This window comes from Haemorhous mexicanus, chromosome 9 (genome assembly GCF_027477595.1).
Source record: "Haemorhous mexicanus isolate bHaeMex1 chromosome 9, bHaeMex1.pri, whole genome shotgun sequence".
Classification (NCBI taxonomy): domain Eukaryota; kingdom Metazoa; phylum Chordata; class Aves; order Passeriformes; family Fringillidae; genus Haemorhous; species Haemorhous mexicanus.
The window spans coordinates 31,084,225-31,327,062 of NC_082349.1; the positions used below are offsets into that span (position 1 = coordinate 31,084,225).

The 242,838-nt window shown below is 52.6% G+C and overlaps 9 protein-coding genes across 24 annotated transcripts; 6 read left to right on the forward strand and 3 right to left on the reverse strand.

The window, feature by feature from the left end:
* Window positions 1-24,212: 24,212 nt before the first annotated feature.
* On the forward strand, window positions 24,213-86,613 carry UHMK1 (U2AF homology motif kinase 1). Of its 7 annotated transcripts, none has more exons than XM_059854815.1 (17): window positions 24,213-24,369; window positions 34,010-34,081; window positions 57,110-57,202; window positions 57,583-57,656; window positions 58,245-58,353; window positions 58,534-58,675; window positions 59,855-59,994; window positions 60,528-60,695; window positions 62,539-62,704; window positions 63,263-63,412; window positions 72,912-73,204; window positions 75,884-76,075; window positions 76,821-76,915; window positions 78,282-78,358; window positions 81,672-81,770; window positions 82,637-82,725; window positions 83,187-86,613. In XM_059854815.1, exons 1-17 carry the CDS (start codon window positions 24,265-24,267, stop codon window positions 83,331-83,333), a joined length of 2,211 nt encoding a protein of 736 aa, XP_059710798.1. In that variant the 5' UTR covers window positions 24,213-24,264; the 3' UTR covers window positions 83,334-86,613. The 7 variants fall into 7 exon arrangements, with proteins under 7 accessions (XP_059710798.1, XP_059710799.1, XP_059710800.1 ...); XM_059854816.1 differs by having other exon boundaries at window positions 63,266-63,412; XM_059854817.1 differs by having other exon boundaries at window positions 57,598-57,656.
* Window positions 86,614-88,066: 1,453 nt separating this feature from the next.
* On the forward strand, window positions 88,067-95,480 carry UAP1 (UDP-N-acetylglucosamine pyrophosphorylase 1). Of its 2 annotated transcripts, XM_059854824.1 has the most exons (10): window positions 88,067-88,388; window positions 88,465-88,669; window positions 89,466-89,641; window positions 89,863-90,035; window positions 91,128-91,321; window positions 91,686-91,829; window positions 92,182-92,370; window positions 92,760-92,807; window positions 94,676-94,742; window positions 94,922-95,480. In XM_059854824.1, the coding sequence occupies exons 1-10, from the start codon at window positions 88,082-88,084 to the stop codon at window positions 95,012-95,014; spliced, it is 1,596 nt and encodes a 531-aa protein (XP_059710807.1). In that variant the 5' UTR covers window positions 88,067-88,081; the 3' UTR covers window positions 95,015-95,480. The 2 variants fall into 2 exon arrangements, with proteins under 2 accessions (XP_059710807.1, XP_059710808.1); XM_059854825.1 differs by lacking the exon at window positions 92,760-92,807.
* A 145-nt stretch (window positions 95,481-95,625) lies between these two features.
* Window positions 95,626-110,991, forward strand: DDR2 (discoidin domain receptor tyrosine kinase 2). Its single transcript, XM_059854822.1, has 17 exons — window positions 95,626-97,567; window positions 101,133-101,251; window positions 103,032-103,134; window positions 103,255-103,486; window positions 103,570-103,717; window positions 103,822-103,927; window positions 104,291-104,474; window positions 104,545-104,788; window positions 104,901-104,963; window positions 105,090-105,220; window positions 105,704-105,914; window positions 106,407-106,630; window positions 106,745-106,881; window positions 107,249-107,440; window positions 107,568-107,796; window positions 108,318-108,467; window positions 109,545-110,991. The coding sequence occupies exons 1-17, from the start codon at window positions 97,449-97,451 to the stop codon at window positions 109,680-109,682; spliced, it is 2,730 nt and encodes a 909-aa protein (XP_059710805.1). The 5' UTR covers window positions 95,626-97,448; the 3' UTR covers window positions 109,683-110,991.
* A 1,300-nt stretch (window positions 110,992-112,291) lies between these two features.
* Window positions 112,292-118,647, forward strand: HSD17B7 (hydroxysteroid 17-beta dehydrogenase 7). Its single transcript, XM_059854826.1, has 9 exons — window positions 112,292-112,378; window positions 112,542-112,745; window positions 112,844-112,936; window positions 113,802-113,916; window positions 114,389-114,583; window positions 115,478-115,582; window positions 116,586-116,642; window positions 117,186-117,284; window positions 117,681-118,647. The coding sequence occupies exons 1-9, from the start codon at window positions 112,344-112,346 to the stop codon at window positions 117,774-117,776; spliced, it is 999 nt and encodes a 332-aa protein (XP_059710809.1). The 5' UTR covers window positions 112,292-112,343; the 3' UTR covers window positions 117,777-118,647.
* Window positions 118,648-131,114: 12,467 nt separating this feature from the next.
* Window positions 131,115-144,841, forward strand: OLFML2B (olfactomedin like 2B). Of its 3 annotated transcripts, none has more exons than XM_059854828.1 (8): window positions 131,115-131,275; window positions 132,358-132,621; window positions 135,924-136,031; window positions 138,951-139,121; window positions 140,799-141,036; window positions 141,946-142,431; window positions 142,871-143,047; window positions 143,334-144,841. In XM_059854828.1, exons 1-8 carry the CDS (start codon window positions 131,132-131,134, stop codon window positions 143,933-143,935), a joined length of 2,190 nt encoding a protein of 729 aa, XP_059710811.1. In that variant the 5' UTR covers window positions 131,115-131,131; the 3' UTR covers window positions 143,936-144,841. The 3 variants fall into 3 exon arrangements, with proteins under 3 accessions (XP_059710811.1, XP_059710812.1, XP_059710813.1); XM_059854829.1 differs by having other exon boundaries at window positions 140,799-141,027; XM_059854830.1 differs by lacking the exon at window positions 138,951-139,121.
* A 394-nt stretch (window positions 144,842-145,235) lies between these two features.
* ATF6 (activating transcription factor 6) lies at window positions 145,236-219,717 on the reverse strand. 2 transcript variants are annotated; one of them, XM_059854832.1, is made up of 16 exons: window positions 219,568-219,717; window positions 219,410-219,474; window positions 217,658-217,745; window positions 217,245-217,339; window positions 216,626-216,755; window positions 216,173-216,379; window positions 213,491-213,711; window positions 207,266-207,451; window positions 206,771-206,862; window positions 195,522-195,665; window positions 193,674-193,793; window positions 192,239-192,341; window positions 190,788-190,852; window positions 186,795-186,906; window positions 163,025-163,109; window positions 145,236-147,312 (listed from the first exon to the last, which is right to left on the reverse strand). In XM_059854832.1, exons 1-16 carry the CDS (start codon window positions 219,635-219,637, stop codon window positions 147,104-147,106), a joined length of 1,992 nt encoding a protein of 663 aa, XP_059710815.1. In that variant the 5' UTR covers window positions 219,638-219,717; the 3' UTR covers window positions 145,236-147,103. The 2 variants fall into 2 exon arrangements, with proteins under 2 accessions (XP_059710815.1, XP_059710814.1); XM_059854831.1 differs by having other exon boundaries at window positions 186,795-186,909.
* A 675-nt stretch (window positions 219,718-220,392) lies between these two features.
* SELP (selectin P) lies at window positions 220,393-231,396 on the reverse strand. Of its 4 annotated transcripts, none has more exons than XM_059854833.1 (18): window positions 230,648-231,395; window positions 229,641-229,728; window positions 227,048-227,437; window positions 226,845-226,952; window positions 226,555-226,737; window positions 224,367-224,552; window positions 224,047-224,232; window positions 223,726-223,911; window positions 223,409-223,594; window positions 223,091-223,276; window positions 222,774-222,959; window positions 222,457-222,642; window positions 222,142-222,327; window positions 221,801-221,986; window positions 221,546-221,665; window positions 221,128-221,158; window positions 220,873-220,928; window positions 220,393-220,732 (listed from the first exon to the last, which is right to left on the reverse strand). In XM_059854833.1, the coding sequence occupies exons 1-17, from the start codon at window positions 230,654-230,656 to the stop codon at window positions 220,874-220,876; spliced, it is 2,658 nt and encodes an 885-aa protein (XP_059710816.1). In that variant the 5' UTR covers window positions 230,657-231,395; the 3' UTR covers window positions 220,393-220,732; window position 220,873. The 4 variants fall into 4 exon arrangements, with proteins under 4 accessions (XP_059710816.1, XP_059710819.1, XP_059710817.1 ...); XM_059854836.1 differs by lacking the exon at window positions 230,648-231,395 and adding an exon at window positions 230,192-230,378; XM_059854834.1 differs by lacking the exon at window positions 223,726-223,911.
* Window positions 231,397-234,089: 2,693 nt separating this feature from the next.
* LOC132331400 (1-phosphatidylinositol phosphodiesterase-like) lies at window positions 234,090-237,076 on the reverse strand. The gene is made up of 2 exons (XM_059854838.1): window positions 236,301-237,076; window positions 234,090-236,050 (listed from the first exon to the last, which is right to left on the reverse strand). The coding sequence occupies exons 1-2, from the start codon at window positions 236,536-236,538 to the stop codon at window positions 234,930-234,932; spliced, it is 1,359 nt and encodes a 452-aa protein (XP_059710821.1). The 5' UTR covers window positions 236,539-237,076; the 3' UTR covers window positions 234,090-234,929.
* A 79-nt stretch (window positions 237,077-237,155) lies between these two features.
* Window positions 237,156-239,631, forward strand: HTATIP2 (HIV-1 Tat interactive protein 2). 3 transcript variants are annotated; one of them, XR_009487568.1, is made up of 5 exons: window positions 237,156-237,336; window positions 237,413-237,520; window positions 237,602-237,739; window positions 238,083-238,543; window positions 239,126-239,213. XR_009487568.1 is itself a non-coding variant. In XM_059854839.1 (5 exons), exons 1-5 carry the CDS (start codon window positions 237,175-237,177, stop codon window positions 239,349-239,351), a joined length of 696 nt encoding a protein of 231 aa, XP_059710822.1. In that variant the 5' UTR covers window positions 237,156-237,174; the 3' UTR covers window positions 239,352-239,631. The 3 variants fall into 3 exon arrangements, 1 of the variants encoding a protein (XP_059710822.1); XR_009487567.1 differs by having other exon boundaries at window positions 238,090-238,543; XM_059854839.1 differs by having other exon boundaries at window positions 238,482-238,543; window positions 239,126-239,631.
* Window positions 239,632-242,838: the final 3,207 nt, after the last annotated feature.

The following is a 242,838-nucleotide window of genomic DNA, read 5'->3' on the forward strand; positions in this document are numbered from 1 at the left end:
TTTCCACATCAAGATATTTCCTGAAAATTTTTCAGCTGAAGCACACAGGTTCTTCGTAAATGCTTGATCTCTCAGAGCACAAGGGCATTTTGCTAAGCCCCATGATTCCTTTCTGGATGTCCACCGTGCATCCATGGGCCAGCACCTGAGAACACACCTGGGGGTGATACCTGGCAGTGCATTTATGGAGAAGGCAGCTTCAAGTGCTCCAGAAGATGGAGACCATGCAGTCTAGCCATGTCTACAGCCAAAGGCTGCTGGGAGCTGGTCTGTGTGGCAGGACCCTGCTGGGCCAGCCTGGGCAATCCCACACCCACTGCCCTGCTTTGTTTCATACGTTTTACAGATAGATTTGTTTCGTAGATAAGATTTCTTTAAGGAGTAAGCAGGCACCCTGGCACCAGAACACACAGCGTTCGGGTGAGGCTGGGCAGGGAAGGGGTCCTGCTGTGGGCAGGCTGTTCCTCATGTGTGCTGCTGGCCCTGCCTCCTCCACTGCTCAGCTTCCACCCAGCAGCACCAGCCCTGATTTCCCCAAGCCCCCACCAGCCAGTGGCTGTTTCCTTCCTCTTCTGCTTACAAGTCAGTGTGAAGCAGAAAGCAGCAGGAAAGATTTCCATTTGAATGCTTCGAGGCTGATTACACTGGAAAAGCAACTGGGAATAGGGCAAACATAATCACAGGTAGCAGTGTGAGCATCATTACATCAGGCACTGAAAAAGCAGCCTCTTCCAAAAAAACTTTATTTCCTCTAATTCCTGCCTTTTGCCAGGCTGGTGAGGTATTTATAGCACCTTGTTTGGTATTAAAATCCCTGCAGATGCTGTCCAGGGAGCAGCACCCGCACTTGGCACCTGATTAATGGCAGCCTGTCACAGGTGTCACCCCTCCAGTCCTGGCAGACAGGGCTCAGCCCCCACTGCTCTACAGAGGGGATGGCACTCAGAGCTTTTCCCCAGAGCTGGGAGTTTGTTTATGTGTTCCCTGGGAAGGGAATTTCTGGGGAGGCAGCAAGCTTTCAGGAGAACAAAGCAAAGACTTCCTTCATCAAGGTAAGGAAAAGCCCTTACACATGGAAGTTGTCAAAAGGATGGCCAGAATTATTTAGGGGGAGCTCTGTGATGCCTTCACAGAGTGCAGCAAACTGCTGTATCTACAAGGTGTGTGGGAAGCAGCTGCTCTGGCATCTGACACTGAACATCAGGAGAGGGCCCAGACTGGAAATGTTGTTTTTACAGCATTAATTATGGATGCTGCTCCAAGCATCGCCCAGCAGATACCCTCTGCTTGGAGCTTAGCTTCTCTGTGAGCTACGCTACAACACCAGCCTGCTCCTGGGAAAGACAAGCCCCACGAGCAGATGGAAGGGTGCAGGGGCAGCACGAGGACTCCTTGGATGAGGCTGGTGGACTCAGCAGTTACTTGGATTTATTTTCCAGATGTGTCCCTCTGCAGCGATGCACCAGCACGGCCAGGTTACAGGAATGCCTCTGCTCCTGGGTTTGGGTGGGTTCAGCTCACCTGAGTCATTTCAGACCTTCCTTTTCTTTTCTAAATGCATGCTAAGCCCTCAGCAGATAGGATCGCTCCTACTTCAGCATTTTCATGTAAGCTTAATTCTTGATGTTACTAGAAGCTGGTGTTCTCTCAGAGTTGCCATAGTTACTGATGCATGTGTTTCTGATTTCACACGCTAATGACTGTCCCAACCTCTTGTTCGTGGAATAAACGATGTAACCCCGAAAACAACATAAAATGAAATATTAAAGCACTTATGGTTCAGGAAGCAGACATCATGAATCAGCAATTGGAATTAATTGCATTATCAAGCCTGGATTAAAATAATCCAAGCCTCTAGGCCAACCAAGAGATCAGGACAGCCCCCAAACCAGATTTTCTGGGGATGCTCCAAGTCTGAGAGGCAGTGTGGTGTTGTGAGGAGTGTCAGCCCATCCCTGCAGACCAAGATTACCCAGGCAGTGTTCCAGCTTTGCTGCTGCATGGAACGATGGAGAGATTTGGCAGCCTGGCACCAGAGGGACAGGTGCAGGAGCCGTGCCCTGGAGCAGCCTATCCTGAAGAGCAGCATCACTATGTGAGGGACCAGCCCCACTTCCAATGCTTTTTTCCCACCCCAAGGAAAGAGGAGAAGCAGATGTTCTGGATAGCACTGCATAGCACCCGGAGTGGCATGGGGATGGGTGAAGCAACGGCCATGCAGCCAAGCCCAGCCCTGCAGCCTGGCTCTCGAGTGTCCTAGTGGCCTCTGTAGCTCTGACTCCCACCTGGAAGGCTGATGAGGCCCTCCTGCCACCCCAAAGCTGCCACCTCTTCCTGCTCCCACACCGGAGCCATGCCCTGGAGACTGCCAGAAGTTCTCATCCATCCCTGTGCTAGCGCAGCTAGCCCCAAGCCTGATAGTGGTTCTGTCCTCAGAGAGGTCACAGGGCCCTGTCAGAGGCATTTTCTTTACCTGAAGACACATGGAGTAGGTGAGCAGAGGGTGACAGGCCAGAACTGCCTTTCCCTATGCCTTTGCTAATACAACTCATTACACACTTCACTGCCTTGAGATTAAATTATAATAAAGGCATAATAAAATATTTCAATTTCCAGCAGTGGGGTGGAAGTGCAGCATTCCCCTGCCAACGCCAAGCTCTGCTAACAGCGGCCCTTTCCCCTGGCACTGAGGGGCCATTGCCTTGTCCTGCAGCACCCCCGTGTCCCTGGCAGCTCCCAGGGCTCCCATTCTCCCAGGAACCCTCTGTGGTGTCCTGACCTTGGCTGGCTGGCAGTTAAAATAGATTTGGGTGGTCCCAATTAAAGCAAACACTGATGAGAGCCGCAGCAGGCTGGGCAGCAGCAGCAGCAGCAGTGTCCTGCCCTTGGCACCCCTGCACTGCCATGTGACACTCCGTGTGCACTGCCATGCAGGGAGCTGGGCCAGCCCTGCCTGCCTGCCTGTTGGACAGGCACCCACCCCCACGGCAGGACAGAGCCTGCCAGCCTTGGGACGGAGTCCTGAGCCAGAGCCCAAATTCAGGTGACCCTTCCAGAGGCTGGCCTGTCCTCTGGCACACATCCCGTCCCTTCCCAGCTCTGAGCAGGGCCGGGCTCTCCCGGGAGAAGTTTCATTCTCAGTGCCATGGATGCAGGGTTATTTTTAACCCCCTCTGGGCTCTGGCAGATGGCAGCTTTGGCAGATCTTTGCCATGTCCCAGTGCCAGGCTGAGCTGGGGTCCATCCCTCTGGTGGGGCTGCTGGGGGCTGGGATAACCAGCGGGGCTCTCTCTGCAGGGATCTCCCTCTGGGAGAGCCCCAGCCCCGAGCCAGGCCCGAGCCAGGCCCCGAGCCAGGCCTCTCTGGGCTCTGGCAGATGGCAGCTTTGGCAAATCTTTGCCATGTCCCAGTGCCAGGCTGAGCTGGGGTCCATCCCTCTGGGAGGGCTGCTGGGGGCTGGGATAACCAGCGGGGCTCTCTCTGCAGGGAGCTCCCTCTGGGAGAGCCCCAGCCCCGAGCCAGGCCCGAGCCAGGCCCCGAGCCAGGCCTCTCTGGGCTCTGGCAGATGGCAGCTTTGGCAGATCTTTGCCATGTCCCAGTGCCAGGCTGAGCTGGGGTCCATCCCTCTGGGAGGGCTGCTGGGGGCTGGGATAACCAGCGGGGCTCTCTCTGCAGGGAGCTCCCTCTGGGAGAGCCCCAGCCCCGAGCCAGGCCTCTCCTCTGGCCTTCTTGGCCACCGTGGGCCGGGCACACGCAGGGACAGCAGAGGGAGGCTCCTTGCAGAGCCTTCCTCCCGCAGTGCCAGGCCAGGGAGCAGAGGGAGGTGACGCTGCCCTGGACCCTGGGGCACGCCGGGGCAAGGGAGGTGCCCCGTGCCCGGGGATGCTGCTTGTGCTGAGCCCTCAGCCTGCTCTTGGGCCCAGGCAGCAGGCAGGGCAGGGGTCCTGCTGGTGGGGCAGAGACCCTGCTGGGTGCAGGAGCTGCAGTGGGAAGGAGGCTCGTCCTGCAGCCGTTCTCTGCTGCTCCTGCAGTGGGGAATCCCCGGGGGAATCTGAGGCTTCTTCTTTCAGCCAAGGAGCTGTCCACAGCCAGGCCAGCAGCTCATCACAGTCCCCCGTGTGCTCGGCCCAGGCTGGCTGCTGTCTGCAGCCAACCCACAGCTCCCTCTGGGCTGCCAGCACGGGAGGGACACGCCATGGACCCACGGGAAACCAGTCCGTGGGCACAAGGGGCCCCCCGCTTCACCTGGGGGCACAACTGCCAGCTCCCTGCACCCAGGACATTTTCAGCTTGCCTTTCCCTGCTACTGAGCCCCTCAGGCTCAGTAGCAGGGAAAAGGGTTGCAATAGGTTGAGATGAGGAGGAGAGGATAGGATGGGAATCACAGACAGACAGACAGACAAGCAATAGGCATGCAGTGCACTGAGTGCTGTTTTCCATAGGAAGCCAGGATAAAATCACTTCTACCGAGCTGTGATCACATTGCTCTGTGTCCCAAATCCTGACTCCAAGGCAATTAGCCCTTCAACCACCTTTACACCAAAGAGTGACTGAAGGAGCTCAATCTGTCTTGCTTATTAAAGAGCTGGGTGAAGAATAAACATGCCCACACTCCTCAAGCACCTGTCCATGGAGACATCAAATAGATGATCAGGACAGTCCAGTGTCCAGCACAGAAAACACAGCAATTTTCAAGCAGAAAATGCAATGACAGCTTTGCTTGCAAGAGCAGCTGACTGTCCAGGTGATTACCAAAACCTGATGGGCTCTGTGCAGATCGTAGCTGGGTCACTCACAAATTGTTGGCATCCTCTGGTTGAGCAGGGAAACCCCCTCTCCCAGACACATGCAGGTGCCCAAATGAGAAAACCTACACAAATCCTGCTTATCTCTCCAAGTACAATAGAGGAAAGAAATTGTGAAAGAAGGAAAGCAACTAATAATGTTAATTTTTTATTTCTTGTTAAGTTGTTGAATAGACAAAACTGATGTAATTCCTTAGCACAGCATGTGCTCAGAAAAGACAAGAGCAAGGATGTGGAAATATGTGATGGCCACATCACCCTCGTGTGATGGCGTGGAGCTGGCCATGTCTCACAGCTCCTGGCTCCTGGCTCCTATCTTTGTGGAAGCCCAGAGGTCGACAACACCAAGGGGCCCTGAAGGAGATGAAAAGCAGCATATAAAATCACAGAAAGGCTTGGCTTGGGAGGGAACTTAAAGATCATCCAGTTCAAACTCCCCTGCCATGTGCAGGAACACCTTCCACTATCCCAGGTTGCTCCAAGCCCCGTCCAGCCTGGCCTTGGACACTTCCAGGGATCCAGGGGCATCCACAGCTTCCCTGGGGAACCTGTGCAGGGCCTGCCCATCTCCACAGGGAAGAATTCCTTCCTAACATCTGACCTGAATCTCTCCTCTCTTGGAGGTGAAGCATTTTGTGAAACAGCCCCAGATGCACCAGGTATTCTATGGTCCTGCCAGCCACAGCCGTGGGCCTTTGCAAATCATGGGGGGTTTTCAGGTCTCTGAGCTGGTCTCACAGGGCCCTGGGGATGGTGGTGAGCACCAAAAGCATTCAGACACCTTTTCTGTTCCATACCCTGGGAGCCTGCACTCCTGGCTATCTGCCCAGAGCAGCAACTCAGTCCAGAGATTCCTCAGTAATTCTGGGAGGTGTTTACTTTACTGTTTCATATTATGTATTTGCATACATCCAATTTACAGTTCCCATCCTCGAGCTGCCTCAGTAATTGGGCAGCTGGTCTCAGAAATGCTGATTTTACTGCACTTCTGATGACATAATATGTGTTTGTGCTTGCAAGAGGCAGCCACAAAATCCCTCTCCCCTGAACTGAATCCCACTATTGATTGCTTCTATTGGATTAATATTACCATGAGCTGCTGGTTTAGTCAGCACATTTGATCCACTGGCAAGGATGTGCCCGTGCAGGTCTTTTGCCACAAACTGAGTTTCCTGCATGGGGCACGTGCATCTCCCCTCTCTTGGCACTGTTGTGAGGGAATAACAATCCCTGACCACTGGGAACAGGAACAAGACTGCAGAGAGTGCCAACAGTGAATATCACCTTGAGATGTTTATGGTTGCGTTGGGTTTTGCTCTGCCAGCACCTCCTGGGCTGGGAACAAATTCCTGCTGCCTCTGCAAAACTCCCTGAATGGTTTGGGTTGGAAGGGACCTTAAGGATCATTTTGTGCCAACCCTCCTGCCATGGGCAAGGACACCTTCCATGAGGTCAGATTGCTCAGAGCTCCATCCAGCCTGGCCTTGAACGCTTCCAGGCATGGCTCACCTCCCCCTGTCCATCACCAAGCTTGGCCTTGGAGCTAAGCACAGGGCTTTGCATGGCTGCTGAACTCTGGCATCACGTGTCACCAGCACTGGCAGCAGCCGAGATGCCCGAGCTGCCCACCCCACATCAGCACAGCTGGCTCAAGGAGGATGATGTGCAGGACAAATGGAAATGGCAACAAAGTGTTCCCATTGCAGAGCAAGAGTGCTGCAAGCCAGCTTCCCACACGGCCAGCTGTCTCCTGTGCCTTTTCCGTTTGGTTTCTGTCCAACCTGAAATAAGAGCAGTCTCCAGAGGGAGGCATTTGTCACTGCCCAAGAGGACTTGCAAGCAAGGTCAGCCTGGACTGCTGCTGTACATGGCTTGATGCTGCCTTGCTCTGGAGAAGGGCATGAACACCCTGTCCCCAACCCTTCATCCACATTCCCCTTCAGACCCCTGATGCACAGCAAAGCAATCTGACTCAACACAAGTAAAAAGAGCAAGAAAATAATTTTGCTTGTAGACATCCTTATTCTTACAGCCTGATTTTTTTTTTTTTTCCTGTAGCTGGTAATTCCTGTAATTTCTTATTTTCTAAAGGAAAGCTTTCTCTTCGAAAGCAGAAATGACAAGTGCTGGTGCTAGGTTCACACCATGCTTCAGAGGCTTGCACATCCCTGGTACAGCAGAGAGCTCCTGCTGGGGGACAAGGTGTCACTTTGCATCACCCACCAGCCTGGGACATCCAGCAGCACAGCACAAGGAGCTTTGAAAATTTCTGTGCAGTCCTTCTGTGCTGGGACTTACGAGACCCTCTTTTTCCAGCACTGCACAACACAGTGGATTCATCCATCCCCCTCCCGTGTGTTTTTGGGTAGCAGAAGACAGGCACCAGGAGGATAAACGCGAGTGAGCGAATGACAACGGAGGACGTCACCAAAAATGAAAAGCACTGGAAGAGAACACTTGCAAACAGCAGGCTGAGGCTGCCTGGAGGGGACTGGGGAGCAGATCTCCAGCTCTCTGATGGGAGCAGCCCCACGCCAGTGAGCCCCAATCCCCAGCTCCCCACAGCAGGTGGGCTCAAGCAGATTAAAATGCCAGTCTCCCCACTTCGCCCATGCTAATTTTCTCCTGTCTCTTAGTAACTGGTTGGTACAGGTTATGTTAATACGGATTTAAATTCTCCAAAGAGCAGAAAATTAAAGGAAATTATGAATCAATTTACATTTCATCTGATTCATAAACCTACACACTCTACAAAATGAGTTGATTTGAAATAATTAAGGTTAAGAATGTCCTCATCACCTCTTCAATACTCCTACTAGATGCACTGCATCTTCCCTGTCTGCTCCTGCTCTCTTTAGCATTTCAAATTACACGTCCTCCATTGTTTTTTTTCCAAGATACTGCAAATGTACATGCAATTAAATAGTGATATGTAATAATAATAACAACAGCAAAACCAATAATGGTGGCAGCAGGCTGTGTTTGCAGCAGGAGGAGTAGAATGCCGAAGGGAGGGAGATGGATGGGGAATTCCTGCATAGATGCAGTCCTGCCAGAGCAATCCCAGCACGTGCAGTTGGGGAATCAGGTTATTTCTCAGCCCTCTCATGTGTGAGAGCGGGGCATAGCCGTGGGACTCCTGTTCTGCCTGCAGCTTCAAACCCTCCCCAGCCAGCAGCCCTGAGTCCAGCAAACATCTTCCCCAGAGCTGGTGGAGGCCCCATCCTAGAAACCTTCAAGATCAGGCTGGACAGAGCTCTGAGCAACCTGCTGTAGTTGAAGATGTCTTTTCTCATTGCAAGGGGATTAGACTAGGTGGCTTTAAAAGGTCCCTTCCAACCCAAACCATCCTGGGATTCTGTGATCTGCCTTTCCCTAGCAGACATCCATGCTCTGCTGTCAGAATTCCTTCTGCAGAGCTGTGAGGACAGTTGCTCCAACCTTCTCAAGGATTTCTCATTAAGGTAATTTTTTTCCCAGCAGGTTTTACTGTCAGGATGATACATTTAAATCAGCTCCACCACAGCTGACTCACATGTGAATAGCCCCCAGTGAGAAGCAGAACCCACTCACCACGCAGAAATTTTAAGGGGAGATAGAGAAGGGACTTTTCCATCACCTCAGAACAGGCAGGCCATCTGTATGGGAAGGTGACCCAGCTGAGTCTGAGGCCCCACAGAGCAAACGTGTGGCAATTTTCTTCACCTGTTGAAGGTAAAAGAGGGAGAATGGCAGCTCTTGTGGGTGTATTTCTTGGCAATGGGATGACGTGCTCCAGCATGTGCTTGCTTCCATTGCTGCTTTTTATTGGCAATTATAGATTTGTCAGTGATTACAGTAATTCTCCTCATTGGGAAATAAACATCAGCCATGTGCAGCTCTGTGGTGGCAGCAGTATTTCCCTCCAACATATGAATCCTTTCTGTCCATATTGTTCCAGCCATAAAGCAGAAGGAAAATGCCATGTACCTCCAGTCCTGCTTCCAAGGGTCTCCAGGGAGTGACGACGTGTACTTCCTCCAGCTGACCTCAGAAAAGCATTATGGCAGGAAATTCCCCAGTTCCCTGCTTGGAGTCAGGATGCAGCAGGCAGAAGGGTTCCTGAGAAGCAGGGCCTGTTGCCACGAGGAGGCAATGCCTGATGCCAGCTGAAGGGCTCTGCAGCTCTTCCAAGGGAGCAGAAGGGCTCTGTAGGCAGCTGTGACCTTAAACAGAAGTGAATCGTGTCTTTCCTCGGCTTGGCTTGCTGAGCCCTTCGGTGCTGTGCGAGGGGCAGGGGGCTGGATTTCATTGGAGTGACACAGAAGCTCAGCATCCTCCTCTGTGCATTGACCCAGCTTCACCCACGGCCAGCCAGAGCCTTTGCTCCATGGTGATGGCCTTGTGGCTGGTGGCAGCTCTCTGACACCTCTGGGAGGACAAGGGTTTGTGTTTTCCTCCTCAGAAACAGGCCCACGGGCATGCCAGCCTGCACAGGCATGGCAGGGCAAGGCAGCCACATCCTGGCCTCCTTTGGGGGGAACAAGACCAGGAGATGAAGGGGACTTGCTGCCCTCTGCTTGGTGCTTGGAAGGCTGCATCTGAGACAGAGCTGGTTTGGGTCCCTGCCCCCAGCTCAGGAGAAATCTGGAGAAATCAAAGGCAGCTAAAACAGTCAGGGCCAGATGCAGGGCTGGTGATAGCCCTGTCCAGAGGCAGGGGCTGGACTGGGGCCAAACAGCCAACTTTGGTGATTCTGGGGTTCAAGACACAAAGCCTTCCCTGGGAGGGAAGGGCTGTGTGGCTTTGGGGAGACAAGCACGTCGCCTCTTGTCGTGCTGCAGAGACAAGCTGAAGGTACCGACCCCTGTGAGCAGCAGTCTGAATTTCAGCCCTGCCAAACTGACTCAGCTGCGTTGAATGGTGAGACAAATGTCCAGGGGCATATCAGACCCTGGGAAATGCAGAGCAATTACAGCAACCCTGCTGAGGAGGCAAGCCTGTGGTGGGGAGAGCAGCTACGCTCTTCCAGCCTTCCAGTCCGTGTTGTGCTTTGGGAACTATTGCTGATATTCCTCCTCTTCCCCCCCGCAGGGAGGACCGGCAGCCTGGATCCCACTTGTTGACACAGCTGTAAATCACTCTTGACAAGTTTAACAGTGACCCAAGGGCAGCAAGGAATCAGCAGAGAATGGATGTAGCTCCTGCCAAAGCTGAGTGCCTGGCCAGGTGCTTCCCCCAGCTGCGCTGGGAACACGTGCCCACCGCCTCCAGAAAGGTCACTCGCCCCACTCGGAGATAAAATGCCAAATCCCAGCTGACATTTAACTTGGGCTCCTCTTTCTGAGTGTGCTGCAACAGGCACCCATGCCTGCTGCAGGCTGTGCCAGCCCAGGCACAGGGAGCCCTGGCACTCCCGCACTCCTGCAGGTGGGCTCTGCGCTGCCATCCCCGGGGGCTAATGGCCACAGGCAGCACAAGTCCTGCTTGAGCCTCCCCTGCCAGCTGCTGCCCTCCACAGTGACAGATCAGCCCCTGGTGCTGCTGCTGGCTGGGGCTCCCAACCAGGCCTCCTGCAGAACAGCTCATGTCATGCTGCCAGCAAAGGGAGTGCTGAGGTTTCTCCTGGCAAAGGGTCTGGAAGTGGAGTCACAGCTGGCTGTGCCCGGAATTCCCTGGGGGGCTGCAGGTCCCTTCTCTCCCAAATGGGGCACAGCCATGAGACCAGCCCCACAGCCCAGTGGCCAGGATGGCACATGCCCTGCTGCTCCGGTGCTCAATGGCACATCCAGAGTGCACAGTGAGCAGCCCAGAGTGGGTCCTGGGCACCTACAGCCAGGAGGGTCTCTGACATCCCCCTCCAGCAGCACCAGAAATGGCACTTGTCTGCCTGGCTCTTACTGCCCGTGCCCTGAAGCCACCCATCGCCACAGGCCTCAGGGCAGGGCTTTTCACCAGCTGCACCAGGCTGTGCAGGGGCTTGTTGTGCCTTGGCTTGCATGTTCTGCTCTGCAGACCCCTGGGGCTCGGGTGCTGCGTGCTCCCAGCAGGGCCGTGTCAGCCGGGGAGGCAGGCAGGGCTGGGAGGGTCTGGCAGGCTGTTTGCACGGGCAGCAGGAGATGTGATGGCAGGGATATCAAGCTGTCATCCCCCTCATCTCGTGGCCAAGGTAACGGAGGGAAGGGGGTTTGCCTTGTTGCATCCCTCTTCAGATGAGAACCAGCGAGCACCAAGCTGCTCTTTTTCACAGATTCCTCCTGTTGGGTTTCTAATACAACGATCCAATTTGCTCAACACAGCTGCAGGTTTTGGGCTCCTTCCAGCTCCGTGTGTGATATAGAAGGGCTGCCTGCTGCACAGAAACCAGCTGTGCCCCTCCCTGGCACTGCTCCCTGAGCACACCGTCCTGCCCCAGGAGTGGGTACACACAGGAACCTTCCCTTTACTTTTCAGGATCTGTTGCCCATGGCACAGAGTTGGAAGAGTGCAGACCAGGGAGGGGATGCCCAAACTGCCACTGTGCAGTCACATCATTTCCTTTTTTACCCACAGGTCTTTTCCACGGCACTGGGACCTCTCCCTTTAGCAGAAGTAATTTGGTCGCTGAACTCTTTTGCTGCAAGATTAAGGTGTGGGGCAAAGATGGAGTGGCTCTGGAATCTGCTTGCCCAGGTGCAGAGGCAGCAGGGTTCCCTGTTTCTCACCTGGGGGGGGGGGGGGGGCAGCAAACACTCCCTGGCCTGCTCCCCTTCTCTGAATCATCCCAATGCTGCAGGAGAGGAGGCCAACATGGAAGGGGATGCCCCCATCCTCCCTGCAGGCCTGTGTGCACACAGCTCAGAGCCTTCTCTTCTTACCTGGGCCTTTTTCTGAGCAGCAGCGTGGGTGGGCAGAGCCCCCTGCCCATGCCATGCCACCTGTGGGTGGGATTCCTTTTCCATGCCTGCCCAGAGCCACACTCTGACACGGCTCCCAGGGGGAAGCCAGCCTGCTTGTGTATCCAACCATCTTCCCTCTACTTCAGCAGCAACCCTCCAGAATCCAGCCTTGCCCTGGGCAGGGGCTTGCCAGGCTTCCCTCAGGCTTCCCGCAGGGTGCTGTGGGAGCCGTGGGGCTGTGAAACCACAGGAGGGCTGCCAGGCCCTGCCGTGGGGCTCAGCACCCACAGCTGGGCACTCGCTGTGACAGACAGACCCCTCTGACAGCCCCCATCCTGCTGAGCAGCCCTGGGAGGGGATTCATCCCCCCTCAGCACCGTCCCACAGCAGGACTGCCCCCTCTGCACCTTGCTCTGTCTGTGCCAGGCATCAGGGGTGCAGCTCAGGGCTCTGACCCGGGCACAGGGGGCAAAACAAAGCCTGCACCTCTGCTGCCAGGGCCAGGCGGGCACAGGGCCCTGCCCCTGCCAGGGGGGCTGCTGCCACCCAAGGGTCACCCCGGCTGGGCTGGCAGCAGGGCACAGCGGGGCAGGAAGGGGAGCAGGCAGGGGCACTGGGCTCCTCAGCTCCAGGCAGCTTCTTGAAAATGTTGTCCTACTTATTGAATCTTTGGGAAAGATGCCTGATGGGTTTTATGAAGTGTCTGAGTGTGGTTTATGCTCTTGGGTTGCAGGAAATTAAATGCCTTTTGGTTGTCTCTGAGGGTAGTAAAGAAAGAGTTCAGGAGCCTTATTAGGCTTCATTTCCATTTCTCTCCATGTTGAAGGAATATTAAATAACTTCATCTTGGTGGACTTGAAGTATCTGTCATTTGCTTATCTGCAGGACAAGCCACAGAATGGAGTATTTCAAGTTCAAAATAGAAAAATAATCTTACTCATTTTCCCATTTACTTTATTTTTCATTTTTTTCCTATACCCATCATCCTGCAATTGTAAACAACTTGGGCAGCTGAAATACTGCTTCTCTCCAGTTTCACTGCCCTGACTCCAGTCCCTGAGACTCCCTCTAGAAATCCAGACATGCAAAGGTTCCCACAAGTTCTTATGCTGGTCTCACATTTCTCAATTAGAAGTCTCCAGGAAAAAGTGCTTCGCATTTCATCTTCATTCTGGGCTCAGAAGAGTTTTCTCCGGTGAGTTTTGGATCTTTTCCTCTGAACAGAGCAGCCTGAGGGTGGCCAGGCACAAAGCAAGTGCAGGATGAAGCCTCCCAGTGACTGACCCTGCCTTTAAATTGGCCCCTTAACTCCTCCCCGGAGTTGTTGGTGCACCCCGGGAGGCTCTGAGCCCCCAGAACTCCAGGAGATGGACAGAAAGGGAGTAACTGAGCTCCAGTGAGGAAAGGCAGCTTCTCCTTGGGCTGCTCTCTGACTCCACAGCCCTGCTCGTGCCACCACTTCTCGGGGCTACTGAGCAGGTAGTCGGGGCTAGGGAGAGGTGGGTGGAACTCAGGGAGCAAGGCTCCTGGGAGGCAGGAGGGGGCTGATTCTCCTTTTCCTAAAAACAGCACAAAAGGCCACTTGCTGACTTACTGTAAGAGATGGAATTCCTGGGGTTTTTTGACATTTTTGTTCCCATGGGACATTCCTCTTTCATATTCTATGTATTACAATATATTTCAAATGATTGTTATGTCACAGGGAAGTGGCATAGCCATTTTGATAATGATCTGATTCATGGATTCACAAGCTTAAGGGCCAGAAGGGGCTATCATGATCTGCAGAGCTGTGGCCAGGATCACTTGCCTGATGACTCCCTGCTTCAAGCCCAGCATTTCTGGCCAAGTGACAATCCATCTCTGCAGAGAGAAACCCTGTCAGAACCAGAAAGCACCAAATGCTGGAGAATTCACGTCACCTGCAGGCACCCCATAGCTGTGTGGAGTGCGTGGCAGTTGTCCCCAGCTGTCCCCAAAGCTCCAGCATGGCCAGCTCCCAGCTCACTCTCCTTTACCACAGAGTTCTGTTCATGCCAGGACAGAAATGCTGCTGCAGCTATCTCCTTGCAGCAGTCTGGAGCAGCTTCAGAGGCAGGCTGGGCCGGGGCTTGGCTGTGGCTCTGGTTCAGCTGGGGGCTGCCCTCGGGCCAGGAGCATGCCCAGCTCCCCTCCTCACCCTGTCCTTCACCTGCCTCGTCCCCACAGGCCTGAGCCTGTCACAGCCAGGGCAGCACAGCCAGACACCACAGACTCTGCCACAGCCCTGAGCAGTTCATTGTTTTCCTTTCCTTTGTGCAGAAGTGCCTGGGGTGGGACCTGGGGTCTCTGCAGAGGTTACTGCTCCAGCCCAGGGGGTTGGAGGACATTGAGGAGTTGCTCTGATGTGAGTTGTCCATCTGCCTCCTCCAACCCTCCATGGAATTTTGTGAGTGAAGAGGGCAAAGACCAACTCCCTCCCCACGCCCTGGGGCTGCACAGAGCCAGCAGCCCAGTGCCAAGTCCCCTGGACTCGCTGCAGCAGCTGTGGCACCACGAGCTGTTTCACCTGCACGCACAGCGGGCACCGGGGATTAAGTGGGCTCCAATTTTATCGTCAGGGTTCATTAGGTTAATTAACACTGCGGACGCACTCTGTTAATCAGCTTTGCAATGGGAGAGTGGTTTCAGCAGGAGTCGAGGAGCTGCTCAGAAGCTGCTCTGCTAATGGTGCTAAATCCAATTTCATGCAATGGCACGGTGCAGGGAGATGATTAATGGGTTTCATGTCTCCCCAGCTGTGGGGGCTGTCCTGGCTCCCCTCAAGGCAGAGGGACCAGGTTGTTGCTGGCTGTTTCAAAGTCACAGGGCCCCTTTGCTCCTGGAAACATCTCAGGATATGGACAAGAGAGAGAGAAAGTTTTTCAGTGCTGGTGCCAGTGTCCCAGGGCCAGGCAGGGCCAGCCCAGCTGACCTGAGCCCACCCAGGCACCTGCAAGTGCCAGGCCCCCGCTCCCACTGAGGCTCCAGCCAGAGGGGAGGTGCTGATGCTGACAGCAGAGAGCACTCCAGCACAGCTCTGAGGCAGGGCAAGGCTTCAGGGACTAGGAACAAATCTGCCACACAAATAGATTGCTGGATTCAAAGGTCTAATGCCACTTGGAAAGGATTTGCATTTTCATATGTCTGAGAGGAAAATTAGAGACACCACCTTCAAAAAAGCACTCATGGGCTATTCCCTCCTCCTCAGAACACAAAAAGCGACTTTGAAATATGAAACAGCATTGACTGCAAATAAGTTGAAATAAAAATACTTGTTGTGTGACCCGAAGGATTTCCTGGTGGGGAAAGCTATCACCTGACCAAGCAGGAGGATGTGATGGTGCTGGCTTGGAGCCTGAGCTGCCTGCAGAGCAGTGACACAGCTGTCCCTGTGACAGGGGGTGGCCCCAGGCTGCTGAGCTCAAGCACCAGGAGGGAGGGTGATGGGAAATAAGGATCTTTTCCCAGATGGCATGAGAAGGAGGAGAGAAGAGGTGGGCATCAGTGCGAGCTGCAGCTGGGCACACTGACTGAAGGGCCATAAAGGTGCGGGTGAAGAGCTGGTGCTGGGGATAGCAACCCTCAAAACTTCATCCCAATAAATAAGGGGCGTGTTTACTGGGATTCAGTGGGTTCAGAGTGGGTGATAGGGAGAAAACTCATCCCCATCCTCTGACTTTTGCACATCAGATAATTCTGATGTTGCTCTTTGATGAGATCGGGTCTCTGGCTGGTAAAGGTAACTGCACAGATACAGTGAAACACTTTGGCTCTGCGGGCATTTGAGTCGGCAGTCTGATTTTAAAAGTTTTAAAGAAAAGACACATTATGTGAATTAAAATGTGGCTGGCAGGCTCCCTTTTAGAAGGCAGCTAAGCCAGAAGCCCTCAGCTGACAGCATTGGCGGGGTCAGGGCTTGGCATTTCTGTCAGCAGCATCACTGCTGGCAGCATTCCTCCCTCGGCCAGGATGGGCAGGGCTGGGCTTTGCAGGCTGTACCAAGCACAGGGGCCCGAGCACAGGCACAGAGGCTTTCAGGGTGCTCCCCTTCCCCGGGCTCAGCCAATGTCACTCTCATCTCCTCCCTGGACAGCCCGTGCTGCTGGGCTGGCCGGCCTGGGGGCATCAGTGGGCTCCTCTGGGGTGTTGCTGTCCTTGTGCCAGGGAGTCCAGGCAGCTGCACACTGGCATTTCCCCCATCCCCACAGAGACTGGGGCCACGGTGCTGTTTTAGAGGCACAAACACATCCCTGTGCCCCTTTCTTAGGGGCAGTAATTTCAGCCTCTGCTCGGGCTGCAGGAGCACCTTGTGGCACTGGAATCGTGTGCTCTGATATTTGTTGGAGTGCAGGATTATTTTCCATTGATTTCAAGCTAATCACACAAAGAAAAGCAACATCTGCTGAGTGAATGGGCTACCAAGGAGCATTAACTGCTCTCACACACAAAAGAATGGGAAAGAGTTGAACCAGCAAGATTCTCTTTAGCAAGAGGAACATTTATTTTTAGCGCCTCGTGTGGCCCAATCCCTCCCTCCCTCCTTTCTGCCAGCACCAGTTGGAGGCGGGAAAATACCACTGGCATGGGCTTTTCTCCTTCCTCCCCATCATCCCCATCCTCACATCTTGACCCCCTCCCTGACTGAGGCACTCAGGAAAAAATGCAGTTCCTGGCAGGCCGTGCATCTGCAGAGCACATAAACTTATTCACCAGGAAAAGGAGAGCAACTGAGCTGGTTTGAATCCATGCCAGGGCTCCCCATAGCACACGAGTCAGCTGCACAAAGGTGGAGTGGGGAGCCTGGGTAATAAGATGGAAGCGGTGGAGAAAAGTATCCTAACAAGAGTGTGGTAATTAGGATTGGGCTGTTTGTTTCCCTTCCCGGGAAGAGGCAAGCCATAAATCAGGGAGGCATCTGCCGTGCACGATCCAAGGGCTCTCAAAGCAGTAGGAAAAAGCCATCCATCACTGTTAGCAGAAGGAGGATTCGAGTTTAAATTACAGATACTCCAACTATGCATTTGCAATTGTTTGGAAACAAAGTTTTCCTTAATTTCTTCCCTTACTCTGGGAAGGGGCTGAGCCAGCTACAGCGGGGTTCAGCTGATGCCTAATCAGGCCTCAAAAGGAGCAGAAAGGAAAAATTAGGTGGGGACCCCAGGGCTCAGGTGTCGCTGCTGCCCTCCCCCTGAGCCCCTGCACCCACTCTCACCCTCCTCGCCTTCTTCTCTTTGTGGGCATTTTTCCACGGTTCGTTTCCAAAATAACCTGGTCCCTGAAACCAAGGGAGGGACAATCTCGAGAGCTTTCTCCCTGACGAACACTGCCACGTGTCCCATCCCGCTGACATATCTGTGCTTCCCCCAGCCGCCGGCAGGGAAGCAGCTCCTGCGTGCCCGAGGAAAGCCGGGACCTGCTCCAGCCCAGGGCAAATCCCTGCCCCCTGGTTTTGGTCATTCCCTGCGTGCTATCTGCAGCTAAAGCTGTGAAAATGGTTCCAGTTGTATCCCAGCTCCCATCTCCTCCTGCGAGGCTTGGTTATCCCCCGTGCCCACCCCTGCTGCCACCTCCCTGTTCCCCAGCCTTACCCCACTGGCACGCCCAGCACGTTGCCACATCTCTTCCCACACCTCTTTCCTTCCATGTGTCCGTCTGTCCTGGCAGCAGCAAGCGCCTGAGCCCCCAGGCAGTCACCTGAACTGCTCATCCCTCCTTTCCCAGTGTCCAGGTGCAAGGGAATGATGTAAATTCCCCAGGACTACTAACTGTGCTGCTTTAATTCTCCCCTGGTATTTACAGTCATTGGGATTTGGGAGCTGATATATATTATTGGTTCATCTGAATACATCTCCCGGCAGGAAAGCTGAGCTGCAAGCACAGAAATGTTCATTGCCCAGATCTGAGAGGTCCCTCAGGAGAATATATCAGATCTACAGCGTTAGCATGTAAAATATGGGGGAATGGGAGTGAAATATTGCCTTTGCTGGCCAGCTCCTATCAACGGGATGTGGGGGAAAGGCAGAGCTGGGAGAGGTTTCCCAGCTGGGGGCAGGGATTGGCACATGTCCCCAGCAGCGCACGCGAGTGCCAGGCCAGGGGTTTGCTGTGTGCGGACTCTGCCCCAGCAGGGCTGGGCACGGGCAGTGTTCTGGGGCTGCTGTACCCATGGGCAGCCCCTGCCTGCGCCGCTCTGGCACCGCTGTGTCTGTGCCCTGGGGGATTCCCGCATGCCCCTGCCCCGGGAAAGGCGAGCAACACAACATGCAACCCCTCCCGCCGAGCCAGAGGGACCCTGCCCGGCCCGGGGGGCTCCCCACGGGCTGCCAGCCTCCCTCATCGAGGGACCTCGTGTCAATCCCCGGATACATGGAGGCTTGTGGCAGAATGAATCATTGTGGCAGCTAAAGGGAGGGGCCGTGTGTCTGATTACACAGCAAATAAGCCTTGGCGAATTACAAACGTATCAAAGGTAGCTCCAAGTAACTGCAGTGATCCAGGGGAGAGAGCACCCAGGATAATGCCTCCTCCTCTGCTTGGTGTCCTGCACTTGGGAACTGAGCAGTAACCCGAGTGAATGTCATCAGCTGCATTCCCACGTGAAGACTGCCAAGTATTGTATTTATTTATCAGCCAAAAGTGCAGGATTGCTACCAGAAGCCTGAACAGCTAGACACTGCAATTAACATATTATTTGAATATGGCTACACACTTGCCACACGAATGAAGAAGATGCTCTTCTGGCTCCTTAGAAGCTGAGAAAAACCATATTCCTTCTTGTCTCTGCTGCAACATAAAAGCCATGGCCAACGTCGCATCCTCAGGATTGGGATCGTAGGGACAAGATTAGCCTGGAGTCCCCGATGCCTTGAGCACTTCCTGCAGAGATGGGAAGTCATGCTGCACAAATTCCTCCACCTAGAGACAAAAACAACCTCAAGGCCTTTCTTTCTGCAGTGATTCCACCTTCAGAACAGCATTGTGACAAACTGGGAATGAATTTCAGATGATGTCGTGCCCCTGGAGTGGCTACAGGTGGCTGCACATGCCAGCCCATGGCACCAGCTCTCCCTGCAAGGAGCATCTGTTCATGCAGCTACTGATGAGTTCACTGACAATTACTGCAGCTGACAAAGCTGAGAACGGTCAAGAGTGATGTTTATGCAGAGTGTGTTTCCCACAACACCACTTAGGGGTGTTTAATGGAGATGAGAGCAAGAGGAATATTGTGTGGGATGGCTCCTGCAAAGCCATGAGATGTCCAGGGGATGTGGACACTGCCCCAGCCAACTGTGGGGATACTCCTGTTCCATCTGTGGAGCCCTGTGGGAAGTTTCTAGGGGTGGGGTGCCGCTGCCACCAGCTCCCTGCCATGGCAATGGGACTCTGGTTGCCCCAAACCTGGCAGGCTCTCAGGCTGTGCTGGGGCTGGCAGGGAGCAGTGTTAATTTTAGCTGGCACCTGCTCTGCTGCAGGGAGTGTATTTATTTCAGAAGCAAAAACAAGTGCTTGTTTTTCTGAAAGAAAAATGTTTCAAGACTTGGGGTTTGTGGAGAACTTCCAGAAACTTGGGATAATTTCAAATGGAAAGGAAACCACAGTGCAAAGATTCAAAATGTCTATGAAGACAAAATCTGAGTTTTCAGGTGGTTTGATTAAGCAGTCTGCCTGTACCCCACTGGATATGAAAGATGTGTCTGTGTTTTCAAAACCAGCTCTGAAGCTGTTTCCAGGACCACCTCTAAAATAAACAAATGCATACGTAAGTGTGTGCCTGATGAGAATGAGCTCTGCCAGCTCATCAGAATAAAATGTCAACAAATGCCAGCAAGTTCCTGACCTTAATTCCAACATGCTTGCCTTCCTCCCCTTTCTGAAGTTATTTGCTTCCTTCCCAGACCTTGCTGTTTAGATGCTGATCACCATGTTTCATTGGGCAGAAACAGCATGCACTGGTGTTGTATTGCACACTGGGGGTGCACACCTCACCTGGCGCCTCTGCCACCGGGGCTGTGCGGGTGACTGCAGGGACAAGGTGGCTCCCAGCCCAAGCCCACCACAGGCTCACAGGTAGGAAGCCTGGGGATGCCCTGGTGGCTCACAGGTGGCTCTAGAGCACTCTCCAATTGCAGGGCCATGACCCTGAAACAATTTGCTGCTGTAGGATTTTGTGGAAGGGCATCAAAGCAGTGGGGAGCACCGAGCTGTGAGCTGGATCCCACCTTTGCTGTGTGACTGCCTGCCTAAGGGCCAATTTGCTTTACCAATTACTGTGCAGAGCTGCAAAGTCTGCCATCTGCTCTCTTCTTCTCACAGCCATGCCCTGTGATGTTTCCCATTCCCACCTGCATCCAGCGCAGCAAAACATATTTGCATTCCTGGCCAAAAGCCCTTTTATTATTTCTCTGGGAGGAGGAGCCTCCTGGGCACAAGCAGTGTGTGGGGTGTGTTCCCCAAACCCACTGTGCTGTGCTGTGTGTGGGGTGTGTTCCCCAAACCCACTGTGCTGTGCTGTGTGTGGGGTGTGTTCCCCAAACCCACTGTGCTGTGCTGCATCAACGACAGTTCATTGAACCCATTGCTTGGAGAACACAGGCAGCACGGCAAGGGGGTGCCACCCTGCTGGGATAGGGGCTCACCACAGCCACCTTCGAGGGCAGCTGTCTTCTCCTCCCACAGTGCTGTGGCACAGGAATTGTGGGGCAAGGTTTGGGGAAGGCTGCAGCTTCGTTGTGCTGGCCCCAACAGTGTTGGAGGTACAAAGTGCTCTGCAAACATTGCATTTTAGGTTAGATGGAAGAGGTTCCTGCTATAGACTGTGGATATTACAGTAACATATTGGACTTTCTGGTGGAAAAATGTGGTATTTTCACCGTGGTTTTTTATAAGGGTGAGACTAGGTGGTGCAGGCTGACACTCACAGGCCAGCTTGCATTTTTAACATATTTGTACAATATGATCTCTTTTCTAGCTCTCAGACCTGCCAAGACTTTGGGATGCTTTTGGACAAACTCAAAGCACCCTGACCAGCTCTTCTGGGTCCTTTGCTGCTGGGCTGTGTGGCTCACTGCAGACCAAGGCACAGGTGGGAGCAGACCAGTGTCCCCAGGTGGGATGAGGATCATCTCTCCCCCCTGCACCCCATGACACCCCGGGTGCTGCTGCTGCTGATGGCCCCTCAGCGAGCACACAAGGACACGGGCTTTATCTTCTGATGGCATCAGCCTCGCTAGAACATCCTCTCGACTTCACAGGATGCCAAAGCAGTCTGTAAATGGCCGGTGGGGCTGTTTCCCGGGGCTCTGGTGCACAGCAAGGGGGAGCAGCCTACACACGCACACCCCCAAAGCCGGGGAGAGCCTGAGGCGGGCCATCGCGGACCCTCCGTCCAGTTTGGGTTTTCCATGCCGCATTTCTCGGCCTTCCCAGAAGATGGCAGGCCAGCCTTACAAATCCACATCCCGCAGATCCCGGGGGAGGCGGCACCGGCAGCGGCACCGAGCCGTCCCCGCCCGCTGCCGCCGGCGCCGCGGGGCTGGTGGAGGGGTCGCGGGCGAGCCCAGCCGTGGCTCAGGGTGCCAGAACCGTCCCCTGCCACCCGAACCCCGACCCTGGAGGGGTCCCCTCGGGCTCGGCGGACACCTCAAGCCCTCGACCGGTGGGCACGGACGGGCGAGCCCCGGTCCCGCCACCGGGTGGGGACGGACGGGGATGTGACAACGAGCAAACCGGTTACACAACCTCGACGGGTTATTCCAGGGCTCCTAATTATTGATTTTGAATGGGAGGAGACAGGTTCTGGACTTGTAGGCCAAACACGAGTGTGAGAGGTAATTTCCCTCCCCGGCATTCCCGGGGAGGGAAATGACACCAGGCTGTACCTGGTGGTGCTGGGGAGCTCAGCTCACCCTGGCATCGGCAGCCCGGAAAGGCTCTCCCAGCAAGAGGCGGTGGTTTGGCGGGGAGCTGCGAGGTCACTGATCGCAGGGGGAAAGAAAAAACAACAAGAGAGACCCCGCAGATTTTTGTAACACAACGAGAAGGTGGGATGGCTGAAGTGCCGCAGGTGCCCTAAGCTGCCTGTGCGAATGGCTGGAGGCCGTGACAATCCCCGGTCACACCGGGCCAGCGGGCAGGTGGCTTTGGGACAAGCCGGTCACAGCAGAGCTGCTGTCCCCCATGCTGCTGTTTCGCATGCCCGTGGTGCAAAAACCCAGCAGTAAATGCAGACGGAGGCTTGTCCCTTGGTCCAACCCAATATTTTAAGAGCTGGCTCCAGGCACTGCAGCAGGCGGTGAGAACAGCCACCACTCTGCGGGAGAAGCCAGAGGAGCAGGCTATGGACTGCCCGGGGCATCTGTCAGCAACTCCAGTGCTGCCAGGCAGACCCGCTGGGACTGTCTGGAAGGCGCTGGTTTGTTCCCCCAGGCTCTGAAGGCTTCCCATCCAATGCCCATGCCTGCACCTGGGGGAACATCTCCCCGAGGGCACCATTCACTGGAGAGATGCTTGCAAGCCCCCCCACACGGAATTCAGTTCTTCCCCAAATCCACAGGGCTTTGCAGGCTGTGGAAATTCTACAGTCTGCAAGAATGTGTGTCTGTAATCAAATTTAGCCCAGGAACAGGGCTCCAGAGAGGCTGTGGGATCTCTGTCCCTGGGGATGCTTGCAATATGCCTAGACACAGCCCTGAGCTGCTGCTCTAGTCTCGAAGCTGAAACTTACCCTGCTTGGAGCAGGCATTGGACGAGAGACTCTCAGGGGACTTTTGTGGTGTCTCTATCATTCCCACCACCCGGGACTTCCATGCTATCAGCCAAACCTTCAGCAAGAACCATGGAGCAGATCCAGGTTTAAGAATGTTCTACCATTTTGCCTGCCCCAGGCTGAAGTGAGACCAAGGAGGTGCTCAGTTCTCTGCACCGTTTCCCCCCATGGATTCCTGTAGGTGCAGTCAAAACTGCAACACAGCACTGATCCCCTGCCCTCTCCCAAAACCACGAGTGAAAGGTTTCAAGAGCCCAGGGGTCGCTCATGTCTTGCTTTCAGTGGGAAATGATCCCTTGATTCACTAGTCCAAGTGCTGACAGCTCAGTGAAATCCCACCCTGGGCCTGGCATGAGGAAACTGGCAGCACAACAGCTGTTCACACACACCTCTCATGGCACGATGGAGCACAGGGATTTCTCAGCTTGTCATATAATTGTCTGTGCCCTGACTGTCAGCCGAGCCCCTGGGGGTGGTGGGGAGCCCACTCAGTTTTGAGTGGAACAATAAATTTTTCAGATGTGGCTGGCACTGAACTGTCTTATAAACTCAAGTTTCACCACATTGATTCAGGCTGAAAAATCAATGGCCCTGGATCTGTTCTGCCCGGGGAAGGATCAACAATCTGTGCTGCTCTTTGCACTGCAGTCATTTGGAACCCTGAGGGAAGAGGGCTCTAGTTGTAGGAACATCAAGCACGGCAAGGCACAGACTCTGGGAATTGCAGTTCTCTTGTGGAGAGGAGTGCCTCAAGGGCTATGTTGGCTCTTCAGGCACACGTGGGGAGATGATCTCTGCAGCATCCGTGGGTATCCAAACACAGAAAGATGGAGCCCTACCTTAGAGTGCACTGTGTGTGTGGGGGTGATGGATGCGACAGCCTGGACTTGAGGTCAGATCTATGCGAATTGCTCCCCGAACAGCTGGAAAACAGCTCTGGGCTGCTTTCGGTGGGTGGGAAGCATATTCGCAGCTTTCGGGACTTTGGGAAGGGAGGGCCCAGTAGGGCCCGGGGTCCGGTCTCGAGAGCTGGTCTTTCTTTAAGCGCAAGACGGAGATTTTCCACTTCCAGCGTGCTTGGTTTCCACCGTGTCCGGCGTAGAGACAAAGATTTGCGTGCGGAGCTCCCTGGCGCGGCTCCCCATCCCGGAGGAATGCGCGCCCGCTCCTAGCGGCCTCGCCACGTGCGGCCCGGGGGGGCGGCCGGCGCTGCCCACCCTCCGAGCGGCTCCCGAGGCGCCGTTTCCCATTATCCCTTCTTTGGTTCTCCATGCATTCGAAGTTTGGTGGCGGGGCGCAAGTCCGGCCCCGCGCACTAGGTGTCAGCGGTGCCGGTGCCGGGGAGGGGCACGGAGCCACCGCCGCCCGCTCGCCCCGGTGCTGCTGCCGCTGCCGGTGCCGGGGAGGGGGCGCGCAGCCTCCGCCTCCACCCCCACCCCGCTCGCCCCGGTGCCGCTACCGGTACCGGTGCTGGTGCTGGTGCTGGGGAGGGGGCGCGCAGCCTCCACCTCCACCCCCGCCCCGCTCGCCCCGGTGCCGGTGCCGGGGAGGGGGCGCGCAGCCTCCGCCCCCGCCCCGCTCGCCCCGGTGCCGGTGCCGGTGCCGGGGAGGGGGCGCGCAGCCTCCACCTCCACCCCCGCCCCGCTCGCCCCGGTGCCGGTGCCGGTGCCGGTGCCGGTGCCGGGGAGGGGGCGCGCAGCCTCCGCCCCCGCCCCGCTCGCTCCGCGCGGGCGCGTCCCCGCCCCGGGGCCGGGCGGGGCGGGCCGGCGGCGGCGGCAGGGCCGGGCGCGCTGCAGGGCTGCCCGGCCGCGGGGCCGCCATGCCCGCCAAGTCCAAGTACAACCTGGTGGACGACCGGCACGACCTGCGCATCCCCCTGCACAACGAGGACGCCTTCCAGCACGGCATCTGCTTCGAGGCCAAGGTGGGCGGCGGGCGCGGGGGAGCCGAGGGGGTCGCTGCCCGGCGCTGCACCCCGGCGCTCCGGAATACCCGGTTTTCCAGCTCTCTTTTGGCGTAGCTGCGGGGGTTTTCTGCTTTCCGCGGAGCCCTTCCCCTTGGCGTTGCCTCGTCTCCCCTAAACTCGGCTCCGGAGTCGGGCGAGGCTTCCCGCCTGTACGGCAGGGATGCCCGGAGTGGTGGGATGGGTCAGGCTGGAGTGGGGTCACCCTCCTGCTTCACCCCAGCCTCCCTCCCTGGCCCCCCTCCCTCCAGGGCTCCGCGTGGTGTTGCTCGGGGACGCTGGCCCCCGAAGCGGGGTCCGTGTGCATCTTCCCGGCAGGGCGGAGCGGGGGGCTCGGGCTGTGCTCTGCGGCTCCAGCGCTGCGGGCAGTGCCGGGGCGCCGCTGCGATGGGGCACGGCTGCTTGGGGTCTGCAGGGTTTGCCTTGGACCCTGGTGCTCCTCTGGTGTCAGCGGCCGGCTGGACCGTGTGCCATTTGCGGTGCAGGCGGTCAGGGACACGCACCCGGAATAAACGCTTGCTATTTCTCTTTACGCGTATAAACCCTCCTTGCTAGTGGATTTGGCACGGAGCGCTCTTGGCTTTTTATCGTTTCTTTTCCGTTGGGACTTTTCATTCTCTCGCTCCACGTCGGCTGTGGCTCCCCGCAGGCTGGCACTTGCCCTCTCGCAGCAGGCTGGCAAAAGCCAAGCTACCGAGCAAGGCAGGCTGGCCAGCAGCAAACTGGGAAGAAGCTGGCCAGGAGATTTGGAAAGGGGAAACATAAAATTCTGCCCCGTTTTTTCCTCTCTTGAGGAATACGGTTATCATGCTGACGGAGGTACTCAAGTGAGGTTGATGTAGGAGAATCAACCTCACTTGGTGTAAAACGAGCGGGAGGAAGACAGGCGTCTGTCACACACTGTAGTCTTCGGAGAACATGTGCTGTCAGGGGAAGAAAATTTGGCATCTAATTGTGTGCGATGTCCTCGGGGCAAAGGCTGCGGCTCGTAGGAAGGTGTCAACGTGTTATTTTCCACCTTTTCTGGGGCGGGAGGCTCCTTTGCAGAGGCCATCACCTGCCCGGTGGCAGGCACGGTGCTGCAGAGAGCAAAACAGTTGTTTATGGAGCAAACTTAAACCTGCCTTGCAACTATTTCCTGGGAAAGATTGTTCAAGCTCAACTTTGCAGCCTTTTGCTCCTGAGTGATTGGAGCCGATTGCTGTTTTACTGCCAGCACCTGCTCACCCCTCACCTGTGGGGAGGCTGCAGAGCACCTCCCCTTCTAAACCCTGTGTGCCTCTTCCGTGCCAGCTTCAGTGACCTGGCCTGGAGGCTGGGCAGTGGGACAGGGTGTCAGCACCCCCTGGGTGTGCTCGTGGCTCATCTCTGCTCCACGCTGCTGGTCTGGCTGCATTAATGCAGTGCTGCATGTTAGCCTTTGTTAGCTCCTCTTTCTCTTATTTGGTATCTGGCGGCACGCGCTAATGCCAAGCACAATCCGTACGAAACCCGGCTTCCGAATTCCTGGGTTTCTCCAGCAGCCATTGATGCCAGACACAGAGTGCAGATGGCTGAGGCAATTAATCTATCCTTTTATTAGATTGCTCAAGATTAATTAAATGCTTACATTCCTTTACTTCCTTTTATCCCCAAGAATCCCAAGCTCTTACACCCGCACAGCTCTTGTTGCAGCCAGGCACCCAGCACGAGTCGCAAAAATGTGGAACTCTGATTTACAGCAGAACTTTGGGGGAAGATTAAACCAGAAAAATGCTTGTCTGGGATGTCGGGACTCGAGTGGTTGTCTCCTCAAATCCTCCTGGGTTAGCTGATAGTGTGGGCAGCAGGGATCCCGGTGTTGCAGCACTGGAGCAGTGTTCTTTGCTCCAGCAGCCTGAGATTCCTGATGAGCTTGCTTGGGGCTCCCTGCAGGGCGGTAGTGTGGGCCTGAGGCAGTGTGCACTGGTTTATTGCTTTAATTCTCAATTGGATTTTTACACTTGGACCTGCTGCTGTCTTTGAGTGGCACATGTGGTGGGTGTAGTGCATGTTTTGGTCCATGAGTAGCAGCTGGCATCAGTGCTCTTGTCCCCTTTGTCCCTCTCCTGAGGGAGTATTGCCATGCTGGGTGACTGGGTGGCTGCAGGCAGTCAGAATTTGAACCTTTGTCAAGCAGAGCGTGATGGACTTGGTGTGAGGTGAGTGGTGCTGTCACTTGAGCTGTGATGCCATTGGGAGGCTTGTGCCTCTTGTCTCCACTAGAGCCCCTTGCAGCTGTGTGTGCTGGCACAGGGTCACCGAGTCAGAGCAAAGTGTCCCCCAAGGATTATGTTAATCCATTTTCTGGAGGTAAATCCAAGAGATGGAAAATCCCACTCCATCTTTTTAGGAACAGTAATGCATTTCACACTTTTGGATCTGTTTTCATTGGCTACTTCTCTTGGCACCAAACCCCGCTGTATCCCAGAGATGCCTTGGTCAGGCTGCAGGGAATCAGAGGAGCTGGCTCCAAGGGGAGGCAGGATGTTTGTTTTCTTCTGTCTCTTGCAGTCTGAATTGTTGATTAAAATCAAAAGCTTGGCCTCTTGGGTTAGCTGAAACATTTGGATGAAAGAACTGGGAGCTGCAGCATGGTGCAAGGGGAATGGACAGAAATTCCCACTTGTGCAGTGGTTTTCTGGTTAAATAAACAGGGACGTAGAGAGGAAGGACACCTCCTATTCTCCACCACCTCCATGAGAAGGAGAGGGATGTGAGCTTACTCCTTATCTTCCCAAAGCCCTGGTGCTGCAGGACAAAACCCAAGGGCCACCTTGTGCAACACCAGCAAATCTGTGTGTTCAGAAATTGTGACTCAGGCTACCCCAGGCCTCCAGAGAGAGCAGCAGGCAGAGGGAATGGAGGGGGGCAGTGCAGCCTGGCCCTGGGCTGCCAGACCCTCGTCTCTTGGAGTGTTGGGTGCTGCTGGGTTTGCTCAGGGAAGCTGCTACTGTCCTGGGAGCTGGTGCTGGGCTGGGGTTTCCCTCCTGCCCCAGAGGTCTTGTGGTCCAGAGCCAGGTCCCACCTACCGAATGCCCATTATTTGGAAACAGCTTTTACTCCCTCAGTCCCATGAATCCCTTTGCAGTGCCTTGAGGTATGTGGTTTCCAAAGAAGGGGCAGGTGGCTGTGAGGACCCTCTCTGCTGCTCCCCTGTGTGCTGGCACAGGGAGAAGTGGCTGCCCAAACACATCTCAGTCCTTGGTGGACCCAGTGCCTGCGGCCTGGGACTGCTGTGTGCCTTGGCATCCCCTGTGCTGAAACCTGCTGTTCCTGATACCAGACCTGCTTGCAGGTAAAGGTGGGACTGGAGGTTCGGGAGGGTTGCTGTTCTGTGCAGCAGGTGGGGTTTTTGTGTTTGGCTGGTGGGGTGGATTTTTTTCCCTTAAGTGGTCTTGGCAAGCAGGCACTTTCTCTCATTTCTGTCAGTGCTCTTCTCTGCTTCCGTGCGTGGGAAACTGAAGTTGAACTGAGCATCTGCTGCTGTCTATGTTTGGAGATGGGACATGGAGGAGACTTGAGTCTGATCCATTATGTCCCTTCCTCTGAACCTCTCCAGCCCACCTGCCTGCCACCTTCCAGGGGCTGCGAGCGCCGGCAGGCACTGCCAGTTGCTCCAAAGCAAAATCCTGTATCAGGGAAGCTGTTACAGCCTCAGGTGAGCACCAAGCAGGGACTACCTGTGTGTTTCCACTCGTGTGTGTATTTTTATGTACCTAGGGGCTGCAAATAACAGCATTGGAAGTGAACTGAATTGCAGGCAGCCCTGATCGAGGTGTTCAGTTCCCCTCCACTGCTTCAGGCTCCCTTCCCAGCAAGGGTCCCTTTCCTGGAGGGCTGGGAACCAGCAGACAGGTTGTGTGATGCTCTGCACCAGTCTGGCTGGCTGGAAGAGAGCTGGCAGCTCTGTTTGGGGGCTCTTTGTGCTGGCAGCTCTGGTGTGCTCTGTCGGGGCTGCTCAGCCCAGTGCAAAGCTGCAGTGAGCCTGAGCCCGGGACTGCTCGCCCCAGGCTATAAATAACCTTCCCAATCCTGCAAAGGCTCTCATCTGAAACAGTGGCATATTTCTACCATACTTGTGAAGTGGCTTCATGGGCTGCTCAGTGGAGCTCTTGGCAAAGAAAACTCTGTCTGGCTCTGGCACAGCCGTGTCCAGGCTGTGGGGCCGGGCACGTGGGCTCTGCAGATGCCCAGAGGTGCCGTGGGAGCAGCAGGGGTGGGATGCTGCCAGCCCTGCTTTCTGCAGTGCTCTGGGCTGGCACAGCCCTGCTGTGGCTGCGTGGAGGTGCAGGAAGCTCAGGTCCAGTGTGGGAGCTGCCTGCCTTGGGGGGGGATGGAAACACAGCAAATGGACAGTCCTGCTTCACTGGCTGGAAAAACTCCATCCCTCAGCACCTGCTGGCCCTGCCACACCATCACCTGCAGCACAGGTGTCTCCCCTGTTCAGGTGAGCCCTCTTTTGGCTGCTGGGAGGGAGAGTGGGGGTGGTGAGTGTCCTGGGGTCCCCAGAGCTCTGTGTTGCTGGCACTTGAGCCCCCAGGCAGCTCCTAAACAGGAAAAGTGCTGCTGGGACCAGCAGACTCATGGGCATAAAACCAAGTGAAATCCACCTGAAACCACCCAAAACTGAATGAAAACAACCCAAAATGGAGTGAAAATGACCCAAAAGTGAGTGTAACTGACCCAAAACCAGGTGAAATCCACCCTAAACTGACTGAAACCCACCCAAAATTGAGTGAGACCACCCAAAACTGACTGTCCTTAAGGGCTCTGCCTGCCTGCTGTGAGATCCCATGCCCAGTGTCCAGCTTCATGGCCCTGGATGGCTCTGGCACATGGCCTCAGGCTACCTGGCTGCCAGGGCGGGATGTGCTGTCCTTGGGGTGCAGAGCTCTGCTCAGGGAGGAACTGGGCAAGGCTGAGGTGCCCAGCTTGGCAGAGCACCCATCTGCTGGACTCAGAACAGAAGCCAGGGCCTTTTTCCATTAAAGTCAGCTGGCATTGTGAATTTTCCATCCCTTTTGCCCTCTGAGCCTGCACAGCACAGTCTGAGTAAAGTTCCCCCTTTGCACCCAGCAAGGCAGGCTGTTCCTGAGGGGCAGGGCACAGCGTGCCAGCCCAGAGCCTTGGCTCCCCGGGCTGAGGGCACGCCTGGGCAGCTGGAGAGCAGCAACAGTGGGGCAGCAAAGTCCTGGAAAGGGTTGCTCCCTGCTTTCCCTGACAGCAGCAGCCTGGGGAGGAGCCCTTATCAGACAGACTGCAGGCAGACTGGGTGTTCCCCGGGTGCTGGAGAAATAAGGGGTTTTCAGACCGGTGCCTGAGCACTTTGTCCCTCCCTTCGTGGCACAGCCATGTGTGGCAGGGTCAGTGTGCCAGTACCTGGTGCAGCCTCACACCACCCTGGGCTCTGCAGGAATCTGGGGACCCTTGTGCCACACATCTGGTGCCTCCCATCTGGCTGCTGGTACCTCTGGTGACACCTCCCTAGGCCAGGGGCAGGGCCCCCTGCCCAGACAGGGCTCTCCTGGCCCTGAAGGTGGCCTGGGGCTGGGGCCAGCATGTTCCCCCACCCAGTGCCTGCCTGCAGCTCCTGTAAAGAAGCAGTGGCTCCTCATCTTGGGGCTCTGTGGCTCAGGGTGGCTCTGGGAGCTGGAAAGCGGCAGCCAGCCGGAGCAGGCTCCCCTGTGAGCAGGGATGATTCAGCCCTGACCTTTGCACGCAGTGCTGGGCTGGGAGCAGCAGGAAGGCATCATCTCCTGCCCACCTCTGCCTACCACCGATCCCATCAACACCCCTCCCAAGGTGTCCCCTGGCAGGGATGCCATTGGCCTTTGGTTTTCTGAAAATATCTGCCACCTGCTGTCACAGAAAAAGCAACTTCTCAAGCAAATTCGTTTCTGACAGAGCAGAAAACGAGCAGTATTCAACAGCCTGGAGGAAAAATGAGAAACTGAGTGACTTGTGCAAACAGTGCTTTGGCAAAGTGTTCCCCTTTGTTTTCTGTTTAAAAAACAAATTTATTTTTTTCCCTGGCATTTCCCAGAGCTGGGCAGATCCTTTGTAAGCCGTGGGCAGAGGGTGCAGTGCTGCAGGCTGTGTGCAGGGGCCCCTGCCCACTGAGAGCCTGTTTGCATGGGGAGGGGACAGCAAGCAGAGTCCCTGTGGCTGCTGAGAAGCCCGATGGGTGCTGCCACCTCCCACAGCACGGGGAGGGACTGCCCTCTCTGGGGCCCTGCAAGGATGGATGGAAGGCTGGATCCCTACATGGCCATGAGGAGCAGCAGGGCATATGAAGGACCAAAAGCATCCTGCAAAAGAGGTGGCTAGTGCTGGCATCACAGCCCTGGGCAGCGCTGCTTTTGGCAGTGTGAGGGCTGCCAGGGCAGCACCAGGGACCCCCTTGGCTGCCCATTCACCCAGCAGGTGGCCTTTCTTCCCCTAACTGGGCTGGGGAGGTGGAGGCTGCCCAGGGCAGCCCGTGGGGATTTGTGACCCCCTGATCCCACTTGGCTTTTGGGTGTGGGTGCGAGACTCCAGTTCTGTCCCTCCATCCCTTGGCAGGGTGGTGGAGCCGTGGATCTGGAGGTGATTATTTGGAAAAGCCACATCCTTTACATCCACACGTTCTCCTCCTTGGCTCGCAGGGGCTTGGGGAGGGCGAGTTCTCTCACGGGTTTATTTCTTTGTCAGCTCTTTTGCACAGCTTTATTTTCTTCCCTTTTGTCTCGGGCACCTTCCTTTCTCCTTCCTGCCTCCCTTTGCCGTGGGGTGAGCTCGCTGGCACGGATTCTGGCCTAAGCTCTGGCAGCCAGGATAATGGCCCTGCAGGGGCTGGGGCCACCACTGTGTGCCTGGCACCTTGCTGGGGGCACACTGCGTTAGAGAAGGGCAGAAATCTGTGCCTGGGAGTGCCCATGCTTGGGGGTCTCTGAGCTCCTGCCCTGGCAGAGAGGGAGCTCAGTCTCAGGGGTGGGGTGAGTGGGAAGTATTGCACTGTGGAAGCTCTGGCTGCTTTGCTTATCCTTGTCTTTGCCTCACCTGCTTGTTCCCACACCTATTCCCATAATTAAAATTGGTGCTGTGAGTAGGAGGGCTGGAGGGGAGTGGAGCAGGAGCAGCCCTCGTTGCCTGCAAATCACAGCTGAATATGGGTGGTTTCTCAGACCATCCCCCAGCTTGCCTGGGAAGTTGTTTAGCTGAAGGACCAACCCCGCAGTCCACATTTTGGGGAGATATTCACCACATTGTGAAGGGTTACTCTTCTGCAGCACACTTGTCACATGTGATTTCTGCCCTGAAGGCAAAAATAGTCTGGAGAGACTTTGTCCATCTGCTGAGTTGTGTGAAATGTGTAAAAAATACCTGCCTCCAGTGTGGAGGGAGAGGGGGGTGCTTTTGGAGCTGTGAGCCCACACTGGGGTGGATGTGCCCTGGGCTCTGGTGGGAGCACCACGGGCTGTGGGATACAGCAGGGTGCTCTGGACACCAGGCTGGGGAGCAAGGATGAGTCCTGCAGCCTTTGTGACCGTGCCCCTTGCTTTGGGTGTGTGTGGACATGAGCTGCAGCACAGAAAGGACAGCATCAAGGCAGCTCTGCTGCTGATGCTGTTTCTCAGGAGGCCAGTCCAAAGGGGTGGTGCCTGGTTGTGCTTTCAGGGCACCTCACACACTCACACTCCGTTGTGGCCATGAGGTTGTGCTGAGCAGCCAGGGAGCTTGGCATGACTGGAATTCCTGTGGCCATGGGAGCCAGCTCTCCTGCCCAGCTGGCACTGCCTGCCCTGCCTTGGCCATGGCTGTGTTCTGCACCTGCCTGGGCAAGGAGAGCACAGGAGAAGGAAAGGGATGTCCAGGCAGTGACCTCATGTGGCTGGGAATAGCTGGAGGAAGGCGGGTTTCCTCTGGGTGCAAAAGTCTGCCCTTCTCATATAGGATAAGAATCCTGCTTCCCCAGGTGGTCCCTGGCAGAAAAGTGATGTGGGAAGGCTTGGTGGGGAAGTACAACAGGGGTGTTTGCCTGGCAGAGCAGGATGGGGGAAGGCTTCTTCCTTAGGTCCTGCATGGTGACTGCAGGTGCAGGGCTCCAGCTGCCTCTGCCCTCCTCCTCAGCTCCTGCTTTTTCCTGATGGTTTCCAGGCTTTACCTTAGAAAAGGGGATGGGCTGATGTCTGAGATGCCTCTCCCAGATGAGCTGCCCCTTTGGAGGGGTGGCAGACTCTGCAGGGGCTGTGACAGGGAGCTGCTGGCAGCTGTGTGCTCTCAGCAGGGCGCTGAGGGGCTGGGTGGCCTGGGCTGCAATTCCCAGTTATGTAAGGCTGCCCTGCACCACACAGCCTGCACGGCATGTGATGGACACGCCAGCTGTTTGGGGTTATTTTTATATCCTCTCTCTGCACATCTCCTCTCAGCACTGCCCTGTGCTGGGCGCTGGGCATTGCCTCTGTGTCCCCAGGCAGGAGCTGCGTGTCTGGGCATGGCCTGGCTGAGCTGCTGGCTTGGGTCTTAGCAAGGAGGGCTCTCAGGAGCACAGGGCTCCCTGAGCTTCTGTCCCAGAGGGCCCTGTGGGGCAGCTCACACACAAAGCCCGGGCTTTGGTCGTGCCTCCCCTGCGCCGTGCTGTCCCTCCTTAGAGGCGGCAGTCCCAGTGCAGGGGAGCTGGAAGTCTGGCAGCGCTGCTGGGAGAGAAATAACCCCTCTCAGCAGCCTCTGCCTGAGCACTTGTTCAGACACCTGGGCACCCATGCCGGTGCTGCTGCTGGGAACCAGCCACCTGGGCTTCCCTGCTGCCAGCAGAGGTTGTGGCCGTATTCCCAGGAGCACGGGGCCCTGCTGGGTTTGGTGCCCGGGCTGTGCTGCCGAGGTTGCGTCAGCCCCTGTGTGGAGATGAAGCGTGGGAGCACGGACTGCCAGTAAATGGGCTCAAAACGCTTTTCTTCTAACTACACGTTTTTAGCGCTCAGCATTGACTCTTCATCGCTTGTCTGTTTTCTGATCCTTCTTCAGAATCTGCCCTCTTCCATTTTATTTTTAAAAAGGTTTTTGTTCTGTGTCTCTCTGTGCTGGGTCGCAGTGGCGCTGCCTTTGGTCCCCTTTGAATAGCAAAGCGGCTCCTTTATTCTGGAGGCTTGGCCTGGAGGCTCAGCATTCCTGCAAAAACAGCCACGGCTTTGGCAGGGCTGCAATTAAATAATGGAGGGCCTGGCACAGGACAGGTCGGGCCGGCTATTTTAGGGATATTCCAATGTTCAGGTCTGTAATAGATGACTCACTGCAACCGAGGGGATATTTGCTTATACCTGTGTATAAGCTTTGATCTTGGCCTAGATGAGTGAGTCCTGCTGGCCTGACGGCTGAAGTCATTTTATTGCCAGAAAAAGGGTTTTTGGCTACTTGCACTGGTGTGGTGAAGGAACAGCTTAATGGCTGGAGGCATGCAAGCATTCAGGGCCAGCAGGCAAAATGCTGCTCATTCCCCAGAAGTGACCCAGGGTTCCCTCTGTGGACACCGCTGAGGCCCTGGTGGGCCCATGGGGTTTGCAGGGCTGCAGGAACGGCACTAATCTCCTTTCTTTCCTTGCAGTACATCGGGAGCCTGGATGTGCCGCGGCCAAACAGCCGCGTGGAGATCGTGACGGCCATGCGGCGCATCAGGGTGAGTGTGGCCGGGCTGCTCCTTCCCCTTCCCATCCCAGGGCCCGGCCTTCTCCTCCATCTGCACCTGCAGCTTTGTCTTGCATAAATCCTCTCCTGCAGTGTATTCATAACTCTGTTTTTCGCCATCTCTCCTCTGCCCTCTCCGTGTCAGCCGGGCCCAGCGCCGGCAGGCTGAGTGTGGCACAGAGTGCTGGGTGCAGCACGGCTGTCCCCGTGGCACAGAGTGCTGGTGCAGCACGGCTGTCCCCGTGGCACAGAGTGCTGGGTGCAGCACGGCTGTCCCATGGCACCCCGTGTGCTGGGTGCAGCACGGCTGTCCCTGCAGCACAGAGTGCTGGGTGCAGCACGGCTGTCCCCATGGCACAGAGTGCTGGGTGCAGCACGGCTGTCCCATGGCACCCCGTGTGCTGGGTGCAGCACGGCTGTCCCTGCAGCACAGAGTGCTGGGTGCAGCACGGCTGTCCCCATGGCACCCCGTGTGCTGGTGCAGCACGGCTGTCCCCGTGGCACAGAGTGCTGGGTGCAGCACGGCTGTCCCATGGCACAGAGTGCTGGGTGCAGCACGGCTGTCCCTGTGGCACAGAGTGCTGGGTGCAGCACGGCTGTCCCCGTGGCACAGAGTGCTGGTGCAGCACGGCTGTCCCCGTGGCACAGAGTGCTGGTGCAGCACGGCTGTCCCCGTGGCACAGAGTGCTGGGTGCAGCACGGCTGTCCCATGGCACAGAGTGCTGGGTGCAGCACGGCTGTCCCTGTGGCACAGAGTGCTGGGTGCAGCACGGCTGTCCCCGTGGCACAGAGTGCTGGTGCAGCACGGCTGTCCCATGGCACAGAGTGCTGGGTGCAGCACGGCTGTCCCCGTGGCACAGAGTGCTGGGTGCAGCACGGCTGTCCCCGTGGCACAGAGTGCTGGGTGCAGCACGGCTGTCCCATGGCACAGAGTGCTGGGTGCAGCACGGCTGTCCCTGCGGCACAGAGTGCTGGGTGCAGCACGGCTGTCCCCGCGGCACAGAGTGCTGGGTGCAGCACGGCTGTCCCCGTGGCACAGAGTGCTGGGTGCAGCACGGCTGTCCCCGTGGCACAGAGTGCTGGGTGCAGCACGGCTGTCCCCGTGGCACAGAGTGCTGGGTGCAGCACGGCTGTCCCCGTGGCACAGAGTGCTGGGTGCAGCACGGCTGTCCCCGTGGCACCCCGTGTGCTGGGTGCAGCACGGCTGTCCCTGCGGCACAGAGTGCTGGGTGCAGCACGGCTGTCCCCGCGGCACAGAGTGCTGGTGCAGCACGGCTGTCCCCGTGGCACCCCGTGTGCTGGGTGCAGCACGGCTGTCCCTGTGGCACAGAGTGCTGGGTGCAGCACGGCTGTCCCCGCGGCACAGAGTGCTGGGTGCAGCACGGCTGTCCCTGTGGCACTGAGTGCTGGGTGCAGCATGGCTGTCCCTGTGGCACAGAGTGCTGGGTGCAGCACGGCTCTCCCTGTGGCACAGAGTGCTGGGTGCAGCACGGCTGTCCCTGTGGCACTGAGTGCTGGGTGCAGCACGGCTGTCCCCGCGGCACAGAGTGCTGGGTGCAGCACGGCTGTCCCTGTGGCACTGAGTGCTGGGTGCAGCATGGCTGTCCCTGTGGCACAGAGTGCTGGGTGCAGCACAGCTGTCCCTGTGGCACAGAGTGCTGGGTGCAGCACGGCTGTCCCCGTGGCACCCCGTGTGCTGGGTGCAGCACGGCTGTCCCCGTGGCACAGAGTGCTGGGTGCAGCACGGCTGTCCCATGGCACAGAGTGCTGGTGCAGCACGGCTGTCCCCGCAGCACAGAGTGCTGGGTGCAGCATGGCTGTCCCATGGCACAGAGTGCTGGGTGCAGCACGGCTGTCCCCGTGGCACCCCGTGTGCTGGGTGCAGCACGGCTGTCCCCGCAGCACAGAGTGCTGGTGCAGCACGGCTGTCCCCGCAGCACAGAGTGCTGGGTGCAGCACGGCTGTCCCTGTGGCACCCCGTGTGCTGGGTGCAGCACGGCTGTCCCCGCAGCACAGAGTGCTGGGTGCAGCACGGCTGTCCCCGCGGCACAGAGTGCTGGGTGCAGCACGGCTGTCCCCGCGGCACAGAGTGCTGGGTGCAGCACGGCTGTCCCTGTGGCTCCCTGTGTGCTGGTGCAGCACAGCTGTCCCCATGGCACAGAGTGCTGGGTGCAGCACGGCTGTCCCCGTGGCACAGAGTGCTGGGTGCAGCACGGCTGTCCCCGTGGCACAGAGTGCTAGTGCAGCACGGCTGTCCCTGCAGCACAGAGTGCTGGGTGCAGCACGGCTGTCCCTGTGGCACTGAGTGCTGGTGCAGCACAGCTGTCCCCGTGGCACAGAGTGCTGGGTGCAGCACGGCTGTCCCTGCAGCACAGAGTGCTGGGTGCAGCACGGCTGTCCCCGTGGCACCCCGTGTGCTGGGTGCAGCACGGCTGTCCCATGGCACAGAGTGCTGGGTGCAGCACGGCTGTCCCCGTAGCACAGAGTGCTGGTGCAGCACGGCTGTCCCCGTGGCACAGAGTGCTGGTGCAGCACGGCTGTCCCTGTGGCACAGAGTGCTGGGTGCAGCACGGCTGTCCCCGTGGCACAGAGTGCTGGGTGCAGCACGGCTGTCCCCGCAGCACAGAGTGCTGGGTGCAGCACGGCTGTCCCCGCAGCACAGAGTGCTGGGTGCAGCACGGCTGTCCCCGTGCCACAGAGTGCTGGGTGCAGCACGGCTGTCCCCGTGGCACAGAGTGCTGGGTACAGCACGGCTGTCCCCGTGGCACCCCATGTGCTGGGTGCAGCACGGCTGTCCCCGCAGCACAGAGTGCTGGGTGCAGCACGGCTGTCCCCGTGGCACCCCGTGTGCTGGGTGCAGCACGGCTGTCCCCGTGGCACAGAGTGCTGGGTGCAGCACGGCTGTCCCATGGCACAGAGTGCTGGGTGCAGCACGGCTGTCCCTGCAGCACAGAGTGCTGGGTGCAGCACGGCTGTCCCCGTGGCACAGAGTGCTGGGTGCAGCACGGCTGTCCCTGTGGCACAGAGTGCTGGGTGCAGCACGGCTGTCCCATGGCACCCCATGTGCTGGGTGCAGCACGGCTGTCCCATGGCACAGAGTGCTGGGTGCAGCACGGCTGTCCCATGGCACAGAGTGCTGGGTGCAGCACGGCTGTCCCCGTGGCACCCTGTGTGCTGGGTGCAGCACGGCTGTCCCCGTGGCACAGAGTGCTGGGTGCAGCACGGCTGTCCCCGTGGCACAGAGTGCTGGGTGCAGCACAGCTGTCCCCGTGGCACTGAGTGCTGGGTGCAGCACGGCTGTCCCCGTGGCACCCCGTGTGCTGGGGCTGCAGCCCAGCAGCAGCAGGGCTCTGTGTGCTCACGGGGCTGCATCCTGTGCTGCATCCTGTGCTGCGAGGCAGGGATGGGCTGGGAGGTGGATGTAGGATGTGGCACCCGATGGTAACTGTAGCGTGCCCGTGCTTGGGAGGATTTCCTCATTTGTCAGTGCCAATAACAAAGTAACAATAAGATACTTGTGCAAGAGGTTCCTCACCGCTTGTGTAAGAGTTTCAGCAGAGTGAAAATTCAGGTGCTGCCTGGATATGGCAGCGGGTTAGCGCTGAATGGCAGTGTGCAAGGTGAAGTGCAGAGTGACAAGCTCTGGGGCTGGCCAGCAGTGAGCTTGTTTCACGGTGGGGAGGTCGGGGGTATGACCTGGTAATGAAGTCAGCTGGCTTCCCAAAGCACTTGCAGCCCGGATATGGGACACCCTTGCTGTATAATGCTTGGCCCAGAACCAAGAGAGGAGCTTTTCTTCTGCTCCCCTGCCTCTGGCCAGCACAAGTGCAAGGTGTTCAGAGGGGGCTGGGGGGTAGCAAACCATTTGCCCCAGAACTCGCTGGCCCCAGGCTGAAAAAAGCAGGAGCTTGACTGCTCTTCAGCAGGGGACAGCCCCTGGGGCCGAGCTAGCCCTGGCTGTGGTGGCTGCAGGAGCACTGGTTTGGTCTGTCCTTGTGCCACAGCAAGGATTGCGTCCTGTCCTCCAGAGATGACTCTCTCCTGGAATAACACCCTGAACTGGAAGGGCCTGAAGGCACTTGCAGGGACATTGGGTAAGGGATGAGCTGTCTCTCTGCTGGCCTCATGGGATCCCATAAGCACCAAAGCTGCCTCTGTCACTGAGCAGCTGCACCAGAGCTCTGCTCCTCTCAGCCCTTCATGCAGACTCTGGCTATCTTCTCATTTTCTCTCTCACCAGAGGAGGAGAGGAGGATCGTATCCCAAGATAAGGAGTATCACATTCAAAGAACAGACATTTTGAGGCTCTTCTCTTCAAACTTTCTGGGTGTAAATAGTTTGTGGGCTTTCCTCAACAGCTTTCCTACCTGTTCCCCTGTCCTCTCCATGGGGGTAGTGCTGTGACTGGGGCATGACATGGGAAGGCCTTTATGGCATTAGATTTGCTCACCTTGTGTCCAAACAGTTTGGGACAGAGCAACTGTTATGTCACCAAGAGCTCTCATAAACAGCAGTTTCTTTCATTGCCTTTCAAGATAAGACTTTTGAACAAATGCACTTCCAGCCCCAAAATCACAGAACTCCACCTCAGTGTGGAAGGACTGGCACAACTTCGAGGGTTTAAGTAAACCCTGGGGGGAAGATAAGAGCACCACGATGTCCTTGTGGACCAGTATGAATAAACTCAAGCACAGTCTAGAAAATTCACTGGTACAGCTCTGAGAGGCAGTGAAAGGACATAGAATAGGGTAAAATAATGGTTTCTCATGGTGAATGATGTGTTTGAAGCATGTGCCCAGGCTTCCTTCACCTAGTGTGAGACAGGAGAGAGGCAAGTCGTGAAAGGCCCTGACTTTGCAGATCAGATGTGCCAGAGAGACTTTGAATGTCTGTTTATTTGTCAGGGGGTGCTGTTTGTGAGGGGGATGCCAGGATGGTGGGATGCATGGCTGTCTACGTGCAAAGCCCTCCCCTGGTGTTCTGTGCTTTGCCCTGGATGTGCCTGGCAGCAGGAGGGACCACAGCATTGCTGAGGACATTTCTGGCCAGGCTGGCTGCTGAGGGCTCCTTTCAGCTTGGCTGGAGCTGCAGTGATGCACATCCTCCTTACAGAGCACAGCCACCCTTCTGCTTTAAGGCATAAAATAATCCCATAACACTGGCATGGGGAAACCAGAAGAAGAAAAAAGTTTATTTGGGCACGGAAAGCAACAGTGGGAGATCATCAAGTGCAAGCAGCAGCGGTTTTGTGTGTAGGGTGTGAAGCAGCTGCTGACCCTGAGGTTTGTGTGGTTTGCAATGCAATCCCTGGTTTAGGGGCAAGGTGTTCTGTCACAGTTTGTTCCAAGTTAGTCACTGCTGATGAAGGTGGGGGACCCTCCCCATCCCCTCTGCTGCCTCAACTCCCCTTTCTCAGTGCTGCCTTTGCCATAGCTGCTCTCTGGGCTTTGCCTCTACTTACTTAGTGATTTAAAAAATGACCCTGCAAAGAGGTGAGGATGGTGTCTGCCCCTGGGGAGAGTGCCCTGGAAGTCCCCCGGGGCTGCCTGTGCTGGCCTGGGAGCAGAAGGACAGCAGGAGCATCAGCCCTGTAGCCCTGCCTCCCTTCTGCTCCCCCACACTGGGGCCCTCCTGTTTGGAGGGAGACCTGCCCCTCTGGGGCACAGAGGAGGACGTGCATAGCTGACATTGCTGGGATGCCTGCCCCAGGCAGGCCCCCCGGGGCAGGACAGCTCCACCTGAGCAAGAGGGAGGTTAAGCCCAAAGCTGGTCCCTCTTGTGGGTCGGGGGTGAGAGGAACTTTAAACAGGGGCTTGGTGTCGCAGGCCATCCCCACGGATGCCATCCCCTTCTCCCCATTGCTGAAGAGCTGGTGATGCCATGGCCATCCTCGTGGTCCTGGCCAGAGGGAGTTTCTGTCCAGAAGCAGGAGAATGTGGAGAATTCCAGGGATTCTCACAGCTCAGGATGAGAAGGGAAGGGGAGGTGCTCGGCTGACTGTCTCTGCTTTTCCTTCCTGCATGGGCTGGGCTTGCTGGGAGCACAGCCCTCTCTGCCCTGCACCTTGGTGTAAATCCCTGGCCCTGAAGTGACTCGGTGGAATGGGACATTAGCCATGCTGAAGAGGCACTTGGAGAGCAGTTTTGTGAGCATCTGCTGCAGCTTTCCTCCAAACCCCACATGCCTCCTGCAGACCACTGATGGCCACATACATAATAAATGCAGTAGACCAGGCCTTGTTTCCTGGGCAAGCAGGGGGCTTCTGTTAGTACAGCTGTCTCCTGCTCATCCCAAACAGTGACCCAGTCCATGTTGCTTCATGCCCTGAGCTGCTGCAGTAGGTTGGTGTCCCAAATGCTCCTTGGCTCCTCTGGATACGAGATTCAGGAGACTGATCTGTAACTGCAGGAAGTCACCTGAGCATCCAAAAGCCCCAGACTAAGAGTGGTGTGTCTTCCCAACCCTAAGGACTATGAGCTGTTGCAGATTTCAGTTGAAAGTACCTGAGCAGGTGGCAAGATATCTTTTTCCTTCCCCTCCCTTCCCAGTGAGCTCATGGGCCCTAAATGACAATGACACTGTCTATTTTTTGTGTTGTCATGATGTAAATTCATACAGGGGCTTTCCTGTCCCTGCCCCTGGCACGTCTCCAGGGCAGCCAGTGCTGCCTGGCTGGGGCTTGGTGCCATGGTTCTGGAGAATTTGGAACCAGCCCTTTTGGATTGCTGGGTGCAGCTTTGATCCAGGTTTTCTTTGGAGCCAGAAAGGATGGAAGCCTGTATAGGCACTTGGTGAAAGCTGTGGAAGTCTTCTGCAAGGCTGTTTCTGGGAAGTGTCCAGCTGAGTTTTGCAGGCTCAAAACAGGGAGGCATTCTAAGCACTTGAAAATCTTGCTCCTCTACACCTCCTACTCTGCCAGGTACATCTGATTTTGTGGGACTTCTGCTGCTTTGCATAGCTGAGCTCAATTTTAGCGAATTGGCAGAATTGCTGAATTTCTACAAGCTTGTGTAAAGCAAGATTTCACATCTCTGCAGGCCACAGGTGCAGTTGGACTGCTGTGAAAATTGATGTGTGTGGCCAGTTACTGTTGTAGAGCTCCTGGTGTAACTCTGAGCTCGTTTAATTAGAATATTTCTCAGCTATGCCTGCTCCTGCCATGGTGAGTCTTTAAAAGCATGAGGCCATTCACAGTGATGCCTCCCTTTTTCTTCTTTTCTCTCCCTGTGCTCGGGTGTCTCCTCTGTAAAATGGAGCAGGATTTGGGAGCAAACTGGCCCTGTGTGCCTGGGGCAGCCCACCCCTGTCTGTCTGTCTGTCTGTCTGTCTGTCTGTCTGCCTGTCTGTCTGCCTGTCTGTCTGTCTGTCTGTGAGGACCAGCACAGTGGGAAGTGGGCTGGCCAGGAGATGCCCAGGTTTTGGCCACATGAAGAGCACAGCCTGCTTTGTGCCAAGTCATGGCACGTGGTGCAAGGTGAATTATTGACAAGCTAATGACTTGATGTGGTTGTCCAAGATGAACAGAATTATGTTGTATTAGATCTGGGAGGAACTGAAAGGATGTCTGTAATAATTTCAGTTGCTCCTTCAGTCCTCTGACAGACACAATAAAGGGGTGAAGCCTTCTGGGCGTGCTTGTATTTCTCCTGGCATCACCAGTGCCACTTAATGTCATAATAAAATAGTGGCTAGTCTGGTATTGCTGCCAGCATGGCATGAAATAGGCCAGGATCTCATCCTGTGGTTAGTATTTAATCAATAAACTGGTTAAAGTGGTACCCAGATTGATTGGAGCAGCCTTTTGTCCAAGACTGCCCACGTTTCCAGGAGAGCTGGCCAGTGTGGTGACCCTGCCTTTGTACCTGGCCAGCACGGGGTGGGTGCTTTGCAGGGGAGCTGTGGGCTCCAGTGGAGCAGCGAGTGGTGTGAGTTACAGTGCACACACAGTAAAAGGAGGAGCTCAGGGAGGTAAGTGACTCTGTGTGGCAGAAGACAGGCATCTGGCCTGTTGAAGAGGTGGAAGTGTGAGCCATTAGTGCTGGAAAGCAAGGGCTGAGCCCTGGGGGAAGGCAGTGAGGGTTGGAGCTTGGGGCACTGCTTGCTGGAGATGCTTTGGAAGGGCACACAGAGCACTGAGGGGAGCCAGCCCTGCCTGTGCTGGCTGTCCCCTGAGCCTGCTGGCTCATGCAGGGGTGACTGGGCTCAGGCAGACGTGTGACCCCGTGGGTGCTGGGGAGATGAGGAACAGGCATGCTCCTGGCCCCTGCTAGCTGGCTGCATAAATGAGTCCTGATAAGCTCATTGTCTTTTGGCTTCCAGCAATGCCCTGCCCAAGAGTTCTCTGCCAAAGCTGTGACAGCAGCGTGGCCCTTGTGGCCAGGCTCCAGCACAGGGTGGGCTGGCCAGGCTGGGGCAGGAAAGAGCAGGGGGTTCCCAGCTGGATGGACAGTGTGGTTGTGGAGCCAGTGAGGATGAGGGAAACCATAAGCAGGTGGGGGAGCGTGGTTTGGGAGAGCTCCTGAGCCAGGAGTGCAGCCACGTGTGGCCTCCCCAGCCCTCCCGTGCCCCGGAGGGGCTCAGCCCTTCTCCTCTGGGCGAGTGTCCCGTGGGTAGGGCAGGGCTCTGGCAGGGCACATCGGCTGGCACGGGGCGTGCCAGCACAGGCAGCAGTGCTCCTGGTGGGTGATGCTGGCCTGGAGCCAGCCCAGTGCCTTGCCGAGGACTGGAAGCCAAATGGGCACCAAGCCCAGGGCAGGGCTGGAGCTGCTGGCAAAAAGCTGGGAGGCAGCAGTGCCTTCTGTCCTCTCCAGCCTGTCACACATCCGTGCCCTCCCTGAGCCTGGGCTGGACTCTGCTCCTTCTCTGGTAGCCTGGGATGTCTCCCTGTGATCCATCTCCCTCCCTGCCTGGGGGCTTTCCCCACCTGCTCCCACTGAGTCACTTCACTGCCTTGCCACGCCACAGTCTGAGCCACGGGCCAGTGTCTGCGGGGAGCTCAGGGGGAGGTGGGCAGTGCTGTCTGCCAGGCTCCCTGAAGGTGCCAGGGGGCGGTGGGCAGTGCTGTCTGCCAGGCTCCCTGAAGGTGCCAGGGGGCGGTGGGCAGTGCTGTCTGCCAGGCTCCCTGAAGGTGCCAGGGGGCGGTGGGCAGTGCTGTCCGCCAGGCTCCCTGAAGGTGCCAGGGGGCGGTGGGCAGTGGTGTCTGCCAGGGTCCCTGAAGGTGCCAGGGGGCAGTGGGCAGTGGTGTCTGCCAGGCTCCCTGAAGGTGCCAGGGGGAGGTGGGCAGTGCTGTCTGCCAGGCTCCCTGAAGGTGCCAGGGGGAGGTGGGCAGTGCTGTCTGCCAGGCTCCCTGAAGGTGCCAGGGGGTGGTGGGCAGTGCTGTCTGCCAGGCTCCCTGAAGGTGCCAGGGGGAGGTGGGCAGTGCTGTCTGCCAGGCTCCCTGAAGGTGCCAGGGGGAGGTGGGCAGTGCTGTCTGCCAGGCTCCCTGAAGGTGCCAGGGGGTGGTGGGCAGTGCTGTCTGCCAGGCTCCCTGAAGGTGCCAGGGGGAGGTGGGCAGTGCTGTCTGCCAGGCTCCCTGAAGGTGCCAGGGGGAGGTGGGCAGTGCTGTCTGCCAGGCTCCCTGAAGGTGCCAGGGGGAGGTGGGCAGTGCTGTCTGCCAGGCTCCCTGAAGGTGCCAGGAGTGACCTCTGCTGTCACTCCTTCCTGCCAAGGAATGCCCTGCTGGCTCCCACCCCTCTCTAAGGTCATGGCCAGCATGTAAAGCCATTACACCAATGTCCATCCTCTGTGTGTCCTTGTGCTTCCTCCTCTTCCTCCTGCTTCCCACTCGTTCTTCCCCAGACATGGTCCTTCAGGCATCTCTGGAGGACTGCGCTGCTGGGTTGCACTAGCTGTGGGGCACAGCCTGCTGCCCAGGCACCCCTGCCTTTCCTGGCTCCTTCCTGTGTTGCACAGGTGGTTCTGGCAGGGCAGCAGGCTGCACCCAGGGCTCAGCTGCATGAGAAGCAGGGGAATGTGGAGCTGCAAACCCTGCTCCTGGAGCCAGGCACACGGGCAGTCTGTGGGACTGGGGATGCCACGGGAGTTCCCCATGGGGCTCTCCTGCTCTGGTTTTTCCTCTTGCCTGGAAAGAAAGGATTTGTTGCACACACTGCCTCCCAGGCATGAATGGATTCAGCCTGGCTGTCAAGGAGAGGAGGTCTGCAGCTTGTTCTGGGAGATTTGGGTCAGGTTAGCACTGGTGATTGCTGTTTGTGAGGGTGCAAAGAGTTCCTACAGAAGCCTTTGCAAGGTGACAGAGCTTGCTTTGATGGCCTGAGCCTCAGGCTTGCAGTAACCTCTGCTGAAGGTGGTACTGTGGAAGAGGGCTGTGTTCAGTGTCACCAGCTGTCACACACCCAGCTCAGTGCACAGTCACCAAGAGAGGACAGTCTCTTCTGCTGCTGCAAGATTGCTGGTGAAGATAGCCATCTGCACTTCCCTTTGCATTTTGGAGTAAATTTCTAACTGTGCCTAGGAATAAGCTCCTGGCTACCTGAGAGGTTGTTGATAATGAAAAATAGGTTTGAGAGAGGAGTGCTGAGGTTTGGCTGATTTCAGGCTCTGTGACTAGTCCTAGCATCTCTCACCAGCATCTGGGCAGCACAGTGAAGAACTGGACCTTCTGAGTTTGTGTCTCCTCTCACTCTTGGCATTGCTTTTATTTGGAGGTTTTCCCCTTCTTATTTACTACAACCTGGAATTACCATGTGTTTTCTAACAAATCAGTGTTATCATCAATTTTCAAAAATCATCAATTTTCTGCCATCATGGCAGCATTTTGCTCTTGGGATGGAGTGGGACCAAACGCTCTCTGGTGCTGAGTGCTGATGCTGCATGGGCCTGAGCAGGAGAGATGCAGGCAGCCTTGTTCTGGGCAGCCACCTCTTCAGCTGGGCTTGAGTGTGTCCAGAGACAATACCTCACTCTTGCTCCATGGTTAAAGGGAGAAATAACCTCCCAAAAGGAGACCAAAGAGTTACTGAAGCTCGCAGGCAGGGGTGGGGCAATATTTGGTATCCATTTTATGGGTGAGAACCTAAGGCACAGGGAGGCTGTGGCTTGTCAGATTCCTTCTGAGGGAGACATCTCTGTGCAGGGAACTGGGCTGAATGAAAGTCAAACCTAACTGAAGGCAGCTTTGAATGCTCCTCTTGTGTGTGATCCTTTCTGCTCTTGTGTATTATCCTTTCTGCTTTCCTGCTGGTCCTCAAAGGCCAAAGACCCTCTAATTTAATCTGTTGTGGTGTTCTCTGCTGCCTCACCTCAGAAGAGAGACAAAAGCCTGGGGCTGCAGCCTTCCACAAAAATGCCACGTGCCCCAGTTTCTTCCCTGCTAAAATTAATTCCTGGTGGTTTTGGCTCAGTGCAGCAGGAAGATGTTCCAAGGGATGCTGTGCCCTGGGGAGGCACAGAGTCAGAGCCTGCCCTGCCTCCTGCAGCAGGGTGAGAGGGGTTTGGGTGTCCCTGCAGCAGGGTGAGAGGGGTTTGGGGTGTCCCTGCAGCAGGGTGAGAGGGGTTTGGGGTGTCCCTGCAGCAGGGTGAGAGGGGTTTGGGTGTCCCTGCAGCAGGGTGAGAGGGGTTTGGGGTGGCCCTGCAGCAGGGTGAGAGGGGTTTGGGGTGTCCCTGCAGCAGGGTGAGAGGGGTTTGGGGTGGCCCTGCAGCAAGGTGAGAGGGGTTTGGGTGTCCCTGCAGCAAGGTGAGAGGGGTTTGGGGTGTCCCTGCAGCAGGGTGAGAGGGGTTTGGGTGTCCCTGCAGCAGGGTGAGAGGGGTTTGGGGTGTCCCTGCAGCAGGGTGAGAGGGGTTTGGGTGTCCCTGCAGCAAGGTGAGAGGGGTTTGGGGTTCCTGCAGCAAGGTGAGAGGGGTTTGGGGTGTCCCTGCAGCAAGGTGAGAGGGGTTTGGGTGTCCCTGCAGCAGGGTGAGAGGGGTTTGGGGTGGCCCTGCAGCAAGGTGAGAGGGGTTTGGGGTGGCCCTGCAGCAAGGTGAGAGGGGTTTGGGGTGTCACGGGTGTTCCTGCCCTGTGAGGGAGCAGAGGAAAGCAGCACAGCTGGTTAAAAGGAGAGGTTGCAAAATCTATTGTGTGAGCTGGTCTGTGGAATGGGAGTTTAATTAGGGAGTGGGAGGAAAGGATGTATCTATTGTAGAGCAGCAGAAGGAGCAAGCACTGCCCAGAACAAGGGAAAGGAGCCAAGCACTCTTCCCATCCCGGCAGAGGAGGCTGGAGCCTACAGAGCATGCTGAAATCCCTGGAGATTCCCTGCCTCCTCCTGCCTGCTCCTTGTCACCTCCCAGGGCTGCTGCTCCTCCACGTGGCACTGTGGCATGGCTGCTCGGGTGGCTCTGCAGACAATAGTTGGTAGGTGATCTGCATCAGCTGGGATTTTTGGAAGGCACAGACCTTCTCACCTGGAGTAAAGTCTACCCAGGGCAAAGACTCTAGACAAAGAGTTTTCAGAGTAGAAAATGTTTCCTTCTCAGGCCAGGCTTTCCTGATGGAGCATGAGCATCCCAGTGATTCTTAATCTGTCACTTGGTTTTCAGCAGTGGGAGTGTTACAGGATAGGGAAAAATCCCCAACCAAACCAGTTCTCCATGTAATGCTTGCATATGGGGCTGCTGATCTGTTCCAGAAGAAGCTGCAAAAGCCAGCCTGAAGTGTGCATTTGCTGCAGGAAACTTCAGCAGAGTTGGTTAAATTTCAGCTTAATTCTTTGAGAGGAAGCAGCCAGACCTGTGATGTTTTAGTGTTGTTGTTGGATTGCAGTGCTGATATGCATCTGAGAGAGCCATCTCTTTCTTTTTCTCTCCAAGGCCTCCAGTTTTGTTTTAGCATTTTGCTCCAATGACATTTTCTTATTCCCTCTTAACATGATGGATGGGACTGATCTGGACTCCTTCAAGCATTTCCTGATCCTTGGGAACCTGGGGGATGTGTGTGTATTTCCAACACAAAGAGCACATCTGTGCTAACCTCTCCTTACATGCTAAGAAATCCACATTATCTAAAAGGAGAAGAGAAATCCAGAATAATTGTCCAAACCAGTTTGGTGAGTGTGACTTGGGGTGTAGGTCCCTTTGAGCTTTCTGTGAAAAGAACTGCCTTTCTGTGGTTTGAGAGGATCCAACTTCAACTCCTAGCTGATTTTGTGCATTTGCCTAAAGTCAGAGCCTTTGATGTGAGGAAGCTCTTCCCACGTCCCAGGTCTGGGCTGTGGACAAGTGTCCACTGAGCCTGCTCTGTGGATAAGCCAGATACAGAGAGTTTGTTTTAACCTCTGGGATGGAGGAGGAAACTGCCTCGTGTTCTTGTTGATTTCTTCTGAAGTGTTTTCTGTTTCTTCTTTGAAGTGCGTGCTAAAGCAGTTGTTCTGTAGGAACGGATTGTATTGGCAGTGATTTCAGTGGTGCCACGGTTTGAGATGGTCACCTTTCTGTTTTGCTGCACGTTGCCCAGGACCACACTGTCTTCATAGTGCCCTTTGAACGGGCATGCCACCTTGCAATGCCTCCAGGGCCTTTTTAGGACACATTTCTGCATCTAGGCAGGTGTAGCTTCTGCTCCTTTTTCCTGTGAGAGGCTGCTTGGCCAATGCCATATAAAATCATCCTGAAATGAGTAGATGCCAGATTCCTGTGCACTTGGCCTGGATAGCAAATACTCCTTTTTCTCTTTTCTCTCTTTTTTTTCCAGCCCTGCAGAGAAGTGAGCACTGCTGTGCTCTCCTCACTGGGGCTTCCTGGAAGCACAGTGGCACTCTGTCCTGTGTCTCTCAGTGCTCTGCTGCTGAGAGGGAATTCAACCCCTTTTTTCTAATTCCACCTAAAATCTTGATGCTTTTATTACTGAGAAATTTTTTCTGTTACTATGTTTAAATCCCTCTAAAGGACATTATTCTTGCCTTTAACATGTAGAATTTAGTGAATGGATTTTAATACCTGCATTAGTTGTTGTTGAAATAGCACGAGTGATATGAATAATTACCTCTTTTCTGCAGTTACAACTCAGAAACATTGTTGAGCACTGCCAGCATCTTGAGAGCCCCACAGGGCTGCCTTGTTTCTGATGCACCAAGCGTTTAATGCTGCTGCTCATTCATTCTTAATTAATTGTCTGAATTTCATAATTGCTGATTTAGGTACAGTATTACCAGCCTGCCTTCCTTGGCATGTCACTGCTTCTCTGCCTGGCTATTCTCATTTGCCTTCTCAACTGATCTTACTCAAGCTTTTTATGCAACAGTGGGAGAGCAGCTCTGTGGTGAGCAGTAAGAAAAATACCAAAATAAATCCTGTATTTCACAACTTGGGGCATAAATATCACCGTGCTGCGATTTGGCTCACTTTGCTGAGCTGACACCTTTCTCAAGTGCTGTGTGGGTTTCTTCTTAGGCTGCCCCTTGCTTTGTCACCTGCCCTCAGGGTAGATTTGGGGTGACTTTGTGCTCCTCTGCAGTATCAGCCCTGCCTTCGACCCATCAATGTGGGCAAGGATTACCTCAGCTGCCTTGAGGCAGGGTCTTTGAAAGGATGCATTTGGGGGAGAAAGCTAATTTTAAACACAGGAATTTTGTTTTCCTTCCCAGATGGAGGGAGGTGCTGGGCTGGACATTGCCTGTACCGCTCAGTCCTGGGGTCCCTGAGGCATCAGGACGGGCTGGTGCCAGAAGGGGCAGGAGTTTATCAGGGGATCCTGTGAAGGGGCATGACTGAACTGCTGCAAATGGCAGTGCTGCTCTTGAAGCCAAGCTTGTTCCAGCACAGGGGCTCAAAGCTGCTCTGGGCTGGAAGAACAGAAGCCATTTCCAGGCTCCTGTAGTTCCTCACCTTCAAAGGGTGGTTGCACCAAACAACTTATGCTGCCTCTGCCTGCATAGGTCAAACCAATGCGTGTCTAATTAAAAATACCACAAATTCCAGTCAGATGTGGGCTTTCCAAGGAATGCACTTCTGCTTATTCTAGCAGCAGGTGCTAAATATTAAAGCATGTACAGCTCACTTGTTGTGCTCTCCCTCCAGGCTGTGAAGAGCAGAGCGAGAGCGGTGCCTGCAGACGCACACAGAGCCTGTCCTTGTTCTCCTTGACTGCAGGCAGCAGCTCAGAGCCCGGCTGTCATTTCTGTAACCAGTTTGACCAGTATCCCACACGCACCCACACACAGCTCGTTCACACCCTGCTGTGGTCACCGAGATGCAGCATGTGAAGGCAGGGGGAGCTTGCCTTGCCACCTCCCACACGGGTCCAGCCCGTGCTGTTGGCACTTCCTTGGATTTCTGAAAGGAGTTTGGAGATGTTTCCGAGGCTGGGGGAGAGCCTCTTGCAGGGTCCCCACTGACCTCCATGCCTGGCTGAAGGTGCTCTTTTTCCCAGCCCGTCAGGCACTGCTCCCACACAGAGTTGTCACTGAGTGTGCCCAGGCTGCATGAAAAATGGTGTGGCTAGGCTGGAGTCCCCAGGTTTCTTTCATAAGCTTGGTATTAGCCAAGCCCCATGGAATGGACAGTAACACTTGCACAGGGACCTTGGTGGCTTTGGTGAGCTGCTGGTGGAACTGAGGGATGTAGCTGGGAGGTGTGCTCCTGCTCCAGCACCTGCATCCCTCATGACACAGTGCTGCTGCTGCTGCTGCTGCATCCCCCGTGGGCTTCCGTGGCACAGCAAGCTGCTGCTGTGCCTCAGGCCACCTTTGAACCTCTGATTTAAGGGTGTTTAAAAAAAAAAAAGCACAGAGAGGTATGGAATGCCTGAGGATTTCTTGTAAGGGAGGTAAATCATCTTGCAAATGGAAGTCCTCAGAAGAAAGGGTTAGCATAAGTTGTTGCCTGTTGGCTTTCTCCATTTAACCCTGTGGCTGATAGTGATTTCATTCTTACCCTTTCTGATTTCTCTGAGCTTCCTGTGAAGCTGCTTCTCCTGCAGATGGCTCATGAGCGTGTCCCAGTTTGCCACCTCAACTTGTGAAACTCGGAGGCAGCGAGGGGAGGCTGGAGGAAGCGGATGGAGGCAGCTCTCTGGGAGGAAATAGCAAACCGAGCAGAAGGCATTTATTGTGAAGCATTTGATGTTATTGGAAAACATATTTTGTGTGATGGATGGGTATGCTGCAATCCTGGGGTGGTTTTGAAGCAGCAACCTTAACTTTGCTCTACTGCTCTCACAACATGGGTATTTTTAGGCTGATTCCCATTTTTACCCATCGGTACGCACAACCATCACAGACGCTTACCAAAATTAAAGCTGAAGTTGGATGGGAAAATAGGCACTGACCTTGTCAGTGCAAACCAAAATCACATCTATTTCAGACAAACACATGTACCTCAGAGCTGCATTTCCCATATGTGCAAATGCAAACTCCAAGGAACTGTGGAAGAGTTTTAAAAAGCATCATTAAGCCCAAGAACAAGCATCCTGTACTTCATTATTCTTCCTCCCTTCAAAATTACTGTGGCCTTAAATTTAAGTCCAGCTTGTGCTGAAACCACCAGCAGTGTGGTGTAGGCAGGAGGACAGGGGAAATTTAATCCTGAGGAATAGTTTAAACCCAAACAATCAGGGTAGCAGAGGTGTCCAGCATGCTTGGCCATGCCGTGCTGACAGTCTGCCAATGGAGTGGCTGAGAACCTCATTCTGGCCCCAGATATCTCTGTGTTTCTGTGCCCCACAATGGGACCCATCCCTGCTCCAAGTGTGAGTGCCACGGGCTGGTTTTGTCCTCAGATTTGGTGGCAGGAGCAGGGAGCCCAAGCAAAATGACCACACGGAGGAGATCCCCAAATTTCCCTGCTTTTCTCCTCATTGTATCCCAGCTCCTGGAGGGAGCAGGGTGGTGCTGCTGGCATCCCATGGCAAGTGCCCTGCTTGTGTGTGGAGCATGGGCATAGTCATGGCAAGATTTACAGATGCACAGAGGAATTGGGGTGCAGTGAAGGGAGTCCTCAGACACAGGCAGCATCGCAGCACTTTGGTAGCATGGCTCTTAGTGGTGTTTTAGAAATGGCTTTCAGTCCGTTTATTGCTGATCACATTAGTAGGCTAAGCAGGTATTTCAATGTGCTCCTCTTCAGCCAGCCTGAGTCCCCTGAGGGCATAAAGTGCAGCCCAGAGCAGTGGACTGTCAGATGCTCTGAAGCCTTGTTCAGAAATGCCTTTTGGATGAAGCCTCCTGGGAGGGAGGGTTTCCAGCCATTTCATCCCCTCTCACCTGCTGCTCTTCCCTGGCAGGGCTGGAGGAGCCGTGGGCCAGGGCAGGCTGGCAGGTGCCTTTCTGTTTTGGGGCAGCAGGCTGCAGCAGCAGGGCGGGATGGATGCTGCGTGGCTGGGGACCCCCTGGCAGCACTCTGGCTCTCTGCTGCCCTACCCTTCTGACCCTGGGCTCTGGGGAGAGCCAGTGCTGCCTCTGCTCGCTGCCCAGCTGGCTGCTGGACACCACACAGTATCACAGCTTGCATGCTTGTGACTCTTCTGACCTGCAAGGCTGCTTCTGGCCAGGTTATATCTGTCTGCTGCTTTTTTAATCCAAAGCTGTATCTAAAATCATTCCCTTCTCTCCAATGCTCTTTTCTTTCAGGTAACTGAAAGGCACACTTCTCCTCCAGTTAACCAAAAGGAAAAAGGAAGGCAAGAGATGTTCCAGCTGCAGTGTGCTCCTGGTGCTTTGGCAGGACCCTGAGCCGAGCTCGGGGTGTTGGTTGCCCCACAAAGGGCTCGAGGGAAGCTGCTGCTGCCTTCCTGCTCCTCTTGCTTTCCCTGCCCAGCCCCAGGGTGGCTTGGCACCCCTGGCCAGGAGAAAAGGACCTTTTCCTCGCAGGTTCCCGTTCCTGCACAGCCCACAGGTGGCTTCTGAGTCACTCCAGGGCACTGGGGCTGCTGCCATTTCCCTGTGTGGTTCAGTACAGCGAAATACTCCTGTCCTGTACAGAGCTGCGTTTGCCATTCCTCCCAGTTACGGCTATTAGGATCCCAGCAGGTTTCTCAGGCTTCCCTCCTGAGAAGCTCCTGGAGGGTTCTGAGGCTTGCTGTCATTCCCCTTGTTTTCAGCAGCAGGAATTGTGAGGTACGTGCCTCCCCGCAGCCGTTCGTGCCCGCTGATCTCGATCCCGGCTGTCATTTTGTAATGAGTTAATTCTTCCTCCGAGCACAGCGCTGCTCTGTCGTGAGCCCGGCCTGAGCCGGGGTTAAAATCTAACTCGGCAGGTACTCCATTAGGTATTTTATGAGTGCTGTGCCAGCCAGGTGCAGGAGGAGCTGGGGGGCACGGCCAGGGGCCGGGGAGCTCAGAGCGGAGGGTGCTCCCAGCAGGTCCTGCCCAGCCAGCCCTGTGCCGCAGGAGGACCCAGCTTTGCTCACAGTTCCATGTCCTTTCTGCACAAACACACAGAAATACAGCTTTCTGGCAAAAATTGCATCCTCTTCTGTTCATTTTCTTATGGCAGATTTTCATCTCCTGCCTCCCGAGCTAACAGAGCAGCATTGAGTTTAGGGGGAATTGCTTTTTCCCTGTTAATTGAATTCTCAAAACACTGCTCTCTCCCCAGTACAAGGTACAAGCTTGTAACCTTTTTCCTCTTTTTTCTTTTTCTTTTGTTTTGAGGAGGGGGATAGAGGGTGGATGGGAACGGGGGCAGCTCGATGCACTTGGAGCAACTTCCTTTAAAAAATATTCTGTTTATTTGTATTCTGCTGCCACAATGTCACCATAAAGCATTCCTAGTACCTCCCCTTACTTACAGACGGCGCTACTGGGCAGACTTAAATTGTACCTGAGGCAGTTTAGATGGGCTGGAACGAAATGAGGGCATTTTAATTCAGGTTAACATTTTTCAGATGCTCGTGAATGTGGGGGATGATGGATCTAGAAAGACATCCTCTCTCCTCCTCAGAGCCTGATCTGCCTGACCTTGCATGCAGCGTGTGGTTACGAGTTTTCCCACACTTGTGCTGTGTGGAAACAGCCGGATAGGGATGGGGAAGCATCTTTCTAGGGATGCTGAGTTTCCCCTGCTTTTCACACGTAGCCGTCACTCTCGGATTCATACATAATTTTATTCCAAGCTGACAAGGTTACATGTGCTCTCTATTAAGCAACATATGTTAACTCAGTTCTCCAGAAAGGGCAATTTTAATGCTCTGCCAGTAGGAGTGCGTTGCGCAATGATGCATATGCCAGCTGGCTTCTTTTCCTTCCAAAGTTATTTAAATACTGAACTCTGCACAAAAGACAGATGTTGAAAATAGACTCCCGCTAACCTGAGGTTGATGGGAAGGCTCCTGTGCTCTGATGGAGTAGATGGTTCTCTTCCATTTGAAAAGATGAATGTGGTTTTTTGTGGGCAGGGTAAAATTAAGGGATAGTCTTTATTCACTTAGTTGGTTGGATTTTATGAGTGATCTTGTATTTCTTTCGCATTACTGAGACCACCTTTGATTTTCTTCTCAAATAGTTGTGGGGCGTTTTAACTGATCTATCTCAGATGTCCATTTTCAGTCTTCCCTCAAAAATTTTAATGCAGCTCTTAGAGCTTCAGTTGGAGACCAACTGTGGAGCTATGCAAGTCCGGGAACAGATGATTTTGTTGTTTCCTTTTCCCTTTTCTGTGTATTTCACTGAAATTAATTATTCTCTTTCTTCTGGCATTGCTACATAGCTGTAAAAAAGAATTAATATAATTAACCCAAGCTTGTAGTATTATTACAGATATTTAAAGGTCCAGAAACATACCCAAGACGGGCAAAATGGCTGGGTTGAAAACTCAGAAAGCTTTTCTGTTACGGCATTTAATTGGTTATAAGTAGTACAGTGAAATCCTGCATGGTGTGAAACCAAAGGGGATCATGGGAATGTTGTGCAAATCCTCTTTCCTTTCTTGATTTCAAGCTGGATAATTATTTCTGTATCCATTCTTTATTGAGCTGTAGGCTAGGATTCAGCTCTCCAAGAGGGAGCCATGGGTGGCTGAGCTTAATCACATATGAAATGTGTTTTTTCTCCTGAGGCAATCACCAAATCCCAGTGCAGTGCCCAGCTAGTGTGGGGTGAATTGCTGCCACCCAGCTCCCTGCACCCAAACATACAGATGTTCCTACTGCACATCTTTGGGAATGCAGGATATACTCCCAGCAAGGATTGGGTGGCAGTGAAACATGGGGGTTTCCTTTTCCTGCGGGTCAGCCAGTGCCTGCTTGTTTTGGGTGCAGCAGCAGTGGCGGTGGCTGTGCAGACCATCTCAGAGACCCTTTGGTGGCATTTCCAACCCTGCCATCATCACATCTGCTCTCCTCCCAGCAGCAAGACAGCCGAATCCTAAGGCTTTGCAGCCCTCTGAAGCTTTCTCTCTTTGTTTTGCAGCGGAAGGAGGAGCGTTGACAGACGTGGGCAGGCACAGCAGATCTCTGTGCCTGGGCAGAGTAGTTGTCAAGAGCAGCTCCAAGCCAGGGAGGTCCTGATCAGTTGTACAGAGATGTTCTCCCACGGCCCTGTTAAGTGAAGGGTGTTGGTTTCACGCCGTGCAGTGTCTGTGGCTCAGATCTCACTCAGAGGAGCTGCACAAAGCTGACACTTCCTCGGACCAAATTGGGAAGCCCCCCCAAAATCAGCAGTGGCATCTCCTGGCCCGTGGGACCCAGCATGCTTTCCCTGCAGAGCCCCAGGATGTGAGAGGCAGCTGGGCTGAGTTGCTGTCCTGTTGAATGCTCCTCCTGGCTGATTTGTTACTGAGTCAGGGTTGGTGTTGCATTGGAGTCCCAGTGGGCTGAGTTCATTAGCGTGCTGCTGGCTGGGGCCGTGCTGCAGAGCACGGGGAGCGTCCCAGGGACCGGGGCTGATTGCTCTAATGAGCTCTGCAGGGGCTGGGATGGGCAGCAGCTCTCCAGGCACATGGCTCAGGCTTGCAAAGGAGCTTGGCTCTCCAGTCGGTGTCAGGATAAAGGCCTGGATTTATGGAAGGGCTTAACAAATCTGTCTGCTCGGTCCTTCTGAGAATTTGACTTCTTTGCTTCCAATGGATTTTGCTGGAGTTTTGCCGTGACCCAGGCACAAGGGGGCTTTGGCTTCAGCGTGGCAGAGGCTCAGCAGCTCTTCCCACAGCACTGCCCAGTGCCAAGCTCAGGGTGAGCCTGGGCAGAATCCCTTGCCTGCAGCCAGAGATTGTGGAAGGCTCTGTCCCTGAAATGTGCCAGAGCTGGGTAGTATCTTTGCTGAAACCTCCTGGCCTGTCTGCATCACTGTCCTGGGGCTGTTACTTGCTCAAAAAACATACTAAAAATAGTCTGTCTTACCCTGAGATATTTTTCTCTCTTCCAAGCCCACATCAGTTGCACTTGGGGTAGCCCAGAGTAGAAACCCCACAGCACCAGGAGCTCCAAAATGCAACTGGATGTGTATAATCAGTGATTTGTTAGGACCAATAAATCAGGCATCATCAGCAAGGTGCCATGCAGTCACCCTGGATGCTGCAGAGAGCTTCCAGATCAGCTTGCAGCTCCTGGAAGATCACATGCAGACCCTCAGAAAGGACTGGGATAATTACTGCAAGGTAGTCAGGCCAAAGCTCACCTTTTCAGGGCTAAATTAAGGCATTTCTTTAGTGTTAGATATCAGGCACTGGTCTAGTGCCCTGACTAGACACAGAGAAGGTGGTCTTGAATGCAGTTTCATCTCTGCTGGTAATGATGGGGATGCACTTGGAAGCCTACACTGGTGGGTCCTTTGGTGAGACCCTTCTCCATGAGGAACAGGCTGTGCAAGCAGCATGTGGGGCTGTGCTGGGGGCTTTGAGGCTGACCAAAGCCACGGTGGGAGCCTGACCTCTGCTTTCTCCAGCCCATCACCGTGGCCTCAGCCCCGGTGTGGGTGGGCTTACCGGGTCAGTGCTTGGGGGAGGGCAGAGCTGCATTCCCTGCACTGTTTCTCAAGGATTCTGAATCTCCCATCCCCTTCAGCCACTTTAAATGGTTTGAGGAATTGTGCTTTCAGGTCTTTTATCATTTGCTCACAGGTCAGGGCCAGCAGCATCTCCTGCCTGCTGGCTCTGGCTGCCAGAGCTGATGCATCGCGCGCTGCTGGAGATGTCACAGTGAGGCTGGCACGGGCAGGGCACCCCTCTCTCTGCAGAGACACTGCCCAAATGGTGAGAGGATAAAGCAAATCCTCTGCCTCAGGCAGGCCAGGGGCAGCATGCAGGGCTTTTTCTGGGCACAGAGAGTCTGTCCCGTGGCTGTGCACAGCTCCCTGCAAGTGGGACCAGCATATCAGGTGCCTGATGTGGCTGCACCTGAGGCAAACCAGTCATGGGACTCCTCAAAAGTCCCACATCAGAATCAGCCCAAATGAGTTGATCCTGCTTATTGAGCCTACTCCTCTGCCAGCCTTCTCCCCGCTTGTAACACTCTAAATGCTAAAATGGGTGGATTTGGGGGAATCTCGTTCTCTCCCTAAGCCAGAGCAAAGCTTTGTGTTTAGTCACTGATCTTTGGAAGTTCATGTTGGGATTTTTTTCCTGCCCAGTGACTTCTAGTTGAGGTGGGTAATTGCATTATCCCATCTCCCCTGGAGGGGTCCGCAGAATCCTCAGGAATCATCTTCAGTTTTATACTGAGCCCAAAAATACCCAACTCAAAATGGCATTTCTCTTCCCAGAGCTCAGCAATGGCCACAAGCCAGCAGGGCAAGCGCAGCCAGGCTGCAGATCCTTGGGGTGTGGTGGTCCCTCTCTGGGGAGGCACAGCCCTTCAGAAGGGCAGACCAAGTGCCTTTGAAACACAAGCTAACATTCCCAGCAGCATTCTGAACTGGATACAGCATTATCCACATCCAGGGGCTGGATTGCTTCAGTGTGTGCTCCTCCAGATGCTGGGCACAGGGACACTGCAGGGCAAAAAGACCCCTTGTCCTGTCCCTCTTGCCCCTTCCTATGGGAGCCTCTTCACCCCTCCCTGGGGCTGTCCTGGCACAGGAAGTCTAATTCAGGTGTTTTCTTCCCCCTCCCGCAGTATGAGTTTAAAGCCAAGAATATCAAGAAGAAGAAAGTGAACCTCATCGTGTCGGTGGACGGCGTGAAGGTCATTCTGAAGAAGAAGAAGAAGGTAGGCAGCACAGGTCCCTGGGGCAGCAGTGCCTCAGCAGCAGAACCCCTCCCCTCCTGGTGCAGGGACCTTGCAGCATCCTTGAACTTCTGGGAAGCTCTGGTGGGCTGGGAGAGGGGGGCATGGGCTGGGTCAGCCTTGTGTGAGTCATGTTCCTGCAGGGTGGCTGAGCCAGTCCTGGTGTAGTGCAGAAGGGGCTCAGAGGGCCCTGTGGGAGGTGATGTGGGATGTGGCTGGTCCCCAAAAGGACCCGACCCTCAGCAAGGGGTTGCAGGGGAGCAGCAGCAGAGCTGCTACAGGAGCTTCCCAAGTATGTCCCTGGACTGTCTCTCTGCCCTGTCCTTGTTCTCAAGGACAGCATCTGACGTACTCATTTTCAGCTTCTTTCATTGCAGAAAAAAGAATGGGCCTGGGACGAGAACAAAATGCTTGTCATGCATGATCCCATCTACAGGTAAGGCTGTTGGCTGAGGGGACGGAGGCTTGCATGGCTCTGCTGTGCCTCTTGCCCACACCACAAAAGCCCCGTGCTGGGCCCTGGAGAGCCACCACCATCCTATGGAGGGCAGCTCATGGAGCTTCCCAAGCCTCCAGCTCCACGCCTCCATCTTCTTCCCAAAAGCCTGGGTGTCTGTCCCAGGAAGGCCAAACTGGAGCAAGGGAGGCCCCCAGCCATGCTGGGGAAGGGGTGGCAGGCACCTGGGCAGGACATCCAGCTCTGTGAGCTCGCCAGTAGTGGGGTTTGTTCTTCTCAATCTCTGGAGACTCCTGGGCTGCTGATGCTGTCCCTGGGAGCTGAGCAGAGAAGTCCTGTGCTGCCTTTGCAAAACGTTTGCTGCTGCTGAATCAGCAGGCAAATTTTCCCAGCTGAGGTAAAACCACTGCCAAAAAAATTCTGGTGGGCTTTAGCAGGGATGTGGTACAGAGGTTGGGCATCTGCAGTACCCTGTGCCATGGGAAGCATTGGTTGTGGCCTTAGCAGTCTCCTGGGAATGTGGGTAATGTGTATGCTTATATCCTCCCTTCCATTCTGTCCTTGCAGGATATTCTATGTATCTCATGACTCCCAGGACCTAAAGATCTTCAGCTACATTGCCAGGGATGGATCTAGCAATGTTTTCAGGTGCAACGTCTTCAAGTCCAAGAAGAAGGTAAAGATGCCAGGATGCACATCTTGTCCTGGTGTACTCTGGGTGGAGCAGCTGGGGCAGGACCCCATGGATCTGAGGCCCTGTGGCAGCACAGAGCCCCGTGAGAGCTGTGCCAGCCTGGGGGGTCACCGTGCAGAGGCAGCCCAGCTGCAGGTCCGTGTCCCTTCCCCTCCCCGGCAGAGCCAAGCCATGCGCATCGTGCGGACGGTGGGGCAGGCGTTTGAGGTGTGCCACAAGCTGAGCCTGCAGCACACCCAGCAGAACGCCGACGGCCAGGAGGACGCAGACAGCGAGAGGAACGGGGACGACCTGGACGTCCCAGGTATTCTGCAGGGGTGGAGTGTGGGGGTGGCGGGGGGCCCCCGGAGCCTGGCAGATGTGGTTCACAGAGGCACTGCCTTCCCACGCTGCCCCTTGATGGCTGACTTCTCTGGGCAATGATTCACACAGCAATCTGGCCTGCTGTGCCCCAGGCTCAAGCTGGGATCTTGCCCAGCAAGGAACCTTCTCTAGGTGTTAGCCATGATCCTCTCAGACATCCCCCTTGCTGAGAGCCCATTAGCAGTGCCCGGGGCTCTGCTCTGTGCTTGGCTGCACATGCTGCAAACATTCCCTCGCTGCTTCCGCACAAGGGGCCCCAAGCACAGACCTTCCTCCTGTCCTCTCTGCAATTCCCAGAACGGACATAGCTGTGTTTGTGCTCTCCCATCAAGCTGTCAGGGCTGCAGGCAGGCTGCAGATCCTGCTCCTTCTCAGCCCTGTGGGTAGAGGTTGCAGGGATGCCTGGCTGGGGGGCTGCTGGTCCCTGAGCAGGGTCCCAGGAAGCAGCCTTTCTCCTTGGCACCGGTGCCTGTGCTTGAGGGGAGGCAGAAGTTCTATGAGAGGTTAGTCAAACCCTTCCAGTCCCAGGTGGGACCCTGGCAGGTCCTGCTGCCTGTCTGTGTGTGGATTCCCTGCCCTGCCCTGCCATGCTGTGGGCTGGATCCCCCACATCCCAACAGGAGCAGCCTGGGCTGGGCTGCGGTTTCCTGCTTGCCTCTGTAACCAGTGCTGTCCTGATGACCTAATCATTGGGCTGCCCTGGACCGGTCATTGTTTGGTTTTCCTCCACACAATGTCCCGGCCACAATATGCAGCTCCCTGGGGAATTCAGAGCATCTGTTTTTTGTTTTTCTTTCCCGTAATCTCTTGTTTACCTTTCTTCAGCTTTATCTGTGTTTTCTGTTCTTGGTGGCCCGTTTGTCCCACATCAGGGCTTTTGGCTGCCCTTCCCCAGGTTTGGTGTGCTGGGGCTGGGTGTGTTTTTAGCTGCAAGCCTCCTCCTGAGCAGCAGCAGGAAGAGCAGCCACGTCTCTCCGTACCTGCTTCCCGCCAGGGCCGCAGGGTGGGTGGCACGGGGGCCGTGGGCACGCACAGTGGGCATCGCTGCCCACGCCGCGGGTGAGCAGGGTGAGCTCCCGGGACAGGCAGGCTGTGCCCTGCCCTGACCCTTGCCCCGCAGCCTGCCGCCTGTCCGGCGTGGAGAGAGCGGCTGCCTCCGCCGAGGAGACCGACATCGACGCCGTGGAGCTGCCGCTGCCCGGAGCCGACATCCTGGACTTCAGCCGCGGCGTCACTGACCTCGACGCTGTGGGCAAGGAGGTGGGTGCCACGCCGAGCCCAGGGCCCCTGCCCTCCACTCTCGGGGGTGGCACGGCCCCAGCCCCACGACTCTGCATCCCGAGGGGCCGGGGGTTGTGCAGCATTCCCCAGCTCCTGGATCAAAGCCATCTGCCGCGGCAGGGCTGCCCTTTGGCTGGGGCCCAGGGGAGAGAGCTGTGCTGGGGCTCAGCTATGTGCAGCCACACGGAAAGGGTTTGGGTCAGAGCTGATAGGGACTTTTTTCCACCAAAAACACCAAAATAAAAGACTTTTTTGATACAGTGGAAATTCCCACAGGAAGCATCAGCCTTTTTGGGAATCTTCTACAAAAGTATGTGGGTTGTTGTTGAAACTGAAAAAGTACTGTTTTCAAAGGTTGTAAGCAGCCTCAGCAAAGTGTGCATTAGCTATAAATGCAGCTGCTTCTTTTCTGGGTATTTAGTGTGGCTGCTCCGTGCCAAAGCTCGTGTGTGCCCGGTGGCTTTCTGAGGTGAATGCCAGGGGATCACACTTTCAACACTGGTGTTTTGCAGAGCTGCCTCCACCCTGAAGATATCCTGACAGCATCACCCAAGATGCTGCTGCCCTCATCTGCCCAGCTGCCCGATCTGGGAACACCCCTCTCTGCCCACCACCAGATGCAGCTTCTCCAGCAACTCCTGCAGCAGCAGCAGCAGCAGACACAAGTGGCCGTGGCACAGGTTCTCCCCTCCATTCTTTCCCAGGGGCAGTGGCAGGGCTGGGGCACACTACTGAACCCCGTGGGGCTGCTGGAGTCTCCTGCCTGGAGGCAGCGTTGAAGGCAGGCAGCTCCATGGGGAGGGAGCTCCACCAGGTGTCTGGGGCCTTTGGCCTCTGTCTGCTCGCCAGTGCCCTGCCCCAGTGACTGGTGTGCCTGGACTGTGCAGCTGGCAGCTTGTTCTCCATGTAGCTATTTCTCATCGAAGCAGCTCGGTTGCTTTATCCAACTCATCACCTGAGCTTTACTTGTTCCCTGAGCCTGCACTGAGCTAGCTGCAATTCATCAACTTTTTTCATGGCCCGAGCGATGGGCTCCAGCAGCCTTTCTGTGCTGCCCCGTGGCTTTGCTCCTCTCACATCAGTAAATCAGTATTTGTTGATCAGTTCTGGCTGAGCTGCTGCCTCCAGAGCCCACATGCCTTCTGGGGTCACAGACTTACAAGTTGCTTTCCCCTCTGGAAGAGGGATCTCCGTTATTGGGGAATCCTTTGTGTCTGTCCAAGTATAGTGTTGCTCACAATCCAAAAGGCTCCATGGGCCTGCTTAAAGTGTAAAACGTTGCACCCCTTGCTCTTGGTCTGGCTTCGTGGAAGGTTGTAAATCCCAGTCCTTTGCCTGGACTCCTGTCACTCCCAGGCTCGCTGTGCTCTAGCTGGGCTCTGCCAAGGACACTGCTGTGCCGCCTTGCTGGCCACATTTGGGCAGCAGCTGCCTGCTGGCACAGCTGGCACTGCCTCCTGGTACCCATCTGTGGGGGCAGGTGGCCCCCAGCTGGGCAACCTCAGGGGCCCTGCAGCTGCAGCTCACAGCTTGGCAGGTACTGAGAGCTTCCTCTTCTTCCTCAAGGTCACTTTCTAGGCCACAGTAAAATGGCCTTTTGTGTTCCGTGGGGATATTTTTGGGTTTGGGTTATTTTTGTTTTGGAAATTTTTTTTGTTTGATTTTTTTGGGGTTTTTTTTTGGTTTAGTTGTAAATCTGTGCTTTCCTGGTTCCAGTCCTTCCTGGAGCAGTTGTAGGAGCTGTGGGTGGGTGCCAGGAAGGGGCGCTCAGCCAAAGTGGCCCCCAGGTCACTGCTGTTCCCTTGTGCAGTGTACATTTCTGGGGGTCTCCCTGCTCAAATGCAGATCAGAGAGCTGCCCTGGGCAGGAGCTCCAGGCTGTCTGCCCTCAGGGGCGTGGCTCTGGGGACACAGATGTTTGCACAGAGGTAGCTGTGCTGGAATCAGTGGTGGTCTTGCCCATGGGCTCCCCGCAGGCATTGCTTCCCAGAGCCAGGCTGAGCAGCCAGCTCGCACCTGAGAGCAGCACCCCTCAGCAGCAGCCTGCCATCTCTGCTGCTCCCCTCCTTGCAACAGAGGCCACTGGCTGGGCCCTGTTTCTGGGAAAGCTTCCCAAAAAGACAGCTTTTCCCGGGCCAGCTCCGCTGCACCGCTGTACCCTCACACGCCCACGGCACAATCCTGTCGTTGAGCGTGTCTCCTCTGCTGCATCCATCTGGCTGCTCCTGGGCTGCCCTTTCCATGCACTTCTGCAGCTCACGTGCACCACTGACAGTTCAGCCAGTGTTGCCCACCTGGCCTTGAGCTTTTCCATCAGGGAGGCCAGGGAACAGTGTGCTGAGTCCTGGTGTGACACCACCCACACACTCCCCATCACATCTGCAGTACCTGCAGGGAAGGGTGCTTCTTTGCATCATGTGTTGGGATGCTGGTGAGCCCTGGGAGATGGGCAGGGATGGCCAAAGGTGAAGCCCTCAACCCTCGAGCAGCATCTGCCCGTGCTCACCCGCTGTGTCCTGTCCAGGTCCACCTGCTGAAGGACCAGCTGGCAGCAGAAGCAGCGGCACGGCTGGAGGCCCAGGCTCGTGTGCACCAGCTCCTGCTCCAGAACAAGGACTTGCTGCAGCACATCTCACTCCTGGTCAAACAGGTGCAGGAGCTGGAGCTGAAGCTGGCAGGGAACACGACCAGTAAGCGCTGCCGCCCATTCCTCTCCCCTCGCAGCTAGCCAGGGCTGTGGGGGACATGCATGCAGGTGTTTTTCTTGGGGTTTTTTGTGCTTTTCCAGTTATTTTGTTCAGAGGGATATTTGTGCCATTCTGGCCTGGCTTGTGCGTGTGCATGCATGCAGCATGGGAAGGGGCTGGGGAGGGCTGTATGGACAGGTAGTCACCTACCTCCATCAGCTGTATGTCTGCTTTCACCAGAGGCTGCATGCTCCAGGCCAGCTCCGTACCTGCCCAAGAGCCCCTATCTGACCTTCCTCTCCAACAGATGTGTCCATCAGCTCTCTGCAGGAGCTGGGCTAGAAGATAGTTAACTTCTTGTCCTGGAGAACTGGCCCTTTGCTGGTCAGCAGCAGCTCCTGGCATTAGTGACACCAAATAAGCCCCTCAAAACAGCAGGAGTGGAGAGGTTGATACCCAAATGACCCCAGACTGTCCTCCTCTGGCCAGTGTGCAGCCAGCTGTGTCGGCCAGGGGATGCCCAGGCACGCTGGGCCTCTTAGCCGCGCCCTTCTCTTGCAGCAGGCTCCCAGGACAGTCTGCTGGAGATCACCTTCCGCTCCAACGCCCTCCCCGTGCTCTGCGACCCGACCACCCCACAGCCCGAGGACACCCACCCGCCGTCGCTGGGCCCCAGCTCGGCCTTCCCCAGCTCCATGGGCAGCCCCATAGGTAGGAACGACTGTCTGGTGAAGCTGGAGTGCTACCGCTTCCTGCCCGACTCGGGGCCGCCCGCCCCGGAGCCAGCCCTGGGCAGCCTGGAGCTCATCAAGTTCCGCGAGTCGGGCATCGCCTCCGAGTACGAGTCCAACACGGACGAGAGCGAGGAGCGCGACTCCTGGTCCCAGGAGGAACCGCCGCGCCTGCTCCACGTCCAGCCCAGGCAGGACCTGGGCGACAGCCTGGAGGACGAGATCGCGGTCTAGGGGTCAGCAGGAGGTGGTGCAGAGCAGCCAGGACCTGCTGGAGCTGGGAAGGACCCTGGCTGCAGCCCCATGGCCCTGGCAGGGATGGCACAGCCCAGAGAGGGGGGAGAAGGGAGCAGGAGGATTCCAGCGCCCAGTCGGGAGTGTCTGGAGGGGAGGATGGAGCTGTGCCCGGTGCCGGGTGTGCTGTGCTCCGGCACGCATGGGCTTGTGTGCTGAGCTGCAGCATCCCTGCTCTGCAGCAGACAGAGCTGACAGCTCCTTGTGCTCCCCCCTGGCCTCGTCTCCCTTCAAACTGTGTGTCAAGGTCAGGCAGAGGTAAGGGACTTCTGCTGGATTAGCCTCTGCTGCTGCTGGGGAAGCAGAAAAGCAGAGGAGAGGTTTTGCTGTAGGAACGGGAGAGCAGTCTAGGGCAGTGAGCAGGAACAAGAGGGACTGAGGGGGCAGCTCCAAGGTGGTGAGCAAGGACAGAGCAGCTGGTCTGGCTCTCTGCATGGTGGGCAGGGTGGCTGACAAGTACAGGCCCATGCTAAATGAAGGTTGGTGATGGTGCACTGTCAGAGTTGGTCTGTGAGTGAGAAGTGAGGCACTGAAGGACAGTGGCGAGGAGCCTGGAAAGGTTTTGAAGGGGTGAGGTGAGGTTGCACAGGCTGGCCAGGTGCAGGTAGTGGTTGGCAGGGGGATGTGGCACTTTCAGGACAGGTTTATCTATGCCAATGCAGGTGGAGGGCGTGTAGGCAGAGTCCGCTCCTCTGCCAGGCAGTGGAGCAGAGAGGAAGGCTCAGCGTGGTGTGGAGCAGGGAGCCAGGGCATGCAGCATTAAGCTGTGGAGTGTCCTCCCCCTCATCACCTAATCCTTTGGCTCCTTGGCACAGCTGCCAGGTTTGAAAGCCTTTTTCATGCTCTCAAGTCACATTTTCGAGCACTTCTGATCACCACAAACTGCCTGCTTTGCTTTATAGACAAACCCTCCCATTTCCAAGCAGTTGTTTTGCCCCAGACCAAGGCTGGGAGCTGCAGTGCTGGCATTGGCATCTTCAGGGATGAGCACACTTCCAGCCCTCAGTGGAGAGTGAACTGCTGGTGTCTGCAGGGGTGCTTCATCACACCTCTGGTTTGCACCCTCTGAAAAAGTGAATCCAGGATCTCAGGGGTCCCCCACCAGCCCTCGAGAGACTTATGGCTGAAAGCCATCTGTGGGGGCCTCCAAGGGATCCAGAGCTTGTTCCTTTTCTGCAAACACTTTTATCACCTGCCTGGTGCTGAGCCTCTAAGTGGCCAAGATTGGAAGGGGTATGAACCAAAGTCCTTATGTCCACCCTGCTTCATGTGGAAGCACTCGATGAGGTGGGGATTTGGCACAGTTGTCTTCCTCCCCATCCTCCCTCCTATCCTGCTTCTGCTTTGCTTTGTTGCTTCCTTGCTGCTCTCATCCTTGCCAGCTCTGTCTCTGCTCAATCTGCCTGCAACTTACCCCTGGCTGACAACACCTCTTGCTCTCCTTCAGGGCTTAGCCTGGTTGCTGAGGAAAGTCCGTCACTTCTCTCTGCCCTGGTCCCCTTGGGACTGAGAGCTGCTGAGGAGTGTGTGTATGAGACCGCCGGGGTCAGCACAAGCTGTGCTGTGCACCCTCCACCACACGACAGGACCGGGTGGACTTGAGGAGACAGAGGGTCTAGTGGCAAGGAAAGAAGGACATGTTTCAGTGTCCCCAGCAGCGCCCCGGTGTCCAGGGGAGCTCTGCACCAGCCACAGAGCAGGCAGAGGGAGAGAGGGTGCTGTTTGGTATGTGGAGCTCCTGTCCTCTAGGCACCACTGCCTTCATATGCCCTGTCCCATATGGCTGTGGGGACAGCTGTGTGCCAGCCCCTCTGCTGGGGACCCGGCATGCCACTGGCAGCTCGCAGCAGTTGAAGGTGAAAGCAAGGGGTGTGAGGTTGGTCCAGCTAGGAGGAAGAGGTGGGCATGCACAGCATGCACAAGGCATGGTACTTCCAGGGTAGGACAGGGATTTCCATGGGGGCAGAGATCGTTCAGGGGAAGGAACGGCAGGAGCTCACTGTACACATGGGGCAGATGAAGGGAGAGCCTAAAAGGAGCAGCAGCAGGCCAGCAGTCTCTTCCAGGCTGGGTTGCCTCAGGAAGCAGGTGGGGGGAGCCATCTCCTGAGCCAGTGCTCCAGTCCATCCCTGCTGCACACACGGAGCTCAGGCCGTGTCTTGTGAGGGGCTGTCAGGACCAGATGTGGCCTCAGGCTCCTGCCCCATGCTCTGCCCACAGGGGACAGGGGCAGGTGCCCCACAGGCCATGGGGGTGCTGCCGGGGCCGGGTGGGATCCTGCCAGCCTCATGCTGCACCGTGGGTGTACACATGTAAATGACCCCTCCTAAGTCAGTGCTGCCTCCAAGACTCCTCTCTAGCCTCTCACTTTTGTTATGGACCTTGGCAGGGGTTTTATAGCTATATTTTTTGTCCTTTCTTTTCCTACAACTGTCATATTACTAACTGTTGAATCTATCTAGGAAGCCAATCTGTCAATGTAAGTGCACTTAACCCTTGGGTGTTGTCATTAGTCAACTGGCTTTTGCTAAATAAATCTTTCTATTTCTCAAGGCTTTCTGTTGTCTCTTTCTTCTCACTGACTTTCTCTTTCTGTGCTTCCTGCCCTCTCCATGCTGGGTGCCAGCACCAGCAGTGGCATCCTCTGGCCTTGCAGAGACCCCCTCCAACCTAAGCTCCCTCTCCTGTGGGACCCCTGCTTGTGGTGCTAGCCACAGGATGCCCACGAGAGCAAGGTGCCCAGAATGTTGCTAGGATTAGAGGTGTTTCAGTCTCGCCCTTCAGCCACTCCACAGCACAGGCTTGTCTCAGGGCTGATCCAACAGCTGCAGGGTGCCAGGGGCTTCCTGGCATCTGCAGAACTCCCCACAGAGATGCTAATCGGCACTTCCAGAGGCTCGGGAAATTTTTGGCAGCTGGAGAAGGAAAAATAGGGAAGAGCCTCTCTTAAAGGATGGCAGAAGTGTTGTGTAGGCAAAAGCAGGACGCCGGCAGGAGCTGAGTGCTCCTGAAACAATTGATTGTGCAGCAGTGATGGAGCAGTGCCCTCCCGTGGCAGCCGCGTGGCTGCTTTGGCTGCACGGACACCCCGGGGCTGCAGCCTCCTGTGCCTTGAGCTCCTGCTCCCCCAGGACCTCGGGCTTGCAGTAGAACTCCTTGAAGCTGTAGCCCTGCTGGGAGCTGTGCTGGATCTGGGTCTTGAGAAGCCATGGTGTGGGGAAGATGGGGCAGCACAACGTGCACTGGTAGCCACGCTGGAGCAAAGGCTGGCGCTTAGAAGCAGTGAGTTTGTCCTGGACCATAATGCTGGCTCTGCTGCTGGCCAGCCTGGCCCTCTCAGGGGCTGGAAGTCATCTGAGGAGCCAGAAGAGAGCTCTTCAAGAGGTTGTGAGGCTGCTCACACTCCCGAGAGCTGGTGTCCAGGCTGGAGGAGAAGCTGCCCACGCGCTGCTGGGTGGCTCTCTTGGTGCAGATGAATAGCTGTAGGATGAACCCGAGGGCTGGTGGGTGCTGCAGGTGCAGGCAGGGAGCTCGCTGTTCAGCAGGACTGTGGGGCCACAGAATGCAGAGGAAGGGGCCTGCAGTGAGTTGGGGGTCCCTGTAAGAGTCCAGCCCACCACAAGGTTGGAGCAGTGCTGGGAACCCTTCCTCTCTGCCTGTGCCATGGGATGTGGAGGTGGTTGTCTCTGTCCCAGTATGTGTCCCCGGGATGCAGAGGTAGAGTGGGGCAGAGGATGCTGATGGGCAGCAAGGCCCCAGAACAGCGCCAGGCTCACCCAGGAACTAGCTGGAGCCATCACACAGACCCACTCTGACATGGAGGCAGCCACGGGAGTTTGAGCTGGCACTCCTGGGGTCAGCCCCCACAGCTTCAAGGACTCTTGCTAGGAAGACATAGTGGAGGAAGCCAGTGTAGCTCAGAGGTGGGGTTTGATTGCAGAGCCCTTTCCTCTGCAAGCACCTGCTGCCAGCCACCACAGAGACCCAGCCTGGGTTGAGCTGAGGGAGCCATGGTGGGGTGGGCAGTGCATAACCAGCACTGTGGGTGTCCCCAGAGAAGGCCCTGTGGCTTTACCAGGGTGTGGCTGACAAGGGACCCACCCCCATGTGAGTCCCATCTCTTCAGGTAGCATGACATCTCTGAGCAGGGGGTTGGCAGCATGCCTCACCTGGCAGTGTGGAAGGGACAGGCCTCTTCCCTTGCCATTCCCCTCGTGAATGCTTGCTTGCTCTCTCTTTTTCCACAACCTGCTTTCCAAGTTGCTTGGTGTCAGGTAAGAGAAGCTCTCGGTGTGTTGGCAGTGGGGCTGTGCCAGCGTGGGGCAGTGCCAGCGTGTTGGCAGTGCCAGCGTGTTGGCAGTGCCAGCGTGGGGCCCTGGGCTCACTTCTACCCTCTCTTGCCCCACAAGGTCCCCTGTGCATGCACTGCCCTGTGCAGCCCTGGCATAGCCTGGCTGCCCACAGCCTCTGCAGGGCTGTAGGAACATTCTCCCAGTCCCCAGAATTCTGTTCCCACGGTGCTGGTGGGCCGGCCCTGCTGGGATTCCCCTCCAGCCTGACTCACGCCATCTCTGTTCCCTTACCCCCTCCAGTGGACCAGAGCATGTTTGAGAACGCCAGCGCCGGCACGGCGCCCACGCCACGGGCACAGCACGTCCCCGCCGCGGCGGTCACCCTGCCCCAGGCCTGCCGGCCCGCTGGCAGCCAGCACCTCCGCAACCTGGGCAAGGCCGTGGGCGCCAAGGTGAACGACCTCCTGCGCCGCAGGGAGCCGGCCGGCCTGCCTGCCGTGGGAGCCATGGAGGTGAACGCCAGCGCGGGCGCTGTGCTGGGCACGGGACAGCCAGCTGCTGAGGATGGGTGAGTGTCCCTGCAGTGCGCACGCCGTGCCACTGGGACAGGCTGGAGGGGCCCAGCGTGGGGCTGTATGCAGCTGTCCCTCTGTGCTTGCAGGGCTGTGGGGCTGGAGGCCTTTCCCCGGCTGGAACCCCCGCCCCCCATCACCAAGAAACGGACACCGCGCGCCCTGAAGACCCCCCAGGACATGCTCATTGCTCCGCAGCCGCAGGGGACCGGCACGAGGAGTGGCACTGAGGAGCCTCCCCAGCCAGCCTCAGCTCACTCTGAGCCCACAGAGGAGCAGATGGGGATGGGGGACCCGTCTCCTCCAGAATGCCCTGGTGTCCTCAGTGTGAGGGGTGCCCTAGAGCCCAGCGGGGACCAGCCTACCAGTGCCTTACCCGTGCCCGACCTCATCCATAAGGGCCGCCAGGAGAGCCAGTGGCAAGTGGGTGAGAGGGCCACTGAGATGTCACCCAGCACAGAGAAGCCCTCACGGAGACCGGGGCTGGAGCGTGAGCCACCAGGGAGCACAGGGCAGCCAGAGCCACGTACCCCTGGCTGGGAGGTGGAGGGGGCCCATCCCGACCTACTGTCCTTTGAGTAGCAGTGGGTAGCTGTGACAGGGGTGCCATGGGGGCTGGCTCTCCCAAACTTGTCTCTCACTGCCACTTGCCTTTTTGGGGTGATTACTTTGGAAAGGGGGAAGCCTTGGAGTGGAACGAGCCATTTGCTGCCCAGTGTGGGCTCTGGGGAGCCATGACAACCTGCTTGTCCCCAGATTCCCAGGAGGGGCACATGCCTGTCCTGCCATGGCTTCTGCAGCCCCATTCTGGCCCCCTATTCACCCTGGTCAGTGCTAAGCTCCTGTCCTGCCACAGTGCCACTGCCACCCTGTCTGCAGCCAGGAGCCTTGCTGAACTGGGAACCAAGGGGGTGCGTGGGGGTAGAAGCGCCAGCCTGCCCCAAACCCCCTTGGCTCTGCTGGAGTGAGCATCCTGTGAGCACCCCACAAGCACCACACACTTTCTGCACTGGCTGCCTTGGTCCAGATGATTTCCCAGCTTACACCGTGTGCTTGCTGAGATAGCCCATCCTGGGGTACCAGCAGGCTCACCCGGCCCTGATGCCAATGAACCAGGACAGCAGATGTGTCCAGGGCCTTCTCCAGGTGCTGACCTCGTGGTGTTACTCTGCTGAGTGCCATCTCCTTGCAGTGGAGCCCCCCAGATGCAGTAGTCCTGGGCTCTGGCAAGGTGCAAGGCTGAGTACCTGGGACTGCACAGCTGCTGGCCGGTGGGCTCTGGCAGGGAGCTGAGCTCTCTGTGAGACCCTCTTCCAGCTCCTGCTTGTTTCCTGGTCTTGTCCCAGCCACCGTGAACAGAGCTGTCCAGGCAGGCAGCCCTCTCCATGTGAGTCAGTGTCACTGCTCCCCTTTATTTCCTGGGACAGTGGTCTCTGTGAGACTGGGACACAAAGCCGCGTGGTCCTCTGATACTGCTGTATGAGTGTTTCACCATGGATTACAGGAGGGATGAGCCAGCCTGGGGACATTTCTTTCAATGCAAAGCAGCAGCTGTCAGATGGAACTTTTTGCTTAGAGCTTTTATGTGCATCCTCACCACAAAGGTTGTTTTCAGAGGAAAAGCTCTGAAGCCCCAGGCTGGGTTGGAGGAACCCAGGAGCTCATGGATGGGCCTGCTCACAGCTCCTTCTGGGCCACATAGGGTGGTTGGGCCGAAGAAATGTCTTCCACCACCCAAAGCCATGCTATCCTGCTGAGGGAAGGAAGCTGTGAGCGTGGATCCTGCTGTCCTGGGAGCAGCCACCCATGTCCTTGCCGTTGGTGTGGTGATGCCACGGTGGCACTGGGGCCCTGCAGCTCTCTGCTCTGGGAAAGCCCTGCTCAAGAGTGGAGGGGTGCAGAGGTGCACAGTTGCACAGAGGCCATGTTCAGTGCTGAGGTGTCACACCCCCTGACAATATGCTCACGCCGTGCACGGCCACCTCCACCCTTCGATACCGGGGTGTGTGTGTGCTGCCCAGGTCTGCACTGCAGTGTGGGTGTTGATGGAAACCAGGACTTGCAGCCCCTCTCTGAAGAACCAGTGTCTTCAATTGCTGTGACCCCAAGGGAACCTTCCCCTTGAGGGTTGTCACTCACAGCCAGTCCAGTCCCTCTATTTATGTTGTCAGGGTGCGTGTGTGTGGTTTGGGACAAGAGATGCAGATTGCACAATAAATTGTTTTTTCTTTTGTACCTACTGATGTGTGGCATTCCCTTGATGGGAGAGGACACCCTGCTCGACCCTGGGGCCATCCTGGTGGGGAGCCAGGGGGCGGAGGGGGAGTTTGGTGGTGTCCAGACTGGGATGGAGAACGTGGCTGCCCTGCTGTGCTTGGCCGGGGCACAAGGGCCGGATCCCGGGGGTGCTGCGGTAATGGGAGCCCGCCGGTGTCCGGGCTCAGGGGACAGAACTCCGAGGCTGTGGAGGGTACAGGAGCCCGGGCTGAGGGTACTAGGGAGCCGGGACCCGGGCGGAAGCCCTGGTTGGTGTCTGGGCTGAGGGCGTGCGAACGCGGGAGCGCAGAGGGCGCCGGACTCCGCCCGTCCCGGGCAGAGGGCACGGCACCCGGCCGTACCGAGGGCGCAGCTCGCTCCCGGGCCCAGGGCCCCGCCCTGCCGGGGCGGCGCCGCCGCCGTGCCGCCCCGCTTCCGGTGTCATGGCGGCCGGAGCGCGGCGGCGGCAGGCGCCGGGGCCGGGGCCGGTGCCGGGTCAGCGGCGGGGCCGCGGCGGGACGGCGATGTGAGGCGGGACGGGGCCATGTCGGGGTGCGCGTGGGGCGCGGCGCCGCCGCTGCTGGAGGCGCTGGGCCGGCTGTGGGAGGTACAGGCGCCTCTGGGCAGCGGCTCCTCGGCCTCGGTGTACCGGGTGCGCTGCTGCGGGGACCCCCGGGCCCCCCCCGGCGCCGTCAAGGAGTTCGTGCCGCCCCCGGGGCCGCGGCCCGGGCCCGCCCGCCGCCCCGGCGCCCGCCCGCCCGCCGCGGACTGCGCCGAGTACGGGTTCCGCAAGGAGCGCGCCGCGCTCGAGCAGCTCCGCGGGCACCGCAACATCGGTAACGGCACCCCGGCACCCCCTCCCCGATCCCCAAACACCTCTGCTCGGGCACCCTCTGTCCCTAGAGCACCCCTCAGGGCACTCTCCCCCTGCCAAACCGGTGTCTTCCCTCGCAGCCAGGGAAGAGAACTCCAGCTGCTTTGGGAGTACGGGCAGCCTCGCCCCCAAACGCATCCCCGGGCCAATGTGCCCCTCGGTTTGGCACCCCTCGGGGGGCAGATTTGAGGCCCCCTAGCCTGGACATCCCAAAGCAGCTTCCCTGCAGTGGGTGCTCCTGGGTACCCCACCCCTTCCCTGGGTGGGTGCTCTGCAGGTGACATCCCCAGGGTGTCTTCCCTCGCAGCCAGGGAAGAGAGCTCCAGCTGCTTTGGGAATACGGGCAGCCTCGCCCCCAAACGCATCCCCGGGCCAATGTGCCCCTCGGTTTGGCACCCCTCGGAGGGCAGATTTGAGGGCCCCTAGCCTGGACATCCCAAAGCAGCTTCCCTGCAGTGGGTGCTCCTGGGTACCCCACCCCTTCCCTGGGTGGGTGCTCTGCAGGTGACATCCCCAGGGTGGCCAGGAGAGATGGGCAGTGTGGGTCCCTGCAGGCAGGGCACCCTGGAGTCCTCCTTTGGGCTGGGTGCCAGATCCCCAGCAAGGCCTGGGTTCCCTGCGAGGCAGCCGTGGGACCGTGTGTTCCCACTGTGCCACAGCTCCAGGAACGCCTTGCTGGGTGGGAATGAGACTGGGAAGAGAGGCGGTCTGTGTGTGAGAGGTGATTGCTGGAAGTGCCAAAGTTCACCCACCACTGATATTTTTTGTCGGCGTGAAATGCTTTTTAATGCCATAGTGTTCCTGGACACCCAGACAGCACATGGGTTCCCACTCTGCAAAGTTTGTCTGTCACGGGGTGAGATTGACAGGTCTCTAAAGAGTGGCACTGTGTCCAGTTTGCCCACTGGGATGTGCTTATCCATGTCCCAGAGACTGTCCTTCTGAGCAGGAGCACTCAGCCCCATCATTTTAGCAGAGCCTGGGGAGTGTTGTGAGATCAGCCTGTCCTCTGAAGCTCGTAGGGGTGAAATGGCTGCTTTTCCCTTGCTTCTTCCTCCCTGGTTCTCCCTCTCTCCGAACATCACCCGTTACAAAACACCCGAGCTGCCTGCCGCAGCTCTTGTGGTGTGGAGCAGTGAAGGTGCTGGCTGCGAGCTCGTTACCGATGCCTGTCCCCGTGTCTCGTTGTAGTGACACTCTATGGCGTGTTCACCAACCACTACTCTGCCAATGGCCCGTCTCGCTGTCTGCTCCTGGAGCTGCTGGACATCAGCGTGTCCGAGCTGCTGCTGCACTCTAGCAACCAGGGCTGCTCCATGTGGATGATCCAGCACTGCGCCCGAGATGTCCTGGAAGCCCTGGCTTTCCTGCACCACAAAGGCTATGTGCACGCAGACCTCAAGCCACGCAACATCCTGTGGAGTGCAGAGGAGGAGTGCTTTAAGCTCATTGACTTTGGACTTAGCTTCAAAGAGGGGAATCAGGTTTGGAATGTGCTACTCTTGAGGCAAGAGGGCTCTGTGTTGAGTTGTGTTGAGGGCTCTGTGGTGTTTTCCAAGTGACCTGATCAGACTAGGAGCTGAGCTGGTGCTGAGGGTTAATTGGAAAGGCTGAAATGATGTCTGCCCCAGACACTGAACCTGTGTTTCCATTCTGCTTCCATGTCTCTGGTTTCTGTTCACGTCTAAGCCTTTGTGCTACAAATTCCAATGTTAATGATGCCCTGAGAAAAGTGGTGTCTCAGCTTCCTGGAAAGTTTGCTAGTTTTTATGTGGTCAGATGAGTGGGAGCACTTAGAAATGTAGAATTCCCTTTTATCGTCCCTTACCATGTGTTGTAGTAATCCAGGCTTTGCCATCAGCCTCCCTAGCCAAGTGTGTTATCTCTGGCAGTGTCCTTGTGCTTGCCTTTAATTTCTCCCTATCTTGAGCAGCCTCCCTTCCTCAGGAAGTCTGGATGTTTCTTTCCCACATGTATGAAAAAAGTCCATGGTCTGGTCCTGGGTGGGCAGTGTCTGTTGTACTCTTTGTTCCATTTGCTGGTCTCCTGCTCAGTCTCCTTGCTGTCACTTTTGTTTTGGTGATACTGAGTTGTTTGTCCTTGCCCATTTTACTCTCTTCCATGGCTTCTGATGGAAGCAGAGAGCCTCAGGAGGTTCTGCTGTTGGCTTAATAGATCTTCCTTTCACTCCTCCCTCTCTCAGTAGCAGCCTGTGAGGAGTCTCAGTAACGTTTTTCCATCAGGTAACCTTGTAGCACACTTGCCTTTAATCACTGGATGATAGATGGTAATTTTTTCTGTGCCTTCCTACAGTGTCCTGGTTGTCCCTATTGCATGCACTTTACCCACTTAGCAGTTTTAAATTTATATACTTTTTTACTGGTTTACCTGGTATTGACAGCACAGCCCACTGATTGTGAATGTCAGAGGGTTGTGTGGGTGACCTGTCTCTGAATTCTTTGGTACAGGCGTTGTTTTTAATGTTTGGACTTCTTAATTCCCCCGTGTTGTCTTCAGTTATCCCACATTCTTGGCTGAGTTTCTGGTGGTAATCTGTTGCTGTCTATCAGCAAAATACACACTCCTGGTGTCCTGTGTCTGATGCAGGTATTTTTATTTAATTCAGGTCTGTGTTTTGCTGCTTGCTGTGCGAGCTGCCTCATAATAGTTGATGGGGTGTTTTATTTGCTTCCGTGGTTTCTTCCAATCTGCTTTCTTTGGGCTGAGTTTCCTTTGCCCTTTCTCAAAACCACACTTTTTGTATGGGTGAACCTTCTGACCTTGCTTTGAATGTGCACCAGGTACCAGTGTCCCGTCCCCACCCCTGCCTTGGGCTGCAGCCTGCATGATAATTTCCTTATCTGAGCCAAAGACCATGCTACTTTTATTTATGACAGCCCTGCCAAGCTTATTCTTACACAAAATTTCCTGCCATTGCTGTTTAACAGGGAATGGTTGTACACAGAGCAAGGTCTCAACCACTTACAGCTCTCAAAATACTTCAGGTGGTAGGAGTGAAATTCCCTCTCTCTCTTTTTGCTGGTGCCATTGATCACAGTGTTTTCTCTATCTCTAAACGTTGTTTGGGGGCCTGCCAAGTTGCTGCTATTGCCATGCTGGAGGTTCTGCTCCCTACTGATAGGAGGAGGGACAAGGATGAGCAGTTTGTGTATCATTTTTAAGTTCATAAACCACTTTTGAGCTCTGTTGCTGGAAGATGTCTTCTGTAAACTTTATTTTCAGTCAGAGAACCACATAATCTTGGTCTGAATATATTCTCATGGTAAGAATTCCTAATCCTATGCCTTATCCAGGAGGAAGTAGGCTTGCATATTCTTCTGCCATTCCTTGTGTTGCATCAGTGTGTCTAAAATGAGCCCCCATATGTTAAAAAGACCCAGCATGCAGTTTGTCTTTGGACACTTAGAAGACTTGGCTGACAAAGCCACAGCTGACTGAGCAGGTATTGCCTGAAAGCAGGAGGCTGGACTGGAGCCTTCAGAGCAGCCCCTCCAGCCAGTACTTGTGTGATTCTGTAATTCCCGAATTTCTTCGGAGCAGGCAGCGTGTGGGCATTTCCTCTCACTGTGCCAGCCACGGCAGCTGGGCAGGTACTGATTGTGCAGCATTTGAGGCTTCAAGGGGAGATGGAAGAGGTGCATGGGAAGTGCCACTGATGATTTCCTTGTCTGAGCATTTCAGCTGCTTGCTTCCAGAGAACATCAGTGCCTGAACAGTGGCAGCAGCTCCTGGTGCTCAGATGGGGCTGTCTGTGCTCTCAGGCAGCCGATGTGGGACCGTACTGTGGGTGGTCAGCCCTTATTCCAAAATTTCTAGCATCATCTGCATGTAGGAGAGGTTAAAGGGCCAGTCCACAGGGACATCTAGCCCCTTCCTCCCAGCAGTGCTGAGTTTCAGAGGTCAGATGCTAGTGGTGTTTTGCTGGGAGATGTTTTTTTTCCAGACAGTCCTGGTTTTCCCTCAGCACAGCAGTATAGGGAGCTGAACTGCCTGTCTTGCACAACTGACTCTACAATGCTTTCTGTCAATCTAGCAATAGTATTTTGGAGACCCCTTGGAAGGATAGCAGAACTGATTTAAGGATGGAGTGGAGAACCTGAGTGTGGAAAATCAACTTTTTCCCTGTGTTTTGTCCCCTGTAGGATGTGAAATATATTCAAACAGACGGGTATCGGGCTCCAGAGGCAGAACTGCAGAACTGCCTGGCACAGGCAGGGCTCCAGAGTGAGACAGAGTGTACCTCTGCTGTGGATCTGTGGAGTCTGGGAATCGTTTTACTGGAAATGTTCTCAGGAATGAAACTGAAACATACAGTCCAATCTCAGGAATGGAAGGTGAGACAGTTCTTGCTTGCACCAAATGAATCCTCCTGCTTCTTGTTCATAATCTGGATTTGTGAGGTAGCACCTGGCAACTAGGTAGTGTTTCCAGGATGTTTACCTAATCCTATTGTCTTGAGAATTAAGATTCCTGAGCCTAAAGACCCACCTGCCCTGTGTGACTGGCTTGTTTGAATGCTACTTGTGTTCAGGTTACTGAAATAGGGGTGTTCCAGGAGTCTCTGTCTGGACCCAGTGTCTTGTCTAGATTTGGTAGGCAAGCTGTCCTGGCTGTAGTTGTGGCACAGGAGGAAGAACAAAACCAATGCCTAATGACTGTCAGCTAGTTCAGCAGCTCAATGGCAGAGGAATTATTTGCTGGGTTTAGTTTAATGTTAGCTGTAATTTGGGGATCTTCTTGTAAGTCTGTATCCTGAGAAAACAAGACTGTCCTCTGATCTGTGTGAAATAACTTTTTGTGCTCCTCTTCCCAGAAGGAGAATCCTTTCAGCATCAGAATCTCCACAGCAACAGAAAAGTTTCTTGCATGTGGAAATTTCCAGCTTTTGCTGGCAAATGGGAAAAAGTTGATTTGATGTGAGCCTGCTAGTTTAACGTGTGAGGCTTGGGCATTGGGGATCTCTCACAAAACCCCAGAGAACCACAGCCCTCTGCGTCCACTCTGGGAAATGATGGGATATTGCAAGCCTTGCACAGTCTGGTTTTTACCTCCCTAATCGCCGTTTCTTTTTCTTTCCAGACAAACAGTTCTGCCATCATTGATCGCATATTTGCCAGTGAGGGGGTGGTTAATTCAGCCATTCCAGCTTATCACCTCAGAGACCTTATCAAAAGGTACTGTAGCATATTTGATAGCTGTTGCTTAAAGATGTGCTCTGAAAAGTCAAGCCTTGCTCTTAGCAACTTAGAGCCCACCCTAACGCTTTCCTTTTTCCTCTCCTCTCTCCTCTCCTCTCCTCTCCTCTCCTCTCCTCTCCTCTCCTCTCCTCTCCTCTCCTCTCCTCTCCTCTCCTCTCCTCTCCTCTCCTCTCCTCTCCTCTCCTCTCCTCTCCTCTCCTCTCCTCTCCTCTCCTCTCCTCTCCTCTCCTCTCCTCTCCTCTCCTCTCCTCTCCTCTCCTCTCCTCTCCTCTCCTCTCCTCTCCTCTCCTCTCCTCTCCTCTCCTCTCCTCTCCTCTCCTCTCCTCTCCTCTCCTCTCCTCTCCTCTCCTCTCCTCTCCTCTCCTCTCCTCTCCTCTCCTCTCCTCTCCTCTCCTCTCCTCTCCTCTCCTCTCCTCTCCTCCCCCTCTCCCTCTCCCTCTCCCTCTCCCTCTCCCTCTCTCCCCTTTCCTTTTTCCTTTCCCCTTTCCCCATTTCCTTTCTTCCCCTTCCCCCCTTTTTCTTTCATCTCCTCCCCCTGTTCTGTTAACAAGTGCAAGCATTAGCAGAGATGTTTCAGTTCCCCTGATTTTGGCACAATTTGGAGTAAGCACATAGAGAGTGTCAGTCATGATGTTGATCATTTGCTGTTTCAGTGCTTTGCACTTGCAGCCGAGAGGTTGTATTTGGAGAAAACTGCAGATTTTGCTGCTTTTGGGGATGGTTATCAGAAAAATGAGGGAGGGGGCAGAAGCTGCTGCTCTCCACTGCTGCCAAGATTCAAAGGTGCTCTTGCAGCTCTCCTGAGGAGTCTGCCAAGGGGGTTGTTTTCACTGTCTTGTGACTGTGCTCTGAGGCTACAGAGGGACGAAGACACAACTTGGCACAAATAGCATTGGGAGCCCCTGGTAAAGCCAAGTTAGGGATATTCTCAGGCAAGCTCTGGGTTATTAGCTGCTTTGAATCCCATTTGTGAAAAGATGTGGGAGCACCCTGGAGTGTGATCACTCTCATGAGACTGCGTGTATGCCTGAGATGTGGGATGAATGGCCTGAGGATGTGGAGCTGGAACATGCAGTGCTCCTTGTAGACTTTAAGTGAGCAGTTCTCAGTATTTGGTGCTGAGAGAGGAAGGAAACCCTGCTCCACCATCTACCTTAAATGCTTTCAGGGTATCCTTCTGGTATGCTTCAGCTGCAAATTGCAAGATGTGCTTCCCACTCTTCTCCTTGTACCATAACCACCCCAAAGATAGGGTGTTCCTCTATGCTAGCTTCCAGCCTGAGTGGAATGTGTCAGTGCAGGAATGTCACATGCATGAACATAAAGGTGTCTTCTCTTACAGCATGCTTCATTGTGACCAAGGAAAACGAGCCTCTGCTGAGAAGGCTTTATGCAGCCCATTCTTCAGCATTCCTTTTGGTAAGCTGTGGCTATGGCCCCTGCTCAGGACTCTCTCAGCATGTGCTGGAAGCAGCACAGAGGGCAGTTGTCTGTTGTTTTTTGGTCTGGCCTCGTTGCTGCTCCTCTGTGGCACTTGCCAGCTCTCCATGGCGCCACAGGAGGGAGGTCAGAGTGATGCCTGTGCTCTCAGTGCTGCCTTACTCCTGCAGCCCCACAGGCTGTCACTTTTTCCTAGCTGGACTCTGATTAAACTCTGTCCCCACCAAAGTATTGGCAGCAACGTTCATCTGAGGGCACAGGAATAACCAGGATATTTACCTAACGTTCTGGCTGTTGAGGTGCATTTGAAGAGTGCAGTACTGTTTATGGTGAGTGGATGGGTTTTCTTACACAAACTGTTTCCCAGTTCAGAAATCACCAGGAATGAGATCACCTTGGGCATGGGCTGATGGTGGCCTCTGCTGCTGCCTCTGCACAGGTGGTTTGTGGTGGCAGCCTGTTTCTGCAGTGGCTGGCCTGCAGTAACCTGTGTGGCAGATCATGGACAGATGTCACTGGCACTTCCATCTGATGCTGTCCCTTTGATTTAATCAAGTATGTTTCCTCAGGACCTCCCCCTGTGCCTTGCAGGCAGTCAGCAAAGGTGGGCTGAGACCTCCCTGTTTAGGCTTGTGTCCTTCCCTATTTTCTGTTCCAGATGCAATTGAGTAGCATTCTCCAGAGCTTGTCTGCTTTCAAGAGCACCAGTGAGGAGCTGTGCATCCAGGTTTTCTGAAGCATAAATTAATACTTCAGGCTGAGCTAGCATTTCCCGTTGAATCTTAGCCCTGCTTCTCTTAAGTTCCTTGGTGCACCTTGCAGCCAAGATTATTAAGTGTTGCTTCTTATAGAAGCAATATATTTCTGTATGTCAGGCAAAGGTAACAAACTCATTCCTATTTCCATACTTCACATGTGTCTCAGAAGCTGGAGCTGTTCTAATCAAAGCTGCCTTCCATGGCTGAACCTCCCAGCCAGTACTGCTTTAGAGCAGAGGGAATTGTGTATTGGCAGTGCTCCCTGGGCTGGTTTTAAACACACAGACCTCTAACTGTACTGAGGAAGGTGCTTCTGTGGTTAGTGCTTGGAGTTTATAGAACAGCTTCCATTTTGCTTCGTTCTCTTTGCTGCTTCTTTTCTTTGACAGACTTGCACATATGCTTGTCTGCACAAAGAAGCCTTTACTGCTGCTTTCCCAGCAAGTCAGAAAATGACCTGTCATCGCCTTTCATTTGGACACAGCTTTTCTGTTTAGAGCAAAGACAGCTGAGAATAGCTTTCCTTGTCATATACAGCTAAGTCTTGACTTTCCAGTTCATCAAGTTCTTTCCTGTCTTGTCAGTGTGGTTGGTGTCACTTGTCATTTGCAGAGGAGCTGGGCAGAGAGTACCTCCTAGGGCAGAGGGGGATTGCCAGAAATGGATTTGGCACTTGGGTACAAGAAGACCAGGTGTCTCAGTTCTAGGGGCTGGTTTGTCTCCCTCTCTGGAAAAAGACATATGAAATGAAGGAGAGATTTACTTTAGTGTCTGTCTTTTCTCCCAGGTAACAAGTGACAGGACAAGAAGAAACAGCCTCAGGTTGCCCTGGAGGAGGTTTAGATTGGTTGTTAGGAAAAATTTCTTCAGGGAAAGGTTGTCAAACATTGGAACAGGCTGCCCAGAGAAGTGGTGGAGTCACTATGCCCATTAAAAGATGTGTAGATGTGGCACATCTGAGGACATTGTTTAGTGGGGAGCTTGGCCATGCCAGGTTAGAGTTCATCATTTAAAAGGTCTTTTCCAACCTAAACGATTCTGTGATTCTGCAAATAAAAGGAGTAGCATATAAGACCATGGTGACACTTAAATGTTCTTTCAGTCTTCAGTTCATCTGATGTGTCTTGGTTGCAAATAGTCCTAGAGGTGCACTAGGAGCTGGAACATGTCTGGTTATCTGAAGTTAGCACCTTTCTTCAAAGGGCTGCCCCTGAGAGCTGTCTGGGCATCATCTGTACTGATAAGGCCTTTCACACTCTCAGCTTTTCCTGAGGGCTCTTCCATGACAGGCAGGAGATTTACAGCTTCTGTGCTTGCCTTGCGTCTCTTCTTGCACTGTGAGATCAACATCTGACTGTGCCTGGCAGGAATGTCAACTTCCTCACAGGCATTGTGTGCTTACCTCGGAAAGTATTTCCTAGAAAATAGCAGCCCACTTTGCAGGCATGGTCAGAAAGCTCAGAGTGGAGAAATGAAGCAATTTTCCTTTTCTCTTCCTCTCACTGTGAAGTGGCAGAGCTGTCCTGCTATTATGTTCAGCTGCTGTAGCTGCCAAAACAAACACATCAACACTCTCCAAGTACTGCAGGTTGGGTGCTCAGATCTTAAATTCGTTAATGGCCTGTCACTAGTGTACAGGAACATGAAATCAAGCTTTTTTTCCTGCAGAAGTGACACTGTCCCTGAGGCTTTGGGTTTCTAGAGGGCTGATTATCCTCAGAATGTGACTCTCATAGCTTGTTGTTAGCCTTTTCTCCTTGGCTGTTGCCTTCTGCCACAGTGGCATCTGTGCTGCCCTGCTCCAGGCCATCCTGGAGCTGCTTGTTTTCTAGAGCCAAGTGCCCCACGTCCAGCACCCAGAGGGTTTTATTTCTTCTCCTGTGAAGTCCTTCAAGGATCACTGCTCACACACCTTGTGGCCATACCTGATTCTACAGCATTGTGTTAAGTAGCTTAAGTATGGTGGTCTTCAAAACAGTGGATTGCAGTTGGATTTTGAGGGGAGGAGGGTTTACATGATGTTCAGGGAAGAACTAAAAGATATTCTAAGGAGATCTGAGGCCTGTGCCTTAGTACAGCTGAAGAATTGGAATTAGGGAAGCTGGCCAGCCTGTTTTCAGCTTGTCTGGGAGCAGTGACAGGAGAGGCAGTTGCAGAGTATTCCTGTGATCTTCTCACATCTCCTTGTATATATGGGGTAGTTTGTTCAACTAGCATAGTTCTTGAGGTCACATCAGTTTCTGAGACTGGGCTAAGTAGACACAATTCTAGCTTTAATTTGAAAAGCAATTTCAGATGCTAGCAGCAGAGTAATTGCAGAGTGCACTGAACCCTTTGGAAGAGTCTCTCAGTGCACAGGTAAAGATAAGATGGAAATGGAGAATTCAGACTAAATGCAGTTTATAGTGGAGAGAAGCAAAACTGTACTGGAGAGAGAAGTAAGTGCTTCAGTATCACAATGTGTATTGAGTCAGCTTCCTCTTTGCTCGCTTTGACATTGACTTTGTTTCTTTAATTCTGTGGGTGTCAAACAGCTCCCCATATTGAAGACTTGGTGATGCTCCCCACACCTGTCCTGAGGCTGCTAAATGTTCTGAGTGATGCTTCTCTGCAGTGTGAAGAAGAATATGAAGGTTGGTGCAATCCCCATATAGCAATGTTGTCTTACAGACTTTGTTTTCTGCGGCTCTGGGGATGTAAGAACAAGCAGATGACCAATTAATAGACACAAGAACAGCAAACAGAGCTGCCCAGCTGAGCTTTGGTTACAAGGGGTCAACTGCACCAACAGAGAATAGACTGAGATTGAGAGAGAAAGCAGAGCTTGTAGGGAATTCTTGAAGAATCCCAGATTAAGAAAGAAAATTATTTTCTTCTTTGGTTAGATGCCCACCAAATTCACAATGTGTTTGTGGCATAGCTGCTGGATATGTACAGGACTCGGAAGCCCAATAGCAGATCCTTAAAAATTTGCTAATGAACTTAGCCAAGATCTCAGCAGAGAACTACAATTTTTCACTGGAGTTCCTAAAGCGTGGTGGATGGCAGGCATGGTGGTGACCCCATGGTGTGGGGTTTGTGTTTCTGCGTGCTGTCAGATCCCCGTGAGTGGCACAAACCAGAGCGCTCTGGGGACACGAGCTGAAGGGCCGAGTTCTGCTCACACAAAGGGATTGTGCCAGCTCCTTCAGTTCCCCTCCTCCGAGTGCCATAGCAGGCACTCCTAAATCCCCTGTGTTTCAGCTACTGGAACCTGCTGCTGGAGGTTCACTGCCTGCACGTCTGTGTTCCTGAGCCTCCATTCAGATGCTTCCATCTCATTAGGTGGCCATTAGCGGTGTCAGCTTCTGCTGTGTCACCTGGTGCTTGTTTATTTTAAATTGAGAGGAGAGGAATATTTGTTACCCAGGTGTTCTTGATGTGTTCATCTCGCCTTCGCTTGTTTCTTGGCTCACCGTAGTTTGCAAAGTGAAAGACAACAAGCTCTTTCCTTTCCCAGATATCCTGGAAGACATAAGGGAGGAGTGTCAGAAATACGGACCAGTGGTTTCCTTGCTTATTCCAAAGGAGAATCCTGGTAAAGGCCAAGTAAGTGAATGGGGGGAAGAAGCTGTGTGTTCTATGTACACTCCATGTGCTGCAGGACTACTGCTCAGTGCCTGGAAATCTCCTGGCTGATGGCGGTGCTATAAATAAATGGCTGTTTTGAAGGACAGCACAGGTTCCTTCCTGGTTATGCACTGTTACCTAACCTGGGAGGTGCCCAGTCAGCTTTAGCAGGAATGGAAGGAATGAAGAGGAGAATCCAATGGCTGGGAGAGGAATTGTTGAGGGTGTAGACCACCAGCATACTTTCTCCCACCTTACTAAATGGAAGAGCAGGAGATGAAATCCCAGTTTAGAGATTCAAGTCTTAGCTCCAGTGCTCTCTGCTCAACCAAGGATGGAGGGGAAAAATTTGTTTAGGAATGGTTTCCCCCATTGCAGAGGTTGGAGGGGGTAAGTGGCATGGTGCACTGGAAGTCCTACTTCTCCTCTCTCTCTTTCAGGTCTTTGTTGAATATGCAAATGCTGGTGATTCCAAAGCTGCCCAAAAAATGCTGACTGGAAAGATTTTTGATGGCAAGTTTGTTGTGGCTACGTTTTACCCACTGAGTGCCTATAAGAGAGGATATCTGTACCAAAACTTGCTGTAGGCAGTAGCAACAATCAGGAGAGTTGTCTTGCTCCTCCTCTTCCTCACGTGTTTTACAGTTGAATGTGCAAAAGAGCTTCCTAGCCCTGCTTCCGAGTCATCTGTGAAGGAGAGGTGCAAAGGACTTGAACGGGCTTAGAAACTTTCCTGCTGCTTTGTGATGTGCTGAGGAGGCCTGGCCGCTTTCAGCCTTGCTTGTGTGTGTGCTGTGCTTGCTCATTTACAGGGGGTGTGGCTCTGCCCGGGGGCAGGAGTGCGGACAGGGGGAGCCCGGGAGGCCCAGCAGATCCTGGCAAGGGCTTCTCGGTGAAGTGAGACCAAAGTCTTGGCCTTAGCGCTGGGCTTGGCTCTGGGGAGAGCATTTCTTTGTTAAGCTTTCCCGTAACCAAATCCTCTTCTCCTGTGTTGGAGGAAGAGGAAGGCTTGCCTGCTTTTTGTTGATACTGTTATAAATAGAGAAGCAGAAACACCATCCTCTCTCTAAACCAGACCAGGAGGACTTTTGAGTCTTCTCCTGACATAGAGCAGAGAGAGGCAATGAAATTGGATCTGCCGAGCCTGTGGGGTTGCCCTGTCCTCGTGACCTGAGCAGAGCCATGCAGCTGATGCTGGGCTGGGCAGTGACGTGTGGGTGATGCTGCCTGTGGGGAGCTGAGCTTGCTTGTTTGCCTGGGGTGGGCTGGGACTGTTGGTGGAGACCTGGTCAGAGCAGTGCCAGCCTCAGTCCCAACACAACCTGTAAGCACTTTGTAGCCTGAGTAGATGTGAAAACCCCGCCGTGTGGATTCATCTTTCTAGCACATAGCCTGTGCTGGCACTGATGCTCCCTAGCTCTGATGCCAAATCATCTGTGATATGTAAGCGTCTTTCGGTGATATTTTTGGAAAGGTGTGCTACAGCACACAGTATTCTTTGTGTCACTCCTGCCTTGAGAGTCTTATAAGAACAAATATTTGTCCGTTGTAGGTCCCACGCTTGGCTTTTCTGTGTTGTGCATTTTGGTTTTGCATTAACCCATTAAGACTTGTAGATTAGAAGCACTGACACTTTTGGTCCTTCAAAGGTTACAAAAAGGGCTTGAGGCAATCTGAGATCCTGTATGGAAAGGGCTTAAGGAGTCATCAGACTGGACTGGCCCGCAGAAGGTCTTTCACAGTGTCAGGAAGACACTGTGGTGAGCAGCATCACTTCCCCCCAGAGCATGCTCTGCTCCCCTGGCTTCAGTCAGCTGCTGCCATGGGGCAGGCAGAGGCTGTTTGCCAGGGATTTCCAAACCCATGCACCTGGCAGAGCCTCTCCCTCCAGGGTGGGCACTCTGCTCCTGATGGGCACAGTGTGAAACAGCCCTGTTTAGAGAGTCACCAGTGTATTCTGGCTTGTGGTCTTGGTCTCAGTTTTAGTGAGGAGGAAAGCCCTCCTGAATTCCTTTCTTAGACAAAATACTTGCGGACAGCTGCCTGAACCATCCCTGACCTTCCCTGGAATAGTACCTGAATTACCTTGCAGTTTACTGTTTGCATCTTGCTGATGCTGGACTTGATGGAATCCTATATTTAAAAAGTTCCTCTTGATTTTTTGCCCTGTGCATGGTGTGTCAGGAGATCCAATGTCTGTAGCATTTCATGAGTCTGAGTTGCTCTCTGTGCTGGTGTATAGTGCTGTCTACTGTGGCCCTTACCAAACTCCCTCAGAAAGGACCAATCTCTGAATTCTTCTGTTGCCTTTGGGATGGTGGGCTTGCCAGGGAAAAGAAAAAAAATAAAATCCCACAATGAGTTTTAAGGTGTGATTTGCTGATCAGATTTTTCTGGGAATGCTGCTGCTTTGGTGTACATAGCTGTTCAGCAGCCTTTGCATGTGTGGGGTGTGTGATTCATTGCTTTTAATTTAACCGTCCTTTGAGTGAAGCACCTTTTAGTGTCTGGGAGGAATTGAATGGTAACTGGGGGAAGGTTTTTCCTGTGTGGAGAGCAGTGTTTGAAGTATGGTTGGGTCTTGGATGACCTCTTCAGCTCTGCATTACTGCTGTCCCCGTGGGTTGAGCCAGGGGTCCAGACACGCACGTGTTGAATGCCACCATGGCAGCAGCATGGAGCTGGCAGGAGCAGACCCCAAAGCTCCTGCTCTGCTGAATGCCCGCCCAGGTGGGGCCACAGGGAGCTCCCCTGGGTGCAGGGTGTGAGGTCTATCACCTACAGCAACACTGGGACAGGGAGATGCTGGGATGTGGCTGTGGAACTTAAATGTGTTCAAAGTTCTCACATCATTTGTCTAGGACTGTGAGCTGCTCTGTCATCTTTCAAGCACAACTTTTTCAGTCAGAATTCTTTCAGTTAGAGATAGAGCTGTGCCAGGATTGATCTTCAGAGAGGAGCTACAGCCTATTCCTGCAGCATGGCAGCTCTTCCACCAGAGCTTGGCCGGGGTTTTGCTCAGCTTCTTTTTCAGGGGCTAAATAAATCCTCATGATGCAAACTCCTGCTACCAGACATTTTTCTCCAGATGTTCATTGACCAGGCTTGAGCACTGAGCTGGGTAAAAAAACCCAAAGCTGCTTTTCGTTATATTCCTCCTGGCTGATTTCTGTCCTGTCACTGGATCCACCCTTCTGCAGGCTGTGGGGTACAGGGAGGTTTAGAAGCATTGTATTGTTTCTCCTCACACTCTGCCTTCAAAGACTTTTTCTATCAAGATGAAGCTCACTCTGGTGTCTCAGTGACCTGTTGGTGTCTTGGCATAAGTTTTAGCCCTGCTAAAACCTTTGAGTTCCTTAACTCTAGATTGTATCTGAAGTGTGCATGGTGATTCAGTCCAAGGTGCCTGCTGTGGTGTGTGGGATGGGCCTGGCTTTCCTTGTCTCCAGATTACTGCTTGCTTGAGATGCCCAAGTGTTGAGGCTTTCTCCTCAGATGCTCGCTGGGTTTCCTGGTCTGTGCTGCTCCCCCCCAATAACCCTCGGTGTAGCACCGACCTACCTAGTCCTACCGTAGCTGTAGGGTAACTGGTGTTTAAATCACTGGCCAAAGCACAAGTCAGCTCCAATCTTAGCTATATTCCTAATTTTATTCTCACTGGTCTTCACCTCGTAACAAGGTAGCCTGAGCACCGTGTTGTAGGCAGGTTCTTTCCAGAGGGTTCAGTACACTTCTTGCTGCTGTGCCGGATCCTGTAACCACGTGCCTCCCTTCGGGTTAGCTGTCAGTTGTTGTATCCCGTCACGCACCATTTCTGAGCAGATGTGTGCTTGGTACAGGTGATTAATAAACCATGCTTCAGTACGAGGTGGTTGTCCAGCGTGCTCTTCTTGTGGGACACTGAAATGTCGTGCAGCTGAGCAATTCTCTGTCACCGAGCAGCAGGGCCTCGGTCTGGGGGGACAGGACTGTGACCCAGCCGTGGCAGCATTGGTATTTGTGCTTGGAGACCATGGCTGTCAGAACTCCTTCCAGTTCCAGTGAGGGGTGGTGGTAGCTTGGAGGCGGGGAACCGTGGGATGGAGGGAGCTGTAAACATTATTATTAGGCTTTAACGAAGCAAGTTCATCTAAGGAGGGGAATTTCACCACAGCTGTTGGCTCAGCAGCAGGACATCTTCCCCTTCCTCCTGTGGTTGACAGGGGACATGCAAAGTATCACCTGCAAAGTACCATCGAGTTCCTTCTCCCTGCGGGGATTTCCACGGAGCCTGGATGTGCTGTCTCCGCTCTGCTTCCCTACTCCACTCCATCCCTCTTAGCATGTATCTGTATGGGAAATCATCTTGGAATCTGTTCAATTCATGCCAACTGCATTCCATCCGGGGAGCAGTAACTGTGATTTACCCTGTAATTTCTGTACCGTTATAACTCCTGTTAAGACACTAATAAAAATCTTCACATTTCTCTAATTGCACTCCCAGTTAGCTGTCCACAGCGCCCCCGGGCAGTCTTCCCCAGCCCCACACGCCGTGGTGGCCTCTGCCCGGGCGGAGCCCACCGTGTTCCCTCCCGGGCACTCGGGGCTCGGCTTCCTGCGGCGGCCTCGCTTCCCCACACCCCACAGGTCCCACCCTGGCGCTGGCCTGAGGGTTCCCGGAATGACGATGTCCGCAGGCGAACGGCCTGGTAACGCAGAACGTCCCGGGGGAGCTGCGGCTTGCACAAGGCCCGGCGCCGCTGGCTGGGGCCGGCTGAGCAGTTTTTTGGCTGCAGCCCGCTCTGACACCGGCCCGTCCCGGCACCGAGCCTGGCAGAGCTCCAGAGGTGTTTGGGGCAGGGTGGGGCTCCCGGGGGTGCCCCGTGCAGGGCCGGCAGCTGGACTCGATGTCCCTGAGGGTCCCTTCCAGCTCAGCGCATCCTGTCATTCTGGGATACCACGCGACCCCGATGACGGCAGGAGCGCTGGTGCGTGTGTCATCGCTGCTGACGTCCCGAGGCTCCCGGCCCTGGCCGGGCTGACTCCTCCTCCGCAGAGACCTCGCCGGCACATTTTGCGCTGGATTTGGGGTTTTTCCCTCCCGTCTCACCGCCCCCGGGCCCGCCGGGGCCGCGCGCTGACGTGGCGCGCGTTGCCATGGCAGCCAGCGGCGCGCGCCCTCGCCGGCGCCGCAGCGGCCGCTCCGATTGGCGGGGGCACGGCGAGGGAGGCGGGCAGTTCCGCCCCTCCCCCGGCGCCCATTGGGCGTGCGGCGCGCACCAGGTGACACGGGGCCCGGCCATTGGCCAGCGGGGAGCTATAAAGGGTCGGCGGCGGCCCCTCGGCAGCGGGCGGGATGGAGGCGGCCGGGGAGCTGGGGGATGCGGTGGCGGAGCTGCGGGAGCGGCTGGCGGCGGGCGGGCAGGACCATGTGCTGCGCTTCTGGCCCGAGCTGGACGGCGCGGCCCGCCGGGCGCTGGCGGCCGAGCTGTGCCTCATGGACGTGGCCGAGATCAACCGCTTCTTCCGCCGCGCCCGCGGGGACGGCGGCGGGGCGGCGGCGGCGGCGGCAGGGCTGGACGCGCGCATGGAGCCGGTGCCGCGGGACGTGCTGGGCAGCGCCTCCCGCGACGGCGGGTTGGTGCCGCGCTGGGAGAGCCGCGGTAGGTGCGCGGGGCGGCGGGGCTCGGCGCGGCGCGGAGCCGGCGCGGAGGGCCCCACGCGTGTCTGCTCCCCCAGGGCTGGCGGAGATCGCGGGGAGCCGCGTGGCCGCGCTGCTGCTGGCCGGCGGGCAGGGCACCCGCCTCGGCGTCCCCTACCCCAAGGGCATGTGCGACGTGGGGCTGCCCTCCCGCAAGACCCTCTTCCACCTCCAGGCCCAGCGCCTGCGGCGGCTGCAGCAGATGGCGGAGGAGCAGCACGGCACTCCCTGCCACATCCCCTGGTGAGCCCCGGCCGCGGGGACACACGGCTCGCGGGGTGGTGTCGGCAGGGTCCGGCTGGCACTGGTGGATCAGGGTCCTGTAGATTGGCGTAGCCTCTGAGTGTCAGCAGCCCGAGGTTAGCCTGGGGTGGTGCAGTTCCCCTGTGCAGCCCGAGGTTAGCCTGGGGTGGTGCAGTTCCCTGTGGCAGCCCGAGGTTAGCATGGGGTGGTGCAGTTCCCTGTGGCAGCCCGAGGTTAGCCTGGGGTGGTGCAGTTCCCCTGTGCAGCCCGAGGTTAGCCTGGGGTGGTGCAGTTCCCCTGTGCAGCCCCTGGCTTGATGCGGCGCCCCTTGGCTGCCCAAGCCCCGTGGAGTGGCATGGCCCTTCTTGGTGTCAATGCTCTGCAATGGGCCTGGCCCCTTAGAGTGAGTGGTTCAAGGCTCAGGGTGGCACTGGCAGGTCCCACGTTGTCAGACTCAGTCCCACGGCCCTTTGGGAAAGGTTTCCATGTCCCCGTGCAGGACAGCAGCCATGGGGGGGGTGGGGAGATGAGCTGCTGAGGTGCATTGTAGACAAGGCAAGAGCTGGCCACTGCAGCTGGGTGTCCCATGCACGGTGTTGTATGGTTTTGGAGATATGTGTTGCAAGGAAGGATGAAAGCCTTCATTGGCTTGGCAAAATGGTGGGACCACAGCAGGTCAGATCCTCCTAAGTGTGGGGGAGGGAAGCATGTCCTGGGTGTTCCCCACATTTGGGATGAGGGGTGTGAGATCCTGCCTCTCCTCCCTGCTCACTGGGTGTCTTCTACTCTGCAACAGGTACATTATGACAAGTGGCCGCACTATGGAGTCCACCAAGGAGTTCTTCCAGAAACATCGGTATTTTGGCTTGAAGAAGGAGAATGTCATCTTCTTCCAGCAGGGCATGTTGCCTGCCCTGGGATTCGATGGGAAAATCCTACTGGAGGAGAAGGGCAAGATTGCTATGGCACCAGGTTGGTGGCCAGGGGTGAGACATGGTGCTGAGGAACAGCTTCTGGAACTGCAGTCTTCGCTGTGACCTGGCCCATGGCTGACTCAGGCTGGGAGGTGTCTGTGTCTGCCCTGGCAGGGAGGACCAGGGTGGGGTATGGCTGGGCTGATGACCCTCCACATCAGCCTGTGGGGAAGGAGGATGAGCATGGCTGGCTGACACAGTGGGGCGTTCCCTCTGCAGATGGCAACGGGGGCCTGTACCGGGCGCTGGGCTCACACGGCATCATGGAGGACATGGAGCGGAGGGGGGTGCACAGTGTCCATGTCTACTGTGTGGACAACATCCTGGTGAAGGTGGCTGACCCCAGGTTCATCGGGTTCTGCTTGGAGAAGGGAGCAGACTGTGGGGCCAAGGTATGGCTTTGGGAGGAGGCAGGCACTGCTTCTGCAGAGCTGGGTGGGGTCTGCTCTTTGCCTGGCTTCCCTGAGTTTGTACCCTTCATTTGCTGGATTGCCACAACCAGGAGGGATAGCTAAGTACCTGGAGCTCGCTGGTGAAGTAACACATGCTGCCACAGTCCTGCCTGCCCCTGGCATCCTGGAGGATGCCTGGCACTGCTCTTCTGCCTTGCACAGGAATATGGCACAAGGAGGCCCCCCTGGGGTCAGGAGGCTGATTGGGAGCCCTGTGTAGCTGCCTGGCACACACCCAGATGCTGGGCAGCTCTTCTCTGGGTGTCTGTGGCTAGCACAGGCAGACAGGATCCTTCCCATAAGCTGCCAGCTGTCCCCAGCCAGACATCCTGGACACTAGACCAGGATGCAGCTGGGTGCAGCTGACACTGAACCCAGCTCCATGTCTTGTGGATAGAACATGGCACACTTAGGGCTTTACTTAAAGATTGGCTTGACAGCCAAAGGTTTTGTTTGCATTTGGCTTGGTTCTGGCAAACAGGTGGAAGGACTTACTGGTCTTGCAGCTTTCAGAGGGTAAGCTGAGAAAGGGAAGGCAGTTTCTCCTCCTGGCCTGCATGAGAGAAAGAGGAAATAAACCTTAGCATGCAGAAAGGAGAAAGCCCTGCACTCCTGCATGCAGCAGTGGGTAGGGATTTGCTGGGGTATCTCATAACCCAGATGGATGTGTGTGAGGTGCACGGAGGAGAGGAAGGTCAGGGGGATGTCTCTGCTGAGCCAGCAGCCTTCTGGTTGTGAACAGCAAGCTGGCTAAAAATATCCGTGCCTGCTGCCAGCTGCCTGTTAGCTTGGTGCCACATCCTGCTGTGCCCTCTGGGTATGTCTGACACCAGTCACCCAGCCTTGCCATGGCAGCCTCCTCTAATCCCCACTGCCAGAAGCACTTGGGAGGGGAGGGCTCCTGCATCCCCATCCCTGCACCATCCCAGCAGAGGAAAAAGCCTCTCCAAACAGGGCCCGCTGTTTCTGAGGGCGTGTGTTGGAAGCGTGGGGCTTTGGCTGCCTTTCCCTGACAGTGCTTCCCTTGGGCAGGTGGTGGAGAAGACCAACCCCACGGAGCCGGTGGGCGTGGTGTGCCGCGTGGACGGCGTGTACCAGGTGGTGGAGTACAGCGAGATCTCCCTGGGCACTGCCCAGCAGCGCGGCCCCGACGGGCGGCTGCTCTTCAACGCGGGCAACATCGCCAACCACTACTTCACCACTGCCTTCCTGAAAGATGTGGTCAAGTAAGGGCCTGCTGGAGTGCCAGGACAGGAGTGCTGGCACTGAAGTGCTGCTGCCGAGCAGAGCTGGCTGTGCCTTTCTTGCTGCTGGTTGAGCTCCAGGCGTGCTGGGATGAGGCCCCTGCAGAGCTGGTCTGACCCCCACCTGTCTGCACAACCCCTTCCTTGAGATAAGCGTTCTCTGGGCCATATCTGGACGCTGCTTCCAGAGTGCAGGCGTGTGGGGCTGTCTCCTGGCTGCTGTGGGGATGAGCAGCCCATGCCTTGGGGCAGCCAGGGTAAAAGCAGGGCAGCCATCCTGCTGCAGCCGTGTCTGAGATGGGGATGTGGCTTGGACAAGTGACATCTCTCTCTTGGCCTGTTGCAGCACTTACGAACCACAGCTGCAGCACCACGTGGCTGAGAAGAAGATCCCACATGTGGACATCGCTACAGGGCAGCTAGTCCAACCCGAGAAGCCAAATGGGATTAAGATGGAGAAGTTTGTCTTCGACATCTTCCAGTTTTCCAAGTATGTCCTTTGCTCTCCGTGGGGTCCAGGCTGGCTGCTGGCTCTCCCTGGGGAAGCTCTGAGAGCCTCTGGGGTTGTGCCAGGGTGTGCCCACCGGCGATGCCCCGGGATCAGGATGGGGTGGCAGCTGGAGGCATGGCTGTTGTATGCCTCTTGCTGGGCTGAGCCCTGCTCCTGTGCCAGAGGAACATCTGCTGACCCTACAGGCCAGGCCCTCCCCTCCCTCCCGCATGGCTGTGAAAACAGCCCGTGGGTGTGGGCTGGGGGAGGGCTGTGGGCCCAGCTCAGCCACCCTGGCAGGGGAAGCAGCCACAGTTTCCAAACCTGACCCTCCCATGCTGTGTTCCCCCAGGAAGTTTGTTGTGTACGAAGTGCTGCGTGAGGATGAGTTCTCTCCCCTGAAGAACGCAGACAGCCAGAATGGCAAGGACAACCCCACCACAGCCCGACATGCCTTGATGTCCCTGCACCACTGCTGGGTTCTCAATGCAGGGGGGCACTTCGTGGATGAAAATGGCACACGCATCCCTGCCATCCCTCGGTGAGTTGCTCCTCCTGTCACTCCTGCTCCTTTTTGGGTTGGATATTAAGCACAAGGCAATCCCAGCACTGATAACAGTGTCACAGAAGCAGCCAGCTATGGGGTCCCCTCTCCTGGGTGATCTGTGGAGCAGAGCTGGGTGTGAGCTGTGTGGTAACAACAGGAACTGAATCCTGCCAGCCTCCATTGCACAGCCAAGGCTGCATTTGCAGGAGGGAGGTGGCTCCCTAAAGACAGAGCCCGGCATCAGGTCCTTGCAGCAGCCAGGCCAGCATCGACGCATCCCTCAACCACAAGACCTCCCGCCGCCCTCCTTTGGGATCAGTAGACCCCAGACTCGTTTTGCTCTGTTTTTCCCCCCTTGCTAACCCTTGTTTGTTCCCATGTAGCCTCACAAACGGAAGGTCAGCTGCCAGCCCAGCAGATGTCAATGACAAGTAACTATCCACGTGCCAGGGGCCTGGTGGCGGGGCTGTGCTCAGGGACTAACGGGCTGCAGGCGCAGCGGCGTGCCAGGCTAACGGGGCGGGGGGCGCATGTGGCCGCGGGGGCATGTCACCCCTGGCGACAGGGGTGCCGCTTCTCCTGGTGGCGGGGCAGGCAGCTCCGCTCCCTGCTGGGCTCCTTTCTGCAGGGATCAATGGATGGGGCTCATGCTGTTCATACAGAGGCAGGATGGCAGCAGCCTGGTGCTGACTGCACACAGCCCCCGAAGGGCGCCCCGCAGGCAGGGTGCTGTTGGCAAACACCCTGGCACGTCCTTTGGTGCCACTCCCCTGTTTGTCACAGCACGGCAGGGACTGGTCCTGGCCGGTCCCAGAGCTGGGGATGGCTGCCATCCCCCGATGTCCGCCAGGCGTCCAGGCACAGCGGAACGGGATTAAAAACATGAAGCAAACGTCAGGCAGGCTTTGATGTAGCACGTGTGAATCTGAGCACAGCAGCCAGCTGGGCTTGGTGTGACTCCAGCTCTTGAGTTTGGAAGATCCAGAGTGTGACACCAGGGAAAGCCCCTGGCTCAGTGCTTGAAAGTTTACGGGAATACACAGGGAAGTTTTAACTCTTCTGATAAGTTCTGTAGGCACAGACATGCTCGGACTTGGAGCTGGTGAGTGTAAATGACTCACAGAGTAAGCAATCTTGTTCCCTTCCCCTCTTTCAGAAGCTTTATCTTCAGATACTTCCTGGTGTAATACAGCTGTTTTATCTCTGTTGTAATTCCAGACTCCAGGTGTTTTCAGGCTTATGACTAAGCCATCACACTAGTTAATATGCAAGAGAAAGGCTGCACCTTGTCCCACGTTTAGCCTTCATTAACAGTTAATATCAATTTTTTTTAAACTACTATCTTGAATCTAACATTCAAGGTAAATACCAGTGTGGGTTGGGATGGGTGAGTTTTATTTACTGACACCTGGGACAGGAGGGGGCTGAGTGAGTGTGTGGCAGAGGAAGGAGCTTTGACCTGGGTGAAGGGAGCATTGTCACAGATGGCATTCTGCCATGCCTGCCTGGCTGCTCTGGCCCCTGGCTGGGAAGAGGCACCTGGGGTGTTGTTGCCATGGCTGCTTGTTGGGTCCACAGAGCTGCACCCCCATATTTACATGCTAACTGGATCCAGGGATCATCCAAGCATGTCCTGGTGGCAGGCTGGTGGCAGCAGGAGCAGGGTCAGGGACCCCACACAGGCCCCTGCCCAGCAGTGCTGCTGCAGTGGGCAGCACTGGTGAGGTTCTGACGTTTTGCTCACCAGTGCCATCTCGCAGGCAGAAGAGAGGAGCCAAGCTAGTTGATGTAACAGGCAAAGGCAGGAGGAGCAGACAGTGCTGCAGGGAGTGTTTCTGGGTGAGCAGAAGGGCTTACCCTGTGTCCTCAGGCTGTGCTTTAAGCAAGAGAGGGCTAAAAGCTAAAGACCTCTTGCTTTAAGGGAAGGTGCTCTGTGAGTGTGTCTCACATCACCCCAGGGCTGCAGGAGGAGAAGGAGTGGGTGACTCATTTCCATGCTGCATCAAAAATAGCGGGGCTGGGGGCACAGGCACTGCTGTAGTTACGCACGTGGAAAGGCATAATGAGAGCCCCATCTAAAGCTCTTTTCCCTTTCAGTTGCTGGTGGTATCTAAACTTTAGCTGGCACCTCTGTGGAGAGCACGCAAGGCTTAACTAACCCAGGGCAGCTCTGTGCTGGTGGGGCCTGTGTGGGCCCAGAGAGCCCCTGAGCCTCTGCCTGGCCTCGGCAGATGTGTCCCTATCTGTGTCCCCCCTGGGCTGTACCTGACTCTCCTGACTGTATATTTTTTCTCTGCAGCTTGAAGGATGCAAACGACCTGCCAATCCAGTGTGAAATTTCTCCCCTTGTCTCCTATGGAGGAGAAGTGAGTACTGGCTCTGCAGAGCCCGGGGCCCTTGCCGGGCAGGGCACACTGTGAGGGATGAGCCACAGGGGAGCTTTTGGGGCAGTGCCCCAGGCTGCCAGCACGGGAGGGGAGCAGAGGCAGCTCAGCAGGCAGGTGATGTGTGCTGAGTTCCTAATGAGCCACTCTCATCCCCGCAGGGCCTGGAGAAGCTGGTGAAGGACCGAGAGTTCCGCACGCCTCTGATCATTGACGAGGACGGGATCCACGAGCTGGTGAAGAACGGGGTGTAGTGGCAGCCTGGTGCCCAGGCAGGGCTGCCCATCCCACCAGGAACTGGGGCACACCAAGGTTGATAGCTGGGCCTTGCAGGGACTGCTCCTGCTTGCTCTGGCCCTGTGCAGAGGGGGATTTGACCCACTCAGTTCTTGGCGTGTTTTATGCTTCTATTTATATTTTAATTTAAAAACCAAACACTACAGATTCCCCTGCCACAAAGCACAGCTGTGGTGCTGCCCTTTGCACTCCAGGCTGTGGGCATTTATTTTTAAACATGTGTATAGTAACAGGCATTGTACATGCAGAGAGGGGATTTTTATGATATGGGGCTGAGTTTAATCTAGAATTTTTATTTTTCTTAAATCTACATGATTTTTTTTTTTAATAGGGTCCTTGCCATTGCCCAAGTCCTCCCTTTTAGTCATCCTTTGTATATTGCACAACTGGAAGCACCCAATTAAACTCTGAGTTACTCCTGTTTGTCTTCTGGTGGGGTTTGAGTGACAATGACTTTGCACCAAGAGGCTCATGGAATAGAGAGCCAGCTGCATCATGCCAAGTGCTCTGTTCAGTGCAGCAGGGGTGGCTGTCTGGGGTGGCTGCAGACAGGGCCTCTAGCCTGCAGTGCTCATTTGGGCTGTTCCTGGAGGAAGCAGAGAGTTGTACCCCCTTTATTTTTCTGCAAACAGTGGCAAGCCGTGAGCAGGTAGGAACAGGCAGGTGTGTGGTACTGCTGGAGTGCTCAGGGTGAAATCAGCCTGGCACTGAGCCCTCCATGTGCCCTCTGCTTTTCCTGGAGGGGCTCTGGCTCCTGCATGAGCCCACTGCCAAGGAGCGTGTGTCCTGATTGCCTGGGGCAGAGCAGCTATGCTGCCTCCACTCCTGTTTGGGAAGAAGGATGTAGAGCTTGGCCAGCTCCTCTCCTGATCTTGATGTGGCCACAGCCTCTCACTGCCCCGTGGCTGCCTGGGGAGGGATTTTCCCTTGTAGGCCTGGGAATGGGACCCAAACCACTCGCTCTGGGGGCAGTCACTACGTGCCTCCCAGGTGCAAAGGTGGCTGCTGGGCATCCCAGGCTCAGCCAAGCACTTGGCTCCCCAGGCACTGTGCCTGGGCCACCAGGGCAGCGTGGGGTGTCCGGGCTGGTGCCGTCTCCTCCTGGCTCACCACAGGCTGGCTGGGCTGTGCAAGGCCGAGCCTTTGGCTTTTGGGCTTTGCAGACCACCACCTTTGCATTAGGTCCTGGGACAGAGTGCCAGGGTGCTGGCTGCTGCCAAGTTATTTGAGCAGCACTTCCAGGTAGCGGGAGGGGAGTGGAGCAGAGCCGGCTGGTGTTTGTGCCAGTGTGCACGTAGGGCAGCCTGTGCTTCTCCCTGCCAGCTGATGTGGGGCAGCACATGGGGGGCACTGCTCAGACCTGCTCCCTGCCAGCCTGGGGGAAGCTGTGCCCTGCCTCTGTTGCCCTGGGCAGTGCCGGCTCAGCTGGTGCTACAGCCCCTCTCTGGTGGCAGTGACAAGGATCACCAGTGTCTGCTGGGAGCAGTGTGTGGCTTCCCCTGCCCGTGATTTATTTGGTTTTTCTGGAGACTTCATGCTGCCAAAGAAGTTTCAGGAGCAAGGCTACAGCCCTGGGGCTTTGGGGTGTCTCGTTGAGCAGGAGAGCTTTTTAGGGAGTTGGTGGCCTGCTGCCAGGGGTGCTAGTTCCTTCCCATAATATGAGCATGGAATTCAACACAGCCAAAACAGTCTAAAAATTTTTTTGAAAAAGTTCTTTTTCAAATTGTGGTTTTTGATGTTGCACAAAAATTAATGTAAGCCCATTATTATTAGTATTAGTAGTAGTATTATTTTCTCCCTGCCTCGTTGCGTAGCTGGTGGCCACCGTGCCAGGCCAGTGCCTGGAAATGATGTCAAGCCACCAGCTCTGCGTGGAGCTCGGGGAGCTGGAGCCCCGACCCCGGGCCAGGCTGGTCCTTTGGCTGCTGTCCTGGCCACGTGTGCCCGTGCAGGAGTCCCAGATCATTCCCCCAGGGGCCCGGAGAGGGGCAGCCCATGCGGGACCCTCTGGGCCAGCTCTGGGGTCTTGCGGAGTGTCCCCATCACCCACATTTTGGGGTGTCCTGCGCAGCCCCCGGGTGCAGGAGGAGGGTCCTGGACGTGTGTGCCATGCCACAGCCGCGGGGCAGGCACCAGAACGTGAAACGTTGCCTATTGCTTTAAGTTCCCTTGCTGGCCACGGGGACTTTTTTATTTTTTTCTCTCGCGCTATGAATGGGTTTTGCTGTAAATTATAGCCCTGCGCACATTCCCTCGGGCCGAGGAAAATAACCTCTGCCGAAACGCCAGCCCGGATCGCTGACTGGCTCCCCTTCTCCGCTCCCTAATTGAAACCAAATGTGCGAGATGTAGGATTGTGGGATTTCTGGCCGGCTCCCAGGAATCCGCAGAATGCGAGCGAGCTCCCAGAGGCATCTTGCATCAGCCCGGGGAAGTTCGCTCCTCACCTGGCTCCCCCGGCCCGGGCGAGGGGCGCGGAGCCCGCCCGCCCTCCGCCCTCCCGCACTCGGGTGAGTCCCTCTGGGTCCCTCTGGGCCGCGTGGGGCTGTGTGACCCTCCTGGCCTGGCTCTGGGGGGACACACCGTGGGGCTGTGTGACCCTCCTGGCCTGGCTCTGGGGGGACACACCGTGGGGCTGTGTGACCCTCCTGGCCTGGCTCTGGGGGGACACACCGTGGGGCTGTGTGACCCTCCTGGCCTGGCTCTGGGGGGACACGGCGAGCCCAGGCACGGGGGCTGGGGTGTAGCTCTGCCTGGAAAGGGTCGGGGCAGCAGCAGGGCACCGTCCTCACTCGGGGGGGTGACAGCTGTCCCCTTTTGGCCAGCTGACCCCACAGTGCCGGCGGTGCCCCCCGTGCCTCGTGCCAGGCCGGCGTTTCCTGGTGTCCCTGCTCAGCTCCCGCCTGTGTGTCTGTTGGCAGCGCTGGCGGCAGTGCTGGTCAGCCAGGGAGGCCCTGCTGTCCCCAGGGTCCCCTAGCCGGGCACCAGGTCACGCTGGGAAGGGGAGCACAAGGCCCCTGCCCTGGTGCTCGTGAGCATCGTGCCCCCGTGCTGGTGCTGGGACCCCACTCGTGGCTGCCAGCCTTGGGTGGCGTGGGGGCAGCGCTGCGGAGCCCTGCTGGCGGCGGGCGAGGGCTGGGAGCAGGGCTGGGTGCTTCTGGCTGCCAGGGAGCGCTCGCAGGATGCAGCACCCGCAGGACGGTGTCCCCAGGCCCCCAGCCATGCTCCTGGCAGAGATGGAGCCATGGGGACCTGCTGGCTGCTCCTCGCACCCCGGACAGCTGCGATGCCCCGGTCTGAGCCAGCGAGCCCGTGGCTGGGGAGGCGCTTGCTGCTGCAGGAAATGGGGCTGCATCCAGCCCAGAAAAAGTCTAAAATGGCATTTTTGGAAGGAAGGAGGACTACGGGTCCCGGCATGCTGCACTGTGCTCCCGCCAAGGCTGCCGGCAGCACGGCATGCTGGGGGCTGTAGTGCCAGCTGGGGCACGGATCCTGAACCCCCTTATCCAAACATCCTTGGGCCGGGCTCACAGCGAGCCTGCCATTACTCAGGGACATTCCCTGGGTGGCCTTTGCCTGTCTCACCCAGCAGGACGGCAGCCCCAGCCCCGTGTGGGGACTGAGGCTCTGCAACAGGAGCCCTAGAAGTCCTTGCAGACTTGTGTCCAGGACCTGGTGTGCACGAGGGGTGCAGGCTGCTGCCATCTAGCCCTCTCCCCATGCATGATGCATCCTCCTGATGAGGCAAAGGTGGCAGTGCCCACCTGGGAAGCAAGCTGGAGACCTCGCCCAGCTGGGGCCCTCACTTGGAACGGGCTGACAGCAAGAAGGACCATGGCTCGGGTGGGGGCTGTCTCTTAACAAAAGCAAATTTAGTTTCCCTCCCGGTTATTTCCCTTGGTTATTTCAGTGGAATAAGGAAGGAGGGAAATAAGAAGGGAAAACAACAAAAAAGCAGCAGCCAAGGGAAACTCAAAGCCCAGGCGATGCCAGGGAGGAGCTCCAGAAACTGTCTACACTAAAACTTTCCAGTGATTGAAAAATTTCAGCAAACATTTTCAGTCAAAGCATTGCAAAGCCCTTTTGCAGGGCTGGTGGCACAAAACTGATTTCCAGCTGGGCTGCCAGTACTGCCCCTGTGCTTGACCGTGTGTTCCTTAGCCCTCAGGCTGGTGGCCTGAGTCACTGTCCCCACACCGTCCCCCAGCCCCACTCCCCTGAGGGGCGATGAGCACTTCCCAGTGGCTACGTGGGGATGATTTCCCTATACTAGGCTAAATGTAAATGCATTCCCTGCAGGACATTACAGCATGTGGTACCCTGATGCTTAAAGAGTTTACTCAGCCTGAAAGAATAGTGGGGGAAAATATCCCTGGATATTTTTTTGGAATGCAGAAGGAAATTAAGATTTTAATGTTGGTGGGGAACTGGCTGTCATCAAATGCAGGAGCCTCTTGCGTGTGCCTCTGGGCAATGCAGCTGAAATTCCCAGTTGCAGCTGAGTTAGTTGCAACTAGATACAGTTTCCCACCTGGGGAGGGGGGGGGGGGAAGCAACAGCATATGTGCTTTTTGGGGAAAAAAAAAAAAAAGAAAAAAGGGGGGGAATCATCCCAAGTGCAGGTGTTTCCTTGTGCCTCCTGAAGAGATTGTGGTGCTTGGCAGAGTCCCCCAGGAATCCAGCCGGGTGCTGTGGGGTGCAGATAGCTCCTTGCAGAGTGCAGGTGGCAGCTCCTGGGGTTTTGCTTTCCCCTTGGGTGCTGGTGTGGCCGCAGCAAGCCCCGCTCTCCCTCCTGCTGAGCCAGGCCCCAGCTGTGGCAGCGCCCAGGGCCATCTCCAGCACCTCCCAGCTGCCTCTGTGGGAGGTGGGCAGCTGGTTTGGGTGTGTTTAGCCTTTCCTTGGTGGTGGGGACAAGGCCGTGGGGTGATGCAGGGACACAGCCAGGCATTCGCCTGCAGCATCAGTGGTGTTGGGCTGCTTCAAGGATGTGCCAGCCAGGACAGACATCCCTGGTGCAGTGAGCTTGGCTGGGATTTACCCCAGCAGCCAGGCCCCGTTTGGCCAGGAGCTCTAGTCCCTTTATCCCCCAGATTGGAAGGTTGCTCTCTCAAAGGTTAATGTGCATTTAAACTAGATTAAAACAGCCTTTTTAAATAGAAAGAGAACTGGTTGCATCTGGTGCTAGTGTCCTCTTGTCAGATAAGGGGGTCTCAGGGAGCCCGGGGCAGGGCTGGTGACTTTTAGGGGTGTCCCTGGTGCCCCCGGCATGGTGCCCAGAGGTGTGTGGGCACAGTGGGAGCTGCTCGTGCCCTGGGGGCTCCTGGCAGCTGAGGGCTGCCCGGGGCCAAGGCTCCTGTGGTGACAGCCCTGACACAAGGGCAGGCATGTCCTGGGGAGGTGCCCTTGTCCCCTCTGAGGAGAGGCCCCAACAGCACCAGACCTTTTTCTCCCCATGCTGTGGCCCAAGCCCCATTCCCAGGACCCTCAGGTCCCCTCCAGCCTCATCCCATGCTCCCCTCAAGGCAGAGGGTGCAAGCTGGCCCCAGGCCCTCTGTCACACTTTTCTGTGTCACACGAGGCCCTGGCATCCACTCTGCCATGTGGAGCTATCCGAGTAAATACCCTGTAAATCTCGAGTGATTATCTGCTCTCCTCTCAAAGCCAACAGGCAAGAAACCGCTCTGGCACCCTGCTATTATTGTCTGGTGTGATGGGGTTGTGCAACTTCTTCTTTCAAAGGCAGCCAAGGGTGGGTGGCCAGGCCAGAGCCTTTGTGCCCTGCGGTGGAGGCAGCCAGTGCTGGCCCCAGGCAGAGCCCAGGGAGCTTCCTGCGGGTCCTGTGGCCATTCCATGTGGATGTGGCACACCATGGCTCCCAGGGGTGGGGTCTGGGATCCCTGTGACCACCACCACAGGTCTGAGCTTGGGGCTCTGTTCCTCCTCCAAGGCTGAGGTGGGGACACGGGGTCTGTGCAGGAGAAGTGCTCCCACCCTCAGCTGGCTGCCCCAAGCAGGCTGGTGTTTGCCCCCTCCTCGGCTGCCTCAGCGTGATGAACCCTGGTTCTGTCTCCACAGGACTGCCGACATGTCGGCCACCCCCGGACCGGCCCTGCTGCCCCTGCTGCCACTGCTGCCACTGCTGCCACTGCTGCTGCTGCACATGCCACATGCTGCCAGAGCCCAGGTCAACCCCGGTAAGTCAGACAAGGACCAGGTGGCTGCAGGTGCCGTAATTTCATTTCCCTGGTCTTTGCTCCTGCCAGATGGCCAAGTTGGGACTCGCATCGTCTCTGGGATTTTCTCAGCTCTGGGAGCAGTCTGTGATGGCCCCCAAGCCTGCCCCTGCCTGGTCACGCTCCTGTCCTGCACCTCACTTGGGCACCTGCAGTGACTTCAGCCTGCCACAGGTGCTGTCTGGCCCCTGGCAGCTGGCAGGGTGCTGGATATGGCAAAGCACTTCAGCCCTTGGCTCTGAGTGGGGCCCTTGCCCAGGGGGGCTCACTGAGGCTGGAGGCTGCCAGGTGCCAAGCTGTTGTTTTCTCTGCTGGTCTGTGCCTTCTCTGCTGCTTTTGCAGCATAACCAAGGCTGGCTTTGGTGAAGTGGCTTGACTGGGTGCCTGGCTTCTGCTCAGAAACCACAACACTGCACCGGCTGGCAGCATGAGTGTGTTTAGATGGTTGTTCCTGCAGGGCTCAGCCCCATCCTGTGCTGCAGGGATGGACAGAGCCCAGGGTTTCCCAGGGTTTCCCCGGGGAGTCCCTTTAACAAGTCCCTTCAAAGGTTTCCTCCATCTGTGGGAGGAGTTAGCTGAGTCTTCCCTGAAGGTTGCACAGTGCTTATTTAAGGAGGCAGTCCTGTTTCTCCTGGAGACATCAATGGCTGGCAGAATTGGATTTGCCCGGCCAGGATTGTTATTACCAAGACAAAAACACAGGGCTGGCTCCGTGTTTGGCAAGAATTAAACAGGAATGCAGTGGGAGCTGTGCTCTGCAGAGCATCACAAGTGTGAGAGCAGGAGACAAGAAGAGATGCTCCCACTGTGCCAAAGCTCTCGATAAAGATGCACTCATCCCTCTGCCTGATGCAGGGTATGGCCCCTGTGTGTGGCGTCCTGGGGATGGTGACACAATGGGATGTGGGTTCTTTGTGGGCACAGTGCCAGGCCAGCCAGGGGCTGTGGGGCAGGAGGTGGCCCAGGCACAGTGCCCTGCCCAGTCCTTGCCCCTCGGTGCAGGTGTTTGCTCGGGGTGCTGGGTGGCGGGGCCGCGGTGGGCTGGAGCCGGCAGCCAGACGGTAAACACGGCCAAACAAGCCGCCCTTTCAGCAGGGCTCTTGGCAGCCAGCTGTGAAAAAATAACTCCTGTGAAGCAGTGAGGATGCGGTGCTGAGGGAGTCGGCTGCCACTCGGGGGTGCAGCCTGCCTGCCACCCTGGGTATTTTTCCACTTGCAGCCCAGCCAGGAGCAGGGCTGGTGGTGGGAGCTGAGGGGTCACCAGGGAGGACGAGTGCCTGTCTGTGTCACTTGTTCCCCCAGGCAGGGACAGGGAACAGTGGGGCAGCACGGCACAGTTGCTGCTGGTGAGGTTTCTGGGCAAATGTTCTCTGGAGTGAGCCCTCTGGAGCATGGGGACAGCAGTGCCAGCTCACAGGCTCTGCACCACAGCCAAGATCCTTGCCAGCAAGGCTGAAGAGATCCCAGGGGACAGGGCCCTGTGTGCCTGTCAGCCCTTGGAGCCACCTCCCCTTCTTCCCACTCCACTTGGAGCTGGGCTGGCATCCACTTCTGGCCAGAGGCTTCACTTGCTCAGGAAGATGCCTGCTTTGGCAGGACTGTCCCCTCCTTGCTTCGTCCTCTCTCTGTGAGCCAGAGGGATGGAGAGTGCTGCCCTGGGGCACAGTGGATGTGCCCCAGCCCAGGCCATTTCCACGGAGGGATTGCCTCCTGCCTCAGCGCCCTGCTGGTGTCGTTGCAGCGGTGTGTCGGTACCCCTTGGGAATGTCGGGTGGGCACATCCCTGACGAGGACATCTCAGCCTCCAGCCACTGGTCTGACTCCACGGCCGCCAAGTACGGACGGTGAGTGTGGGCACCCTCCTGCAATAGCCACAGCAGGGTCTGGGCTGGCATGGAGGGAGAAGGGGGACACGGAACTGGCCTCAGACACGTGCAAACAGCTCCTCCACTCTGGAATCGTAGGCTGGACTCAGAGGAGGGCGATGGAGCCTGGTGCCCCAAGACCCCAGTGGAGCCAAATGACCTGAAGGAGTTCCTGCAGATTGACCTGCAAGCCCTGCACTTCATCACACTGGTGGGCACTCAGGGGCGCCACGCCAAGGGCCATGGCAATGAGTTTGCCCCCATGTATAAAATCAACTACAGCCGGGACGGCACCCGCTGGATCTCTTGGAGGAACCGGCACGGGAAGCAGGTGAGGAGACAGGTCGGGGCTGCAGTGGATGGTGGCTGAGGAGGCTCCTCCTGCCCATCCCCACCACGCTTCTCTCTCTCCAGGTGCTGGATGGAAACACCAACACCTACGACATCGTCCTCAAGGACCTGGAGCCGCCCCTCATCGCCCGCTTTGTCCGCTTCATCCCCGTCACCGACCACTCCATGAACGTCTGCCTGCGTGTGGAGCTGTACGGCTGCGCCTGGCTGGGTGCGTGGTGCGGTCCCCTGCCTGTCCCCGTGTCCCCAGTGCCCATACTGGGGTGCTGGCCACTGGGGGCTGTCTGTCCTGCACTCACCCTTCCCTCCCTGCAGATGGGCTGGTGTCTTACAACGCGCCGGTCGGGCAGCAGCTCATCCTTCCTGGGGGCACCGTCATCTACCTGAATGACTCAGTGTACGACGGGGCCTTTGGGTACAGGTGAGGATTGGGTGCCATGCTGCTAGCAGGCGAGGGGTATGTTTTTTCCCTGCATTTTCAGGCTGATCCTCAGCAGAGCAAATGCTTGCGGTGTCCTTGAGGTGGGGGACATGGCCAGCCTGGGAAGGCTGCACATCATGAGGGGGTCATTGTGATGGGGGAGATAGCTCCAGCCTTTCCCTTGGATTTGCTCTCGCTGCACCACATGTTCAGCGCCCCACAGCCTTTTCCAGAGAGAACATCAGGAACAAAATCCCCCCCGAGTGTTCCGGGGCCCGTGAGGAGCTGCCAGGAGGTGCTGGGTGGTGCAGGTTTGTGGGGCTGGCAAGAGTCACGTTCCTTCTGTCCCTTTGCCCGTGCCAGCATGACAGAGGGCCTGGGCCAGCTGACGGACGGGGTGTCAGGGCTGGACGACTTCACACAGACCCATGAGTACCACGTCTGGCCAGGCTACGACTACGTGGGCTGGCGCAACGAGAGCACAGCAGGTGGCTACGTGGAGATCACCTTTGAGTTCGACCGCATCCGGAACTTCACCGCCATGAAGGTCCTCACCCCCCCCGCCCTGTCACCCTCCCCGTGCCCCTCGGTGGCCGTGCTGACAGGCTGCCCCACAGGTCCACTGCAACAACATGTTCGCCAAAGGTGTGAAGATCTTCAAGGAGGTGCAGTGCTACTTCCGCGCCGACGCCAGCGAGTGGGAGCCCAGCGCCGTCTCCTCGGTGCTGGTGCTGGATGATGTGAACCCCAGTGCCCGTTTTGTCACCGTGCCTCTGCTCCACCGCATGGCCAGTGCCATCAAGTGCCAGTACTACTTCGCCGACACCTGGATGATGTTCAGTGAGATCACCTTCCAGTCAGGTACCTGTCACCACGAACCCCGTGGGGACCAGGCTCTCCTGGGTGGGAGGCTCAAGGAGGTGGTGGGGCTTTGGGCCATCCACACCCCCACCCTGATGTTCTCCCTGGCCAGATGCAGCCATGTACAACAACTCAGTGCCCCCCGCCGAGGCACCCGTAGTCCCCACCACTTACGGTAAGCAAGGGAAGAAATGTCACCCTGTGCTGGGTGGGCACTGTGCCCCATCCCACGCAGGAAAGGGGCAGGGGGTCCCCCCAGTCTCCACTGTGACCGGCCCTCTCTGTCCCCTTCTCCTGCTAGACCCCACACTCAAGGTAGACGACAGCAACACGCGCATCCTGATCGGGTGCCTGGTGGCCATCATCTTCATCCTGGTGGCCATCATTGTCATCATACTGTGGCGGCAGTTCTGGCAGAAGATGCTGGAGAAGGTGGGCAAGGGTGGTGTGGCTGGTGAGGTGCCTTGTGGTGGTGGGGTCATTCTGGGCAGGTTCTTCTGGAAGCTCACCACGGAGAAAACAGACTCCATGCAGGGGCTGATGCTCCCTTCCCCTCCTCAGAAAGGCTTTTCACCCATCTCCCAAGGAAGGGGACTTAGCTGAGCAGGGTGGTGACTTTGGAACTTGCCTGTTTGTCCATCCCTCTGTTCTGAGGCTGATCTGGGGAACAGAAGCCTGGGTGTGGAGGGTTCTCACTGCAGCCACCACCTAAACAAGGTCACTCACAGAACTGATGAAGCCACACCCTTTTCCATCGATGTAGACAAGAGAAGGGGGGAACATGAGGACAAACTCAGGCAGGGGTTGCAACCTAGGGACCAAGCACTAGAGGGGAGGTTTGGGCACATCCCTGGTACCATCCTGCCCGTGCTGTGGGGAACCCCACCTCTCTCCTCCCTTGCCCCGCTGTCACAGGCATCACGGAGGATGCTGGATGATGAAATGACCGTCAGCCTCTCCCTGCCCAGTGAATCCAGCATGTTCAACCACAACCGCTCCTCCTCCCCCAGCGAGCAGGAGTCCAGCTCCACCTATGACCGCATCTTCCCCCTGGGACCCGACTACCAGGAGCCCTCCCGCCTGATCCGCAAGCTGCCCGAGTTCACCACGGGGGAGGAGGACACAGGTGAGAGCCAGGACACCCTGCATGCTCACAGCCATCTCACAGGTGACAGCCAGGACATCATTCACTGAGCCTGCTGCAGCCCCCTCTCTCCAGCCCCAGCTTTTGGCCACTCTCCAAACATTTTGTCACAGAGGGGAGAGGTCACACAAGTCCCCGTGCATCCCACATGAAGGTCACACAAAGCCTGTGACTGAGAGCCATCAGCGACATCCACTGCCAGACTAAGCTGTGCAGCTGTGTCCCACTATCATCCTTGGGATGCTCTGGCACCTCTTCCTCAATGATCTGGAGGTCAGAAATGGATCTCTGCTCCTCTGGTGCTCAGGGCTTGGTTGGTGTTTGCCGTTGGTGGGGAAGGAGTGGAGCAGCCTGCGGTGCAGGCAGCCCTGTGGGGGCTCTGGGGCAGAAGGGGCAGAGTGTGAGCAGCCCCAGGGAGCAGAGGGTGCAGGGCAGGACACCCACGGCAGGGCTGGTCCCTCTGTGTCCCCCTAGGCTGCAGCGGCCCCACCAAGCCATCCCAGGCCAGCGTCCCCGAGGGCGTCCCGCACTACGCCGAGGCCGACATTGTGAACCTGCAGGGTGTGACAGGCAGCAACACCTACTCAGTGCCAGCCCTCACCATGGACCTGCTCGCTGGCAAGGATGTGGCCGTTGAGGAGTTCCCCAGGAAGCTGCTTACCTTCAAGGAGAAGCTGGGGGAAGGCCAGTTTGGGGAGGTGAGCGGGAGCTGGGCCTGCTCCGAGCAGGGCTCAGGCAAAGCTCTTCCCAGCTCACAGGGGCTGTGGAAGGCTGTCAGTCAGCAATGTAATGGCTGCCCCTTGCTCCCCCAGGTTCACCTCTGTGAAGTGGAGGGGATGGAGAAGTTCACAGGGAAGGACTTTGCCCTAGAGGGCCTGGATGGCAGCTCTGACTGCCCCATGCTGGTGGCTGTGAAGATGCTGCGGGCAGATGCCAACAAGAATGCCAGGTAGGGGCTGAGGGGGGCACACACCCCAGCACTGCCCACGTGCAGAGCCTCACCAGGAGAGCTGGGATGCTTGGAAAGCATTCCCTGTCTCCATCAGCTCGGTGCAGCTGCAAGGACCACTCACCTGAGCTCTCTGGGGATGCTGGGCTGTCACATGTCAGGGCCCTTGGTCCTAACCAGCTCCCCAGTGCCCACCTACCTGCGGAGCCCACCCTGCAGCTCATCTTCTTCTCCAGTCCCAGGGGAAGGGGCGCGTAGGTCCCTCAGGAGGTTTGGGTGGGCAGGTGGCACTCTTGGCCAGTCTGTGCTCACCTCTGTGCCCCTCTGGGTCTGTCTATCCCATCCGTGTGGTTTCTGTTCCGGAAAGGAATGATTTTCTGAAGGAAATCAAGATCATGTCGCGGCTGAAGGACCCCAACATCATCCGGCTGCTGGCGGTGTGCATCACAGATGACCCCCTGTGCATGATCACCGAGTACATGGAGAATGGGGACCTCAACCAGTTCCTGTCCCGCCAGCAGGCAGGCGGCCCCGCTGCTGTCCACGCACCCACCGTCAGGTAGGGCTGCCTGGGAGAGCAGGGGCAGGCAGTGCTGCTTGCTCCTGGGACACCCTGCCTGGAGCTGTGCACCTTCTGGCTGTTGTCCTTCCTTCCTCCTGCTCATTCGCCCCGTGTGCCCCGACAGTGACCTGCGGTTCATGGCCACCCAGATCGCCTCGGGCATGAAGTACCTCTCGTCCCTCAACTTCGTGCACCGGGACCTGGCCACGCGCAACTGCCTGGTGGGGAAGCACTACACCATCAAGATCGCCGACTTTGGGATGAGCAGGAACCTCTACAGTGGGGACTACTACCGCATCCAGGGCCGGGCGGTGCTCCCCATCCGCTGGATGTCCTGGGAGAGCATCCTGCTGGTACACGGCACTGGGGCTTCTCTGGCGGACACCAACGTGCCTCTGGGGATGCTCACTGCCCCGTTTCCTTGGGCTGGGGGGTGCAGGAGGGATGGTGAGGTCTCTGCTCACTGCAGCCCAGATTTGGGGTGAAGCATGGGGAAAGCGGGGGTGGCGGCAGCTTTTCGAGGCAGGCTGGGGGGACTGTGGTGATTTTTGATGTTCCAGTGCAGGGCATCCTTTAAACGGGATGCTTGGCATTTTATCCTGGTCATGGTCAGGCCTGGAAAAGGGAGTAGTGTTGGTTTTTACCTTTGCCAGGAGCTGGGTCCTTGGCAAGTCCCAGAGTAGTCGCTGCCAGCCAGAGCTGGAGCTTACCAGTCTCTTGCCCCAGGCAGAAAGCAGGTCTGTGGGGCCGAGCACCTCTCTGGGACCAGACGTGGATGCTGAAGCATCCAGAATGAGGTTTTGATCCCCAAGCACCTAGAGCTTCTGGAGCAGGATGGGGTAAAGCCCACGCCTGACCATGCTCTGCTTGCCAGGGCAAGTTCACAACGGCCAGTGACGTGTGGGCGTTCGGAGTGACGCTGTGGGAGACCTTCACGCTGTGCCAGGAGCAGCCCTACTCCCACATGTCTGACGAGCAGGTCATCGAGAACACTGGCGAGTTCTTCCGGGACCAGGGCCGGCAGGTAGGGAGGGGACGGGATCGATGGGACAAGAGGACCAGGGGTACATCTAGGACATGAGGGGCCTGGGGAGAGACTTTAAGGTGACCAGATAGGGAGCTTGGCTGTGAGGCAGCTATGGGAAAGGAACTCCTCCAGGAAGGAATCCTGGTGAGGGGCCAATCATGGCAAACGCTGCACTTTACGCAGCCCAAGGCACTGCTTGCTCACTGACCCCATGTCCTGGTTTAGGGCAAATTTGGGAGGAAACCTCCAAAGGGGCCCCTCCAGAAAGCAAACCCACACGGCCTCTCCTCCCAGCTGGTTCAGGAAGGATTCCTTGGAGAGAAGTGGAAAGAACCTGTTTATTTAACAGGCACAGCACCCCCAGCACACAAAATGAACAATACCGGATGACAACACTCTTTCACCACTCTGAAAAAAGATGACAAATTCAGAAAGTCTCTCTTGGGGAAGGTCACTCTGTTATCAGTCCCTCTGGTGCTGGGGCAGCTGCTGCAGCCACAAGGTGCAAACTCTGGGTGTTTGCCAGGGCCCAGTCTGGAGCAGGTTTGAGTGGGTCCAAAAATGAAAGGAGAAACAGTCCAGGAAGAAATTTGGACCGCTTAGCTAAACTAACTAATGAGCAGGAGCAAAGCAGAAGCAAGTGCAAGAGCAAAGCAAAAAGCCAAGCAAAAAGCAAAAGCAGCACTATGTACTGCCCTGTCTCTGTGTTCTGCCAGCCGTGGGGGAGCAGGCTGATAACAAAACAAAACAAAACGTTTGCTCTTCAGAGCCAGTCTTGAAGGCACAGAACATAATATCCAGCATAAACAGAACACACCAATGGGGATACAAGCATCATAACGTCACCCTAGGATACCCCACCACAGCTTTTAGGGGGACAGAGGCAGGTGTCCCCGGCTGCCTCACTGTGCCATCTGGGGGTCATCTTGCCCTTGGGAACATGGCAGCACAGCCCCCACCCGGGGCCATGGAGAGATGGGGCACCCTGAGATATGGGGCTCTCCAGGAGCAGTTTGCACATTGGTTTCTGTGGCAGTAATTCTCTCTTTGCCATTTCTGCCTTTTGTTTTGCAGACCTACCTTCCCCAGCCCATGCTATGCCCCAACTCAGTCTATAAGCTAATGCTCAGCTGCTGGAGACGGGACACTAAAGATCGTCCCTCCTTCCAGGACATCCATCGTCTTCTCCAGGACTCAGCCAGTGAAGAATGACCCTTGGCTCTTGCCATCTTGGTCCCATCCTTCCCTGTGCCCAGAGGAGCCCCAGATGCAAACCGAAGCCACTTCACTCGGACTTAGCCATAAACCCCAAGCCGCTGCTCCTGTTCTCATTGTGCAGTGAGGCCTCAGAGGAGACCCCCCAAGGACAGCAAAGCCCCACGGCGTGGGACGGCTGACCTCCCTGTTCCCCACAGACCTGAGCCCGGCAGCAGCTCGGGGAGGGTTATTTATTGGTGCAGCCTGTTCCTGGTGACAGGGACCGGGACAGAGCGGCTTCTCTGGCCCAGCTGAAGGGGATGAATTCAGCTGGACTTTCTCCATGAGCAAGCTCAGCCCACACACAGGGCAGGTGCCTGGGGAAGGGATGTGTGCAGGTGTGTGCCCACTGGAGCAGGGACAGACTGGCAGCCACCACCTGCTTCAGGAGGAGCTGGGAGCTGCTCCGGGTCTCAATGGGCTGTGCGATCGTGGGGTGAGAACAAAGACTCTGCAGACATTCAGGGCTTCGGACATGCCACAGGGAGAGGCAGGAAGTGCCCTCCCTGCTGGCCAGCCCCGGCTGCACATGGAGAGGACTGGGGGTGCTCCTGGCACCTCACCCAGCTGCTGGATGCTGGAGTGTGCAGCCAGGAAGGAGCGGGCATCCTGTGCCGAGGGGACATCCCCTCACCAACCACAGCCACTCCAGGGCAGATTAACTGCCCAAGAAATGCATTTTGGATGCCCCACGGGTGATGCAGCTGGCAGCAGGAAGCCGGCACCTTTTAGTTCCATGGGGAAATCTCCAGGTCCTGCTCCCCCAGAGTTAACCTATATCTTCATCTGCCAGGAGAAGAATGCAGAAAGCAGAGTTTCATTGGCAGCTGCCTGCTGCCCATGCCTGCAACAACCCCACGGGCATGGAGCAGGGTGCTCCAGCTCTCCCTGGCTCTCAGCCTGGGCTCACAGTCCAGCTGAAGCACCCAAGCTGGGCTCTGCCACCCTGAGTATCCCACAGCATTCTGACACCTGTCTGTGCTCCTGAAGCTGCCAGCATCCTGAGCAAACTAGGCAGGTGCCAAAGCCATGTGCCCTGGCAGGTGACCCACCAGGCCCTGAACTTGGACCCTCCTGTGGCTGTGCAGGAGGAACTGTGGACTTGGAGGGTCCGTGGAGCCCTCCACACTTTTGTACGCACTAGCTCAGCACCAGCAGGCGCGCGTGGCACAGTTCCCAGTATCCCGTGGCTAAGGCATGTGTATATTCAGTAGATGCACCTATGTGTAGGGGCCAACCCGCTGAAGAGACACTCGGTATGTGATCTGGCCTCATGGTTTCCTTGTGGCGCTTCTGCAGGCAGCTCAGCTCGCCTCCCCCGAGGGCATCCCGGGGCTGGGGGGCTCTGGAGCTGCACTGTGTGCCTGGGATGTGGTGTGGAACAAGGATCCTTGGAGCAAGGATGATCGAGGGATCAGCTGGCTGACCCACAGCAGCCGTCCATCCCAGCGGGTGGGAGGGAGGATGCTCTGAGTCTTAGCATCCATGGCAGGACACGTCCAGCAGCAGGGCCGGGGCAGGCCCGTGTGGCTGGGAGAGGGGAGGGCAGGGATGGTGGGCTGTGCCCCGGAGACAGACTGGCTGGTCTCCGTGTGCACCTGCTCGCTGCAGCAGAGGATGTCTCATCCCTGCAGAGCATGCCAAGACGAGGACAGGCTTTGTTCATGTCCTGGAATTGGTGTCCCTCTGCCTGTCCCCTCGGATGGCTGCTCCGTGCTCAGGGTGCCTTGTGGCCCATCCAAGGTGTGCCTCAGCAGCTGGGAGCACTGGGGCAGCTGGGGCACTTCTGCAGCTCCCAGGGCCCGGGCACTCTGCACGATCTGCAAGGCCCCGCATTCCATCACACGCTGGGGGGTCTGGGGGGCAGCTGGGGGGTCCGCTGTATCCATGCCAGCTGGGACCGTGCTGGAGCAGGGCTGCCCCGGATGGCCGTGCTGCGCACCCAGACCTCCGCGCCATGGAGGCACCGGGAACGGCGGCACTTAGCTGGGCATTTCTGCCTTCCTCGGTGGCAAAGGGCAGCAGGGCTGAGCAGAGCGGAAGGGAAGGTTTCGGGAAGGTTTGGGAAGGGAAGGTTAGGTTTGGGAAGGGAAGGGAAGGGAAGGGAAGGGAAGGGAAGGGAAGGGAAGGGAAGGGAAGGGAAGGGAAGGGAAGGGAAGGGAAGGGAAGGGAAGGGAAGGGAAGGGAAGGGAAGGGAAGGGAAGGGAAGGGAAGGGAAGGGAAGGGAAGGGAAGGGAAGGGAAGGGAAGGGAAGGGAAGGGAAGGGAAGGGAAGGTTTCGGGAAGGGAAGGGAAGGGAAGGGAAGGGAAGGGAAGGGAAGGGAAGGGAAGGGAAGGGAAGGGAACCCTCAAAGCTCTCCGCACAGGGGGCGGGCCCTGCGCGGAACGGGCGTGGCCAACACGGTGTGGGAGTGACCTAGGCACCGGGGCGTGTCCATGGGGGCGTGGTCTCGGGGCGCGCCCCGGAAGCCCCGCTCCCAGCGCTCGGCTCACCATCACGCCACCGGCGGCGCGGGCCCCGCCCCCCTGCCTCCCGCCGATTGGCTGCGGGGCCGGGCGGGGCGGGGCCGGGCCCGCGCAGCCCTTATAGGGCGGGGGCGGCGGGCGCGGGGCAGCGATGGAGCGCGTGGTGCTGGTGACCGGTGCGAGCGGGTGAGCGGCGCCGCGGGCCGGGGGCGCTGGGGCCGGGCCGGGCCGGGCCGGGCCGGGCTGGGCTGGGCTGGCCTGGCCTGGCCTGGCCTGGTCTGGTCTCGGCTCAGCTGGCCTGGCCGGGGCTGGGCTGGGTTCGGCTCTCTCTGACACCGTCCCGTTGCAGCGGTGTGGGGCTGGCGCTGTGCCAGCGGCTTCTGGAGGAGGATGGCCGCATTCACCTCTGCATCGCCTGCCGCAACGAGCAGAAGAGCGAAGCCACGCGGGACCTCATCCTGGCCACCCACCCCGCCGCCCAGGTGTCCACCGTGGAGATGGACCTGGGTAACCTGGCCTCCGTCCTGCGGGCCGCCCGTGAGCTCCGCTGCAGGTATGGGATCTGCCCCCGTGGGACACTCCCTGCCCCGCTCCGCCCCGCGGGCACCTCCGACCCCTCCAGCCCCCACTGCTGTGCTCTTCTCCACGCAGGTTTCAGCGCCTGGACTTTATCTACCTCAACGCTGGGATCATGCCCAACCCGCACGTGAACTTCAAGGCTCTCTGGCACGGTCTCCTCACCGGGTAGGAGGTGTTGCCGGGGGTTCCAGCCCCCGCCTGTGGGAAGCACGGGTGCTGGCGTGGTCAAGCTGTGCCCCTGGGTGCCGCGCTGAAGAGCCTGTCTCCCTCCCGGTGTGAGATGGAGCACGTCCCTGGGGGATGCCCTCTCTTGTGTGGGCTGGGTGTGTCGGCTGAGTGCCGTGCTGGGCTGGTCCAGGGCACCCGGTGCCACTTGTGCTGCCCGGTGTGCGGCCCGCTGGGCACACGGGGAGGGCGGGCAGTCACCCCGAGCCTGCTGCCCCTGCCACTACGTGAGAAATGCTGCTCTGTTCAACTCTGGGTCTCCTCGCTGTTGTTGTGTTGCCAGTGTAGGTTTCTGTAGCTGTTCCAAGCTGTGATCACAGAATTTTGTGAAGCTCACGGTTGGTGTGAGAATCGCTGCTCTGTAGGCAGTACGGGCAGGCTGAGCTGAGGAGCTCAGTGACGTGTGTGAGTCTGACAGAACTGCTGGGCTCCTGAGCACTAGTGCCAGACTGCCTTCCTTGCCTGCATTAGGCATGGCCCGAGGCCTTGGCTCGATGCTGAAGCTTGATTAAGTTATCTGAGTGTGCAGTGAGGGAAGGAGGTGTTTTTAACAGTACTTTACCATGGGAAAGCGAAGGAAGGGACAAGTCTTCTCTGGTCCAGACAGTATTGAGGCACTTGCAAATAAAGGGCCTGGGATACTCTCTAGACCTTTCCCATTTATTTTTTTCATGGTTTAATGTTGCCCTTGAAGGTGAAGCTGTGTGGAGCCTGTGAGGTGAGGGTACTGCTGAAGGGCTGAAGTGGGGAAGTGGTGGATTCCTCCTGGCAGGGTTCCTCACTAACTCCTGTTCTTGGCTTCCAGGAAGGTGCTCCACATGCTGACCACTGCGGAAGGTATCATGACCCAGACAGACAGGCTGAATGGAGATGGGCTTCAGGAGGTGTTTGCTACCAACCTCTTTGGACACTTTATGCTGGTGAGGCTTCGTACAAAGATTGAACCCTCAGTCTGATGTTTGATGTGGGTAGGGATGGGTCTGGGCAGTACAGGCCTCACAGATTCAGATGCTGATGGAGGCTACAGCCTGACAGATAAAGAATGGCAGGACAAAGGCTTGACATTTGTTTAAATAGCAATAAATGGTGACTTTTGTTGCAACAGTTAATATAATTTTGAGCTTACTCTAACCAGTGAGCCAGCAGACAGAAGTCAATCATATGTAGTCCTCCATCCAGGATAAATGCTAAGGCTTGGCTGTATCAAATTCTGAGGTGCTCAACTGAGCTGTCCAGCAGAATGACAGCTGCTCATACAAGTGTCTGCTTTGGGCTGGTCTAGGAGAAGCTGGCTCAGAAAGCTGAGGGAAGCTCACAGCTTCAGGTGCTGTAAAGTCATACCCTAAGACTGGGAAACTGCTGTGCTAATTAAGTTAAGGATTCTTTTTCCAGGTTCGTCAGCTTCAGTCTCTGCTCTGCGGTAACGAGAAGCCCTCACGACTCATCTGGACCTCCTCCAGCAATGCCAGGGAGTCTGCCTTCAGCCTCTCTGACTATCAGCATGCCAAGGGCCAGGAGTCATACAGTTCCTCTAAATACGCTACTGACCTGACAAGTGTGGTTCTGAACAGGAAATTTAATGACCAGGTGATTATGGGGTTTGTGTTGCTGCAAAAACCTAATGAGCTGCTACTGTTTGTAATTATCATGACATTGTTGTTACCTAGTTGCATTCATTCACTCATGGCAATCTGATGCATTCCTTAGTGCACAGGTAAGAACTAAACATGGCTGAGGTTGAACTGGTGGTGTGGGAAGTAGGGAATCTGCCAAAGAGATTGCCAGATTCTGGAGTTCTTGCCAGAAAAACTTCCCAGAGCGGGAGATTCGGGAGCAGTTCTTACCTTGCAAGCTCTTCTCTTTAGATCAGAATTGATGTTAAAGAGCAAAGAGCCTCTGCTTTTTCAGGTGTCCCTGCCTACCAGCACAGGGCTGTGGCTGTGCTGCCTGCAAGCACTGGAGCTGCAGGCTCTGCTGATGGCTCTGTGCTGCTGCTCAGGTTTGCCAGTGGCTGTACAAGAACCTGCCTTCCCTGTCCTGGGGCACTGATGGGTTGTGCTGGCAGCTGCAGCCCTGGTCCAGCAGTAGTGCTTGTGCCATTCTCAGACACTTCTGGAGAAAATGGTTCAGTCTCAAAAGGCTGAGCTCTTATATATTAAAGAATAGGTAGTCTTTAGTCTGACTGGGCTGTAATTTGTGGGATATCTGCTGTGGCTGCTGAGCTGCATGGAGATTGCACCAGGGTGCTGCATTTTCTACCCTGGGGGTTTGTAATGGGCATGGATCTAACACAAACCTTTCCAATTTGGACCTCTTAAAAACCGTGACATCTAATTGCTCTGTGCCCTGGTACTTAGTGGAGTATCACTGTCTGATGTCTGTACACACCCTCTCTGCCTGAGGAGTGCTGGGAGGGAAGGAGCATGACCTGTTCTTTTGACTGAGGTGTAATTGCACACTGACTTGGTTTCTTCTCTGCAGGGTCTGTATTCCAGTGTTGTTTGTCCTGGGCTCGTTATGTCCAACATGACTTACAGAATTTTGCCTGTTTTTCTGTGGAAGCTGCTAATGCCCATCATGTGGTTGGTGAGTGGATGTCCTGGCTGGTTTTGGGCTGTGACACATTTCACTGCAAGTGATGTACAGCACACCTCTGGCTCCTTGCTGCCTGTGTTGGTATAGATTTCTTCCTTCTGTTGGGCTGGGCAGGCTGGACCCTCTAGAAACCTTCCTCTTCTCATCTTGGGGCCTCATTTTCCAAGCTGAGTTTGGAGGTTTGGTGCTGGACACTGCAGAGGAGCAGGGTTCAGCCCTTCAGCTACAGCAGTGTTTGTCAAGGCTCCCCTTGGAAGGTTTGCCAGTTCTCTTTGGGATTGTGAAACACTCATAGCTTGCTGGCAGCAGAGCTCAGGATGTGGCCCCACCTTAGCCCCTGTGCTTTGAGATGCTGTTCATTTCTAGAGCAACCTGTTTTCCAGTGTCCTTCTTTCCATTCCTCTGTTGTTTTTTTCTTTCCAACCCTATGGAAAGCAAAGCTTCCTGCTCTCTATTGCCTCTCCCACTGCTTCCCCAGAAGTTTCCTTGCCTTGGTTCCTCTGGCCTTCAGCTTTCCAGGTTCACTGCAGTTCTGTCCCTGAAGGCTGCCTGTTCTGAGCCTTGGTGCTCTTGCTGCAAGAGTGGCCTTTCATCTGAAGCTAGCCCAGTTGCAGCCGCTGATCCCGATGGATCACGTTTCTCCTGGCAGCAGAGAGGCAATGCCTTCTCAGTTATCCTCAAAGCTGGCAGTCCTGCAGATCCTCTCTGCCTCCTGCCATTCCTGCCCTTGAGACCCTGCGGGGTGTGTGTGGCCTGTTGCTCCTGCCTTGGGGTGAACTCTGTGTGGGACCATGGAGTGACACTTGTTGGGGGCTCCAGAAAGCATTTGTGGTGATAAAGGGATGCTTTAGTCAGTGTGCAGTGTTATCTATTGCCCAGTTTGAGAAGCATTTGTACCTCTGGTAGATAATCTGGAGTGTCTGGGCTGCTCAGGGCTTGCCAACAAACCTTGGGCCACAGTACAAATTCTGCCATGTCCTTCTTTTCCCCTCAGATCCGATTTTTTGCCAAAACTTACACTCTGACACCCTATAATGGAGCAGAAGCTCACGTAAGTACTTCACAAGTTGATTTTACATTGCTTCCTTCTGAGTAGCTCTTGTGGGGTCTTGTGGCTTGAGCAAAGAGCCTCTTAGCCAGGCTGGTGGGTGGGAGCTGTATTTGACCCCCTAACAGCACACAGCAGTGAGTTTGGGGAGCCAGCTGTCCCCAGGGCTGGTCAGCCACATGGAGCTCTCTGAGCTTCAGCCAGTACCCATAAAATAAATGATTTTGGAAAAACATCCTGACCAGGGAGAATGATGTGCAGCACAGGGGGTGGAGGTGGGTGATGGGGGGCACAGCATCTCCCAAGCACAGTGGGAGCAAGTGCAGCCATGCTGAACTGCTTTAGCAGAAACCTCCATGACTCTTGGCTCAGGTAGGTCACATCTGAAGGGAGCCAGCTCAGAACTTGACATATCACATCTTCCCCTGCTTGGTGGGAGCACCTGTGGTGTCTTCTCCTGTGTCTGCTGGCAGTCAGCTCTTTGCCCACAGGCGTGGCTGGGACAGTGTGTGCTGGACTTGCACATCTTCATGTTGTTCTTCTCAGGTGTGGCTGTTCAAACAGAAGCCAGAGTACCTGGATTCTCTTGTCAAGTACCACAGCTGTACTTCTGGACTGGGGAGACGCTACGTGGAGCCTCGAAAGGTCAGTGGAGAGGGAGCTTCCTGCTGCTGGGGGTCTGCCATCTGCTTTGTATGGGAGAGCAGGTGCCAAGGGTGCCTGGAGTGGAAGGGAGATGCTTGTTGAATGCTAAGTAGCAAGAAGGGATGTGGGGTTATCTGCAGTGTTTCCTAGAGTAACTCCTGACTTGGCTGGAGTCTGGAAGACAATGGAAGTGATGATCAGAACAGGTGAAGTGTGTAATGATACTTTCCCAAAATATGCTCTGGCTTATGCCCTGGTGACAGATGTCTTGAGTTGGCTGTTTGTGAAGGTAGAAGCTCTGGAAATGCACCCTGCTTATCCCCAGAGCTGCCCTCGGTGTCTGCACTGGCTACCACCAAGGTGATGGTCTCACAGTGCTGTTTCCTTGCCTTCCAGATGGATGTGGATGAAGACACTGCCGAGAAGTTTTACCAGAAGCTGCTGGAACTGGAGGAGCAGACTCTAGAGAAATACCATGATCTCTTAGATTAAGTAAAGCTAGTCTCAGTGGGGTGAGAGTCTTGTATCAGTAACCTGGGGTTTCTTCATTCTGGTGCTACCTGTGTTGCCAGCTGTTCTGCAGGCACATGGCTTCAGACACAATCTTCCTTCTCAACAGAAGGTGAACAGTTCCTGAAAATGGAAGTGTGAAAACTGAAGAGAAATACTTAGACATTTGGCTATGGGATTTTTCTTTTGGCATAAAACTGGAGACCTCGAGTAGGCAGAGTCTGTCTTAACACAGTTGCAAAGCAGTGTCTTGCAGAAGCATGACTGAGCTGTGTGTGGTTCAGGAACAGCCCCAGAACCTGTGCTTTCCATCTGGCTCAGGGCAGTAAAGGCAGCAGTCTGGGGTGCTGCCCTGCTTCTTGGCTCTGCTGGTATTTGTAGATGGCTCAAACACATCACCTGTGGCTCATCCTGGTGTACTTGAAGGCTCACCTTCAGCAGAGCTGCCCTTGCACTTGTTCACCAAAGCTGGGGCTGGCTCTACAGTCCTGCTCAAGGAGATTGAACCTTACTGGCAGGCAGGGTCTGCCCTGCAGCTGAAACCAAGCTCCTGAAGAGCTGGCCTGAGAAGCACATGTCTGCCTCAGCTGTGAGGACAGATGCCTTGCTGTCCCCTGGGTATGGGCACTTGAGGGTTTTAACTATGGCTGGCTTGAAAGGATGATGTAAACCTGCACTCAGGGCCAGTCTGCTGTGTTTAGAGCAAGAGTGAGAGGTTACCATGTTGTTTTATCTATTTAACTCTTTTTATATAAATCTGTTGTACCAATCATTCTTCCTGTTGTTTATCTGGAGACCTTCACCTGCCACCAAGTAACTTCAAGTGCTGTAATGAATAAATGACTGAAATTGAGTTGTCCTTGATGCAGTGGTGTTTTTACTCCAATATCCATCTACTTTTGACTTGGAGGCTTGGAAGGAAATTGAATTTGTTGCCTTGTGCTGTAAATCTGTGCCTGCCTGGGAAGCGTGGAGTCTCTCTGCGAGGGAAGAGCTGCTAGCCACCTTTTTGGTGTGCTTCTTTAGTTAAGGAAAGACATGAGTGATTACTGAAGACTCCTGTGTGGTTTTGTGTGCTGAGCCCCTGGGGGAAGTCTGAGACTATTTCCCAGCCTTAGGCTCTTGGGAGATGCCTCTGGTGCTTGCTCACCCTGCTGTGTCACCTAATGACTCTTAATGCATTAATTAATGGCTTAATGCTGTCTGCAGGGGAGCCCAGGTGCTGCCCTGGGGCTGCCTGGGGTCGGGTGCTGTTGGGGGGAGGCTGTGCTGCCTGCCCTGGCTGGTGCCTCCTGCCAAGATGCCCACAAAGAGGGGTGGCTCAGGGCTCTGATAGGAAACCTGCACAGAGCTGGCAGCCAGGAGAATCCAGGCTCTTCATGGACTTGGCTTGCAGGGATACAGATTTAAGGAGTCTTGCTTTCATTTTTTTAACTTCTTCCTGTTGTCCATTGGTCTGGAGCAGAGCAGAGGGGTGCACTGCCAGGGGGGCTGTGCCAGCAGCAGAGGTGTCTCAGTCTTGAGTTTGGGCTGAGGAGACCCTCCCAGCTCAGCCTTGTGTGAAGAGCTGAGCCCACCAGCACTGGTGTGGGCAGGAATGTGCTGGGTTTTGGCCTGGCAGCAGAACAAAGAGCTGGCCACTGTGGGGTGGTGCTTCCCTCAGCTGTGGCTGGAGCTGTTCAGAGCTGTGAAGCAGATTGGGCTGGGCTTACACGGGTGTTTACTTAAATGCAATAAAGGCAGTCCCAGCACCAGGTCTGGAGTCTGTGGCTTTGTTCAGCTGTGTCCTAAAACACCCTGGGACCAAACCCCTCTATTTCTGGTGGAGTGCTGTCCCTTCTCCACAGGGAGAGTCGGTGGCTGGTTCTCTTCCCCACAGCATCCTGCAGCAGTCCTTGGCTCCCTGTTCTGGAGGAGATGAAGCACATTGCCCTGGTTGGTTTCAGAGAGTACCTTAAGCTATGCTGTGCTTCTGCCCTGGGCTCTAGCAGGTAACACTCACCACTTCCACCTTTAGGATTCCCCCCTACCCCAAATGCAAGGGCACTCAGTCATTTGTTATCCCTGGCTCATTTTCTCTCTGAGGCAAATGAAATTCTAAGTGTTGCTCAAAGCAGTCTGACACAATGCTTCTGGGCTTAGTGGGGAATGGAAGGGTCAGAGCTCCTGTGCCAAGCTGATCACTCGCACTGCCCTGTGCCAGCTGGCACTGCAGCTCTGCCCGGCCTGGAATTTGAATGCAGTGAGGTCTGGAGATCCTAGAAGAGGTAGCTTTGCATAATCTAGCATACTTAAGGAAAATAAATGTTTTCTGATATATGGGTTTGCTGGTTCTCTTGGAGTTTTTTCTTAAAGCATGGAAAAAAGGGGAAAATTTCTTGGATGGGCAGATGTTGATGACAAGAGGTAGGACCTTTTAGGTTTTATCTAAGTGTGCCTGTAGGATGAAGTTAGACATTTAACAGGAAAAGTGGGAATGGGATGGGACAAATGCTTTTTGCCTTTGGAGCATGCAGTGGCTGATGAGGGGAGAGGATGTGTGACCAGTCTTTATCCATGACATTGCTGTCAATAAAGCTATGCATTTGTTTCTGGTTCATCTTAAAAGCTGTCTGTAGCTCTCCCTTGAGGATTTGCAGCTCAGGGTTAGAGAAAGTGTGTTTTTCTGTCCTGCTGTTTGGTTTAGCTTCCCCCTGGTTGCTGGGGTGTCACTTGGTGCCCTGAGATGTGTATTCCAGCCTGGGAGATGCACGTGGGGGACTCAGAAGTAGTGAGGGATTAGCTGCTGCCCGTGGTTGTCCTTGGTGTGGGTGCAAAGTGGCCTCTGGAGACCTCGAGCTCAGCTTCCTCTTCAGAGTGACACAAAGAAGGAACAAAAGGTGCTAAAGCACAAGCTGAGCCCTGGAGAGTGGAATGGCCTGGAAAGATGGGATGCACTTGTCATTTCCCACCTGTTTGGTGCTGCACAGAGCTGGAGAAGCACAGCCAGCCCAGGTGTCTGCAGAGGAATGCTCTTCAGTGGGAGGAGGTGCTCCACTGTTCTGCAGGTCGCTGCTTCTCTACAGGGGCTCCTGCCTGCTCTTGTGACCCCAGGCATCATTGTCCATGCCCTTCTGTAGAAAAAGACTTGGCTGTGCTCAACCTCACTTTCTGCCCCTCTCCTCCATGTGCTGAGAAGCTGGATGTTTTTGCAGCCAAAGGCTGGGACTGTTTTGTGGGGTGGGAACCATAACCACCTCCCACATTTTCTCTTTTGTCCTGAAAGCACAGGTAGGACCTGGATCCCTGAAACAGGGACTTCCCAAAGGGTGGCCCAGGTGTTGGCTGCTGCCAAGGTTTGGCTGCCCACCCCAGCTGGCTGTGAGAGGAACTGGCCATTGCTGTGGATGTGCCAGTCTGCAGGGGAGGACGGCTCCTCACGCTCTGCTCCTGGCCAGCAGATGCCTGTGCGTGGGGCTAAATCCCTTCCAGCTGCACCCAGCTCCTCTGTGCAATGGAAACAGGTCCTGCCTGGAGCACGGGGCCCTTGGGTGCAGGCTGGTGAGAAATTCCAGCTGGGATAAGGAAGGGCTGGCAGTGGCAGCCATGAATCACTGCTAACACAGGCTCTCGCTCTTAGTGATCCTTGGAAATGGAGCTTTCCAGAGAACATCCAGGCAGGTCTTCAGTGTGAAGACTCGTTGTGGTTGCTCTGTGAAACCCTGCACAATCAGCTGTGTGATCTGGTATCTCACAGCTGTGCCTCATCCTGAGCCACTGGTTTTTCACCTTTGTCAGCAAAGACATTGCCTTGCCCCCGCACAGCCGGAGCTCTCCATTGCTTTTCAGCTCAACTGGCTTTCAGCTATGTAGGGCATGGATAACAGGAGGGTGGGTGGGAGCTGAGCCCTGGCCAAGGAAGGAGAAAGCTTGAGATTGGTGTGTCAGAGCTGAAATCCCGTGGCTGGGTGCCCTTTGCCTCTCCAGGAAGGGAAGGGAAGGGGATGGAAGAGAACAACAAGGGCCGGCATGTTCCCGTATACAGGTGGATGTAATACAGCCAGGCTGTTTGGAAAGATCCAGGCTTAGTGGATGGCAGCTTTGATGTTGAAAGTCTTGGGAGCTGCCCAGAGTGGGGGGAGGAGACACATAGCTCTGAAGGGCTGGGTGAGAAACAGGGAGCAGAAGCCCCTCTGAGAGTGTTCCAGCAGCATGACCTCTCTGCCTGGCAGGGAAGAGACAAGAGGGACCTGGGTCTGGGTGGGTTTTACTTGGAATGGGCAAATTGTAGAGCCAAGACTGCCTCTAGAGTCAGGGAACATTGTCAGCAGTGCTTTGAAAGATGGAGCTGTGCTCAGAGGAGAAATCCTCTCATGGCAGATGAGTTCAGGAACAACTCGTGAGGAGAATCAGAATGGTAAATTCCTTGTTAAGCTCATCAGTCGGTGCTCCTGTGCAGAGCAGAGCTTGGAGAGACTGTGATGCTGTAATTAACAGCGAGAGGGGCCTGGGAAGGCTGCCCTGCCAGAACCCCTCTGCAGATGCAAGGGTTTGTATCAAACCAAAGTGCTAGCCGGGGAGACGACAGGGCAGGCAGATGACATTCACCTTGAAGCAGAGCAGCTGAGCTGCTCACTGTGCATTCACTTCTCCCTTCAAGCTGTCTCAAGCTCAGCAAATGCGAGTGTGGCTGGGTACTCAGCCTGGGCTCAGGCTGTGCCAAGGAGAAGCTGCTAAAGACAAAGATGGTGTACCATGGAGGCACAGCTCCAGAGCTGGCCTTCTCTGTGTTTCTGTCCGTCTCAGCAGAAGCTTTGGTCAGCTAGGCTGGGATTAGGGGGACTTGTGTCCCTTGGCAGCTCCGTGAGTCACCGTGGCTGGCACCCCCTGGGCAGCACATGGCAGGTGCAGCAATATTTCACATCTTTGTCACCTGAGCAGAAGGTGCCTCATTCTTGATGAGCCAGCAAAGGCCAAACTGGCTGCGATGGTTTGGGGAAGTCACCTCAAGCTGCAGTGTGGGAAGGCTGTGGGGGTGCTGCTCTGTCCTGGCTGGCCTGTAGAGCCCTGGCATGTGGGAGCACGGCCTCCAGGTGCCAGGGCTTTATTGATGGCCACTAACAGCCCTCAGAGCAGAGCAGATCCTCACTCTACCTCCCCACACTGCCTGGCAGCAGCTGCCGCAGCTAGGGGCTCAGGAGGGCTGCATCTCATCCCTGCCTTGAATTCCTTGGATACCTTTCAGCAGCTCCTGGCTTCCTTGGCTTTGGGCAGCTCTTGGGTTGACTCAGGCTTTTCCTGCTGAGCCCAGCTCACGACAAGCATTCTTGTTTGGAGGGTAATGTGTTGTCCCTTGGGTCTGGGCTCTGTGGATGGGAGCTGGCAGAACACTGTGGGAGGCACGACTCAGGTGCATGTGACAGCAGAAGTGTCAGAGAACAGGAGGGCTGGAGGCCAGCTCTGAGGATGGCTCCTCCTCTGGGCCCTGGGCTCACTGCCAGGCAGTGGCAGAGGGCAAGGTCACTGAAGTTGGGGAGAGGAGCCCATTGCAGGCACGCTCCCTCAGGTTTAGGCTGGAACACTGGAACCAGGTCAGAGAAGTTGGAATGGCAGGAGCAGCTGGCAGCTTGGGCCTGGCTCTGTACACAGGCAGTGGCTCACAGCTGCAGGTGCCTTCTCACAGCCCCTGGTGACATGGACTTGGGCAGTGCCTGGCCAAGGATGGCCCTCCAGGAGCAGGAACAGACAAGGCATTGATAACCTGCCACTCTGCCTCTTGGTTCCCTGCAGGGCCCCATGGTGCTCGCCATTCTCCTGCCCTCCTTCCATGCCATGTGAGGCTTCTGTATCCAGGGTTTCATGTGCTGGCCTTGGGCACCTGAGCGAAGAGATCTGTCCTCTTGCCCAGACTTCTGCTGCAGGGTGAGCTGTCTCCAAGAGGGGCAGTGTGTGGGGTTAGTGCAGCACCCAAGTGCTCAGCCATGGGAACACCCATCATGACTGAGCTCCCTGCTCTGCACGGGCTGGGTACTCTGGCACATACCCTGTCCCACAGAGGGGCTCTGGGGACACCTCTGCCATATGCAGGGGGACCAGAAGTCCTGCTGGGACTGAAGCTTTGCCTTTCTGAACCCCAGGCATGGGGCCAGTGAATCAGCCAGCAGCAGGACAGCCCAAGCAGGCAGTTCTAGCTGGGTGCAGCCACCTCAGCTTCGTTGGCAGGACTGGCTTCCTCCCAGCCACGTGCTGATGGCCTTTGGCATTTCCATCCAACAAAGCCCTTCCGGTGTTCCTGGTGCCACAGGCACAGTGTTTCCTGAGGGACAATGAGGGTAGGGCACTCCTGCAGGAAATGCTGCTCCTCCATGGGCACAGTTTTTCTCTGTGCAGTTTGGGAGCTGGGCCCAGCTCCTGCTCTCGTCTCTTTTCCCAAACCCAAGGACAACACTGCTGGGGTGCAGGGCAGCAGAGCTGGCAAGGGTATAGGGGAGAAGGGGAAGCATCAAGCTGAGCTGGTGGGGGTAGAAGCTGGTGGTGTGAAGGAGTCCTCTCCAACACCTCTTGGGCCCCTAAAGCCCAAAGGATCTTCAGTGAGGTGTGGGCACTGACCATGGCAGAGTGATCTGCTGTTGGTATCCCAGGACAAGCAGAGCATGTTGGAACAGGTTCCATAGAGTCATAGAGTTGGAAGGGACCCTCAAGGATCATCAAAGCACAACTCCTGGTCCTGCACACCATGTGCTTGAGAACATTGTCCAAACACTTCTGAAACTCTGGCAGGCATGACCACTTCCCTGGAGAGCCTGTTCCAATCCCAACCACTCTCTGGGTGAAGAACCTTCTCCTAACATCCAACGAAAGCCTTGCTGGACACAGCTTCTTGCTGTTCCCTCAGGTTCTATTGCTGGTCACCAGAAAGGAGAAGTTGGTGCTTCCTCTTGTGAGGAAGCTGTAGACTGCTATGAGGTCTCCCCTCAGCCTCCTCTTCTCCAGGCTGATCAAGCAAAGTGACCTCCCTGCTCCTCACATGGCTTCACCTCCAGGCCCTTCCCCATCCTCCTCTGGACATGAGCAGCACCCACAGGTGATGCTGGGCAGGGTGGGTGACGCTGGCACTGGTGCCACCCCCAGATATGCTGCCCAGGGCACCTCAGGGGCACGTGCTGCTGGTATGTGGTGCCTGCTGGAGAAACCTGTCCCAGCACATCCCACTCAGTCAAGGACCTTCCCTGAATGCTGCTGGTCAGGCTGATGCTGGCAGCTCCCTGCCTGAGGAGTTGAGCTCATTCATTCCCCAGGGACATGTCAATACTGTCCCTTGTGACACGGGCTGCTGTCAGAGAGAGGTCATGTTTATATCAGGCCTTGCTAATCCCTGTTTTCTCTCCACCTTTCTCCCCTGCCCTGCATCCCTCAGCGGTGTGTTCATCAGGGATTTGATTGCTGCAGGACAAAGGGCAGCTTTCCCAATGTTTATCAGAGCACTGCTGTGTGAGTCGTGGGTCCAACCATGGTGGCCTGGACACCTCAGAAGCGCTGCTTGGAGCAGCACAGGCTGTCCTGGACCTGGCCCGTGCTCACTTTGCCAGCAGTGCTGAACGCTGACCTCCAGCAGCCTCTGCAGGGGCTGGCTGGGGTGTGCAGGCTCTGCCCGGGTCTCCCTGCACAGTCCCCTGACCTCTCAGGTCCATGGCTCAGCTCAGGAGAGAGCAGAGCAGGGAAATAGCAAGGAGGACATCCCAAGGTGGGTCCCAGCACAGCTGGGAGTCATGTGGGTCAGCCAGGCTGGTTTCCCTGGAGCCAAATGAACTGAAGCCAACCAGTCCTCGGAGCCTCACTTTTGTCCAAGCTGGAGGTTTCCCCAGAAACTTCTAAGGGGGTTTTCTGTCTGAGAGACTGAAACAGAAGGCTTTGCTTCCTTGCTTTGTCCCTGAGCAGCTCTATGGCTACCACAAGCCCCTGCTTCCCCTTGAGGGCCCTTCTTGTCCCCTGCCCTGTCTTGGCAGGGCTGCTCTGAGGCCGGCAAGAAGACAGGGCAACATGGAGGGGTTCCAGGGGAGGGGGAAGGTGTGTGGGGAGGGCAGGGCAGGTGCTCCAGTAGGGCTGTGTGGAGACATTGCTGCCCTGCAGCAGCAGCATGGTAACTCAGGGCTTGTTGGTAACTCAGGGGCTGCTTGTTGTGACTGTCAGGTGCCAGTGCCAGCTGGGATGGTGCAACGTGCAGAGGGTGCTGATGCAGCCCCAGTGCCAAGGGCAGCGAGGGCACACACGTGCAGTGACTGGGCATGGCACCTGCCAGCAGGACACACTCTGCACACCCTTCCTGTCACAGCCTCCTGCTGAAGGGTGGGATGTGCAGACAGAGAGGGCAGGAGGACCTGCTGGTCCTTCCCAGGTGGTGGAGCAGCCTGGCAGTGTGTGGGTGTGCTCCAAGTGTGCTGTGAGGCAGGGCACTGCTGTTGGCTGAGTGGCCTCAACAGCCAGGGCCTGTCTTGCACAGCCCCACGCGGCAGAGAGGGCACGTGCCTGATGGAAAGGGATGTGTGTGCTCAGGGAGATTGGTATTTTGAAACACAGCAGGGCAGAAGCTTGCCCTGATCACAGGGGCCAGGGTTAATTACAGTGTGAAGTGGGGATGGGTACAATCAGCTGGCATCTCAGGGAGGCTGGATGGAACAGCTGCATGCCTGAAGGTGCTGGGTATGAGTTGGGGGTCAGAGGTCTGGACACACCCTTATATGTACCCACTGGATTTCTTTGTCATCTCCTGTGCTGTTCAAACCAGGACTAATAGCCAGAGCTGTTTTCCTGGCTGTGCCATGCACGGGGTAGCCACGGAGCAGGGGTTTCCATGGTACTCTGTAGGTACCAGTGCTGGCAAGGGACAGAATCCCTTGATGGGTAGGAAAGCCCAAAAGTCTTTGACACCAATGGGAAAAAGTCAGGCCCTGGCATCTGCCACTGTTTGGTGAATAGGAACAGGAAGCCAGGAATTTCAGCATAATATCATTATAAGGCAGAACTTGTATAAGTCCCACTTTGCTCACACTGCAGTAACCTGTCCTGAGCTTTGTAATCAGTACCTGTGCAGCTCAGCTTAGTGCAGGTTCTCCTAAACCCAGCCTTAAGCTACTCTCATAAGCTCTTATGGATGGAACAGACCTGCCTAGGAAGCCTGGGGCTCCTCCAGCCAGCTAACCCACCTGACACAGTGCAACTCACCTGGCCTGCTCCTGGTTTCAAAAACCGTGCTTGGAAGTTATAACTGCTTTTAGGACATATTTTTAAATACAGTTTTTGTTCTGGCTCGGACAGGCCTCCTCCCCCTGGGCAGGTGCTCTGACAGAAGAATGCTGAAGGGCCAGGCTTGGGGCAGTTGTGGCTCCCTCTCCCGTGGACAGCCCCAGAATGGTTTCCGGAGCGTGTGCCTGCTCACCCAGGTATCATTTGACTCACAGACATAAACAAAAATCTCACTGCTGAGATCAGCGGGGAAACCTCTCAAATTGCTCTGCAGCTCAGGGTCACGTCACAAGTTTTCCTGCCAGGTTAATTCCCTCCATGGTATGGATTTCCTCCTTCAGTGGATGGACGTGGGAGGGAGCTTCTGTCAGCCTGGGCACCTGTGCAAAGCTGCGTGGTGGAGCTGCTGCACGAGGTGCTGCCGCTGATCGCTGCAGCCCCTGCCCGGCCCTGTGGGCTCCTGCCACCCCAAGCACGAGCTGTCAGATCAGTGGCAGCTGCTGAGTCCACCTCTCACTTCCCACCCTCAGCCATCTCCTTGGCAGCTGCAGAAGCGCTGCCTTCAGGAGCCCTGGCTGCTGCTGGCAGCCCAGGAACGTGGGGACATGTTCCAGCAGCCTCTCTCTATCTGTGACCTCTGGTGTGCACAGTGCCTCGCAGGATCCAGCGTGGGAACAGAGACACCATCTGCCTCCTGAGGCTTTGGTCTCTCTCAGCAGGATGTGGTGCTGACACCCAGGGCCATGGCACCAAAAGCCACTTGAGCTGAGGCCACAGACTCTGGGAAGAGCTCCAGCACATACCGGGAGCATGCAAGGATCAACCACAGCCTGTAGCTCACCCTGCTCACCTCTGGGCCAGATAAGAAGGAAGATGATGTGTCCCATCCTTGTGATGCTAGGGATCTTTCATGTTTTGACCCTAAGTTTTCTGAGACATGTCCTTTCGGACTGGCAGGAGTGCCTGGCAAGCTGGAAGCTTGGTCTGCCTGCAGAGACAGGCTGGGGAATATGGGGTGACAGGGACCTCATGTAGCTCAGCACAGAGAAGGGCAGGGTCCTGCTAGGGGCAGGAACAGCCCCCATACCGGTATGTGCTGGGCCACCCAGCTGGAAGGGAGTTTGGCAGAGAAATCCTGAGGGTGCTGGCAGGGAACAGGCTGGGCAGGAGCCAGGAACACACCTAGGCAAGGAAGAATGTGGATGGTGTCCTGGGTGCATTAGCTGAGGGCTGATAGCAGGCACAGGGAGGATCCTTCCCCTCCACTCAGGGCTGCATGGGCCACACCTGGAGTGCTGCATGCTGTGTGGGGCTGGCCGGGAGCAGGAGAAACCCTGGAGAGCTTCCAGTGGGGGTCACTGCCATGGAGAAGATACTGGAGCATCTCTCCTGCGAGGAAAGGCTGGGCGCGCTGGGCTTGTGCCGCCTGGAGGAGGCTCGGCGGGTCGCGGGCAGGCCAGCACGGCTCTGTGGCCGCGGCAGGAAGCGTGTTAATCGCCGGGAGCTGCGGGGAGCAGCAGCCCCGAGCGGCCGGCTGTCCGGGCCGGGCGGCGCCGCGCGGGGGAGCTGCGCCCCCGCCAGCGGGACGGGCGGGACGGAGCGGCCGAGCTCCGGCATCCCGCGGGGCCCCACCCCGGCACCTGCCCGCCCCGGGGCCCGGCAGCCTCAGGTGTCCCCCGGGGGCAGGATGTGCCGCCTGTGCCGTCCGTCTGTCCTGCCGATCTCAGCACACCCTGGCATCACAAGAGCGGTCCTTGCATCGCTGGCCTGGCCTGGCCCACGGTGTCCCCCGGCTGCAGGGCCCCCTCGCAGGGGCCAGACAAGCACAGAGAGGCGAGGCACCTAGGACGTGCTTTGGGGGGCAGGATTTTGCACTCTCTGCTCCAGGCACAGACATACTCGTTGCCTGTCCTGAGACTTAAATTCCCTTTTACCCAGACCAGCTGGTTGTTCTTGTTACACTTTGAAGAGCACTGTCCACCTGCATCCTTGGGCAGCCCTGGCTTTGCTCGAGCTCAATAACACAGAATGGGGTCAGCTATGGTGATACTGGGGCCTCCTGCTCTCATCGAAGTTTGGGCCAGTCTCCGTCAGCAAGACAGAAAAGCCAGAACCACACCTTCTTGCTCTGCTGTCCTCTGCAATCTGGGGATTTGTCTTGTTTTTTTCTTGAAGGAGGAATATTCAGACTCTAGAGATGATTGCTCTGAATCCAAAGGGCCTGTCAGTTTCTCTCCTTGCCCCTAAAGGACAGGATTAAACCCATCTTTAACCCAAAGTAAATACCACCATAAGAAATGCTTTCTTCCCCTTAGAAAGAAAAGAAATCAGCAAGGTATGTCAGTAACATGTGAAATCCTTCCTTTTAGTTTTGAAATACCCTGAGTGATTTTTTTTCCTTATGTTTTTCCAGCCTTTGAAAGTGATCATTAGGAAGAGGCCTCCACGGTTTTAGGTGCTGTTTGCTGTGGCAGCTCTCTGGGCTGGCAGTGCCATGACTGCACGGGGGTCTGGTGCTCAGGGCCAGCTGGGCACGGGCTGGGGACTCCCGAAGCGCTGGCCTGGCAGCCTCAGGACAGCCTGTGCTGACAGATGGGGTAGCTGTCCTCAGGGAAGTTGAGCCATGGAAACAGAAGTGAAGGAGTCTGTGCTCAAGGGACCAATTATCCTTGAGAGAGGCTGGTCGGGGGAGGCTTTTAGAGATGCCTTTGCCTCCCACTGCTCTCCAGTTGCCAAAGGTTGACTGTCCTTCTCCTCCCAGCCTTCCCTGTTGCTTCCCATCCTGCTCTGTTCTGCTCAGCCCTGCTGCAGGGACCCACACGGCCCTGCCCCCTTCTCTGCAGGCTTCCCTTCCCAGGGAGGCCAGAGGAAAGGGAGGCACAGCGCCATCCCACACGAATCCTGAGGTCAGCATCGTCCGCCATCCCCTTGCCACAGCTGCTTCCTCTCTCACAGGAGATGTTTTCTTTGTGTCTGGCAGCTCCATCCCTGCAGAGCTACCGTGGGAGAGAGGGGTGGAATGGAGGTGCTGGAGTCCCCCTAAGGAGGGAGCCTGGTCCCAGGGCTGCAGGCACCAGATTTGGGGTGGTTTTGGAACACGTGTGCATTAGGGACCGGGGGCGCTTGGCTTGCGCACAGCCTTGCTTCAGCAAGAGCTTACACGGCCTCTCATGCCACTTGCCGTGCGTGTGACTTCTGCCCGCAACCCGTGGGCGTGTTGGGAGGAAATGTGAGCGTGTGCCATACCCGGTGTTGTGCTGCCCTGGGTCGGTGTGTTTGGGAGGGCACCTCGGGTTCCCTCCTGTGTCGGTGAGCCATTGTCACAGCAGTGCAGAGCCCTCCGCAGCACAAGGTGCTGTGCCTGCGCTGCCCGGGAACAGCGAGTCCAGAACATTTCCTTTTGGCAGGAGGTGCACAAGGATACAAGACTGCCAGAGCACAGCCGCTTCCCGACGGCGCCAGCCTGAATTTCAGCGAGCACACAGAGGTCCACACTTATGGCTGGGAGCCTTTCTTGGAACACGCTGCTTGTGTGACCCCAGTGTGGGCAGTACGACTGAGAGCCGCGGTGTGCCGCGCCGTGCCATCGGGACCACTTCCCGGCAGCCCAAAGGATGGAGGGTGAGAGCCAGGCTGTTTCTGGAGCTGGACAAAGGGCCAGACAGGCCGTAAGGATGGCTCTCCGTCCACCCCAGCTCCCGGCACACGGCAGGGATGGGATGCTCGTGTTCGCCGAGTGCCGACTGGCAGCGCAGGCCCTTTGGGGAGGAGGGTGGCGGCTCCCCAGAGCAGTGCCGGGGCTCCCCGCAGCCTGCTCCGGGCGGGTGATGCTCGAGTGCCCCGCGGAGCCCGAGCAGCGGGCTGGGGCTGTGGGGAGCCGCCGCCGCAGGTGGGAAGCGCCGCCGGGGGCTCGTCCCGCCGCCGAAGGGGAAAGGACCGGGAGAGGAACGGAGGGAGGGGCGGAGGGTGGGAGGTCGGAGCGGGAGGGAGGGAAGGAGGAGGAGCGGGGCGGGAGCCCGGGCCGGCCCCGCCCGCCCCGCCGCTCCGCACCTGAGCGAGCAGCGGCGGCTCCGCGCCGGCCCCGGCCCCGGCCCCGGCCCCTCCGACCCCCGCCCATGGCTCGGCCGCTGCCGCTGCTGCTCTGCCTGGCCGCGCTGGGCGCCGGCTGCCGGGCAGGGACCCAGCCCGCCGGCACGGCCGGGCCCTCCGCCGAGCCGCTGCAGGACGAGGCGGACAACCAGGAGAACATCCTCTCGCAGGTACCGCGGGGGCTGCGGCGCCTCGGCGCGGGGCTGGGCGCTGCCGGCGGGGCTGGGCGCGCCCTGCGGGGCGCTGGCTGGTGCTGCGTGCTGTCGGTGCTCGGCAGAGCCGGGTGCTCCTGAGTGTAGACTTCTCGGCACTGCTGGGTGATACTGTGCACACTCTGAGTGATGCTGGGTGCAGGCTGTCGGTGGTGCTGGGTGATGCTGCGCACATCCTGGGTGCTGCTGGCTGTACATTCTCGGTGGAGCTCAGTGATGATGAGCACTGGAGGAAGTTCATTACGGAGGGCGCAGTGAAATCACTGAAGCCCATCAGGGAGCACTTCACAGACTCCATCCTATAATTTCTCCGGGGAGACTCAGCAAAAGGGAAACTCCTTGAGAGGAGAATTGCTGGGGCCTCTTTGTGTCCCGAAGGGAGGGATCCGGGCTCTCTCCCTGCCAGTGGGATGCGGTGGAGGTTTCTGTTAGATTTGGCTGATCAGGCAGCATGTTATTATCTGCCCTCGGAAATGGCTAACGCAGAGACGATTGCAAATGTACCGCCAAAGTTATTTTTGTGCTGGGGCTTCCAGAAGCGCTGTCTGCAAATCTCCGTAAAGGAAATTCCTGGCATTGTATAGAGCTAATCACAAGTACTGCTTCACCACCAGGTTACACTGCTTACAGGGTGGCTTTCAGTCACTCTTCCAATGTACCCTTGCCCTGTTGGCCGGTGTAAAACAGTCTTGCTTTGGGTAGCTGGTAGCTTATTGGGTCTTTTGCACACAGAGCATTAAAAGAAAGCAGAAAAATTAAAAATTCTTGTATTCAAAATTCAAAGCGGCGTTCTGTGCACAGTGCAATAAAAAATACGCCTTTGGAAGAAGCCAGTTTTTCTTCCCCTTGTAGGTAGTGAGCAGCTCTGCGCTCTCGAGAAAGCTCCTTGGCTTGGCAGATTCTGGAAGAGCTGGCCAGTTTCCTCGAGACTCAGGGTATCCAGAGTGTCCTTGTTTGGACCTTGAGCTCTAGGCCGTGCGTGTCCCTGGGCGTGCAGGCGGAGGACGGGAGGTTTCTCACTGCTGGTGACCTGTGCTCAGCTGCTAGGTGACTACGACAAGGTGAAGGCGGTGTCTGAGGGCTCCGACTGCCGCTGCAAATGCCTGGTCCGACCCCTGGGCCGTGGCGCCTGCCAGAGGATTAACGAGGGTGCCTTCAGAGCCGAGGATTTTTACACGGTGGAAACCATCACGTCAGGACCCAGCTGCAAGTGTGCCTGCGTGGCCCCCCCCTCAGCTCTCAACCCTTGCGAGGGCGACTTCAGGCTGAAGAAGCTGCGGGAGGCAGAAAGCAGCGACCTGAAGGTAGGAGAGCAGCTTCAGCTCCTGACTCTTTGGGGACAAGGTCATCTTATGAACCCTTTTTTTTTTTTTTTTTACAGAGTTTTTTTCTGAAAAAAAGTTCTATTTCCGAACATTTTTCTTAAACCATCTCCTATTTATATCTGCATGTTTGATATAGAAGTCAAGCTCAGCTTAAGGGATTGAGCTGAGCAGCTGCAGTGGATGATTCACTTGATTCATCCTGTGCTCCCTGGGGTCCACTGTGGCTTTCTGTGCTGAGAGCCCAGTAGGGACTGGGCTGCTCCCTGCCCTCTCTCCAGCTCCAAATGTCCCTGGAGGACAGCTCTGCTCTGCTCAGCAGCTGCCAGGTCTTTTTTCTGTTGCAGACAGGGACTCCCAAGGACCCACGCAAAAAAGCTGATTTGGCCTCCATGGTCTGAAAGCTGCTGATGCGTCAGCGTGAGGGCGTGATGCACAGCTGGCTGATGGCAAGATGGATTTGTTGTTTTAAATGCTGACACTTCTCTACTTTTTAGTATTTTGTCTCTCTAGTAATATATACTTCTTTTCCAAAAGTGACAGTGTTTGTTTTTAAGTCCTCCTGACTTTTACTGGATGCTTCCTTTTGCTGGTGTAGCAGCTGGCAGCAGACCCTGCTGGGTTTTCTGGTTTGCTCGCAGTGCAGGGCAGCAGAACGTACCACTGGCTTGGTCCAGTCCCGGCGGGTCCCTGGAGTGGCAGGTTGGGTGCTGGTGGCACTTGTGCCCCTAAATCCCTCTTGGGTGGGAAGGGGGGGTGGCCTGCAAGGTGCTGTGGGGCAGCTGCCATTGAGGCCACCACGATGGGCTTGTTCTAATTAATTTGGAGCTTGAGGATGTGTTTCATCTTGCCCGACTGCAGACAGTTAGCAGCTTCATGTCCAAGCTCCCCTGCAGCTAGGGAAGATAAACAGGCACAGGCAGACAATCCATCATTCCAGGGGAGGAGGAGTCCCAGTCTGGAGTTGTTTGATGGTTCCTCGTCTGGGGAAAAGCCAGTGGGTCCCACGTGGCCTTAGATGAGAGTCGTGAGCTCTCTGCGGTTAGGGGAGGGGACACCCCCGAGGTGACAGAGCCACCCCTGTGGTCCCTTGCCGGGAAGCAGGCAGAGCTCCTAGCTCCCTCCTCATCCTCCTCCAGGAGGAGCAGAGCTGCCTGGCCGTCCCTTGGCTCCGGCAGCACTTCCCGCCGGGCGCTGCTCGCAGCCAGCTGTGGTGTGAAAGGCTGTCCTCTAGGAACTGGCCCCGGCCCCTCCGCTCCTTTGCAAGGGCTGGCGGCCAGGCATTGCACAAGGTTTGTCCAAACACACACACTCGGGGCTTTTCTGTGCTGCCAGCATCCAGCCCGGGAGCTGGGCAACAGGATTGCCTTCCCTCCAAACACAGAGCCCCTCCGGGGCTCAGGATCACTGGGAACAGCCCCTTCTTGTAGGAGAGGCTGGGAAGAAGGAGAGGACACAGCTCCAGTAAGCTGCTTATGAGGAGCAGCCCCCACAGCCTATCAATGAGTGAACCCCACAGCTCTAGCAGCCCCAAAGGGTTTTACTCTCTTTGCTGGTGCAACAAGTGTTGCTCTTGCGTGGTCCAGCAGCAGGAAGGGCACAGGGTCACTTGTATGTTGTGTTTTACCAGAATTACCTGACACAGCAGCCCTGGGTACTCCATGTGTGGGAGAGCTGTGGGAAGGTCCCTGGAGGATGAGTCCCTGAGGGAATGATGAGAAAGAGAGAGAAATCCAGGCAGCAGGAACACAGCCCAGGGCAACCAAACTCAGTCGAATGCCTGCACTGGGCTTCCCAGCTGAAGGTTTCAGTCCCATCTGTGCCTTTAGTAAGGTCCAATGGGAATTCATGGACCATCAGACCAGTGGGAGCCAAAGTCCACAGTGGGTGAAGGGAGGGAAGCAGTGAGTTGATGGGAACATCAGTGTGGTCTTTGGGGGAAGGTCAGCGTGATGTTGGCAGGGAGTAGCTTTATCTCAGATCTATTTCTGGGAAGTGGCAGCATGCTGCCTGCAGGCACAGCATAAGTGTTGGGGGTCTTGGTGCAGAGTCAGTGCAAGGAGGCCGTGCTCAGGATCATTTGGAAGAAGGTTAATGCAGTCTGCAACCTTTGTGCATTGATGGAAATTCTCCAGCCTGGAGGGAAAGTGGTTGTCTCCAGTGGCTGTCTGGCAGGCAGTGTGCATTGTATCGGTCGTCTCCATCCAGCTCTCAGTGGAAAGTGGATGCACAGCCATAAAACAGCTCTTGTCTCCTAATGCTGTCATTTTATCTGGCCCAAAAAATCTTTCCTTTGCTCTCAGCTCCACAGGGAGGCTGCAGAGGCTGGGGTGGAAACTCCAAGTGCTGCCAGCAGTGCTGCCTGTGATTCTCCCATGTTTACGAAGCTCTGCTGGCCAGTTTGTAGCTGCTGGGAGAAAATGTCACCGCCCTGTAGTAATTCCTATGCACTGAAAATCCTGCTCAGCCATCGGGGTTGTAGAGTCTACAGCACCACGCTGGACATGGGGGGCACACATGGGGACACGTGGGACCAGGAGGAGGTGGCCCAGGAGCCCTTCCCACCAGCCATGCCATGCTCAGCACTGTCCTCCATGGCGCAGCACCAGAAACTGGACAAAATGCAGAGCAAGGGCTCTGCTGTCCAGATCCCAGGGGTGACCTAGGGCTGATGCTGGGCAGGACACGGGCACAGGGGTGACTTAAATACGGGGTGTTGGTGAAATGAGTGGCTGCAGGAGAGAGCAGCATCCCTCTGATGGCGACTGTTGCCAGGCTGGCACCCAATTCCTATTTCTTCACTCTTGCCATCTGAGAGTATTTTAAAACTTTTTAACAAGTTTCTTCTTTTTCCAGGAAAAAGAGCACAGGATGGCATGAACTCAGAGTCTGATCTCAAACTGAGCTGCCTTTTTCTTGTTGCCTCTTTTGCTGGCAGTCACATCACTGGTGGAGGGATGTGGGAGGGCTCTCCCTTTGGGCTTGAGGGAGAGCCTGCCCAGAGCTGGCAAAGAGAGCAGCATTTCACCTTGCACTGCTACTGATCCCCAGCACCCAAAATGTGCTCCTGAAGCCCTGAGGCTCTGTGGAGGTGGCGAGTGTCACTCTGCATGCCGTGCTCTGACCAGGGCAGCAGTGCAGCAGGGCTGTCTAAGGGAAAACTTGCCTTTTAATGCAAATTCTTGCGCTCAGGTGGAGTGCACTCGACTTTTTGGCTGAAGAAGCTACATGAGGGTATGTTACAGCAAGTGCTGCTGCCTGACTGTTCTCCCCTTGCCTTGTAGCTCTCCTCCATCATGGAGATGCTGGAAAGTGCCTTTTATGGCCTGGACCTTCTGAAGCTGCACTCAGTCACAACCAAGCTGGTGGGTCGGGTGGAGAAGCTCGAGGAGGTGAGTCCTGCTCTCCTTCAATGTCCTTGCCCTTGGTGGGACTGGCCTCCAGCCGAGGTCCTGCTACCTTTGGTACATTCAGAGCCACGTTGCCTGGGAAGAAATTCTAATTAACTATTTGGCTGAAACTAAACCAGACCAGACTTAGATGTGTGAACCAGACCGGATCACTGGCAGTGCTCAGTGCATCCCCAGCCCACCAGCTTTCCCTGACCCTCTCCAGCCCTCACAGTCCTTCAGGACTTACACTGGGAGCAGGATCCCAGCTGTGGCCTCAGCAGGAGCAGCATCTCCTTTGGGTCAGAAGGCCCTGCTGTTAAGTTTTTCCTCTTCTCAGTTTTACTTGCGTGCTGGTGTGGTGGTTGCTCTCAACCAGGAGCTTTTGTGCTGTTTGATGTGGGGGCGAGAGGTCTGAGGCTGGTGCTGGGGTACACTCAGCAGGACTGTGGGGAGCCAAGGAGCTCACATTCCTGAAGGACCAAGTTACGTCTTGGCCTGTGTTAAAACAGAGCAGAACCCTCAGCCTTCCATTTAATTTTAGAGCAGACTTCCAGTGAAATAATTTTCACTTCCATACAGTTTAATATTTCTTTGGCTAGCACAGCGTAGGGTTTGCAGTTGAAGCTGTGCTCGGCTGTGTAGCAACAGGTTGCCAGATTAAATAGTGGAGTTTTCTCCCGTGGTCCGTATCTGGGACGGTAATTCCACATTCTTGTCGGAGTGGAGCAGCCCTGTTCGTCTCCAGCCAGGAGCTGAGAGGCGATGATGATTTATAAAGCCAAAATTCCACTTGCAGAGTGTTTCGGGAAGGCACGGCATGCTCCGTCCCGGGGTCAGGAAGGAGGCTGCTGAGGGGAGCACACTTGCCTGGGGGGCTTTGAGTTTCCAAGCATGGAAATTGACCCAAAAGGGGTTTTGAGGTCTGAAAATATCAAAGCACCAGTGTTCCTCTTTGCAATCCCACCCTCTTCCTGTAGTTTAATGTGTTCTTCAGTCATTACTTGGGTTTGCCAAGGGAGTGTTTCAGGTGGGGTTATCACTGCACTCTGCTCCAGTACCAAAGTGGCCCTGCATACCAGCTACTTTATGCAGGGGGTTCAGAGCCAGCAGTGATGGTGGCACGTTGGGCCCATGGGGTGACCTTTGCAGCCTTGTCACTCTGCTCACAGCCTGTCACAGGGAGACAGAGGGGCCGAAAGCTCCGTAGGGCTGGAGGAGTGTGGCCTGGGATGGAGTTGTGGAGCTGTAGGAGCAGGGAATTCACAGGGGTCTCCAATTTCCCAGAAGTGAGGCTGCAGTATCATGTAAAAACAGCTGAGGCTGCCTGCGGGCACTTGGACAGGATGGAAAAGGCAGGAGAGGCCTTGGTTAGAAGGAGATTGCCCAGTGCTTGGGGCAGAGCCGAGCTGATGCAGGCAGCAGGTGTGAAATGCCTCCTGCTGCTGGCTTAGCACAGGAATTCCTGTTGAGAGGATGTGGAGGAGGATCATGCCCTGCACGGGCCGTGGGCTGTGACAGCAGGGACAGCTGAGATGCTGAACTGGAGCCTGGCGTGGCTTCAGAGCATTGCCCTCCCAGGCAGGTGTGCTTTTGGCAGCTGCTGCCCTGCACAGCAGCTGAGAGCCTCAGCAGCATCACAGGCCAGGCCTTGGGGCTGCCTCTCCACTCACGGGGAAGCAGATTTCATCCCTGAGCAGGTTACAAGCAAAAAATTGCACAGGAGAAGTAGTAAGGGCATGAGGCTGTTGGAATCAGTCCCCAAAGGAGGATGGTGTTGAGAGCTGCTCCTGGGAGAGCATCGTGAGATGCCCTGCTCCTCTGCTGACTGCAGCAGAATGCTTGCTGGAGAGTTCCTGTGCCATTGGACTCAGCCTCAAAGTGTCCTGGTAACTCATGATTCTTGAGTAAAGACTGGGAATTCAGATGCCCGTGGAGGGGGCTGGGGCTTGACCCTCTGTGTGCAGAACTTGGAAGGTTTCATGAGTTCTTTGCAGTACCACAAGGTATTTTAGACCAGCGGTGTCGGTAGAGGGAAGGAATCCCCAATTCTTCGTCTGTGGAGTGCCTTCTCTGGTGAGGCAGCTCCTCTGCTTTGTTTTCAGCTCACAGCTGTCGCATCAGCTGGCAATTTTGAGGTCACAGATGGAGGTCACAGTGGGGTTTAGGAGAAATTAATGATGGAACAGACTGAAAATGAAGGATCAGGGTAACCACCCCCAGTGTCTGTGCTAAAGTGCTTTGACTCATGTGCCACCTATCCAAAGCAGCTGCTGTTTGAGGTGTAGAAGCCCAAGGAGTGATGAGCAGAGACTGCAACAATCCCTTGGGTTCAGGGTGTGCCTGTGCCTGGGGGACTGAGAAGGGTGAAGAGGTTTGCCTGCTGGGTGAGTTGCAACCAGCCCCAGCTCTGTCACTGTCACAGGACAGCTCTCTGAGGGTCACTGGCTCTTGTCCTGTCCCCAGATTCTCAGATTCTGTGGGAGCAGAAGGTGTTGGGGAGCAGCAGTCCCTGAGTGCAGGCACTGTGTGGCCAGGCCAGGAAAGTGGGATTAATAAATACAAGATGAACTTGCTGTCACAGGTAAAGGGCACCAGGCTGACTTAAGGTATTTCAGCTTGTCTTTTCCTCTTCCTTCTGTGAGCTGGCAAATGTGCCTGAGGGTGGGGGCTGAAGAGCCTCAAGGCCACTCTCCCACTCTATGGGAACCTGCAGCAAAGAGTGGATCTGGGATATGTACACCAGGGATGGGGTTCCTGGATCCCACTGGGGTCATGGGCATCTTCTTAGCAGCTGAAGTGCCTAGCCTCATGGAGAATCCCCAGCTGTGAGCCCAGGATGGCAGCACGGAGCTTCAGGGCTGTGGTTTGGGGGCCACAGAACATCCCTTGTCGTTAAAGTGTCCTCTCCTGCTTTCCTAGGGCATGTCCAGGAACTTGACGCAGGAAGGCCAGCGGGCAGGAGCCAGCGGGGAGGAGGGTCTGCCCGATCCCCCTGGCAGGGAAAACTGCTCCAGGCTCCTCACCAACAGCCTGGCTGACATCGAGAGCTCTCTGCAGCGGGACGCTGAGGCTGCCTTTGCTCACTCAGAGGTACAGCTCGGTGTCACTGCTCTGCTCTGCAGCCCTGGGGTTCTTCTGGACATGGCCCCTGCCCCGGGGTGATTTTCTTCTCCCATTTATGTGCCTCCAACTCCAAGCCGTGTGTCTCGGCACAGCCCAGCTGCTGCTGGGATGGGATGTTGGTGGAAGCAGAGGGAGCTTGCTCCCTCGGCCTCCCCCCTTCCCACGGGGTTGTTGGTTTTCGAGGTCAGCGGTGGCTGAGCTGCTTGGAAAACGTGATGTCATTGCGGGGCCGGCTGGGAAGCACTGGGAAACAGAGCCTTTGATTAGCAGGGCTTGGGGCTCGGTGGAGGGACAGCCTGTCGCCTGCCTCCTCTCCCTCCCAGCCAGGCAATTACCCCTCCACCAGCAGCCCCTGTGCCTGGCGGGCTCTGGGCAGGGGCTTGGGCATCCCCCTGCTTCTGGCACCCAGCACCAGACTGTGGGGTCCCCATGGGTTTGCCCAGCATGGGGCCATCCTTTGCCTGGGGCAGCGGTTTCTGTGCAGCCCCAGAGAGATGTGAGCGGGGTGTTTTGGGAAAAGGTCTGTCCAGGGTGTACCCAAGTTCTTCTGCTTCACTGGTACTATCTAGGATGGCCCGTTCTCCTCTGATCCCTGCTGGGCAGCTCTTGGAGCGTCCTGCCCTCACCCCAGTGTCCCTCTGCAGGGCAGTAGGAGGTGTCTGGCAGGGGGGGAACAGTTAGTGCATAATTTCCAGCTCAAGCAGGGGTGCTCATCTCCTGAGGATGGCAAGAGCCTGCGCTTGCCCTCCACCCCTGCTCTGCAGATCCCGTGTGGTGATGGCTCCCCAAGCCCCTGGGGACAGGGGTGGGCTCCCACACGTGCACTGTGTGTCAGCAGGTCGGGAAATGGCACCAGCTGTGCTGTGCCAGCGCTCCCTGCCCCATGGAGAGCCGTGCCCAGGCAGGGGTGTCCGGCTGTGCTTCCAGCCCCACTCCCCTGCTCCCCTCTCTCTGAGCTGAGCAGCTGCTGCCTGCTGGAGAGGAGCCAGCCCCAGCCAGGCAGGGGAGCAGAGCATGGGGCTTTTATTACCCTGAGTGACCTCATTTCCCAATATTCCCTTTTTCTCACTGCTAATTGCAGCAAGGCCCATCTTGTCAGCCAAATGGGCACCACTTCAACCCTCAGGCTGGCTTTTCGATTTTCTTTAATGAGATGAAATCCTTTGGACCTGAGCTGTGGCAGCTGGTCCTTGCCCTGGGGGGGTTCCTGGTCCCTGCCTTAGGAGCTTCCCGTCCTGCTGGGAAGGTGCCTTCAGCCTCTCTGCCCTGTGTAAGCTCAGTGCACATTGCACACTCTGCAGATCAGCTGCTGGAACCAGCCCCTGGCAGTGAGTACAGTAGGGAGTAGGGTCCAGGGAGTGACCCTACTTCTCCTGCCTGCCCTGCACCCCACAGCATGTGCCTTATGGAGCCCTGAGTCCCAGAACTGCAGGGGGGCACCAAGGATATGCAGGAGCAGTGCTGGTCTGCCACCCTGCTGTGTCCTGAAGGGTTTCCCATGGTAGAATGGACTGAGGGAGACCCTGAGGAGAGAGGGAGCTCAAATCCTTCTGCCCAGCATGGGGCTGTGCAGCCTGACCTGCCCTTTCACCAAAACGTGGCATTTCTAGCCTATCTGGTAACAACCTCCTGTGTCTCTTCCAGGGAAAATATGAAGAAAGATTCCTGAAGGATGAAACCATCTCCCAGCAGATCAACTCAGTGGAATCCCTCTCAGAGCTGCAGCACTCTCTGGAGGACAAGAAGCCTGAGCAGCTCTTGCAGAGGAAGCTGCGGGTGAGGAGCCGGCCTCCTTCCAAGCCCACCATTGTCCGAGGGGTCACCTACTACAAAGCCCAGTCCACCGACTCAGAGAATGACATCGAGGAGCAACGTGAGTTGGGTATGCAGCCATGGTGGGATGGTGGCTGCAGCCTGCAGCAAAGCCAGTGCCTCATCCCCTGGGAACGTGGGGACAAAGTGTGTGGGGGCAGCAGGGGGAGGTGGGACAGCTGGTGCCTCATTGCTGTGCAGCCTTTGAGCTGTGCATGCGGGGCAGCGCAGCATTGTTATTCCATGGAAAATCCCTGGTAGTGAAGGAAATAGCTCACTGCTTTGGTTCAAAACACCCAGCATCAACACCTTTCCAGAAGTAAATGGAGGTTTATTAAATATCCTTGTGTTTCAAACCTGCCCGCCCGATGGCACCCCGGGGGGATTGTGCAGTGTTTGCTGTGGTGGAAGGCAGTTCAGGGCTCATGGCCCTGGCCGTGCTGGGAGCAGGGGATGAGCCCTCACGGACCAGCGGGACGGGCAGGGCAGGAGGGCGAGTGCCCTCGCTGTGCAGACTGGCTCAGCAGCGAGGACATCCAGCCCTGCCCTGCCCTGTGGGGGTTTGTGAGCTCCTGGAGAGGAGGGGGAGCAAAGGATGCCCGTGCTGGCTGGGGAATCCCAGTCATCCCCGTGCCCTGGCTGAGGCTCCTGCTTTGGCATCCTGGGTTAGGTGAGTGGGATCTGGTTTGGAGTGCAGCTGGGTCTCCATCCTGCCCTGTCTCTGGGAGGTGGCAGGGCAGAATTGATCTCCATCACCTCCCGCTCTGCCTGGCCTGAGGTGGTGGATGTCACCATGATGGGGCCTCACTCACCTCCTGACATGGGCAGTCAGCCTCTGCAGTTCTCTGAGGGGACATGGAGAGGGAATGCAGATGGATTTAGAACCAGCCAGCCTGCAGCAGTGCCCAGGGAGCCGGCTGGAGGGGCCTGGCTCGGGGAGCCTGGCTGCAGGGCTGACACCTGTGCCTGTGTTTGGCAGCGGACGAGCTGTTCAGCGGGGACAACACGGTGGATCTGCTGATAGAGGACCAGCTCCTGAGGCCCAGCAGCAGGGCAGGCGAGCCCATGAGAAAGCCCTCCCCAGTGGGGTGGCCACCCACCGCTGGCATAGCTCCCACCACTGTGCCAGCTGCGGGCACTGCTGTGACATCCACGGTGCCGCTGTCCCCTGCCACGCCAGACCCCAACGCCGTGAGCTGGCTGATCCCCGCCCCAGAGTCCATGACTGCTCCGGCAGGGCTGGCGGAGGAGGGGACCCCACAGCTCCCGGCAGGCATGGCCAGCACAGTGGTGGCCACAGCCACAGAGAGCTTGCTCGTAGCCACCCCCACTGGAGGCTGGAGTGACATGGAGCCCAGCCCAGGAGCTTGGGTCCAGGCAAACACCCCGGCAATGCCAGTCAGCCCGGCCATCCCTGCCACCCCAAAGGAGGGCCTGGAGGAGGAGGACATCAGGAACATCATTGGTGAGTGCCTGCAGGTTCTGTGCCCATCCAGCTTTGTGAGGGGGGCTGGCTCGTGCCCCCGGTGCGTCCTGCACACCTGGATTTGGTCACAGGTGGAAGGTGCCATGGAGATGGCAGCAGGACAGCGCTTCACCGGGGTGCCAGGTTTCATTATTAACTCTGGAACCTACTGTAGTTTCCTCCCACCTTTAGGGGCTGGGCTGGGCAGAGCAAAAAGAGATGGGACCTCAGACAGTCAGCAGCCTCAGCTGGAGCAGGGACATGGCCGGGGCTGTGGGGAGATGTTTGTGGGGTCTGGCCAGTCCTGCTGGGCCTCACAAAGCTGCAGCAGAGCCAAGGTGGCAGGGGGTACCTGCTGGGTGAGCAAGGGGCTTGGCGCCTTCAGGGAGAGCATGGCCACCCTGCCTCTGGCCTCACAAGCCTTTCCCTGCCCACGCAGGGCGCTGCAAGGACACGCTGTCCACCATCTCCGGGCCCACCACGCAAAACACCTACGGGCGCAACGAGGGAGCCTGGATGAAGGACCCCCTGGCCCAGGAGGAGCGGATCTATGTCACCAATTACTACTATGGAAACACACTGGTGGAGTTCAGGAACCTTGACAATTTCAAGCAAGGTGAGTTTGCACCATCTCTGATACCATGCTAGCCACCACTCAGCTGATCCAAGCAGCATCCTCGTTCCTGTGGATGCTGCATCACGGGGGGATGATCTGCCGAGGGACCTTCCACTCTTGGGTGCTGGCACCTGGTGTGTGGGGTACAGAGCATGGGACAGCTCAGGTTGTGGCTGGCAGTCAGGGAGGGAGTGCAGACAGAGCTGTGGGCAGGGGGTGCTGCTGGCATGGCCACTCACCCCACAGCAAAGGGAAGTCTCAGCAGGCAGGTGTGTCTGCCCTGCAGGTCGCTGGAGCAACTCCTACAAGCTCCCGTACAGCTGGATTGGGACAGGACACGTTGTCTACAACGGTTCCTTCTACTACAACCGGGCCTTCACGCGCAACATCATCAAGTACGACCTGAAGCAGCGCTACGTGGCCGCCTGGGCCATGCTGCACGACGTGGCCTACGAGGAGTCCACCCCGTGGCGGTGGCGAGGCCACTCTGACGTGGACTTTGCCGTGGATGAGAACGGCCTGTGGGTCATCTACCCAGCCATCAGCTACGAGGGCTTCAACCAGGAGGTGATCGTGCTAAGCAAGCTGAACGCAGCCGACCTCAGCACCCAGAAGGAGACCACATGGCGGACGGGGCTACGCAAGAACTTCTATGGGAACTGCTTTGTCATCTGCGGGGTCCTCTATGCGGTCGACAGCTACAACAAGAGGAACGCCAACATCTCGTACGCCTTTGACACGCACACCAACACGCAGATCATCCCCAGGCTGCTCTTTGAGAACGAGTACGCCTACACCACGCAGATAGACTATAACCCCAAGGACCGCCTGCTCTACGCCTGGGACAATGGCCACCAAGTCACCTACCATGTCATCTTTGCCTACTGAGACCCCCCCACCACAGTGGGGCACTGCAAGCCAGGGGCCACCAGCACCTTTTATTATTATTTTTATTGTTATTATTGTTATTTTGTACAAATTGAAGAGTAAATGATGGGTTTTGTTTCAAACTGGTTTTTTATGGCGGATTGTAGATCAATCCCCAGGCCAGAAGCACCCCCTTTGTCTTTGCTGTATCCTTGCTTCCGATTTTCCTTCCCAGGGGAAGGAGGTCCTCCTTTGAAAGGGCAGGCCCGGCTCTCCTACCCAGGGAAGAGGAGGTGGCCCAAACACTGTCCTCCTGAGGATGATTTCAGCTGGAGATGATCAGCAAGACACCCTGAACCAGTGCAAAGCTGCACGCACCAGGTCCCAGCAGGATGCTGCTGCCTGCCTGTCCTGGTGGAGGACCTGCATGTCCCATGGGAATGGCCCATCTCTCAGGACCATCTTCCCAGCTGACGGCCAGCAGGCCCCTTGGAGATCCTGCTGTACAACGGGGCTGCGAGCACAGCCCCAGCAGCCCCTGGTGCTGGCACTTTTGTCGAGGACTGTCCCCTCCAGCCGGGGCTCTGCTCTGGGGGGCTGGGCGCACCCCGAGCCCTGACTCATGCCTGGAGGGAGCTGGCGGCAGGAGGGGGATGCTGTAAATACGTGTAGATGGCTTTTGTTTGTTCATTTTGTAACCCAAATAGTCCCCCTTGGCATTTGCTGGGTGAAGGCTCTGCTCAGCTGGGCGCTGGGCTGCCTGGGCAGGGGCTGTGCCACTCCACCTCCTACAATCCTTCTAATGCCCATGCCAGCCCTGGTCCTGGACCATCAGGATCCCCTCAGAGAAGCACAGCCCTTGCCCTCCTGCCCATCAGCATCTTATATTTACCTGCTGTCAGTAATAAAGGATCCAGTACCTTTGCAGCTGTTCGGGGCTTTCTTTGGCTCTGGTTCACCCTCTGGGGGCATGACAATGCACAGGGGTGTTTTGGATGGGTTTTGGTTAGTTTGGGGAGAACCAGTTTTTACACCTGATGGGGACAAACTCCAGAGGGCTTTAGGCTGCTTGGGACTGGTACTGGGGCAGGGTGACATGCCATGTCCAGCCCTCATGGGCTTCTCTGGCAGGCTCTGGGTGAGCAGCTGGTGTAGGGTACCTGCTCTCCAGCAGCAGGAGGGGGAGAGGACAGATGTGCCATGGGCACTGCCAACACTGTGCTAAGCAGAGCCATGCCTCACAGCCCAAGAGATGACAGCCAGGGCAGGTGTTCCAGTAGTTTGCCTAAGGAAAACAATATTAACAAGCACAATAATGAAGTTATTAGTAATAAATAAAAGAAGGATTTTACTGCCTTCAGTACTAGGGACACAGAGAACAGATTTACACAGGATGGAAGGTGTCCCCAGCCCCCACCAGCAGCCCTTCCCAAGGTTGTGCCAAGCCCAGCCACCACCCCAGTCCCCTCCCCAGCTCCCTGGCAGCAAATACCCCCAGAGCAGCCAGCAGCCCTACCCACGGCTGCGGGGGAGCCGTGTGCCTCTGGCTGGGGCACCGCTGGGGCTTTTATTTCTGACTGTTGTGAGCTGGCCCACGGTCAGGTGGGGCCAGGCCAGGAAAATGAACTGGTGAGAGCAGCCCAGCCAAGCCCGGCTCCCTCTGCGAGGATGGGGCCTGCGCTGCCGGGGACGTGGCAAAGGGCACAGCTTCCCCGAGCTGTTGCAAGGCACATACTTCCTGTACTGCCCCTCATCCTCCTCCTCACTGCCCCTGGAGCTCTTTGTCTTGCTGCGGGATCAACCTGTATTTCCTAACAGCCACACACATACATTAATAATAACAATAACTGATAATTAATAATTAATAATTAATAACCCCATGTGAGCCAGTTAGCGCTCAAACCATGAAGGAAAGGCAGCTGGCTGGCTGGCAAACTGAAGCTCATCATCCTCTTCACAAACTGCACAGGGGAGAAAAAGTAATGTAACAACATGCTGAAGTCATTCTGCAAGGCTGATGCTCTGCTGGTGGCTCATCCCAGCTGAGCAGCAGTGTGCTGGAGCCCCCGGGCCCAGCTCCGGCCAGGGGCTCGGCTGACAGACAAGGAGCAGTGAACAGAGCTCTGCAATGGCAGCACTTGGCTGTGGCCAGTGTCTGGGCCAATGGAATGCTCCCCGCTGCCCAGCGAGTGGCCGGCTGTGCTGGTGAGGCAGAGAGGGCTGTGTGGTGCTGAGTGTGTGTGACGCGTGTGTGGCTTAAGGAGAAGGTGCTGTGGCTCTGTCCCGTGGAACTGAAGCATCCCCTCTGCCCCAGCAAGGCCAGTACTGCTCCACTGGCAGCTGTTAGCCGTGAAAAGTATTAAATAGCACACACAAAAAACCCACGCAAACAAAAACCAAGAAGAGAAAAACCCCAAAACTCAAAACCCCTGAACTTTACAAATGCATCTGCTGCATGAAATCACTTCCTTTGGGCCAAGCCTTCAGCCGTGCAGCCACATGGGCTGGGGAAGGCAGCAGCAGGATCCTGGAGAGCCAGGCAGGTGTGGGGCGGGCACTGCCTCACCGGGCAGCCCAGCCCCGGGGCAGTGGGGTTGTTCTGCTCGTAGTGCTTTAGTGGTGAGTGAGGGGCCTCAGCACCCTCTTGAGGGGCTGGGCTGGGCTGCTCCACCACACTGCTGCATCCCAGGGCTTCCTGCTGAGGGAGGCTGCACAGGCAGGATTTGGGAGGGAATGATGAGGAGTGGGGCTGTCTGGTCAGGCCCAGCACCCGAAGCTGGGAGCTGGACTTCCTCCTGCTGCCCAAGCACACTGCAGGGAGAGCAGCCCCATGCCAAGTGTAGGTGTCTGGTGCCTTGTCTCTGGCTCATCAGCCCACCTCAGGCAGCCTAACAGGGACAAAAACGAAAACCAACCCACAACTCTGGACAGTGCCTAAGTAGCAGGGATGGCCCTTGTCCCCCACGTTGTGAGGGGCCCCCAGGACTGTCCCTGGGGAGGAGCCAGCTGTGCTGCATCATCCCCAGGCAGGATACGGCCATTGGGTGAGGTCAGGCACAGGAACAGGCTAAAGGGGGCTCTCCCTGCTGTGCCCACGTGCCAGCAGCCCCAGGACCTGCCAGGGAAGGGGCTCAGGCTGGTGGCAGAACCTGCTGCATGCCGGTGCTCCCCTGTGCCCTGTCACAAGAGCTACTGCAGGGATTTGACAATGGCCCTCAGGGCATGGGGTGTCTCTGGGACGGAAGGGGAGGAGCTGTAGAAGGTGTCAGTGTGATTTCTGCGCTGCTCTCGGAGGTATGGAGGGACAGATGAACTTTTGATGTGGAGGATCCTGGTGTCCATCACTTCGCAGTCAATCTGCATCATTACCTCGTAGTCCTGCCCATTGATCACATTCTCTGCAAAAGTAAGGATAAAAAAAACAGGTCAGAATTAGCCCTGCAATCTAGGGATCCAACAGCACTAAAAGCAGAGATTTCTGGACCCCTTTTCGTCTGGAGCAGGAGCTGCAGTGGGGGAACTCCCTTTCTGCAGCTGCACACATGGAGCTCCATCTCACACAGCAGAGCCCCAGACTGCTCATGACACCTCAAAGAGACCAGAGTACACTTAGCATGTGCAGTCACACCTAGAAATTAATGTCTTTTATTTCCCCTTCTTCAGCTGCACATCATTACTGATGGAGTTTGCGCTGTGTAACATTCATTACAGAACTGTTGTTCTTGAGCCACTAAAGTATGGGAGTAATTGAAAATAAGGTTTATTTAAGAAAGCTGAATGTTTCACTTTCTGTAACCTCTTGACACTGGGGATCTTGAGGAATTTGTTCACCAGTTTATTGACAAAAAAACTCTAAAATGTGATCTCTCGAAAGAATTAACTGTGCCTCATTCCCATCCTGACCTGGCTGTTGTACTTGAGTGATGTGGTGACACTGGGCAAGGCCACTCCCCTGACAGAGCCCTGGACACAGGAAGACCTTGAACAGCACACGGGACCCCAGTGCAGCCCCCAGCCCAGGACATCTGCTGCCACATGAGCTGCTGGGCTTTCAGGCTGTGCACATGGCTAGCATCTGCTGCCTGGATTTAAAGGTGGGAGACTATTCCCTGAACAGACAGTGTGCCCAGGAATGCAAGAGCTGAGATTGGATTTCCAGGCAAGACCAATCCTTTCAGAGCCAGAAGACTGCCATTGGCAGGGTTTCCTTGCTGTGCTCAGGAGGATGGAAGATCACCTAATGGAAAGCGTATGGACGGGAGGAATGCAATATACATTACTAATTTTTACTGTTTTCCTGGATTAACTCTGACTCTGGATGACAGCTGAAGACCGTGGCCGGACCCTGTTGTACCCCACGCCACCTGCAGAAGCCATTAGATCAACTATGTCTGGTATAGTAATGAAAGGCAGGAGCAAACCCTTGCTAAGGGGGCTGAGAGCCTGCAAGGGAAATCAAAGCTTGCACCTGCAAGGAATGAAATGGAAAAAGCTCTGTATGTGCCACCAAGAGACTGAGGCCAGGAGCAGCTGTGCAAGTCACTGTGCCACTGACCCAAACCCCCGACAAGCACCTCACCCCTCCTGGGTGCTGCACTGCTGATAAAGGCCTGCTATGACATAAGGAGCAGTGTCCCCAGCTGGGACCCTTTCAGGGGCCATCCCTCCAGGTCACCCCTTCTCTCTGCCTTTGGAGGTGCTCTTGGCTCCCACCCACAGGCTCAGGACAGTCAGCAGAGGGAGCTGGGCTGCCGGTGCCACTCACGAGAGGGGCATGGAAAGGGGAGCAGAGGGCACAAGGGGAACCTGAAGGGCACAGAGCCTGGAGCCAGCAAATGGGCACAGATGGACTCCCTGTGACACAGCAAGCTGGGAACAGCTCCTCAGCTCTCATGCTGCACTCGATGGAACCCCAGCTATGTAAGAAACAGTGCTCCAAAGCCACAAGTGGGTGAGGTGGGATGGGATGGTGGCCAGGGCCAGGAAAACATCTTGGTAGTGCAGGGAGCTTCCATGACTATTCGCAGCCAGCACAGAGGGCTATCATTAAGTTCTGAGCATTGCACAAGACAAAGGAGAACAGAAATCCCAAGGGCTGCCCAGGCAAAGCAGGGAGCTGTGCTATGTGGGTGGCACTGGGGAACCAGCCCAGCCCATTCTGGCCAGCTGGGATCCCAAACCCCCTGTGCTGACACAGCTCCCTCCCAAAAGTGTGCCAGGATTAAGAAAGCCAGGGCTCTGCTACCCCATGGTAGGAGGGGCTGTGTCTTCTGAGTCCACCACGGCGGTGAGAGCTGGGAGGAATCACTCCCACGATGAGCTTCTCTGGCCGGTAGGCACACAGGGGATGCACAATCCCCACACAGACATTCACAAAAAATACCCAAATCCTGCCCTGCAAGTTAGCCCAGGAGTTAAAGGCAGGTTTGAAGTTGGCATCTGATTCTTTCCCTTTTTAGAGTGAAGGCACTGAACTGCTGCAGAAAACTTCTGCAAAGGCTTTGATCTCACAGGGGTGAGGGCAGCAGTGGTAATGGCTCAATGCCCACGACAGGCATTTCCAGCAGCCTTTCTCATTACCATCAGCTCCAAACGGACACAGAAGAGGAGGTGGGATGTTCCTCAAAGACCACAGTTGCTGCTTGGTGCTGCTGCCAGGCAGGCACCTGGACCAGCTTCATTCTAACGAGGGGTCTGAAAGCAGTGGCAGCCCCAGGACACCCAGCCCACCCCAGCCCAGGGAGGGGCTGATGCTCTGTGAATGCTCATGAGATGGTCTCAGCAGAACAACAGGCAAACCTGACCTGAGTACAGCTGGCACAAGCCCCTGTTTGGGAAGACTAACTCATTGTCATTGCAAAAAATGATTGCACACAGCTCTGTCCTGAGCTCAATGCCATTAAACTGCTTCATGATCTGGATGAGGAATAGACAGCATACTTAGAGGATTTCTGGAAGATGCTAAACTGGAGAGATTCCAACAACCTTGGAGTGGCTAGATTGGATGAGACTGCAGTTTTGATAAAAGAGAGAAGCTGTCCAAAATTTTCAGAATGCATTTCAACCACAGCCAGAGCTGGAAAATAAGTAAAAATGGGGCTGGGCAGAAGTGCTACAGAAAAATCTTGAGGACTGCAGAGGATCACTGTGGATAAGCCAGCAGAATGACAGGATTAGAAACAACAGCTCGACTGCAAGAGAAACATATTTAACTTTGACCAAGTTTCTAATGATAATGAAATACAAGCCCTGGATGAAAGTACCTTGGGGAGATGAGAGGATCTTCATGATGAAGAATTTTTAAGGAAAGGCTGGAGGAGCAGCTGCCTATCCAGCCCTTGGGTACCAGAGCTCCACAGACACTTGCATTCACTCCTGATCCCTCTGGTCCTGCCCCTCTGTGAGCTGCAAGACCCTGCTCCTGACCAGAGCTGTGGTCAGCACCTTCCCCAAACGCAGCAGCTCGAGCTGTGGGCTCTCCACTGGACTCCATGGTCTGATCTGATTCCGAGAACAAACAAACGATTTTGCCTGGTGATTCCTGTGTCAGATCATTCAAAAACAGCCTTGTCAGGCTTTGTCCTTCCCCTCCTGTGCAGTACAGCATCTGGAGGCACCACTGGGGCAGAGGGTGGGTTTCCAGAGAGGCTGTGCCCAGCACTGAGCTCAGCAGCTGCCTGTGGCTGATCCCTGGAGGGGTCAGCATGTGTAACCAGTGCTCAGGCCAGCCTGCACCGTCCTGCCTGAGCACACAGCCAGCAGCGAGGCACAGGTGAAGCAGAAGTGACAGCCCCAGGCTGCTGCCTGCTGCTCAGGAGCTGGCTGGAAGGTCCGCACTGCCAGCGTGCGTCACACAGGGCTGCCCAAGGGCTCCGAGCAATGCTGACACACAGTGATCTTCACTGTCCTCAGTTACTTAGGGCTGATGTTTTCTGGGGTAATGTAAATGAAACCAGATCTCCTGTAGAGGATAGATTAATAATAGATTAATAGAGAGATAGATCAATAAACAGATTTATTGCTCCTTTATAAAGTTCAGAACATACAGTTTTTCACACAGTGCAGACTCAGGTTTAAGAAGCCATCCTTGCTGGGCCAAGAGCCTGTGCTGCAGTTAATTATTTGTTAACAGGTTTAAAAGCCATGTTTCAGATGACTGACTATTTCAAATTAATAGCAAAGGTAATTGTGCCAAGTGTTACAGCTCTGACTGCACTTTCCCAAAGAGCCTTGCTGGTTCTTTCAGGCTGTACCAAACTCCCAGCATGAGCTTGGTCTAGGGAACAGAAACCTAATTCCCAGCGCTGCTGTCCCTCTGAAAACAATCATGTTGCAAGATCCAACAGATGAAAGCTGAAGTCTGTAGTCCAAGCCAAAACCAAATAGGGCTGAGGGCATTAACTACTGCTACAAATTACTGAGGATGATAGAAGATTGTCTTCATATTTGAAGCACTAGATTTTTAAAGCTGTATTACTCAAAAGGCCATAAAACCAAAATCATCCTTCTTCCCTCAGTAGCACTGACATTCATCAATCAAATGGCTGTTCAAATGTCTGTGAGACTGAGAACCTACTTCTATGGGAGATACTCTCAGAGAAAGGAAGAAGACAGGCAGAGGGCTTGAAAGGCAGGCAATGAAACTTTTGTTCTGCAGTTAGTAAGAACAAATGGTGATATCAGCTGTCTCCACAGACTTCAACTTTACCCAAACCATCAGGCTGTTTGGCCCTATGGACACATCTGTCTTAAAGAATATGTAATTCTGATAATTTATGCTTTCCTACTTACATCTTCCCCAAAAAGCTTTGCTGCAGCAAATGTCCACTGTGAAAACTGGTGTCTGCAGAGAAACTGAAACAGAGCTCCCCTGAAAGGCCACCTGAGCTTGCTGGACTGTTTCAAACACTATGGAAAAGCTTAACAGCTTTCTGGAGGTGCACTCACGCCACATGTACATTTATAGAGCCTTATTCTATCAGAACTATGAATTTTACTTCACTCTGGGCAATATCACAGTGTATTACCAAAAAAAATACTCAGTGGGACCAGTACTCTACCATTCAGTGAGGTCCTCAGTCCTCAGGCCCTTTTCTGAGGCCCTAGCTGCCTTTGAAGCAGATAACCCATGTACCTACTGGCTGCTTTCTGAGCAGGTGACTTTAAATGGTCAGAACCTGCCTGGCTCTGTACCTGCTGTGCTCAGTGAACACACATTTAAGGTGCTGTCAGCCACACAGATCTGGACATGTCCTTACTCCTGCTAAGGTACAGGGAGAGCAATCACTTGCCCCATCCTTACTTTAACTACCTGTCTTTGTCAATTAAGTGAGAGAATTATCTCCTCCTTGTGTGGGGGGTGGGGAGCAGAAGGTGATTTTGCTATCCATGGAACCAGTTAAACTGATTTCAAAATAGGAGCCAGTGAATCCCCCTGTGTAAGGTGATCCAAACCCACCAACTCTATTAAAGCCATCTTTGCTGAACAGCTACTCACACTCTGTACTTTCCACAATTCCTTCTAAAGAGGAAGTTTTCAGTCTGTGTCAGCACTGATCTACACCTGGAGCCCCTTCTGTGGCCCATCTCTCACAGCAGCAGAAACCAGGGCAGCTTTCAAAGAGCCACTTACATGCTCCAGCACCTGGGTGCTTTGTGTGAGCTGTGTCAAGCTGACAATGATAAAGTTTAGCTTTAGGAATGATTTAGCACCTAATTATCCAAATAGTTTTTATTGTACCCTGCCCTGGCCCAATCCAGAGCTTATGATTAGGGTAGCAGGGCTCAGAAAGCATGGGCTTCAGGAGCTGAAGGCACCAGCTGCACTCTGCTGCACTGGCATGCTGAAGGGCTGCAGCTGTCCCCACACATAACTCACGGGACTCTCTCTACATTGTCACTGCAGCAATCTTCCATCTCATCTCCGTTGAGAAGCCCTGACTGTCCTACCCAGCACATCTGGACAACGTTTCCATCTGAAGGGTTGGCATACACTACCAAATAAGTATATAAATGAAGCAGTGTTACACACTAAAAATACGCTCACTGCAACAACGCAGCAGGATTGCTAAAACATTTACAGATTGGATTATTGGACAGGACTGTTTGAGGCAAGGGAGAAAGTTATGGTGTCACCCAAATAACTTCCCTTTTTAAAAGCAAATTCTCACTTGGAACTACTTCCAAAGAGAGCAGTTGCAGTGGTCTCACCTCTGTGAACTCAGCTGTCCTCAGTCCCGGACACAGACTAAGGGAGATCCTGGCATTTCAGTCTCCAGGTCTCCTACCTCCTCTCCAACTGTGAGCCAGGCATCTCTAGGAGTACAGAAGCACTGGATCCACACCATCAAACTCACCCTGACAAGCCATGAGATGACAGCAGGAGACAGGGTCTCTCTCTTCATGCCCAATCCATTGGAGCAGTGGTGTCAGGGGTTATCCAAGGGAGATATGCACAGGCACGAGAGGTAAGCAAGAAAACCAGAGGAAAGAAGCTCTCAGTGGCCTCTGAAGTAAATAATGGAGCCACCAGCAAGGCTGGCACTGCTGTGGGTGAGGAGCATCACCTGCCCTTAGCTTACACCACTGTGTGGTTTCTGGAAGAGGCCAGCAGACCTCTGTGAGCAATGCAGTCAGTGGCCAGTCTGTGCCAGCTGGTGCTTTGCAGCACCTGCTCTAGACCAGGAGGTCTCAGGGAGAGGGAAGGAAAGTTGGCTCTTCCCAGGGACCATGTCCCACTGGATTGCCCACCTCCCTTTTCAATCTTTCATGCTGCATCGCTTCCTCTAAGAGAAAGAACATGAGCTACTGAGGAGATGGCCCAGTGTGGACTTGGTGTGATTGCTCTTGTTTTGGAGAGGGAGCCAATGGTCACCTCAGGAAGAGGAGACCACACTCACCAGTGTTGACCCCTGCAGGCACTTGATGTAAAACTCCCTCAGATGGAGTATTTCTTGGAAAAACAGAGACATTTTTGAAAGCTCTGGCTGTGTGTATGTGTGTTGTTGGCAGGGTAGCATTGCTGCAGGATGACCCTATTTAAAATCTAACCATCTGTGACAATGCTAATGACAAGAGGCAAAAACCCAAAGAGAAAACAAAGACAAGGGTAAGCAGTTTTGCTGCACAGAAAACTCTTGGGAGTAAAGGAAAGAGGCTAGAGGAAGAGCAATGCTCTTAGTCAGAACCATGCTATGCCCACTTGGGAGGCACTGAAAGGATAAACAAACTTCCCACACTGCCTGCAAATCCAGACCTACCCACTTTACAAGACATAAAACTGCACACAGGAGAGTAGCCTAGAAAGGCATTCCTGTAAAGGCTTCTTTCAAGAACTAGGGCTGGAGGGCTTGTCCCAGGACCAGGGCACTGCTCCCTCTGAGTGCAGCAGGGACTGGGAGCCATAGCATCTCCCAGCACAGACCTGTGTATGAATCTACTGGTAACAACCCCTTCACTGTAAAATGAGACCATCTGTTTCCACCTTTCAGAGATGCTAATCTGTGAGTGAGCCTTCCCTCTTGTCTCACAAAAGCTTGCTTCCTTTCAGCAGTCTCAAAGAACCATATTTTCCCAAGGTTTCTCACTCAGTATGTTGCTGTGCTGAAGGGAGCACCCTTATCCTCACTCACCCTCCCTGTGGGGCCTCCAAGGGAGCACTAAGGTAGGGCTTTCCTCTGCAAGAGCTGTGCTCTCTTCCCAATCTGCTGCATGTGCCAGGACACACTCAGCTCTCACAGATTCTGCCAACTGGTGCAAAACTGAGACTTAGGTTGAAGCCATTTTTTAGAAGTTTGCCTTATTTGTCACCTGTCTGATATTAATGCAGCCTCAGTGGTTAATACCAGCACAAGAACACTTTACTCCTTCCTTCAGCAGTGCTGACTTCCACTTTAAGTACTCCTTAACACCTTGTTCCTCCACAGGCATTAGAGACTCCCTGGCAGGCCTCTTCTCAAAAATATTTTTACTATTTCTTTTATGCCTCAGGCATGCTGTTGCTCAGTATCTTTTTCTGGATTAATTTCCTATGGTTTGACATTTAGTCTGCCACAAATTATCCTCTTCTTTTCCCCTATTCCCTCATTTGGCTACAATGTCCATTGTTTAAAAGAGATCTTCTTACTTCTATGGATTGACTTTAATGCGTTACTTAAGCCCACTATATTTTTTTGTCTTCTTTTAAAGATTTTTAAAGTGAGCTTTTAATCTTTAATCAGTCTTAATTTGTCAGCATTTTAACCCCACTAGTTTTTCCTTTAATGTTTTCCCATTTTATTTAGCCCCTTCCTTTGAACTGTGGCATTTTAAGCTGCAGGCACTTCCTGATAAAATTAATTTAACTACTGGACTTAATTTTTATTTTCAAGAGGTAACATCATGTTTGCATTGACATGGACCTCGCCTATCACCCAGTATCACTTGTATCCTGGTGTTAAAGTGTGTCACTGATGTAAGACTGCAGGCCAGTGAGAGCCTGTATTCCCTTACAGTTGAAACGTTTTTATAGCTTGGACGGTATCCAAAGAGTGAGCCAAATTTTCCACCTGTCTAACTTGAGTACATAGAGTTACCTCATTTATTTAGATACTGCAATCAGCTCTTGCTTGTAGAAGTGTATTTTTAACACCATCCTCTGTCTGTGTGGGGTGAGCACTCTCATGCACATGAGCTTCTGTGACTCAAAGCCCGTGTGAGCTGCCGATGAAAGCACTGCAGGGCCTGTGTGAACGCAGCATGCTCACAGAGACAAAGCCCCTGCAAACACTTCTGCCTCCCAGCTACAGCAACAGGACATTTACAGCTTTCATGTGCGAGTCCTACTCTGATACAGCCTCCTTTCCCATGGAGAGGGGCAGCTGGGCTGGCATCACTTCTTCATCCACATTCACCCAGGTGTTTGTGCTAGATGGGGATATGGCACCGTCTGCTCCTCTAGAGCTGCTACAGACTCAGGCAAGATGGAGGGAGATGATTTACTTTATGAAGTGGGGAATGAGCAAAAATGTCCTTCAGGAACTCAGGGTGTGTTTCTCAAATAGTTTCCAAGCCCATAAGATGCCCAGAAGCACAGCAGGAAGCACCAGAGGTGAGGTGGGCTGTATCAAGAGGTGAGGGAAGTGCAGCCTGGAGGACAGACCCAGGATCTGAGGAGCAGGGAAAAGCCTCCCAGCCCTGCTGGCAGGAGTCTCCTTAGAGACTAACCCAGACACTCCAACAGGCCCTCTCAGACTGTTTTCACCAGTCTCTAGGTTTACTCCAGTGATGTTCTCAAGATAGAACTCATAAATGTGAACCTCCTCTACCAGCTCTGTTGCAGCTCTGTGTTTTTACGGGGTGAGCTCATTGTGGGTAATTACGCTTCAGATCTCTGCAGAAATGAAGAGTTACCAGAGTTGGCCCGCGTATCACAAACATAAAACTGTTTGCCACCTATAATTTCACACCAAGAGGAATTATATAATCTTGAATTTACAACATTTGAATACATATTAAGGCAGATTGGCTGGACTGAAGGCTAGAATTACAACACACTGCACATAGAACAACACCTCGAGGATGGCAACAGTAACCTCGCAGGTTGGGGCGAAAGTTCCCTCTTTGCTTTGCAGCACAGCTCTCAGCACAGTGCTCTCTGTGAACCTTGGGAGAGCACACGTCCACGGCAGCACCAGCATGCAGGGCTGGGAGGCAAACATCCAGGAGACACACACACGCTCAGTTCAAACCAACTCTGCCACTCCACACTGGCATCTGTGTTGCCAGCTTATGGCACCGGCTTCTTTTTAATTATACTTTGTGTATTTTACAGAAGTGGGTCATTCCTATGGAAAAAAAATCTGCTGTAGCAACTCGGCACTGGCATTGGAAACACTAAATACGAAGTTCAATTAATTTATGAGTAATTCTCTGCCCCCTTGGTGAACAGCGCGTTCCCAGCAAAATGCCATCTGCAGCAGCTACCCTGGCGGCACAGGGAGCTCCAGGCACGCTCCAGCAAAACCCATGAGATACTCTCTTCTGTATTAATTAAGGGGCAAAAGGCACTGAAGATCCTCTGAAATAACCTTCCTGTTCTTTCGAATGCATAAAAATAGATTACTCATTTAGTAATTTAGGTAAACAGCTTGTTATGAAAAGTCATTCGGGAATAAGCCTTCATGATTTCATTTTTTGTTCATTTCCTGTCTAAATAAATAAACATGAACTCAAGTAACACAGATTCCATTACTTTTGCACACAGATTCTTGAATGAATTCTTTCTTACTTTTAAAAATAATTTAATCTGCTCCTTTCTGTCAAAGACAACGTATTAACAAACATGGCTGGGGAGAGCAAAGTCTTTCAAAGGGGTAACAAAAGCAGTTGAAAACTTTTATTTAGGATTTAATCTAGGCAATGATCAATTCTAATTCAAGGAAACGTAGGGAAGTTTGAGGAATATTTTGTTTTGACAAACTGCACTTCTACATGACTTTGAGAACAGAAATGTGAATAGCAGCATCTTACAAGATTACTAAAATCTGCTGTTAAAATTCCTTGCTAAACAATGCTCTGCCATCATTTCAATCCTGACCTCTGCAGCACAGTTTTACATGAGCATGGGAGCAGAAGTACATCTCTGACATTGGCAAATCCTCCTAATTACAGGAGACCCACAGAAATGCTGCTGGCCCATTACTGCACACAGGACACTGCAGGCTCTCCCTCTGTCTCAGCCCAGGCTCAGGAATCAGCTGCTGCATGAGGTCGAATCATGGCTCTGACTCTTCCTCAGACTTCACCAAACGACTTTTATTCCTCAACTGGCAGTTCAAGAAGCAAAAGAATGGCAGTTTCAAAATGACTGGAATGACAGCATTGGAGACATTCTTAGATGTATTTCCCTACATCCTGTTTAAAGAACTTGATGGACTCCCAGTGACTTCAGCAGTCACCCTTCTTTCACCTCACATGTGGGTTCTAATCCCACATACACAACTTCCAGAGCCTTCTGGTCAAACACTACAGCTTGTAAGGCTGTGCTGAGTTCTCAGCACCTTCTGTTAAATGCAGATAAAAAGCAGAAATATTGAGGCAAGTATCTCTACAGCTCATGCTTGTGCAGCCAAGAGATGTGTCCTCCATACCTGGTAGGGTGGCATGAGCTTTCCAGCCTGGTGCCAAGGGTACAGCAGCTGTGAGGAGGAGCCATGGGCACCTTGACTTGGCTTTTAGGCACAGGGAGAACCATGAGGGACAACAGCTATGGATAGCAGGGACCATCACCCTCCTGCAAACTGCTCTGAAGCTATCCAGAGCAAGAAAGAGGCTTCCCAAAATGTCAAGCAGGAACCTTCAGGGAAGGCAGCTGCTGCTCAGTCAGATACGTGTTATTTTAGACCTTCCTCAATGACTGACTGTGAATTCTGTTTCTTGCTCTGAAAAAAGGAAACAGCATCTTTTGTTTGCTTGACCCTGAAAGGCAGAGGAAGTTGAAGACTTTATTTATTCAACCCTAAGACATGGGAACTTACAGACCATTGTCACTTCCCAAAGAGCTTTTGTTTTTATTTTCCTCCTCAGCCTGTGTGGGTTCTGTTTGCCTTACAGATTTTTCACAGACAGTTTGCTACCAGCGCCTGGGACATCTGTGACTTGCTTGCACATGGCTGTCAGTTGAAGGGAGGTTCTTTGTAGCTGCATGCAAATAATTATACTCCTTGATGGCAGAAATCGCTCCAGTTTTGATCAAAAAGCCTTCCCACTAGATTTGTTGCCCACTTTTTAAATGAATGTATATTATTTCATAGCACTTTTGAAGTCTGTTACCTCAGTACAATGATGGATGGCAAGAAGGAAAGCTGATGGAACTGCTCACGAATCAGAAACTGGCCAACACAACAGAGCACATGGACTCTGCTGAAGTCAGCACTCCATTCCATTTCTGCCTTTGGGAGATTATTTTGCTGTTGGATTTAATGGCAAAAAGCAACCCTTCAGAGAAGAGGGCTCCTTAAGAAGGTTAAGGAGGGTCAGGGTCACACAAACAGCTATCTCCAAGGCAGACTGAAGACAAGCCCCACTGGGCTTCATCAGACTAAGGACCAATCCAGAAAATTTATAAAAAATTCAACAATCTCTCTGTCACGGCTGCTAATTAAAAGAAAACGAACCTTAGATTTCACCAGGGGCTTTCTCATCACTTTTGTCTTGGCCTAGAGCACAAACTGGGGGTTTCTTTAAACCCCCCAGTTTAAAGAAAGTGAATGATGGAAAAACTTTCACATATAGGGAGCTGTTTTGCACAGGGATCCTAAGAATAAAAGAGGCCTTTTTGGTCTCTGTGTTGCTGCTAAGGCCACTGGTGAGTACACACCTGTACAGACACTTAGAGCTGCTCCTACCATGAGCAAGTGCAAGTTGTGAGAGTCCCTCACCTAATCCCAGGGAGAACTGCACTCCTGAAAGGGGCTCTCTGGCACTCCCTCCCGTGTGCTGCACAGAGCAGCAGTCCTGCTGGGCTGTGCTGCAGACACAGAAGGCTTGTGCCCAGGGTGGGCAGAGTGGCTCAGCTATGCTGTTCTCTATAGGTTACTTAGATCCAAAGATCCATGTTCCAACCCGCTGCAGTTAAATAAATAGAGGGCTAATGGCAGATGGTTTCACTTAAACTTCAAGAAAGGCACCGCCTATATGTCATTTTGGAATTGGTGTAATGAGCCAACAACATTTTGAATTAAAATAAAAGCAAATTTAGGAATGAAACCTACTGGAGACTTAACTGGTCTCAAGTGCATAGTTAGATTTCTAAAATAATAGCTGCAATCCAGCACAACAAACATGACTTGCTTGAAAACAAAAGCCTGAGTTTAACTGTAGATTGCAGTTCGTTTTCATTCCCATGAGAAACTGCAAGATATTTCTTCTTGGAGTAACTTCTCAGGAAGGCACACCAATGGTGCCTCCAAAACCACACAGAGTGGGACTAGGACTTCCCAGTTCTGTGTTTTTCCTTCCAGGTTTACCAATGCTGAGGCCCTTAGGTACCATCAGGCAGATTTTCTGTGACTATTGCACATGGTCACAAATGCAGGCCCTTTGACACCGGGCAGAGGCAGGTCAGAATTGGGCACGGCTGGCTGCAGGGGCCAAGGGCAGAGCTGTACCATGGGACAGCAGCCAGCAGGGACATGGCACAAGGGCAAAGGACTGCCAGAGCATCTGGGGAAGCAGAAAAGGAAGAGCTGCCAGCAGATATTGACTGTGAACTGGGGGATGGCTTAGCAAGCTTGGAAAAGGGCTATGACCAGGGAGGAAGAAGGAAAAGGGAGTAGGAGGTGGAGGATTACAATGTAACAATGTATAACAAGTTTCTATACTTAAAAAAAATTAAACTTACACACATTTAACATATTTTAACATATTAAACATATTTAAATAGGCAAATATGCTTCGGTGCACCTGCACAGTGAGGATCTGGTTCTATCCTAATGTTCTCTGAGGGGTGAGGGTGATTCAGGCTGACTGTGAGAAGGAGCCAGTAGCACATTACAAGGTAATGGCTGTTTTTACTCTTTTCCAGCACAGAGCAACCGAATACTTGAAAGCAGTTTTTTATCTGGGAAATTAATAACATACTGCTATTGCCTTGTACAAGATCTCCTTTTAAACTTTGACCTTAATGACTGCACACACATGCATGTGCACATCAATTACAAGATTGGCTCTTGACATTTGTTACTACCTCCCAACACAAGGACTGCCACCTTCCTCCCAGAAAAATTCTCCAGGCTGTAACCTTGACTCTGCTTTGCACACTCGTGAAAATGCCAGGTCAGTCTTGCAGAGCCACGTAGGACAGCAGCTGACAACTCATTCCACGCTGTACTCATTGTCCATACCTGGTCTCTGTCCCTGCAGCCAGTGGGGGGAATGGCTCAAGCCAGCTAAAGGCAGTCTCTAGTGGGCCTCAGAAGGCACCAGAACAATCTAAGTGTAACCAGAAAAGGATGAGTGTCTGCTGGGAAAAGACTGTCCAAGTAGTTCAAAGGGCTGGTTCTCAACTGCCCTGTCAAGTATTTCATCTTTGGAAACAGTGCCATATGTAAACTTTAGTATACAAAGCAACTGATCACAAGCAAGTGATGAAGTTCAGAAAAAACTTCAAAACGAAGACCCCTTCACTTGTATTCCTGTCACCTCCTCTGCCAGGGCCGTGACAGTGCAAAAGAAGGGCAAGGAAGCGGCAGCAGAAAAGGTTTCCCTTCTTGCACAGAGATCTGGCTGAGGCACAAGGAAAGAGGGGATAAGTTCTTACACTGAAAGCTTTGCCAATTTCTCCTAAGGAGACTCATCCTTTTCCAGCAGCCAACTCTCTGCAGGTGCACAAAGAATTAAGGTGGGCTTAAAAGAACAGCAGACAGCTGGGAGGAAAGCCTTGTTGTCAGCTAACTTCCAGATCGACTCCAGTCCCCACAGAGGCAGAACAGGATGGAGAAACAATTTTCTCAGAGGACAGAAATGGGTTCTTCTCCAGACAGAACATTTTAGGGAATAATTTCCTATGGTTATCAATAGTCAAACTGAAAATCAAGCCAAGTTACCTACTGGCTCTTGTGTGTCTTGTAACTTTTTCCCCAACACCTGGCTGGGTGTCACAGAGGAATCCAATGTTTGATGCTGTTGTTTACTTAATGCTGTTCTTGTGTCTCATCTGTTTTGAGATCTCTGCCCAAATCCCTGGACAATTTTTTTATTTCCTGGATTATGTTGATGTTCCAAAGAAAAAATCCCGAAGAACTGATGAAAATATAATTTCACAATGTTTCATTATTTATGGATAAGATTTGTCACTGGATTCTGATGCATATTTTCCAAATTATATTTACTCCAGCAAATGAAAAGTTATTTCAAGTAAAAACAGGACTCAGTAAAATGTTAAGAAGAAATAATTTGTAATTTAGAAATAGTGTTTGTACTTCAGTGATAAAGTGCCCACTTGCATGTGATAACTCAGGTCAGCCAGGAAAGGATTTTTGTAACAGACATAAAAAGGAAGTTTCAGGCAAATAAATGCCAAAAAAAATTCTGATACATCTAATAAAAATTCCCCTAGGACAACTGTACAGATTATCACACTCGGCTGTACTGCATGGGAAAGTGCAATTATCAAAATGCTGAAAGCCTGAACTGATTCTTTTTTTCTTAGTTTATGGAAATTCACATCAGCAGATAATGTTTTCAGCATGCTGGGATTTAACAGTAATATTTGGGTTTATGATTCACATGTACTGTGAAACACAGATGTTTTAAAAAAGCATTATGTGCACGGTTGTTCAGAAAGTGAAGTTTACACTGCTCCAGGGCTCTCAAGGCATTCGCTGACTGTGGCAGTGACCCTGTGTCACAAGCATGTCCCACCCTGGCAGCTCCTCACCATCTGAATTCATGATATATTTGTGCAGGTCATGTCCTGTCTCTTGTGTGGGACTGAAATGCTGATCCAGAACATTTCTGTGCACTAATAAGCCCGTGCCCCAGTGCAAAGCTGTTTTCTCTGCTGTCTTGCAGCACAGTAACATGATGATTATTAATCCTGACCAGGCAATGCTGAGAGGTCCCATTCACACTGAGTGTTGTATAACAGCGTGGTAAACAGCTGAGGAGGGCCAGGGAAGGCAGTCAGCATCCTAACAAACCAGCACGGCCAAGGAATTTGCCCTGCTAAGCAAGCGTAGGAGGAACCCAAACGAGGAGATGAGGACAGTCTCCATGGGCTCTGTGAGCCACCAAATTAGAGAGGTTAAATCCCACTCATGTAACACTTAAACTGCTGGCTACAATCACCAGGACTGGATGGCACCCTCCCTGTCCTTGAGGAGCCAGAATGCACAACTGCTGGCCAAGTCCCCACCTCTCCTCAAAGTCTGGGTGACCAAGCATGGGAGATTTGCCAGAACTCCAGCTCCAACGGGGACCCTGGCAACTAAACCCCAGTAATGATCAGTTTGACTTCTTTTGCAAAGCTGTAATGACAGATATTTGGCCCAAGTTTGCTTTTCATGTATGAGTCAGTCACATCTCTTTGAAACTGCTTTCTTGTAGTTCCCTTACTTCTTTTGCACTTACCATTGATGTTTACAGCTGGCAGCACTATAGACATCTTTGGTCTCCTGGTCTTGTTGTGTGTGGTGGCTGGCAGTAGCAGGTGGTCCTGGAAAACAGCAGAAAAGATGTGTTAAATCCACTCTCAAAGCAGAGAGCTGGGAAAATGCCTTTCCACTCTCTCTTACTGGCATTCCACACTGAACTGTTTACAACAGCTCAGAAAATTCATATTGTTGAGGGAGTCTTCCAAAAGTCAGAGCAATTGCTCATGCTGTGTAACTAAGAAGAAATCCCTATTGCATGGAGGAGAATATGAAAAAGCCTTGATCATGTGGAAAGAGATGGAAACTACTATTAAGCCCTCATTCAACAGAGTGCTGATGTATATGATTAAAGTAATTTAACTTGACTTCAATGATATTTAAACATACATTTAAGGACCTTGCTGAATTGAGGCTTTCACTTGCACAGCTGTTTACTTTCCCTGTAAGTCGTCTTGCTCTGTGAAGCTCTACACAACATGCCTGGTGCAGCAGGACTGCACTGCTCAGAGCTGGGCTGGGGTGTGAAACACAAGCTCTGCTGACACCACCGCCCTGGGAAGTTGGATGGTGAAGCTGTGCTTTGGTATCTGATCTCTTCTGGGCACTGCTCTAAGGCAGCAGAAAGTGCCTTGGCTCTGACAGTGGCAGCTGCATCTGCCAGAAACAGACCTGCTCTGGATACAGACCTGGCCTGCAAGAAGAAACACTGCCTTTCTCCAGGGCTCTTGTGCTGCTGCTGAACTCAAGCTGCTCAACTTGCAGCCTGGAAAAATATGGTTCTTCCCTTATCAATGGAACTTAAAAGCTCTGGCCCAGGCATCTCCCATATTATTAAGCCAGTTTGATGCTCTCCTTTCATGCTTTCCCATGCTTTTCCCATACAAACATCTCATACTTTTGGGCAAGGTTATCTTTTTGGCAAACTGAATTAGACTTCCGTCAGGATACATTAATTTATTAATGTCAGGGTAACTGTAATTTTGCCATTTTAAAATATAAACACTACAGTGTTATATGCAAGATTTGGGGAAATGAGTTACACACAAAGTTAGGTGTTAAATATGTCAAGATATTCTGTAGATACATTGCAGAAATACCACTTTCTTTCTCTTTTTTTCCCATCAAAAATTGCCCTCCCCCAAAACACCAAATGACTGACCATGAGAAGAAAACATTACTTAAATAAATGTCTGCAAAAAAACATCTTGGTAACCAAAATTATAAAACCACTCTGGTATAATTCTCAGGTCACATATGTAATTCCCATTTCACTTTTGAACCGCTTAAGATTAAGACAACATTCACCAAGACAATGAACCTTACATAAAAACTCTTCTTGAAATCCAACATTCCCAAAGGAACAGGCCTAAGATAAGATGTCCATTAAATTACATTTTGTAACAATGCCCTTGCCACAATTTGATGACTATTTTTAGCAGACCTTAAAAAATGCTTATACTGTTTGGTTTTTCCCTTTCCAATGCTTCTGAGAGTCCATCACTACCTACCAAACCACAAGTACTGCACAGATGATCACCTGAGAGTCATTACAAGTAGCAACTGCTTTTTGCTAACCTATCTGAAGACTGGTGCATTAATCTATGCTGCCTTATAATGGCACCTTTATTTACTGTATGTATAAGTTGTATTAAGAGCTACCACAAGGATTTTACAGTTGCATTCAAACCTGCTTTGGCATTGCTGCACAACCTCCCAGTGATTCAAAACCAACTCTGGAGAAAACAGACAAACAAAAAGCTCTAAACCCAGACTGCCACCAGGAGCTAATGTGCAAGATGCACCCATTGTCTAGAAGCTGCCCATCTACAAAGAGACATTTTATAAATTTGGAATTGGTGAAATGTATCCATCTCTTGAATCATCTTTATATTTCACATGTATTGTGGCAATCAGTGCAGACTTGCCAAGTTACCTAACCACCCTCATTCTTCACTGAAGTTGAAGGGTATGCTGTAGAATATCAGATATTCTGACCACAGTTAGCCACCACAACATTCTCAAGCCCAAAAGCAAAACACAATTAATTCTAAGCCACAGAAACAAGTGTACAGATTAGTGATTTGGAAGATATCAGACATTTAGAAGCACAGTTTGAATGCATTTCTAAAATGCCTTGTGCCATTCTGAAGGATGCTGAATTGCATCCAAGAGGGGGCTGTCACACTATCACTCATTCCTAATTTTAAACAGTAGACAAAAAAACCCCAAAACAAACCTAAATTAAAATATTGTTTGTGATATTAACACATGGTATAAAACTGAAAATGAATAAAAGCAAAATTTGCAAGTCAGCATCTGGCTCAGGAGCATGAGTGTCAACCAAAGAATAAATCAGAACTATTACCCAACAACAGATGGCTTTGGCTTGGAGCAGGAGCTGCACTTAGATGACAGTTTAAATAGACTAAGCAGACCTGAGACTGCTGGCAGAATGAATGGAAAAATATCAGCCTGGAAAGAATATTTCAAATGAGATCCTTGCTTCAGCATTCTCATTTTGCTTTTGATCATGTCTGCAGTTGTGTGATACTGAAGCCAGATGAGATGGACAGATAGATATAGACACAGATACTAAAAATCCAGCCACGAACACGTTACCTTAATTTAGTAAGTCTCAACAACACATGGGACTGCAATAAGGATTCTGAGGTTTCTTTCTCTATCAGATCAGTGTTATCAGGGCTCCAGCAGGAAAAAAGCTTTAGAGCCTCATCTATCTCTAACCCTACAGCCAAATGGCAATAGAAATCCTGTCCCACTGTGCTAGAATATTCCAAAAGTCCTGCTGCTCCTGCAGCTTCAGCCTCAGTCTCATGACATGTGGTCTGGTACCCAAAGTCCCTCCTACCTAGATATGGAGACATTTTAGCTTTCATTTTCATTTTTTTTGTTAAAAAATTGGTTTTATCTTTCATAGTTTTAAGGATGTAAACAAAACACCATCACTGCATACCATGAGGTTTCATTAAACAGAGGAAAAAAAATGCTAGGCATGGGTCTTTTTGATTCAATTTTGTTTCTTAAACTACCATCACTTCTAGGCTGGACTCTTGGCTTTTAAATTAAAAGAACTGGCAATAGTGCTTGTTTTGGCTTTTGCAATGCATACCCCATCAGCCACAGCACCTCCCAGGGAGCAGTCCTGCATCTCCTCCATTCCTGCTTCATTGTGAGACAGAAACACATAGGAATTAACCCTCACAGCATGCCCATGATGAAGGAAAATATTCCAGGGACTGTTTGGAGGAGAGGGGCAGGCATTTCAGGGAAGCTCACATGACACAGGACACAAAGGAGCTGATTTCCAGCCCTGCAAGGTGCAGTATTCTCAGCACGAGCTGTCCTTCCTCGGGTCCCAGGGGCTTCTCTCTGTCAAATCAATTCCCCCAGATTTTTCTTACCTTCTTAGTTGTTGTGCTTAGGTACGGATAAGTATTTTTCAAAAGGCTTTTCTGAGGTCTTAATTAAGGACACTTGATTGAGATGTGCTTTGCTGGAGCATATTTAGCACATCTGCCTGTGTGAACACTTCTGGTCATGCTGCTGCCGAGGCTCGGGCCCCTCCGGGGGGCTTGGAGCATGTACCCTGCAAAGTACAGATCTGATCCATGCAGGAGCCAAGGCTCAGGAACACAGCCCCCACCCTACTTCCCACAAAGACTTTGTCAAGATGTCCCAGTGAGCCCTGCTCTTCATTAAGGGCTCCATCTCTGACAAACCAAGGGTAACCTTTTGCAAAAACAAGGGAAATTTGCTGCAGCATTGTTACAGCAATAAAAGCTCAGAGGAGACTGGATTAAAATACCAAAGGAAAACTTTAATGTGCTGTTCTGGTACTTTGTCTTGACGAGGAGATTTGATATTTACCGTGGCCTTGGAGACCTGCTCTGGGCAACAAAGGCAGCTGCCAGAGTACAGGGGGCAACAGGAGCCAGGCGTGCCAAAGGGCACTCTGTCACTCCATCCAGCAGCTTCCCAAGGCTTCTTACAGCAAACAAACACTTGAGCTGGGCATTTTCTCATCTCTCTTTATGACTAAGAAGTCTCCCAGAGAACTGTGTGCCTCAACCTCTTCCAGCCTGAATCTTCCTGCTGTGGTTCCAGGACCACATTACAGCCACTGCCAACCCAGGCTGAGCTGATGCCTCAGGTTTTAGCTTTTATATTTTTTATATTCTGTACTGCTTTAGTGTGTAGTTCTGAGCTTCCTATTAAGTGTGTAGTTCTGCACTTCCTCTCTTCACAGAGTAGCCAGACAAAACAATTCCTTCCCTAGCTGGGCACCAAGGACAATCACCCAAATCTCAGGCCCAAGAGCACAAACAACGTGGACTCAAGAGAGAAAAACAACAAGGATGGGACTTGATAACCTAAAGCTGGAATTGGACAATGAACTCCAAGATGCAAATGGACCAGAACTGATAAAAGTGAGAGATCCCATGACCAGCAGTGCATTTTGTGACTGTTTTGGTTCATCTTGGGTGTGGCCCTGGCTGGGCTCTTGTGCTGCCCAAGGTGGATCCATTGAGGCCTTTAATAAATCCCTACTTTATTCTTCAGCTGTGTCTAGTCTCTGTTCCAGGTCAGCCTTCACAAGGCATCAGAGGAGCTCCCCACATCCCACTGAGGGGCTGTTTTTCTTTAACGGCATGACTTTGGGCAGTTTTCAACACCTCCCGACAGCTTAAAACCTTATCTGTTCACTATCTGACCACACCTAGTGAGTGACAGAAAACAAGTGCTTTTTTGATCATACAAAAATTGTGCATCAAATCCATGCACTGTCTTTTGACCCTATTTTTTCTGAACATCTTCAGGGATTTCCAGTCTGACATGACACTGGACCTTCTTTGCAGGTATGCTTTTGACAATACAAAGAATATGCAACAAAAATATGCTCTCCCAGGCCCAATACTGCATGCCACTTCAGAGACTGATTCATAGTACAAATACTCCAAGGAGCTAGACTTCTTAAACCCCTGGGTTGACAGAGCCCCTGAGCCAGCTTTTTTCCCCACAAACTACAGATTTCACACTTTTTAAAAGTTTCAGGATCATTGTTTCCAGCTTTTTGCTGTTACCAGAGATGTGATGTGTCTGTCCTATTCTGCACAGGCCACTGACCTGGCCCTGAGCAGCACCCCAGCCTTTGGCCAAGAAATGGTACCTGAGAACTTCATTCTCAGGAATGCAGGGCTGGATGTCAGCAGCTCTCCCAACATGAAAGGAGGCTGTTCCCAGGGGAAGAGAACTCACCAGTGTGCACTCAGAGCCAACAGGCTGATCATTATCTACCCAGGCAGCTCCCAGCAGTGCAAAGCACAGAGCAGGATGTAAATGGGAGTCAGGCCTTGGCATTTCTGGTTTCCTCTTGCATTTCAAAAGGACATGTTTGAAAGTTTACAACTATGTAGAGGAAATTATTGATTCATTTGGGAGATGGCAACCATACAGTGCCCTGAGGTGACACCACACTGGATGCAGCACTGGTCCAGCTGAAAATGCCAGAAGTTCCTGAAACACTGCCTTCACCACCAGTGGATGTTAAACTGGGCAGAAATGCAGAGGGGAGGGTGCCTCTGGAAACATTTCTGACCCTTCTATCTGAAAAGCATAGGGATGTTTTTGAGAATAGAAAAAAAACCAAAAAAAACAAGAAACCAATTAAAACCTCTGCACAAACTGTGACTCATAGCCACCACTCTTGCTCATCATACCATAACTTAGTAAAGCTGGCTTGTTTTAAAAGTTGATCTGTTGAGGTTTTTGTTTGAATGGTTTCTAAGGGTTTTTTTAAAGGTAGACCTTAGAAATCCAAGGAGATTTACTTACCTCATCATGAATCCTTACAGGGAATCCATGACATGAAGAGTATGGGAGCAGGTGAAAAATGGGATAATGACTGCAAGGAACCCATAGAAAACCCACAATAAAATTTCACTAGGTATCAGCCTCTCTGCAGCAGCTCTTGGCAGCTTTACCACTTTGAGTTTAACAACACCATTTAACTTAAGTTGAAGTTGTACCAGTTCTACCTATGTTAACCTTGATGTTAGCCAACATACATTGACACAGTTTGAGTTTGCAGCACATTTAAAGAGAGTTTGAAATTGGGAATTCAACACCTAATCATAGCATCTAACTACTCTTCTAGGTTTTAAGGGATGGGGAGAAGATTGTCTCAGAACAAGAAAGCTCCAAAAAGTAGTGGGAATAGAGATTGTTTTCTCCTTTCATTTTTGCCAGAATTGTTCCTTCTCACCCCAGTGCTGTTTCAGTCCCTGTATTTCTGTGCACAGGTGGTTTTTACAGCCTATTCTTTGCACACAGCGATGGAATGAAGCGATGAGATATGATTTTTATTTAAGTGTTTTACCAGAAATAGCTCAATCCCACAGTCAATAAAATGTCCTCTAGTGTAAGATTACACCTTTCTGCCATTCCCAGACAAATTTTCATAAATAAAACCTAACTGTACTTTGGAACAACTTCTAGTCACTGTACCGGCAGAAGAAGGAGTTGCTATCCAGTTTAGCTCCCACATGAGAGACCTTTTAATGAAGAAGTCTTTAGTGCCTTTTATTGTAAATTGTGCTACTGCCAGATGTAGTATGGGCTAGACTCCAAAAGCAAACTACCTGGAAAGCACCTCACTGGGAGTCAGAGGGCCTTGTGAAAATCCCAGAGACCTCAGAGGAATGGAAAATTCCCTCTGCCACAGCTTCCTTCAGAGGAGTTCCCCCCCTCTGTCCAAAGGGAGCACTGCTGCTTGTCCATGAGCAGGGATCAGCTTGGGAGAGTTTTCTCATCTAAAGGAGAACCAGTAGCAAAGGATCTCTCCTGGATGAAGAACCAGAAAGGTTATGGAGACTACTAAGGATAACAGAGACCTGCTGGGCTCACAAACATGCAAAGCATTGTGGAGGTGCACAAAAGGCAGCTGTAAAGCAGGTGTATAGAAAGGTGCAAAACACTAACATACTGTTTAGTTTTCTGTTTTCATGGTTTATAATCCCTTTGTTCAACATACAAGGCCAAAGAGGAGGATGCCTTAAGATAACACTGAAGTATGCTGGTAATCAGGTATCCATAGGCTCTACCCCTGGGAAGGCACCATGTCTCCCTCCTCCAGGAAGTGGAACACGAGTGCACTTCCACAGATAAGCTCATCAACCTGTCCCACTGAAACATCTATCTTCACCCTGCTAAAGTGACACCAGAGCAGCAAAATTACCAGCTACTCTCAAGCCTCCTGTTCCTCTGCAAATACCTCATTCTGGAATCACCCGAGATGAACCTGCCTCACTTCTATCCAAGCTATTTCAGTATCATTTCTGACTTGCAAGACATCCAAAATAAGAGGCACAACATACCATCAGCCTTGCCCTGTGGACAGGGAATGCCCCAGGAAATCATAGTTTGCAGAAGCTTAAATGGGGCACACGAGCACCAGTCCAATTGCAAGGGAGAACAAGGTGAAGGAACTCCATTTGGACTTTATTTCTCTGATAAATGTGTTTTTCCTTGTAGTTTTGTCCTTTTTGATTTGAACAGGAAGGAAAAAGGCCATGTAAACATGGAGGGCACGGGACAGAGACTGGACAGAAATCCTGCCAATTAAACTTGCCTGCAGAACTGCTCTGCAGGGCCAATAGTCAAGAACAATGCATGCATTTGCTATGATGTAATTTTGGTTTGGCAGCAGATTAAAAAATAAATTCCTAAATGCAAAGTAAGAGGATGTGAGGGATAGAATTCTACATCTAAGTGAACAGTTTTGGTTAAAAACATACAGGAAGGTTCTAAAGCATTCTTGAAAACGGTTTGGTAATTTGTGTGTGTGTTATTGGTGGAAATTATCTGCATTTCAAAACAAACTGGAAAAGGTATGTCTAGCTGACTTAGTTCTGTGTCTCAGTCAATGAAAAAGAATCCCAGCTTGTACTGGTGGAAAAATTTCTCCATTATATTGATTAGGATCAGGTTTTCTTCTAAAGGCTCTCTCAATCTAACCAGCATCATAAAATTACAAATGTTTGCTTCTAATTATTTGAAAATTATGTTTCTCTGCCATTTTCTGTCCTTCCCAGGGGCTACAGAAGCACAGAAATGCAGTTCATCGGTAACTCCCAGCCGAGTCTGTCAACTGTCTTTGCAGATTTAACAACGTTGTAAGACCCAAAAGGAATTAATTGTTTTATTACTATTACCCATAAAAAGAAATACCCCTCCTTCTATAATTCACTGCAGCAGAGTGCTGCTTTTTCATAGCATCTGCAGGCTATTAGTTTTGCAACTGCAATCTGTAATTGCAAAAACATGTAATTTAGATAGGGCATGTGAATCCAGCCCAGTAAAACCAAAAAGGATATAATCCAGAATCTCTGCTTCTCTCACAAAACACTAACTGAAAGTTTCTATACTTGTCAGCATGACCTCAGGTCTTCTACAGAAGACAAATCCTGGATTCCCAGAATTGCTACTCTGCTGGACACTACCCCAAAAAGCACACACAACCCAACTGTAGAGGAGAATGCTCCTAGCAGCAAACATGGTTGTTCTCTGCTCTGCCTTTTGCAGCCCGGCCACACAAGCCCAGAGGCAGCCAGTGCACAGAAACAGTGCATTCCATGGGCACACTCTTTAGAGGGGAGTGATCTCTTCAGATCACATTCCTAGGAAACAGAAGCTGCATGGCTAAAGAGAAATTGATGCCAGGCTTTCTCCAAATGCTGGCTCAATGTAGCACTGCAGTTCCAAACCCATTTGCTAATACAGCTGTCCTCTGCTTTCTCTTCCAGCTGACTTCAAAGGACAGTGAAGTACTAGAACACTTTGATCTCACTTTGTGCTGAGATCATCCTGAGAGCTCTTCAGAGCCCACTTGACAATGCCACAGCCAACTCACTGTCAGCAACAGCCTCCTTCCACACAGGAGGCTGGACCAGAGAGCTCTTCTAAGCAGGATTTGCAGGATCCATAAGGACCTGGGCTCCAATTTTCAAGTCTGTCAAGACCATACTTCTACCTTGCCTTTCCCCTGACTTGCTGACCTCTCATGAAAAGACTGTGTGAGAAAGACGTTGATAGCAATCAGGGTTACAAAGATATCAAAGACAGCAGTCAGGGTTAAATACACATGAGAAACATTCAGGAACAGCTACACAAGCCTAGGAAAGGTCACAGACTGTGACTGAATGCTCTTCTGGCAGAACAATTTCATTTCAAGGCAGGAGAAAGGATGCTTTCTTACAGTGCAAAAATGCCACATGCAGGCAGCTGGGGATTCAAGAGAACTTTAAAATCCTAATCAGAAACAACTGATAAGTAGAGTCAAGACTTCATTTTTTTTAAAATCAAGGCAATTAATTTGATCACAGTGTGTTCAGTTCTACAACACATATATGGCACAAGAGCCAGCCCTAATCTGAAATTACTGTCTTCTTGCCTTCTGTAGCACCAGAAAGAATTTAAACCTCCCATTCAAGCTCCACACTATGCAAGACAGCTGCAAGTCAAGAAGCAGAGCACCTGCAGTTGTCAATGCAGCAGACTGGGCATCTCAGACAGCTCAGCTAAGGAAGCTGAGACAGTCAGAATTTGGACACAAGATGCAGGATTCATTCTGAAGGGCAACTTTTATTAAGTGGTTCCAAGCACGTTCCCATGCACAGAAAAATGTTATATATATTACTGGTGTACAGGTGAATATACATTTAAAGCTTCAAGTAAAAATACTACTAGACTGCAAAACTTCATTTTACAGAGGCTGTTAATTATTCTAAAAAGTGTGCACAATAGGCACATTTGGCACAACAGGACCCAACTGTCCATTAGCCCAAAATCTGAGCACACACAGATGCATTCTTGAGTTGAACACCTGGGATTTACCTTAAAATATGTTTTACTGTCTGCAGAGAGAGCATACATGTCCTTTGCAGTCAGGATATCAGGTACTGGATTCACATCTGGTTTGAGGGAACAAAATGAGAACTGCAGCTTACATCTCACAGTCATTGTGACTTTCTCCCTTTCCTGATCCATCCACTGATCTGTGATTGCTGTCAACTTGCTGGAAATTCACTGGGAGGGGTATACAAACAAATTGAAAGCAAGGCTAATGACAAGAGAGAATAAATTAAATCTAAATTAAACTCAGATCAAACCCACTGGGAGCTAAACTCAGGGTGCTCCTCTCTCCTCTTCCTGCTGGGACAGCCCCAGCTTGCTGCTGCTTGCCCTTGAGTGCCTGTCGTGGTTTCAACTAGGAGAGACTTATTTTTCTTCTTAGCAGCAGGCACATTGCCTGTTTTGAATTCATGTTGGTAAGACACCAAGTTTTTGGCTGTTGCTGAGAGTTTACCCCAAATCAAGGACTCCTGGCTCTGCCATGCTCTGGCCATGAGCAGGTGCACTGCTGGGACAGCTGACCCAAACTGGACAAAGGCATATCCCACACCACACCTCGCTGTGTGCAGTACACAAACTGGGAAGAACTGGCCAGGATTGCTTCCTGCAACAGGCTGGGCATCAGTCAGCAGGTGGTGAGCAACTATACTGTGCATCATTTGCTCCGCTCCTCTCTCTCCTTTTCATTATAATTATTACCACTTTTACAATCTTATTTATTTTATTTAATTATTAAACTGTTTTTATTTTACAAGGTGTACTTTTTTATTTTCTCCAATTCTCCTCCCCACTGGTGGGGAGACAGGGCATGAACAAGTGGCTGCATGGTTCTTATTTACTGGATGGGGGTAACCCATGGTAGTGCCCAAGAGCAGACAGTGGCAGCTTGATTCACATCTGCAGCCAGAGAGATGCTGCTTCTGAGAGCACAGCAGATGTACAGGAAATTAGCAACAAATCTTTCCTAATTGTGGAAGTTGCATCAATTACACAGAAATACATCAGAGGACTGGAAAGTCTGGTTTAGAAGTGTTTGCTGTCCCTCAAATTCTTGGAAAAAGCAACTGACTGTGAGCTAAGTTTCTGGGGATCTCCTCCTCTCCCCATTCTTTAGCCTCATATGCTCAGGGTACCTAAATCTCTCTCTAAACCTCTACAAAGTTAACTCCAATGAGACAGAGATAATCACCTCCCAAGCAGCAGCAAGAAATGATGTTTTAGGTCACCATGATGATGGTCACAGGCAGAAGCTGTTTTATAAACAGAGGCAGTACTTTTACTAAACTGCCTTTGACCTGTTTTTAAAAATTCAGGTCTCATTTGCATTGTCAGTACCTGCTGGGTAAAGCAGCTTTGAAAGCACCTATGGGACCTAAAGAATTGAGTCCTCTGATTTCACTGCTGAAAGCAGTTTCTCCTTCCTTGCAAATCATGCCAAAGCTAAATAAAAGAATACCTTTTTATAATTTTAATCACCCACAATGCAAATGCCACTGCCAAGCCCCCAAGAACAGAGCAACAAGGGACATAAGGAAAGAAACACACGCAGAAAACACAGAAATAAACACTTCTCAGACACCAGTCGGTTGCATTTTTACCGGCTTTACCCAGAGCTCTGCAATGACTTCAGCTCAGAGCTGGGTGGGTCTCTCCACGTCCTGGCAGCAGGGACAGGCAGAGTTCCTGGGCTGCCATGGCTGGACACTGGTCTGGCACACTCAGGCCATGGCTGGGGCCCCAAAGCCAAACTGCCTTGTTTCCCTCAAAATGATGGTGCACAGACCATGCAGTTTTAATATCAGGATGCAGGGGGCTGAATCCAAATTCGATGGCAGCATTTTAAGCTGTGCAATGTGTATTACATTACAGCTGCTTGTTGGAAAGATGTTTCTCATTCTGCAGATCCCAGGCCATCTGCATGGCCAAGGATTCATCAACTATTAATAGCTTCTTCTAATTAAAGAGATATTCAGTATAATAATGTTAAAGAAGTTATTGCCTCTTAGTAATAATCTCAGTTAAGAGAGTATGTAGATGAAGCTCCCTTTATTTTTTTTGCCTATTGGTTTGTATTTAGCCCAGCCCAATGAGCTTCGTTCTTTTCACATCTGTAGCTAAGTTTCACTTCTATGTTTCATTTCTAAATCTCAATTCTGAGTCCAGATTTTTTGCCAAACATCTGCTCTGTTTGAATTTCTAGTCTTGCTGAGGGACGCAGAAATCAGTTTTTAGAAACAGAGATCATTTTATAAGTGAAAAAGTACTATAAAAAAACAATCAGCATTTCCTCCTAAAAAGAACTGCTCGAACCAAAACAAGAAAATGATCTGATGGAAAATGGTCTTAAAAGCATATAAAAGGTACATGACTAACTCTTACTTGGAAGCAAAAAGGATGCCTGACATTGAGAATTCTTCGTTAATTACCCCCGAGCTCCCTGAAGTGCCCTTCAGAATGGCTGGGCATAGCCTGAGCAATCTGATCCCCAGGACCACCAAAAACAGGAGGGTTCCTTCTCCTTCCCTGCCAGCCTCTAGCAATTGCCAGACTCTCCTGAAAGTGCCCTCAACTCCTCAGGCTGTTTTCCCACCAAGATAATAAAATAAAATGACCCAGAGAGATCTCAGCACTCACAGCCAAGGAACTGGCATGGACAACAGGAGCCCTCCTTTCTGGTGCTGATAAACCATGTGAATGACTCACTGGTCTTTACCCTTAGAAAGTCCTGGGATCTGCTCATGTAGCTAGAGAAAAGAAATCATCCACTTTTGAACAGTGTGAGAGTACTACAGAGCTGTGCAAGCTATCACACAAGCCATCTGCACTTGTCCATTGCATAGCTGGTATAAAACTGCAGTTTCCACAAAAAAGCTTTCTTGTGTGACAATAGTTTACTTGGATCCTGCTCTGAAGCCTGAGAATGGATAAACAGAGGTGTAAACTGGTGCACAAGCACCACACTCCTTGTCCATCTCCTGACTGCCTGTGAGTAACTGCCTGTCTGCCACAGCAATTGAATTAGCAAGATCACAGGCACAGATTAGATAAAAGAGAGGGAAAGGTCAGCTCTGGGAAGATAAAAACGTGGGGATCTTTGCTTGCATGCCACTCAGAAGCCATCAGGCTGTCGCCTTCAGGCTGGGCCTGTCTCTCTTCCTGCTGAGTAATATGTTTTCTTCTACCACTACTTGCCAGCTCTCCACCACATTTAGAACATAATAGCTTGAGCAAATAAAAGTCTTTCATCTCCCCACTCAGGGTGAGATTAATTTTTTCCAGGTTTAGTGGTCTCACAGAGTTGTCCGGGCTCCTTTGAAAACTTACAGAAGGAAAGGCACCTCTGGAAGGAAATCCAGTCCATGCAATGGTAGGTGTTTGGGATAGGTGGGGAAAATTGAGAAGAGCTCTTCCTCCTCCATTTAGCAGAGAAAGAGCCTTGAGTGGTGCTTGAGAATTTGTGGGGCCTGGTAGTCCATGAAGTAGCAACAGCAATTTGTGAAATTATTTAAGAAAGCAAGCCAGATGCAAAGCAATTAAGAAAGAAAAACAGAAGTATGAGAGGAACACTGCAAATTAAGCAAACTTAAGCCTTTATCAATCCACCTCTCACTTAACATGTGCCAGCAGCATCTAGAACTACAGTAAAGGCTTTTGCCTTCAACTGTTCTAATTAGGTACATTTTGCTAGTGGAAGAAAAGATTTGAGGTAATTTCCACATTTTCTACAAACATCCTGCAAAGTGTGATGCAACTATATCATAGAACCACAGAAGCTCTGTTTTCATAAATGTGGGTTTTAAAAATGAAATGCCCCACTGACAACTATTCACCAAGCCACTGGACTTTCCAGCTTTTTTATTTCAAAATACAGGGGACTTTCAGGTCAAAGAAAGCTCTACCAGAATTCTAATCACAGAACAAAGATGTGAGGAATGATGCCTGAAAGGTTTTAAATGAGTACATATACCAGTGTCCTCTTAGACACTGAGGGTACAAATACCATGGCAAAATAACTGATTTCACTACATGGATAGCACCAATTGCATGGGCACTTTGATAATCACCTAAATTATGCTTCCATATGAACCCTCCCCTCTTTTCTTAATACTGTACTGGTTTTAATTCTACACAAAACAACTGAACATCTTGGACTCATGATGACTTCTGCAAATTATCAGGGGTACTGAGCACCCTGAAGGCACCAATCCAAACCCTCCCTTCTAGCTGGAGGGCAACTCAGCTTGCCATTAACCAGTTTAATATGTGTAGTCACTACTCTCTCCATTACCTAAAGTCAGGGACAACAATACCTTATCATGCTCTTAATGTGCAGGTCTACAGCAGAGCAAGAGCCTGAGGCTCTTCTTCCTGCTGGATGTGCTCCCTTTCACTTCCATTCCCTCCTACCCTCTGAACCTCTGTGGCTCTGCAGAGCTGTGCCTGACCCACACAAAGGCAGTGTGAACTCCAGGCAGTCCCCAGGCTGCAGATCATTTCCTCCTGTCCCTCTGATCCCACACAGATCTGTTTGTAAGCACACCAAGAGCACACACAGCACTGTAACAACTGCACATGCCATTACTGGGAGGGAAAGCCAGACCAGGAGCACAGTAACACATTCTCTGATGGGCCAGATTCAACACTAAACCTTCCTACAAGCCCAGGCAGCTGCACCAAGGCTTTGTCAGGGCATTTTCAATCAGAAAAAGCACTGCAAGCAGCTAGAGGTTATTTGTAACAGAACTGGACAGAAGATGCCACAGCTGAGGTACAGGGTTCTGGTTTTTGACTTTCAGTGCACACTAGTCTTGTTCTAAGAGGCCTCTTTCCTAGAAGAATTAAAGTAGTGGAAGTGACTTTTATAAACAAACAGGTAAATTCTCAAGTCAACCATCAAGATTCGGAGAGACTAAGTCATAAGGGTATCAATTTTGATTCATGTGAAGAGGTTCTACTCTGCTGGCCAGTGCTGGTTAGAACTGCCAGGAGAGCAGAGGAGGGATGGAGTGCTGTAGGGAATGAAATGATCATTATTTGAGAACTTACAGGAGTTATGTGGCCTATCCTGCACTCTGTACAGGCACATGTGTGCATCACAATGAGACTAAGGGACAGACATCTTTTTACATGCATTTCTCACATCCCTTTGACAAGTGCCATGCTGTGGGCAATCTCCTCCTCCTGGACTGCCATACCAAGCCAACACCAGCCAACTCTACCCTGAAATGGAAATACCCTGTCACAACATTGCTGTTTACCCAGCTGGCTTCACACCCTTTTTTCAGCATTGGTAGTACCACACCTGTGTTTAGCCTTAACCTAAAGTTTCCTTCTAGTTGTGTAAATGCAGTTCTTTACACTTTCTTTTATTCTCCTAGAGCAGCAATTACCTGATTTTGGCAAAATTTTACACCAAGCAAACTGCTGCATCTGTTGTTTTTCTCCAAATGACAGCATGTTTATGTCTAGCTTCATTTTTATACATGTTTCTCCATGCTGGCACTTTGGAAATTGAGTGGGTAGAAGGAAGAAGGAAAGGAAACTTTGTGTCTGGATTCTATGCAGCACCTCTGCTGCCTCCTGGAGAGTTAAGGCTTACAGCTGGTTAGCAAATGCCAAACATATGGACTAGCAAAAGGAAAGAGAAACTCACAGTGTTATTTCCTTGATGTTAAGGAGATGCCCTTCTGGAGATGCTGGTCCCAGACCACCTGAGACAGCAGATTGGTTTCTTTTCAGCCACCTTTTCCAGGAGTCACCTGCCCACTGATTACCTACTGAGTTCCTGATGAAAAACTGCAGGTCTGAGTGCTCAGGACTGTTCTTAGAGAGAAGAGCTCCACGCTGATTTCCTAGAAAGGAGATTAAACAAGGGCTTCCCAGATGCTAAGAAGTGACTTAACCTAAGAATCTCCACGCTGAATGAAGAACAGCTTGGGAATGTGCACTCCTAGAGTCTCAGAGGAGAGCACTGGTTAACACACAGGAACCTGGCAGGACTCAGATCCTGAGAGGAAGGTCTGTGCACCTTCCCACACAGACCTCTCTGAGCACAGCTCAGACCACTTTCCTCACACTGGATATACCCCTCTTTGAGACAGCTGACACTTCCAACCTTGTTTTGGATAGTCACGAAACCAAGAACAATAACGATCACTTGTGCAATACTTGGTGGCCCTTTGCCAAGCAGGTCCAAGGGCAGTGGCCCGAGGCATTTGGCAGGCAGGCCACTCCTCCACAGCATCCTCATGCTGCAACACACTGCTCGAGCTGTGCACATGCACCTCCTGCACAGCTTTGCCTTCTCTCCATGAAAAACACTTTCAAGTGCCAGAATTATTCACAGGCACATTTTAACGTTTGCAATCAAAACACAAAGAGGATTTCCTGAACAGTGGTTTCCAGTGAGAAGGATCTCTCAGCTCAGCCCATGGCATTCTGACTTCCTAATCACTAACTCAAAGCCTGACAGTCTCTATGAAATGTGCTGGCAAAATTGGAGTTTATCCAACTGCAGGTTGAAGAGCAAAGCCGTGCCAGGCAGGAGGCAAAACGATCTCTTCTCACACCCCTCACCATTCCAGTAGATAGACCACAAACAACTAGGAGACCCAGAAGCTGAAAACAAGTTTTATGTTCCACTTTCAAGCAATGTCAAAGCCAGTTTAAAGATAAAAATGTAAAGTGAATTCTATTACACTTCTTGTCCTAGGGGTGTCAGCTATTTAAAAATAAAACCTGGAAGCTGCAAGAGTTCTGTTCGGTCCAGTGGGATGTGATGATAATCTGCACATATTCATAACAGCACCTGGGCTCTTACTTCATAAAATAAGCTTTGTGTGCTGTCCAGCTAAAAATCTGGCAAAAGGATTAATTCTAACTGGAAGCAAATAACTTCATCTGACCAGAATTAACTCTAAATGTTTGCCTAAGAGTTTAAATAATGCTCTCAAATGTAATACTGTAATAATTAATATTCACAAAAAGGTAGGACACTAATGAAACCAAACCCATCTCTATTATGCATGCTTTACTTTTATACAGACTCTAGAGAGTTGGATATAAAACCAGAAAATGACCAGAAAAATATCACTAGTCCGAAGCTGTGGAAGTGTGAAATTCAACTAAGAAAGCAAGCAGGGATACTTTCAACTGCTCTCTGCATGTACTGTCATTCAAGGCAAACAAAGGATCATGAAGGTCATTTTTTCAAGTTCATTCCTATCAGACTCAAGTCAGTGTCTTACTGGCTACTGCAGTTCCAGAGGTGAAGGTATCATTTATGTCTCTGTACAGTTAGTTCAACAGTTAGTTAGGTCAGCATCGATCCCACAATTAAATACTGCCACAGACCATAAGCAAAAGCCCATCATTCCCTTCTGGGAACTGTTCAGAATAATCTGAGATCTGGCATAAGTAAAGTATTATTAATGCATTATAGAACTTGGGTTATTTCCAGAGCTCCATATTTTCACCACCTGCTCTGACTGAACACAAATTAATTGTCTGTGGATAAACTTGTGCTCCTGCTCACTTTGTGGGTAGCAATTGTCTGTTCTGTACTCTTATTAGTGCTGTTCTGTACTCTCATTAATGAGATACTGTTGTCATTCCTTTACTGACATAATTCCCACTATATAATCACATCTTCCTCCCACGCTTCCCAATTATACTTCTCTAGCCTATGTCCACACCAATTTCATAAGCAGTGGGACTTTGTTTGGTTTGGAAAACCTCTGTAAATCTTCCTTTCCTTCTTGCCCACAGCTCTTTGTCTCTCAAGCATGCAGCACATTTTAAATACATGTATGCTATTACTGGTCACGTCTCCCTGCCACTACTTTGGGTTCTGGAGACATTTCCTGCAGTATGTTTTATTTTCACTATAATTATCTGCAGTGTATGTTGTCCTTCCAAATACTAGTTTAAAAATAACAAAGTATTATTTAGATCTGGGATGTGTAAAGAAACTCAGTGATGGCATTAATATGATTCATGAAGTTCCAGCAGCCATGGGGAAGACAAACGAATCAAGACTATACACACAAAATCCAACAGAAGCTTTTGCTTCATGCCAGACATATTCGAGTTGACTTTCCTGCCTCTGCTTATACATCTGTCCTCAACACCACATCAATTCTCAACTTTCTTTGGAGGACAGTGGGGTTCAAAGGGACCCAAGGAGATAAAAATCAGAGCGACTAAGACTTTGCTTCCAAAATGCCTTGGGATAGATTCCCAAGTAGCAACAGCTCTCCAAGCAGGAGCTAAGAACAGAACAAAGGAAACAAAACCCCACTTGCTGGGACAGGCATTACTTGCCTTCTCAGAAACACCAATCTGCAATGCTGTTCTGGTCCCTCCTGTTTGCACCTGGTTGAGCCAGGAGGCTGCAGGAGATGCTGCACTGCAGCTGCCACTTGTGGCTGCTGCTCTCTGGCTTCCACCCCCACCCATCTGGGACGTCCCACTGCCTGCTCCTTCTCGTCCCCCTCCTCTCAGGCTGCTTGAACAAGCACACACACAGCTCCTTGCTGCTTCATCCCCCAAAGGATGTCCTCAGTGACAAATGATGACACAGTCAGGTTTTTTGGAAAATAGGAGAAAGTGTTGACAGAAGCACTTCTTAAAGAACTGCTGGCCTTTAGCTGCAAACCTAAATTAACTTCTTTTGAGCGTCCTTTTACCTAACTTGCATACACAAGTATTTTGAGAATCCCAGGACAGAGGTGAGGCCATTTGTGTTCTATAGACCAACAAAAAAATTTAGACTTCATTTTAGATTATTAGATTTCTCTCTGGAGGTTTTTAGACTAAGCTCTACCAGAAGCAACATCTTCCCCAGCTGAGTAACAGAAAGAGCACAGAGAAACCTTCTCCCCACCACCACCTCTCCATCCCTTTGAAAGTCACCTCTACCTCTTCCCCACCTACCTGAACTATTCCATACAGAAAGGAAGACAGTTCAAGAAACACCAGAAAGAAAGTTGCTTCATTGTTTCTGTATGGACACCGGGGATTTGGAAGGAGAAAATTCCCTGACACAGAAAGAATCCAAAGTCTGGCCAGAAAAGAGGGAATTTGTAACAAAGACTACAACAGGCCAGACTTAGTTTTCACTATTGATACTTAGATGGAAACAGGAGGTTTTCATAATGCATTTCCAAATGTGAAAGTCAAATACAGGTGTAGTTTGACAGAGACTGACTGACTGACTGACCTTCAGGGCATGCTGAAGCACAATCACACATTCTGTTTGCTTCCTCAGATTCTCCCAGAGAGGCGTGAATCTGCCTCACAGAGAAGACAGGCTAACGGGTGATCTCTGCTTTGAAAAGGACAGATAATTTTATCATGGATACCATGCCCTAAGCCTCAGTTCTTTTACCACATATTATTCTCAGCATATTTACAAAATATAGGACAAGATCTAAAAATCCTACAATCTGAGATAAAGTAACCTTTTTCCTCTGAACAGCTACTAAGGTCAGGCTCCACAGGAAAAAGGGCAGTTTGTAAAATCTTTCAAAAATCTGTATGTTAACCAACAGCAGTTGCAAATCCACAGGACTCAAACAGAATAGCTGCTCTATCTCTAGGGGCAGCAGGACTGTGTTGGTCTAATCAATTCATCTGAATGAAACACCAAATTACACATCCCAGGCTGCAGAAATCCACAGAAGAGTCAACAGCAGAAAACACCATGTTCAGTAAAAACCACCCACTGTCAAGTGCAACAAAGTAGGAGGAAAATATATGCCAGGACTGAATTTCTGGCTGTGAAACATCATCTGAAGCCAGCTTCTCCTAAGGCAGTTTTCCCTGCAGGATGTTGATGGCATCAGGATTGGAACCTGCCTCATTCCAATTATTGTTGCCAGCAGTGTGTGCAGCACAGCAAACTGCTGCTGCACAAGCATGTCAAAGCCAAGCTTTATACTCTTTTGCTTCCTGAAAGTAACAGATCATCCCAAATACAATTATATCATCTCAAAATAGCACAGCACAGGCTTATTACCAACAGAAGCACATTTCAACCTAGACATTTTTATTCCAGCAAACACAGAAAGAACAAAAGTTCTGATTGAAATTTGGCTTAATCACTTCGGCAAAAACTTGTTTGCAGAACTCGAAAAGCTGTTAAATGCTTACTGCAGATGTTGGCTTATAGGACCAGAAATTTCCTTTCATAATAAGAGGCTTCCCTGAAGCTCTATGGTTTATGGCACTGAAGCATTAATTTATAAAGCAAATTCCTGGTCTTACAGAAGCTGGTAATGGCTTTGCCATTGATTCCCACAGGGCCAGCATCACGTTTTCTCTAAGAAACAGAAATAATTTAATATCTACTTTTTACTACATTCTGTTGTAAGATACTCTATATGCACTGCAATAAATGCAAGTGGCAAACTTTGATATTAGGAGACATTTCTGCATTGAAATAGAGAAAGTAGTGAGAGGAAATGCCAGAAGTCCTCTGAATTTCCCAAGTGAATTAAACTTTAAACTGTATTTTCCTTAAGAACAGCAATTACATTCTTACCCTAAAAAATGTCACTGTCCTTAAATAAGCCTGCAGAGATGTCATCACTGAGTGAACCTTCCAGGATGAAGAAATCTACTGCTTAATCACTCCAAGTTGTGAGCACTCTGATCCTAATCACACAAGGGTGGAATGATCTGAAGCAGCATTTAGAGGCCAAAGTAAATTGGATGAGATTTGTTTTCTCCAATTATTTACTTAATTACTTTTCAAATTAAGTTAGCTATTCAGGTAATTCTAGAAACAACTGCAAGGCCTGAGTAGTCTGTGACAAACCAGATGTGAGCTCTGACAGAGCTGTGTGGGTGCCAGGCTCACACAGAGACAGCCAGGTCTCTCCTCCCTGCTGACAGAGCACCTCAGATCCACCAGCTGGGGTTTTGCATCCACACTCCAGCGGGCTTTTAGGACACATCAAGCAGACTTGTATCACAGACATTACAGAGCAGAAATCAAAGGTGTTGGCAGAGCAGCAGACTCTTTTTGTTTAAAATGACATTACAGATTCCCCTGATAATAGCAACAAATTAATTCTTTAGACCCAGAGCAAAAGCCCTGCTTCTTCTAAGGACTCAGCTGATCCAAATGCTACTTTATTTTTCTCTCTCCTCCTTAAAAAGGCAAAAAAACCCACGTAAACTTCAACTGTACATATGCAGACCTGCAAGCCTTTCAAGACAAAGGAGAGAAAATAAAATTGATGAGGTCATGGGAATCTCAGTCTTACAGGTAGCAAGCATCACCAGAAGAACATGCAGTGTGCAAGAGCTTTGCTTCCCAGCCCTGCACTCCAGAAGTCTTGGCTGAGTCCTACCATGTAAGAGGCAGGGGTAGCCCTAGCAAAACCCATTTTTTAGAAAATCCAAGGAACTCAGGGCACAGCTCCTGCAGTGAAAGTGAGAACACACAAAAAATGTTCCATTTGATCACATGTATCCAGGAGAAATGCTGGGGTTTGTGAGGCTGCAGAGCAGGAAATGGGGACAGAGGGTCCAGGGACATCAGGTGGAAGGGAACATCTGACATCTACAGTCCACCTTCTACTTGGAACACTACAACCAGGACCACCCATTCCCTGCACCTTTCAACCACATGATTCTAGTTCTGGTTTTTATGTTACAGGGCTGTAACAGCTTAAGTATGTGGGAGTGTCTGCATGGCAAACAGTGAGAGAGGAGAACAAAACATTTCATCTCCAGGCCTTGGCTCGTCACTTGGACAAGCACAAGCAACACAAGTGAACTGTGGGACAGCACTGGGGAGGAATCAGTCCTCTCACAGCTCCTAATCAGTAGGGAAAAGGGAGCTGTGGTCCAGAAAAAATGAAGTCAGCAATCCCCAGGAGGAGGTGAAAGGGCACCTCCCAGGCTGAGGCCCTGCTGATGGCACCCCTCTGGCTGTGCAGGAGTCCTTTCTTCTGCACTCACAAAAGAATCTAAGCAAATCATTGAAAAGTGCCTCAGGGCAGAGCTTGCTGCTAGATCAGGTTTGCCCTGTTAAAACAATAAATGAGGTAATGCATGAAACTGCCTTCTATTTGAGGACACTTCATTCATAAAACAGAAATACCAAAAGCTCTGCAACCAAATAAACTTCATAGATGGGTTTAAAAGGCCCCTGCACCCCTCCCTGCAGGAGAGCAGAGCAAGCTGTAGGGATTCTGTGGCACAAGGCACACTGTTTCCAAGGGCAGCTCTGCGACTTGAAATAAGAGCTGACAACTTCCAGGTCATTAACTCAACAGTGTAAACAGGACCTATGGACACGTACATGCATTCAGGTGGGCTGGAACAATGGCCCAAAGTGCAGAACTCTACAAACACTGCTCTGCTTTGTGTTCAGAGTTTCCAGGAAAACTTTTATTCTCTGCTCCCTTCTCCTCATCCTCAGGATATGTGGAGCCTGGTGCTGGCTATATTTGTGTTGCTAGCTGAAAGAACAGCAGAACATGCCAAGCATTTAATAACAAAATTCCAGCCTTGTGACACAACCCAGTAATCCCAAGACTGGAAGCTAACCTCATATTTCTACTCAGCATAAAACCTTAATACTAAGAAGAGCACCACTATTTTTATTTTCCCTGAACCTTTTCTACAGACGTGCATCTCACAAATGAAGAAACTTGCTGTGTACCAGGTGGAACAGGGCTGTTATTACCTATGTATCTATGGCATCTATAGATTGGTGGTTATGACAACACAGGAACTGCTCAGACTAGCTGTGCTGATCTGTGTGCTCTTACACAGAACTGGTTTTAGCTGGGTGAGCTGCTGTCATGGCCACTACTGGTGCCCCACTACCTCGGGGCCCCTCTCGGGTCACTCCTATGAAGAGGAAACAAATGAAGCTTTGCAGGGTCCTGGGAGGATCATGGATGGGTGTGAACATGCACAGAACAATTCTCATCTAACACCCCAGCTGCAAAATGGCAGGGCAGGAGGCTCAGCAAGGCCCGGGGTCAGCCAAATGTGCATTATAGACATATCTAATGACTCATCAAGACCTCTGCAAAAGGGAGGGAAGAAGTTCCTCCAACTCCAGGTTGGTGTTTCAACCACTGTCTGCCTTGATCATTTCCATCACCAGATCCCAACCAACTTCTCACTGCTGCAGCTGTCCTGGCTTCGACACTAGTCAGGCTTGCAGCGCAGAAAGTGCCATCAGACACCTGAAATTCCATTTTATAACAGCTTTTACCATCACTAACAGCACTGCAGATGTGAGGCTGTGCCTGACAAAGCTGCAGCACAAGCCTCTGCTGTATCTCAGCACAGATAGCAGACCTGCCCATCTGTGTCAACTTAAAAGTCACAAAACAGCAGAAAAATTGTAGCCCTGCACACAGTCCTGTACAGCTGCAACATGTTATACAAAAAACTGCAAATGTAAGTTTTAGGGGAAGACAGAAACTGTATTGTGCCAACAGTAATAATTTATGCAGCGGGTGTGTTTGTTCCTATACCCAGAAGGACAGAAGGCTTGTACCCCTATTAAGTAGCTCTCATGTGTGTTTAACCACAGAGTTCATGCAATTTTGGGCTGTCTTGCCCTGGCACTATAATGTTTCCTGCAAAGCTCTTTCCATTCCCAATGTGATGGGCATGTCTTACAATGACCACGATCTGGCCATGTTACTTGTAAAGGACACAGAGAAGCATAATTTCAGAAGAAACAAATTTACCTTCAATCTTGATTAAATCATCTTTGGTATCTCTGCTAGAAGCAATCTTAGGGACCTGAGTAAAAGGCCAGCACCAGCCCCTGCTACACTTACTCTGCGGAATGACACCACATAGAAGGTATCTTCTCTTCGGTGAATTGCTTCAAAGAAGTCTTGATAGCTCCTTGGAGAGGCATAATACACTTGCAGCTCATTCCCTGAGTTCCTGCTGAAATAAAGAAGGGCAAAGGTAATTATTTTAGACAAGACAGTTCATTTCAGTGAGACAATGACTTTGGAGACCTGCTTTTTAAAGGAACTCCAGCTCTTCCTCCACTGAGAGAAGCTTGAGCAACACAGAATACAGGTGAAGACAATGAAACTACTCAGTACTTTTTGCAAGTTCAAGGTGTTTCAAAGGTCTTACTATGGCAAAGTTTTCCAGATTTGTTTTTGTTCATGCTTCTAGGCCAGCAAAAGCCTGTTTGCTAGCTCAACAGGAAAAAAAAGTTTCAACCTAAAGTGTCTGAAAAATTGTGATGACTTCTGAAAATAAATTTAAGGCTAAAATGTCATTCTGAAATAAAATATCAAACTATTTAGTAATGAAATAATTTTCTTTTACTGCTAAGAATCCAAAGCACTGAAATTGAAAGAAGTATTAAGTTAAGCATAAACAAAGCCTTAAATTTACTGTCAAATGACAAATTCACCTTCTTTCTCACCCACATTTCTTTTCTTTTTTTTCTGCTGTGTCCTCTAGTCAACTCAAAGATTTTTTTCCCCATGTCAACTCCAAGGTTTGTTCTTGATTTTAATTTAGACAGAGGAGCAAAAAAAAGATATTCACATAATTCTGGCTTATCTTTTCCACGGTTCTCATCTTACACATATGTGACACAAGGAAAAGATGCTCTAAAGCATTCTAAGCCAAAATACAGGCAAGTCCTACAATCATGGTACTTATCTACTGTTTTCTTGGAAAGGTGAGAAATTCCTAGCATATACTGTTATCATTAATACTTCCCCAATCCCATTTCAAAAGAACTTATTTAATCACACTGGAAAGCTGTACTCAGGAAACCATTAGCTGGACCTTCAACCTGTCATTTTAATTTCCACCACTTTAATAGCACACTCTGTGTTTGTGGCAAGGATGCTGACTGGGCACCCCTCCCCTCCCAAGCTGTCTTCTGCTGACCCAGGTTTTGAACTAGGGGGCTAATTTAGATTATTTTACTACATTTATAAAATATACCAAGGCACAACTCTATCACCAAGAGATTTTCTCAAGCAGCAGTAATAACTGCTGTCACCATCTTCTCTTCCACTGCTAACTGAGTCCTGTTACAAGCAGAAGACTGCAGCTGCCAGGCCAGCTGCCCTTTCATAGGACTGGGGGTGTAAGTCCTGGGGGATCAGGAGCAGGCAGCTCTACTCTACACATCCCTTTCTGCAGAACTATGCATGAGAGGAGTCAGGTCCTGTCCTTCACACACAGGAAACAAAGACTGGAGCAAAGACTTTGAGCTTGATTACTCATCCACGAAAATACACAGGCTCAGCAAGTCCCTCCTGAGATGGAGCACTGGAGCTGGGCTGTGCTGAAAGGCACCAGCACTGCACATACAACACATCCTGAGAGCTGACACAGGGCACACAGAGCTGTGTGCCTGCCCACAGTCCATGGGTCACAACAAGACCTGAAAAACAGCCACAGACAAAACTGCCCCAAAGCACCTGGAAACCACAGGGCCTTTCCAAAGCTCTCCTGGTTGTGTAACACATCAAATAGGAGCAATACCAGGGGATTACTGTAGGTACACAGCTTGTGGTAATTGGGAATGGGGCTGTGGCCAAGCCTCATCCCTAATGGGCTACAACTGTGAAAAGCAAATGAAGAGTACTGAAAGCAATGGGACATGGAGTGCCCAGCTGTACTGACCGATCACAGAAGGGAACAGAGAGCACACAGGTACAGTGCATGAACAATGAGGGGTATAAAAGGCTGGGCTAAAGAACACCATGGGCAGATGCTTGCAGCCTTCTGAAGTGATACAATGCCACCCTGTAGGGGCAGACACCTGAAGCCTTCTGATCCAGTATGGTGTTCCTCTGCAAGGGTTGAAGCTTTCTGAAGTTGTATGATGATACTCTGTGTATCATGGCCATCTCAAATGTGACATATGCTGTGACATATTGCAAGGCAGGACATCACATCCGCTGATAACGGCAACAGACCACTCCAGCAAAGGGAGGGAGTAACTCCAGAACCAAAAGCAGGTGCAAAACTATCAGTTGTTTTAGTAACAACTTTGCATATCACAAGAAAGCACCATCTTAAATTGTGGATCCCAAACAACAGTGCTGAACCTGGCCATTTACTGGGAGATAAATAGAGCTTTTGTTTTAAAACTCTGAAGGACACTGCTTGTTATGCATCACAGAGTGCTGGGATGTTGCACACAGGCCTGTTTTGGGAAGAAATGAGGCAGGGCACAGTGCTTTATGCATCAAGAACCACAATCTTAATGGTGCAAAACTTAGGAAAATAACTGGAGAGTCTTGTTTTGATACCTGAAGCCTTAAGAAGTACTCTTACATAAGCCCTCAACAAAATCACCTCTGAAAAAAGCTACATGGACTATAAGGAGATGAGGGGTATTGATGATTTGCTTTGAAATCATCTTAAATTTATATCCTCTACTGCTTTGACTTCCCTGAAATTCGTTTCAATCCTCAGCTTCCTGATGGAGATTACAATGGAGATGGAGACTATCTCTTCTAACAGAGGCATTCCGTAAACCTGAAGTTAAACCTTTGAGTAAACACTGGACTAGAGATCTCCAGAGGTCCTTTATAACCTAAACTTCCCTTGATTCTATGATTTCATGGAGCACCTAATAGCTGGTGGCTCCAAGAGGAACTGGAAATCTGTTTTATGTTCTTAGCAGTTCCAGGACAGTCTCAGCATGCAGCTGCCATGACTCACTGGTGCTGTTCACATAAACATCCTTAATCTGAAAAAAAACCCAAAAATCTCCCTTCCTTTGGAGTACAACAGATGCATGATGTTTCACACTGTTTCCAATAATCCAGATAATTTTTTTCAAGAGTAATGCAAGCATGTATATTAAACTGCCTTATGGCATGAGGCTTGTTCATCAGTGCTCAGTTGAAACAGCTATCCTTCATCTGCCTGCAGAACTCAATAAGCTTTTTTTTCCCCTGGTAAGTCAAGATGTATCAAAATTTGACAGCCTGTTTTCCATAACATTTGCCTGCAGCAGCTTGATCTTTTCCCCCAGGCTGATCCTGCTTTCAAAGCAGCAGTGCAAACAGGAAGGCCACAGCTGTCTTACTTCCCACAGCACCATTTCAGGTGGTGTTCTCACCAAAAAATCCCCTCCATACTCCATTCTGCTCTTGCACTCCTCTTTGGCACTTCAAAGCAGACAGCCTCCTAAACAGCTTCACACAGAGATCAGGAGAGAGAAATTTTGTTTCCTAAATCTTTTCTGTCCAGTACTTCCTGTCACCAGGGAAGAGGGACAGGATAGTTATGTGGAGAGGTGAGCAGGGGACATCAGGAAACTATCCATTAGCAATAATCACCAGAGAAAAGTCAGCATATGGAGACAAAGAATGCAAATGGTACTTTAGGTTCATCATACTAATTTGGTACTAGCTATAATAGCTCTACCCTTAAAGATGATGAGAGAAACCTTTCCCTTACCAGACTCATGGCTCTTTGAAACCTTCTTACAAACTAATGATGCTCTCAGAGTCCAAAGTCAATTCCCTCTGTTTTTCCCTAAATATTCAAATCTGTTTAGAAAGGGATTCCAGAGAGCAAAGCAAGGATTTTCTTAGAATTCATAGCTAGAAAAGCCCTGGAAGAGTGCAGCTGTGATACAGGGGTCCCTTCAAGTGCAATATAAATAATTAGAAGCCCTTATTTGATAAGGGACAGAATTAGATCAAGAAAAGTAGCTGTATTTGGCATAAGAACCCTGAGAAGATGAAAATGGGCATTCTTTACCAACTGTTGGTAAAAAACTAGGTTACTAAGTAGAAAGCAATAACAATGGAGCTGTTCTGCCTTACCTGAGACTGGTGTCTGTGTAAGGCATGGCCATTAGCTGGGAATCTGCTTTATCACTGAGGGAGCTCTGAAAAAGGGGAAAAAAGAAAAGATGACACAAAGTGAAACCAATAAGCAATTCCGTGGTTTGCCACTACATTAAATAGAACAAACAGAATGGGGGGCAGACGTTAATCAATACCCTGCACCAGAAACGTGCATTTTTCCACTGAAACATGAGAAACTGAAATGGTCATCAATCAAGCTGGAACAAAAAAAACCAGCAAAATGTTAATACAGCCAGATTTGAAGTCAACAGCTCGGCACCACAGACAACATTTCTAAACGTTCTGCCATTCTGCTCTGGACACCGGTGAGAAGGATCTGAAGTTTAATACACAACATTTCTTCTCTAGAAAACGGCAGTGCAGTCTTTCCCACATTGTAATGCTCAATTTCTAGAGAGCTGTTACTATGTGGGGGCCGGAGAACCAGCAAAGGGAAAGTCTACCACCCTCCCCTGGAGGGCCAACCCCTGAGCTACAACCCTTAGATAATGGTGAGTAAGAAAATTGCTCCCAGAGGCCTTTGCAACTGCATGTTGATTTCTTCTACCCCACTGGCCCTTCCCCTTCCTTCGCTCCACCCCTGTGCCCTCATCCCACTGGCCCTGGTGTTCTGTCCCTCAGATCCCTATATAAACCCTTGCTTTCCCTGCCTGAGTGGCTCCTTTGAGGAAGAAGCTCAACAAAGGCTCTCCCTGGAATCACCCAAAGCGCTTGTCTCTCCTTCTGCTTGTCGCCCGGGTCACAGCAGAGCTGACATCAGCCGCTGTGAGCACAGACCTGCCTGTGCCCCCGAGGTGTCTTTTCCAAGACACTTCTTTGGGAAGGTCGCGGCCCTCTGGACAACCGCCCACCGCAACATCGCTACATCTAATCAATTTCAATACTTTGAAAACTCATTGTCTTAATTTCAGCCTTGATGTAAGTATGCCGCCTAGATAGAAGAAATTTTAAAAAAATGGGAAATATGAGCACAAGTCTCGTAATTCTGTACTCGTACAAAAAAAAAAATAAGCCCTCTAGCAAGAATTTAATCAATAGAAATATGTCAACAAAACAAATCAGCTGTCACCCTTAACAGTGAGTCAGATGAATGTGCTGTAGGTTGTATTTCTCTCCATTAAGCAATTGCTTAGTCTTAGAGAGAAGCCATAAAAAGGATAACGATTTATTTAATTTTAGAAAATGCTGAACATATTTTGATGGCTGCAAAAAACAATTCAAAACCCTGAATCCAAGAGCAGGAATGGAAGAACAAATCTGACAACATAATAACCAACCAAACACAGCACTTTAAAATGGATGTGTTGGCTGCCCTAATTACAGGCACGATGGCCACTTTTGTCTATGATGACAAGTGCAAGCAGGCGAGGGGGAGTGCTGCATGGAGTGATCTTTTGCTCACGCACCTGCGGGACTCGTGCTCGCTGCTGCTGGCTGTTGCTCAGCCGCCGGGACCGCGTGCGCTCCACCTCATGCCGGTGCACCCACCCTCGCAGCTCGTGGGTCAGCCTAGGAAACCACAGCATCAGCACAGACTGCAAACAACACTGGCACCATGGTTTAGTGTAATGTAACAGTTTAGCTGCTATACAGATGATGCCTTAGGATTTTAGCTTTTCTCTTTTTCATACATTTGTAGTCCTGCAGCTCTTTAGTGTATAGCTCTAAACTCCATATACAGTGCTAGCTACTGTCTTCTCATTTTGGTCAGACACAAAGATTCCTCTCTAGGCCTGGGAGTCAAGAACACCTCACTGCCTCAGGCCCTGAGAAACGTAAACCAAAGTGAGTTGGGGGGATGCAAACTTGGGGTAAATTACTTCATTACCTGAAGCTGTAATTGGAAGATTAACCCCCAATAAGCAAATGGACCAAACATACAAAAGTATGAAAACCCATGGCCTGTCATCCATTTTTGGGTGTAGGCCCTGGGTGGGCTTCAACTGCCCAAGGTGTACCTATTGAAGGCCTTTAATAAATACCTGCTTTTACTCTCTTAATCTTATCTACCTCTGTTCTAGGTAGCCACTACAAGGCATCATAGACACTGAAGATGACTATAATTTCACCTTATGATAATTTATTTTTAATACCACAGGAAGAAAACACAATTTTATCTATAAAGTATTAGATTCATGGGTCTTCCCACATAAAATAGATACAGTCCTTTCTTTTGCCCAACGAACAGTAATTTTGAAATTACTGGAAGGACTACTGAAATTTAAAATCAAAAGTTGATCAAGTCAAGACAAATTATTGATTAAGGATAAATTTTGGCAAATAAATCTGAGAGAAGGAATGGACAAAGAGAATGGAGATAAGGTTAGTGACTCATATCTATGGAAAAAGTGGAGCTAGGTGTTTTCCAACAGTGAACAAAGAACACCTGCAATGTCAGGTTCAGACTGCTTCTATCAGAAGCTGAATAATAGAAGACCATCTCTTATATAACTCAGTTGGGAAAAGCTTTTAGCTGGACTTGATTTCCATATCATTCACACTGCTACATATGAAGTGATTTCTCTTTTAAGTAATGAAAACCCCCCAGACAATCAGAAAACTGTTATTTGGTTATTGCAAGTGACCAGTGTGAAAAGAGAGTGGTGAAAATCATTACTAAAAATCATGGAAAGATTACAAAAATCCAAGTGGATCTGTCCTTATGACAGCAGGCATTGGACATTGCAGACACTTAGCAGACACTGGTCACATACTGGATAAACAAACACCATGAATGGACAACAGCATCATCCACAGCTGTCCAGCAGCACTCAGCCAACACAGAGTTGATGTATCAACTCCTAATAAACTGTAAATGCTCACAACAGGTTGTTTTCTCACCTCAGTGACTCTGTCCTGTTGATCAGAGGCCGGCAGGGGGGTGGTGGTGGTGAAATATATAACAGTGGTTCTTCTGAGACTATCATTAGTGCTTTGTTATCAGATACAGAACGGTCATACCTGGGAAAAATCAACAAAAGCACAGCAAGAAATCCCTTAAAAAACTTTTTCATGACCCTTTGACCAAAGCCAGAGAATGAACACTATCACCAGCAGACCCATGAATGTTACAGCTGCTCCCATGAGACCTCTGGAACAGGCGAGTAACAATTCCTATCAAACATCCAATGTTCTTAGTCAGTCCCTCAAAGGAGGCTGACAGGTCTCAATGCAGGCCAGACAGAGGAGCATTAGCAGATGTTGGATCTCTTCCAAAGAAGGCCAGATATTGATAGAATATGTAGTCTGTAAAATATTCCTCATAGTATGCAAACTATGTGATGTCTGCAGACACAACTTTCTTTTTCATTCCAGAGCTGTGCAAGACTTGCTACAGAAATACTAAATTTATTATCCACTAAAATCATGCAGATAGAAAGACTATAACCTATATTACAACTGAGAAGCCACAAACTATATTATAACTGAGTGGAGAGGATTTACATCTCTGTCTCCAGAAACTAGCTTAGTTTTGATAAAAAGTGAAAAGGAGCATGTATTTCTCAGTACAAAAATCCATAACACTCTCAGCAATTCCTGAGGGGTTAACCATTTATCACCAAATACCGAATGTAGGTTTCTCTCTTGACCAGTTATCAATGTAACAGCTTTAGTCCTCTTGATTTTGGTAGACTTGTAGCTCCTGAACCTCAACTTCTTCCTGAAAAATCAGGTATAAGAGCTTATGAAAGCCTTATTCATAATCCCCTGCCTTTCCCAGTTTTCTCTCCAACTTCGTGTCCGCTTCTCTCTACTGCATCTAGGACTGAAAAATAATATGCAGCAAAGAGCTCACAGCTTGCCAAACCCAGGGTGAAGCAGAGAAAGAAAAGGAGGTACAGGCACGAGCACATCCTCCTAAGAAAACCACTCCACTCTTCTGTCCCACAGGTCATGGTCTGAAATGCAGCACGTAGGATACAAAGCCCTTACCATGGCTACAGCCTTAAAATGCTCCTAATTCATTGCCTTCTTTTTGCATGGCAAAATACATTAGGGTTTTCTGCACATCTGTGCTTGGCTTTGTTCAACCAGCCAAAACACTCTGCTGGAAAGGGACAGTCTAATAGGATAGATCTTGTAACGGGAAAACATGAGCTGTATTTGCCAGACTTCAATCTGGAGGCAATTATATGTTCACTTATGCACTGCATGCTGGAGATCTAGGAAGCCTGAAAGGCAGTATTGAATTAAATAATGGATAAGCACAGGGATGGACTCAGACACTGCTAAGTGCAGAGTATGTTCTTACTCGTGAACTTCCCCAGTCTTCTCTGGAGCAACAAAGAAAATAAGTACTCCAGCTTGAAAAGTAAGAAGAGACAGATAACATGACAGCTATCACAACTATGCAAGCTAAAATATAGATCAGAGGAAAAAAAGCAAATAGCTGAACTGAAGAAGGTCCTGAAAGTCTTGGTGACAAGCATTTGTGGAAAAGCTATCTTCCCTAACACCGTGCAGCACAGCCCGTGTACACTTCTGAAGCTCTACATATTGGGTACTCTGGGAGATAAAACATTATATTCATTTGAAAAGCAAACTGAGAAGCTTTCAAAACACTGTGTTTAGAACCCAGGTACTCTGTAAAAGCAGCAAGAGTGCTGGTCAAAAAGGTGAGCAAGGCAGGGAGGGCAAAAGCACCAGTGCCCTCTGCCACCCAAAATATGTAAAAGGTTTTGATCTAACCTGTTACTCTTCTCAGAAACTATGCCCTCAGGTATCTTCTGAGCTGTGCTGGACTCCTGGCGAGCTGAGAACTCCAGAAGATTTCTGGTCCGGTGGTTAGAACTCACAGTGGAATCTACTCCATTGGGATCCTTTTCAAATACACTGCAAAACATAACAAACATAGCAAAATGTATCACACACATAAGAGGTCTGCAAGGCACTTTTCTGTAAGGCATTAAACACTCAGGTGGAGAAGTTTCTGGCTGCTGTTACATTATATGGACAAGGTTCATGTCATATCTACTGTAAAAAACTGATGTGTCATTATAATATCATTGTTCAAACCAGCAGTAGTCAGAAAAGCATTTCTGTCCTCTTTTTTCAGTTTTAATTGATTGAAGGATTCAGATGCTCTAGTTTTCACATTCCCTCACACAAACTTCACGTGTTGAAACTAAGAATGCTCTGCTTGTAACCCAGGTCTACAGGGATAAGAAAATTACCTACAATCAAGTCAAAGCATGCCTAAACTTCAACTTTCATCAGCCTCAAATTGCAATCTACATAGTTTATATGAATACAACATGTAAGGAAAACTTAGCTATCAAATTCCATGCAGCTGCAAGCCTAGAATGTTATGCCAGACATCTACGAGGACTGTACACAAACCTAAATATTTTCAATTCTACTTGGATTTAGAACAACTGGCAGGGAACACAGCCCCATGGGCAACAGGCCATGGTGCCAGACACCCTGATCTGGTGTGTGCTGGCACAGACTGAAGGATCCTGGCCTGGAGGCTGCTCAGCCAGCCAGGAGTGTCTGTGCTGCCCTCCATGCAGAGAGGGAGCAGCACTGCACATGGGGACAGGTAAGCCCACCACTGCTGTACCAGACCTGCATCTTCAGAAGGGTGAGCTACAAGGGAGAACTCTCAAAAGCACAGAAGCAATACTTCAATTTCTCCACTCCAGAGGCTGGCTTTCCTCTTTCATAACACAGTTGCTTCCTGAAATATGCATGTTTACAAACCCAAATCCTAACCTTCTTGGCTGCCAACAGCAGAGCATCACCAGCAGCAACAGAGTGAAAACATAAAAATGCAATGCAGCATGCTGAGGAGCTCTCTGCCATTCATGCTGATAACAGTTCACAGAGTGTATTTTAACTCATGCCCCACCCCTTCTGTCCAGCAGACGAGTATTTCCTGGTTTTACAGGGCATCACTTTGTAACAGGCAACAAATACAAATAGAGACAGGCAAAACTTGGAAGGAGGGCAGATTAAGTACTCCACAACTAAGCAGAAGGCAGACAGAATTGCCTAGAAATTCCCTCTCTTTTGCCAACACTTTTGCACTTCTATTAGCAGTGACCCTGTGAGCAACTGTGTCATGTTCCAAACCAGAGGAGTCAGGACAATCCTAGACTCAGGCTGATGTTGCTTTGATTGCCTCCTCTCCTCCGGGTTTCTAGGCAGCAGCACAGAATGAGGGCAGCAGAAATGCTACAGGCTCTGCTTTCACTTGTGCCAATGGGCAGAAAAGTACTTACAGTTTCCTTACTGCCTGTGTACATTTGTATCCAAAGATCTCAATGCTTCTACTGCACAGAAAGCTGGATGGCTTATTCATTACCTCCTATCATACAACACCAGGCCTATCCAACTTTACAGAACCAATTCCCACTACCTACTAGGTTTTATGAGATCACTTCTCTTCTCTGCCAATGAAAGCATCAGCACAATTGGCAGCATCTGAAGCCCAAGAACCAGAGCTCAAAACTAAGGCTGATGCTTAAACAGATGCCTCATGTTCCGGCTGGAAGCCACTCACCTGTGAAATGCCCTTACTGTACTTAATCTGGAGTCACGACAGCCAGAAGTAAATGGTACTTTATTCATTAGACCAAGAATATACCTCAGAAGATCTGAAATTTGTTAACTTTCCTGCAAATCCCTTCCCCACAGCCTCAAGTGTTTCAGCCATTCAGTGGGCTGCTGGACCTCCTGGATCTGGTGTTTTAGTCTATCCTACTTCTCTCCTTTCCCATTCAAAATGACACACAGAACCAGAGAAACTGCGCACAAAACTAGTTAGTTAAAGCTGAGAAAAAATTGAAGCAGAAGAACTGCAACAAACTCCTTTTTATCCATGATGCTTCTTCCTTCCTATTTGTCTCATTCTGCAAAAGCAATTCTTGTTATTTTCAGGTTCCAGCTTGGTGAGGTGAAGTGTCACATAGAATTCATTCCTACTGCAGTTCACCCTGAACTCTGAGCAACAAAGACAAATCCAAACCAAGGATAAGGACACACACTGCTCCACAAGAACAGCTAATCTTCTTTCTGTGATTTAGTTGTTTTAGCTACACACCCATTCTAAACCACACACACCACATTTATTGCATCCGCTCTGGAAGAGAGGAAATGTTTATTTTCCCTCTTCTCAAGCATAAAATATCTGTATCTTTTCATCAGCTGAGCACAGGATGTTTCAACCTGAAAGAAGATATCTTCAAAAGCAAAAGACGAAGGAGGAGGAGAACAGAGTATGTTTTCCCATCCTTACAGACATAAACCATGATGCTCACTTCTGACAATGTGAACACAAACCTGAGAATAAGATATGATATCAGGGTATTTTTTCCAATGCCCTTTCCTTTATGAGGATTGTTAATTTTTCTTTTGAAGCAGAGCTAGCAGCAATTTCTGCTATATAGGCCACTTTTGCACTCCCCCTTTCCCATTATTTTTCTAGGACATTGGACATGACTTCTCAATGTCTCAGATATGTCTGAAGAAAAAAAAAAAAAGTAAAAATCCCTTTTGTTGCTCCTCTGGTTTGTGGCAATGACCGGAAACCAAAGTAACTTTAGTTCTGGAGAAGGAAAAGCCCCACAAATTGAAATCCTGCCCCACTTTCACCTTCTAATTACTTGGGGAGTTTTGCTAGTTTTTGTTCTGTTGTTTCATTTCTTCCTCTTCCCTTCTCCCCAGAGGGAACACTAGTGAAGTTTGTCTATAAATAGGGCTCCATCTTCAGGAAACAAATAGGAGAGGACATACATGTAATGGTCCTCCAGTTTCTCCTTGCCATGTGGGTACCTGAGGGTCTGAGACAGACTATCAGAAATATTTCTCCTTCTTCATCTCAAATTAATATGGGGAAAAGCATGACTTAGGAGCAAGGAATCCCTTCATGCAGCTGGGATGATGATGGACCTGTCCTGCAGAGCTGCATCTGGAAACATCTGCCGACCTCAGGCATGCTGAGCTTCACAAGTGCCAAGCAGAACAGCAACAATACAAGCAGCAACAGGAAGGGTCTACAGAACAGATCCCAGCACCATGACACTGAAGAGGAAGTAAATACTGGGCATTTAAAAGCATCAGGCAGAAAAGGCCAGAAAATGTGAAAAAGAAAGGTAGAAGATCCCATTCAGAGGGAAAAAAGCTTCAGAAAAACAGTATTTTCAACTAAGATATCAACAGTTGGTTTAAGAACTGGTTTAATATGACAGATGGCAAAAGCCTTGATAGTTTTTTCATTCTGTTGAGCTAAGAGATGAGAAGCTGGAAAAGGAAGAGCACTTTGGCATACCTGCCCTGTGAAAGTCCTGCTAATTGCAGGAATGGAGTTACTGCCCCACATTACAAGTCAAAAAAGACCGAAGCTGAGAATTGGCTTTACTGGGCAAGACAGTCTTTTAGAAGTTGGAATCTTTCCTGTTTGACTCACTCACACACCTGGGGTGCCTAGCAAGGCTTTAGAGCCTGCATTTGGACATCCCAGATACCGTGAGCATGAAAGGGTTTTCACAAGCCACAAACACCCTGTCCAAGCTGGCTGAGCTCTTGGCTTGTTCAGATGCAAAACCAGATCCAAGGGAAAAAAGAAAGAACCACTAAATACTTCATGCAGATGTTTGTTCCGACACATAGATAAATTTGATTATAAGAGGGAAAGAAAAGCAGCACTCCTGCCATGGTTTCTCCAGGCATTCAACGGCACCTGATATTTTAGCTGTATTTTTACTTTTTTGGTTTGAATGTCAGTTTGATAAATGCGAAAGCAAGTCTTGCCAGGAGCCCAAACTAAATTTCATTTGTGCTTCTGGCTGAACAAATCCTGTGTGCTTCAAGTTTTGAATACTGACATTTAAGTTGTACAGTAATTTGTAGACAAAAGCCAATAGTGGTATCATAACAAAGAGTTTTCTGGGGACAGAATTCTCAGTATGAGCTGGGAAATTTCCAGCAAGCTAAAGTTGACATTGCAAGGAGACACCAACCAAAGACCTTGTCCTCTTCCTAAGTGATTCCAGACAAGGCTGCCATAGTGCCAGACACTCTCTGGAAAGTATTTCTCGTTTCTACTCCCGATGAGTGCACCATCTGCTGACAGCAAAGCTCTGCCTTCTCCTGAGGGCTGCTCCACAGCTGCCCTCTCTGAGTGCTGGGCTGGAGAGAGCAGGCCAGCCTTCTTCCAACCCAAAGAGGAGTTTTTGTGTATTTTTGTTGTGTTTTGCATGCTTTAATTAGCAATTTATTTTTAATAAAGCCTCTGGAAAAGAAAGGAAGAAAACAAATATTGACACCCAGAGCACTTTTCTTTGCTTGCAAAACTCCATACCATTATCTGGTCTTTATTGCCAAAGCTTGTGGCTGTGATCAGCAGAGGACAGCTGAAGAAATCCCTTTCTGCTCCCAGAGTTGTAGTTTGTAAGAAAACCAAAGATATCCAATTTGATTCGAGGATCAACCTCGAATAAAAGGTATTGAAAGGTCTGGAACCTAGGCCCATGTCCAATCCACTCAGCCTGTCCTTTTTCTCTCGATTTCTCCCTCTGTCTTCAAGGAGAAACTACAACACAAGACCAAAGGTGTGCTGCAGAAGCAGTTTTATATCTTTGGACCACCTCCAACACAAATGTACACTCAGCTCAGTACTGAAACATGTTCTGTCAGTGTCACAAACATCATACTAAGTTTCCTGTACTACAAGTGTTAAGAGCTTCAAATGTCTTCTGATGCTTCTGCTGTTTCTGCTAAAACCAGAGGGCTTCATCTCTCCTTGGCAGTAGGGAAGCCATGGGCCTGGATAATGTGCCTCTCGCACTCAACTCACAGTTTTTTCTTCACATTTCACCAGTTCCTCTCTACTAGTGAGTAAGAAATTAATAGGCACTTGACTGTCATCATTTGTATGTAGGTTTACTATACATCACATTTAAGCCTATCAGCCTCCTGAAGACATATGGGAAGCTACTGAGGATGGAAAAAGCAGGAAACCAATCCTTTTCTCTCCTTCACCAAGTGCAAAAAAAGCCTAGGAGTGGATGAATTGAGAAAAAGAAACTGACCCTGAAGTACAGGCCATGATCTGCAGCTCTCTGCTCTCAGAACACCTCTTAGAGATGCTTCGAGCAGTCACTGTGAGTTTGGAAGTTCCACTTGTTGGTTCCAACCAACCTGCCCCACTTTGCTCTGGAATGGAGGCAGGAAAGAGCACACATAGAATTCAGAAGAAAAGTTAAGGAAACAAACTAATGTAAGGCCAAAAGAATGCTGTTTGAGCTGTTGGTCACTGCCCTTCATGTTGGGCAGGTGCCAGACTTTAGCCTACTCAGCACATGCTACTCAAGGGGACATTTGGGATGTTTTTGAACATACCATCTCACTGCTTGGGGTCACCTGCCAGGGCAGCACAGAGGCGACTTAGGACCACACCAGAACCTTGGCCTGGCAGCTGTGAGTGGGATCTGCACTGACAGGCCCCAGCACCAACACAGCTCCCACATCTCTGCAGCAACACAACACTTGCTGCATGTGATGGTGTGGGAACCAGATCAGCTCCTTTGCCTGCACAGAAAACACTCCCTGCTGGCACTGTTCCTCTAAGTTTCCAACATCCCATCACTGAGGGATCCCTACGCTCCTGCTGACCATACAACACGTCTGTTTCTTTAAACAAGGAGTCCAGCATAAAGTCTCAAACAACAGCAAACTTGCACAAACACACTGCCGAATGCACCTCAAAATAATCCTGCTCTCCCACATGCCAGCTCAAGATTGCTCAGCTTGGCTAAGGGCACTAGACAACAGTGACACCAATAAAGGTGTGCTCAATGGATGGAGCTGTCAGCAGCCCAAATCCTTTATGCTCCAAAAGCTTAGCAGATCCCTGTAGTGCTGACTAGCATGCTGCACGCTGGGTGGGATGCTAATCTGGGTACTGCTGTCAAAGACTTGTGTTTTCATTACTTTATCCTCACAAACAGAAGGTCATGGTAGCTTACAAGCTGAACAATCCTTGGGCAATTTCCTCATTTTTAGTAAAAGGTGATTAATCTTAGCACTTCTGGGTTTTTTTTTCCTGTTTGTGCTACCAATTTCAGAAATTAGACACACCCCTAAGTCCTTCAGAAATCAAAAGTCACTGCTTCATTTCAAATGACAAATCACTTCTCAGCCAGCCAGGCCACTGTCTTTTATCTGCTCAGTGGACCTAAATTTTTAATAGATTATTCAGTTTCCAGGATAGTCCTGGAAAGCAGAGGAAAATCCATGAGGACACCTTGGAGAGGAGCTGCAATGAAATCTCTGCTAAAGGCCAGCCATTCTACTGCAGCTGCTTGAGGTCAGTGGGACACAGAAATTTTGAAGCAGCAGCAGCTGGACTGAGCTACATCAATCACCACCTCAGTCATCCTCCACCATAAACACATCTTTCTGCATATCCCCAAGTCTGTTTTCCAGTTTGAAAGGGATTCCAGCCATCCAGAGGTGGCCAACTTGTAAGAAAACACAAAATTAATAATAATACTAAAAAAACAGTATCCCACCACTCTCTCAAACCTCCTGTTCCCATCTCTTTGCAAATCTGCCTTCCCTCCCTCCATCTTCATATTTTTGTTTTCTGTTCACTACTTAGCTAAAGTGGTAGTTGGGACACATTCTGGCTGGCTGACATCTTAATAAATGCTCTAAGATTGCTGCTAGGTGACAGCCACCATGTAAGCTTATGCAGACATTATGGGGTAAGAAACAACTAGCTGAACACTTTTTATAGCCAAAAAGATAATGCTACAGCCACCAGCTGACATGCTTTGCTGCTATGGTCCCAAGAAGAGATGCATAAAATTTATCTTTTGCATCTTCTGTGATTGTTCTTCTTTCCCTGCTTTTTACACGTGACTTCGGTTATTTTCCTGCAAATGTTTTACTATCACATGTAGGACTTGTATTAAAAAAACCAAAACAAACATACAAGACAATTTATATTGAAATGAGAACAGAGAAGAGAATAAAAATAAAAATATTCCCAAAATAAATACATGGATTGTTTAGACTAAAACATGTGCTTGGTTGCCATTTGTTTCAGCCTTGTTTGTGCTGGTTTAACACATTTTCAGGTCTGTTTTCTTTAAGGCATAGTCCAACACAAACGTGGAAATCAAAGGAGGAGAAAAAGGCATATAGGAACTGCAATAATTTGAAAATGACCAGATTTGATGTTGTAAGTGCTAAAAAACCAGCACAGCTAATTAGATGTTTGTCAATGCCAGCAGCCAGCCAGGTCTCAGGGATGCCATGCCAGCTGGGAGTGGGACCAACACCTGCTCCACAGAAAGCACATATGGAAGCAGGAGAACCTGGCTCCCAGGACACTCGGCTCCCAGGGACACCCAGCTCCAGATGCCCTTGTTCCAGCTCCCTGCCGTGTGCCAAGGCCTGCATGCTCACTGCCTTCGGGCAAAAGCTGCTGGTTGCCAGTTCCTGCCTTGCACCTCATGGAATGCAAGGCTGGGACAAGGGGCTGATCTCAGCAATGAACTGAACCAAAATGTACCCTTTTCCCTCCACACACCTCACCAATCACTCTTAAATAATAATAAAAGGAGGTTTTTATGTGTATCGAATCCAAATCCAAATAACTCACAAAGATTACAGAATAGTTCACTGACACACAGATGGGAAATTCCTGGGCGCCTCTCTTCTAGTATAAAACACACAGATAAAAGAGAAACACTAACAGAATTCCTGCTAAGTTAGTTTGGCTTTAAATAACTGAAAGCTTCAGTTTTCAATATAAAGCAGCAACAAACCCAAAGAGTTTAGTAACACAGAACTACCTAATGCAGAGTGACCACTAGTTCCACACAAGCCCCTTTCACATCCTCAAATTGCACTGGCATTGAATATCTGTATAACTGGACTTGCATTCTTTTCTTAGAGATACCATGGGGCTGTGTTGAAGACTGAAGGAGGTTCTGAAAGGCTTGTCAGTAATTAAGCAGATTGGGCAGCACTCTCCCTCCAGTATTTTCAAACACATTTCTTGTGTCAACAGGCCAACTTCCCTACCAGACTTTCACCCCCACCCCCAAATTCCCAAGTTCAGCATTACAGACCCCCACGCTATCTGTCAGCATGAAAACCTGTGTCAGCAGAATAATTTTATCTGCTAAACTCGTTTGCCAAGGGCTGCCACATCCTGGACTGCTTTCCATAATCTTAAAACAGCTGAACAGCACTCTCAGAGTCCTCCATGAAACATTACAAACATCTCACCACACATACATAGGCAACAAGACTTAAGACCAATTAAAAAAATTATGTGTTAGTCTTTATTAGTGCAACACACATCCACTAATGCAGAGGAAAACACAGAACTAACTACACAGCCACCCATCCAGATGGGATTGTTCTGTGGGATGCTGACTGCCCAAACACTGCACCTTCACTGATCCACTGCAGGCCATGAAGGCTTTGCAGGACTACCTGTACTTCAGCCTCACATCCTCAAACCTAAACAACCCAACTGTTTCTCTGCTTTCTCTGATTTGACAGAAAGAGGTAACCTATACATCTGTTCTTTTGTTTTACCCCTAGTCTTCAAAAAAATCCTGCCCTTTCCCGTAAGAACCTAAGAAGCATCTTACAATAAAGCCAGCTAAGGGAATTTCAAAGTCTGCTACAGATTTTAGGGTTTTTTTCCCATGATTTTGCTTTTTTGGGTGTCACACTCTATTTGCAACGGTTCACTGGTTTTAAGTAACAAAATATTCACTGCTAGTATGTTTGGATCAAAACAACCTGAGCCCAAATGCTGGCACACCTCCATTTAGGTGTGCAAGTGAAATGATTTCTTACATAGAAAAAACGGCAACACAAGGTATCAGAACACGTTTACCTCCAGCTAACCACTGCATGGAAATTAGGGAAGTTAGCTAAGTGGGGGAAAATAGTGGTTTTGCTGAACTATAAGCTAGCATGGATATTATCACCAAAAAATTTCTTATTTCTGTAAGAAATTGCAGGGACTGATAAAAAGGACATATACTGGAAGCTTCTGTCATTAAGGACTAAGCAGAACAGCAATCCTGTCATGTTTGTGGAGCTGCCATTCAGTGACACCTTTATAAAAGGAAGAAAACGTGTATGGGAGGAGTAAAATCTAAATAAATGGTCTGTATAGCCCACATTCTGGGTCTTCTAAAGAGTATTGCACAATCAAACATTCACACCACCTTGATACAGCCTAGGATTTTAACTGCAGTGTGAGCATTTCTTCTGCTAGGGAGGACAAAAAAAAAACCCAGGAAGAGTAATTCCTTGCAAATCTGCAATTACATTTCTCTTCATTGCCTAAAACCAGTGCTGATGCAAACCACCTGGTTCAGGCACAGCAGTTACACTGGCATGCTCAGCTACTCTACTGGCCAGGAACAGTCAGACATCCAAGGATTTCTTCTAGCTTTATCTACTTTATTAAACATCAAACCTGTCAGAAAGTTAACCCCGTCACATTCCTATAGTTACTGAGTGCTGCAAAGACATGAACACAACACGAGCTTCCAGACCACTCTGACAGCAGTGCCTTGCCATTGAGCTCAACACCTTGCTCATTCCTGGGGGTAGGAAGATGCCCCAAAACTTCAGAGCACTGTGGTAAGAGACTTCCCACCCATCTCTCCGTGTTCCCAAGCCTTTCATCACTAACAAGACTTTCATGCATTCCATCATCTCACTGCAATGCATACACAAGTACATTTCCCCCAGCTTCAGAAAGATGATTGGTTCTAGTAATTCTCAACCAGTGTCTATCTATCTCAAATGAGTAGTAATGCTTCAAATGCAGATGGGATGTACAAATCAATCCCTTAGTATATGGAAGATGATTTTTCTGCCTGATAGTCAAAAATCACAATACAAATCCTAAATACACTAAGAGATACCTTAACATCATCCATATCAAAGCAAAATTATCAGCTGTCTTTCAATTCCTGATATAAACAATATTTGCAGTAAGCGCAAATACTTCAGAAGTCATTTTAGCTTTCACAATTTTTCTAATACTAAAAATACAAGCATCACTTTCTAAAAATTTATCACAGTCAGAAACAAAGTCTTCCTCCGTATTTATCCCATTCCTTTAGGTTGACTGGGATTTTGAGGACAAATGCAGACACTGCTGACTGGGATCCTACTGAAATATTATGTCTTTTTGACAAAGTGGACGGCTCAAAATAAAGGTCTTTATGTTTTAAAGCCAAGCTAAATAGACAGGTATGTGCAAGAAGTATTTCTATTTATTCTCCTTTCTTCCACAGATTTCTTTATAGAGTGTCTGGCAAGTGATGTAGGTTTTCCCTGCTGGTCTCTGGCTTCTACACTCTACTGATAACAGTTCAAACAAGAAAAGTTTCTGATTACCACTTCAACTAATCAAGGAGAGGGGACAACTTCTTCACCAGACCTGGGAGACAAGGGCTTACTCTGTAATGAGGGAGCTGGACACATCTTAAGGGTCAGGACTGTAAGGCATGGAATGTACAGCAGGATTTCCTGAGTATTTTGAGTACTAAAGCAGCTTCAAGTCATAGCTACTGAAATTAGCACAGGTATGAGCAAGCAGATAAGCTCTCCAAGTCTGACTTTTTTTTCCTAAAAGGATTCTAAACACAGTTCTTAATCTCTACAGGTATAAATGGAGCAGACAAACTGCTGTGTCCTGGCACTGAATAAAAAAGCCAAACCAGGAGAAATGAGATGTGGAAGATCCAGCCCTTATTGCCAGAAGGATTCCAAAAGAGGAACCATTATACAGATGCATCTTCCCGTAAGCAGGAGGAGAATAAATGACAGATTTCAGATTTCAGGCACAAGGCTTTAAAACACAACACTGGCTGTTATTAATGATTCAAACAAGAATCTCAGAACAGTAAACTTGCTAAGCAAAGAGGAATTTTTAAGCAGCTTACCTCAGTGGACCATAATTCAACATTATAAATGCCAGTATCACCATCACACAGAGTGTCCTTCTCTTTGGAGATGATACTTTGAGCTTCTGGTTCTAGACAGAGAAAACACAAGACACTGAGTACAAGAGGGGTACACATATGCAGGGGTATGTCAGAAGCCAAGTACACCAAATTATACTTAATTTTTAGATTTATACTTTCCTAATATTATGTAGGAATACATTCCTGAACTACTTAAAAACAAAACTCTGGTTTACATATTATGATCAGCTTCTATCCAGTGATATATTCAGAAGCAGAATGAAGAATGAAAAGTCTAGCAGATAATGTGTCAGCTATCCTGACCTAGAGTTGGTGAAAGTCATGCTTGGACTGGGATGCTGGGCTAGAAACCCTCAGAGGTCTGACAGTCAATATTTCCCCAACTCTCTTGTAGCACCTTCCACCTGAACAACTGTCTTCATATGAAATCAGACTTTCATCACAATCTCTTACCTCTAATACCACTTCATCCAGCTGCCTCTTCAGCGTGCTGTTTTCTTTCTTGAGTTTCTCATTCTCCAGCAGGGCTGCCTCCAGCCTGGCCTCCAGTCCCAACATGTATTCCTTCTTTTTCTTGCGTGACTGAAAGGCTGACTCACGGTTTTTAATCATGCGCTGCTGCCGCCTCAAGACATTGACCTGAACACACAGTACACAGGCTGTTAACAATCCACAAGTTAAAACTGCCTCCATTCCACGCAGAATTTCTGCTTCTCTGCTTTGTCAGAGGTCTGCACAGATAGCTTCTCATACTCTGCTTCAAATGAGCGGGAATGGTCAGCACAGAGGCACCTCAGGATCATGGTACACCTAAGGAAAAAACAGGTCCTAAACTGTCTCAGTTTTCTTCTGTAATCTCAATGTTCTATTTGCAACGGTCAAATTTGATTTGATCAATCAAATCACAAAGACAGAAAATACCTACCTTCAGGTCTGCAAGGCAGCAAGAATGTCTTTTACCTTGACTTCTCCCTGCATCATTTTACAGGCTACAATCAGTCATCTGCCTTCCTAACAGGAAATTTCTAGGGTTTTTCAGTCTGTTCTGTATGGAAGTAATTTCCACACTGATTACACCTGATTCTGTACCTTTTCCACCTATGCTGCACAGTTTTTGAGATTTTTAATAGTCTTGCTGATCTCAGATTGCACATTCTATGTGTATCAAGCACTTACAGGACAGTTTAAATGCAGTCTCTGGGTGCATCTACACTAACATCTTAACTCAGATCAGGAGTGTGGCTTAGGTTCACATTTCCTGACTGTCTGACTAAAAGTGCTTCACTTCACATCACAGAACAGTCTCTGAAAGCACACAAACTGGATTTCTTCGGGATGAAGCTCAACCAGCAAACATGCTCCAAGGGAGCACATAATTCATTCTAACCACTAGCAGGCATTCAGTCTGCAAGACCAGACTGGGACAGCTCAAAGCAACCCCTCCCCATCCTCCAACAGTCCTGATGACTGATTTTTTTCCCAAGCAGGAACACTCCATCATCTTTTACCACTTACTCATTTTGTGGTTTGCACTGAGTGGGATGACCCAGACCGAAAGCATCTTGCTGCCAACAAGGATAACAATGATGAATACTGCAGAACTACACAAAACTACTTGAAATCCTAAATTTAAACACTAGATTGTTGATTTCCTTTCCCTCACAGATTAGCAACTCTGTTTTCATTAGGAAGAGAAGACTTCCATCACATTTTTAAGCTGCAACTGGATGTGCCTCAATGACAATTACACTGACAGATAACTGATTGATCCATCTTACATAGACGTGAATATCCTTCACTACCTACCAGCATAGGCCCTGGTGTAATCTGTATCTCTCAGAGCAGGAACATTTAAAGAAAAAAGATGAGAACCATTCCCTACTATTCTAGGGAAATAGTATAATCATAGAACAGTAACATTAACTAACTCATTTTGAGTCCAGCTATGCAAAAAACCTTAACCACAGCTTTTCAGCTCTCTTCTTGTATCTACCTGCATACAGACAATATGCTGTTCTGGGACACTGGCATCTTCAACAAAAAGTCACCACAAGCTGTTTGAAGAACCATCCTTCTTGATGCTGGAGTTTGGTGACAAAGATGAAGAAAACATGTTACAGTGGATTAACGTTCTGGGTTGCCTCCATGTTGGTCTAATTGCTTTTTATAAAGATCATTTATTATATGTCTAGTCTGCTTTCACCAACCAAAGTCTGTGAAAGTGAAGCTGTTTGTACTTACTCCAGTTTCTCTCTTTAGCAGGGAGTGGAGAAGGAAAAGATTTTAACATATTTTCATTAACACTAGGCTTTGTCTTGAATTTTTTAAGTACAACATTTAACATGAAAAAGCTTCTGCAGACATATGAAAACTGGACCAAAAAAAAGATTCAGGCTAGCCAAGAACTGCAGTGTACAGAACACACCAGTCTGGGGCCAGGATCACGTAAACCACTCAGAGATGAAAAAACAAGGCATGAGTTCATGTAGCAGCTTTGGCTCCAGTTGTGTGCTATTCCACACAAGGAGTTACATTCCCCTTTTTAAAAAGACATTCTGCATCATGAACTCAGAAAAGACCAAATTGTTTACATCCATTATTGTTTGTAGACCTGCTCAGGATTATTCATTACTGGGCAGCTTTTAATTACATGTCTGGAACCTCTGACAAATCTACATGCTTCCCTGAAGAAAAAAAGGTGTTAGAGCACCAGTGCAGTGGCTCTATACTAAGAGCGCATCCTAACGTACATCTGTCCCTGTTTCAGACACTGCCATCTACATTTTATGTGTCACTTATCCAGATCTCTCTACTTTGCTCACAATTGTCCAAATGCTGTGAGGAACCGCAGCTCTCCCCAGCCTGACTCCAGGTTCTCTGTACAGTATCTGCATTTCAGTATATGCCTCAGCAACTACATTTTGACTAATTTTTAAGCCTTGCTTAAATGAAATCCAGTATTTGTGTCCTTGAGTTATTTTGTTTTAATTTACAATCCTTAAACAGCTTAAGGTCCTTCTTGGTCAGCCCTCCAGGTCTTGCCTGGCTTTTCTCAGGGAATATGCCACAACTGCACACCTAAATGTGATGCAGGAAACGGAAAGAGCTGTGTGAGTGAAGGGGTACAGGGATGCTGAACCTGGAAGCAGTATGGTAATCAGCATCACAGAGCTGGCCTAGCACCAAGGTTACCTTAAGGTTACCTTACATGCCCCCTGCCCAAGCACTTTGATACTCAGGAGGGAAAGGAACTAATTTATAATGTCAGTCTGCTTCAGCAACATTGCTTTGCACAAATGCTGAACCAAGATTAAAGGCAGCAAACATCTCTGCTAACTTCTTTTACAGCCTCCAACTTTTGAAGTTGTATCCTATTGATGTTCCACTCAAGATAGCAACTCCTGGTTCTAAGGAAACACAGACCATTGAGGGAGAACATTTGCCTTAAAAACAATCAGTAATTAGTGACGCAACTTCTGCTTTCTAGCTTTGAAAACCACACCTCCACTAGCAGAGACACACACAAAAATACTGTAAATATGGAGAACTGGCAGGTTCATTGCAAACCCTTGCTTCAAACAGCACTAACCAGATTCAGACTGTTCTCTATCTTCAGAGGTTTTACAGAGTCATGCACTTTACAAATAAATACCGCTACCTCAATTTACTTCCAAAGAAAACTCAATTATGAGCAAAATTTAACCTCCCTTCCAACACAAGCTGTACTTCTAGAAGCAAGAATGTCTCTCATACTCCAAAGAGTTTTTGTACATGTGCTGGGAAAATTAACAAAGAGCTGAAAGTACAAACCATTCAATGTAGCATTAGCTAGCTTCTTACCTCAGCTTATGAAAGCTGCTGTCTTTGAAGACACATCTTTGATTGCAGAAATACAAGACATATGCAAGGTTTTTTTGTTCTAATGGAACTTCTGGGTTTTCTTGTCTCTAACTCAACAGAACACAACTTGCTTAATGAGTTTATGTTACCCAAATATTACACAATGTACAGCACAGAAATGAGGATTCTTCAAACAGAAATCCACACTTATGCTGAAGTTATTTTGCATAATTCATCTTTTCTAGATTTTCTGTATTCTGGCACTTCCTCATAGCTGGCAGGCTGCACGTCTGCCACCAGGACACAGAGGGCCTGACACCTACAGCTAGCCATCAGCTCATCCCAGTATAATCCACAGGCAGTCTGAATGTTAAGCTAACAGTTTATCCCTCCTAAACCCAAAAGAAAGTCCTGCAGTGTTTCTTTTTATCCTGCAACATTTGCTTAGATTAGCAAACAGTAACACATGTTACAGAGCTCAAATGACAGCTCCCTCTGTGCAGCCCTCTGAGCACTACATATGGTGTCCAAGGCAATTGGGAGATGTTTTAACCCTGCTGGCCCCAGCTGAATCCCAAAACATTTGTTTCTTCCCAAAGCACTTTTTCACAGTATGTGCCAAAGAGCAGCTGCAACTGTTTTTTCATGTTGTAACAAGCACAGGTAAGACGTGCAGCTTTTCTCAAGTCTTAAAACTGCTTCCCTAAAATGGCTTTGGGTGGAAATAACAACACAACCACCCTTGGAAACCAACACCTGTTTGGTACCCCAGCTACACATTTGACTCCTGATGTCATAGATATGTTTATGGAATATGATGACAATAAAGGGGGTTTGTCAATTAAACCTTACATTCAGACAATGGCAAGGTGCCATGCTAGCCCTGCTCACAGGGAGTCACCAATCTAGTGACTGCAGGTCACTGATTTGTGGTCTCTTGAGTTAACTTTGCATGATGGGGAATTATCATTTAAAAATGCAGCACACTTAACTGCTCTGCCTACTACAGACCTTTGCTTCTTGCACTTTGAGTATCAAGTTTCCACTGTACTTTGGCTGCTAAACTATTGGTAGCACAGTATCTTCATTATAAAACGCAGCCCACACACAAGTATGATTAGTGAGGAAAAGTTACCATCAAGCCTGAGTGGCAATCCCAGACACCAGGACATTATACAGCAACATCCCTCCAAACAAGCTGAAGGAACAGATTTCCCACTGCTTTTTGGAAACAGTGACCTGCACTGCTAAGAAGCACGTGCCTATACAGCAAAATTCCACATGTTTTCACCAGTGTTTTCTCCCTTACACTGAGATGTGATAGGACCCTCAGCTCACAACTGTGCTTGGAATACCACACTGGGGAATGACAGAGGTTTGAAGTCACCAACAAGAAGCTTTGGTCCTTTCCACAAGCACGTCTTATTTGGACAACAAAATGCAATCAAAGCAGCTCCAAGTTACTAGAAGCTAAATCCAAGTTAACACCCAGCTTGCTAGTTGGTTAAGATATCAGAGCTGAAGAGGAAAAAAAAGGCCATACACATCTCAAAAGCTACTGTTTACACCTACTGCTTACTGTGAGCTACTACAGAAAAACTTACTTATTCACACTGTAATTGTTGAGAGCTTAACCCTCTTCTACTCATTCAATAAATGATCAAAAGGGAGCCTGGAGAGATTAGGATCATATGGAACTCAGTAACTGAAGTTTCTCAAACTCATTAGTAAAATCTGGAGAGATAAATGGGTATGGAATGAGAATGAGGCATTGAAATTTCCAATTCATCTGCTTCCAAAGAAACGTTTTTTCTATATGAATTAGAAAAGTGATTTAGCACTGCTGGGGAAGATGAAACAGGAAAGCCTTACAAATATGATTGCTTGGCAAAAGATTTTGAGAATACAGAAACTATAAGCGAGATTGAAATGAAAGCAAGCTTTGACATCCTTTAGTTACTGCACAACAAGAAAACAATGGTGTGGCCGGCTGAGGGTAATCCCCTTTTGATGAAACAATACCCTCTGCAAACAGGCAGGTCCAAGGGTCCGAGCAGACCCTGCCAGCTTGGCAGAAGGGGTCTGAAGAGTAGTTTTTAGGGTTTAAAATGTAGCACAATATGGTAATGTAGTGATTCTTATAGGCTGTATGTAAATGCTATAGGATTTGTATGCTGTACTAGATTGGTTAGTGAGAATCAGAGTATTCAACACAGAAGATGATTTATTGTATTGTAACGGGAACTTCGTACTCATACTCTTACTCTTGCTCTCTTACTCTTACTCACTTTTCTATGCTCTTAGCTCTTGCCTTTTACGTTATTCCCCTCTCATCCTCTCTACCCCTCTCTTCTCTCGGGCCTGCTCCGAGCTGCAGCTGGCAGCTCCCAGCAGGGCCCTGTACCCAGGCCCTTTGCAGTAAACTGCAAGTTCCACGACCTGCCTTCAGAGATCTCTCGTCTCCGTCCGTCCCAACTGTGCTACCCGCCCCGTCTCGCCTACAAGCACTAATCAAAAATCAGACCTATCAAAGTTTCCTGTATGTAAGAGAGGTCCGGCCACTGAGAGCTTGCACTTGAGAAGTCAAGTAACAGAAAACAGCAATCAGCACTGTCTTCTGCCACTACACTTGCACACCTGGTCTGAACTCCAGGCAGGCCAGCAGACATTTAGCTGTTCCTCCCTGTTCTGTGCCAAGCTGCTAAATTCCCTGCCTGCAGTTGGAAATCCTATTGAGAGTTTTCCTGAGACTCTGAAGGGACCATGAGATCCCACATGCAGGTAACTGCAAGAGGTGCACAAGCCTTGGTTAGCAGCTGTTACAGAGTCAGAACTTACATCCAGCCCCACGGCCGGGGAGCTGCTTTGGAGCAAGGGCTTTGTCACCGGGATTTTGCCACTGCTGGAGCCGTTCCCAGCAGCTGGAGACAGCGCCTTCACCGTGTGGTTCTGAAGTGCTGGGGTCCCTCCAGTGACTGCAATGACTGGCTGGGAGGCAGGAAGCACCCCAGAAGCCTGGAGCTGTACCACAGCAGGCTGGGGCAGCACCACAGATGGACCTGGAACACAAACAAGAACAGCAGCGCTCAGCATGGATGAAATGGATTTGTACATCACCACTTTGCAGAGGCATACTGCTAAGTGTCCTGCCCTGCACAGCTGATCTCAAATCCATTAGTATATTGCGCAGAACAGGAATGGAAAGAAGTTGTTCCAAAGTTTACAGGACTCTTAATCCATCTTGTAAACCAAAACTACAGACATTAAAGGAATCCAATAAACCAAGCTCTGCTGCAAAAGCTCTTCAAAATTAATAAAATTCAACACTTGTTATATACATTACTCAGTATTGCTAATACTTGAAGCACTCTGAACAACCTTTTCACAGAATTTAGCCAACTTTGCTCAATCTTCCTTCTCCCTTTTGTCCATAAGTACTTTATTGCTGTATTCAATGGAAAACTTACAACACAGAAGTGATTCATGCCACACAGATCAATTCAAACTAGGAGAGAGATGGAAGAGATGAACAAAAAAGAGCAACGCAAGTTACGCTTTCAAAACTTATGCTGAAGCTTAAATTCACACTAAGACTGTTTTTTTAGAAGAATGTCTTATGCAAGAAAGTTCATACACAAGCTGAATTGAGCTTAAAGAAAAGCCAGCAGAAAAAATGAGGTAATTTTGACAGTTTGACATGGAATTAAAAACAGTCACTTCCAAGAAAATTCAGTCCAACAACTACATTTAACTCAAGCAGGTGCTTGAGTAATATTTTGCTGTCTGAAAACACATTAATGTCTCTCTAATCCTTTGTAACAGGATGACCTCGCCAGCTTTCAGAAAGAGCACATTCCAGCTGAGCATTCCAACCAAAATGCTTGACAACGGATTGCAGCACTTATCCAACCTTCTGGAAGGTGAAAAGTGAAGTAATTTACCTAGTGCCAAGATCTTATGTATGGGGTAAAACTTGAGGTTTTTTTTCCCCCCCAGACACAATCTTGAAGACATCATAACTTAGTACAACCCTGTTTAAGAATCTTAAATTATGAATTTGAGACTATTTAAATTTTTTTTTAATGTATAAAAGAGATGATGCTCTAAGACCATGCTTTCTTCTTTAAGCTTTATAAAAGGGGCTGTGAAAATAAAATTTCTCATGCTTCTTTGAAGACAATGGCATATTTCAAACTGGTATTTCAAACTTGTCATATGCAGGGGATTTAAACAGATGAAAAAAGATCCTTATGGCTTTCGTTATGGAAGCTCCACAAAAGAAATTTTAAACATACCATCAGTTAAAAGAAAGCATGGACATACTTTCTCTAAAGTATTTCCTCTATACTGTCTCACAGAAACTACTGTCCTGACTTTTCTTCAGGGAAAAGGAGAAGCTGATCTTCAGAGTACTAGACTTATATCCAAAGAAATCCATATCCTCAGCATTCCTTATTCCAGATGGTATTTCATCAGCTGGAACATCAGAAGAATTAGGTCAGTTGACAGTGCTGACCTGTGTTTTAAGCAGTCTAGCAATCTTAGGCATGTTACACCAAATGTCAGCATCTCCAGATTTGGCTGAACCCCTGACAGAAGAGAAATCAGTAATGGAGACAAATTTTTCCCGATTGCAGTAATTTCTAGATACGTGCCCTTAAGAATTTGTCTGGTTTTCCTTCCGCGACTCAGTGCCTGTGGACTCAACTGCAAGGGACTGTGGCCATCAGCTGGTGAAACGAGCAACTGCAGCTGGCAAGTGCTGCAAGGCAATCAGGGTCCCTCCTGCCCCAGCTGGAGAGGAAAACAATGCCTTGAATCCAGAAATGAAAGCTCCAGCTACTTCAAAAATCAGTAACAGGGTACCTGTAGCAATGAAGAATTATCATGGGGCAGGAAGTCACTTTCCTCTTAACATCAACTTTTCTAACCTCTGACACAGCTCTTAATTTTTAGCAGATTTCACAACATTGTACTTAATGCTGTTTAGTGAGCTAAAATGCCGTAAACCCAAGCCCCCTCCATCCTGTGGAAAAGTTTCATGTGGGTAAAAAAAAATGCTTGTATCACTTCCCCCAAGCTTTCCAGCTTCCTTCAAACCATCCTAACTGATTCTACTGGCTCTTCCTTCAGTTATGACAAGAACAGCACCATAATCACCTTATGCACCACCTGACATTGCAAGCAGAGCAAAGCATCCCTACAGATCCTTCCAAATCAGCAATTTTACCTCCACAGCTGCCAGTGTTCAGCACAGCCTCTGTCTTCCATTCCAAATAATGGAATTATATAATCCAGTCTTCATTTTACACAATGCCCATGTCAGTGCTGTTTCTCACAGGACAGGACAACAGGAATAAGGCCATCCTTTCAGCCTAAAGCTTTTCCAGCAATGCATGTAGGACCCTTTTTTCTCCTATTCCTCCTCTTTCATACACCAAACCTAACTTCATTCTATCAGACATTCCAAACAGACAATGCTATCACCAAGACCTGGCTCAGTCAAGACAATTCACCTACCTTTAGGAGGTGCTGGCTGGATGTTAACAACTGGCTGATTCTTTGGCAGTGGCACAAGTGTGGGAAGAGTCTGAATAATTATGGTTTTAGCTGGGATGCCAATGTTAGCCTGAGCTTCAGGCACAGCAGGCAAAAGGGGTTTGGGTTGTATCAAAGGCCTGGACACCGTCTGACCACACTTCTTCAGGCTCCTCGCAGAGTTATTTGCTAGAAAAGGAAAAAGATTCAGAACTGGACCAAGAGGCATAAAATACATAATTCAAGCTATTATGAAGTAGCTTTTAATGTGGGGTTTTTTAATCCATCTATAATATTTGTTGAAAATAAACACATTCAGTCAAATATCCAAGTCATAAATAATAGGACATCTAGTGTCTGTTAGTTAATAGCATTAATGGATGCAAGACAACTCACATATTATCTATAGGATGAAAGTAACTCTTTCTCTCATACCAGATCGAGAAGAGATGCTCACAGCAGGCTTCTTCCCTCCATCTCCTTCAGGGGATGCAGGGCTTCTGCAACTCTTGCTGTAGAGAGAGATGGGAGACATCTGGGAGCTACAGCTGAAGTCCACATCATCCTGCAGACAGAAAGCACAGGAGATTAACACTTCAGAAACTCAGAGCTGTATCTGGTAGATACAGCAGTTCAGGGTACATCTGCTTCTCATCACATCTGTGTTGCTGCTGCAGCCAACAGGACAAAGGTTTTACTCTGCAATTTGATTCTGGCCAATGCCAAGTGCCACTAAAAAAAACCAACAAGTACTTCTCCCCATCAGCAGAGCAATGGGAGGCAGAGGCCAAGCCTACTAGTCCCGGAAGCCTTTAGAAGGCATTTTGTTTGGCAACAAGGCTAATGAACATAGCTGAGGAAAGACAGCTGAACATGCTCTTATTCAAACGGGTCACAGAGAAGAGATAAGAAAATACCACTGACAGGTTTTTGCAGGGATTGGGAAAATAAGCTGTTTCCTCTTATGCCATGAATTTGGTCAGAGGAGTAAATCATAGGGCTTTTGGTTTGTCAGAGCTGTTGCTGTCTGTGTTACATGGGGGGTTTTGCATACAGGCACATTCTGCACTGGAGAGTCCACAGCCGGTGGTGAAGGGACCGAACAGCTGGAAGTGGCTGGTGATAAAGGTTCTGTCTTCACGTTTGCATCTGCAAGAGGAAGGTAAAGACATTTCACTGCACAAGTTTGTAGCAATGGGCAAAGTAAAGAACACACTGTCCTACACCAGATATTTAATTCCCAAAGCAAGGCACAGCAGAAAACGTAGGGAGATTAAAGGTATTAAACAACTTGGCTCGTAGGGCAGCCCTTGCCAGCTGTACCCATCTCCCACAGAAACACAGCCTAATTCTCATCACAGAGGAAAAGCTGTAGGGCATCAAACAGTTCCACATGAGTTTTAAGAGCTCACACTTGTGGGACAGGAGGGGAAGAGCAACATCTGCAAAATATAGGAGGTTAATTACCTGCATAAGCATGGCCTGTAATATTCCAAAGGTCCGAGTCCCAAGACATCAAATCCAAATCAAAATGAAAGTTATAGAGATCATTTTCCTGAAATGACAGTTCAGAAAAAGAGACAAGACAAAAAGAAGGATGCGTTGACACCATCAGCCATTATGTTCACATTCCTACAGATGCAGAAAACATAACAAACAGCATAACTATCAATCACTTCAGGTGCCTTAAGGTATGCAGAGAAGAAAGTCCTTAAAGGGGAAATTCTCAGCTGAAACACACAAAACAAGGCTTCTTTTAAACTTACACCAGTAAGAGGGGGCAAGTCAGTTTAAGATCATCATTAATTATCGTACTCTTTGTAATTTGTATAGCAAAACGTTCTAAGTTCATTGAAGCATCTCACAAAAACCACAAGTCTTAGGAAGCTGGTGCCATCCTCTCCTTCATCTGCCTTGAAAAGTTTATTTAATGCTCTTCCACCATTACATCTCAAAGCACTTTACAAATAAAAGTGCACCAGAGACAGTTTACCAGCAGGAAAACAGACACAAGACTGATTTGCCCAAGACCTGATTAATGGTATGTGTTAGGTCTCCCTATACTTGAATACACCAAGGTCAACATCTAAAGCCAAGGACACCAGTTTCCTTTTCCAAAAAAATTAGAACAAACAGGCTAAAATCACTCCATACATATTATTTATCATATGCCCTTTAAAACAACAATTGGGGTTTTTCTCCATTTATTATGCTTGTGCATCTCTAAGTCTCAGTTTCCTATGCAAATGTGGCCCTTTATAAGCACTTGCATGAAAAATACAGACATGATCTTCCCAGCTTATACAAATACACAACAAAAATTTTCCTGAAAACCATACTGCAATTATACCTTCCCTTATACTCTCAACTTGCCCTGTGAAGGGAGGCTAAAAACGCCTGCAAACTGCATAGATAATGGTACTTGTAAGTTAGAATGAAAAGAAAGCTCATCAGAGCACATTTAAAGGAAGAATGACCAAAAAACCACAATGTGAGCTGTGCATTAAGAGCCCTCACCCAAGCAAGTGAAGCTGACCTACTGGTGGGGAATACCTTTCCCTTGTGCAATCAGTCTGCTCCCACATTTTCCCCGTTGACTGGTTCTACACGTGTAGGAATGCTCTTAGACCATGGGGTTTACATGAGATGATAACCTGGGCTTGTGCTGGAGGTGGATTGGGACACAGTTAGCAGAGACACGGCAGGGGAAGAACGTGGAGAGGAGAATCCACGAGGTAAATGCCCCGGGAGAGAAAAAGCACTATGGACAAGCGGGCAGTGAAAACTACAGGGATTAATGCAGAAGGTTGTAAGCAAAGGTTTTTTGAGAGAATCCTACATTAAAGAAGAACACAAGAAATAATCTAATAGGCAAAGGGATAAAGAACAGCCCGGGTGGATGTAGGTGTAACATACCCACCGTTCCCCAGGTAGCCCCGAGCCTACCGAGCACTGCCCTGCGGGGTTCACCTTCACCGGGGCACCCCTCCTCTCCTCCTCGCCGGCACCTCGCACCCTCACCCTAACCCCCCTGCCTGGCACCCTCCGCTCCGCAGCCGTGCCCCAGTGCTCCAGCCATCGCTATCTCCAGCGCTGACGCGGGGTGCAGGCCGGGCGGCCACGCTCTCCTGCCCGGCTGCTCCGAGGCCCCCCGAGCCGGGCCGGGGCTCTCACCGCCAGCAGAGCGCGGACCTGGCCCCCGCCATCCCCGGTACTCACGTCGGGCTCGTCCTTCGGGGCCGCGGCGCCCAGCAGCTCGCTCAGCTCCTCGCCCAGCACAGCCTCTGCGGAAAGAAAAGGGCTCAGCGCCGGCCCGGCCCTGTCGGGGAACTCCGCGCCGGCCCGGCCCGGCCCCGGCCCCCCGAAGCCGCGCTCACCCCAGTCCAGGCCGCCCCCCGAGGCGGGCAGCAGACCCGCCGGCTCCCACTCGGCCTCGGCCGCCGCCATCGCTTCCCGTTCCTCCCGAAACACACGTCTGCTTCCGGCAGGGCAGGGCCGGGCCGGGCCCGCCCGCCACGGCGGCCGCCAGCGGACAGTCGGCGGGCGGGCGGAGGGAGCACGGGCTGGCGCGGCCGCTCAGTGTGGTCCGAGCTCCGCAGAGAATCGTAGCTTCAGTTCGGTTGGGAAAGACCTGTGAGATCAGCGAGCCCAGCCCATGACCCAACACCACCTTGTCACCCAGACCATGGCACTGAGGGCCCTGTCCAGTCCTTGAACACCTCCAGGAGCAGTGACTCCACGGCCTCCCAGAGCAGCCCATTCCGGGGTCCAGCCACCCTTTCTGTGTAGAAATTCCTGCGCATGTCCAACCTGAACCTCCCCTGGCGCAGCTTAGGGCTGTGTCTTCTCATCCTCTCAAAAATAACCTGGGAGAAGAGGCCAAACCCCACCCGGTTACAATCTCCTTCCAGGCAGTGATAAGGTTACCCCTGAGCCTCCTTTTCTCCAGGCCAAACAACCCCAGCTCCCTCAGCCGCTCCTCATGAGACGTGCTCCAGCTCCATCACCAGCCTCGTAGCCTTCTCTGGACATGCTCTAGCACTTCAACATCCTTCCTGAACTGAGGGGCCCCAAACCAGACACAGCACTCCAGAAATGGCCTCACCAGTGCCAAGTCCAGGGGAAGAATCACTTCCCTAATTGTGTTCGCCACATTATTTAATGAAAACTTCCCCCCGCCCCAGGCACACAGGAGGCATTAGTTAGACTAAGGCGTTTATTCAGACCCTGCCGACACAAGCTCATTGGTGGAAGCGTGAGTGGAGCAGCTGTTGGGGAGTGTCCAGATTCCTGGTGGGGGAATGTCCAAGGGCTGGGTGGCAGGCTGCCCCCAGCTCTTGGCCTCTGGTGGGTCTCCAGCTGCTTGCACTGGAGGCAGCTCCCCTTCCCAGCGGAATGCTGCACATGCAACATGGCGGCAGTGTCCAGGGGCAGCTCTGGTCCAGGCTACAACCACAGGCACGGAGTCCCTCTGTGCTCCTGTGGCAGCTCGGGCTGGGCCTGCAGCCCTGGGGGACACGGTGGGTTTCAGTCGCAGGCAGGCTAGAAGCACAGGAGAGATAGAGCTGGTGTTACCCACTTCAATCCCAAGGGGTGTCCCCACCCAGGAGCACCCCAGCCAGGAAGATGGCCACCCAGGTGAGTTTTGAACAGGGTGCTGCGAGGGTCTCGCCCGCCCTCACCTCACAGGTTGGCATCATATGCTGAGTTGGTGAAGGTGCCCGGCGCTCCCAGGTCACTGGAAGGCAAACACAAGGATGTCACCTTGGGGAGTGCAGGAGTGTGTGAAGGCCAGGGTTTTGCAGAGCCCTGTCAGCCCCAGAGATGCTCCTGTAAAAAACCAGCCTCACACAGGCAGGTCTGGGTGTCAGCAGAATGAATATAGGGCTGTGACAGTCACAGGGCAGAGCCACCCTCCTGCAGAGCACAGCTCTCACCTGGTGGGTTTCAGGAGCTTCCTCTTCTCCTCTGATAACAGTGTTGAAATGTCCATGGACATAAAGCACATAGAAAAGAAATAACCAAATCTGTTTAGTGAAGGTCGCAAGAAGCTGCAGCAGCAGCATCTGAAATTGAGCGGAGTTGAACAGGCATGAGGTGGGGCTGCCTTAACAAGCATTTGCTGCCTTCTTCAGAGTGATGATGTTTATTTGGCTCTGCCCTCCAAACCTGGCTGCTGACATTTTCAGCTGGACCAACTGCCAAGGACCCAAGCAACTCAGCAAATAAAACATGTGAATGGAGACAGTCACTGGTAAACTCTTCTGATCACCCCAGCCTCCCCTGGGACTGTCACCGCCTTGCTTGAGAGCCCCTGACCAAAGCTAGAGTGGGCTGCAGGAAGCATTTCTTTACCTCTGTCACTGAGTCTCTTGGCAAGGAAGGCAATGAGCCCCCCAGAGAGCACAAGACCAGCTACTGCCAGGGCTGAGCCGCTGCTGTAAGCCAGGACTTGCTTTAGGAAGGCACCATCCTCTGAAACAAAGCCACAGAGCCATGCGTTAGAAAGTTGTCGGCACTTCGCAGCCCCTGGGGTGTCCCCCTCCACCATATTCAAGAGGTGCTTGGAACAAAGCTGGAACCTCCACAGTGCTAGAGGAGCTGGGGTACCTGCACAGACAGGGGAATCCCTAGTCCAGTTCCCCGTGGCCTCACACCGAAGCATCTCTGCTCCCATCCGAACAAACCCCTCCTCGCAGGAAAAGATGCACGTGGAGTTGTAGGTGAAGTTCCCATGCACATGAGAGCAGCTCAGCTGACCTCTGCTGGGGGGGGACAGCACTGGGCAGCTGATGGCTGCAGATAAAGCACAGCAGGAGCATCAAGAGGACAGGACTGATGGCATTGAGATGGGGATATGTGGGCTGGCAAGCCAGGGGATAAACTGACATAGCCCAGGGTGCTGGGGAGAGCACTCTGCATCAACAGACGTGTGAGATCAGAGGATTTACCTTTGCAATGTGTGGGGTCCCCAGTCCAGGTCCCCAGGGCTGTGCAGTCACGGCTCTCCGGCCCCATCAGCACAAACCCTGCCTGGCAGGAGAAGGCACATGTGGAGCCAAAGGTGAAGTCCCCATGGAGGTGGGAGCAGGCAGACTGGCCCATCTTGGGGGTGCTCAGTGCTGAGCATTTGATGGCTGCGAGGGTAAAGAGGCACAGCTCAGAAGGGAGCCTGGGAGACTACACTTCTGGGACCAAGGGGCTGGGGACATATCATAGTGTCACCCCATGGCCAGTGACACCCTGAGCTGTGGCAGCAGCTCTACCTTCACAGCGTGGGGCATCCCCTGTCCATGTCCCTGTGGCTGTGCACTTGCGACTGTCTGACCCCATCAGCACAAACCCTGTCTGGCAGGAGAAGGCACACGTGGAGCCAAAGGTGAAGTCCCCATGGAGGTGGGAGCAGTTTAGCTCTCCCTTTTCTGGAGCTCTCAGCACTGGACAGGTGATGGCTGCAAGGACAGAGAAATATTTTCAAGGGTACTACAAGGCTAGACTGTTGAAAGAACAGGACCAAGAGGGTCCTCTAGCGAACATCCCTTGCTCAACACAAGGCCTGTGAGACCTTGAGCAGCAGCAATACCTTCACAGTGTGGTGTGTCCCCAGTCCAAGTCCCCAAGGCTGTGCACTCATGGCTCTGCAGCCCCACCAAGGCAAATCCTGTCTGGCAGGAGAAGGCACACCTGGATCCATAGGTGAAGTTGCCATGGAGGTGGGAGCAGTTCAGCTCTCCCTTTTCTGGAGCACTGAGCACTGGACAGGCAATTGCTGCAGGGCAAAAAGCACACTTCAGGCAGCAGCCTGGGGACTATGAGGCTGCATTCTTGTGATGAGAGAACTAAAAAGAGAATGTCCCAGGATCTGCCCAAGGCCTGTGACACCTTGAGCAGCAGCTCTACCTTCACAGCGTGGGGCATCCCCTGTCCATGTCCCTGTGGCTGTGCACTCACGGCTCTCCGGCCCCATCAGCACAAACCCCTTCTGGCAGGAGAAGGCACACCTGGATCCATAGGTGAAGTTGCCGTGGAGGTGGGAGCAGTTCAGCTCTCCCTTTTCTGGAGCACTGAGCACTGGACAGGCAATTGCTGCAGGGACATAGAAACAGTTCAAGGAGGAGCCTGAGAACTTCAAGGCTAAACTGTTTGGTCTGAGAGAATGGGGAAACCCTGGAGTCACCCCACAGGCAGTGACAGCTGGCACTCTAGGAGCAGCTCTACCTTCACAGCGTGGGGCATCCCCAGTCCAGATCCCTGTGGCTGTGCACTCACGGCTCTCTGGCCCCATCAGCACAAACCCCTTCTGGCAGGAGAAGGCACACCTGGAGCCAAAGGTGAAGTTGCCGTGGAGGTGGGAGCAATTCAGCTCTCCCTTTTCTGGAGCACTGAGCACTGGACAGGCAATTGCTGCAGGACAAAAAGCACACTTCAGGCAGCAGCCTGGGGACTATGAGGCTGCATTCTTGTGATGAGAGAACTAAAAAGAGAATGTCCCAGGATCTGCCCAAGGCCTGTGACACCTTGAGCAGCAGCTCTACCTTCACAGCGTGGGGCATCCCCAGTCCAGATCCCTGTGGCTGTGCACTCACGGCTCTCCAGCCCCATCAGCACAAACCCCTTCTGGCAGGAGAAGGCACACCTGGAGCCAAAGGTGAAGTTGCCGTGGAGGTGGGAGCAATTCAGCTCTCCCTTTTCTGGAGCACTGAGCACTGGACAGGTAACGGCTGCAGGGGTGGAGAAGCACTTTGAGCAGGAGTCTGAGGACTATAAGGCTAAACTATTGGAATGAAAGGACCAGGATACTGGAGAACATTCCGGGGTGAACCAGAGGCCTGTGAGACCTTGAGCAGCAGCAATACCTTCACAGTGTGGTGTGTCCCCAGTCCAAGTCCCCAAGGCTGTGCACTCATGGCTCTGCAGCCCCACCAAGGCAAATCCTGTCTGGCAGGAGAAGGCACACCTGGATCCATAGGTGAAGTTGCCATGGAGGTGGGAGCAGTGCATCTCTCCCCGGTCTGGCGCACTGAGCACTGGACAGGCAATGGCTGCAGAATGAAGAGGTACACATCAAGCAGCAGCTTGAGAACTGGGAGACTAAAATTCTGGGACCAAGGGGCTGGGGAACACCACAGTGTTACCCCAAGGCTAGTGACAGCTGGCACTCCAGCAGCAGCTCTACCTTCACAGCGTGGGGCATCCCCTGTCCATGTCCCTGTGGCTGTGCACTCACGGCTCTCCGGCCCCATCAGCACAAACCCTTTCTGGCAGGAGAAGGCACACGTGGAGCCAAAGGTGAAGTTGCCCTGGAGGTGGGAGCAGTTCAGCTCTCCCTTTTCTGGAGCACTGAGCACCGGGCAGGTGACGGCTGCAATGGGATGGCAAAGCTCAGAGATGGGATAGGTGAGGTTAACTTTAATAATTCAGGCTGAATCCAAATCAAATCTTACCCACACTCACCTCTTCAAAACTGTAGTTGGTGCAATGATTATTCTGCCCTACAAGTGATTTCCTCTGGGGGACACAGTTGCTGCTCTGCCAGAGCCCTGTTTATCCCTTTCACTACCCTGGACCAAAGCCCCTGGGAGGAAGGACCACAGCTGCTGCAGCCCCATTCATCTCCCTCCCTTTACTGGAGCAGAGACCAGCCTCTGTCCTTGTCACAGTGGCAGGAGGATGGCTTTGGGACTGTAAAGCAATGCAATGGCTAAAGAGGTTGTGTACCAGCCTCCCCTGCTTGTCCCCAGGGTGTGTTGTGCTGCATGCCAAGGCAATACCCAAGGTTTTCTGGGGTGAGTGGCTCTGCTGCCAAAGGTCAGTGCCAGCAGGGCATTACCACCACCCAGCCCAGCTGAGACAGACTTCATTCACTGCATCTTCTGCTTTCAAACTGACACCAAGCACTTTCCTGGGGAGACATTTCATTTTGTAGCTATTTTACAGGCAATTCTGGTTTCCCAGTCCCCAGAGGTGCCTGTTGGTGAACATGCTGTGTGGGTGGGAACAGCTGACCCAGCCCCTCTGGGGACCAGCCAGCAATGGGCACACAATGGCTGCAGGTGGGCATGGGGCAGAGTTTGAGGCAGGACAGGCAGCCTTGCCCCTCACAGTCCTTGCTGCACCACCAGCCTTGCTTGCAGCCTTGCTCTGCTCATTTCTGGAGTAAGCCCAGCTGGCAATGCTTGCTAACACCATTTTGTTATCAGCACAGGTGACCAACTGACTCATCTGATTGTTTGCAATAAAACAAAAATCAATCATATTACAGCCAGCAGGAAAAAAACAACAAGCTGGGAAAGCAAGCCCTTGGGAGCCTAAAAAGCCTGGAGCACACAGGATCAGCCCAGCTTGTTTGTGGGGATTTTTGCAAAATTGGGAGCTATCTCCTGCCCCTGTCCCTGCTGGGGATACTGGTTACAGAACAGTAGCATCACATCTCCATGCCTGTTCCCCTTAGCTGCAGACAGTTTTGCTGGTCTCAGCTACCTAAGGTCCAGGGCTGGACCACAGGCCCAACCAGCACAGGCAGCAGCAGCAGCAGCAGCACTAACTTCAAGGCAGGCTTCTTTTAAAAAGAATATACATACAAAGATGCTCCCCACTCCCATTCCTTCCCAGTCCCAGATGTGTCCCATGTCTACTTGACTCACCCCATCCTTGTGCAAGGCTGCAGGTGTACCACACAGCAGCACAGGAAAGGTGGAGCAAGACTCTTGCATCCCCAAAAAAGCCTGGCAGTTCTCTGGGATGCCTAGTGCCTGGCTGCAAACCCTCAAGCCACTGACAGGAAGACTTTCTCTGCCCCTGCAGAATAACATACCACAGCTTTCTCTCCTTTGTGGTTTCCTGCCACACTCTGTCCCACCCAGCTTATATCTACCCTCATTTCATGAGTCTTTCTCCCTGTTCAAGGTGGCCCACCCCTGCCAGGATACACCCTTCCCCTGGCTGTGGGACAGCAGCCCCTCTTTTCTCTTTCCCAAGATGGCAAATGCCTTCCCAACGCAGATCAGGGTGGGCTAGGGGAGAGCAACACTGCCACAGAGTTGACAGAGGAGCCAGGACACCATCCTGACCCCACACTTGGTGCACACAGGGCGCTGATATCTGAGTGGGATTCAGGGCAGCAAACATGGGCACAGGGACAGCCAGGCAGAACAGCGCCTCACAGCTCACACCTGCTCTGCCCCTTGCAGAGCAATTCCCATTCCTCCTCAGGGAATCCCACCCTGCGGTGCAGCACCAGGACATGCTTCCACAATAGTAAGGGCACAGCAACACTTGTCTGAACAGCATTGGGCACACGGGGCTGGTTCCCCCAAAGCATCAATGCTGCATCCCTGAGACCCCCAGCCCCTGCCAGGCCCTACCTGCGCAGGTGGGGATGTTTGCTGACCACTCCTGGGAAGGCAGACACCGCAGCACGCCCGCCCCTCGCCGCTCAAACCCCTCGGGGCACCTGAACTCACAGGTGGAGTTGTAGCTGAAGTCTCTGTAGGGATGACTGCAGTTCATGGGCACTCCCTTGGGCTCCAGCTTGGCACACTGCACAACTGGGAGAGACAAGGTGCCACAGCCCATCAGGAGCACCGGAACCCTGCTTTGGCGCCAGGGTTTGGACTCTCCAGGAGGGAAAGAGGGGTGGGGTTGGATGTCTCACCATCTGTGCACTCAGGGCCATAGAAGCCAGGGTAGCACTCGCAGCGGTAGCTCCCAATGGTCTCCACGCACTCGCCATGCTGGCTGCACAGGAAGGGCTGGCAGGAGGCTGCACACAGGGGACGGTCATCAGGAGCTGCTGACCACCCTGCCGAGGTCCCCAGCCCACCCAATCCAGCTCTGGCCTGCAGTCCCCCTGCTCACCCCGGTAGCACAGCGCCTTCTTCTTCCGGTTGCAGGGCTCGTCGTTCCACTTGCCAGCCTGCTGTGGCCGCTGGATGTAGATCTCCACGCAGTCCTGGTTGGAGCGGCGGTTGTTGGGCTCCCCCAGTGCCCAGTTCTCTGCCTCCTTGGACAGCGCCCTCCCGGTGCCCACCCAGGTCCAGATGCCACCCAGCTTGCGTAAGCCAATCCAGTAGTAGCGCCCATGGAAGGGCAGGCTCTTGTTGAGGTACTCGATCTCCTGCTGGTTCTGGATTGCCACCAGGTCAGTAAAGAAGGTCTGGCAGAAATTCCTGGCCTGCTCCCATGTGTAGTCCCCTGGGTCACTGTAGTGGTAGGTCCAGGCACCCACCTGCACCCACAGCACCATGCCTGTGAAAGAGGATGAGGTCTGGGATTGATGCAGAAAGGATGGGAACTGGGTCAGGGGTGGGATCTCTTGGGGCATGAGGGTGGGCTAAGCCTGACATCATGGCCAAGGGATGCCAGGGACGGGCTGGGTGAAAGGATTGGATGAAAGGGTGAGTGTGGATGAGAATGGGACTCCATGGGTACACAAAGATGTGACAGAAGGAGCTGAGGACACAGGGGAATGGCACAGGGACGAGGAAGTGGAGGTGACAGGGTGAAGGCTGAGATGGGGCAGCATGGGATGGGGCAGGCAGAGCACAGGACACAGAAGAGCCCCAAGCAGTGATGCCAACCCTCCTCCAACATAAGGATTGAAAGCTCAGCCCCATGCCCCTGTTCCCCTGCCCACAAAAGCTTCCCAAAGAGGAAAGTCCCACTTCAAGATGGTTCCATGAACACAGTTCCTTCCTTGAGTGCGGGTGTGTATACTTCAATTTTCTTGCTTTACCCTGCTACATGAGAGGCAGATTGGAGCAAGGCAGAGCAGCCAATTTGCCCTCGCCCCCAAAAGCATTTGGACCCCAACCTGCTCATCTGAGCAGAGATGGTCTAGAGTCTTGTAAAACTCAGTGTTACAAAACAAGGTCTTTCAAAAACAAGCTCATATTATGGTCATACCCAGCAGGCAGGGCAAAGCCAGAAAGTAACTGGAACCCACACCCAGAAGTGAAGGGCACTTTGCAGAAACCCTGCTCTTATTTACAGCATTTCACACCACAACTTTATGCAATCAAAGGGTTTTAGCCACAGAAAGAAGCTTCCTCCATTCTCCCCAGGAGCAGCTATCTCCACAACTGCAGAAAGTGATGTGGGGATATCATATCTCCATCTGTGCAGAAAGGGAGATGAGGATCAATGTTTTCTCCAAACAACCAGCCTAGCTTATGCTGTATCTCAGGAGAGCATTTTATCCAGCTGCAGTTGTGCAAAGATCCAGGCATTGCAGATTAGAGGCAAATACACATCTTCTAAAGTCTAATTAGGGCTGTACTTTGGTCCATTGTTATACATTTTTGTAAGTAATTTCCCATAATTTGTCTGGTTTTTCTTGTGAGAGAGCAAACTATTCTCTTTGTTCAACAGAACTGAAGCTGGAGAAAATGTGGTTCCCTCTTTACCTTTTGGGAATTTGGGGCTGCAGGACAGGAACTCAGGGCACCTTCTGGGAGCCTGCCCCGTCCTCAGCTCCCACCAATCTCCTCCTGGCCCCTGCTGCTCTCCAGCACGGCTCAGCTGCCTGCTACCCTCACACAGCCCATCCCCAAACTGAGAAGACCAAAGTTTGACACCTGCTCCATGTCTGTCCTCCACATGCCCTCCTAGCTCTTTCCTCCAGCTCCACCAGTTACACCCTCTCTATGGCACAGCTCATCTCCCCGGTGTTGTGCTCCCTCTCCCTGCCCCACCTGGTACTGAACCCCCAAATGAGTGCTGTTTTCCTGTGGTTTGGCCCTTTGGCTCTTGTGGCAGCCTTGATACCTCTTCCCAGGGTGGTGTTCAGCACCCTCCACAGTTGAGGTGCCTTTGCCTTTTTGTTTTCTCTCAGAGCCAAATCTCAGCCTCCTCTGACACTGCACTTACCTCACTTCTTTTCCTTAGCTCAGTCACTAAGGTTCTTAGGAAAATAATTCGGCCTACAGAGCATTTCCAGGGACAGAGCAGGCACCAGTAGGTTTTGCTCTGTGCAATGCCAGCATGTGAAGGAAATACCCTACAGGCAGCAAAACCAAGTTAGTTTCTGTACTCCTGATGTCAAGTAGCAGCTCTAATTCTGTGTGATGCTGCCCCAGCTGTGCTATGAACCCGTGACTCCATCCGTGCCCAGCTCCCCAGCACAAGCATGGGTGTGGCAGTGGGTACAGCTCCCCTGCCTTTCCCTGGTTCGCAGTACAGTTCACAGTACCAGCTGCCATGCTGCATTTGGGGAACCAAACATCCTGCAGGGACCTCAGCCATGCCTGGCCCTTCCTGGGGGAGCACAGTCCACCTGGAGGGAGCTGGCACAAGGAGGGGCAGCCCCCTCCCAGCCCAGAGGGATCCAGCCCTGGGGATGGGCTGATGAGCCCCCAAAATAACAATGCTACTTTTCTCCAGTTTCTCAGACCTGCAGACTCCTGGCAGCAGGGTCACACTGGGCTTACTGAGTGGGTGGTGTGTGGCTTACCCCATGTGATGGCAGCGATGCCCAGGTAGGTGCCAGGAGAGCCCAGAGTCCTTGTCCTCCCAACAGATTGCAGTCCCACAGCAGTGCCCTGACAGGGAGGGAGACATGAGTGTGCACATCCCAAGGGGTTCACACGTGCACCCACACCACTGCCAGGCAGTCCTGGCTCACACAAGGGCTGTCACTCATGGCACGGGCACGCAGGCACACACGGTGCTCCCGGCCAGGTACGGCTCTGCTGCAGGAAGGGCTCCTTGCAGTAAGGCACCTGGGGGGAGCATTTCACTCCTGGGGAGCCCCTAAGTCCTGTGCCCCCCGAGCCCCTTCCTGCCTAGCCAGGGCTGGCATCTACCTCTGCAGTCGCTGTGCCGTGTGTGCATGGCAGTGTCCCGTGAGCCTGGGGTCGCTCGGGCAGAGTGTCCCCAGGGCACCCTGCACGTGTCCCACAGCCCCTGTGGTTCCTGTCAGTGCCTGCCCACAGCCCTGCCCTCCCCTAATCCCCTTGTCTAGGCAGACCCTCAGTCATGCCCAAGGAAAGGAGCAGGACTTACCATGTTGGTGCCGCGGCTGCACCGTGCCCCGCCCGCGGCAGCTGTCCCTCGGGGGGCAGTGCTGCTCACGCTTCCTCCGAGCGTGCAGAACTTCGCTCCCTGCCCCCGGCCTCTTCCCGTCCCATCCCAGCCCCGCTGCCAGCCCACATCCTGCCCCTCACCCCCGCCTCCCCCGCCACAGGGCTCTCTTGCCCCGAGAAACCCTTCTCTGAGCCCGGGGCTGGAGGCAAACAGTGGGGTCAGCACTAGCCACGGTCCTCATGGACCTAGCTTGGCAGCAGCCCTATCTCATGGGAACTGGCTGCATCCCTACTGCCATGGGGACATGGCAGCCACAAGAGATGACCCACAATGAGCCAGGCTTGCCCAAGCACCCCAGAAGGAGGAGAAGGGCCCACTGAAAAGTGTTCAGCCCCATTCCATGATGCCCAGAGCACCGAGACCTCTCTGACCCACCGTGTCCATGTGGCAGCACCTACACTGGTGGAGGACAGAAGAGGCTTAGGTGTGATGAGGTCCCTCGTGGGCTGAGTGGGAGAGTGGCTCACAACCTCCCAGCTCTGTGCCAGACGCTCTCCTCGCATGCAGGCATTTTGCTCTGGCTGTGAATCTTCATATACCATTTATAAACAGTTACTTAAACAATGTATTTTTCTGTCATTGCCTGTAAGTCTTTATGAGAACTGTCCAGGAATATGCCAGAGGAACTTCCCCCTGACTTACTAACATCCTTCAGGAGCTTCCGCCAGTGTTTCAAGAACATGTCTAATTGCATCCACCACCCCTGGATTATTATAATCATTTTAAGTCTTTTCTTACCCTGTCCTGCTTGTAAGTAGAATTGCCTTGGCCAGGTTTTCTGCAGAAATTACTCTGCTCACTTCCAGCTAAAGCCAAACAAGACCCATGAAGATCAGATGTATTTTCCAGTTCCAAAGAAATTGACGCTGCTCCACCAGGACATTCTAGACAAAAGGAGGAACCCATTCCACAAGAGCCATAACCCACTACAATTACTTTATCGTTGGCCAACATTAATGAACCTTGTTTCCTGTCTCTGGACATTTTCCTTAAAAAAATGTTTTAATGCAGTTGTCTCTTTCTATGGAATTGCTGAGTCTGTATACCCAGTAATTCAGGAACGCTTGCTTTCCAGCAGCTCCTCTGCCAAGAGTGGTCTCTCTGCCTGCCTGGCTGCTCCTTCCCTGCCATTGGAAGGGAACGAGCAGCCAGGCAGGCAGAGAGGCTGAGGGGCAGCTGCTGGAGAGAAGCCCAGCACTCAAGAGGGAGCTGCCTCTCTTGCTGGTGAGACACTGCTGGGACTCAGAGGGATGTTCATGGGTACACAGCCCCAGGGCAGAGCAGGCTGTGCCCCTGCCAGTTTCACTTCTGCTGGAACCCAACATGGTAGGGCAGAACGGTAGAAAAAAAAATACACCCACCTTTATTTTTGTAACTACAAATAGTTGTTGGTATTGCTTTAAAAATTGAATCAAGGTGTCTGAGATGCAGAGGCTGTTGCTGCTGCAAAGACAGAACATGACCAAGTTCGAGCTCTGTTCAGAGGCAGGTGCCCCCGTGCCTGGGTTCAGAGAGAGGGTCCTACATGGCATGATGGATACTTGGCAGGTTGGAAGCTTGCTTTGCAGGTAGTGGAAAAAGGTACACATGGTAGAAGGGAGAGAAGACCCGAATCAGTTCTGCTGGGAGCTGGTTAATCACCAGGAGCCCTTTCACATCTCAGGTTATTTTCAAGGGTGGCTTCCCTGGAAGGGATTCAGGATGCTGCAGGGCACATGTTCCCGCTGGACTCCTCCTGCTCTGCTCACCAAGGAAGGGCCTGAGCAGTGTGGAGATTTCCCAGGTGTAAGGATGGTGCATCCTGTCCCCCCAGCCATCCCTCTGAGTACACAAGGCAAGCTGCAAGCTAGGGCTGCTCAGCGTGGGCTCAGCGTGGGCTCAAGGGAGCAGGTACAAAGACACTTTCCCGTGTCACCTCCGCCCTATCCCTCTGGACCCAGGCACTGGAATGGAGAAGCGTCTCCTTTGCTGTGCCCCAGTGCTGAGCAGCCCTCGGGGCGGTGCTATCAGCGCCGTAGAGCCGCGCCACAGGCTCTGCCCCCGGGGAAGGGGCACGGCCGCGCGTTGTTTAGGGCAGAGGCTCCCACTCCAGGCTGGCACAGCTTGTTCCCCTCCTTGTGCAATGTCTCCGAAAACCGCAGAGGAACCGAGTCACCCGACACTGCCCGGCCGGCTCGGCTGCTGCCCGCGATACAGCGGGCACCTTCCTGGGAGACCGGGGAGGGCTCAACAGCCCACCGGAGGTACCCGATCCCGCCCCGCCAGGGCTGTGGGGTGCTACCGGCGAGGACACACACGCCTGGGTGGAGCCCTGCTGCTGCCGTCCCTCCGTTCCTCCCTGGGGACACGGGCGGCTCTCCCTGAGACTTTAGAGGCATCTCCTGATCGCAGGCAGGAGATTCCCTTCCACCACAGGTCCCCAGGAAGTGCTTGACCCAAAGGATGTCCCTGAGCTGCAGAGTGCCTTTGGGCAAGTCTGCCAGCGCACTGCTCCAGCAGCCGGAGCCTCCTCCTCCACCCTTTTATCAGCTGCTGCCCCGCCTCAAGCAGCACCTGATAAAATCTTTCTCACAATTTGAAAGTGTTTGGACACCGGGAGACGCATTAAGCGTGCTACCCTGGCTTGGAGGGACTGAGATGATTAGCCGGGACCCAGAGGTCCAGGGGCAGGTACCCCGTACCCCTCACCCACAGGGACAGCCCTGGCTGTGGAATATAGCGGTAGTTTGGGGCAAATCGCTCCTGCCCACCCTATCCAGACCCTCTCAGAGAAGTTTCTTTGACCTCAGCTGTAGGACAGTTCTCTGCCTCCTGCCTTTCACTGCAGAGCTGGTGCTGGAGAGCCTTTTCACTGGGCATCACTGTCACACGGGTACCCCTGCCCCTGCTGCCTGCCGGCTCCCTGGAACCTGGCAGCAGCCACACATGCATGGCACAGATAAAGGTTTGCCAAACAGGATGCCTGGGGCATAGATAACACCGACATTATCTCACTGCTTGGGTGATGGGGAGTAAACAAGTGACTGCCCACCCGGGGAATCCCAGGCGGCACCTCTGCCCTGCCAGCGAGCTGGGGCACAGGGTGGGCACAAGCTGCTGGGGTGCAGCTGCAGGGATGTGCCACATCCAGGGGCAGCCCTGAGTGACAGCCAAACCACTCAGCCTACAGCTCCTAGGAACTGTGATTGCTCTGCTTCTGCCCTGCCTGGCTCTCCATGACACTGTGCATCCTTGGAATGCTTAGACAAGCCACTGACTCACCTGGCCCTGCCCCAGTAGAACCCAAACTCCTGGCAGCCACACTGGCTTGGTGTGGAGGCAGTCCAGGCACAGGAGGCACTGGTAGCCAGTGAGTCAGGCCACCCTCACCCTGGACACCACCAGTGCTTTTGTAGCACGTCTGGTTTAATGCAGAGATTTCAACCTTCTCCCATCTCACATAGCAAACCCAGAGCTAGATTCCTCTGCCTGTCACCTCTGTCACCCACTGTGAACTATTGCCTGCTCCCCTCCCTGGGCAGCAGATGAATAGTCTCAGCACAAAGAGCCGTGTCTCTAGCCAGGGTTAGCCCCTGCACAGCCAAAGACATCCTCTCCTCAGGCCAGGAAATCCTGTGCATCTCCTCCAGCTGTACCCAGCTGTGCAACTTGAGGACATTCTTCACCTTCTGGCAGGCCAGGGCTGAGCTTTCCTCTTCTAAAAGTTCCTCTCTCTCACCTCCCTGCTTCAGCACACAGCCTGTCTGGATCGGCTGCTGCCAGTGATGCAGCAGACACCCTCCTGGGTGATGATTTCTCCCCTTGGAATTTGGTTACCTTTCTGCTCAAAGGAGTTCTTGTGTTGTTTATTTGGATTAGTGATTTATTATCTGCAGGTAGCGCAGGCACTGGCACAACATGTTTTGAGGTCTTTTTTATGCCTCAACCACCTCGCTTTTGTAGCTCTACAAAGTGCCCTGTCTGCAGTGCCCCAGCTGTTGCAAACTGCTGGGCTCTGCCCAGTGCAGCATCCCTTGGTGTGTGACCCCAGGGACAGGGTAGCCCTGGCTGAGTCACTGCCTCTGTAGCCATCCAGCGCTCCATGAACAGGGTGGGTGGGCCTTGCTGAAGCTGGCTCTTCCTAAGAGTCCTGACTTCTGGGGCAAGCCCCTGCAAGAAAGAAACAAAAGCTGAAACAATGAGAGGAGGGCTATTCCTAGACACTTGTTGTCACCTTTAAAATTAATTCTTACTCCTGTGACCTCTTGCAGCTCTGCTTTAAGAGCAAGATGGTCACAGACAACAATTTAACAGTGCTTCATCCATGGGCAGAGGGCTATAAGCTCCTTCACATCTAAGCAGCAAAAGCAAAAGGTCTTTTCTCCCCTTTTCTGACAGGAAATGGCAAGGCAACATCGGCAGTGCTTTCCTAGCTTCTTTTTATTTTTATTTACCCTTAAGGAAAAGGACTATTTTGCAAAGAGGTATCTTGGGAGGACTCACTGGCTCGACAGGAGGTGAGGCAGGACGTTCTACCCCCACCCACCCCTGCTGCCCAGTGGGACTCAGATGGCCCAGCCCCGTACCGGCACCGTACCTGACTTCTCAGGGCAGGGCGCAGCTCCCCGGGCTGCCCGGCTCCGGCCGCAGCCGGCATCCTCTGCTGTCTCTGCGACTGTCACACCATCGTCACACGAAGGCTTCCCGGTGCTCTGCAAGACCTAGAAAGCCGCTTTTGCCCTCCAGGCCCTGAGGCCCTTGGGCAGAGGCGCGGGGCCGGGAGCAGTGTCAGCGTCTTCCCCGAGGGACAGCGGCGCGGGCAGCGCGCGGGGCTGTGCGGGCTGCGCCGTCCGTCCCGTCTGCCGTGGCGGCGGCGGGACCGTACCGGGGGGGTGCCGGGGGCCGCTGTGCCGTGTCCATTGGCCCGCGGGCCGTTGCTCTCCACGATGAGCCGGAGAAGGCCTGCGCCAGGGAAGTCCATGATGACCACCCCCCAGCGCACGGGCTGCCCGCCCCGGCGCCGCAGGTGCTGGCAGCAGCGGGGATTCACAAAGCGGGCCACCTCCTCTGGGCAGGTGAAGAGCCCATTGCCGGAGCAGAAGGTGAGGTACATCGTGCTGGGGTCTCCGCCGGCCGCCTTCTCCAGGTGCTGCCGCACCCGGGCCCACTTGCGCTCCAGTGACAGCACGTTCCAGGCGTCGCTGATGCTCAGCTGCTCGTAGGGGATGCCCAGCACCTCCCGCGCCAGCGCCTCCAGCACTACTATCTTCCCGCGCACCTGGCCCAGCGTTGGCACCTCCTCCCGGCACCACACGCAGCCCTGTCCCTCCTCCAGCAGGCAGCGGTGCAGCTGGGCAGCGAAGCCGGGCCGGGAGAAGATGGGCAGCTCCTCCTTGATGCGCATAAGCACGGCCTCGCCGGGGTGGGCGCGGAGGAAGTGCAGGGTGCGGCGCAGGACGCCGCGCAGGCTGGCCCGCTGGAAGGTGCAGAGGTGGTAGATGCGGAGCTCACCCCGCGACAGCTTGCAGCGCACATCCAGGAAGCGAATGCCGGCCGCCAGCTGGGCCTCCAGGCCCCAGCTCTGGCACCGCAGGCGCCGGCCACCGAACAGGCTGAGGGAGTCGTGCGTGCCAGGGATTGAGAGGCGGGAGAGGGGCAGGGCGTCAGGGAGCTCCGCCATCCAGTCAGGGCAGCAGGCTGCCGGCTGGGGCACACAGTCGAAGGCAGCGCTGCGCCGGGACCATGTCTCCATGCCACCGGGAGAGCGGGCACCCCGGCACCTGGCTGCCCCCCAGAGCTCTGCCGTGGAGGAGAAGCAGACCATGAGCGGTGGGAGCATGGCCCCCATGCATCCCGATCCCACCCTCCCCAGTGGCATTCCCACCGTACCATGAAACCCTAGAACACACCACACCCTATAACCACACACGCCCCGTATATTTTGCTGCCTGTACTTCTGTCACACTGTACCGTTCCCCTGCCACTCTCAAGCACCGGTCCCAGTACCCCTGAGCCCTCGTACGCCCCAGCCTCCCCCTCATTCACGCACCTGGGTTTGCCTGTGGCTGTGGAGCAGAGCCCAATGAGCTGGGCACGGCCGTGGGTGCCGGCGGCACACTGGCAGGTGGAGCGGGATGCCAGCCATTAACCCGGTGACTGTCATGACGCGCGTCCTGCCTCGCAAACGGCACGTGCACCTGGGATTCATCCTCAGCCCTCGGCCAAGGAGCGCACTTGACAGACACACCAGGCTGGAAAACCACCTGGCTGATCCCGACAGCAGCCATTCAGGCCTCTGCACCTCCCTCCCCAGGAATCAGGACAAACGGGATCGTGGTGCCGCGGGGCCCCTTGATGCTGCCCACGGGAGTGGCTGTGCAGAGCCGCGGGGTGCCGGCATGCCTGCTCCAGAGCTATGTCCCGGTGGGACCCGGACCGCCTCGGTGACGACTGGCGTCGTCCCTATCAGAGGGACAAAGCACAGAAGGCGTCCGGAGCGGGGGCCTGCGCTTGCCAGCACATCCCAAGACCTGCTCAGCGAGAGTTCCTAAGGAAGTGGGCTTCATCTCCTTGCTCTTCAGACACCAGGGACTGCTTCACAGTGGAGTCACTGCAAGGCTGCCCGGCGGAAAGCGACCCACCTCCTGCCCAGGGGACAGAGCTGCCGAGCACCCCGGCCGGCAGCACGTGCTGAACCCAGCGGGGTTTGGAGAGGAGCCGCTAGACAGGTCACAGACCCCTCCGAGCGCCCCTCCAGCTCAGCGGCCGGGCTGAGGGGGGGTCCCTGGGCTGCCCCCGCCCCGACAGCCCCGCCCTGGCCCTGGCAACGGCCCTGTGTCGCGTCCGCCCACCCGCGGCTCCCCGGGCACGGAGCGCCCGGCCGCGCAGCCGCTCCCGCCCCGGCCCCGCCCGCTGCTCTCGGCATGGCGGCGGCGGGCGGCGGCGGCCGGAGCTGCTTCGTGCTGGGCGCCTCCGGGGAGACGGGCCGGGTGCTGCTGCGGGAGCTGCTGGACCGGCGGGCCTTCGCCCGGATCACGCTGATCGGGCGGCGCCGGCTGAGCCTGGGCGAGGCGGAGGCGGCCGTGGTGCGCGGGCCGGGGACAGCGCTGGCCGTGGTGGCGGGGACCGGGCCGGCGGCGCTGACACTCGGTCTCCCCGCAGGAGCAGGCGGTGGTGGACTTCGAGCGGCTGGGCGAGCACGCCGCCGCCTTCCAAGGACACGACGTGGGCTTCTGCTGCCTGGGCACTACCAGGGCTAGGGCTGGCGCAGTGAGTAGGGACCCCCGAGGGTCCCGCTTGTCCCCTCCCCTGCCCGCTCCCCGCCCCGCTGACCCTCCCCTGTCCCCGCAGGATGGCTTTGTCCGTGTGGATCGGGACTACGTGGCGCAGGCAGCAGAGCTGGCGCGGGCAGGGGGCTGCAAACACTTTGTCCTGCAGTCCTCCCGGGGGGCAAACGCACAGAGCCGCTTCCTCTACCTCCGCGTGAAGGTGAGGGGGCTGCTGGGGTGGGCTCCTGATGCCCGTGCAGGAGTCGCGGGATGCTCGGGAAGCAAGCAGGAGCTGAGGTTTAGAGCTGCAAATGGCTCTGGGGGTCCTCCTGCCGCTGCGGGACAAGGGAAGGGGCTGGCTGGACAGCTATGCAACTGGCTTCTTATAAAGCAGCACAACACCTGCGTGCAGCGTCTGCCTGGCTCCTCAAACTCCAGAAACATCTGCTGGGGTCTCCAGCCCAACAACAGTTCCCCAGCCTTAAGCTGGGATAGCTTAACAGCTATGTGGGGAGGCTCAGGGCTGTGGCCAGGTGAGACATGAACTATCTCCTGATGGAAAGCCCACAGGCTCCCCAGGGAGGACCACACCCATCGCAAAAGATTTTTTCTCCATGTGTTGCGTGCTGCAGCTCCCGACACCTGCTGGACTCAGAGCTGCCTGCCAGCGTCTTGTGCCGGCTGGATCCATCCCCAGGCTGGATGCTGAGTCCAGATGCTCTCCGGAGCAGCCTGTTGCAGTTTAGCCCGATGGTTGCAAGGGCACACTGCTGACCTGTGGTCCGTGTCCACGGCGGGCCCTCGCCCTGGCTGCCTGGCCTGGAGAGCTCATCCCTGCCTGGCCTGTTCCAGCCTCATCTTGCCCTTGGCTCAGCAGCCCTTTCCTGCCCGTTCATGGGGTGGCAGGGATGGTGCTTGCAGTCATCCTTGTCTCCTTTTGTCCTGCCTGGCTGCTCTGACAGGGAGAAGTGGAAAACCTGGTCGAGGCTGTTGGTTTTGATCACTGTACCATTCTCCGGCCAGCGTGAGTAGTGGTGGAGGAGGGAGGGCACGGGCTGGAGGGTTGCCAGGGCAGCAGGGAGATGCTTCACTGGGAGATGGAGGAAGAGAAGGGATACATGAGGGCAGGGCTGGGAAGGGAAGCGGAGAATGCCAGCAGCTGCAAATGCAGCTCATGGATGGGCAGACTGCTTCCTGGTGCTGCAGGGAGAAAGCTCTGCAGTTTCCTATGGCCCATCCCACTGCTAGTGCCATGTGCCATGCAAGGGCAGGAGCCTTGGGCTGAAAGCATGGGTTGAGGCACATAGGTCAGAGCTTAGCTCCAGATGGACCTTGACCTTATGCAGAGGGAACACTCACCTGTGTCCTTTCAGGTGTACTGTGCTCTTGCTACCTAGGAGAAGTGGAATTCTGCTTTTGTCAGCACAGTGGGGAAAGGAGTTTAGTGCCCAAGGGCTCAGTTCTGTCACATTCCAAAGCCCCAAAGCCCCAAAGCCCGTGTCAGTTCAGGGAGCTTATCTGGGCCAGCATGCAGCTGGAGAGCTCAGTCTCTAGCTTTCGCCCTGGATCGTTTCATGCTGACCCACCTCACTTCCTTGCTCTGCAGGGTGCTGCTGTGCAAGCGCCAGGAGTCGCGGCCCATGGAGCGGATAGCCCAGCAGTTCTTGGGCGCTGTGGCTCTGCTGTGTCCCACCGCTTACTCAGTGCCTGTGGAAATGGTGGCCAGGGCCATGGTGGCCTGCGCACTACAGCCGGGGAAGGGGAAGGTACAGGTGCTGGAGAATAGGGCCATCCATGAGCTGGGAAAGGCAGTGCCACAGCAGGGCACATAGAGCAGCAGGGATGACAGGCAGGAGCTTGGTTCACTCTTCAGTTGCTCTCTGGGCTGAGGATGAACACACACATGGGAGAGGTGTGGGGTGCTTGCATGGCCAGCATGGAGCCAGAGGTACATCCACTTCTTTGCACTTTGGCTGATTCTGTCAAGGGATCAAAAATGCAGGTGCTGGCTGCCGGGTGGGGATAAACAATGTGCTCTGCTACCTGGATCCATATTACGAGTACGGGTAAAGATGAATGTAATCCAGGCCTTGAATAAAACCCTGTGACTGATCTGGTTGTGTGGCTTTGTGTTGAAATAATGTCTGTCACCCACACGCCAGTAACCCAGCCTCAGGCTCATGTGCTCAGATCATGTCACTTCAGGGAATACTCACAGGCAGGTGACAGGCACAGGAAGGCAGAGACGAGGCACAGCTCAGCTGCCTGTGTGGAGGCTGCACTTGACAGAGCACATGGTGGCACCAGTGCTGCTTGGATAGCAGAGCTCCTGGATGCTCAGCAGCAGCTGCTGAGGCGCCAGGGGTGGTGGCTCTGCCTGCAGCAGGTCTGTGCAGGCACTCCTGGCCTCATCTGCTCAGGGTGCAGAGCTGCAGGGACGCTGCTGTTCACACCTGGCCTGCCACTTGGTACCTGTAGTCACAAAAACACCATGCAAATACTTGCAAATGCTCATCCCTCTGGGCTTTCCTTGCAGGCACAAAAGAGCCTGAGCCCAGCCCCGTTTTCCTGGGAGTGATCTGCGTGTGCAAAAGTTGAAGTCAGCCCTGTGCACACCTTGTAGGGGCTTGCTCCTGCCCAGGTGCCAGAAGGGGAGCGGGTTCCTTCTGCGGGTGTAGAGCAGGCATGAGGAGGAGCCGGGCAGTGTCCCAGGCCCCCGCTGTTCTCAGGCCTCGTGCTCGGGGTCGAGGAACTCGGTGGCTCCTCACAGGGGATGCAGAACATACGTGACTCCCAAGTTCCCTGCTGGCCAGAGGCCCAGTGCTCCGGGTAACGCTGCTTTCCAGGATTCTCTCTGACCTCACCCACGGCTCCTGTGTCAGTGACTTGGATGTGGCAAATGGAGGGAGCCTAGATCTCATCTCCTCCTTCTACAGAAGCATTTCCATCGTTGCCTTGGGCCTTGGGGAGTCGGTGGAGGCAGTGAGATGGTGTGGTCCTGCACCTAGACAGCTCCTCAGCCACATGAGGGGCTCAGTTCAAAGGGACCACGGTGCCACAGCTACTGATAAAGACTGTCCCAGTGAGAGCAAAACAACACCTTTAGAATAGTATTTAATGTACAAAGGGAAATGAGAGGTAGGCTGGTCAGCATCACACAAGTATGAGGAGCACAAAGGCTAGTCACCTGCAACGCTGGGTTACACAGGCATGGTGCCCTCAACGCTCAAAGGGATTTTTTTTAAAAGGGCATGTGCTTATACAAAGGAGTGGAAATGAACACCTGAAGTGGCAAGACCTTAAGAAGTGAAAATTGGGAGGAAAAAAAAAAGAATTCAAGCTCTGGAAAGTTACAGGTGAAAAGCAAGCCACAGAAGATGTGAGAAAGCATCCTAAAGGCATAAACATGAATTATGACTATGTGAAAAGCAGAAAGTTCCCCAGGGAGGCTCAAGGACAGGATGTGATCAGGCTCTTTAGGAAGGAATGAGCTATCACAGAAAGCCTCACTGAGTTACTTGCATTGCCCTTTGCTGTTAGGAAGCTCACGCTACCATTGTTCCTTAGGGGACACACATTTGCATTACTGTCCCAAAGCATGCAGGGAAAAAAATATATTTTTAACACCATTTTTAGAACACGTGGGTAAAAGTCTGCCAGAAGGAGCACTCAGATGAATGTCCAAATACTCTCCTGGGTGAGAATTGCAGCGATCCCTTTACCAAAAGGTCAACATTGTTAAATATGATGCTAGGTCTTAAAAAGTTCCAGTGGGAACCAGGAAACAGCAAAGCAGCTAGGCTGCCTTCTATAAAAGGCACGTTGCTGGAAAGGAAAATAAAGTCTGGAAATAACAGGGCCAAGGATAAATTGGGTGTAATGGAGATTCCACGTGGCTTTTGAGGGGGCAGTTGCAAGGCACAAGCCTGGAGCCCTCTTGGAGGAAACCAGCCATTGTGTACACAAGACAATCTGCTCCTCAGAGTGCACTCAGATCTCCAAAAAGCTCTCCCAGAAGGGCTCTTAAAGAATTTAGGCTATCGTGGGAAGACGAGGAAGGTCTGTGTAGTTTCTTATTGGAAATATTTTTTTAGCACTCCAAAGTCTTGAAACACACAAAACAAACATTTCTTGCTGGACAAAAGTCTGTGGAAAACACACGCTATTTCTGTGTAACCCTTGTTTCTGCTCAGTGCTAAGTTTCTTTTTCAGTGTTTCAGATAAATCTGTGTTAAAATGCACAGCTCCAATCCCAGGGCACAGTATAGCTTCCTTATCACCCTCCACATGGAGTTTCCTCACACACTTTGGACCTCGGTTGTCCAATTTGCTCTGTGGACTCCTTAAACCCCCACCCCAGAGCTTTGGAAGGGATTTTACACTGCTGGTCGCTGAATTACAGCAGAGGGGATTTGCTCACGTAGGACTGAAGGAGGTGAAGGAGACTAAAGTCTGTAGGGAAGAGTCTCAGTCCCTCCAGGAGCTCTCACTGGGGAAAGCCCCAGGTTCTGTGAGCAGCAGGAGTCTCCCGAGATGGAGCCAGTCCTTGGCACACCTGGCGGGGCTCTTGGCTTTCCAAGGGTGCGCAGCCCTGGCTGCAGCCGGGGGGAGAGCAGGGCAGGGAAGGGTGCTCAGGGGCTGCTGGGCAGCATTAACACAAACCACCCGGTCCCACAGGCCCACGCTCTCCTGGGATTCCCACGCTGGCTGTATTGCAGGAGATCCGTGATGAGAGGACCGCTGCCTTGCCAAGGGCTCAGCAGTGGGCGTTGTCCAGGAGGTGCCCCGGCCCCGCTGTCCCTCCCAGCCCTGAGCTGAGAGAGCCGCCAGCCCCTCTTGCCCGGCCCATGCTGCCACTGCCTTCCCTCGGCGGCAGGGGCTGCCTGAGCCGCCGGCAAAGCCTCCTGCAAACAGCACCGCGCCTCAAAGGAGCTATTCAAAGCAGCCTCTGAGCTGGCACTCAGCACATCCCGGTGGCATCCCTGCTAGCAAATGTGTGACCCTGCTGAACTCTGGCTGCAAGGGCACTGGCACAGCCCAGCAAAGGAGCAGTTTGCAAGGCTATGTTCCTCCAGAGAGCAGGGGCTGCACCCCAGCTGCTGGGAGATGGGGCCACTGAGCCTTGTGCTACCCCTGATTGGGGTGAGGCACCTCCAGGCTCCTCCTGAGTCCTCTGGGAACAGGGCAGAATGAGAACAGCCTGGAAAAGTAAAGGACCTCCATCCTCTGTGGGTGCTGCTCTTCCCTTCCCCACTCTGTGAGACACGAGGGAGGCTGGTGGGCACCTCCATGCCAGCAGAGGGAAGGGCAGCCACCACA

What these genes read in the sequence shown, in the direction of transcription:
- UHMK1 (XM_059854815.1), top strand. Translation starts at nt 24,265, where the DNA reads ATGCCCGCCAAGTCCAAGTACAACCTGGTGGACGACCGGCACGACCTG. An exon ending in CTCCATGGGCAGCCCCATAG is followed by an intron (nt 63,413 to 72,911) that starts GTAGGAACGACT and finishes GTCTCGTTGTAG; the next exon opens with TGACACTCTATGGCGTGTTC. An exon ending in CTCAGAGACCTTATCAAAAG is followed by an intron (nt 76,916 to 78,281) that starts GTACTGTAGCAT and finishes CTTCTCTTACAG; the next exon opens with CATGCTTCATTGTGACCAAG.
- UAP1 (XM_059854824.1), top strand. Translation starts at nt 88,082, where the DNA reads ATGGAGGCGGCCGGGGAGCTGGGGGATGCGGTGGCGGAGCTGCGGGAG. An exon ending in ACTCCCTGCCACATCCCCTG is followed by an intron (nt 88,670 to 89,465) that starts GTGAGCCCCGGC and finishes ACTCTGCAACAG; the next exon opens with GTACATTATGACAAGTGGCC. An exon ending in TTGTCTCCTATGGAGGAGAA is followed by an intron (nt 94,743 to 94,921) that starts GTGAGTACTGGC and finishes TCATCCCCGCAG; the next exon opens with GGCCTGGAGAAGCTGGTGAA.
- DDR2 (XM_059854822.1), top strand. Translation starts at nt 97,449, where the DNA reads ATGCGAGCGAGCTCCCAGAGGCATCTTGCATCAGCCCGGGGAAGTTCG. An exon ending in CAGAGCCCAGGTCAACCCCG is followed by an intron (nt 101,252 to 103,031) that starts GTAAGTCAGACA and finishes GTGTCGTTGCAG; the next exon opens with CGGTGTGTCGGTACCCCTTG. An exon ending in GGCAGAAGATGCTGGAGAAG is followed by an intron (nt 105,221 to 105,703) that starts GTGGGCAAGGGT and finishes CCGCTGTCACAG; the next exon opens with GCATCACGGAGGATGCTGGA.
- HSD17B7 (XM_059854826.1), top strand. Translation starts at nt 112,344, where the DNA reads ATGGAGCGCGTGGTGCTGGTGACCGGTGCGAGCGG. An exon ending in TGGCACGGTCTCCTCACCGG is followed by an intron (nt 112,937 to 113,801) that starts GTAGGAGGTGTT and finishes CTTGGCTTCCAG; the next exon opens with GAAGGTGCTCCACATGCTGA. An exon ending in TCTTTGGACACTTTATGCTG is followed by an intron (nt 113,917 to 114,388) that starts GTGAGGCTTCGT and finishes TTCTTTTTCCAG; the next exon opens with GTTCGTCAGCTTCAGTCTCT.
- OLFML2B (XM_059854828.1), top strand. Translation starts at nt 131,132, where the DNA reads ATGGCTCGGCCGCTGCCGCTGCTGCTCTGCCTGGCCGCGCTGGGCGCC. An exon ending in CAGAAAGCAGCGACCTGAAG is followed by an intron (nt 132,622 to 135,923) that starts GTAGGAGAGCAG and finishes CTTGCCTTGTAG; the next exon opens with CTCTCCTCCATCATGGAGAT. An exon ending in CGAGGAGCAACGTGAGTTGG is followed by an intron (nt 141,037 to 141,945) that starts GTATGCAGCCAT and finishes TGTGTTTGGCAG; the next exon opens with CGGACGAGCTGTTCAGCGGG.
- ATF6 (XM_059854831.1), bottom strand. Translation starts at nt 219,637, where the DNA reads ATGGCGGCGGCCGAGGCCGAGTGGGAGCCGGCGGGTCTGCTGCCCGCC. An exon ending in TACAGGCCATGCTTATGCAG is followed by an intron (nt 217,340 to 217,657) that starts GTAATTAACCTC and finishes TTCCTCTTGCAG; the next exon opens with ATGCAAACGTGAAGACAGAA. An exon ending in CCAGCCAGCACCTCCTAAAG is followed by an intron (nt 213,712 to 216,172) that starts GTAGGTGAATTG and finishes TTTGTGTTCCAG; the next exon opens with GTCCATCTGTGGTGCTGCCC.
- SELP (XM_059854833.1), bottom strand. An exon ending in GAAGGCGCTGTGCTACCGGG is followed by an intron (nt 226,953 to 227,047) that starts GTGAGCAGGGGG and finishes CCCTGTGTGCAG; the next exon opens with CCTCCTGCCAGCCCTTCCTG. An exon ending in TGGCCCTGAGTGCACAGATG is followed by an intron (nt 226,738 to 226,844) that starts GTGAGACATCCA and finishes TGTCTCTCCCAG; the next exon opens with TTGTGCAGTGTGCCAAGCTG.
- LOC132331400 (XM_059854838.1), bottom strand. Translation starts at nt 236,538, where the DNA reads ATGGCTGCTGTCGGGATCAGCCAGGTGGTTTTCCAGCCTGGTGTGTCT. An exon ending in ACAGCCACAGGCAAACCCAG is followed by an intron (nt 236,051 to 236,300) that starts GTGCGTGAATGA and finishes CCTCCACGGCAG; the next exon opens with AGCTCTGGGGGGCAGCCAGG.
- HTATIP2 (XM_059854839.1), top strand. Translation starts at nt 237,175, where the DNA reads ATGGCGGCGGCGGGCGGCGGCGGCCGGAGCTGCTTCGTGCTGGGCGCC. An exon ending in GCGAGGCGGAGGCGGCCGTG is followed by an intron (nt 237,337 to 237,412) that starts GTGCGCGGGCCG and finishes GTCTCCCCGCAG; the next exon opens with GAGCAGGCGGTGGTGGACTT. An exon ending in TCCTCTACCTCCGCGTGAAG is followed by an intron (nt 237,740 to 238,481) that starts GTGAGGGGGCTG and finishes CTGCTCTGACAG; the next exon opens with GGAGAAGTGGAAAACCTGGT.